The following is a 248,073-nucleotide window of genomic DNA, read 5'->3' on the forward strand; positions in this document are numbered from 1 at the left end:
AGTCTTTTCGACATTCCAAAAATTCCTCGCCATGGTTGAGAACCAATCAAGAAAAAACCTCAAAGCTTTTCGCACGGACAATGGTGGAGGATACGTCTCCACAGAGTTCAAGGATTTTTGCAATAGAAGAGGCATTCGGCGGCAGTTTACTGCTCCATACACACCTGCACAAAATGGGATAGCTGAAAGAATAAATCGTACGATTCAAGAGCGAGTTGTCTCTATGATGTCTATGGCGAAGCTTACTCCAGAGTTTGGGGGGGAAGTTGTTCTGACAGCAGTGCACATCATCAATAGGTCACCTAGTTCTCCTTTGAATTTCAAAATTCCATAGGAATTATGGACTGGCAAAAGGCCAAGCTATGAGCATTTACGTGTATTTGGATGTGAGGCATATGCACATGTGCCCAAAGAACTTCGTCGAAAGTTAGATCCCAGATCACAAAAATGCATTTTTATTGGCTATGGTGCAAATGGAGAGATGGGATATCGTCTCTGGCACCCAGAATCAAACAAAGTCATTCGTAGCTCACATGTGATTTTCAATGAATCAAAAATGCACAAGAAGCCCATCAAAGATTTTGAGTACAGACATGTTCATTTTGAGGATGTAGCCTCCGAACCAACTCAATTCAGTAGTGTTGCACCTACTCCTCAAGTGCAAGATACTACTATTGCTCTGGAGAGAGCAGAGTCCAGCAGTCAGGCACTGAGACGCTCTGAGAGAGTATCACGTGTGCCCGAGCGGTTTGAGCTGGGTATACACCACATTTTGGTCACTGACAGTGGAGAGCCAACCTGCTACAAAGAAGCTATACAAATGGATGATAGTGTTAAGTGGGAGCAGGCTATGCAATCAAAATACAATTCGATTGTGGCTAATGAGACATGGGATTTAGTTGAATTACCAAAAGGCAAAAATGCTTTACCTTGCAAGTGGGTATACAAAAAGAAGTATACATCGGAAGATTCCGAGCCTCGATACAAGGCTCATCTAGTTGCCAAGGGTTTCAAGCAACAAAAAGGTGTGGATTTTGATGAGATTTTCTCTCCAATAGTCAAGATGACCACACTTCGCACTGTGCTTGTCTTGGTTGCTATCCAGGACATGGAACTTGTCCAAATGGATGTGAATACAACATTTCTTCACGGGGATCTAGATGAAGATGTCTACATGAAACAACCAGAGGGCTTCGTATGTGAAACCCAAAAACCAACGAAGATAGAATTGGTTTGTAGACTTAAAAAGGCACTCTATCGCCTCAAGCAAGGTTCAAGGCAATCGTATCAAAAATTTGACAAATTCATGCAGTCTCAAGGTTACATAAGAAGTCAAGAGGATCACTGCTTATACACAAAAAGATTGAACGATGGTTCTTTAATCATCTTGATCTTGTATGTAGATGATATGCTTATCGCAGGCAAATCAATTGATGAGATCAATCAGTTGAAAAAGATGCTAAGCACTCAATTTTCCATGAAAGATTTGGGAGATTCCAATCACTTTCTTGGTATGCACATCAAGAGAGACAGGCAACGTGGAATTCTTGAATTATCTCAAGAAAAGTACATTCACAAAGTCTTGCAACGTTTTAGTATGCAGGGGGGGAAGTCATTGAGTACCCCAATGCAAGCATACTCCAAACTTAGCAAGGAAGACTCTCCCAAGACAGTGGCTGAGAAAGAGGAAATGGCGAAAGTACCATATTCTTCAGCAGTTGGCAGTTTGATGTACGCTATGGTAGCTACAAGACCAAACATTGCACATGCAGTGGGAGTGGTTAGTAGGTACATGGCAAACCCTGGCAAGAAGCATTGGGAAGCAGTGAAGAAAATCCTCAAATATTTGAAAGGTACAGCTAGCAAGTGTTTACACTTTGGAAACAGTGATGCATCTATTGTAGGTTACACGGATGCGGATTATGCGGGTTGCATGGATCGTAGAAGATCCACATCTGGCTATGTGTTCATGTTTGCTGGAGCAGCTATCTCTTGGAGATCATGTCTCCAAGATTGCACGTCTTCATCTACAACTGAGGCAAAATATGTTGCTGCGCTGACGCCAACAAGGAAGCCATATGGTTGGCTCGTCTAGTGGGAGATTTGGGCATTCACGAGGTTCCAGTACTACATTGTGATAGTCAGAGTGCCATTGCTTTGGCAAAGAATCTGGTGTTTCACTCAAAGTCGAAACACATAGAGGTCAGATACCATGTCATACAAGATGCATTGGCTGGTAAGGTATCGAGCTTGTCAAGGTTCACACTGACGACAACCCCGCAGATGCTCTCTCAAAGAGCCTAGCCTCGGAGCGATTTACACATTGTATAGAACTTATGGGTGTAGGATGAAGCCTCGGCAATGCTTCATCAACTTTCTATAGACTAACTATACTAATGCCACTATTGGCCACCATGACCTTTAAGTGGGAGGTTGTTGGGGTGTAGGCCAGGTGGCCATGGGAAACCACCCTTGTACACTTGATTTCACCTAATCAATATAGGGAGAAAAAGAGAGAGGGTTGACTCTTCTCTTTCTTCTCCACTAACCCAAACACAGGCTGTTTGTGTATCATCCCCTTCCCGATTCTCTTCTTTCCCTCTCTTGCACGCACACCCCGTACACGCGCACATCATTCTCTAGTTCCGGCTCTGCTTCTTTCTCTTTTTGTTTCTCATGTTGGTCAGCCTCTTGTGTAGATTCTGTTTCTTTGGTGGACTCGAATTATGTCGCTTTCTCAGACTCCGCTTCTTTATTGGTGTCTTTGCCCGCAAGTGATGGTGGTGGGCTTGGCATTGGATGGTCTTGTTGTTCTGTAGGCGGTGAGGTGGATCTGGGATACTCGTAACCTTGTTCTTGTGCTTCTTCTCTAGCCGTCTCCTCGGCTTGTCTTTGTTCCTCTGCCTCTTTGGCTTTCTTAGCCGCTTCTTCTGCTTCCTTCAGCTTGAGGGCTTCAGCTTCTTGGTACATTTTTTCCAATGTCTCTGTCGGATCTTCAGGCTCTTTTCTTGTATGATGCTTTGTCCTTGGGCCTTTAAGTCCAGTAGACACCCATTTTTCCGGGTCCTTCCCTTGTGCTTGTCTACTGCACTGGTAGGCATGTTTATTTCTTTCAAAGTGAGCTTGTTTTTGTGCGGGCTCTTCTTGGTGGGTGGCCATAGCTTTTCTTTTAATGTCTTATCTACGAAGCTCTCTTTTCCTCGTTATCAGAGCTCTTGGAGAGGGTTGTGCTACCAATATCCATGTATTTTGATCAAGAGCAGGTGTTAAATTGTCAGGCATGCCAGTGGCATGGTATGCTATCCTCGTCAAGACATCTGGCGCACCCAAGTAAGTGATTTTGCCTTCTTTCTTGGTGCCCTTCGAGGTGGTCAGGACATACTGCGCATGGTCCATTGGTTGCCTGGTTGTTGACTTTAGAACTTGGGTAAATGTGGTGGCAACCGCGTGATTTGGCGTGGTGTACCATGGTGGCCTTTTTGCCAAGAAGTGGAAGCGCATGATACAATCTGGCTGGCTCTTCCACCTATTTGTGAATCAAATCTGCGAAGGTAGTGCTGCTGTCTCTTTGGTAAAGGTTATTGCTGTTTTTTTGTCTCTTGCTCTCATGGTCATTCCTTTTGTAGGCAGTCTTAGTGCCCCTGCCACTATATCTTTAGTGATGACCACTTCGGCCTTGTTTCCCTGAATATCAGATATCTGTGTGGTTCCATCTTCTTTAATTGTGGATAGAAGCTCATAAGCTTTCTGAAAATCCACTCCGCAAGGCTCCTGTTCATAGAAGTCTCTGAGTCCAAGCATGCGGTTGGCTTCTTTGGTCTCTGGCTTGGCGGCAATATCATATACTTCTTTGGGTAGGAGTTGCAACTCCACTTGATGCCCCTTTTCACTCTTGAACCTGCTGGTGAAGACTGTAGTGTGATGCTCTTCTAGCTGTTCTCTGGAGAGGTACGCTGCGTTGGCCGCTTTGACTGAATCTGGGTCTAATTGATATGCGGACAGTTCCTGCAACTTCTCCTTTTGGTTGAGCTTCTTCTTGGCCCTCTCTGCTGCTTGCATGGCTCCTGTTCATTGAATTGAGTGCAAAGTTAGCAGATTTATTGGAATTTTTTCTGAAATGTCCTTTAGTTTGAAATGCTGACAATTTTGGTCCAATTTGCTTCAAATCAATTTCTGAACAAGCATAGATGCATAAAAACATGCAAGGAACAAAACTGTGAAGTCAAAACAAATTTTTGCAACCAAAGTAAATAATCACGATTATTTACAACTGAGCAAATTTTTCAACTTTTTTTAAACTTGGCTTCATAGGCTTAAAGTATATACCAAATATATGCTCTGAGTGAAATATGGGCTCATTTGGATGCATAGGATGAAAATAGTATCAGATTTTGGCTTTAGGTCTCTGAAACAGTAGATATAAAGGAAATTTGAGATTTTGAGCTCCAAATTGGTTCAAATTTGTCTAGTGGGCTCAACACATCATGTACTTTGGATGTATGATGACAAAATATCAAAACTTTCCAATTTTGGCTAAAAAGTAAATAATTGCGATTATTAACTTTTCTTTCAAAATTAACATTTTTTGGTACAAACTGGTACTAGGCATTGTATAGATCCTGTATATGAGATATAAAGTGATTTGGATCAAGAAATGTTGTCCATAACCCAAAAAGTGGTTTGCAAAGACTTCTTTGCGTTTTTTGACAATTTTCCAAGTAATGGGTGCTCATTTTGGCTCACACTTGATTTTTGGCATGTAACATGTTTGTACACATGATAGGTGGGGAGATGTGACAATTTCCAAGCAAAAATGATGCAAAAGTAAATAATCGCGATTATTTACAACAATGACAAATTCTTTACAAAACTTACAAATTTTGACATAGACATATTCTATACACCTAAAACAAGTCCTAAATTGAATTTGGTCAAGTTTGGCCAAGCCGGGATCACTTTATGCCTCTGAAATCACCGTTTTCTGTGACTACACTGCCTGTTGTGTTGGTCGGTCAACTTTGAGGCTTTGGACTTGTCCGCAACATAGTCGTGAAGCAACCTGTCCAATTCTGGCTCATTTGGAGTCAGTTTGACCTCGTATGTCAAATTTGACGCTTTGTAACCTTTGAGCCATTTTTTGCTTTTCGAGGACTTTACTGATGGATTTCACCAAACTAGTCATATACATTGTATATGGGTTTCATAAGCAAGCCATCTGTAGAGTCAGATCGAAATTCTGGCATTTGCCAAAAACCTAACTTTTCTATTAGGGACTTCCTCGACCCTTGTCGAATGGTCAACTAATGATATAGAAAGGTTCTATTATGTTAGGGCATGCTATGATCCAAATCCCATCTGCTTTGGTTGAGTTGGCAGGCCGCTATGGTCAGTTTTTGGTAGTAGGTCTTCGTGCACTGCTCGATTTCTAGGGTTTTTTCTAGGGCTTTAGACTAGCTACCGGCCGTACAAAAATGATCATTGATAAGTAAAGAAATTAACCCTCATGTCTCGTGTGAGACGGCATTGAAAATGGTCAATTGTGAGCTCCAGAAAAGTTGCGCGAAAGAGGTCGAATTCTCTCTTTGCAAAGGCTGTCAGTGGAAATGAGGTGGTTTTAGCCTACCTTGGATATCTATACCCGGACTTCCTGAACCAATTTTCCCCAGATTCCCCCGTTAGTCCTACTAGGCCGTGAAATCTATGTTAGAGTCAAAAATTTCCCTGATCGGATTCTTGTAGCTCATTCTGCAAGAATTTTGCAAAAGTAGGCCTGGCCACCTAATTTAGGCTTCCCGCTTCTATCTTCTGATTTCATTGAAAATTTTCGTGCTTGTCCGCCTTGTCTTTCTGATCACCATCGTGTCTTCTGTTTTTCCATCTGAGCTTCCTTGCTATTTATTATTAATTTTTGACCTGTTTATTTAAAAAATCAAAGAAAATAGCAAAATGCTCTAAAAAAGTAAAGTGAAAATCAAATAATTAAGGAAATCCATTGAAAAACACATCTTTATTGCTTTTTGTTGGACTTTTCTATTTTTAAGCTTCATTATCAATAAAAATGATGAAAATATCCCAAAAAAGGACTATTTTTTAGGATTTTTTGATAGTATATACACTATTTACACTCACTGAAAAGATATTATCAATGAATTTTCCCTTGATGATGATCTATAAGGGCATTATTAGGTAATTTTACAAAAAATCACACGTTAACATCAAACTTTTTCCTCCTTCTTCAACCATTGCCCTTAATTACTTAGTACTTAGTGCCCTTCCACCCCTCCTAGATGGCGTACTCTGGGACGACTGTGTGCATGGGTTGAACAATTGTGTCTCTGCATAGAAGTGGTTGGCTCTACCATGCTATGAAGATCAATGCAATTCAAACCAATATGATGTGCAAGAGCTGGGTCTTGAGTAATTAACTCAAGGGTTTTCGATGTCGAGGTTTGCTGTTGATGTCTTCCAAAGAGCAAATCTTGTAGCTTGCGTGCTCTCTGTTTAATTGTACCATCAGGATGCTTCAACACATTGATTGCTTGAGATATTGGTGGCACTTTTGTTTGTTATCGAGCTTTTTCTTGCCATTGGTAGCTTGGTCTGCTTGGTGCTGTATGGTTTGGTGGACCATTTTCATGTTAGGTTCCTTGTTCGGAGATGCCCGTTTCTGTGTTTTAACCCTTGGAACCTTCTTTTGTTTTGTCGGTGAAGTTTTAGACACCTAGATCTGAATTGGTTTATCCTTAAGTTGTGCTTTTGGTACCCAAATTTGTCTGACTCCTTGCATGCTACTTGTAGCATTTGATTGTCGAGGGGATGGAGACGATTGACTACTTCATAGTTTGGTCTGCTGATTGCTTCTTTTTCATTCCTCCTTGCTTGGTGCAATTGGAACAATGAGTTGCCCTCCTTTAGGTGATAGCTTTAGCTAATTTGTATCCCAATTTGGTACTGCTTTGTATGTTCGCATCTAGGGAATTCCAAGAATCATCGTCTCATTCATGTGTTCATCTGGTAAGCATACAAGTTGATGAGGACATGAACATCCATGTACTATCACGTTTAAGTTGACTACTCCCAATGTTGGAGTTGGATTCTTGTTGCATCCTTTGATTGTCGTTATTCCTGCTGTCAATGCTTGACTTGTTGCCTTCTTATACGTGAAATAACTTACTGCATTTACTCTAGCTCCTGTGTCGACCAAAGCATTGGTTATATGATTGTTGAGTTGTACCTTGATGCGCATGTCCATTCCGTCTAACCAGTCATCATCTGTTGAAACTGCATCTTTAGGTAATTCCATTTGTCGATCGTCTATTTCCAGAATGTTGATGGGAATCGGTATTTGTTGATTCTTGAGAGCAGCTTTTCGCTTGAGTACCCTAAGCCAAGCTTCCTCTTGGGCTTCATCAATAACCTGCTGTCGTTTAATCTTCCTTTGCTTCGCTACATGCATTCTTTCTAGCAATTCATTAGTTAGTGGCAAATTGTATTTCTTTAAATGACATCCACTAATCCACTTAGCCATTGGTTCACCATCTAGGGTGGATAATTTTACTGCTCCACTTGGAGATACATCTTTAATGAAAAACGGTCCATTTCCCTTTTTCTTAAACTTGGAAATGTGTTGCTTAAGGGAGTAGACTAAAACTAAGTCCCCTTTCTTGAAGATTTTTGTTGACAGATTTCTGGATCAACACCCTTGAGATCCTTGTACGACCAAGCGAAGATATCTCGGTATTCCTTTAACAAGCTTAGCAAGAGCTCTTCTTCTTCTTCTGTTAGGTCATTCGCAATGTAAGCCGGTCTAGGCTCTTCTCCAGGTTTAGACAAGTCTATCTTTTTAGCGTTTTCATGTCCTTCGTAAGACTCGCCCTGTTTCCGTAGTTCCCTAATAGGTTGTTCGACTATGATTTTCCGATTTTGAAGAGTATACTTTTTCTAATGGAATCAAACACGCATTACATCCTTACCATCCTCTTCCGTGGTTTCCATTTCGGTTGTGTATATCTCCTTTAGAGCTTTTTTCAACTCTTGATATTTTTTTTTTCTCTCAACTCGTGTCACGAGCGGTTTCTTCTCCTGTGGGTTTACTTGAGTACCCTTCCTTGTTTTTCTCGATGTTTGAGACATTTCTGAGTTTTTGTTTGAAGGATACAATCATTTGCATCTATCTGCATCAGGAATTGTGTTCTACTGGAGACTCATGGTATAGGTCGTGTTTTCACAATTCTGGTGTCTCTTCGTCTATACCATTTTTATCTTCTTGATTTCTAGTTTGGAAAGTTAAAAAACTTTTCCTCCCCTCCTTTTAACAGTAGCTTAGCTCTCATATGTTCTTTTTCTGACCCCGAACTTTCTGAGGTAGCTGAGTGTTCATCTAACTCATCAGTTGCATCATAATAGAGGTATGAAAAGACTTGTTGAGATTTCATTAAGTCCTTGGGTTCTTCACTTTTGTCTTCAATGTTGAGGGCTGAGATCATTTGGATGGGAATTATGTCATAGCCATCCTCATTGCAAAATTGAGTAGACATAGACGTATTCACACATACATCCATTGTCGCTAAAATTTGAGTCCACTCGAATGGCTCAAACAAATGCTCTGGAAAGGGCTCAAGTACATAGGCTTCGTCTGTGCAGTCCCTTTCTAGGGTTCATTCTTCTCGTCTTAAGCTTCCATTTTCTGAAGCTCCGCACATCCAAATAGAAGTGTCTTTGTTTAACCAGGATGGAAGTTTAGTTTCAACTGAAGAGATTGAATCAAACTCCTGTATGGGTGTTTTCATGACATCTCTATAAGTGTGATCTTTTAGATTTACTCTTGCTATAGATCCCACTTGCTTCAAGTACAGATAATTGTTTCCCCAATCTTTGATAAGATGTACCTGCCGCATGAAAGGTCTTCCCAATATGATTTCATAGTTGAGTTTTTTCCCAAAGTCTATTATGGCAAAAGTGTGTTGATATTCAATTCCACAGGAATTGACTATCACTTTTTCAAGCAGTCCTAATGGTCTCTCAATGTGTCCGTCAGCCAACTGCAGTTTCATTCGAGTTTGTCTAATGGCTGGCTGTCCCCAGGATTCCCATACTGCTTTAGTGGCTATGGCTATGCCAGCTCCACTATCCAGTATTGCCATGGTTTCAATGTCATTATATTTCACTGAGAGGGTAGGGTTTCCTTCTTCTCCTTCATAATATTCTCCGACTTTGTTCATGGGAACTGATCGAATCTCTTTGTTGTTCATTTCATTTTTCAAATTTTCCAAAAAAATTGAGATTAACCCCGTTATCCCCACCTTCTCTAGGGTTTTCTGTAAATCATTCCATAAGTATGGTTTGAGTTTTAACAGTTCTCCCAAGGTAAGAGTGCATTGGATAGGTGTAGACATGATTGAATGAATGTTGTCTACTTTTAGGGTCTAATGAACTCTTTTTACTTAAGTGGTTTTACACACGATGGATTCATCTTCGTTATCTCCCAAGTAAGAAGGTAATGTTTTCAATGTCAATGGTTTCGACATTACCGAAGCTTCAGATCCACAATCCCCGTACAAGGATTGTACATCCACGTTCATATCAGAAGGTAGGTTATCCAACCAGACTTCCTCTATAGGAGCTGACTTTAGAGTTAGGCTCCCATCATTGATTTCTCTCACTTTTTTCCATAAGTGTCTCGGTCAGTCTTCCTTTACGAATGGAATTCCGTCTAAGGCATCTTCGCTGTCAGACACTATAAGCTTTGGTTCTTTTATTTCAAGGAGGGGTTCTGCTACCACATTAGATTTTTCTTTAGTGTCTCTTACCAGAAGCTCTTCAGGTTTTGTGATACTTTCAAGCTTGGGTTTTTTTTTTTCCACCATTTCTTGCGTGATGCTTACCAAATTTTGATAAGCTTCTAGCTTAGCTGCTTCCATGTCTGGAGGAGGATAGTTTTTCCATTTGTTTTTCATGTTTTGGCCTACTTTAAGTCCTGCTTAGTAGGCTTCCAAGGCGGCATTAATAGGCTCAAAAATTTTATCAATAAGAATGGATTCTCCAGATTTCACGGTTGTTTCATTGAATTCACTTCCAGTTTCTTTCAACTTTATAGCTTTGTTGCTTTCTCCTCGATTTCAACCCGTTGTTTTTGTTTCCTCATCTCATATGTTTTGCTTCTGCTTCTTTTGATTCTTTGAGAAGAAACTTTTGTATTTTCCGAATTATCAGAGGAGTTGTGTTTCTTTTTCTTAGCCTGGGCTCTAGTGATTACCTTGATTGGAACAATCGGTTCACTCTCTGATGAGCTACTAGGTATCACTTGAACTACGTTTACTATCATTTTACCCTTGTTCAAGGATTTTTAGGACAATATTCCGGAAAGTGTCCTCCCTTTTTGCAACATTGTATGCAATAGGCTTCAACTGGTTTGAGGTTTTTGTCAGGCTCTGGATATTCATTTTTCCAATGATCATCACCACCACAGTTATGACAGTTTCCTGTTCTTGGCTTCATCATGGGTTTTACCATGGGAGGTCTGACACCTTGATTAGCTACATAATACATTGGTACGAGCTCTAGTGGAGCATAAGTCACGGTTTCTTCCATTGGTGGTGGATGTGGATTATACCAATCTCCTTCTACCACTACTGTAGATGGACTAGGCTTTGCATAGGATGTAACAGGCACTAATGCTTGTTCATCTATGACTCCTTCCGAGTGCATATACTTTACAGGCACTGCATTATGTCCTGGATATGGAGGTTGTTGTCCCAACACAGGTTGAGGTCTTTCCATACCCATGGGTGGTCTTTGAGCTTGGGCCATATTAGACTGATATCTGTACATGGGTTGTCCTTGTGGCCTCATGGGCACGTACTGAACATTCCCATCATACTTTGGTTTGAAGTAGCACTTGTGGGTCTCATGGTTGGTCCATTTACCCTCGATTTCACACCATTTTTGTGGCCTAATTGGTTGTCCCTGTGGAGGTATCCCCTGTCCTGGTCCCCTCATAGGTGCTTTTTGCATGTTGTTCATCATGTCATTCATCCTTTTAAGCATATCTTCTATGGCTGAGAGTGGTGCTGCAGCAGCCATTCCCACTTGTGCTGGTTTAGTGGATGTTGTTTTCTCACTTTGGTTATCCTTAGGGACATCTTCTTTGTTGAAATTTTTTCAATTGTCTCCTAAGTCAATAGCATCTGACATACACGCTTCTAGGGTTGTATGCTTTTTACTATAGAGTATAGCATGAAGTTCTTTATTTAGCAATCCCTCCAAAAACAAAGATACAAGTCGTTCTTCTGCAGGTATCTCTAGTGCATCTGGCAATGTATTGTTTCATTTGAGTTGCACAATCCCTAACAGACTCACCATGTTTCTGTTTAAAGTTGTAGATTTTAGCTACCGTATTATGTTTAATCCCCATTTTAGAACAAGAAGCTACAAATCCTTGAGCTAAGGTGTTCAAGTCCATGATTGACCTTGGTGGAATGTTTTGGAACCATGTCAATGCTTTTCCTTCTAATGTCATTCCAAACCCCTCGAATTGGGTATGGAAATCGAATATACGTTCTGCTCTTAGCACTTGCTTAAAGCTTGCTAAGTGGTCGTATGGATCCCCTGATCCACTGTATTTTCTGACCATTTCTAAAAATCAACTGGTCTGATGCGTCTGTTTGGTTCAACTCTCGGTTTCCTGGCAATTGGTCCTGTTTCGAGTCCTTCAAACCAGTCTGTTGGAAATAGTGACTCATGTAGCCCTGGACTGGCCTTAGTGTCACCCGATTTTCTACGTGATGAGGTGGTTGCTGGTTTCTTCACATTACTCTCAGATGATCTCTTATGGTGTTCATCTCTTGGAATTGTCTCTGGTACTTGTCCCAATATCCAATCCCATATGGAATACCTTTGGTATCTGGTTTGTTCTACCTCCTCAAGAATCATCATAACAAAGTTGTTGTTATAACAATCCCTAAACAAGTAGGTTGGTAGGTCCGTTGATCCCTTATCTTTGATTTTGAAGATATAGATGATCTTCATGGCCGTTAGTTGTCCTAGTTTGGCATGAGAAGTCCACAGAAGATCTTTTATGTTTCTATATTCCCAACAATAGACCCCTATCCTAGGATTATCCGTACTAAGCCGTTTCAAAGGCTTCAAATCTACTTGATCGTATCCCTCGAATTCTTAAGTTGCTGATCCTTCTTTTTCAGACATATCTAGGATTATGGGATTTACTTCCAACCCCCATTTGTCTATCATGTCAGGGTTTTCGACTTGTAAATACTGAGTTCCGTTTCGATCCATGTACATTTTTCCTTGTTTGTTTGCCCTAATCTCTTCTTCGAAGTCAATCCCATGGTCATTAATGCGAATAGCATACTCCTAGTTAGGGTCCAAGTAAACCTGGGCTCCATGACGGTTAGTCTTGTAAAAAGATAGTATATGCTTATAGCACACTATCATTCCGATTTCTAAGTGAGTCTAGTAAGAAGACATTTTGGATGTTGAATCTGAAAAAGTGTATGGAACTTCTTCAAAGAATGTATGCAAGGAATTACCTCACGCTTTCTTCGGTGGATACTCTACTGGAGGTTTCTTCGAGTATGCCCTGATTTCCTAGTACACGACCAGATCTAAGGTTCATATAGACTTATGAAGCCCTAGATAGAGTACTCACCTTCGGACTGACTTGTCGTCAATTTTCACTTGATTCGATTGCAACTTTCCGTCAAGCCACCGATTCCTCGTCTGCAACCTGATTCTTGTACAAATTTGATCAAGTTAGCTATTCTTCTATAAAGACAGTAGAGTTTTTGCTACTCTTGTGATAGGTGTATATGTGTCACTTCAAATCGAGATATGGGAGTCAAAATTTGACTTTCAAATTCGACTTAGCAAAAATCAAAGGTTTGATCAGCAACCTGGAAATTGAGTGTACATGTACCAATTTTGATCCGATTGAACTTAAAATTGCCCGGTGGCTTTATATTATGTTGGTCTAACATTGTATAAGTTCAAAAGTCAAAATTGATGTCTTTGGATAGCAGAAGTAAATAATCACGATTATTTACTTTTGTCAATTTTTTACACTTTTTTTATTGGTTTGGCAAGTATACAACTTGTTAAAGTCCCTGGACAAGTTTCAACAAGTTTGGACAAAATCTTATCAAGTTTATCAACTGTTTTGTGTCCGTAGACTCTGATTTCGAGAATCTGGCTTAAGTCTCACTTTTGGGATCCAAATTTCACTAGATTGATTTGTGAGGTCTACTTGATGTGCTTGACCTTGTGGTATACTCAAATTTGCAAAATCATCAAGTTTTGAAGCAGATGTAAATAATCGCAATTATTTACTCCAGCTATATTTTAGCAACTTTTTGTTCCAACTTTGACACAGATCTGTTAAGCACCTCAAGCTAAGGTCACTAGCCAAGTTTCATCAAATTTAGACAATTTTTGGTCAAATGGTCATCAATTATCTGTCCGCAACTAACTTTGCAATTTTACTCACAATTTTCAATCCAGTGATCCAAATCTTACCGAATTTTGTTTGTGGGCTTATTACAACATGTTAAAACTAGTGATATGCTGACTTGGTCAAAGAGTTGAAAAATGGGACAGATGTAAATAATCACGATTATTTACTCCTGACAAATTTTTGCATCTTTTTGGTCAATTGAGCATGTACACATGTTTATCACATCAATATAAGCCTATGAATCAATTTTCAACAAGTTTGGACAAATTTTTTCCAATTTACACTCAAGATTCAAAAAGCCAGTACAAACTTTAGTTTTCACCCAGTTTTTTACCAGTTTGGTGATCCAAATCTCTTAGGCCTTTACAAAAGTTGTTTGTACACATACAATGATTCTATGGTATGAACCTTGGTCAATTTAGAGCAGAAAGTTAATAATTGAGATTATTAACTTCGGGCTTGAAATGAACACTTTTTTGCAATTTTTCCAAAGACAGTATTTATATGAGTTATTTTAAGCCTATAAATCAAGTCAAAACTAAATTTGGACTGAAATGTCAAGAAAAAGTAAATAATCTGAGTTTTGGCCAACTCTTGAAATTTTTACCTCGAAGTGTCTTTGAGCTTACCAACTGGTTCAGACAATTCTTAAGCTTACTCTCCAGTCGGATTGAGTGGTTTCCAGTCTTTTCGAGCTATTTCTAGCCGTAGACCTGAAATTCTGCAACTTCCAATAACAAGTTACACTTGATTCTTTCAGAGAGAGCAATGTTCTGAAATCCACCTCGGATCCTACTTACCCTACTCCTAGATTCTCATGCAATGGGGTTGTGGAAAGTGTCCACAAACACTCGTTTTCTCGTGTTTTATGCTTTTCTGAGCACTGATCTTAAGACTTATCTCGTCTACCAATCATTTTCCAAATCCTAATCTAATTCTACAATTCTACAATCCTAAAGGCACTCAGCAAGTACGATTACTTCCAAGCTAGCTCTACACAGCAAAAGACGACAATCTTAAGCTATGCGGTTCCTAAATGAAAGTTTTGAACTCTAGGCAAACCTAGAAGAAGTTAAAGGACAACTTCACAAGACGCTTGTGTTTTTCTCTATTTAGGTCTCTTCGATCCCCGGCAACGGCGTCAAATGTGGGATGCATGTCTAACCTCACCATCCTATCTTATTGCAGCATTAGCGAGAACCATGATTAATTTGTCAAACCATGGGACGAAGCTGACTCGACTAGTGCATAGAGGCTACAAGAGGTTGTCAATATCTCAGAAAACAACTAACAACTTGCATCTAACTCAGGCTACACTCAAGTGACTGAAATCACCAAAAGCCAATCGCTCATCGGCAAACAAATCACATCCGTTACATCATCAAATGACATCCAAACGTAACAAAACTTCTAGGATAAGTTTATAAGACCTAAGTATACATACTTATGGTCTCAAACCCCACTTTAGGTCAAGTTCCAAAATTGTGATTATTAACAGTAGTGGATTTTTTACCTAATCGTTTTCAACCCAGAATGCATCTAAATGCTTAGCAATCATGCCCCAATACCCCGCCTATGCTTAGTTTTTTATTTAAAAGTGTAAATTCCTAGTTATTATGAAATTAGGCCGCGGGTCGGCGACGCCAAAAGCTACGAAATACTGTGAACTGCTTACGTCAATGCATAGAGCTCTTACCTTTGGTTGTAATGCAACAAACGCATTTGCAATGTGACAATCGGGGAGGGAGTAGGAAGCGCGAGAAGGAGAGGAGTGAGCGCCATTAACTCATGTTGTGTATTTCTTATCCAAAACTTATAAAAAACTTACAAAAATTGGCTTTTATACCTTAGCCAAGGTTTTTGGGTGGTCAAAACTAATAATTTGGAGTTCTACCAAAGTTGGGAAATGACTAGCTAATACAATTTGGAAGCTTGTAGCCCCGGCTCATTAATCATAGAGTTTATCTGAGAAAATAGGAGTTACAATATTTTTTATTTATCAAAATAGTAAATGTTTTACAAAGAGAACTCCGAAAAATGGTGTCCGTGTTAGCTTGCTACTAACAGAAGCTTTGGATTCTTTTCACAAGATTCAAAGCAAAGACCTGCAAGCACTTTGAAAGCCTCCCCCTGGATGAGATAATTCATGTTGAGAGTTCTATAGTCAAGGGTTGTTCAAAAAGTTAAAGATACAATGCATGGCATTGTCTTCGTCAATATGTATGCCAACTGTCGTGTGCTTGAAAAAGCACAAAAACTACTTGAGCCAGAATGTCGTCTTTTGGAATGCACTAATTGCAGGATACACGCAACAAGAGCAGCGCGCCTGAAAGCTCTTGGCTATTTTCAATGGATGCAAAGTGAGGGCCTCTCTCCAGATGCAACCACATAAGCGTGCATCTTGAAGGCATGTGGCTGTACTCAAGATGCAAACATGGGCTTATAAATTGACTCTGATTTGTTAGACAGTGGTTGTTGCAAAAAAAATTCCATGCTTGGCAATACCTTGGTCGAGTACTACAACCAACAAAGATTATGAGTGGTTGTTCAAACATCTAGAAAGTCACTAGTCGTACATTGCAAACTTACCTTGGTCGCGCAACCCCAAGAGTACTCCCACTCCTCCTCAGTCACTTCTTCACCGCACTGTTGTGCGCTTTTCAATTGGTTGTGAAACCATCTTAAGCTCATGAATGTTGGTAGGCTCTCTAGACTCGTCGGATAATGCATCGGCGGTCGTCTTCCCTGTCTCCACTCGATTCGTGCCCTTTGTCGCTCTTGCTTTGCATCCTCGTATTGTGAAATCCACTTTTGCATCACTGGATTGTGAAGCATGCAAAATCGGTTCATTTTAGCCTCTAGATCTTTCGTCATCTTCTTCTCAACACCGAGATTGCACATGACAATCCGAGATATGCGCTCATCATCTATGGTTCGCCATAGCGTGTCCCGAGCTTTATCAAATCCGTCTAGCCACTCTCTAATGTAAATTAGGGACTCTGATACCAGCCAACCTTCTGCCATGCTACCCTTCGGACGTGCCTTTTGACGCACATATCCCTTGAGCGTTTTCATGAAACGTTCTAAAAAGAACATCCATCTGGAATGTATTGTGCTAGCTATTTTCACCTGATCAACTATGTGAACAAGAAGATGCACCTGAATGGTTAGCATGGTAGTAGGAAAGTGTTTCTCAAACATGCACACAACCTGCACAGTGTTTAGTTTGGCGAATGGTATGGAGTCTACATTGATCTCCTTTTGTGAGATCCATTGCACCAACTTTGCAAGTTTGTAGATTGTGTTACGGACGTCAGGAGACAAACATCCCTCAATGGCCACAAGTAAAATAAACTGCAAAACACGTCTAGCAATGATATTAAAGTCCACATACGAATTTGTTACACAATTCCCACTATGATATATTCCACTTCAAACATACCTGACATTTTATGTCAGTCATGTGAGTTCAAACCGGTAAGCTTTCCTTCTTTAGTGAAACACGTTCGGAGCGAGTGTATTACGCCAGTGGGAGTCCGCACAAATCGAATGGTCTCTTTTACTTTGTGTTCTTGGGCTCCCGTCAAAATCCATGGTGCTTTAGGGAGTTTTATCGATCCATCGGATCTTGTCTGTATCCTATATTGCTCCATACGATCCACATTTCTAAGGTCAACCCTGGCTCCCAAAGTATCTTTCTTGCTGGCCAAATGGTCCCATAGCAGATTACCCACATTCTTGAATATGTGCATTGGATTGAGCAAGTGATTGATCATGAGTCTGGGCCAATATGATAACTCGTACCATAGAGAGAGTCTCTTCATCCCTCGAGGCAAACCATCATCACACATCTCCTTCTGCTCTAACCATGCTTGTGCAGACATCCTTGGTGGCTCTCTTCCCAAAAAGCTGTTACATAACACATGATTCTCTGGAAGATACGCTTGATCACCTTTGTAGATTTACTTCTTCAATGAGGGCGCCCGACGTGCATTAAGTTTAGGTCCACATGTGACACATGCTCTGTATCCGCTTGTTTGAAGCCCTGCATGTATACACATGACAATAGATAAGCTTGAGAAAAACCAAGATTTACAGTGTTTGAGTTTGAGTGTAAATCACTTGAGCACTCTGTTAGTCCGGGATAGTCATGCATGATCCACATTAGAATGCCTCTGATCAAAGCATTCCGTCGACCTGTGTATCGGCTCATATCCACCACTTCTATGCCAATCCACAATTGTTGTAGCTCTTCCAATAGTGGACAAAGATACACATCCATATTCTTCACTTTACACCACCCCGGAACAATCAAGCTTAGCCACAGGTGCCCCTTCTTGGTAGTCAACCACGGGGGAATGTTGTAGTTGACGATGACAACAGGCCATACATTGTAAGATGTTGATCTCTGACCAAATGGATTTATGCCATCCATAGCTAGGCCTATGCGCAAATTTCGAGCTTCCCTGGCAAAATCCGGCCATGTATCGTCTATATGTTTCCAGGCTACGCAATCTGCAGGAATCCGTAGCACACCATCCAAAGATATATTCTCCTCATGCGATGATGCTAGGGCGGCCATGGAATTACATTCAAATAAATTCTTGATGCGAGGAAACAGAGGAAAATGTTGCAAAACCTTTTGTGGAATTTTTGTTCTGTGGAGATCTACTTGATATCTCTTGGAATCACATTTCGAACACTTCTCCATGTCTATGTATTCCCCTCTGAAAAGAATGTAGTTGTTAGGACAAGCGTGAACCGAATTGTAATCCATACCCAGATTTCACAAGATCTTTCTTGCTTCCTCTCTGGAATCTGGCATCACATTATCAGCTGGTAGATGTGCTCTTTGAGCAATCTACACAGCGAAAAAAATGCGATACACTTGTGTAAGTGATCTATCAAATCATTATACATCTAGAGTTTTTTATTGAAGTAAACACATTGTAATAGATCACTTGAAAAGCGTTGTGACGCTAGTGTCACTCCATCCAAACTTTGCCTGCATGTTGAGAAGAACTACAAGCACCTTCAATCTAGCCACACGTGCTCCCTCATACAATGGCGTATCGGCTTCACTTTTCATATAATCATAGATAAGCCTTTCTGAATCCATGATCGTCTCGATCATTTCATTGATCTCGGGCTCAAACATTGCCTCATTGGGAATGTGGTATGCATGATCATCCTCCGAGCTGTCAAAGGCTACATCTTGTGGCCTCACATATGCTGCTTGAACAAAGCGCCTGCAAACACGTCTATTTGGTTGCAAGATTGCTGCCTGTTGGCCAGTGTTAGAGTCCGACAAGTTATAATTGGCAACAATTCGATCTATAATAGATGGATCAAACTCGCCAAATTTAAGAACGTGCTGCAAAGAAACGTGTCTTGTCCGTCGCATAGCATCCTTGCATTGATTACAAGGACATAAGATCCTTGTTGAGAGATAAGTGTTTCGGTTGGACGGCCCCACATCCTCGTCACTTCTCATAATGAATGTAAAAACCTTATAACCTAGACATAAATTTAATCTTTTATTGGCATCCTCGGTCTTTTATCTCTCTCTCTCTCTCTCTCTCTCTCTCTCTCTCTCTCTCTCTCTCTCTCTCTCTCTCTCTCTCTCTGTTCACACTGTAAACTACCTCATGTTCTCTAGTCATGTCCGATCCCCGCACACCTCGGTCTAGAGGTGCACGGAGATCAGAACCACCAGGTTAGAATCTCGTCTTTATTGGTCAATGCCTATATTTGTGGGTACACCCACGTCTACATGATAGTGCATGTAGTGGACAAAACCCCTTTGCCTCTTCTCTAGCTGTAGCAATTCATAGCATCTTAACATCTCTTCACAGCAGTGGATGATTGAGCTTGCAAGGAAAGCTAAGCCTACAAGAAGCCCAACCATCTCTCTCTTTTTTGACGTAGAGCTTGAAGGTGCTTGTAACTTTGGAATGTTCAAAGGCTAGGCAGCAACAGAACGCATTCTTCTTTGATTCAGCTTGAGTGATGGAAGAGGCAAGTCGATAACTCAGAATTTTCAGCTTGTGTGTGTGTGTGTGTGTGTGAGAGAGAGAGAGAGAGAGAGAGAGAGAGAGAGAGAGAGAGAGAGAGAGAGAGAGAGAGAGAGAGAGAGAGAGAGAGATTGCTATAACGCTAACTAGTCCTGTGTGTGTGTGTGTGTGAGAGAGAGAGAGAGAGAGAGAGGTTCAGAGTAGTTGATAAGGTTGCCTGCCTTCATGGGCAAGGAGAGAGAGAGAGAGAGAGAGAGAGAGAGAGAGAGAGAGAGAGAGAGAGAGAGAGCACAATCAAATCTTGCAGTAAAAAAACCAGGTGGTGGAGTTGCACGTGGCCATGGATTGCCTAGGATGTGAGTGCAAAATTAAAAAAAGGTTATACAACATGCAAGGGTGCAGACTATTGGGTGGAGGACCCACCACCACCCCTTGAGCCAGGCGCACTTCAACCCTACTACTATAACCCTTATGCTAATAACTATCACTATAATTGCTATACGACACTAGCTATTGGGCCCATCACACACACCTATGCTCCTTCCTACACACATAGTGCATGCACTTGCAATGTTTGTGCCCCTTACTACACCCATGGCTTCTCCTACCATAACCCTTACTCTCACCAAGATACACCATCTCTTGGCTCTTGCTCCCTTATGTAATAGAGAGATTTGAAAAGCTTTTCACTTCCTCTCATGGCTCTAGTTTCTTACTTTTGTAAAGTTGTTCGATCCTGCACTCACTTCTCTCGACTCTCTTGCCCTCCTCATGTGAGGAGTTTTGTGATTTATTCAACATGCGGTTTGATTAACCCACATCGTTGTCACTACTCATAATGAATGTAAAAATCTTATAACATGGACATAAATTTAATCTTCTATTGGCATCCTCCATCTTCTCTCTCTCTCTCTCTCTCTCTCTCTCTCTCTCTCTCTCTCTCTCTCTCTCTCTCTCTCTCTGTTCACACTGTAAACTACCTCACATTCTCTATTCATGTACGATCCCCGCACACCTCGGTCTAAAGGTGCACGGAGATCAGAACCACCGGGTTATAATCTCATTTTTATTGGTCAATGTCTATATTTGTGGGTACAAGAAATCTACACATCCACGTCTACATGACAGTGCATGTAGTGGACAAAACCCCTTTGCCTCTTCTCTAGCTGTTGCAATTCACAACATCTTAACATCTCTTCACAGCAGATCCTTGGTCGAGGGATTACTTAGCACATTACATGTTGGCCTCCAATCTGAGTATCATGCCGTTGAAAGCTTTCCAACTTAAGGTCGCACCCGTAGAGAGGAAGAGAGGGATCACCGTTCGCCTAACTCTACTTTTCTTTCATAATCCCGAAGGTAGACTTTAATATAAAAACTAAATCCAAAACCTAATCTTAAATCTAACCTAATTGAACATATGGTAATTTTGAGCTAATTGAACATGGTTAGTGGGTGAGTTACTAGGTGTCAAATTCTGATGGGAATATACATATTGTTGTGTATCTAGTGTTTGCTCTTTGGGCAAAGCCTTCATTGACATGCCCTAAAATCTAATCTAACATAAATCTAGATTTAATCTAATCTTAAACTCAACATAAACCTAAATCTAATCTAATATTAAATCTTGTTTTAATCTTAAATCTAAATGAAATCTAATTTTAAACTCGATCAACATAAACTTAAATCTAATCCAATTTTAAATCCTTAACTTAAATGTACTCTAACTTATTTCTAACCTAGCTAATCTTAAATATTGCCCTAATTTTAAATGTAACATAAATTTAAATCTAACCTAATCTTAAACTCAACAAAAATCTAAATCTAACTTAATCTTGAATCTAATTTAAATCCTAACCTAATCTTAAGTTTAACCTAATTTTAATTTTAGCGTAAATTTTAAATATAAGTTAAATGTAATCTAACTTAATTTTAGATCTTATTCTAACCTGATTTTAAATATAATTTTAAATCTAACCTAACCCTAAGTCTTAATATAACATTTCATTTCATATTTTCTCTACTTTTTTTTATCTATCTCTCTCTCTCTCTCTCTCTCTCTCTCTCTCTCTTTCTCTTTGTTTTCTCCCCATACCTCTCTCTTTTCGTCTTCTCCCCCTCTCTATCTCTTTGGTTCTCTCTCTCTCTCTCTCTCTCTCTCTCTCTCTCTCTCTCTCTCTCTCTCTCTCTCTCAATGTGTGTGTGTATGCATTCTTTGTTTATGCATGTGTGTGTATGTGTTTTTTGTTTATGCATGTGTGTAGTCTCTCTCTCTCTCTCTCTCTCTCTCTCTCTCTCTCTCTCTCTCTGTGAGTGTGTGTGTGTGTGTGTGTGTGTGTGTCAAAGACAATGTGTGTGTGTGAGAGGGAGAGAGGGAGAGAGAGAGAAAGAGGGGAAGGGAGCATGAGAGAGAGGAGAGGGAAGGAGCATACATGGCTCTCCTTCCTCTCCTCGCGCGCGCGTGTGTGTGTGTGTGTGGAAGAAAGAGAGAGAGAGAGGAAGAGCGCAGGTTTACCTCTTTCGCTTGAGCGTCGAAACTCAAATATGAGATCTGAGTTTTAGGCGTTCTCAATTTATTTTTTACCCCTGTCGGCGTTGCTATGAGCGTCACTATAGGACAACAAAGAAAATAGCGACGCTCATAGAGACGCCGTGGATTTTCACTTTTTAGCTTCGCAGTGCGAGCGTCGCTAATGTGAAGTACCTCTTGTAGCGATCACAGACTCAAATTGCAAAGTATACAGTGCACATCATGCATAAGTGCCATACAAAAAAATGGTGGAGAGTTGGCATTGTGTCTCTCCCAAAATTATAAGAAATGGAAGCCGCGCCTTGCCCCGTAGCGTTTATGTGTTGCACCAAGCAAATGCATAGACATGAGAAATTGGATGCAGACAATGGACCTTGCAGTGCTGTCGAGTTGGAGTCGCGCTCGTATGATCGAAATGTCAAGTGTTGAGAATATATGTCTTCACTTCCATACACAAAACATGCATTAAGAAAAATACAATAGATGTAGGATATTGATTAAGTCAGCCTATCGGAAATCTGGCCTTGGGTCCCAAGTATGTCTATTATTTCCAAAGTCAAATTCAAGAGAGAGGTCTTTTCATGAGCCATATTTGATAGAGAGAGATGAGGCTGTTTTGTGAGAGAGAGCCAAAGTTTGGTGCTACTAGATATGATGAGTGTTGCACTGCCCTATTGGGTGTAAGCCAATTACAAGTGCCCTGCCCTATAGGGTGTAAGCCAAATTGAAGTGCTGCCCAATAGGGTGTAAGCGTTGGGTCGCTATCATTTGAAGCTTGGAGCCTATGAAGATGCCTTGACAAAAGGTTTTGAACCAAAAGATAACTTTTGTTAAGCTTGTTGTAAAAACAATATTTTCAATATTCATAACTGCACAATAATTTCATAGTGTCTGGTAGCTTTTCACGGTAGCATTTCTTATTTCACAATGTTTTTTCTTTGTCATGTGGTGGCTTCTAGATCTAGATAGCCTAGAAAGAGCCTTTGGCTCACCAAGTAACAAGTAAATGGAGAAATCATTAATGAACTGCAACATGAAAATGAAGTGCTTTACTGACTTGCAATGTTGTTCTAGCACTTTTCAATTGTCAACTCTACAAGCTGATATTTGAGTCAAGCTACAAGAAAGGAATGTGAATAGTTAAACATTATGTCATGCAATGAAACATCACATATCAAATTTGCAAAGTATATAGTGCACGTCATGCGGAAGTGCCATACAAAAGTATGGTGGAGAGTTGGCACTGTGGTCTCTCCAAAATCTATAAGAAACAAAAGTTGTGCCCTGTCCCGTAGCATTTATGTGTTGGGCCAAGCAAACGCATAGTCATGGGAGTTGGATGTAGATAACAAACCTTGCCATTGGAGTCGTGCTTGTGCAATTGAAACGTCCAGTGTTGTGAATAGATGTTCTCTCTGCCAAACACAAAACACAAATAAAGATAAATACAGGAGATGTAGCATATTGATTAAGCTTAAAGAGAAACAGATTTAATTTTATGTTTATATCAAAGGTTTGGTACATAAAGAGTTATGGGTGCTTTTCGGTAGATTTTTCCTTGCTAAAATTGCACTATCTCCCTCTTCTCAGCCGTCACTTCTTCTCATGCCTTATGATGTAGCCAACTTTCTATTTGCGGTGAGCTTTCTCCTTGTAGACCAAGCAGGGCTTCTTTTCAATTATGCAATTCATTAGCCATGCAATAGCATGCTATCACAGATAGGGTCTATCCTCAGGAACTCTAGGGTCTAATCGTAGGGTTATGTTCATGGGAGCGGCCGAAGTGCTCTCCTTGGGGCTTTTCTTTTTAGTTTGGCTAAGGAAAACAAGCCTTTGGCTCACCAAGTAAATATTGGCAAGTTCTAGAATTGTTTAGGCCTAGTGTTAAAAACATACAATTCGGATTTGATACTTTCCTTTTCGCCTTGGGAATAAAGGTGTTAAGATAAGCCTTAAGGAGGAGGGACCATGTGAAAGGAAGCATTAAGGAGTGAGCACACGTAGAAGGAAGGGATCTGGGAAGAGAGAGAGGGAGGGAGCGAGGGAGTGGAGTGATTATGATACAAGAAGCAGAATTGCAGCACCTTCTTGCTCAACATGGTGCTACTCTTGGGCACCTACTCAACTGGTGAAAGATCATCAGGGGCCTTCAAATAAAAGAAGGGTCTTCCCTTCCAACTTCTCTTCTTCCAGTCCCCTCTCCCTACTTTACTGTGCAACCATCTTTCTTGCAGCAAATACGAGGTCTCTCTCTCTCTCTCTCTCTCTCTCTCTCTCTCTCACACACACACACACACACACACACACACACACACACACACACACACACACACACACACACACACACACACACACACACACACACACACACACACACATTTGTCATTGTCCGTTATATTATGAGATACGAGGCCGATTTCACTGTCTATTTAGAGAGGGCTTTGGACCTTTGACTAGAGTCATGAGATATCAGGATCAGAGATGCCTCGGGTTGTTTTGCTAGAGCTATGCAAACACAGGGAGAGCCTCTTGAGGAGACTAGGCAATGGGAGACATTCACAAAGGGAGATCACTGACTTCTTTAGAGTAGGGACTCAACAGCCAGATGAGCATGCTTCACAGCAAACTTCAGATCCCACTTCTACTAGAGGTATATTAGTGGACACAACCACTGAGCTTGGGAGAGCTAGACTCCCATGTCTACGGGGCAACCATGACTTCGACAGAGGCTCCATCAAAGAATCAGGACTATTCTAGCACTACATGGGAGACATCTAGTACGACTATTTACAGAGGCGGACACTGACAAAGCTCTTCAGCGGCTGATCCAATACTTTCTCGGACAATGCCCGATGCTGGGCATCCTCGTGCATGGATGATGATGATGATTTCAGTCTGACGATTTTAGATTTTTACTTTACTTCATTATATTTTTGTACCCAAACATTGGATTAGATCCACAAGGATTGTATCAGTTTGTTCCCATAGGTCATTTTGGCCTTTTGAAGATGTTTAATATAACATTTTCATTTCATTTCATTCTCTCTCTCTCTCTCTCTCTCTCTCTCTCTCTTTTCTCTCTCTCTCTCTCTCTCTCTCTCTCTCTCTCTCTCTCTCTCTCTCTCTCTCTCTCTCTCTCTCTCTCTCTCTTCTCAAATCTCTGATGGCCACACAAGGTGGTGGGTCTCCGCATGGCAACACTACTACAATAGCACCCTTTGGCTTTCTGCCTTGCTTCACTCGACTTAACGAGTTTGCTTATTTCTTTGGCTGCGTACTAAGGCATTGCTCTAGGGCCCTTCGATGCCCTTGCTCATGATGAGGCCTTCCTCTAAGCACTGCAAGCTCGCTATCTCTTTGCAAACTTCCTTGCACGCGTGGCCTCATGATAGAGACCCTCTGTGGAGGCGCTATTAGGCGATGCTCCGATGACCCATATGGCCTTCCTCCTCACTCTACGACGCAAGCAGCAATGTAGCATGGTGCAGTGCCTGCCTAGCAAGGAATGTTACAACCAAGGCTTCATGTACTTTGACCCAAGACAATTGGTCGATTTTGTCATGACCAACAAAGAAGACCCCTACTATGGTAACGTGTAAGCCACTAGTATTGGCTAGCACAACGACGACAACCTTTTTCTCTGCTGGTTAGACCATGTTTAGTCATGAAACACGAGCACGTAACTACTTAATTAAGATGCCAGCCTTGCCAAGCTGTTTTTGTAGGGGGAGAGAGAGAGAGAGAGAGAGAGAGAGAGAGAGAGAGAGAGAGAGAGTGAGTTGTTATCTGATAGTTGTGCTTCACGTTGGAGGTAGGAGATTGAGATCGTTCTTGCAGATCCCGCATGCAATCTTGATCGTGAGCGCTGAAAGAAAATAAGTATGGCATTGGGTTTGCACTGGTGTTTCAATGATTGTAGCGGCTTGCTTTTCAACGTGGATTTTCAATGACTGCAGCGGCTTGGTTTTCAAGGTGCTAACCCCCTGGTCTCGTTTAGGAAAAACTTCTTAGGCTCACCAAGTAAATAAATACCAGTCAATGACTTTTTTAATGTTTGGGTCATCTTTTTTGATAATGAAGAAGTTATTCATTCAACTCCCTTGTATTGTGGAGATTGCTTATCTCAAGATTCTTTTAGCACAAATTCTTGCTCAAAGTAATCTTCGCCTGATAAGATAGAGTGCTTCCAATTTTGTTGTTCTTAAGAGCATCCCTTCACCCTAGCACTTAAAGAACTCAAAAACCTATCTTCATCGGGCGAAAGCTCAATTTATAAGGTACTTTAATACATCCTCAAGGTTAAGGGTTCACCACGAAAAATATCTATGGCATCCATCAAATTGGGAGGAACAATGATGTGCATGAAAGGGTGCACACATGAGTTGAAAGCAGAACTTAAAAGTTGCTCCATGCTTTTGAGGGGTAATGTTGCTAGACTCTTCTCTCGCGCAACCCTCTTCCATGAGTAGCAAGTTTCACTCACACAAAGGACTCAACAGATGGGGAAATCGGGATGCCAATGACAAACTACATAGTTAATCCTGCTTTTGAGGGGTAATGTTGCTAGACTCTTCTCTCGCGCAACCCTCTTCCATGAGTAGCAAGTTTCACTCACACAAAGGACTCAACAGATGGGGAAATCGGGATGCCAATGACAAACTACATAGTCAATCCTGCTTTCAAGGAATTAATGGTGCGGGTAGCCTCCAATTATCGGCTTCATGTACGCATGGGGGTGTGTGTTTATTAATAGCAAAACACAACGTATAGAAGTGAACATCGAAAACCTAATGTTCTCTTTTTTTTTGTTGTTGTTGTTTTTTCGGGGGTTTTTGGATATATATTGACCTTTAGGCAAATGAACTTTATGAAAAGGTGTTTCGTGGTTGGCACCCTGATGCACAATTTTTTTTTTTTGGTTGTTCGGAGCTTCCCTCCTCGCAGGTGGAATGATCATCTCCGCCTTCTTCGTGTCCACAGCCGTGTTTGCCACCATACACGCAACAGGTGATGCTTCCTGCTTGCCCTAATGTTCTCTCAGAGCTGTGATCTCTCCTTTCGTACGCAGGTATTTTTATCAACCTTCCCATCTCTTTCAGGAATGTTGTGAAGCGAGCTCGCCTTCACCATAGTCGCCTCGTCGCTCTGCTTGACGAGAGCTACAGAGAGGGTAGACACGCTTTCTGAACGGGCCACGCTTGTAGTGGAGGAGAGGACTTGGAAGAAGAAAGAGTGCTGTTTTTTTAAACCCCGCCTTGCAGTTAGAGAAAACATCCACACGCTGAAGGACCCTGACACAGAAGGACTAGAAAGAGTAACGAAGACAAACACACGTTTTTTATACCCTTATCTGCCAGGGATCTTGCACCTTTCAATGCGTGAGCTTGTGCTTGCATCATAACGGACTGGTCTCTCTACAACACTATTTGAAGTAGTAGGAGAAGAATTCAACCATCTTAGTCCGCTTTAATCTACATTCATCTTGGCGGCAAGATCACAGCTCTTATACGTCACCATATGAAGGAGAACTTAACAACATAAGCAAAACATTCCCTGTCAACTTCTCCAACTAGCTCCTTTTACCCCCCATGCGCTCCAACGAAGAAGACATGAATCAAAAACGCATTTCTATCCCCTCTAAGGTTAGTTTTCTGTCTTTTCACTTCCAACACAAATTCTTGCCTTTCGCTTGGAAGGCTCTGGTTAAGGGGTTTTCTTTTACTTTCTTTCATTGCATTTATTCACAAGCAGGTTGGTTTGTGACCTACATCATTTTGGCTGGCTTTGACACAGAGGTGGAAATTGAAAAGACAGTTTGAACATTATAAATTGGTTCGCTTGCCAGGACCCAACTTAGAGGCAATAAATAGAGAACCTCAGGAGTTTTTTGATATTCTCAATTATGAAGCACTGAGCGCATTGTACTGTGATGGTCTTTGGTGGCAATAGATCATTCTCTATCATGGCGTTGTTAGGAGGTCATCTCTTGGGTTTTCCCATTTAGATCTTGCGACTCTGACTGGGATGCCCACGGGATGGACTGCCTTGAGGGGATGACTCGAAGGGGAGGATCGGCTGCTCATCTCTCCTAGCAAAGGATCCCCTCCACAAGATGCCCGCCATCACCTGCAAACCCCACTCACCAAAATCATTGGGAGCTGCCAGGCAAAACGCTAGGGCTGTTGATGAAAACTGCTATGGATGCCTGTCGTCAGTCTCCTTTGCTGCCCTAGGGCACCCATGAGAGCCCCCCCCCCCCCCCCCCCCCCCCCATGGGGCTGAATGCAATGCCCAAGAGGTGACCCCCCCTTGCTCCCTATATAGGGAAATGACCGGCCTGCTGACCCATCCCTCCAGCCCACGGCCTAATAAATAGGGGGCTCGATATGAGGAAAAAACGGAAAAAAGCAATGACTGCCCATAGGGCTTAGGGGAAAAATATGCCAAGGTTGGGGAAAAATACTCCATGCTTGCAGGAGCACAGATGGCCGTGGAACCAAGCCAAAACCCGAGCTAAACATGGCTAAACACAACCTGACATGAGAAAACTATCTCATATTGGCTGGGCACAACCAAAAAATAACCCTCACTCCCTAACACGTCCGTAGGAGAAACTGGGACCGATTGGACGAATTGAGAGAGATGCCTGAACTCTTAACACCCCTCTTTGCTTCCGAAAATGAAGACAAACTAGGAAGCTGGAGTGAGCAATCTGCAACTATTAGGAGATGTTCTCGTAGACGAGGATATCTACTACACAACTCCTAGGTCGAATAGTATCCGGCTAGTATACCGTCCAATCACTACCCTCGAAAGATGTCCGAGAAGTACAATGCTGTCCGCTTAGAGTAAATCCAGCTCTATCAAGAATCTCCTCAACTTAACCGACTCACAAGTCGCACAACAAGCATCTGTAGAAGGTACTGCTGTTGACCAGTCCAAGAGCATGCATCAAAACTAAGCTGAAAAACATAAACTAATGGTATCCGGATCATTTCCTAATTCTAAAGTGCTCCACCCTCGAGAAAAGAGCTGGAAACCTGCACCTCCGGTCATGTACCACATGCCAGAATCTCCAAGCTGCCACGGGAAGTCCAAAGAATGGGATAACCAAAGCTACTAAGAAATCAACGGTCCGATAACGAAAAACCAAAGAACTGTCACAAAGTGGTGACGTGGCAGGCCCCCGGACATAAACACACACACACCTTGCAGGAATCCATCTCCAAGCTGCCAACAGGAACTCCAAAGAATGGGACAACCAAAACTACTGAGAAATCAACGGTCCAATAACGAAAAACCAAAGAACTGTGTCACAAACTGGTGACATGGCAGGCCCCAGACATAAACACACACACACCTTGCGAGAATCCCAAGAAATGCGCCAACAGGTTGACGTGGCATTGTGTACGGAATTTTGCCAAATGTGTTGACTTCTGACACGGCAGCATACGGACTGTACGGACCCGCAAAACACACTGACATTCTGACGTGGCAGCGTACGGATATTTTCGCAAATTACGCTGGCTGTTTTTAGTAGCTTTTTGCTTTTGATTTTGAGTTAAAACTTTTGGGGCTTTGCTTTTGGGCATCCCTTGTAACAATAAATAAGTCCAAGGGCCTCACTTTGCAGGGAATCTGGACGCAGAGTCTGAGAGTGTGTACCCGCGGACTCTCTTTGTACTTTGCACACAAATTAATATAAGAAGAATTACCAAAACGGGCACTAGTCTTTGGGGCCAATACCTCTTGGCACGGAACTACGCTGGTCCGTGTTGTCTTTTGTGAATTGTTTTGAAGTGAATCTCTGCTGTGTCGCGGTGGAATCTTGACGTGGGGTGTCCAAGTTTGTTGCAGTGGTATCAGAGCACAGAAAGATTCTTCTTCTACAGAGGATCCGATCCTTTTTGCAGCACACGCAGACTTTTGGGAAAGAATCTTCGTGTCCCGACCCCGGACTTATTAGCCACTTCCACCCTTCATACATCGCGCATCGGGCGCGCTCCCGTCTTCATCGCTTTGTCTTACAGGGCATAAAGCCATAAAGAATCCCAGATTACACATGGGTTCTCGTGAAGAATCTGACAGAGATGACACCTCTCAGTGAGAAGGCAGTTGAAAATCCGGCGCGGGATTTGCATTGGCAAGAAAGCAGAAGAAGCGTGTACGATTTGAAGGACTACCCAGTTCTTCTTCTTCTTCTTTTGACAGTTCCTCTAGCTCTTCTGACTTGAGCGAAGAAGATAGGAAAGGGAAAAAGCGAAGTGAAAAGCAAAGCTTCGGAAAGGGAAAAAGCGAAGTGAAAAGCAAAGCTTCGGAAAAGGCAAAGAAGCCTAAGTTTCGCAAAGTTTCTGACAGCTCTATAGGACTCATCCTCAGATAGTTCGGACTCCGACGATCATATGTTTTACGCAAAGAAGAAGCATTTTTATAAAGCCAACCAATATGACTTCCTCGAAGATAAAAGCAAGAAAGTAAGAGAATTCAAAGAAGGTGGACAGTCAATTAAGTTTGACTCGTTTTCTGGATTTCAAGATGCTCCGAGGGCTTTGGCCTCCATACAGTAGTTTGACATAGCTTTCTCAGGAGCGCATTGCTCAGAGCACTCCAAGATTCGGAGGGCTACCTCTTTCTTCAAGGGAAATGCTTGAACATGGTGGTCCACTCTTCTACTGAGAAAGAAAGCTCCGATTAAATGGCTGAAATTCAAAAGGCTTTTTATTTCTTCTTGGCTGACTCGGGAGTATGAACGAGATATACAAGCTGCTTGGAATCATCTTTGGATGACCAAGGGAGATTCTCTGGACGCATATTGCGAGAGATTTTGGAGCTTTTTTCTACCAGCCTCTTCATTTAAGAAGGTCTAAGTTTAAAGAACAGATTGAGCAGTTTTGTTGCGGACTTCCTACAGAGATTCGGGATTACTGCTTGGACCAAAGTGAAATTCTATTCAAGAATTGATGGGTCATGCGAAACGGGGTTTTGCCATACATTCGGGCAATTTGACTTACTCCACATATGAGATCTTGACTCAGAGAACCGAACAGACTTCTAATAATGAAAGTAGAAAGAGAAAGAGTTCCTAAGAAAAGAAAGAAAGGATTCACAACCCCGGCTCACCCTTCGAGAGAGGGCCAACTACATCAAAGAGGGGAAATGTTTCGGATGCGGGGAACCTGGGCATGTCTTCGCGAAGTGCCCTAAAAAGGCACAACAAGAACAGAATGAAGACAGGCCAGAGAGTTCGAGAGCAGCTGAGGAACGTGGACGAAAAGGCAAGATGAAAGCAGGACTGGTTCCAGATTGCATGGGTACTGACCCAAGCACAATTGATGGAAGTACAGAACTTTGCCGAGCTTGGGGCAAAGTAAAAGATGAAGAAGCCCTGATTTTCTTTGATGGAGGAGCCAAGGCCAACTTCATTTTACTTGAATTGGCGGTGCGGCTCGAGATTACACCCAATCGGATGGGACCACAAGCAGAGGCAGTTCTAGTGGCACCCGGACGGGATGTGGCTATTACACCTGTCATTGGCAAACTTCGTTTGCATTGTCAGGGGTATTTGAGATTATTGAAGGTGCTCCGAAGTTTCCACCCTTCCTAAGCACAAAAGATAAGATTTTTGAAGCCGACCAGTACTCGAGGGACTTGGACACTGCTTTTGCCATGGTCCGGGAGGCTCTAGCAAAATCTCAGGAAAGACACAAGAAGGCAGCAGATTGACACCGTCGCGGTTTAAAGTTAAAGGAAGACGATTGTCACAAACTGGTGACATTCACAGCAGGCCAGCAGAGACAATCCCGAAAAAACCGCTGACATGCTGATGTGGCATACCGTACGGACTTCCGTGATTTGCGGCGCAAAAAACGACTGACTTGCTGGCGTGGCAAAGTGTACGGAAACCTGTTTTTGCATTGTTAAAAAGCTACGCAGGCTGATTTTGGCAGTTTTTGAGGCAATTGCTTTATTTTAAAAGCTTTTGAGTGAGAAGGCAATCCTTGTAAACCTGTAAATTAGTGGGCAGGGCCCTCACAACTCAGAGCATCTGGACACAGAGTCTGAGAGTGAGAACCCTCCCACTCTCTTGTACTTTGAACACAGATTAATACAAAAATAAATATCGAAAGGGGCGCCAGTCTTTGGGGCCTATATCTCTAGGCACGAAACTTTGCCAGGCGAATCAAGTGTGAATTGTGAACTGTTTTGAAGTGAATCTCTGCTGTGTCACGGTAGAATCTTGACTTGGAGTGTCAAGTTTGTTACAGTGCTCAAAAAGATTCTTCTTCTACGGAGAATCCGATCCGATCCTTTTTGGAGCGCACACAACTTTTGGGAAAGAATCTTCGTGTCTCGACCCCGGACTGATTAGCCACTCCCACCCTTCATACCTCGCGCATCGGGCGCGTCTTCATCGTTGTGTCCTACAGGGCATAATAAAGCCTTAAAGAATCCCAGATTACACATGGGTTCTCGTGAAGAATCCGATAGAGATGACACCTCTCAGTGGGAAGTTGAAAATCCGGCGCAGGAATTGAAGAAAAGAATGAAGATTTGGGCAAATTGTTTTTCTTACATTTTTGCCAGAAAGGAGTACAAATATCAACTGTAGATTGGCATATATGAGAACATATTGATTAAGTACTCCAGGGATCCGAGATTGGCGAAACACCTGAAGAATTACCCGACTGATAAGATTTACTCGAGATGGCGTGTGGCCATTGCTTCTCCTCTCAGATAGGGAGGAAAGCCGAAAAGAAAGATGAGTACAGAAAAGCAAAACCTGTACTCGCTGAAAGACATGGACAAGCGAAGCAAAAAGCAAAGCTTTGGAAAGGGCAAGAAAAAGGCAAAGAAGCCTAGATTTCGCCCAGTTTCTGACAATTCTACAGAGGAGTGATTCTCACACAGTTTGGACTCTGACGATCACATGTTTTATGAAAAGAAGAAACATTTTTATAAAGCCAACCAATATGACTTCCTCGAAGATAAAAGCAAGAAAGTAAAAGAATTAAAAGAAGGTGGACAGTCGATTTGAATCCTTTTCTGGGTTCCGAGATGCTCGAACATGGTGGTCAACTCTTTTGCTGAGAAAGGAAGCTCCGGTTAAATGGTTGAACTTCAAAAGGCTTTCTATTTCTTCTTGGCTGACTCGGGAGTACAAACGAGACTTACGAACCGCTTGGAATCGTCTTCGGATGACCAAGAGAGATTCTTTGAACGCATATTGCGAGAGATTTTGGAGCTCTTTTCTACTAGCTTCTTCATTTTAGAAGATCTCGTTTAAAGAACAGATTGAGCGGTTTTGCTGCGGACTTCCTACAGAGATCCGAGATCGCTGCTCAGAACAAAAGTCAAATTCTATTCAAGGATTGATGGGTCATGTGAAACGGGGTTTTGCCATAGACTCGAGCAATTTGACTTACCCCACTGATGAGATCTTGACCCAGAGAACCCAAGAGACTTCTAATAATGAAAGTAGAAAGAGCAAGAGTTTCAAAGAAAAGGAAAGAAAGATACACGTCCCCGACAGACTCTTAGAGAAAGGGCTATCTATCTCAAAGAGGGGAAGTGTTTTGGTTGCGGGGAAATTGGACACATCTCCGCAAAGTGCCCCAAAAAGTCACAACAAGAACAGATTGAAGACATGCCAGAGAGTTTTAGAGCAGCAGAGGAATGTGGCAGAAAAGGCAGATGAAAGCAGAACTGGTACCACATTGTGTGGGACTCGAACTGAAACAGATAAACGAAAGTACAAAACTTTGCCACACTTAGGGCAAAGTGAAAGATCAGGAAGCCCTCATTTTCTTTGATGGAGGAGCCAAGGCCAACTTCTTTTCACTTGAATTGGTGGCTCGATTTGGAATTGTGCCCGACAGGCTGAGGCCACAGGCGGAGGTAGTTCTAGCGGCACGCGGACGGGATGTTGCCATTACACCGATCATTGGCAAACTTTGTTTGCAATGTCAGGGGTGTTTAGGACACGAGGACTGTTATATCATGCCTTTGGAAGGGTGTGATGTCCTTCGAGGAATCCCTTGGTATCACAAGAACACCGCCGTGGTTGACTATCGGACTGAGAAAGCGACTTTAACAAATGAAGGGCACAGAGATTGTACTTGATAAAATTTGGCAGCTTTACTTGATTTTCTGGAGAGAGCTGAATAATGCTTGAAGGTCGAATATGTTTTGACCTCGAAAAGAATGCCAAGATTTTCTCCTCACATGCTGAATGTTTCTCTGAGGGCTTGCCAGGCGAGTTACCACCAAATCGTCCTGAGGATCATACCATTGATCTGATACATGGAAGCACACCACCGAACCAGCCACCTTACCATGTGAGGCGAGCCCAGAATGAAGAGACTATGAACCAAGTGAAAGACCTCTTGGAAAAGGGTCTTATCCAGCCCAGTACTTCACCCTACTGCTCTCCGGTGTTGTTGGTTTTGAAGAAAGACGGATCTTGGAAAATGTGCATTGACTATAGAGCTCTCAACAAAATCACCATCAAGAACAGATTTCCATTTCCTAGGATCGATGATATTCTTGACTGACTACAGGGATCCTCTTGTTTCAGCAGGATGGATTTGAAGAGCGGATATCATCAGATCCGAAAGGCGTAGGGAGATGTCTACAAGACATCTTTTCGGATGACCTTCAGTTTATTCGAGTGATGCCTTTTGGCCTTACCAATGCTCCAGCGACCTTTAACCGAATGATGGACAGGATTTTCAGAGAGTACAGATTTTTTGTTGGCATTTTCTTTGATGACATTATTGTCTTCACCAAGGATGAGGCAGACCATAGAGCACATCTGCTACAGGTCTTTCAGGCATTGTGAGATCACAAGTTGGTGATTAATGCAAAGAAGAGTGAATTTTTCCTACCTGAGACACTTTTTGGGACACATCGTCTCAGCAGCAAGAGTGCAGATGGACCCGGTCAAGATTGAGACTATTCGAGATTGGTCCGATTTGAAGAATGTCCATGAAGTTAGAAGCTTCTTGGGCTTATGTTCTTACTACCGGCGGTTCATTAGAAAGTTTGCAGAGGTTGCTTCCCCTTTGCATATTTTGACACAGAAAGGAGTCCCTTTCTTGTGGGGACCCACAGAGGTAGCCTTTCAGACATGGAAATAGAAATTGACTATAGGACCAGTTTTTACTTTGCTGGATTCGCAGAAGTCATTCGACGTATATTGTGATGCTTGTGGTCGTAGTCTGGGTGCGGTCTTAATGCAAGAAGGCCATGTCATTGCCTATGAGAGCCGATTGTTTTCAAGGCCGAAATTGATAGCACAGATATATGAGAAAGAGCTTTTGGCGGTTATCCATGCTCTTACTCAGTGGCGACATTACCTACTCGGAGCCGATTTTACGATCTTTACAGATCACCAGAGTTTATGCTACTTTTTGTCACAGAAGCAGTTATCGGAAAAGCAGATGCGATGGGCAAATATCTTGTCACAGTTTCACTTCCAGATTGTCCATGTGCAGGGACAAAAGAACTTGGTGGCAGATTCTTTGTCACGGAAGCCGTTGGTACTGGCTATTTCCGCGATACACCATAGAAGCTTCGAGGATACGGTCGATCAGTATGCCACAGATACAGATTTTGCAGATATTTTCAATCGAATATAGAATGGGGAGGTAGTAGCGGGATATTCCATTCGAGATGGCTACTTGATGAAGAAAATGATGTTGTGCGTTACACAACCATTGAGGGGAAAGGTTTTAACCGAATGCCACTGTCCGCCATTTACGTGTTGGAATTAGGGTTGCAGAGAAACACACACAGCTTGGAGAAGACGAAGGAAGCTCAAGGTACACAATAGAGAGTGTGTTACTTAGTGTGCAATGGAAAGATAGATAGCCCTAGAGTGATGGGCGTATATACAATGCACGGGGGAAAAAACCTCCTAAAGAGGGAAAAAATGCCCCGGCGGTCCTAGTGTGTTCACACACATCACTACCACATGTATATGGTAACAAATCCCCCCTGGAGTGATGCGGTGAACGAGAGCTGGCACATGAGTAAAGGGAAGTGCCATGCCCTGAGGACAGGATCAGTCCACAAAGGGGAGTAAGCCCAAAGCTTTGCGGAAAGCTTCAAGCTTCTCACGAGACAATGCCTTTGTGAAAAGATCTGCAAGGTTGTCCTGTGTTGGCACATAAGCCAAGCTGATCTCTCCTGCTGAGAGCCTCTCCCTGACATAGTGGTAATGCACCTCAATGTGCTTTGTGCGAGCATGAAAAACTGGGTTCCTCGCAACTGCCAATGCGCTCTGACTGTCAGTGTAGATAGTGTTGGCAGTGTCCTGTCCAACACCCAAGTCAGCCATAAGGCGTCTGAGCCATACACACTCAACCGTAGCTGTGAAGACTGCCCTGTACTCAGCCTCACAACTCGAAGTGGCCACAGTAGGTTGCTTCTTGCTCAACCATGATATACATGAACTGCCAAGCATGAAACAAAAACCACTTGTGGACACTCGCGTGTCAAAACAACCAGCCCAATCTGAGTCCGAAAAAGCATGTAAGTCTGGCGGCAATGATCCCCCCTTGGGATAAAACAAGCCAAGATGTAAAGTGCCACTAAGGTAGCGGAAAATCCTCTTGACAGCCTGCCAATGCTTAGACCCTGGGCTATGCATAAATCTGCTGACCTGCGAGACTGCAAACTGAATATCTGGCCTCGTGTTGCATACATAAATGAGGCAGCCAACAGCAGTTTGGTAAAGAGTGACATCAGCAGGATCGCCAGCATCATGTAGACTCAACTTCAAACCTGTTTCCATGGGAGTGGCAATAGGTTTGCAATCCTCAAGTCCAAACTTACATAGCAATGTCTCTATGTAACTTTTCTGACACAAGGCAATACCACCATCACACTGCTTAAACTGTATACCCAAGTAATGATGCAACAGCCCCAAATCTTTCATCTTGAAAGTAGCATTCAAATCAGCCTTAAATTCAGCAATATGTCTCTCATTTGGTCCAGTGATCAGCAAATCATCAACATAAAGAACCACAATGAGAAATACATCATCCTCACGCTTTACATACAATGTGCTTTCTGTTGGACTGTTACGAAAGCCTCGTTTAACCAAATGAGTGTCAGCTTTCTCATACCAAGCACGAGGAGATTGCTTCAACCCATACAAAGCCTTCTTACATTTGCACACTTTGTCCTCTTGTCCTTTTATGACAAAACCGCGAGGCTGCGTTACATAAACTTCCTCAAATATGTCACCATTCAAGAAAGCAGTAACAATGTCTGATTGATGTACATCCCAACCAAAATGAGCTGCCAATGCACATAGAAAACGCACAGTAGTCATACGACAAGTGGGAGCAAAAGTCTCTTCATAATCTATGCCTTTTTGTTGTGCATAACCCTTTGCAACAAGTCGAGCCTTATGGCGATCGATCTCACCATCCGGCTTGCGTTTCAACTTGTAAACCCACTTTGTACCAATGGCCTTTTTGCCAGGAGGCAAATCACATAAAGTCCATGTGTCATTCTCTATAAGTGCATCATATTCTGATTTCATGGCAGCAATCCAATTTTCTGAATTCTGTGCTTCATCAAAAGACAGAGGCTCCTCAACATCATGTAAACTAGACACAGCCAAAGCATAACAATCTGATGCATAAGATGCATGGCGAGAGCCTGAACGAGTACGACTAGATAAAGGTGCATCCAATTTACTGTCACGCAAAGTGTGCACCAGCCATTTTGGCATACCTCTAGCCTGCTCATTTTCAGCCCTTTCCTCATCAAGTACATCATGTACATCTGCATCAGTAATAGGCTGTTCTAAAACATTTTCAGAAACCCCTATAGGCTGTACATTTGCCTCATTGGAACTTACATTCGTATTTCCACCACTGAAAAGAGGCAACAAAGTGTCATAAATGTCCTGTGAGCTTACATTACTGTCTCTAGTACATGACAGCAAGGGTTGAACAGAATCTTCCACAAACACTACATCCCGTGAAACCAAAATACGTTTTGTTTGCGGATGATACAATCTGTAACCTTTGCTTTCAGCACTATAACCAACAAAAATACATTTGACAGCCTTATCATCCAATTTTCTGCGCTGCACTTGTGGCACCAAAGCATATGCCAAACAGCCAAAAACACGCATGTGCTCAATAGAAGGTTTTCTATCATGCCATGCTTCATATGGAGTAATAGACTGCAAAGCTTTCGTAGGACACCTGTTAAGTACATAAGTGGCACACATGATGGCCTCAAGCCAAAAAGAATGCGGCAAAGCTTGACTTTTGACCATACATCGTGCCATTTCCGTTAGTGACCTGTTTTTCCTCTCAGCAACACCATTTTGCTGAGGTGTATAAGGCACTGTACATTGGTGTTTTATCCCACGACTAGCCAGAAATGCATTAAATTCATGAGACATATACTCCCCCCTCGATCGGAACGGAGGGTGCCCATAGTACATTTTGAGACATTTTCAGCCATAGCCAAAAATTGTTTGAAGCACATAAAAACTTCGGACTTCGCTTTAAGCGGAAATACCCACGCATGCCTGGAGTAATCATCAATGAAAGTCACGAAGTACAGGTAATTGCCCAAGGACGGAGTTTGCATGGGCCCACAAACGTCACTATGCACAAGCTGCAACCTGCATGTGGCCCTAACTGAACCATCCTTTGGAAACTTAGAACGCTGCATTTTACCCAGAATACAGCCTTCACAAACATGTTTGATAGGTGCTTCAAGAGGCGGCAAAGAAGCAACCATATCAGATTTCTGCAAACGCAGCAAACTGGCAAAATTCAGATGACCAAAACGTGCATGCCAAAGTTTTGCATCTGAAATAGCCCTTGAATCTGCAACAGCATTTGCAAAATTTTGTCCACACTTGTCATACAAAGTGAGCTTATACAGCCCACGGCACAAAAGCCCAGATGCAACAATTTCATCACCAAAACTGAGATCATGAACTGTACATCTGTCATCCACAAATTTGACTACAAGTCCAAGTCTAGCAAGTGCGGATACAGACAAGAGATTCTTCTTGATCCCAGGTACATAAAGTGCATCAACAAGTGTGAAGGAACTGCCATTAGCAGCAGTGAGCACAATCTTTCCAACTCCCTGAACTGGATAAGAGGCGTTGTTGGCACAAGTTACTGAATTCCCATGAGGGACAGACTCGAGAGAGGTAAACAATTCACGATGTGAGGTAATGTGCTTTGTAGCACCACTGTCGAAATACCACACATGTGAATCTGCAGCAACTGACAAGCATGCATCATGGACAGCAGGATTGTAAGTGCACTCTGCGCTAAAAGCCCATTCTGCATCAACATCAGCATCACAATCTCCTTTCACAGAAGACTCAACAATGGCTGCATTTGTAGTGGAACCAGCCTCTTTCTTCTTAGCCTCTTTGGCCTTCAACTTAGGACACGACTTGATCAAGTGATCATTGGCTTTACAATAATGGCAACGCATCTTCTTTTTGCCCTTATCACCAGAATTGCCAGACGAAGTGCTGCCAGCAGAAGCATTAGGAACAGAAATTTTGCCACTCGCAGCAGAACCATAAGAAGTGGCTGCATTACTGTTACCACCCTTTCTTTGAGAAGCAATAAAAGCCTGTTCAACTGCACGCTGCCTAGTCCTGTTTTTTCTAGAAAGTGACTCTTGCAACAGCAATGTGCATAATGCATCAAACTTGACAACTTCAGGATTTCCTTGGGTCATCAGTCTCCAAGTACTAGCAAAAGTCTGGTAGGAATCTGGTAAGGCATCAAGAACAGTCTGCACAAGGGAACTGTCAGAAATGACTTCACCTGCAGAAATGAGTTGCTCATTGATATCCTTGACACTAGCAAGGAAAGTGTCCATATCATCTTCCTCATGCATAATCTTCGACTCTAGCTCTTTACGCAGCAAAGCAATTTTAGCCTCATTGCGGCTTGCATAAAGACCTGCTAGAATATCCCAAGCCTGTTTTGCAGATTTTGCTGAACGGATGTGAGGAATAATGGTGCGCTTCACAGACAACGCAATCAATGCATGAGCCTGCGCATCCTTAACATCCCAACGAGCTTGTTCTGCTGTAGGCAAAACAACTCTAACAGCTGCAATCCTTGCAGCAAGACCTGCAACATCCTCAATATCGCCTACATCTTCAGAACCAGTACGTACATCAATGCCCTGCACAATGTTCCAGACACCTTTTGACACAAGAACGTGTTGCATCATATAAGCCCACATAGGGTAGTTGTCCCCATCCAACCTGTCCTCAGCAGCAAACATCTTGAACACATCTGTGTTGTTGTTGTCAGCCATGGTAAATGCTGCACCTGATGTGAAAACTGCCCGAAAATAGGAGAAATGGAGCGGGAAAACTTGTGCTATATAGCACAAACCGTAGAAGACTATAAGGTACCTGTTATGCAGAAAACGGCACTGACAGAAAATCTGCACAAAATGACGAAATAACCTGTGCAGTACTGCCCCTAGTGGAAACGGAGGCCGAAATGAGCCCAAATCAAAATTCTGAGCAGACCGAGCTCTTTGAGCTCTCCCAAAATATTTGTCGACCTGCGAACGCTCGCCAAAGCTCACTGAAATCGGAGAAAGTGAGCAGGCGTGTGCTGGAGCAGCTGGCGACTAAGCCCGGGAGGACGTGACCTGCTCTGATACCAATTGTTGGAATTAGGGTTGCAGAGAAACACACACAGCTTGGAGAAGACGAAGGAAGCTCAAGGTACACAATAGAGAGTGTGTTACTTAGTGTGCAATGGAAAGATAGATAGCCCTAGAGTGATGGGCGTATATACAATGCACGGGGGAAAAAACCTCCTAAAGAGGGAAAAAATGCCCCGGCGGTCCTAGTGTGTTCACACACATCACTACCACATGTATATGGTAACATTACGGGTCACTACGGCATTGACGCCACCTTGAAAGGTGTGGAGAAATATTTCTTTTGGCCGACACTCAAGAAGGATGTGGACGATTTTGTACGCAGTTGCTTGGTATGCCAGAAGGTCAAGTTTGACAGGCTTAAGGCATAGGGATTGTTACAGCCTTTACCCATACCCACCTGCCCCTGAGAAAGTATTGCTATGGATTTCATTTTTGACTTCCGAAGACACAGAGTGGGCAAGATGGTATGTGGACTGTTATTGACAGATTTAGCAAGCAAGCTCATTTCATTCCAGTGAAGAAGACAGTCAAGCCGGATCACTTAGCGAGACAATTGTCTCTGACAGAGATCCCTGATTCACCAGTTTGTTTTGGAAGGCTATTTGGGAGAACATTCGCGCACGGTTGTAGTCCTCGTCATCTTTCCACCCGTAGACAGATGGGCAATCTGAGATTGCAAATTCAGTCGTACTGGATTTATTGAAGTCTTACATCTCGGATCAGAAGACTCAATGGGAAAAGTATTTGCCCTTGGTGGAATTCGCCTACAATAACACGATACACTCTTCGACAAGGAAGGTGCCATTTGAGATTATTGAAGGTGCTCCGAAGGTTCCACCCTTCTTAAGCACGAAAGATAAGATTTTTGAAGCCGACCAGTACACGAGGGACTTGGACACAGCTTTTGTCAAGGTCCGGGAGGCTTTAGAGAAATCTTAGGAAAGACAAAAAAAGGCAGCAGATTGACACCGTTGCGATTTGAAATTAAAGGAGAACGATTGCGTGCTTACGTTTTGAGAAGGCACGTCTGAGAAAGAAAAAGGGGAAGGAGCGGCGTTTTCCAAAGTTTAGCATGAGATACTGTGGACTTTTCCAGATGATCGAAAAGATAAATGATGTCTCCTTTAGGCTAACGCTGCCGATACTTGGAGGATTCACAATTCTTTTCATGTGAGTCTCGTGAAGCCTTGTAAAGGCGATGTGTTCGATGATGGGGAACCAGATGAGCAACCGAAGTGGAGGAAAGCGAGGAGATACTCATTCCAGAACAGATACTGGCACATAAAGATAGAAAGATAAAAGGTAAAGTGATAAGGCGTTTCTTGGTTAAATTCAAGAACTATCCCGCATTGGATGCAAAGTGGATGGAGGATGTAACAAACTTGGACACTCAAGTCAAGATTCTACCGCGACATAGCAGAGATCCACTTCAAAATAGTTCACAGTTCACAATTGATTTGACACGGCCCGGCGGAGTTCCGTGCCTAGAGATATTGGCCCCAAAGACTGACACCCTTTTCGGTATTTCTTTTTGTATTTATCTGTGATCAAAGTACAAGGGAGTGGGAGGGGTCTCACTCTCAGACTTTGCGTCTAGATGCTCTGCAGAGTGGGAGCCCTTCCCACTTATTTATTCATTACAAGGGATGCCAAAAGCAGAGCCCCAAAAGCTTCAAAATCAAAAGCTTCATTTAAAATAAAGCAATGCTTCTAGAATAGGCTTAAAATAAAACAATTTCCCCCAAAAGCTTTTTAGCCATTGTGTAGGTTTTTCCACTGCTTTTCCCAGCGCAAATTGCGGAAATTCTGTCGTACAGTTGCCACGTCAACTTGCTTCCTTAAATCATGCTGCAAATCTCGGGTTCTGCCGTATGGTGCCACGTCAGCATATCTGTGGGTTTTCTAGGAGCTCCAGCCCGGGGGGGGGGTGTACCACCGCAAGGGCCGGCCACGTTACCAGTTTGTGACATACCCCTTTCTTGAAAGCATTGTAATCGCCCTCGATTACGCCAATCGACAGTCACATCAAAGGACATCACATGACAAATCACATTCAAAATTCATTCGGATCTTAGACCATGATTAATCGGCAACGTATTTAGCAATCGCATCTAGATCCACTCGAGACCTCATAGATGCCCGATTAACTAATCCTTATTGCAATCATGTCTATCGAGATCTTTCCGACCGAAATGTTGCAGTCATTTCGTCTATCAGTTTCTGTACTTAGACAAGTCAAGAACAAATCAGTGTCATATTGTTGGGAATTCTAGTTCATAAAGTCATACAGCAAAATACTGTCCGCTCACAGTATTCCTGAAACTCAAAAGAGACATCAGTGACTTTAGTGTCAAAAAAATTGGGGCAATCTGTTGACAAAGGAGTGGAGCGACTCCCCTCTTGTGCATACCCACTGCACTAAATTCCGCCCAGCTGAGTTCGGGGTTCAATTTGGAATAGACTATGCTAAACCAAATGCTTCAAGGTAAAGGTTCACAATCTGAGGAGTATCTGCCAGGTCCTCCTGCTCCATCCACTTCGCATCCAATGCGGGATGGTTCTTGAATTTAACCAAGAACTGCCTGTCACAAAAATACGCAAGCGTAAATTGACTTTTAATTGTACTTCAAATACTCAAGAGAATTAGAGAGAGAGAGAGAGAGAGAGAGAGAGAGAGAGAGAGAGAGAGAGAGAGACTCTTCATTGGGGACGAGATGGGCTGGTCCCCCCCATAAAGAGATTATCTTTATTACTAAGGCAAAATCTTTACAAGCACAAGAACGGGGCAATAGTCCGTCCTCTATTCTTTCTTTTCTGCTTCTGACTGAGAGAGTGCGAAAGCTACTCTCTGAATACTGAGAGGATTTTCCCTCTGCTATGAGATTTTGGGAAGCTCTCGAAAACGAGAGTCTATCTTCCACAAAACTCAACGGAAGCTCTCGAAAATGAGAGTCTACCTTCCGCTAACTGAGTCCCTTTATGCATAATCATTCTTGCAACAAAAACAAGGGAGAAACACGCAAAATGCACGCACACATGCTTGCTGTAATTTCTCCACATAACCTAAAAATGTTACCTGAGCACCTTCCAAAGCCGAAATAGAGACCTTTTCCGCGATGGAATTGCACAAAACTTTGTGTACACGTAGTGTAGGTAGAGAAGAACTAGATTCTATATGTATTTCGCTGAAATTCACCCTAAAGGAGGTGATTAAGGGCTGAAAACAGAGAATTTACAGCCACCACACTCTACAAAGAGAGTGCCTGCTGCCACTTCTCGCAATGAAACTTCACCAAAAACTGGCTATGGCTATGAGAACCCTTGTTCTAGACACTGGGAGCACGAGGCCACCACATATGTCGCAAGGGGCTGCTCTCAAGCTTCCATGGAGGGCTCCAATGCGTAGAGCATACTCACAATAGGGGGGGTAGGAGCACTGCCAACACTGAAAATGGGGGAGGGGGGGCTCCTAAATAGCCATCAGGGAGAGGGGACGCTAGGAAGAGAGAGAAGGTGAGAGTGAGAGTGAGAGAGTTAGTTTGCATTGGTAAGTGTGCCACTTGGCACACTTACTGAATAACTTAAAAACCCTTCAACTTTCACTTTTAAAAGTTCACAAACTATTAATGAAATGTGCAAATTGAACCACAACTGCACACATAGATGCAATCCAATGAAACTGTTACCTGCTCCCCAGCGCAATGCCGTACCAACACTGCTCTGGCATTACCTGTTCGCACTCGTCCGGTCATTTGGTCCGGCATAAACAATTTAAAATACTTTAACTAACTTATCCTAAGGTCGTAAAATAATTCAGGCCTTAGGGTTATTATTCTAAGGACCCCATCTCATTCCTGTGCTTGCACTAGCGCGCGTAATTTTCTGAGCCTGAAATCTGAGGCTACTATCTACCCCTTCATTGAAGACCCGATTTCTTAATCACTAGGGCTTCAGGGTATTTTCTGCTAGGGTCTCCCTGAGGTACACTGGCCCAAACTTGGGCGCACCTGAGGCCCCAGAACTGCTAAATCTATTCTGATGTGCACACAACTAATTAGATAATTCTTTTCTCGTAAATACATTACTTATTTACAAAGTCTGACATAGTTACACCGCCTTATCATTTTACCTTTTACCTTCTATCTTTATGTGCCAAAATCTGTTCTGGAACGAGTATCTCCTCATTTTCCTCCACTTCGGGTTGCTCATCAAGCTCCCCATCATCGGGCACATCGCCTTTAAAAGGCTTCAGGAGACTCACATGAAAAGCATTGTGAATCCTCCAAGTATCAGGCAGCTTCAGTCGAAAGGAGACATCATTTATCTTTTCGGAAATCTGGAAAGGTCCATAGTATCTCATGCTAAGCTTTGGAAAAAGCTGCTGCTTTTCCTTTTTCTTTCTCAGGCGTGTCTTCTCAAAATGTAAGAGCACCCAATCGTTCTCTTTTAATTTCAAATCGCGACAATGTGGATCTGCTGCCTTTTTGTGTCTTTTTTGAGATATCTGCAAAGCCTCCCGGACCTTGGCAAAAGCCTTGTCTAAGTCCCATGTGTACTCGTCCCCTTTAAAAATCTATTTTTTCATGCTTAGGAAGGGTGGAACCTTCGTAGTACCTTCAATAATCTCAAGTGGCGCCTTCCCCGTCGAAGAGTGTATCATGTTATTGTAGGCAAATTCCACCAAAGGTAAATACTTTCCCCTTGAGTCTTCTAATCCGAGATATAAGACTTCAATAAATCTAGTACCACTGAATTAGCAATCTCTGATTGCCTGTCATTGTGGGTGGAACGATGATGAGAACTGCAACCGCGTGCCAATGTTCTCCCAAATAGCCTTCCAAAACAAACTCGTGAATCTAGGGTCTCTGTCGGAGACAATTGTCTCAAGCATGCCATGCAATCTGAAGATTTGGGCCACGAACAATCTCGTTAAGTGATCCGGCTTGACTGTTTTCTTCATTGGAATGAAATGAGTCTGTCAATAACAGTCCAAATTCCATCGTGTCTACTCTGTGCTCTCGGGAGATTAAAAATGAAATTCATTGCAATACTTTCCTAGGGGCGGGTCGGTATGGGTAAAGGCTGTAACAATCCTTGTGCTTTATGCCTGTCAAACTTGACCTTATGGCATACCGAGCAATTGCGTACAAAATCGTACACGTCCTTCTTGAGTCTCGGCCAAAAGAAGTATCTCTCCACACCTTTCAAGGTGGTAGCAATGCCGCGGTGACCCGTAAATGGTGGACATTGGCATTCAGTTAAAAACTTTTCCCTCAACGGTTGTGTAACGCACAACATCGTTTTCTTCATTAAGTAGCCATTCCTAATGGAATATCCCGCTACTACCTTCCCATTCCGAATCCGAGTGAAAATATTTGCAAAATTTGTATCTGTGGCGTACTGATCGACTATATCCTCGAAGCTTCTATGATCTATCGCGGAAATAGCAAGCTTCCGAGACAAAGCATCTGCCACCAAATTCTTCTGTCCCTGCACATGGACAATCTAGAAGTGAAACTGTGACAAGATGTTCGCCCACCGCATTTGCTTTTCTGATAGCTGCTTCTGTGACAAGAAGTAGCGTAAACTCTAGTAATCTGTGAAGACCGTAAAATCGGCTCCGAGTAGGTAATTTCGCCACTGAGTAAGAGCATGGATAACTGCCAGAAGCTCTTTCTCATATATCTGTGCTGTCAATTCCGGCCTTGAGAACAATCGGCTCTTGTAGGTAATGACATGGCCTTCTTGCATTAAGACCTCACCCAGACTACGACCACAAGCATTACAATATACTTCAAATGACTTCTGCAAATCCGGCAAAGTCAAAACTGGTAATTTTTCTTTCAATGTCTGAAAGGCAGTCACCTCTGTGGGTCCCCACGAGAAAGGGACTCCTTTCTGTGTCAAGATATGCAAAGGGGAAGAAACCTCTGCAAACTTTCTAATGAACCGCCGGTAGTAAGAACATAAGCCCAAGAAGCTTCTAACTTCATGGACATTCTTCAATTCGGGCCAATCACGGATAGTCTCTCTCTTGGCCGGGCCCGTCTGCACTCCTGCTATGTTGAGACAATGTGTCCCAAAAAGTGTATCTCAGGTAGGAAAAATTCACTTTTCTTTGCATTAATCACCAACTTGTGATCTCGTAATGCCTGAAAGACTTGTATAGCAGATGTTCTCCATGTTGTGCCTCATCCTTGGAGAAGACAATAATGTCATCAAAGAAAGTGTCCACAAAAGATCTATACTCTCTGAAAATCCTGTCCATCATTCGGTTAAAGGTCGCTAGAGCATTGGTAAGCCCAAAAGGCATCACCAAAAACTCGAATAAACCGAAGGTCGTCCTTAAAGCTGTCTTGTAGACATCTCCCGGCGCGATTCGGATCTGATGATATCCGCTCTTCAAATCGATCCTGCCAAAACAAGAGGATCCTTGTAATCGGTCTAGAATCGGAAATCTGTTCTTGATGGTGATTTTGTTGAGAGCTCTATAGTCAATGCACATTCTCCAAGATCCGTCTTTCTTCAATACGAACAACACCGGAGAGCAATAAGGTGAAGTACTCGGCTGGATAAGTCCCTTTTCCAAGAGGTCTTTCACTTGGTTCATAATCTCTTCATTCTGGGCTCGACTCACTCGGTAAGGTGGCCGGTTCGGTGGTGTGCTTCCAGGTATCAGATCAATGGTATGATCCTGAGGACGAGCTGGTGGCAACTCACATGGCAGGCCCTCTGAAAAGCAATCGGCATGAGTGTGGAGAAAATCTTGGCGTTCTTTATCAAGGTCAAAGCATATTCGACCTTCAATCATCGTTCAGTTTTCTCCAGAAAATCAAGGAAAGAAGCTGAGTTTCATCAAGTACAATCTTTGTGCCCTTCATTTGTCAAAGTCGCTTTCTGAGCCCGATAGTCAACCACGGGATTGTTCTTTTGGTACCAAGGGATTTCGAGGAGGACGTCACAACCTCCCAAGGGCATTACTAGAAGTCCTCGTGCCCTAAACACCCCTGACATTGCAAACGAAGTTTGCCAATGATCGGTGTAATGGCATCATCCCGTCCGGTTGCGGCTAGAATTACCTCCGCCTGTGGCCTCAGCTTGTCGGGCGTCATTCCAAATCGAGCCGCCAATTCAAGTGAAAAGAAGTTGGCCTTGGCTCCTCCATCAAAGAAAATGAGGGCTTCTTGATCTTTCACTTTGCCCCAAGCTCGGCAAAGTTCTGTACTCTCATCAATCGTGCTTGGGTCAGTACCCATGCAATCTGGAACTAGTCCTGCTTTCTTCTTGCCTTTCCATCCAAGATCCTCAGTTGCTTTTGGACTCTTTGGCCTGTCTTCATCTTGTTCTTTCTGTGCCTTTTTAGGGCACTTCGCAGAGATGTGTCGTTTTTCCCCGCATCTAAAACACTTTCCCTCTTTGAGATAGATAACCCTTTCTCTAAGAGTGTGTCGGAAACGTGTATCATTCTTTTCTTTGCTTTGGGAACTCTTTCTCTTTCTACTTTCATTGTGAGAGGTCTGTTGGGTTCTCTGTGTCGAGATCTCATCAGTGGGGTAGGTCAAATTTCCCGAATATATCGCAAAAACCCCGTTTCACATGACCCATCAATTCTTCAAAAGAATTCAACTTCTGTTCCAAGCAGTAGTCTTGGATCTCTGTAGGAAGTCCACAGCAAAACCGCTCAATCTGTTCCTTAAACAAGACATTCGTGAATCGTAAATGAAGAGGTTGGTAGAAAAGAGCTTAAAATCTCTCGCAATAAGCGTCCAAAGAATCTCCCTTGGTCATCCGAAGATGATTCCAAGCAGTTCGTATATCTCTTTCGTACTCTCGAGTCAGCCAATAAAAAGCTTTTCAACCATTTAACCGGAGCTTCCTTTCTCAATAGAAGAGTGAACCACCATGTTCGAGCATCTCAGAAAGGATTCAAATCGAGTGTCCACCTTCTTTAAATTCTTTTACCTTCTTGATTTTATCTTCGAGGAAGTCATATTGGTTGGCTTTATTAAAAAAAAATGTTTCATTCCTCAGGTGTATCACCAATCTCGGGTCCTTGGAGTACATAATCAATCTGTTCACACATACGCCAATCTGCAGTTGACGTTTGTACTCCTTTTCTGGCAAACTTGTACGAAAAAAAATTTGCCCAAATCTTCATTCTTTTCTTCAGTTCCTGCGTCGGATCTTCAACTTTTTTTTCTCTTCCCAGTGAAGAGGTGTCATCTTTGTCAGATTCTTCACCAGAACCCATGTGTAATCTGGGATTTTTAATGGCTTTATGCCTTGTAAGACAGAGCGATGAAGACGGGAGCGCGCCTGATGCGCGATGTATGAAGGGTGGGAGAGATTGATAGGTCCGGGGTCGGGTCCGGGGCTGTAAAAAGGATCGGATCCTCCGGAGAAGAAGAATCTTTCTGTGCTCTGATACCATTGTAACAAACTTGGACACTGTAAGTCAAGATTCTAACGCGACACAACAGAGATTCACTTCAAAATAGTTCACAATTCACAATTGATTCGACACGGCCCGGCGGAGTTCTGTGCCTAGAGATATTGGCCCCAAAGACTGACGCCCCTTTCGGTATTTCTTTTTGTATTTCTCTGTGATTAAAGTATAAGGGAGTGGGAGGGGTCTCACTCTTAGACTCTGTGTCCAGATGCTCTGCAGAGTGGGAGCCCTTCCCACTTATTTATTCATTACAAGGGATGCCAAAAGCAGAGCCCCAAAAGCTTCAAAATCAAAAGCTTCATTTAAAATAAAGCAATGCTTCTAGAATAGGCTTAAAATAAAACAATTTCCCCCAAAAGCTTTTCAGCCATTGCGTAGGTTTTTCCACTGCTTTTCCCAACGCAAATTGCGGAGATTATATCGTACAGTTTCCACGTCAACCTGCTTCCGTAAATCACGCCGCAAATCTTGGGTTCTGCCATATGGTGCCACATCAACATATCTTCTGAGAGTTGCAGCTGGGGGGTGTGTGTACCACCGCAACGGTCAGCCACGTTACCCTCAGATTGTGAATCTTTACCTTGAAGCATTCGGTTTAGCATAGTCTATTCCGATAGAACCCCGATCTCAGCATGTGCGAAATTTGGTGCAGCGGGCTTGCAGTGTTGCACAAGAGGGGAGTCACTCCGCTCCTTTGTCAACAGATTGCCCCGATTTTTGTTAATAAAGTCACTGATGTCCCTATTGTGTTTCAGGGATACTGTGAGCTGACAATATTCTGCTGTAAGGACTTTAAGATTTGGAATTCTCGATAATATGATACTGATTTGTACTTGACTTGTTTAAGTGCAGGAACTGATAGAAGAAATGACTGCAGCATTTCGGTCTGATAAATCTCTATAGACATGATTGCGATAAGAATTAGTCAATCCGATATCTGAGACGTCCGGAGTCGATCTAGATGCAATTGCTAAATACGTTGCAGATTAATCATGGTTTGAGATTGGAATGATTGTTGAATGTGATTTGTCATGTGATGTGACTGTCGATTGGTACATGTGCTAGATGTAATGTTCCTAGTGCGTCGGTGCTAATAGTGAGTGTCTGCTAAGACAGTTGATGGCCTGTGTCTGTTTTGCAGGCGTAATCGAGGGCGATTACAATGCTTTCAAGAGGGGGGGGGGTATGTCACAAACTGGTGACTTGGCATGCTCGGACATTCACAGCAGGCCAGCAGAGACAGTCCCGGAAAAACCGTTGACATGCTGACGTGGCATATCGTACGGACTTCCGTGATTTGCGGCGCTAAAAGCGACTGACCTGGTGACGTGGCAAAGTGTATGGAAACCTGTTTTTGCACTGCTGAAAAGCTGCGCAAGCTGATTTTGGCCGTTTTTGAGTCAATTGCTTTACTTTAAAAGCTTTTGAATGAGAAGCTTTTGGGGCTCTGTTTTTTGGGCAATCGTTGTAAACCTAAAAATTAGTGGGCAGGGCCCTTACAACTCAGAGTATCTGGACGTAGAGTCTGAGAGTGAGAACCCTCCCACTCTCTTGTACTTTGAACACAGATTAATACAAAAAGAAACACCGAAGGGGCGCCAATCTTTGGGGCCTATATTTCTAGGCACGGAACTCCGTCGGATAGTGTCAAATCAAGTATGAATTGTGAACTGTTTTGAAGTGAATCTCTGCTCACATCTTTGCTGCGTCGCGGTAGAATCTTGACTTGGAGTGTCCAAGTTTGTTACAACGATTGGGTGCTCTTACGTTTTGAGAACGCACGCCTAAGAAAGAAAAAGGGAAAGGAGCAGCTTTTTCCAAAGCTTAGCATGAGATACTATGGACCTTTCCAGATAAAAGTAAAGATAAATGATGTCTCCTTTACACTGAAGCTGCCTGATACTTGGAGGATTCACAATGCTTTTCATGTGAGTCTCTTGAAGCCTTTTAAAGGCGATGTGCTCGATGATGGGGAGCTAGATGAGCAACCCAAAGTGGAGGAAAGCGAGGAGATACTCGTTTCAAAACAGATATTGGCACACAAGGATAGAAAGATTAAAGGTAAAGTGATTAGGCGGTTCTTGGTTAAATTCAAGAACTATCTTGCATTGGATGCGAAGTGGATGGAGGAGGAGGACCTAGCAGATACTCCTCAGATTTTGTAACTTTACCTAGAAGCATTCGATTTAGCATAGTCTACTCCGATAGAACCCCGATTTTAGCATGGGTGAATCTAGTGCAGCGGGCTTGCACAAGAGGGGAGTTGCTCTGCTCCTTTGTCAACGGATTACCCCGATTTTGATATAGAGTCACTAATGTCCCTTGGGTTCCAAGGATACTGTTGGGCTGACAATATTCTGCTATATGACTTAATGAACTGGAATTCCCGAAAATGAAAATGATTGATTTGTACTTGACTTGTTTGAGTGCAGGAACTGGAAAACGAAATGACTGTAGCATTTCGGTCTCATAAATCTCTATAGACATGATTGCAATAAGGATTAGTTAATCCGGCATTTGTGAGGTCTCGACTGGATCTAGATGCGATTACTAAATACGTTGCCGATTAATCATGGTCTGAGATTTGGAATGAATTCGAATGTGATTTGTCATGTGATGTCAAGTGATGTCCTGTGATGTCCGGTGATGTGATTGTCGATTTGTACAAGTGCTAGATGTGTTGTGTCTAGTGTGTCGGTACTAACAGTCAGTGTCTACTAAGACAGTTTATGGCCTCTGTTTTTTTTGCAGGCGTAATCGAGGACTGGTGATCTGATTACAATTTTTTCAAGAGGGGGGTATGTGACAAACTGGTGACATGGCAACCCCATAAGTTGTCCCAACTTATGGCAAAGTGACGAGGGGACCCTTGGGGACACGAGAATTAAAGCAAGCGATTGCTGACGTGGCTGGCATACGGAATTCCGAAAATAACGAACTGTATGGATCTCCGCGAATTCGCGCTGACTGCCGTACGGCCTGTTGAAAATTACGATGACAGCTTTTGGTAGTTTTGGACGACCAATTGCTTTTGGAGTTTGAAGCTTTTGGGGGTTCTTCTTTTAGCAACCCTATGTAACCTTTATCTCGGGCAGGGCCTCACTTCTCAGAGCATCTGGACGTAGAGTCTGAGAGTGAGACCCGTGGGCCCTCTTTGTACTTTGAACATAGATTAATATAAAATGAAATAGCGAAAGGGACGCCAGTCTTTGGTGCCAATACCTCTGGGCACGGAACTACGTTGGGCCGTGTCGTCTTTGTGAACTGTTTTGAAGTGAATCTCTGTTGTGTCGCGGTAGAATCTTGACTTGGGGCGTCCAAGTTTGTTTCAGCCCGGGGGGGTACCCATTTCACGTAGACTGATATGTTGTATTGACAGGTCTTATGCTCTGGTACCATGTGAGTGCGTGTGCGTTGGGGGAGGGAGAGAGAGAGAGAGAGAGAGAGAGAGAGAGAGAGAGAGAGAGAGAGAGAGAGAGAGAGAGAGAGAGAGAGAGAGAGAGAGAGAGAGAGAGAGATGAAATATTATATTAACGTCTTCAAAAAGGCCAAAATGACCTATGAGACCAATCTGTTTCAAAATGGTGAATCTAATACCATGTCTAGGTACAAAAGAACTAGATACTACTACTAGTATCCATCCTCATATGCACTCTGAATATCGAGAGTATGGCTCGAATCCTCTGCTGTAGTCTCCATCGATGCCGTGTAGCCCCTCTCCTCAATCGTGGCGGTCTGCATCTCCGTAGCTCTAGTGCTCGGTCGATGAGAGTGCCGATAGTGGCTGAATGAGTGTGGGCTGAGCTCTGCAATGATGACTGCTCCTCTGGCTGTCCCATATCTAGTGAAAAGAAATCTATAATCTGTCTCTGGGACTCTCTCTATCCCCCCCCCCCCCCCCCAAGTAAAGTGTCTCTATATCTGTGTAACTCAAGTAGATATAGCCCAAGACATCTGTGATCCTCATAACTCATGACCCTAGTGAAAGGTCCGAAATCCTCTTTGAATAAGTAGTGGAAACGGCTCTGTATCTCATAGTACATTGTGCAATGACATGTAATTTAGCTCTCTCTTTGGCTCTAACTAGCATATCCTGCTGTCTGCTTTGGTATCCCTCTAAATCTATCAGTCTCAATCTCCAGCTGATGTGAGGATGTGCATATCTGACCAATGGCACACCGCAAACTATGAGACATATGTGTGTCCATGTAGGTGGGTCGAATCACAAACCCATCTCTTGTGAGGTGGAGAAGATGCTCTCTATAGAAAGCCATCTTCGTGCCCAACTCCTGTGGCGGCTCTATCCATGTCCTCCTAGTATCCAACTGGATCAGGTCCTGACGAGAGAGAGAGAGAGAGAGAGAGAGAGAGAGAGAGAGAGAGAGAGAGAGAGAGAGAGAGAGAGAGAGAGAGAGAGAGAGAGAGAGAGAGAGAGAGAGAGAGAGAGAGAGAGAGAGAGAGAGAGAGAGAGAGAGAGAGAGAGAGAGAGAGCGCACAATCGCTAGATGTGGAAGAAGGGGCGATTGTCACAAACGGGAGTGCATAACAATATAAAATATACATAGAATTTATCACTTAATACTGAAGCCAGAGGAAATAGAGAGAAATAGATAGAGTGAGAAGATCGACACAGTACTGGGGACCAGAAGATGGGCTGGTCCCCCCTCGTAATAGTATCTTTATTACTGAGGAGAAGTCTATACAAGCACTTGAACCGAACGTATTACCACGTTCGTTCTAGAATAAGACTTGATGGTTCCAGGAAGCCTCCGCTTCCTATTCGTAGGGCAAAACCCTATTCCAAGGAATTTCTGTTCCTTATTCCAAATCCTCGAGAATCAAGGTTCTTGCCTTTGGATCTCACCTTCCAGACTCAGGGCATGACATCCTTGCAACTCTTTTCTGACTTTGTTCCCAGATTCCTCTTCCTGTAGAATAACTCTGCTTTTCTGGACATGAAGTCCTTCCCTTGGGAATTTCAACGTCCGGATCACATCTCGAGAGTCTACCTCTCTTCGATCCGTGGATCTGCTTCCCAAACTTGTGTACGAAACCCTTGGGCTGATTTGGCTCTAGTTCCTTAGAGCGCTTTCTCCTGCAGAGGCTCATGCCTTCCTCTGCTCCTACTCCCTCACTAAGAGGAAGTACACCTGCAAGCAAATACTTAGAGATCATAACATGGAAATCGTTACCTTCAAAGTCTCGACGCTCGAAACGCAACTCGGTTCTCAAAAGCAATTCCCCGAAAGAGATCTCTACATCGAAAATCCTCTCTTCCAATCCTTCACACAAAAGAGGTGTGTTCTCGGGTTCCTTCTCGTAAATCAGCCCCGTCTACGACGTTTATGGGCTGAAAACAGAGAAGAAACAGCAGCTTGTCGCGATGGAAACACGCTTCTTCGCGAGACAACTCGCGCACTGGGTCTTGGCGACATCAGGTACACTTGGGACAGTCATGGGCATCACCAGCAAACGTCTTCTTTGCGGGTGAACTCTACAGCAACATCTCCTTCTTGCAAAAACTGATCCTCCTCTCTGGGAGAGGGTGTGTGTTGCTTTTATAGCTCCTTGGCCACGGCAAAGATAGCAGAGCATTGGCTGCTCATGTAGAGATCGCGACCATTTTTCGTTTCCCCCCCCCCCCCCACCCCCTCGTTGTTCCGCCAAAAAAAAGGAGAGAGAAAAAAACGTTGGCCGATCTGTTGCCTTATTTATCAGATGGCTGTCCACTTGTTAAGTGGGTGGCCGACGTATTTTAAAAATAGTATGAATCTACCCAAAAACTCAATAAAACCTTATAAGTTAAAAACAATGCTTTCACAGCACTTTCCAGGCGTCCCTGGATGCAATCACATACACACTTGCAATGCAGACATAGACTTCCTTGCAGGAAAGCATCTGCTTTCCCGAAAAGCAATCCCGCTTTCTCAGAAAGCATCTGTTTTTCCTCAAAGTTTTCTCTGAATCCATCTTTAATCAAGTGCTTGCTTTTCCTTGTGTACATTTCTAACACAGTTCGGAATTTCCTCCTGACTATGGATATTCCCTTTCCGATGCACCCGTCACCCACCTTGTGACGCATCAGGAATACCCATCACCTAGTCCTTTCCTACCGGACTTACGGTACAATCTCCTTCACGATGCTCTATGTCACCCATCCTATGACGCAATAGAGATGTTCGTTTCCGGCTGGTCGGATACTTCTTTCCGATGTTCCCTGTCACCCAAGGTTGTAAGGTACGTAGTATTCGGTACGTGTTTGGTATGTACTGTACGTTGTACCGTATGGATTGGGCCATAAGGTACGTAAAATTCGTAATATATATATATTTTTAAAGCTAAAAATACAAAGAATTTCAAATTTATATACAACCTATCTAGTTTAAAAACACTACACAATACTTAAACATAGCCACAACTTTCAAAAACACTTAAAACCCCACAAGTTAAGTAACCGCTAGAATCGAGTCCAAACCACATGACATAGTGTAAGTCAAAAGTACATAACTGAATGCTGAATCCCGATACAAAAATAACATAGTCACTCAATAAAGAGTCTGGGTGGCTCAAGCAACAAAATAAAAAGCATAAATGAGTCATGACAAATGTCCAAGTCCCAAGACCCAAAGCACTGGGCAATCACTACTACTCAAAATCATCATCAGAGGCTGATGAAGACTCAAAGAGCATGTCTCCATCTGTCAAGACATTTCCCTCATCATCATAATCGGGCTCTCTCTCCTTTGGCACAGATGCTAGGGGTGCATCACCCTCATCTGGATCATCAGCCTCTGAACTCTGAGTGTGGATGAGTCGAAGAGCCTCATTGGCTCGTCTACGAGCAGGCCGAACGGGTAACTTTCCTCTGCAAATGCTCTCTCTCTCTCTCTGTGCAACCTCTGGATCTGCAGCAGCAATGCGAAGAGGAATACTGTAAGCTCGAGAGCGAGATCTAGTGACCCGGCGATCCACGCTCTCTAGCTCCCTGTGCAACTCTCGAAGGATCTCCTCCTGCTCATCTCTAATCCGTGCATCGACCTCCTCCGCAGTAGGATCTGCCACCATCTTCAACTCTATGGGATCCACCTACAATGACAAGACAAAAGTTAAAACAGAGTCCATGATTCAACACTGTCTTTTGATCATGGACTTGTTTTCATAAATGTGCATGTAAATCTCACCTGCTTGGATGTCCCCAAGGCATGAAAGCTGCGCACAAGCCGCATGTTAGCACGGCAATAAACCAGTCTCTCTAACTGCTTGGTGCTAAGACGATTGCGGATCTTCGTGTGAATAAGAGAGTATGCACTCCAGTTGCGCTCGCATGCCCCAACTGAGCAATCCTACAGCAATTCAAATAGCGAACACTCATGGGTCACAAGTGTCACGTGTGGCAATATAGATTCATCATTCAATAATTATAAATTATAATTCAGACTTCAGTATTCACCTGAGAAAGGATGCGCAATGCAAGGTGGCACAACTTGGGAAGGCCTTGGCGTCCATAGTTCTGCCACCAGGTTAAAGGAAGCTTGGTAGCTTCCTTTCTCAATGCTACGGACCGCACAAAGGTGGGTCCTAAACTGTTCATGTAGCTACTCATCTCTGAATCCAGAATCAATTGCTCATCCTCATCATATATAATGTTCAGATATTCAGAGCGTAGTGTGAGCAATGAAGCCTCCTCAAACAATTCTTGACTCTTGTAGAGAGGATGGAGAATTGCAGCCATCCCATGGATGGGACGACGCATGAACTGCCATCGAGTCTCTACAATAGCCAAAATATCATCACAACTGCAAACAAAATAGTCACAGTAAGTATGTGTTTTGAAAAATTATAAATAGACATGTCACATGAGGACATTAGAGCACTTTGTAGTTTGTACTTACCGATCCTGTGTCAATGAGGTACATCCAGAAATGTGTGTCTTCATCTGCATAAACAGATGATACACCAACCCAAGTGTAGAGCCATCCATGTCTGTGACCCGTAGTAGTACATACAATGGCTGTAGAGCCACTGCCAAGGACTGCACCTGTGTCCAGAAGGTCTCATCAAGAACCTTTCTTTGAATGTACTTAGTCGCCTCTGATTTAGCGTGGTGCATCAATCTCCACTTTGGATCCACAACTGTCTGCAACAGTGGATCTCTCAATCTGAACAGCCTCTGAAGCACCAGATACATGTATGCAAATCTGGTCTTCGAGGGACGCACCATGTCTACTGTGCTGTGGCTCCTGAAGATTGCCAAGGCCTGGTGTTTTTTGCGGAAAAAAGTGGTAAGCTTGGACGCATCAGACACTGTAGGTTGCACCCAAGGAAGTTTGCCTATGTCCTCCATGAGAAGGTCTAGGCAATGTGTAGCGCATGGTGTCCACACAATGTGCTTGAACTCAGCCTCCACCATATCCCCCATGGCCTTGCAATTGGAGGCATTATCAGTGACCACCTACAATGAGTCATGACAAGATATTAAATGAAGTGTGGACATTATTTTGTTGGACAATGTATGCAAAATTCAAATGTGCATGCCACATGGTTAGGAATCAGTATCTACCTGCACGACGTTCTTCTCCCCAACCTCCTTGACGGCTTGGCGAATATGTTTAAAGATGAACGCCGCAGAAATGCGTTCTCCAGCTTTCTTTGCATCCACGGCTCGTAAGAAGTATGTGCCCAAGCAGGAGGAAACAAGGATATTGATAATGTCGCGCCTCCGCGTGTCACTCCACCCATCAGAAAGAATAATGCATCCAAATTGTTGCCACCCAACCTTCACTGGAGTCAATGCTCGGTCTATGGTCTCTTTTTGGTTGTCAAGCATGGTAGTGCGCATCTTTTGGTAGTCAAGACCATTCCAGGAATCTGTAGCACCAACCTGTGAAATAGCTCTCACTCGATCATTCTTCAACACATTGAATGCAATGTTGCACTCTATGAGAGTCCGCGCAATCTCCATCTCTGCAACTTTCTGTCGCTCTTTTACCCATGAATCACTGTGTACACGTGATGGCAATGTGGTTTGCCTTGGGCCACGTACACCCTCAACCCCACCTGCACTTGCTGCTGAAGCACTAGCACCCTCATCTTCAGCCTGTGAAACACGAGCTCTCTTTCTACTAGTACTTGCAAATGATGGCGCTGCAAACGCAGAGCCGCCAATATCTCCAAGTAATGCATCCTGCAAGGCATCCTCTGCTGCTGTTGCTGCTTCACGTGCTCCCCCTGACTGTGACGATGCAGTATATCCTGGAGGAAAATGCTCCAAAATCAAGGCATCCCTCAATGCTTGCGGGATAGCCTCGCAACCCCCACAATGTCCAGTGGTGCCAATAACAGTGAGGTGCTTCAAAACCTTGGTAATTGTACTGGTCATCTGCTCTCCGCAGTACTTGCACACCAAGTGCGAGTCCCTGAACTTGCTTGGCCTCCTGTGTTGACAACTCTCAGGACATTGGTGTGCTCGGCCCAAAGAGGATTAGGTCGACGAGGCATGATAACTCTGCAACACAATTAACGCACACTTCAAAGTTGAATACAAAACTTACAATCTTTCGCGAGGTCAGGACTCTAGAGTGCCTCCTTGAGGCTTGTAGACTCCAAACACAAAGGGAGGGAGGGAGGGAGGGAGGGAAGGACCTTATCGGTGACGTTCCACCCTTCCTTGGTCTCTGTGCAGAAATTGTGCAGACTCCAGAGACTGTTTTTTGCTACTCTGTTGTGGTTTTTTTTTTAATGCCTTGCACGTACGGAATGATACCGTACGTACGGATTCCATACGGAAGTACCGTACGGTACTGAATGCATCCGGAAGTACGTACGGAAACAACCCTGCTGTCACCCATCCGATGTGACGCATCAGAAGTACCTGTTCCTGGTGGCCTTACAGATATTCCCTTTCACAATGCTCTTGTCATTACTCTGAATGACGCACTAGGAATACTCTGTACTCGGATGTCTCCAATGAGAAAAACCATCTAACTTAAAATTCCAATAATTCATTTAGAATTATTTTTCCTTGGTGTTCCAAGCGAGAAAACCCTCTCACTTATAAATCCAATAATTCATTTAGAATTATTTTTATGTCAAATGAAGCCAATTTAGCAACATCCCTCTCACTTATAAACAGTTGGCCTCAACTGTAGAGGTCCAACTGAACTGCCCGGGGAGAGACCGAAACAATTCAAAATCTTGCTCAATGGTGAGTTGAGTTGGTCCTTTCTCAAAAGAGAACTTACAAATTAAAATAAACAAAAATTCGAAAATTCAATACTTACCTCATTGGTTCATGTCTTTCCTCTAGTACCTCGAGGATATCCTTCACCAATCATCAAACTTACGAGCCATGCAAGAAGACGTCATTCGCGTCCTTCCAAGAGATCGGAAGTTTTCTCATCCGAGAATCTCTTAAATCATTTCCACCTTCTCAATCCCGAGAAGAATAATCCTCTTAGAAATCAGTCTAGGTCTATGTCCTTGCGCGTAACCTTGCGCTATTAGTCCTGAGGATATTAAACCTTTTGTGTCCTCCCACATAGGGAATGCCCAGTCATAGAGCATTAATCTCGATCTTAGAGCAAAACCCGCTCATCAAAGAAACTTGGATTTCAAATGTGGAATTCTACGAGCATAGGCCAAGGCTCTCTCTTGCTTCTTCCCTCATAAAGAGAGTATTCCTTCACTTGTGCGAAAAGCACTACCATATCTTCCCTTACCGGGTAGGGGGTGTGGGCTTAAAGAGTACTCAAGCTTAATGAAAGCTTTTCTTTGCTTGAAAACTCAGAATGGTTACTTTATAATTTCCTACCCGCAGTAGCAGATAATCTGTTCGAGAATTACCGGATACCAGATCAATAGTTGACCTTCCGGCTAGTTGAGCAAACCACTTTATCGCATAAGGCAATGTTTTAACTCGATTTTACTCTCATAAACACTCGAGAGCGATTGTCCTAGTTAGACATATGCATATGTCACGGGGACGTGGCAACTGTTAACTATGTCACGAGGACGTGGCAACTGCTAACTTTAGTTGTTGGTTTCTTTCCAAGGGGTTTTGTTTTATTTTTGAGACCCTCTTCTTGAAGTAGCAAACGGTCGGACATTGCATGGCCAATGTGAACGGTTGTTTCACCCGTAGATGGGTAGTGGTCGGCACTGGAATTCGTATGGTAAGAGGATGTCTAGGCTCAGAGCAAGATCATATAGGTCCCCCCGTCGCACTTAGTAAGTTGGTGGATACTAGGAAGTGAACTCAATAAAGGCCTAAAGTCAAGGTGTGACTACCAACAGAAAAGTATCCGACAGTTGGGCCACATTGCATTTTTGGATGCGGTCCCAATGAGGATAGATGGTCAGAAGACCAGTGGGAGCCCAACGGAAGAGTCTCCTAAAATTTAGGGAACTGCTATTTTGGGCCGAGAAATGTGTTCGCGTCATTACCTCTGGTATGACTAGGGTAACATTTTACAACTCTGCCGCGAAGTCAACTGGGCGACCAGTTGGGAGATTTTTAAGTGGCGAACCCGAAACGGGAAAATGCTTGTAAATGCGCCAAGTGGCACACTTCTGTGCACTTGCCTCACCAAGGAAAAATGGGCTCTGATTTTTAAGCTGAGAGGAGCCTCATTTTGCATCTGGCACAGGTTAAGAGCTATGGAGTGCTTCCTTTCCCTCTTATGTACAGTGTGGTGCTAGGAGTGATGCCCTGCACGCTACACAGTGCTCTCTCTTTCCCCTACGTGCAGTTATGTGATGCCCCACAAGAGGGCTCCTCATTTGATTGATGTACAACTGTGTGGGTTCATGCTGTTGTGCCGAGGCAAGAGCCTCCTTGAGTAGGAACAGGGGTAGCTGACTGGTACTCCAAGGCAGGCACCGGTAAGGGTCATAACCTCACCGTACAGGTGCAAAATCAGCGCTGTGTATGCGCTGTAAATTTGACTGTTTTTCAGCCATACAGACGCGAGGACCATTGTGAATCGTGCCCCACTGGCAGAGGATAGCTAGGGGACTGTTTGGGGCTGAAAACAGGGCAAAAACCAGTAAATACAGCGTGCTGAATTTACTGTTTTTGGGCAGGAATCAGAGGGTATACGTCAGTAGAAGCGAGTTCTAGTAGGGGAATTGATTTCGTGCAAGTTTTGGGGCTGTTATGTCGCCGAAATTTGGCCAAATCAGGTAGTATCTTGCGGGATACAGGTGAAAGATTCCCGGGACTCTTCTTTGTAATTTACCCTCCTAAAGAATAAAGAAATACCGAATGGGACGCCAATTTTGGGGCCTACAGGTTGTCGGCGTCTGCTCGGGGCATTCTAGCTTCCGAGCCGTGTGTGTATTCAAGTGTTAATTCCCGTAGCAGGTTTCCTTTGCACGTTTTTCTCTGTGTGTGTCTAAAGTAAAGAATTTCGGGTGAGAGCCAATGCCTACCGCCCCACGGGCCGGTTTCATGGTTTCATTGCCGGGATATCAATCACTTTTTCCTCAAAGAGTGAGCCTGGATTGTTTTGGGTATAGACAGACTACAGGAACGCGGGATTACACTGTGGCCGACAAGGGGAAGGGCATTATGGAAGAGGGTTCCTCTTCAAAGGATAGGCAGGAGATTCCTATGGTTTTTGAGATTGGCGAGAGCTCACGGCCACGTTAGTCTGTACCTCCTGTCAACGTGAATGTCCCTCCAGTAGTACAGGGCTTTATGACTGTGCAACTTGAGGATGCTTCGTTCAAGACTCAGTTAGTTGCTGCGGTGAATGTCTTTTCGCAGCTGGTGCAGAATTCGAGGTTTATGGAGTTCTTGCAAGCGCCACCAGTGCAACAGCAAAATAGGCAATCTACGCCGCGTACGGAGCTTGTTGATGCGCAAGCCCAGGTACTTCATGTGGCGCAGGAGGAAAGGGAACACTCGCATGTTGCGGAGTCGGGGGCTCCAAAGCAGGTTCCTCCCGTGCTTGAACAGGTGGCTAGAACGCCTATTCCATAGGTTATGCCAGTTCAACCCGCCACCTTTCAGAGCCAGCATGCTGTCTTGAATGGACTGGGAGCTGGATACCAGGCAATGCACTCAGTTTTTCCACCACCCACGGTACATCTTGGGTATTTCGGGGGTGGATCAGTGTTCCAAAGTATGGCTGGTTATGCGCCTAGAAGTCAGCCGTACATGCTAGGAACAGTGTTCGGGGGTATGCAAGGCATCATGCCAAACCCCATGTATGGTAGTATCGGCATGCAGCAAGGTTTCCACTGCAACCAGGGCCAGTTTGGGGTGCCATAGGGTCATTTTGGCATGGCTGGTTTTTCTGGACAGCAGCTAGATATTGCACCTCTGACGCAAAATGTGAATGGCCAAGATGTGCCGATCATGCCTACTCCAGTGCCCATGTTGCAGACCATCCCTTATGACAACTTGGGGGCACTAGAGAAGCCGAAGGCTTACAAAGAAGGTGGTGTAGCTGTAAAGTTCAGTACCTTCATTGGTTTCGAGGATAAGACGAAGGCTCTTACCTTCCTCCAGCAGTTTGATACAGCTTATGCGGGAGGGAATTTTACAGAGGCCTCGAAGGTCAGGAAAGCTGCCACTTTCTTAAAGGACAATGCGCTTACATGGTGGACGACATTGTTAATGCAAGGACAGACACACGCCACTTGGGTTTACTTCAAGCAAATGTTTGCATTTGCTTGGCTATCAAATGAATTTGAAGCCGACGTCATGACAGATTGGCACCAGCTTACGTCAGCTTCGTGCAAGAGCTTGCTGGAGTACAATAGGAGGTTTGTAAAGCGTTACTCTCAGTGACCTCCTACAGATTTGTGCCATTGACAGAGCAGATAGAGAAGTACTGTTGTGGGCTGCCTAAAGGGCTTCGCGATTACTGTACAAAGAACAAAGTGGCTACCCTCACTCAGCTTATGGAAGTTGCGAACACTGGTCTTGCCTTGTTGAAAGGAGAGGACAATGGATTTTCGAGAAACGACAAAGGAGGGCAGCAAAATAAAAATTCAGCGAAGAAGCCCTTTGTGAAAACGGCTCCTGATGCGTCACAGGGGTCAGAAAAGGCCACCAAAGACAAGGATTCAGCCGGGATTTCTGGAGCGCAGGCAAAGAAACAGAAAAGGAAGCCTTTTGTGCGCAAGTCGCTCGAGGAAAAGAAGGTCCTAATGGCTGAGAACAAATGCTTTATATGTGAGCAGCCTGGTCACTTTTCTATCAATTGTCCACAAAGGAAAAGACCAGTTGACTCAGAGGATAAAGAAGACCAGAAAGGCAAGAAGCCTAAACCCACGGCAGGTTTAGTGTCAGACATGGTGGGTGACAGGCCCAACACAGATGCCAGTGAGTTATGCAGGGCATGGGGTAAAGTTAGGGATCAGACGTCACTCATCTTCTTTGATCCAAGTGCCAAAGCCAACTTTATCTCACCAGAGTTAGCAATGAAGCTTGGCATCAGAGCTGAAGAGATGGGGTACACAGCAGAGGTAGGGTTGGCATGTCCTGGCCACTCAGAGTGCGTTACTCCCATCATTGAAAAATTGCGTTTACATATTCAGTCGTATGTGGACACAGAAGAGTTTTATATCATGCCGTTGGAAGGTTGTGAGTCTGTGACGCCTTGTTGGGGATCCCGTGGATGTTCCGAGTGCATGGAGTCTTGGATGCCTACAACAAAAAGATCACTGTACAGCATAGGGGCAAAACTCACATCTTGGATGTAAAGCTTAAAGGAGAGTCTGTCCCTATTGTATCTGCTTCTGCTATCACTTCTGTAATAAAGAATCATCTTTCTGTGTACTTGATTTTTGCACGTGATGTCTCAGATAGTGATCAATCAAATTTATCTGTGTTAGATAAAGAAAGGTCAGCATTTTTGCAAAAGTTTAGTGACTGTTTTTCTGATTCATTACCGTTGCAATTGCCGCCAGAGAGACCTGAGGACCATCGGATAGATTTGGTGCCAGGGTGTAGCCCACCAAATAGACCTCCCTACAGGGTTAGTGCGGTGCAACAGAAAGAGATTATGCGCCAAGTTGAGGAGTTATTAGAGATGGGGCTGATTCAGCCTAGTTCTTCACCCTTTTGCTCCCCATTGCTCCTAGTGCAGAAGAAGGATGGCTCATGGCGCATGTGTATTGATTACCGTGTGTTGAATAAGAATACCATCAAGAATAGGTTCCCTATTCCTAGAACTGATGATATTCTCGATCGTTTAGAGGGTGCTGCAATTTTCAGCAGGATAGACCTTAAGAGTGGGTACCATCAGATTCGTATAAGGCCAGAGGATGTGCACAAGACTGCGTTTAGAACGACATTTGGTCTTTATGAGTTTCTAGTGATGCCGTTTGGGCTAACAAATGCTCCTGCCACGTTCAACAGAATGATGGACCGGACTTTTCGCTCGCCTCAACAGTTTGTTGGGACGTTCTTCGATGATATGATAGTGTATTCGAAGAATGAAGAGGAGCATAGGCGTCACTTGACCATTGTGTTCGAAGAGCTGCGCAGTCACAGGTTACTTGTCAATCCTAAGAAAAGTGAATTCTTCCTCGAAGAGATCCACTTTCTTGGCCACATAGTCTCAAAGGATGGTGTTAGAATGGATCCCGCAAAGGTCGAAGCTACCAAGACATGGCTAGACTTGAAGACTGTGCACGATGTCAAAAGCTTCTTGGGATTGTGTTCCTACTATAAAAGGTTTATCCGAAATTTTGCAGAGATAGTTTCGCCTCTTCACGCTTTGCAAAAGAAAGAGGTCACTTTCAGATGGACCCAAAAAGAGATTTCATTTTTTAGTCTCTTAAAGGAAAAATTGACTTCAGATCCAGTTATTGTTTTGCCAGATCTTAGGAAGTCATTTGTGGTCCAGTGTGACGCGTGTGGCAGTAGCATCGGAGCAGTGCTAATGCAAGATGGACGGGTAGTAGCTTATGAAAGCCGAGTTTTGCAAGGGCCAGAGAGGACTATGCAAGTCTATGAGAAAGAGCTCTTGGCCGTGATTCATGCGCTTTCTAGCTGGAAGCACTACTTCTTAGGTGCTGATTTTGTTGTCCAAACAGATCATCAGACCTTGCGATACTTCTTGACACAGTCAAAGTTATCCGAAAAGCATATGCGATGGGCAAACATTCTTTCCATGTTCCACTTCCAGATTATGCATGTGGAAGGCAAGAAGAATGTTGTGGCTGATGCGTTATCAAGAAAGCCACAAATTTCAGCTGTGTCAATCCCTTATCATCATGAGTTAGACGACATGAAGGAACAGTATATTGCTGATGAAGATTTTGCAAGAATCTTTGAACAGTTACAAGAGGGGCAACATCACGAGCACTACCTCCTCAGAGATGGTTTTATGATGATGCATGGCAGACTTTGTGTCACTAGGCCATTGCGACATAAGGTCATGGAAGAGAGTCATGTCCCACCGTATGCAGGGCATCGTGGCATTGATGCAACAGTTAAAGCGGTAGAGACATTCTTTTATTGGCCTACCTTGAGGAGAGATGTGGATGATAGCAGCAATTCACGACGGTGACGATCAGCAGTCTTTTTCTGCTTTGCCTGAGTCTTCTCCAAGGCAACTTTAATCTTCTTATACAGCTCATCCATGTTCTCAACATATCGATCTGCCTCAAAGATCTTGTCCTTTGTATGCAAAATGGGAGGAACCTTTTTGCCGCCTTCAACAATCTCAAAAGGTGCTTTGCCAGTAGACGAATGCACCGTATTATTGTACGCATACTCAAGCATAGGCAAATACTGTTCCCACTTACCCTTATTATCTGACACATAGCATTTCAGCAGATCTAAGATAGTAGAATTAGCCTCTTCTGACTGTTCATCAGTTTGTGGATGAAACGAAGACGAGAACTTGAGCGTAGTGCCCATGTTCTCAAACAATCCTCTCCAGAACAAACTCGTCATGCGAGGATCACGATCACTGATAATCGATTGTGGCATACCATGGTACTTAAACACATTGTACGTGAACAAGCGTGCCATCTGATCAGATTTTATCTTCTTCCTGACAGGGATAAAATGGGCCTGCTTGCTGAACCTGCAGATAATGGTCCAGATACCATCATTCCCTGTTGGCGTTCTTGGAAGATCAAAGATAAAGTCCATAGCAATGCTTTCGGTGATTGGGTTCTGTTAAGGTTCGAAAAGGCAAGGTTAAAGAAGATGAAAGGCAAGGAATGGCTGTTTCTTAAGCTCAGCATGCGTTACTATGGGCTTTTTCAAGTGCTTAACAGGATCAGCGATGTGGCTTACAGGCTGAAATTGCCTGATGCGTGGAAGATTCATAATGCGTTTCACGTGAGTCTTCTAAGACCCTTCGTGGGTGATGTGCCGGAAGATATGCCAGATGAGGATCAACTAGAAGTTGAGGAACTTGATGAGATCCTGGTACCTGAGCAAGTTTTGGCACATAAGGACAAAAAAGTTAAAGGACAAGTTGCAAGATGTTATTTGGTGAAGTTCGAGAACTATTCGCCTATGGATGCAAAGTGGATGGAAGAGCATGAACTGTCAGAGTCACCAAATGTATTGGAGCTTTACCTTGAAGCCTTTGGGTTACAGCCTACTTATGCCCCAACCGAACGTGTGCAAAGGAGGGGTAATGATAGAGCTAGTACATCAAATGTACATATGAATTCAGTGTAATAAATGGAAATGACAAAAGTATGAAGGCCTCATTAAGTCATTTGTATCTATATGTTATGACCTATCTTGCGGATACATGCGATGATAAAAGAGTGTTAATAGCACAAGATCATCAGTGGCGTGTATTTATGGTATGCAATCGAGGACGTTTGCGATTTCAAGAGGGGGGTATGTCACAGGGACGTGGCAACTGTTAACTATGTCACGAGGACGTGGCAACTGCTAACTTTAGTTGTTGGTTTCTTTCCAAGGGGTTTTGTTTTATTTTTGAGACCCTCTTCTTGAAGTAGCAAATGGTCGGACATTGCATGGCCAATGTGAACGGTTGTTTCACCCGTAGATGGGTAGTGGTCAACACTGGAATTCATATGGTAAGAGGATGTCTAGGCTCAGAGCAAGATCATATAGGTCCCCCCGTCGCACTTAGTAAGTTGGTGGATACTAGGAAGTGAACTCAATAAAGGCCTAAAGTCAAGGTGTGACTACCAAAAGAAAAGTATCTGACAGTTGGACCACATTGCATTTTTGGATGCGATCCCAATGAGGATAGATGGTCAGAAGACCAGCGGGAGCCCCCAACGGAAGCATCTCCTAAAATTTAGGGAACTGCTATTTTGGGCCGAGAAAATGTGTTCGCGTTATTACCTCCGGTATGACTAGGGGAACATTTTACAACTCTGCCGCGAAGTCAACTGGGCGACCAGTTGGGAGATTTTTAAGTGGCGAACCCGAAACGGAAAAATGCTTGTAAATGCGCCAGTGGCACACTTCTGTGCACTTGCCTCACCAAGGAAAGCCAAGAAAAAATGGGCGCTGATTTTTAAGCTGAGAGGAGCCTCATTTTGCATTTGTCACAGGTTAAGAGCTATGGAGTGCTTCCTTTCCCTCTTATGTACAGTGTGGTGCTAGGAGTGATGCCCTGCATGCTACACACTGCTCTCTCTTTCCCCTACGTGCAGTTATGTGATGCCCCACAAGAGGGCTCCTCATTTGATTGATGTACAGTTGTGTGGGTTCATGCTTTTGTGCTGAGGCAAGAGCCTCCTTGAGCAGGAACAGGGGTAGCTGACTGCTACTCCAAGGCAGACACCGGTGTGGGTCATAACCTCACCGTACAGGTGCAAAATCAGCGCTGTGTATGCGCTGTAAATTTGACTGTTTTTCAGCCATACGGACGCCAGGACCATTGTGAATCGTGCCCCATTGGCAGAGGATAGCTAGGGGATTGTTTGGGGCTGAAAACAGGGCAAAAACCAGTAAATACAGCGTGCTGAATTTACTGTTTTTGGGCAGGAATCAGAGGGTATACTCCAGTAGAAGCGAGCTCTAGCAGGGGAATTGATTTCGTGCAAGTTTTGGGGCTGTTATGTCGCCGAAATTTGGCCAAATCAGGTAGTATCTTGCGGGATACAGGTGAAAGATTCCCGGGACTCTTCTTTGTAATTTACCCTCCTAAAGAATAAAGAAATACCGAATGGGACGCCAATTTTGGGGCCTACAGGTTGTCGGCGTCTGCTCGGGGCATTCTAGCTTCCGAGCCGTGTGTGTATTCAAGTGTTAATTCCCGTAGCAGGTTTCCTTTGCACGTTCTCTCTGTGTGTGTCTAAAGTAAAGAATTTCGGGTGAAAGCCAACGCCTACCGCCCCAGGGGCCGGTTTCAGCATACCTTGTGCGAAAAAGAAAACGCAGTTTATGATTTCCTCAAAGATGTAACTTTGATTTCAGACTTGCTCTCTCACTTAAAGTTTGAGGGTCTTCTATTCAAAAACTCAAGAGTTAGATTGAATTCTCTTACTCCAAACTTTCTCTGGATAGCAATGCATCCTTCGAGGAGAGGTAACAAAAGTTCATTGTTTTTGTGTTCAATGGTTCCCGTCCCACTGCGGGCATTAGATTCTACATACACTGAGGTGTACACTTTCAACTTGTATTGCTGACTCCACCATCCGCTGCAAAGTATCTTGCAGATGCGTCTAGAAAATTCGGGCAAAAGTCCTTTGTTAAATTTCTTTATCTTTCCTTCCTCAAAGAGGATCAAGAGTGGAGCTACCTTGGCAAGAGTGAACCACTACTTGCGTTGACTCGCTCGTGTTCCTATTGGGCAAAACCGATCCAAATCGTCTTGGATGCCTTCCTCAAAGCGTAGAGGAAAAAAATTTGTGGGAAAATTCAGCCTTGAATTGAATCCAAGTCTTGTTGTAAGTTCCTTGTAGAGCTTTGTTATACCACCAAGTACTTGCAATCCCCTTGAGGTGTTTGGTCACATGCCTCACCTTCGACGCTTCTAAGAAATTGCCATTTGCAAAGGCAACTTCAAATTGTCGAATTAAAGCGGTAGGTTTCGGGGCATCTTCCATTCCGTCAAAAGTATCAAACTTGACCAGAGTGTTTTGAGGTCTAAAGACCTTCATATCCTTCCCAAAATAACGGGATTTCATGGCTATGGTTCTGGATTGATGTTCATGGATATTTTCTGGATTCTGAAGGATCTTGAGCATTCCGCTCCTTGGGTTCTCTAGGTTCTTGAGCATCATGCTCGTGTCGCCTTCTCAAAGAATCCCAAGTCTTGTGTCGACTTCGACAGAGAGAGATTTTTTTCCAACTCTACGAGCTTTTCCTTGTAGGACTTAGGGTTCCGCCTGCTTGCTTCTCTCTTGGCTTGTCATGGCTTCTTCTCGTATCTTCCCAGAGTCGTCCTCCTTTACAGAGAAAGAGAGGAGACCATGCTCTGATACCAATGTCACAAACGGGAGCGCATAACAATATAAAATATAGTCGGATAAATAGAATTTATCACTTAATACTAAAGCCAGAGGAAATAGAGAAAAATAGATAGAGAGAGATAGAGTGAGAAGATCGACACAGTACTGGGGACCAGAAGACGGGCTGGTCCCCCCCCGTAATAGTATCTTTATTACTGAGGAGAAGTCTATACAAGCACTTGAACCGAAAGTATTACCACGTTCGTTCTAGAATAAGACTTGATGGTTCTTGGAAGCCTCCGCTTCCTATTCCTAGGGCAAAACCCTATTCCAAGGAACTTCTGTTCTTTATTCCAAATCCTCGAGAATCAAGGTTCTCGCCTCTGGATCTCACCTTCCAGACTCAGGGCATGACATCCCTGCAACTCTTTTCCGACTTTGTTCCCAGAGTCCTCTTCTTGCAGAATAACTATGCTTTTCTGGACATGAAGTCCTTCCCTTGGGAATTTCAACGTCCGGATCACATCTCGAGAGTCTACCTCTCTTCGATCCGTGGATCTGCTTCCCAAACTTGGGTATGAAACCCTTGGGCTGATTTGGCTCTAGTTCCTTAGAGCGCTTTCTCCTGCAGAGGCTCATGCCTTCCTCTGCTCCTACTCCCTCACTAAGAGGAAGTACACCTGCAAGCAAATACTTAGAGATCATAACATGAAAATCGTTACCTTTAAAGTCTCGACGCTCGAAACGTAACGCGGTTCTCGAAAAGCAATTCCCCGGAAGAGATCTCTACATAGAAAATCCTCTCTTCCAATCCTTCACACAAAAGAGGTGTGTTCTCGGGTTCCTTCTCGTAAATCAGCCCCGTCTACGACGTTTATGGGCTGAAAATAGAGAAGAAACAGCAGCTTGTCGCAATGGAAACACGCTCCGTAGGCACTTCTTCGCAAGGGAACTCGCGCACTGGGTCTTGCCGGCATCGGGTACACTTGGGATAGTCATGGGCATCACCGGCAAACGTCTTCTTTGCGGGTGAACTCTGCAACAGCATCTCCGTCTTACAAAAACTGATCCTCCTCTCTGGGAGAGGGTGTGTGATGCTTCTATAGCTCCTTGGCCACGGCAAAGATAGCAGAGCATTGGCTGCTCGCGTAGAGATCCTGGCCGTTTTTCGGTTCCCCCCCCAAACCCCCCCGTTGTTCCGCCAAAAAAAAAGAGAGAGAAAAAAACACTGGCTGATCTGTTGCCTTATTTATCAGATGGCTGCCCACTTGTTAAGTGGGCGGCAGGCGTATTTTAAAAATACCTCACGGTTGGACCCAGACCTGTTGGTGTGGCAGTGGATCATGCTCTTGTGTCGCTGACCATCTCTTTTCAGTTTAGTGTAGCACACAGGCTACAGGCAGCAGCCCCTACTCGCTACACCTTCACGCGGGAGACGGACTCTGTTTACATAGATGGGATCTACAGACGCTTGTGCAGAGAGGAGCCAGGGCGACCTCTTGAGGAGCTTACCACTACATTGACACAGACACTACATGATGCAGCAGCAAAGGCATACCCACATACCCAGCCTGAGCAGAGACGCCGTTCGGGGAGCATGCCCCATAACAGTTGGTATGATGAGGAATGCCGGGACACTAGAGCTAGACTTCAGAGGGAGGTGCTTTTGGGGGACATCACTCACAGGTAGTCACAGATTGACTTCCGACGCCTAGTGCGGCGGAAGAAGAGGGCATTTTTGGCTCGCCTAGAGCAGGATCTATACCAGCTATTCTTGGGTCAGGACTTGCGTGAGGCGTGGAGGCTCTTTCATGAGCCCCCCCCCCCCCCCCCCCCCCCCCCGCCCCCCCCCCCTGCCATCACTTCTACAGAGGCTTGGAGGCAGTATGCATCATCTTTCTACACAGTTCCTGAGCAGCCCCCCCTTCCCGTCCCCCCCCCCCCCCCCCCCGATCCATGCCCACACACGTGTTTTTTTCACCGCTGAGATGGTGAGGAAGGCCATTGACAGGATGAGGAGTGGGAGAGCATATGATCATGATGTCTTAGTGGCTGAGCATTTCATGCATGCCAGAGATTTACTAGCAGAGCTTCTAGCAGAGCTTCTAGCAGAGCTTCTAGCAGAGCTTCTAGCAGTTATGTTTAACCGTGCCATGTGTGAGGGCTTGCCTGATACTTGGAGCCTATCTACTATTGTACCTATCTTCAAGTCGGGAGACCCTATGGAGCCTGGGAACTATCGCACTGTCATGATTGGACACACATTGGCACGGTTGTACGCATCTATTCTTGAGCATCAGCTAAGTAGATGGGCAGAGAGGGAGGGGATACGCGCAGCCGGGCAGATAGGTTTCAGGAGGGGTTTTTCTACTCTTGACCATATCTTGACACTCAGAGCCATCATTGAGGAGGGCAGATCGCGTGGGAGACAGATCTATTGCAGCTTTGTGGATTTCCGCAAAGCATTTGACACAGTGCCCAGAGCTAGATTGATGCGCAGATTACAGCAGATGGGAGTACCCATGCTCATTTGAGGCGTCATGGCATTATGCAGGTCAGTAGTGGGGCATGTACGCACCCCAGAGGGTCTTTCCACACGGGTTTACTCCACTATTGGGGTGAAGCAGGGCTGCCCGCTCTCTCCTACTCTATTGGTATGTATGCAGATGAGGTTTCTGACTACATTGAGAGAGATGGTGATAGAGGTGCACAGCTGGCAGGGACATGGATTCCACTATTGCTATATGCTGATGATATTGTTTTGATCTTTGACTCTCCGGAGGGGATGCAACGCCACCTGGATGCTTTGCATAGGTTTGCCCAAGAAAGTGGTTTGTCCGTCAACCTTGGTAAAACCAAGGTCATGGTATTTAATACCACCCCACAGTGGATCAGGAGGTCAGCGCCCGCCTTCACATACCGCCAGGAGAAGGTGGAGTATACAGATGCTTACACTTACCTTGGAGTGGTTTTTAGTGGGCCAACATTTTCATTGAGGAGGGCAGTAGAGACTAGATTGACCATAGCCCATGCAGCATTGGGTAGATTGGAAAGGATGTGTTCACAGGTCCAGTTTCAGGAGCCTCGGACGAAGCTCTGGCTCTTTGACACTTTGGTGGCTTCTGTATTGCTTTATGGAGCTGAGGTTTGGGGACCTTCACTGGACCATCATGGGAGGACAGGCCGTAGTGATGGATGGGGGGACATGGAGAAGCCTCTGGTCTCTATGATCTCGCGGCTCATTAGGGCCAAGGCTTCAGTACCACGTGCTATTATACGAGCAGAGCTAGCTGCCCCCTCACTGGTGGTTGAGGCGCTCACCAGATCTATCTCCTTCATGCACCGCACATGGGAACTTCCCAGAGACAGATATGCACGCCTTGCACTTGAGTCCTCTCGATAGTTAGCTAGTTAGCCAGTTAGCCATGGGAACTTCCTAGAGACAGATATGCACGCCTTGCACTTGAGTCCTCTCGACAGTTAGCCATGAAGGGAGATACAACATGCTGGTATGGGAGATGACATCATGGTTTCAGGCGCATGGGTTCAGCATAGACAGATTGCCTTCTTTCCAGTACTCACTGGATGCGCCCTCTCTGACTCTTACAAAGTCCGAGATCACCAAGCTCATTCGCCAGGACTTGACTCAGCTAGACACCAAGAGGACATGGATACAGCCAGTACAGGAGCTGGGCACGAAGATGGCTTTCTACAGAGAGCATGTCCTCCAGCTGACGGAGGATGGTTTTGTGATGAGGCCCAGATACATGGAGTCTCATGGGATACGATGTGCTATTGGCCAGATACGCACATCTTCACACCAGTTGCGGATCGAGACTGGGAGATACAGCGGAGTACCAGCAGAGGCCAGTACATGTCCCGTGTGTGACATCGAGCCTGAGACAGAGTTGCACTACACATGCCACTGCCCCGTCTACTACGAGATACAAGGCCAATTCCATTGCTTGTTCAGAGAGGGCTTTGGACCATTCTCTAGAGTCATGCGGTACGAGGATCAGAGATGCCTGGGTTTGTTCTTGCTCGAGTTGTGCAGACACAGAGAGAGCCTGATGAGAGGAGAGGCTAGCTAGTCTCAGAGACAGATCAGAGACTTTTTTAGAGCTGCCACTGGCACCCGGAGGAGTTACTACCACAGCAGCGCCCGTCGCTTTACACAAGGGGAATACTGATCGACCGAGCGACTGAGCTGGGGAGATCCAGACGCCCACGACTGAGGAGGACTACACAGCATCGACAGAGGCTGCATCAGAGGATTCGGGTCACTTTGGCTCGACATGCACGACGCCCGGTCAGACTACTGACCATGGAGGAGATTGATGAGATCCGCCAGCGGCCGATGTTGGATCTCCTGTGATCTAGCTATCCCAGCTAGCTGCTTAGTCCACACCCAGCAGTCTAGGATTCCATAGTATTTTATTTTGTCTTTTTGTCATTCTGTCATCTTGTTACTCTGACTTTGTATCAGATCCACCACATTGTAACTTTCTGGTCTCATAGGTCACTTTGGCCTATTGAAGACGTTAATATAACATTTCATTTCATTTCATTTCTGGTGATGCTCATGCATGTTCGTGATTGCAAATGTCTCACATATACGCTTCCACATTCAGCTTGTCAAAACAAGCTACATCATGTTTGTAGTATCTAGGCATTGTGAAACATGATTGCATTTTGACTTTAGCCCTCAGAAGACATTAGTTAAGTCTGTCCTTCTTTGGTATCATACACATGTATCAAGACACATTTCCTTGGTTCTGATGTTTTGGCAAGGCAGTTTATGTTTAGCGTTGAGGAACAATCCTATGTTGATGTATTGGAATGTTTTTCTGAATTACCTCAATTGTCCTAAAAGATCATGGGTTTCAGTTCTCTTCTGCTCATTGGCAGCTTGGATTGTCAGACCTTCACTTTAGCACTTGTAGATCAAGATGATTCAGCTGTTTGGATCTTGATTTTCAGGGCCTGGATGTGTTTGGTGCAGTGGAAGAACTGCACAATTTGAGCGCAAAGGAAATGAACAAGCTGCTAAGAGATTCACAGCATCTTTTCACCTTAAGGCTGAGGACTGGACGGGGTTCTTTTCTAAGAGTGAGTTGTAGTCAATCAAGTGTATTGGATCCAGCAGCATCTAAAATTCATTACTGCATCGCTCTTTGCCATTGGAAACACAGGTTAATTTGGAAAGGTTGGTGTCACGACTGCCTCTACATCTCCTTGCTTGTTTGGCATCAAGGGGCACGGAGCCTCGATTACGGTACTTGCTACGTGGGGTTCGCCTTCTTCACTCTTTCAGTGATCTTGCGCTTCGCCATCCTAAGCTGGAACAGGTAATCTCCTTCTGATCTGGTGGACTACAGAAACTTATACACTTCTTATTCTCATGGAGTACAGATCACAATGGCATTTCTGCAGTTTGTAGTCTAGACTTGAAGCTTTGAGTTCTATCTTTTATTGTGAATTTCTTATGATTCAAGCATCTATTGTACGTGATTTTCTTAGTTCTGATTGTGTCGACAGAAATTAGTGTATACTGGTGAGATATATCCTTCTTTATTATCGGCTATTAAGCTGGTGATTGAATTTCAACTCGTAAGCTATTTTGAGCTCTTTTGCAGATGTGGGAGTGTACCATACATAGTACACTTGTGTCCTCTGTAGACCTGGGAGAGTGCACTGCATATCGTAAGTGGTGAGCCTGCTTACTGTGATGCTTCGGTGTTCGCTGCTTCTATTGCTGTCGTGTAGGGCACATGCCATCATAGATGTGTGAGATGGAATTGAAAAGATTACAGGAACAGGGAATAGTAATGTGAACAGCCGAAGGTACGAAACAAAATTGGGCCTGGAATCGGGAATGAGGGGCAGACAAGGGAGAACGGGAATATTTTAGAGGAGAAAAAATGGGTGTAATAGGTAAATCGTTTTGGTTACGGCATTCTTTAGACCCTTACTGCAGAATGAAAAAACAGGTGTAATAGGTAAATTGTTTTGGTTACGGCATTCTTTAGAACTTACTGCAGAATGAAAATAATTGTCCACCTCCAGCCTAGTAGGCTATTATATGCTTAAAATTCTCAGTTTATCAGTTTTTTGGTTAGGCTAACAACCAAGTGGATATTCTTGTATTGTCAAAGTTTAAGAAGTTGTTCTTTTAAAAAGATAGAAGTTTTCAACAGAGTTTTCTCCAAGAAGTAAAGATACGGGAGCAGATTTTGGACTTGATAATTTACATGCTGATTACGCTGGCCGGCCCAGAGCAGGTAAGCTACAGAGCAGAAGGATGTGTTTACTAGACAGCGTAATAGGGATCAGTACTCTATGGGATTGTTGTCTCAATTCTCACCCCACTTTCCATGATACAGGAGGGACGACATGGAAGCTCTTTCACAATCCTACATGCAGCACTTGTGGCATGTAGTTTGCATTTGCTTCCTGCATTTGTGGCAGGGGAATGGTCGGACCTAGTGCCGGTTCTATTGGTCCATCCAAAAGTAAGTCAACCCTACTGTCCAGCTTCTTCTGAGCACAGTCACCCCATGACGCTCTCTTTATTCTTTCAGCTTTGCATGCAACATAATTTTGCCTAGTCCTTCGAAGTTTTTTACAAAAAGCTAACAAGATTGCTGAAGAATAAAGTACAATCAAAACAGAAGCATACATAAAAGTAGAAATATGCTCAGATTTCCCAAAAATAGGCCAGAATTGATACAAAAGTAATTGATTGATGGGTTCTGTGAGTAAAATAGAATATAAATACAATAAATTAATACAGAAGGAATTTCAAATTACAAAAACTAGACCAAAATTGATATAACTTGATGCGGTGCTCATGCGCGCGTGCGCACGCACACACAGGTTTTTGAGAGCTGTTTTTCCCCTAGCCCACCTTTTTTTCATTGTTCTGTTTTCTTGAAAAATAGGATTGTTTGTTTTAGTCGTAACTAGTATCTACCAGTGATTTCATGTCACCCTTTTGATCGCTAAAAGAGTCATCAGTGGTTTACATATGCTGCATGCATTGAAGACAGTCAAATGACGACACCTCATAATTTGACATGTCTTCTTGGTGTTCTTAGACTTTGTGTTCCATTGGGCCTTGGACCTTGAGTTCTTGCACAAAACAATGAACTTCGGCTTTCTGTTGGGACTTGCACTCGCATGTACATGCCTGAAAATGCCATGTGGGCTGGCTTTCCGCAGGATTTGTACCTTATGTACTTGCACGGGAATATTCTCTAGTCATAAGCTTGCGAATGGAAATTGTTCATACCGATGTTGCATAGCATATCATATTTATGTGCACGCCTTAGTTTCGCATATTACTTTCTTACATGAATGCCTTGAATAGTTCCAGGAAGTGGGGACGCCTGCTGAGATTGTGCTTATGCTGTTTTCTTAACTCGTATTTGTAGTATAGCCCTCTTTTCGGGATGAGAAAATTCCTGTGACTAGAGTCTGGGTGACCAAAAAGTCATGTAGAACATTAATAAATGTGTGTTCACACACATCTTCAATTTTTAATAAGTCCACATATATGACAACTTAAAGCCTTTTGATTAAATCGAGAATTTTGACAAGTGACAAGCCTAGAAGGCCTTTGACTTTGTGAGTTCGAGCTTCTATGGAACTTTTGGAGTTCAAACACTCAGGTTTTGCTGCATTTTTTTGCCTTTTGAATTTTTTCATAGCCATATCGGACCTTGGGGGGTCCCTTTTTATCATCCCACCCCATTTTCCTTACTATATATGGATGATTTTCATCAAAACAGTCCATTAGCTTGCTGAATTCGTTGTTTCTCATTGTTTTCTTCTTAATTTCGGGCACCCCTGTTTGGTCTAGAGCATGGAGAAGCTCTCTTATCAATCTTATGTTTACAACAAAAGACTCGTCGCAAAGAATTGCATCGGAATTGAAAATTTCAGCCGTCCAAGAGTTTTCATAATGAAGATCTTGCTCTACATACTCTTGTGTAGCATTCTCATGTCGTATGTGCTTGCAAAGATTGTGCTTATGTGTTCAGAAGACAATTGTAAGTAGGAAGAATGTGGACACTAGAGAGAGTAGAGGGAAGGAACAAAGGGCTTAGAGAATTGTCATTGTCATTCACTTGTTTGCAATGCAAAAGGTGCAACGGAAAAGGGTGAATCGGGTGATGATCACGTCTGCAACTGCAAGCAAACCTCTTGGGACCGGGCAGCCAATGGATCTCGGATGTATCATGATAGATCTCCTCGAACATGTTCTCCTATCGCGTATCGCCCATCGAATGGGCACCGACAACCAATCTGCAATTTTTCTTGCAAATAGGAAGGAAGGAGAAAATGAAATGTTATATTAACGTCTTCAAAAGGCCAAAATGACCTATGAGACCAATCTGTTACAAAATGGTGAATCTAACACACACACACACACACACACACACACACACAGAGAGAGAGAGAGAGAGAGAGAGAGAGAGAGAGAGAGAGAGAGAGAGAGAGAGAGAGAGAGAGAGAGAGAGAGAGAGAGAGAGAGAGAGAGAGAGAGAGAGAGAGATGAAATGAAATGAAATGTTATAAACGTCTTCAAAAGGCCAAAGTGACCTATGAGACCAGAAGTACAATGTGGTGGCTCTGATACAAAGTCAGAGTAACAAAAAATGACAAAATAAAATACTATGGAATCCTAAACCGCTAGGTATGAGCTAAAGCAGCTATGTGGATGGCTAAATCACAAAAGATCCAGCATCGATCGCTGGCGGATGTCACTAGCATGTGACTACTATCTATCCTTTTTGTTGATTTCTTTCTTATTATTTATAAACACCCCTCTAGAAATCTAATTGCCCTGCATTGCATAGCTAGTGTGGAACTGTTCAGAGGGAGTCCAGGCCCGACAGCAAGAGAGCACCAAGGTTGGACAAGGACTATGGTTAGCCAAAGTGGGGTCATTGACTAGCCAAAGTGGAATCCTTTGCTACAGAGGCTACATTTCAGTTTTGGGTGTGGCTGCAGTGTACAAAGAGGGTCAGATCACCTAGAAAGATATAATGGTAGCATCTCCTAAAATTTAGGGAACTGTTATTTTGGACCTGAAAATGTGTTCGCGTCATTATCTCCGGAATGACAAGGGGAACATTTTATTACTCTGCCGCGAAGTCAACTGGGCAACTGGTCGGGAGATTTTTAGGCGGCAACCCCGAAACGGGAAATGGCATGTAAATGTGCCAAGTGGCACATTTCTATGCACTTTCCTCATGCATGAAGAAGTGGCACTAAATTTAGAGAGAAAAGGCTCATTTTTCCAGCTTCTGTCACAGGTTAAGAGCTATGGAGTGCTTCCTTTCCCTCTTATGTACAGTGCGGTGCCAGGAGTGATGCCCTGCACGCTACGCACTGCTCACTCTCTCCCCCTCCCCTATGAGCAGTATGTTATGCCCCTCTAGTGGGCTTTTCATTTGACCAATGTACAGTTGTGTGGGTTCATGCGCGATTGCCGAGGCAAGAGCCTCTTGTACAGGTACTGGATTAGCTAGCGGCTAATCCCCCGCAGGTACAGGTGATTCGGAGAGGTTTCACGTGCGAAATCTCGTCCGATTCAAAGGGCAAGTAGCCCTACAGGTGCGGGAGCTCGAGGACTTGCTACGGATGCGATCGGCACGCGAAACGGAGCCCGAAATAGTGAATTACAGCTTGTTGTGTATTTTTGCAGGTTTAGGGTGTGGCCCTAAACGGACCCTAATACCCCCAAGAGGTTCGGGGACGCGAGGGGACCGCTGTACAGGTGATCTGGCGCATTTTCGGGGCAGAAAACAGAGAATTCAGCGTGCTGCAGATTCTCGCCAGGTTTTGTAAAGTGTCGGTATGCGTTGGGAAAGTCATCTAATGCGTGGGAATACTGACTGTGAAGGGTCCTAGTACAGTTATGTTGCCGAAATCGGGCCAGAACAGATGAAATTCAGCCCAGATTGTGCGGGGCAGCTTGTAGGGAACCACAGCTTTTATTCCCTCTTTTAAAGAATAAAGAAATACCGAAAGGGGTGCCTATTTAGGGGCCAATGTGGTGTCGGTCTTCTCATACAGGTGCAATCTAGCAACCTGTATCCCTTTCCCCTTTGTTGTGTCTTGAAAGTATAGGTAAAGTGGGCGACAAATTAAATGGGTGAAAGCAAATAAAGTTTAAGTCTAAGGTTTACCGCCCTTTTTGGATTTAACAGGCCGGTTTCATGGTTCCATCGTCGGGATTAAATCACTTTTTCCCATAGAAGTGAGCCTTGGTCAGTTTGGGTTTGAAGACACAGGGGATCATAGACCAGACACAGGGAATCGCAATTATGGCTGACAGACCATATGATGTGACTGAAGAGGTTTCCTCTTCACAGGGTCAATAGACACATGAAGTGGGTGAGTCTTCAAGACCACCACAGACGGATGATGATATATTCAGACCCAGTTGGCTACTGCTGTGACTATGTTCACACAGGTAATCTAGAATCCGAGGTTTTTAGCCTTTTTGCAACCTCCTCTTCTGTCTCAGCAAGTTGGGTCACTGGATCATATTCAAAAGCCTGTTAAGGCTCAAGCACAAGTGATTCATACTGCAGAATCAATGGAAACACTTGTACACTTGACGGAGACCATGCAGTCTCCAAAACCTGTGCCTAAGGTGCAAGAACAGGTGGCTGAAACGCCAATCTTTCAAGCTGTACCAGTTCAGCCAGCCACCTTTCAGCAGCCTATAGCTGGTGCTAATGGGCAGGGAAGCAACCTACAGGCTATGCAACAAGTCTTCCCACCACCTTCAGTACACCTTGGCTATTTTGGAGGTGGATCAGTATTCTAGAGCATGGCTGGTCATGCATGTGGAAATCAGTTTTACACGCCAGGAACAGTGTTCGGGGGTGCTCAAACGATGATGCCTAACCCCATGTATGGTGTCATGGGCATGCAACCAGGATTTCAAAGCACTCAGGGCTAATTTGGGATGCCACAGGCAAATTTTGGTATGGTTGGAATTACAAATCAACATCCAAATATGGCATCTCCAGGTCAACTTAATAGCGGCCAAGGAACACAGATGAACCCTAACAGTGTTCCCATGTTTCAGTCACCTCTATATGACAACTCAACGCCGCTGGAGAAGCCAACTCCGTACAAAGAAGGTGGCAAAGTGTGACATTCACGACCTTTACAGGGTTTGATGACAGGAAGAAGGCTCTCTTATTCCTCCAACAGTTTGACAAGGCCTATGCAGGAGGAAACTTTACAGAGGCTTCAAAGGTCCGCAAGGCAGCCACCTTCTTGACAGGGAATGCGGGACAATGGTGGACAACTTTATTGCTTCAAGGGCAAGCTCCGTCCACATGGATTTACTTCAAGCAGATTTTTGCATCAGCATGGTTATCTGATGACTTTGAAGCAGATGTCATGACAGAATGGCACCAGCTTAATGCTGCTACTTGAAAGAATCTGGATGATTTCAATCAGAAGTTTTGGAAAGCTCTGCTTCCAATAACTTCCTATAGGTTTGTGCCATTGACAGAACAGATTGAAAAATACTGTTGTGGCCTACCAAAGGATTGAGAAAGTACTGCACGAAGACCAAAGTAACTACTTTGACGCAGCTCATCGAGGTAGCAAACACTGGCAATGGTTTGCTCAAGGGAGAAGATTGTGAATTCAATACTGGCGTCAAGGAAGGATCAACGAAGAAAAATTCAGCGAAGAAGTACGTTCTCAATGAGGTTCCTAGAGTGACTCAAGAGCCAGCCAAAGCATGGAAAGGCAAAGCCACGGCTGAACCAGCAAAGGGACCAGCAAAGAAATGGAAAAGACCTTTTCCTTGCAAGTCGGAAGAGCAAAGGAAGGTGCTAAGGTCAGAGAACAAATGCTTTATATGTGAGTAGCCTGGCCACATTGCTCAGAATTGTCCTCAAAAGAAAAGGCCAGTTGATTCTGAAGACAAGGAGGATAGGAAAGGAAAGAGGCCCATGGATGGTCTAGTGTCAGATATAGTGGGTGACAAGCCAAATTCAGATGCAAGTGAGCTTTGCAGAGCATGGGGAAAGGTCAGGGATCAAACAATGCTTATCTTCTTTGATCCAGGTGCCAAAGCCGACTTCATTTCCCCAGAATTGGCTTCAAAGTTGGGAATCAGACCTGAAGAGATGGGGTATACAGCAGAGGCAGGTTTGGCATGTCCTGGCCATACAGAGGCTGTGACACCCATCATCGGAAAGCTGCGCCTACATATCCAGTCCTATGTAGATACTGAAGAATTTTACATCATGCCATTGGATGGATGTGATGTGTTGCTAGGCATTCCTTGGTTGTTTCGTGTACAGGGAATCATGGATGCCTACAACAAAAAGATCACTGTACAGAGCAGGGGAAAGACTCACATTCTGGATGTAAAGCTTAAAGGGGAGTCTATTCCCACTGTATCATCTTGTGCTATTACTTCTGTAATGAAAAAGCATCTTTTTGCGTACTTGGTTTTTGCACGTGAAGTGTTAGATTGTGATGAATCAAATTTATCTGTGTTAGATAAAGAAAGGTCAATGTTTTTACAACAGTATAGTGATTGTTTTTCCGATTCATTACCGTCTCAATTACCGCCCGAGAGACCCGAGGACCATGCGATAGATTTGGTGCCAGGCAGTAGCCCACCAAATAGGCCTCCGTACAGGGTTAGTGCGGCTCAACAGAAAGAGATAATGAGCCAAGTACAGGAGCTGTTAGAAAAGGGGCTGATTCAGCCTAGTTCATCTCCATTCTGTTCTCCAGTGTTGTTGGTGCAGAAAAAGGATGGCTCATGGCATATGTGCATCGACTACCGTGCATTGAACAAGAATACCATCAAGAATAGGTTCCCTATACCTAGAATTGATGATATTCTGGACAAATTAGGAGCAACAGCTATGTTTAGCAGGATAGAAATAAAGAGTGGGTACCATCAGATCCGCATTAGATCAGAGGATGTGCACAAGACTGCTTTTAGAATGACGTTTGGCCTTTACGAATTTTTAGTGATGCCCTTTGGTCTCACAAATGCTCCTGCTAGGATGATGGACAGAATTTTCCGTCCACACCAGCAGTTTGTTGGTACATTCTTTGACGACATGATAGTCTACTCAAAGAATGAAGAGGAGCCTAGGCATCACTTGGCCATTGTGTTCAAAGAGCTACGCAGCCATAGGTTGCTCATCAATGCAAAGAAAAGTGAATTTTTTCTGGAAGAGATTCATTTTCTGGGACACATTGTCTCAAAGGATGGTGTCAGAATGGATCCTGCTAAAGTTGAAGCGATCAAGTCATGGCCAGATTTGAAGACGGTGCACAATGTCCGAAGCTTCTTGGGACTATGCTCCTATTACAGAAGGTTTATCCGAAATTTCGCTGAGATTGCTTCACCTTTACATGCTCTTCAAAAGAAGGCAGTCACCTTTAGATAGACACAAAAAGAGATTTCAGCTTTTAATCTCTTAAAGGAAAAGATGACTTCAGATCCAGTCATTGTGTTGCTAGATCTTAGGAAGTCATTTGTGGTCCAGTGTGACGCCTGTGGTAGTAGCATTGGTGCAGTGCTAATGCAAGATGGCAGGGTAGTAGCCTATGAGAGTAGAATCTTGCAAGGGCCAGAAAAGACTATGCAAGTCTATGAAAAAGAACTGCAGGCCGTGATTCATGCGCTCTTAAGTTGGAAACACTACCTGCTAGGTACAGATTTCGTTGTCCAAACGGATCATCAGACCTTGCGATACTTCTTGACACAGGCAAAGTTATTTGAGAAGCATATGCGATGGGCAAATATCTTGTCCATGTTCCATTTTCAAATTGTGCATGTGGAAGGCAAGAAGAACGTTGTGGCTGATGCCTTGTCAAGGAAGCCACAAATTTCAGCTGTGTCAATTCCTTATCATCACGAGCTTGATGATATGAGGGAACAATATGCAAATGATGAAGATTTTGCAAGGGTCTTCGAGCAGCTAATGGATGGACAACGTCATGAACACTATCTTCTCAAAGATGGCTTTATGATGATGCATGGCAGATTGTGTGTCACAAAGCCATTGCGACGCGAAGTTATGGAAGAGAGTCATGTCCCACCGTATGCAGGGCATCGTGGTATCGATGCTACAGTTAAAGCGGTTGAGACATTCTTCTACTGGCCTACATTGAGAAGAGATGTGGATGCCTTTGTGCGAGAATGCTTAATATGCGAGAAGGTCAAGTTTGACGGGCAAAAGGCACTAGGGTTATTGCAACCACTGCCTATTCCAGATAAAGTATTGCTATGGATTTTATCTTTGATCTTCCGAGAACTCAAACAGGAAATGATGGTATTTAGACCATCATTTGCAGATTCAGCAAGCAGGCTCATTTTATTCCCGTCAGGAAGAAGATAAAGCCAGATCAGATGGCTCGCTTGTTTATGAGCAATATTTTCAAGTATCATGGCATGCCACAGTCGATTGTTAGCGACCGTGATCCACGCATGACAAGTTTGTTCTGGAGAGGCTTGTTTGAGAATATGGGCACAACGCTCAAATTCACTTCGTCATTTCATCCTCAAATAGATGGGTAGTCAGAAGATGCAAATTCTACTGTCTTAGATTTGCTAAAGTGCTATGTGTCAGAGCATAAAGGAAAGTGGGAGCAGTATTTGCCATTGTTGAAGTATGCATACAATAATACAGTGCATTCATCAACTGGCAAGGCACTTTTTGAGATAGTTGAAGGTGGCAAGAAAGTTCCTCCCATATTGCATACAAAGGACAAGATATTTGAAGCAGATAAGTATGTTCAGGACATGGATGAAATGTACAAGAAGGTCAAAGTGGCCGAAAAGACTAAGGCAAAGCAAAAGAAAGCAGCTGATCGTCACCGTTGTGAAGTGATATTTTCACTTGGTGATTGGGTGCTTCTGCGCTTTGAAAAGGCAAGGTTAAAGAAGATGAAGGGCAAGGAAAGACTGTTTCCAAAGCTCAGCATGCGTTACTATGGGCCTTTTCAAGTATGCGACATAATCAATGATGTTGCATATAGGCTGAAATTGCCTGAGAGTTGGAAGATTCACAATGCGTTTCATGTGAGTCTTCTCAGACCCTATGTGGGTGATGTGCCAGAAGATATGCTAGCTGAAGATCAGCCGAAAGTCGAGGAACTTGACTAGATCTTGGTCCCGGAACAGGTTTTGGCACATAAAGAAAGAAAAGTGAAAGGCAAGGTTGCTAGGCGTTACTTAGTGAAGTTCAGAAACTATCCACCAATGGATGCTAAGTGGATGGAAGAAGGTGAACTTGCAGAGTCACCAACTGTGTTATCACTGAAGCCTTCGATTTGCAACCTACCTTGACCCCTTGAGTTTCAGAGCTGCATGGATTGTCAGTGTGACAATTGGGTCCAAGCCCTTTTCGGTCAGCCGTGGGAAAAGCCTCTCATAGGCATGCAATAGAGATCTTGTTAAAGTCAAGTTTGCATGGCAAATTGCCTTTTATATGTAAGGTTTTAGAAAGAACAGATTAATCACAAGTAGCGTGTTTTTCCTTCTTCAAACTGTGTCGACTTCCTCTCTCTCTCTCTCTCTCTCTCTCTCTCTCTCTCTCTCTCTCTCTCTCTCTCTCTCTCTCTCTCTCTCTCTCTCTCTCTCTCTCTCTCTGTGCACGCCCTGCACCACCATGGCAACCCTTCGACTTCATCCTCCCTAGCCGCCTTTGCAACAATTGGTATCAGAGCAAGCGGTAGCTCCTCGGCAGTTCGGTGCTCGTTGTAGCAGGTGGTTCGTGTCGTAAGCCGACAAATCGGGCCTCTCAAAACGCTGCTAGCAAGCGGCAATTCCCAGGCTGGTTGGCGAACCCAGAGCCTTCACAAGGTGCTGCTCCAGGAGTTACACAGAGCAACAAGCTCTCAGGCAGGAAGGAAGACTAACAAGCGGCAGCCAGGCCCGTGAGTAGTAAAGGCAGAGAAAACGCAGGTCCTTGCCAGAGCATGCCGTGATGATTCCGAGCCAAGTGAGCCTGATCATGCTTGCGCTTGGAACAAGAGGGTGACTTTGAACTCCTCCGACGACTTTAAAGGGAAGGTGATCAATATACGACGTGTTCGCTGCATGCATTGACGTTGCTGCCCGCTTCTCTGCAACAAAATTTGCTAACTTTTGTAGCTTTTCACACACATTTTAAAGTGGCCAACCTCTTTTTTTGATCTCTTCGACCAATCACCCCTCGCACCCAAGCCTCGATGCTGAGCTCGATGCTCCTTCAAGATGGCCACGGTACTAGTGTGCATATGCAACATAATGGCAGCCCTAGCTACTTCTTCTCGGGGTCCTCTAGCTCCACCATTACTCTCTCTTAGGAAGCTACTGTGCCAACAAGCTTGAGCCCTCTTGTTGTGGAGCAAAAGTTTGTCCGAAAGAATGAGATTAATGTGCACAAATCTATAGTGCATCCCAAAACAGAATCCAGAATACTATTTGGTTGCAATCAATCTCGTCCTCTGCAACACCAACACATGGTATCAGTGAACTAGCTACTACAGACGAAGTTGCAATATGCTTAGAAAGGTTGTCAATGCAAAGACGTCGACAAACAAATGTTTTAAAAGTTTCCTATCACAGTTTTGTTTTCAATTTTGTTTAGTATTAACACAACCATATAGTTTTTTGTTCAAAGCCTTGTTTTCTTCATCATATGTTAGTCATGCCATGATAACAAAACTTTGTACGGGTTATAGACACTGCCACCTACATATGAGTGGTAAGACCTCCCAGTTTCTGTTCTCAGGTCCCATTTTTGTCCCGTTTCTCATGAGGTTACTGGGTACACCATAAACCAAAGGTTTGGCAGTGAACCAAAAACTCCAATCATTTTTGGTGGCTAACTTTTTTAGCCTACACCCTATCTGTTAAAGGGGGAGTTATTGTCCTAGCACCAGGTTATGGATAAACCAGAAATCCATGGTTGTGAGAAAACCTAAAACTCACGGTTGATGAGTACACCACAAACTCGGGGTATCATGAGTTGCTTGTCCAATTCGGGCTTGAGGGGGGGATTGTTGGGTCCAAGCCCTTTTCGGTCAGCCGTGGGAAAAGCCTCTCATAGGCATGGAATAGAGATCCAATTAAAGTCAAGTTTGCATGGCAAATTGCCTTTTATATGTAAGGTTTTAGAAAGAACAGATTAATCACAAGTAGCGTGTTTTTCCTTCTTCAAACTGTGTCGACTTCTTCTCTCTCTCTCTCTCTCTCTCTCTCTCTCTCTCTTGTCTTTCTCTGCACGCCCTGCACCACCATGGCAACCCTTCGACTTCATCCTCCCTAGCCGCCTTTGCAACAACAATGGCTTCTGAAAGAAATGATGTACATGATATTTAAAGTGATTTAAAATGAAGTACATGTTACATGAATGTTAGAGCTGTACAGATTGTCAGTTTGGCAATTGCTCTTATGGAATGTCCAAAAGTTTGGTTAGTGCTATAGAAGTTTGTCAAGGATACAGTAAGTGCTTCTATTAAAGAGTACATGTGTAACTGCATTCTTAAACTGTCGGTTTGGGTATGCTCGAAAGTGTTATTGGATCCAACGTGTACTAAAAGACAGTGGCAAAATGCGTCGCTACCATTTTGTCATTGGAAAGTTAATGACTCAAAGCAATGGCAGAGTGCGAAGCTACCACTATGTCATTGGGACAGGGTTCACACGCAGGCAATACATGTGTCAACGAGGTGTTGAATACACTAGGGTTGACAATGAGCATGTACGTGTCGTACATGTGTCGACAGGTGTGCGCACACCCGAGTGTTAGACTGTGAGTATGTACGACATAGATGCAAATGAGGACATGTCACTAGCATGTGACTACTATCTATCCTTTTTGTTGATTTCTTGCTTATTATTTATTTATTTTTACTTTTTGGAAACACCCCTCTAGAAATCTAACTGCACTGCATTGCATAGCTAGTGTGGAACTGTTCAGAGGAAGTCCAGGCCCGAGGGCAAGAGAGCACCAAGGTTAGACAAGGACTATGGTTAGCCAAAGTGGGGTCATTAACTAGCCAAAGTGGAATCCTTTGCTACAGAGGCTACATTTCAATTCTGGGTGTGGCTGCAGTGTACAAAGAGGGTCAGATGACCTAGAAAGATACAACGGCAGCATCTCCTAAAATTTAGGGAACTGCTGTTTTGGACCTGAAAATGTGTTCGCGTCATTACCTCCGCGAAGTCAACTGGGCAACCGGTCGGGAGATTTTTAGGTGGCAACCCCGAAACGGGAAATGGCCTCTAAACGTGCCAAGTGGCACATTTTTGTGCACTTTCCTCATGCATGAAGAAGTGGCGCTGAATTTAGAGAGGGAAGGCTCATTTTTCCAGCTTCTGTCACAGGTTAAGAGCTATGGAGTGCTTCCTTTCCCTCTTATGTACAGTGCGGTGCCAGGAGTGATGCCCTGCACGCTACGCACTGCTCACTCTCTCCCCCTCCCCTATGAGCAGTATGTTATGCCCCTCTAGTGGGCTTTTCATTTGACCAATGTACAGTTGTGTGGGTTCATGCGCGATTGCCGAGGCAAGAGCCTCTTGTACAGGTACTGGATTAGCTAGCGGCTAATCCCCCGCAGGTACAGGTGATTCGGAGAGGTTTCACGTGCGAAATCTCGTCCGATTCAAAGGGCAAGTAGCCCTACAGGTGCGGGAGCTCGAGGACTTGCTACGGATGCGATCGGCACGCGAAACGGAGCCCGAAATAGTGAATTACAGCTTGTTGTGTATTTTTGCAGGTTTAGGGTGTGGCCCTAAACGGACCCTAATACCCCCAAGAGGTTCGGGGACGCGAGGGGACCGCTGTACAGGTGATCTGGCGCATTTTCGGGGCAGAAAACAGAGAATTCAGCGTGCTGCAGATTCTCGCCAGGTTTTGTAAAGTGTCGGTATGCGTTGGGAAAGTCATCTAATGCGTGGGAATACTGACTGTGAAGGGTCCTAGTACAGTTATGTTGCCGAAATCGGGCCAGAACAGATGAAATTCAGCCCAGATTGTGCGGGGCAGCTTGTAGGGAACCACAGCTTTTATTCCCTCTTTTAAAGAATAAAGAAATACCGAAAGGGGTGCCTATTTAGGGGCCAATGTGGTGTCGGTCTTCTCATACAGGTGCAATCTAGCAACCTGTATCCCTTTCCCCTTTGTTGTGTCTTGAAAGTATAGGTAAAGTGGGCGACAAATTAAATGGGTGAAAGCAAATAAAGTTTAAGTCTAAGGTTTACCGCCCTTTTTGGATTTAACAGGCCGGTTTCAACGGATCTCATCAATCTCCTCCATGGTCAATAGTCTGACCAGGCGTCGTGCATGTTGGGCCAAAGTGATCCGAATCCTCTGATGTAACAAAGTCTGAGTAACAAAATTAAGAAAATAAGAATGCTATGGAATCCTAAGTTGCTAGATGTGAACCAAGCAACTAGCTAGGTTAGGTAAATCATAGTAGATTCAACATCGGTCGCTGGCGGATCTCATCAATCTCCTCCATGGTCAGTAATCTGACCGGGCGTCGTGCATGTAGGTCCAAAGTGATCCAAATCCTTTGATGTAGCCTCCGTCGATATTGTGTAGTCCCTCCTAGTCTTGATCTCCCCAGCTCGGTCGCTCCGTCGATCAGCGTGCCTCTAGTGCGAGGCGACTGTGGGCTTTGTTGTGGTAATAACTCCTCCGGGTGTCCAGTGTCTGCTCTAAAGAAGTCTATGATGTCTCTGAGATTGGCTGGCCTCTCCTCTCATCAGGCTCTCTCCGAGCAAAAACAAACCCAGGCATCTCTAGTCCTCATACCTCATGACTCTGGAGAGTGGTCCAAAGCCCTCGCTGAACAAGCAGTGGAAGCGGCCTCGTATGTCATAGTAGAGTGGGCAGGAGAATGTGTAGTGCAACACATGGGGCATGTCTAAGCCTCTGTTGGTACTCCGTTGTATCTCCCAATCTCGACCTGTAGCTGGTGTAAGGATGTGCGTATCTGGCCAATAGCACATCGTATCCCGTGAGACAAGTGGGTATCTATGTATCTGGGTCTCGTCACAAAACCATCCTCCGTAAGTTGGAGAAGATGCTCTCTGTAGAAGGCCATCTTCGTGCCCAGCTCCTGTGTTGGCTGTATCCATGTCCTCCTTGTGTCTAGCTGAGTCAGGTCCTGGCGGATGAGCCTGGTGATCTCGGACTTTGTAAGAGTCAGAGAGGGTGCTTCCAGTGAGTACTGGAAGGCGGGCAATCTGTCTATGCTGAACCGATGCGGCTGAAACCATGATGTCATCTCCCTATACCAACATGCTGTATGTCCCTGCATGGCTAAGTGTCAAGAGGACTCAAGTGCAAGGCAGGCATATCTGTCCCTAGGAAGTTCCCACATGTGGTGTATGAAGGAGACTGATCTGGTGAGGGCTCAACCACTAGTGGGGGGGCAGCTAGCTTTGCTTGGATAATGTCATGTGGTAATGAAGCCTTGGCTCTAATGAGCCGCGAGATCATAGATACCAGAGGCTTCTCCATGTTCTCCCACCCATCAGTTCGACCCGACCTCTCGTGATGATCCAATGAAGGTCCCCATATCTCAGCTCCATAGAGCAATGCAAAAGCCACTAGAGTGTCAAAGAGCCAGAGGTTCATCCGAGGCTCTTGAAATTGAACCTGTGAACACATCCTCTCCAATCCACCCAATGCTGCATGGGTTCTGGTCAGTGTAGCCTCTGCTGCTCTCCTCAATGAAAATCACCCCAAGGTAAGTTTAAGCATCTGTATAGTCCACTGTCTCTTGGCCGTATGTGAATTGGGTGCTGACCTCCTGATCCACTGTGGGGTGGTGTTAAACACCATAACCTTGGTTTTACCAAGGTTGACAGACAAACCACTTTCATGGGCAAACCTATGCAAAGCATCCAAGTGACGTTGCATCCCCTCCTGAGAGTGGGAGATCAACACAATATCATCAGCATATAACAATAGTGAGCCTATAACGATAGTGGAATACATGTCCTTGCCAGCTGTGCACCTCTATCACCATCTCTCTAAATATAGTGAGAAACCTCATCCACATACACCCCAAATAGAGTAGGAGAGAGCGAACAACCCTTCTTCACCCCAATAGTGGAGTGAACCAGTGTAGATAGACCCTCTAAGTTGTGTATATACCCCACTACTGACCTGTATAAGGCCATGATCCCCCGAATGAGCTCTGTGGGTACTCCCATCTCTTGTAGTCTGCGCATTAATCTAGCTCTGATTACTCTGTCAAATGCTTTGGGGAAGTCCACAAAGCTACCATAGATCTGTCTCCCATGTGATCTGCCCTCCTCAATAATGGCTCTGAGTGTCAGGATATGGTCAAGAGTAGAAAAACTGCTCCTGAACCCTGCCTGCCTCCCTATGCGTATCCCCTCCTTCTCTGCCCATCTACTTAGCTACTGCTCAAGAATGGATGCTTACAATCGTGCCAACGTGTGTCCAATGATCAATCATGATAGTGCGATAATTCCCACACCATTGGAGCGCATTCCCTTTCAAGAAAGTGGCAGCCTTGCGTATCTTTGAAGATTCCGTGAAGTTGCCTCCAGCATAAGCTGCATCGAAATGCTGTATGAAGGTCAAAGCCTTCAATTGGTCCTCAGTTCCTCTGAAAGTTTCAAACTTCACTCCCTGCCCACCTTCCTTGTAATCCTTAGGTTGACTCAAAGGAGCCACATTATCATAAACAGGTGCCTGTAACAGTGGTGCTCCATGAGTGTTCATTCCAGCACTCGCATCAACTGTTTTCCCTGTCATACCTGCATTTTGTACGTATGGCTGCGAAAAACCAGCCATACCAAATTGTGTTCCAGGCACTCGAAACTGGCCATAGGCACCCTGAAAACCAGGTTGGACACCCATGTTCGCGTACATAGGGTTACCCATGCCTGTTTGCATTGTCCCGAACACATTCCCTGGCATATAACCTGTGGAAGGTCCAGCCATAGCTTGAAACACTGAACCACCTCCAAAATAACCAGGATAAGTATTAGGTAATGGAAGGGTCTGACGCATAGCGTGTTCATTACTCCCTTGACCATTCACAAACGGTTCTTGTCCAGCTAAAGCAAGTTGCTTTGGATCATTGGACACCGCTAGTTGCTCAACCACATGGGCTTTCCCTCGAGCATCATGAGTCCTCTACGCATTGGAAATCTCCTTTTCCTGCAACGGCTCAGTCATGCCCTGTGTAGGAGCCTGAAAACCCTGTGTCGGAGCCTATAAGAATTCCTGCATCCTTGGGTTGTTAGCCAACTGCTGAAACATGTCCATGCAACAACGCAGTTGAGTTCTAAACAACCTGTCCTCTTCTTGAAGAGTTGAAGGAATTTTCTCTGTGCCATGTGAGAAGATCCCTCTTCAGGTACTTGGTCTCTCTTCTCTGCCATATCGACAAGCTCTGTGTTGCTTTCACCCACAACAATCCACGCTGCACTTTTTGAAGAAAAAGTGACTATCCCGTCGATGGAACCATAAAACCGGCCCATACAACGTAGAGGGCGGTACTATTTCAATTACCTGTTAACTTTACACAGAGCACTGAGAAGGGAAGAGAACACAGTTGCGTCCAGCGACTAGAATGTCACTGCGCACACGAGACCGACACCCTGTAGGCCCCAAAGATTGGCGCCCCTTTCGGTATTTCTTTATTCAAATTAAGGTAGACGATCCGACCACTTAGCACAAGCTTTCACAAAGCTGTCCATACCTGGCGAGGGCTGAAAACGCAGGTTTTCGACCAGATTTCGACAGCATAACGGCGCAAAAACCCCTGTAGGTAAAAAACACCTGTCTAGGATGGATTCCCTCGATGTCTGGAAGCTTTCTGGTGAGCTGTCAGAGAAATTCAGCGGGCTGTAATTCTCTGTTTTTCACTGCCGGGAGCCCAAAAGCCTATACACGCATCCCAAGGCTCTCACGAGGCTCCCCCGACGCTCCCTTGCAGTTTAGGTGCAAAACCCTAAACCTGCAGAAAAACACAGCAGGCTGTAATTCCCTGTTTCGGATCGTTTTTAGCGGAGCGAACACGCCTACGCGTGTCCCAAGGGCTCCCGCACGCAATGGGACAATTCCTTTGTGAATTGGACGAGTTTTCACGCGAGAAAACTCTCCAAACTCGCAATCTCTCGTGATGGAACTGTGCGTACCTGTGGGGGATTAGCAATTAGCTAATCCGGTTCCTGTTCAGAAGGCTCTTGCCTTGGCAAACGCGCATAAACCCCCAGAACTGTACATAGGTCAAATGAGAAGCCCACTAGTGGGGCATAACATACTGTACGTAGGGGAGAAAGAGAGCAGTATGTAGCGTGCAGGGCATCACTCCCGTCACCATACTGTGCATAGAGGGCAAGGTAAGCATTCCATAGCTTCTGTACCTGCTACAATCCACCTGAGGCTGAAAATGGCGCCCCCTTTGTTGATATGCAGCTCGTTTTTGCCTCCCAGAGTGGGAGAATCGCTCACAGGCTGACACGTCGCCCAGTTTCCGAGTTTGGGCTTTCCCTGCTAAAAATATCTCAACTGGTGCGTCAGTTGACTTGGCAGCAGAGCAATAAAATGTTCCCCTTGTCATTCCAGAGCTAATGACGCGAACACATTTTCCGGTCAAAAATAGCAGTTCCCTAAATTTTAGGAGATGCTTCCATGGCGTCCCTATCGGTCTCCTGACCATCATTGAAGACTACCATTTGACCAACATCTACAATGTGGGTTAATTTACTAGCCCCTTTCAACTTATAAAGTTGCAGTGACTTGACGAGTGGCCCAAATTCCAATTTGGCGCACACGAGCTTCCATACTCATCAGAATTCAGTGCTAACTGGCCTGAGCAGTCCCTGTCTGACCGACCTAGATCCCCGATGTGAGAAACCCATTTGGCTGCAGCCGTTTCACACTGGCCATGCAATGTCCACTTGCACCTTTTCAAGGGTTTTGGGACAAACAAGTAAAAATAAAATAAATATATCTAACACTTATTTACGGAAGGCAACAGGAAAAATAGACCTCCTAGTGACACACCCCACCCTTGAAATACTGCAAGCGACCTCGCTTGCATGCCAATAATACATGCAGATATCTCTTGATATCACATATATTCTATGATGGGAATCCAAGATATACATGCTTCCGGAAATGTAGCGTTGGACGATTAAACAATCCCACCAACCTGGCTACGACACATATATCAAGCATAGAAGTCTTCTAGTGTACTCTTGAGCACAAACTTCTCTAGCTAAATTCTGTATGGAAAGAGTAGATACAATTGCTTAACTACTCTCTTGAGCATCATGAACCATGCTCTTGCCTTGCTCCAAAAAGGCTGCATCAAGTCACTCTGGGTTCCATTTGAAAGGCTTCAAGATACAATTGCAATAGCTGAGGTGAATCAAGCAATTCAGACTCTTCCATCCATTTGGCATCTAATGATGGATAGTTCTTGAACTTCACCAAATAGCGTCTTGCAACCTTTCCTCTAACTTTTCTTTCTTTATGTGCCAATATCTGTTCAGGAACAAGGATTTCATCCAATTCTTCCACTTCGGGTTGTTTCATGAGACACGGATGCTAGATGCTGGTTTTGTGGCAGAGCATTATGACATTGGTCGAGGGGTGGCAGATAGATTGCTTGAGATTGATACCGCCCTTCCTTCACAGTGGGATGCAGTCATGAGAGGCACGGTTCAGATGCCTCCCCCATTGTGGTCAGGAAGGCCTCTTTGCTTAGAGCACTCTCTTATTAGTTCGTTTAGACACCATGCTATTCACAGTTGATACTGACGAGTTTGAGGGGATTCATGCTAGATTGACATATGATGCCACCTTTCCACACCCTGTTCTTCCTGGAGCTCGATCACAGGCCATTAGAGTAGTTGGCTCCTGCGGAAAGCGTCGTTGTGTTGACCCTCGTTTCGCTTCCGCTGATGCTGCACTTTGGAGGCTTTGGGTGTGGGAGGGTCGTGCCCTATCTCAGCTATATTGGGACCCAGGAGAGTGGCATTGGCCTCACTCTAACCCTACATGTGCACCTGTATCCTTCTTTGAGTACACTGTCAGGATTGGGCGGTTAGCATTGATGAGACAGCAACCAAAGCAGCCCACTCGTATGCATTTCTGGTTACATTTAGGTCTCTCTCATGCCTATCTGCAGCAGTTTTGGTCTGCCATCTGGGATTTACATGCGGCTTGTCGTATTTCCTTTTTCATGTGGATGATTGCGCATGCGGGACTTCCAGTTGGGACTTGGCTAGCTACTATGGGTCATGATCCGTTACGTCCTCGCTGTCCTTTGCGACTCCCTGAGTCACCTGCACACTGTCTTTGGTCATGCTCAGCCTCCCATGTAGTGTGGCTTGCAGTTTGCTTTCTACTTATCAAAACAGGTGTTCAACATGGATTTCTTACTTGGGGATCTGTCTTATGGTTGATGCCAATGCCCGACCCCATCTTTTTTACGAGGGCTCAGATAGAGATCCAGCCTTTACGCTTACCTCGGCTGGTTATCGGCGAGGGACTTTGGCTATGCTACCACAGATTCTTGGCAGGGGGATTCTTAGACACGTGATGAGGTTTTTTCAATCATCACTAGTATTACACTCTGGAATGTTTAGAGAGCTCGTTGTCTCCACATTCTCAGTGCGGCTCCACAGCTTCTTCAGGATACCCTCATTGCCATTTGGCTGGATATCATTCACACCCTGATTTGGCAGTGGGATTCTTCCTCAGGTGTATCTCGAGCAGCCAAGGCTCGCCGTTTTACCTTCCATCGGCGTTGGGCACGATCCCCACTCTTCTTCACACTTACAGGTGGACAGATTACGTGGCATTATGCTCCTCCTCGGTGGTTTCTCCTCCACTCGTCACACCAACCACCATGAGATTGTTTTAGTGGAGTTGTCACTATAGTGGCTCTCCTCCTTACATTCAGCTTGTACACCCCACGTGATAGGCTATTTTGGCATCCGCTGGGGATTATATTGTACTCAGTAATATACAGCCCTGACTTTTTCCAAGAAAGAGAGAGAGAGAGAGAGAGAGAGAGAGAGAGAGAGAGAGAGAGAGAGAGAGAGAGAGAGGCCTGCAGCCTACAGCCTGTCGCGAACCCTCCTGCCTGCAGCCTGCCGCCGCCGCGTACCCTGCTGCCTGCAGATTGCCGTCGCACGATCTCTTGCCTGCAGTCTGCCTCCACGCGCTCTGCCTTCAACCTGTTGTTGCGCACGCTCTGCCTGCCCTAAACGTCACAGCCTGCGAGTACCTGCAGCCCGCCTCTTCAACCCCTAATTCCGTGAAACCCTAACCCTAACAGCCCCCATCTGCCAACCCTAATTCCGTGAAACCCTAATCCCCTGAAACCCTAATTCCCCGAAACCCTAACAGCCCGCAAACCCTACCTGTTTCAAACCTCCACTGCGTGCATCTTTCTACTGCCTGCAAGGGAAGGAGAGAAAGAAAGAAAGAGAGAGAGAGAGAGAGAGAAAGAGTCCAAGCTTCACTTTGGGTCTTGCTTTTCCCGTTTGCCAGTCTCACCCATTCTTCATGGCGGCTTTGCCGGTCTTGAGTGCTACACACGGCGCTCCATCACCACTTGCCTGTCGCGTGGATTGTACTGTTGACCTGATGACACCCATTGACTCCAAAATTCAACACTTGGCACAGCATGCCTTGGTTGGCCGGATGATTGGACAGTCTCCACCTCGCTCTTCTATACGTGATTGGTGTCAGACTGCATTGGGCACTACTCAAGGACGGGTCTCGGAGCTTACATTCCTTGGCAGAGGCATATTCATGGTACGTCTTTCAGATCCCGCCACTGCCTCAGCTCTCCTGGCTCGCTCTCCGATACTCTCTGATCGGAGAATGATATACTTGACGAGGTGGTATCCCGAGTTTACTACTGAGGAGTTTGACAATCGACATCTTATTCCCAGATTCCCTCTGACGCTCTCCTTCCCGGATATGCCTCTCCATTTTATTGATGAGCATCTCCTTCAGATGATTGTTGCTCATTTTGGCACAGTAGTTCCAGGATCCTGCATCTTCTCATTTGGTCCACCTCGCATTCAGGTCCTGGCGTTTGGGAATACTTCATTACTAGATACAGTTACTGTTGCTGTGCGTGATCGCGACTACTCTTGTCGAATAGTAGTCACTGGCCGCCCAAGACAGTGCTTACGTTGTCACGAGATGGGACACTTGGCTCGCGATTGCCCCACTCAGCCACGACATCGTCGACAACAACAGCCGGCTCATGGCACCCATGCTCAGCCACGTGGTCAGCGTCCACAGCCAGTTCCTACTAGAGCACCTCAGCAGCCTACGGGTGCTCCTAGAGCTTCAACCCTCCATGTTCCCCCCTCTGCTTCAGTTCCTACTGAGACTGCATGGCAGACAGTGGGTCGTAACCATTCCTTCCGTCCTCGTCAGCAACCCACACTGCATGCAGTCCCCAGTGTTAACTCTCCTTCTCCCTCTCAAGTTTCCGCCACTCCCTTACCCCCTGCTTCTCCTCGCCATTCTTCTACAGCCCAGGATCACTTACCTCTGCTACCAGCTCCTCCTTCACTTGCCATTTCCCTGCCCGTTCCTTCCTCTCTTCCCGAGGTTCCTATTCCCATGTAGATGGATCATTCACCGCTACTACCTCTCCCTTGTCCTCCTCTCCCTCTCGCCCTTACTCCCCCCCCTCCACCTTCTGGTCCAGCCCCTCCCTCAGCCGCTCATACTTACGTCCCACGCAGTTTTCTCAGCTCTTGCCCTCTTTCCTGGGGCACTCATCGGGCTGAAATGTGCGGTGACTCAGAAGGACCATTGCGGGTGCAGCTCTACCTTATGCATCACAAGCCAGGTTGTGTTCCCTCTTTAATAGGTAGTCGCTCTCAGCCTACCCATTCCTTTTTCCTTCCATTCCATGCAGCTCAGGAATGGTCCGAGGATCAGGTTCTGCATTTTGTGCATGCACAAACTATGGCTCAACTTCATTTATGGTTGTCTACTTCCGCTCCGGATGTATTGTCTCCACACTTCCCTTCATGTATTGGTGCTATGGAATGGAGTGATGTTTATGCTTGCTATTCATTGCCTATGATCATTCATGTATCCTTAGATGTGGTGCTTCCTACGTCTATGCGCATTTGGGGTGTCAAAGCTGCAACATCTGTAATGCAATGTAAACAAGCTGAGGTCCGCAATTGGTGCAACGAGACACCATATTTTAGAGAGGGCTTGCGGGTTGCTTTCCTCCCGCCCGAAGCTCACCCCTTGGATGGCCCAGCTGCCTCCAAGAAGATGCGCAGTTCGTCAGATGCTTTACCAATTCTTTCATGCAGACTATGGATTTACATGTAGTTTCTTGGAATGCCAATGGTTTACAGACTTGTCGGGTAAGAGGTTCACGTAAGCTTTTACTTCGCAAAGATTTACACGCTCATGTAGTAGGCACTGTGGATATATTACTAGTACAGAAGCATAAGATTGCCAATCCCTTTGTTAATCTTATGCCCTCGGGCGCTCACACTTTTTGGGAGCCTGCTCTGGGCATTCATGGACAAAGTTGCGGTGTATGCATTTCAGTGGGGCCACATTACTTGGCATCAGTTCAGCAGCATGGCACCCTTGTCGTTGGCAGAGCAGTCTATGTTTCTATCCGGATTCGGGACTCTATCATTGGTGTTATGTCAGTCTATGCACCCACTACTCCTCGAGAGAAAGCTACTTTTTGGTCCTCCTTAGTTGCTGCTCTACCTGCTGTAGACTCTTGGGTTGTTGGAGGCTACTTCAACAACGTCGAGAGCGACTTTGACTTGCGATCGATCACTCCTCCAGTTCTATCATCCATTTCTCCCGATGAGCAGCCAGGTTGGGATCGATTTCTTCTAGCTATTCAAGGTGTTGACGCCTGGCACATACCTTCTTTTGGTCACCACCCTGCTACAGTTCATTACTCGTGGGGGTTTCAGAGACAGCAGGGAAGATTATTAGAGCGACTTGATCGTTTTTACATTGGCCCTTAGGCAGCAGCTCTAGATGGATTTACTACTATTTGGCGAGGGACCAGTCTCTCAGATCATTTACCCATCTCATTGTTTATCTCTTTCACTAGATCCTCTGCACAGAGACGAGGATGCCGCATCCCTGACAGTGTTCTCACCACTGAAGTTTTGCAGCAGCAGATTCATTACTTGTGGTCCACGAGTGGTTCTTATTGTGGTCCGCCTGGAGAGTTCCTTGCCCATTGCATTACTCAGTCTAGTATTTACTGCCGTGATCAAACTGCTACTATTCATCGTCAGTTGAGAGTACGCTAGTCTGACCTCCACATTCCTCTTGGTTCCACACAGTGCTTGCTTGAGGAGTGGCCTCAGGATGCTTATCTCGCTGCTAGACAGACAGAGCTCATTGAGGAAATTCGTTGCGTACAGGAGGCTAGGTCTGAGTTCACTCATCATGCTTCAGTATCTCATTGGATAGCTAAAGCTGATCGAATGAATAAAGACTTCTTCGTTGCGCATAAAGAGCGCCCTCCTGGCACCACCCTTCGGACTTTGTGCGATGCTCAGGGAACACTTCATATGCATCCTGATGTTATTCTTGATATGTCTGCAGATTATTTTGAGGCATTGTTCACGCTGATGTATGCACTACTGAGGTTTTACTTGCCCGTGAGCAGATCTGGCATCACACCCGACGTCGTTGTACAGACACTATGGCAGAGATCTTGTTGGCTCCATTCACACTTGCAGAGCTTTATGCTGCTATTGAGAGTCTAGATCCATCTTCTTGTCTAGTCGAGGATGGCCTCACTAGAGCTTTCTTTTTGACCTATTGGAATGTATTGCATATACCACTGCTTCGTGGTTGTCAGGATATCTTTGCATCAGGATATATGCATCCGGATCTTTGTTCAAGTCTCATATCTCTTATTCCGAAAGGGGGTGACACCACACAGCTCCGCCAATGGAGACCTATTACCCTACTTCCTTCGGTCTATAAGATATTAGCGTTACTGATCATCCATCGCTAGCGACCGTTCTTACCAGATATTATTCATACTTCTCAAACAGGCTTTGTCATGGATCGATGCATACTGGATAATATCTTCACTTTTTATGAGGCAGTAGAGTGGGCCCGATCATCTTCTGAACCTCTCGCTTTTTTCATCCTTGACTTCGAGAAAGCATACGATCGTGTTGAGTGGGTGTTTCTCGAAGGATCATTAGCCAAGATGGGTTTCCCTTCGAGATGGATCTCAGGCATTTCCGCCCTCTTGAGGACTGCCAGCAGTGCTATTACTATTGGTGGTCGTGTCAGTCGCAGTTTTGAGCTCTCGCGATCTGTCCGTCAGGGATGTCCTTTAGCAGCATATCTGTATCTGTTTGTAGGAGAGACTATGTCCGACTTTCTTCGTGCTCAGAGTCATGCATTTCGTGGCTTGACCATGCCAGTACCTTCAGCTCCGGACCTTGTGGATTAGGAGTTTGCTGAGCACACTATGCTGATGTTGCGCTATTTGCTAGCAGCTCTTGATGCCATGCGGGAGGCCTTGGAGGTTTTTTGCATTGCCAGTGGTGCACGCATTAACTGGCATAAATCCTATGGGTTACTGGTTGGCAGTGATGACATACCTACTTGGGGGGTAACTGATGGTTTCACATGGCTGCAGCCGGGTCAGACATGCAGATATCTGGGCTTTCAGGTTGGATTTGACGTTTCCTCACAGCAGCAGTTTGCACCCGTACTACAGTCTATTCGCAGGAAGCTATGTCATTGGTCTTCACGTCATCTGTCGTTGGCTGGCCGTCCATTGGTCGCCAACCAAGTCATTCTGGCTACAGTATGGTATACGGCCTCCTGTTGGATGCTACATTTTGGTGTGATAGCTCAGCTCCGCAGACTCATGCGAAACTTTTTATGGAGTGGCACATATGGGACTACTGATACTCGTGCTCGAGTTCGCTGGTCCACGATTATTCGTCCTAGGTCAGCGGGCGTCCTTGGCATTATTGATCCAGAATTACAGAGCTGTGCCCTTTTTACCAAGCTTATTGTTCGGGGTCTTTTTCCTTGCCAAGAACCTTGAAAGATTCTTCCTCAGGCCGCTCTTTCCACAGCGACTCCACGCCTCGGCACTAGAGATGGCCATGCTTGGCAAACAGGATATCGTTTTCTCTTTACGGATGCCCCCTTGTGCACCAGCACTCTCTCACCCTTCATCCAATCGCTCCTTCAGATTTGGGTATCCATGCGACGAGCTATCATACACTCGCCTCCCTTATGCCGTGAAGAGATTGCGCGCAAGCCTCTCATTTGGAATGATGCAGTTCTTGATTCTTCGGTTAATCGACCCCGTCAGCTTGGAGAGAGGACTCACATTGATTGGACTGCTTGGGACACTGGCCCTGCTGCCTCTATGCGGTTGTTTCATGAGACACGTATGCTGGATGCAGATTTTGTGGCAGAACATTATGACATTGGTCGCGGGGTAACAGACAGACTACTTGAGATTGACTCTGCCATTCCTTCACATTGGGACGCAGTCATGCGAGGCACGGTTCAGATGCCTCCACATTGTGGTTGGGAAGGCCTCTTTGCTCAGAGCACTCTCTTATTAGTTCGTTTTGACACCATGCCGTTCACAGTTGAGACTGACTACTCTTTGGGGATGAATGCTAGATTGACATATGCTACCACCTCTCCGCACCTTGTCTACCGCGGCGCTCGATGGGAGGCCATACGAGTAGTTGGCTCCCGTGGGAAGCGTCGTTGTGTTGACCCTCGTTTCGCTTCCGCTGATGCTGCACTTTGGAGGCTTTGGGTGTGGGAGGGTCGTGCCCTATCTCAGCTTTATTGGGACCCAGGAGAGTGGCATTGGCCTCACTCTAACCCCACCGGTGCACATGTATCATTCTTTGAGTACACTGTCAGAATTGGAAGATTCGCATTGATGAGACAGCACCCAGAGTAGCCTACTCGTATGCGTTTTTGGTTACATTCAGGTCTCTCCCATGCCTATCTACAGCAGTTTTGGTCAGCCATCTGGGATTTACATGTGGCTCGTCGTATTTCCTTTTTCATGTGGATGATTGCACATGCAGGACTTCTAGTTGGGACTTGGCTAGCTTCTATGGGTCATGATCCGTTATGTACTCGCTGTCCTTTGCGACTACCTGAGTCACCTGCACACTGTCTTTGGTCATGCTCGTCTTCTCATGTAGTGTGGCTAGCAGTTTGCTCTTTACTTAGCAGAGCTGATGTTCAACATGGATTTCTCACTTGGGGATCTGTCTCCTGGTTGATGCCGATGCCCGGACCGCAGAAACGTGATGAAATCTTCTCAGTCATCACTAGCATTGCACTATGGAATATATGGAGAGCTCGTTGTCTTCACATTCTCAGTGCGGCTCCACAGCTCCTTCCGGATACTCTCACATCCATTTGGCTGGACATCATTCACACCCTCATTTGGCAGTGGGATTCTTCCTCAGGTACATCTAGAGCAGTCGAGGCTCGTCGATTTGACTTCCTTCGGCGTTGGGCTCGATCTGTACTCTTCTTCACACTTACAGGTGGACAGATTACATGGCATTATGCACCTCCTCAGTGGTTTCTCCTCCACTCATCATACAGACCACCATGAGATTGTTCTAGTCGAGTTGTCACTATAGTGGCTCTCACCCTTACATTCAGCTTGTACACCCCACCTGATAGGCTATTTTGGCATCCGCTGGGGATTATATTGTACTCAGTAATATACAACCCTGATTTTTCCACAGAGAGAGAGAGAGAGAGAGAGAGAGAGAGAGAGAGAGAGAGAGAGAGAGAGAGAGAGAGAGAGAGAGAGAGAGAGAGAGAGAGAGAGAGAGAGAGAGAGAGAGAGAGAGAGAGAGAGCCCTGCGTGACCTCTGCAACCTGCGCGCTACTGGTTGACCTGCCTGCAGCCTCTCGCGCACTCGCTGCCTGCAGCCTGCCTGCCGCCGCGCGCTCCCCTGCCTGCGCGTCACAGCCTGCCTGCACTGCGCGTCCCAGCTTGCGTGTCACAGACATCGTGTCCCAGCTCGTCTACTCTGCACGTCACAGCTTGCACGCCACAGCTCGCCTCTTCAAACCCTTACTTCCATGGAACCCTAACCCTACCAACCCCCACCTGCAAACCCTAATCCCGAAAAAACCCTAATTTTGAAAAAACCCTATTCCCGAGAACCCCTAAATTCCCGACACCCTAACAACCCTCAACCATACCTATTTCAACCTTCACTGTCAGCATCCTTCTACTGCTTACAGGGGAGGGAAAGAACAAGCGAAAGAGCGAGGGAGAGAAATAATCCAAGCTTCACTTCGGGTCTTGCTTTTCCCGTTTGCCAGTCTCGCCCATTCTTCGTGGCGGCTTCGCCGGTCTTGAGTGCTACACACGGCGCTCCATCACCACTTGCCTGTCGCGTGGATTGTACTGGTGACCTGTTGACACGCATTAACTCCAAAATTCAACATTTGGCGCAGCATGCCTTGGTTGGCCGGATGATTGGACAGTCTCCACCTCGCTCTTCTATACGTGATTGGTGTCAAACTGCACTGGGCACCACTCAGGGATGGGTCTCGGAGCTTACATTCCTTGGCAGAGGTATATTCATGCTACGTCTTTCAGATCCCGACACTGCCTTAGCTCTCCTGGCTCGCTCTCCGATACTCTCTGATCGCAGAATGATATACGTGACGAGGTGGTATCCTGAGTTTACCATTGAGGAGTTTGACAGTCGACATCTTATTCCCAGATTCCCTTTGACGCTCTCCTTCCCGGATATGCCTCTCCATTTTATTGATGAGCATCTCCTTCAGATGATTGCTGCTCATTTTGGCACAGTAGTTCCGGGATCCTGCATCTTCTCATCTGGCCCACCCCGCATTTAGGTCCTTGTGTTTGGGGATACTACATTACCAGATACAGTTATTGTGGCTGTTCGTGATCGCGACTACTCTTGTCGAATGGTAGTCAATGGCCGCCCAGGACAGTGCCTACGCTGTCACTAGATGGGACACTTAGCACGCGATTACCCCACTCAGCCACGCCATCGACGACAACAACAACCGGTTCGTGGCACCCATGCTCAGCCACGTGGTCAGCGTCCACAGCAGGTTCCTACTACTACTACTCGCGCACCTCCGCAGCCTACGGGTGCTCATAGAGCTTCAACCCTCCATGTTCCTCCCTCTGATTCAGTTCCTACTGAGACTGCATGGCAGACAGTAGGTCGTAACCACTCCTTCCTTCCTCGCCCGCAACCCACCCCCCATGCAGCCCCCAGTGTTACCTCTCCTTCTCCCTCTCAAGTTTCAGCCACTCCCTTACCCGCACCTTCTCCTCGCCATTCTTCTTCTTCAGCCGAGGATCACTTACCTCTGCTACCAGCTCCTCCTTCACTTGCGAATCCCCTTCACGCTTCTTCCCCTCTTCCCGAGGTTCCTATTCCCATGCAGATGGATCATTCACCGCTACTACCTCTCCCTTTTCCTCCTCTCCCTCTCGCCCTTATTCGCCCCCCTCCTCCTTTTGGTCCACCCCCTCCCTCAGCCGCTCATACTTACGTCCCACGCAGTTTTCTCAGCTCCTGCCCTCTTTCCTGGGGAACTCATCGAGCTGAAATGTGCGGTGACTCAGAAGGACCATTGCGGGTGCAGCTCTACCTTATGCATCACAAGCCAGGAAGTGTTCCCTCTTTAATAGGCAGTCGCTCTCTGCCTATCCATTCCTTCTTCCTTCCATTCCATGCAGCTCAGGAATGGTCCGAGGATCAGGTTCTGCATTTTGTGCATGCACAGACTATGGCTCAACTCCATTTATGGTTGTCTACTTCAGCTCTTGATGTATTGTCTCCACATTTCCCTTCATGTATTGGTGCTATGGAATGGAGCGATGTATATGCTTGCTATTCTTTGCCTATGATCATTTATGTATCCTCAGATGTGGTGCTTCCTATGTCTATGCGCATTTGGGGTGTCAAAGCTGCAGCATTGGTAATGCAATGTAAACAAGCCGAGGTCCGCAGTTGGTGCAATGAGACACCATATTTTAGAGAGGGCTTGCGGGTTGCTTTCCTCCCGCCTGAAGCTCACCCCTTGGATGGCCCAACTGCCTCCAAGAAGATGCGCAGTTGGACAGATGCTTTACCAATTCTTTCATGCAGACTATGGATTTACATGTAGTTTCTTGGAATGCTAATGGTTTACAGACTTCTCGGGTAAGAGGTTCACGCAAGCTTTTACTTTGCAGAGATTTACACACTCATATTGTAGGCACAGTTGATATATTACTAGTACAGGAGCATAAGATTGCCACTCCCTTTTGTAATCTCATGCCCTCCGGAGCTCATACTTTTTGGGAGCCTGCTCTGGGCATTCATGGACAGAGTTGCGGTGTATGCATTTCAGTGGGGCCACGTTACTTGGCATCAGTTCAACAACATGGCACCCTTGTCGCTGGCAGAGCAATCTATGTTTCTATCGAGATTTGGGACACTATCATTGGTTTTATGTCAGTCTATGCACCCACTACTCCTCGGGAGAAAGCTACTTTTTGGTCCTCCTTGGTTGCTGCTCTACTTGTTGTAGACTCTTGGGTTGTTGGAGGCGACTTCAACAACGTCGAGAGCGACCCTGACTGGCGATCGATCACTCCTCCAGTTCTCTCATCCATTTCTTTCGATGAGCAGCCAGCTTGGGATCGACTTCTTCTAGCTATTCAAGGTGTTGACGCCTGGCACTTACCCTCTTTTGGTCACCACCTTGCTACACTTCATTACTCGTGGGGGTTTTAGAGACAACAGGGAAGATTATTAGAGCGACTTGATCGTTTTTACAGTGGCCCTTGGGCAACAGCTCTGAGTGGATTTACTACTATTTGGCGAGGGACCAGCCTCTTAGATCATTTACCCATCTCATTGTTTATCTCTTTCACTAGATCCTCTGCACAGAGACGAGGTTGTCGCATCCGTGACAGTGTTTCCACCACTGAAGTTTTGTAGCAACAGATTCGTGACTTGTGGTCCACGGGTGCTTCTTATGGTGGTCCCCCTGGAGAGTTCCTTGCTCATTGCATTACTCAGTCTAGTATTTACTGCCGTAATGAGACTGCTACTATTCATCGTCAGTTGAGAGTACGCGAGTATGACCTCCACATTCCTCTTGGTTCCACACAGCGCTTGCTTGAGGAGTGGCCTCAGGATGCTTATCTTGCTGCCAAACAGACAGAGCTCACAGAGGAAATTCGTTGTGTACAGGAGGCTAGGTCTGAGTTCACTCATCATGCTTCAGTTTCTCACTGGATAGCTAAAGCTGATCGCATGAATAAGGACTTCTTCGCTGCGCATAAAGAGTGGTCTCCTGGCACCACCCTTCGGACTTTGTGCGATGCTCAAGGAACACTTCATATGCATCCTGATGTTATCCTTGATATGTCTGCAGATTATGTTGAGGCATTGTTCACAGCTGATGTATGCACTACTGAGGTTTTACATGCCCGTGAGTAGATATGGCATCACACTTGACGTCGTTGTACAGACACTATGGCAGAGATCTTGTTGGCTCCATTTACACTTGCAGAGCTTTATGCTGCTATCGAGAGTCTAGATCCATCTTCCTGTCCAGGCGAGGATGGCCTCACTAGAGCTTTCTTTTTGACCTATTGGGATGTATTGCATATACCACTGCTTCGTGGTTGTCAGGATATCTTTGCATCAGGGTATATGCATCCGGATTTTTGTTCAAGTCTCATATCTCTTATTCCGAAAGGGGGTGACACCACACAGCTCCGCCAGTGGAGACCTATTACGCTGCTCCCTTCGGTCTATAAGATATTAGCGTTACTGCCCAGCCATCGCTTGCGACCGTTCTTACTAGATATTATTCATACTTCTCAAACAGGTTTTGTCATGGATCGATGCATACTGGATAATATCTTCACTTTTTATGAGGCAGTAGAGTGGGCCAGATCATCTTCTGAACCTCTCGCTTTTTTCATCCTTGACTTCGAGAAAGCATACGATCGTGTTGAGTGGGAGTTTCTCGAAGGATCATTAGTCAGGATGGGTTTCCCTTCGAGATGGATCTCAGGCATTTCCGCTCTCTTCTGGACTGCCAGTAGTGCTATTACTATTGGTGGTCGTGTCAGTCGCAGTTTTGAGCTCTCTCGATCTGTCCGTCAGGGATGTCCTTTAGCAGCATATCTGTATCTGTTTGTAGGAGAGACTATGTCCGACTTTCTTCTATGTCCGCTATGTCATTGGTCTTCACGTCATCTGTCGTTGGTTGGCCGTGCATTGGTCGCCAACCAGGTCATTCTGGCTACAGTATGGTATACGGCCTCCTGTTGGATGCTACATTCTGGTGTTATAGCTCAGCTCCGTAGACTCGTGCGGAACTTTTTATGGAGTGGCACAGATGGGACTATTGATACTCGAGCTCGAGTTCGCTGGTCCACGATTATTCGTCCTAGGTCAACGGGTGGCCTTGGCTTTATTGATCCAGAATTACAGAGTCGCGCCCTTCTTACCAAGCTTATTGTTCGGGGTCTTTTCCCAGGCCAAGAACCTTGGAAGATGCTTCTTCAAGCAGCTCTTTCCACAGCGATTCCACGCCTCGGCACCAGAGATGGCCATACTTGGCAAACAGGGTATCGTTTTCTCTTTACGGATGCCCCCTTGTGCACCAACACTCTCTCGCCCTTCATCCGATCGCTCCTTCAGATTTGGGTATCCATGCGACGAGCTATCATACGCTCACCTCCCTCATGCCGTGACGAGATTGAGCGCTAGCCACTCATTTGGAATGATGCAGTTCTTGATTCTTCGGTTAACCAATCCCGTCAGCTTGGAGAGAGGACTCACATTGATTGGGCTGCTTGGGATACTGGCCCTGCTGCCTCTATGCGGTTGTTTCATGAGACACGTATGCTGGATGCAGATTTTGTGGCAGAACATTATGACATTGGTCGTGGGGTAACAGACAGACTGCTTGAGATTGACTCCGCCATTCCATCACATTGGGACAAAGTCATGCGAGGCACGGTTCAGATGCCTCGACATTGTGGCTGGGAAGGCCTCTTTGCTCAGAGCACCCTCTTACTATTTCGTTTGGACACCATGCTGTTCACAGTTGATACGGCCTACTCTCCGGGGATGCATGCTAAATTGACATATGCTACCACCTCTCCGCACCTTCTCTACAACGGAGCTCGATGGGAAGCCATACGAGTAGTTAGCTCTCGCGGGAAGCGTCGTTGCGTTGACCCCTGTTTCGCTTCCGCTGATGCTACACTATGGAGGCTTTGGGTGTGGGAGGGTCGTGCCCTATCTCAGCTTTATTGGGACCCAGGAGAGTGGCATTGGCCTCAATCTAACCCCAACGGTGCACATGTATCATTCTTTGAGTACACAGTCAGAATTGGAAGATCTGCATTGATGAGACAGCACACAGAGCAGCCCACTCGTATGCGTTTCTGGTTACATTCAAGTCTCTCCCATGCCTATCTACAACAGTTTTGGTCGGCCGTCTGGGATTTAAATGTGGCTCGTCGTATTTCTTTTTTCTTGTGGATGATTGCACATGCAGGACTTCCAGTTGGGACTTGGTTAGCTTGTATGGGTCATGATCCGTTATGTTCTCGCTGCTCTTTGCGGCTACCTGAGTCACCTGCACACTGTCTTTGGTCATGCTCGTCTTCTCATGTAGTGTGGCTATCAATTTGCTTTTTACTTAGCAGAGCTGGTGTTCAGCATGGATTTCTCACTTGGGGATCTGTCTCCTGGTTGATGCCGATGCCCGGTCCTCATCTCTTCTACGAGGGCTCAGACACAGATCCAGCTCTTATGCTTACCTCGACTGGTTATCGGCAGGGGACTTTGGCTATGATACCACAGATTGCTCGGCAGGGGGATCCTTAGACACGTGATGACATATTCTCAGTTATCACTAGCATTGCACTATGGAATGTTTGGAAAGCTCGTTGTCTTCACATTCTAAGTGCGGCTCCACAGCTCCTACAGGACATCCTCACTGCCATTTGGCTGGACATCATTTACACCCTCATTTGGCAGTGGGATTCTTCCTCAGGTACATCCAGAGCAGCCGAGGCTCGCCGATTTGCCTTCCTTCGGCGTTGGGCACGATCTCCACTATTCTTTACACTTACAGGTGGACAGATTACATGGCATTATGCACCTCCACAGTGGTTTCTCCTACACTCATCATACCGACCACCATGAGATTGTTTCTAGTCGAGTTGTCACTATAGTGGCTCTCAACCTTACATTCAGCTTGTACACCTCGCGTGATAGGCTATTTTGGCCTCCGCTGGGGATCTTTTTGTACTCAGTAATATACAGCCCTGATTTTTCCAGAGAGAGAGAGAGAGAGAGAGAGAGAGAGAGAGAGAGAGAGAGAGAGAGAGAGAGAGAGAGAGAGAGAGAGAGAGAGAGAGAGAGAGAGAGAGAGAGGAGATTAGATGAAATGAAATGTTATATTAACGTATTCAAAAGGCCAAAATGACCTATGAGACCAGAGAGTTAGAATGTGGTGGATCTTATACAAAGTCAGAGTAACAAAATGGTAAAATAAAAATAATATGAAATGCTAAACTGGTAGGTGTGAACTAAGCAGCTCGGTGGGATAGCTAAATCACAAGTCACAAGAGATCGAGCATCGGTCGCTGGCGGATCTCATCAATCTCCTCCATGGTCAGGAGTTTGACCGGGCGTTCGTGCATGTCGGGCCAAAGTGATCCGAATCCTTTGATGTAGCCTCCGTCGATGCTGTGTAGTCCTCCGCAGTCATGGGCGTCTCGATCTCCCCACCTCAGTGGTTCGGTCAATCAGTGTGCCTCTGGTGTGAGGCGACAAGATCTGGTGTGGTAGTAGCTTCTCCGGGTGTCCAGTGTCTGCTCTAAAGAAGTCTATGATGTCTCTGAGACTGGCTCATCCGGCTCTCTCTGTGTGTGCGCAGCTCAAGCAGAAACAAATCCAGGCACCTTTCATCCTCGTACCTCATGACTTTGGAGAGTTGTCCAAAGCCCTCTATAAACAAGCAGTGGAAGCGGCCTCATATCTCTGAGTAGACGGGGCAATGGCATGGGTAGTGTAACTCTGTCTCAAGCTCCATGTCACACAAGGGGCATGTCCCGGCCTCATCTGGTACTCCGATGTATCTCTATATCTCCCAAGATGGATCCGCAACTGGTGTGAAGATGTGCGTATCTGGCCAAAAGCACACCGTATCCCATGAGACAAGTGGGTATCCATGTATCTGGGCCTCGTCACAAAACAGTTCGCTGTAAGCTGGAGAAGATGCTCTCTGTAGAAAGCCATCTTCATGCCCAACTGTTGTGCTGGCTGTATCTCATGACCAAGGTTGACAGACAAACCATTTTCATGGGCTACCTATGCAAAGCATCCAAGTGATGTTGCATCCCCTCCGGAGAGTCGGAGATCAACACAATATCATCAGCATATAACAATAGCGGAATCCATGTCCCTGCCAGGGTCCACCTCTATCACATGAACTGGTGTAGTAGACCCTGTGAGGTGCATACAGGCCCTACTACTGATCTGTACAATGCCATGATCCCCCAAATGAGCTTTGTGGGTACTCCCTTCTCTTGTAATCTACGCATCAATCTAGCTCTGAGTACTGTGTCAAATGCTTTGCGGAAGTCCACAAAGTTACAATAGATCCGTCTCCCACGGGATCTGCCCTCCTCGATGATGGCCCTCAGTGTCAAGATATGGTCAAGAGTAGACAAACCTCTCTTGAACCCTGCCTGCTCAGCTGCACGCATTCCCTCCCTCTCTGCCCATTTACTCAACTATTGCTCAAGAATGGATGCGTACAACCGTGCCAATGTGTGTCCAATCATGATAGTGCGATAATTACCAGGCTCCATAGGGTCTCTTGATTTGAAGATAGGTACAATCGTAGATAGGCTCCAAGTATCAGGCAAGCCCTCACACATGGCACGGTTAAACATAACTGCTAGAAGCTTTGCTAGTAGATCTCTGGCATGCACGAAATGCTCAGCCACTAAGCCATCATGATCATATGCTCTCCCAGTCCTCATCCTGTCAATTGCCTTCTTCACCATCTCAACGGTGAAAAAAGTACGTGTGTGTGGGCATGGATCGGGGCGGTCAGGAAGGGATAGCTGTGCAGAAACTGTGTAAAGATGATGCCTACTAACCCCAAGTCTCTGTAGAGGTAATGGCAGAGGGGGGAAGGGGGGGGGGGGGACAGCTCATGAAGAGCCGCCATGCCTCACGCGAGTCTTGACTCAAGAATAGCTAGTATATAGCCTGCTCTAGTCGAGCCAAAAATGCCCTCTTCTTCCGCCGCACTAGGCGTCGGAAGTCAATCTGTAACTGTCTGTAAGTGATGTCCACGAAAAGCACTTCCCTCTGAAGTCTAGCTCTAGTATGGCAGCATTCCTCATCAAACCAGGTGTTCCGAGGCATGCTCCCAGAACGGCGTCTCTGCTCACGCTTGGTGTGTGGGTATGCCTCTGTTGCTGCATCATGTAATGTCTGTGTCAGTATAGTAGTAAGCTCCTCCAGAGGTCGCCCTGGCTCCTCAGTGCATAGGCGTCTGTAGATCGCGTCTATGTATACAGAATCCGTCTCCCGCGTGCAGGTGTAGCGAGTAGGGGGTGTTACCCGTGGACTGTGTGCTATACTGAATTGGAATGAGATGGTCAATGACACAATAGCATGATCCACTGCCACCCCAACAGGTCTAAACCCAACTATACTAGAGATGAGGCTCGGTTGTGCCATGACATAATCCACTATGCTGGCTCCATGTCTGTGTGGAAAGCATGTGAAACCTCCCGCAGCGGGAAATCTTTGTAGGCCATTCAAGATGGCTAATCCATGTGTAGTCCCCATGTCTATCAAGTGCCGTCCATACTCAGTATGTTCCCCATTCTGTGATAGTCTGGATAGGCCCGTCTCTGCAACATCCAACTCTCTCAGCATCTCCTCTGAAGTATCATAAAATACTGTCTGATGATGGACAGTCCTAGCATTGAAGTCCCCTAGAATGATAATGTCACCATCTCTAGAGATTTTCCATATGTCATCATCCAAAATAGAGAAGGGGGATTGTCCTCTGGGTGGTGCATATACTGACCTACTCGGGGGAAAGTAGCAAATAGCAATGTAAAGATATCTGCCACATGTACCTAGCTTGCTCATCCCTGCGAGCTATATGTATCAATGGCTGCAACTCCTCCTTGAATAACACTGCCACTCCTCCTAAGCCACGCCCTCTGTGCTTTGATCGTGTCTCCTGTCTACAAGCTGTCTCCCATCTATACCCACTAATGTGAGGCATAGACTACCCAAGGGCCTGATGTGTCTCACAGTAGAAAATGATGTCTCTCCCGGTAAAACTCTCCTCAAAAGCACCCACATCAAGACGCATAGATCCATTTCAATTCTAGGTAGCAACTTTGAGTGTGGTCCCATATGCCTCACACCGTCGTGTGGAACGTGGCTCCAATATCACCACTCTTCCATCTCGGTAAAAAGCAACCTTACCTTTTTCCCTTGCCACTCTAATCTTTTGCATTACCTCATGCATATGGGCGACGTGTAAGAGGGCAAGGTCATCCCCGAGAAAGATGCCCGTCTTCTTAAGAGTTGATCCCTTCTTCAAAAAGTCCTTCGCTTCCATGGAGGGAAAACGAAGGATGAGTGCCCTTTCTTTCAAAGTTTCCCCCTTGCTCCCATTTTTCTTGTTGCTCACTCTCCAAGCTCTTGAGTGCATCGGCTCATGAACCCCCATCAAAGCCATGAGTTCTTTTAGCGCTTCGTCTACATTATGTTTGTCCTTAAGGCCGCAAATTCTCACATGTAGAGAGCGTACACTTCTTCTTTGCTCCTCTTCTAGTGTCAGGTTGATAATGGTGTGTGTGGATGTTGTTTCCTTACTTTTCCCTTTCTTGGCAACCTCAATCCATTTCTCAGCCTCATTTGCTTTCTGTTGAGTCTTTGTAATAACGTCCACCCAAGAAGTCGTGATTTCTTTATGCTGCTCTTCCCCCTCTTTGATGGCTCGCACTTGCTCTTTGATTGTGTTGAGTTCTTCTATTACAGAGGGTTGCAATTCTCCCTCTTCAAGTATGTTCCGTGATCGTGCCTCAGCGAGCTCCTTCTTGAGTGACGCAATCTCTTCGTCATGGGCCGTCACATGATCTCCCATTGCAGTATTCTTGCTTTCTTGGGCCAAAACGCGATCTTCCAGCATTTTTATTGTCCCTAATAGGTGGCGGTTGATCTTGTTAATGGTTTCGGCCATTTCTTCTTTGCACTTTTGGACTACATCTTCTAAGGGGTTGGGCTTATCATTCTGCTTCCTCATGTTTGGTCGTTGCTAAAAAACGAGAGGAAATTTTGCGGTGAAAGGAGACCTATAGGCACAAGTGCTTCCACATTATGCATACATGTTCTCTCACATTAAGCATACATGGCGTACATTTTCTGCAATTTCTGCAAATTACAACAAAAGCTCGCTTTATTCAAATTTTGTTAATTCTGCAATTTCTTGATAACCTGCAGTTTTTCGGATTCTGCTGTACGTGGGGGTGGGGGTGCCAGAGCTCAAAGGGGCGAGGCTGCAAGGGGAGCACGCGGGGCTGTAGAGGCAGCGCGAGGGAGGCGGGGTTGCAAAGGCAGCGCGAGAGAGCGAGAGAGAGAAATGAAATGAAATATTATATTAAACGTCTTCAAAAAGCCAAAATGACCTATGAGACCAAACTGATACATTCCTTGTGGATCTAATCCAATGTCTGGTTACAAAAATAAAATGAAGTAAAGTGAAAGACTAAATCGTCAGACTGAAATCATCATCATCATCATCCATGCCCGAGGATGCCCGGCATCGGGCGTTGTCCGAGAAATGAAGTAAAGTGAAAGACTAAACTAAAAGACTAAAATCGTCAGACTGAAATTATCATTATCATTATCCATGCCTGAGATTCCCGGCATCGGTCCAAGAAAGTATTGCATCGGTCGTTGAAGAGCTTCGTCAATGTCCACCTCTGTAAATAGTCGTATTGCACGTCTCCTATGTCGTGCTAGAATAGTCCTGATTCTTTGATGGAGCCTCCGTCGATGACGTGGTTGCCCCCGTAGATGTGGGCGTCTAGCTCTCCCGAGCTCAGTGGATCTGTCCACTAATATACTCCTGGTAGAAGTGGGCTGTGAAGTGTGCTGTGAAGCATGTTCGTCTGGCTACTGAGTCCCTGCTCTAAAGAAGTCAATGATCTTCCTCTATGAATGTCTCCCAGTGCCTGGTCTCCTTAAGTGACTCTTCCTGTGTTTGCGCAGCTCTAGCAAAAACAACCCGAGGCATCTCTGATCATGATATCTCATGACTCTAGCCAACGTCCAAAGCCCTCTCTGAATAGACAGTGAAAGCGGCCTTGTATCTCATAATATACCGGAAAATGACAAATGTGATGTAACTCTTGTCTCTGGCTCTATCTGACACATTTGGCCAATATATATGATCAAGAGTAGAGAAACCTCTGCTGAAACCCACATATCGTGCTGCTCGTATACCCTCTCTCTCTGCCCATCTACTCAACTGCTGCTCAAGGATGGATGCGTACAACTGTGCCAATGTGTGTCCAATAATGATAGTGCGGTAGTTCCCAGGCTCCATAGGGTCCCCTGACTTGAAGACATGTATGATCGTAGACAAACTCCAAGTACCAGGTAGGCCCTTGCACATGGCATGGTTTAACATCAATGCTAGAAGCTTTGCAAGCAAATCTCTGGCATGTATAAAATGCTCTGCTAACAGGTCATCGTGATCATATGCTCTCCTAGTCTTCATCCTGTCAATGGCTTTCTTTATCATTTGGGCGATAAAGAAATCACATGCGTGTGAGCATGGCTCTGGAAGAGATGGCTGCCCCGAGACTGTGTAAAGAGATGATGCATACTGAACCCATACCTCCGTAGAAGTGATGACCGATTGGGGGGGGGGGGGGGGGGGGGGGGGGGGGGGGGGGGGGTTGGGTTATGGAAGAGTCGCCATGCCTCACCTAAATCCTGGCTCAAAAACAACTGATATAAATCCTGCTCTAGCCGAGCTAGAAACGCCCTCTTCTTCCGTCGTACCAAACGCCGAGAAGAAGTCTGTGACTGCCTGTGAGTAATGACTCCTAGAAGTACCTCCCTTTGAAGACGGGCTCTGGTCTCTTTGCACTCCTCATCATACGAGCTATTTTTAGGGTGCGCTCCCAAAATGTCGTCGCTGCCCAGGCTCAGTGTGTGAGTATGCCTTTGCTGCTGCATTGTGTAGTGTCTCTGTCAATATATAAGTGAGCTTCCCTAAAGGTCTCCTCGGATCCTCTGTACATAAGCGTCTGTAGATACCATCCATGTAGACAAAATTAGTCTCTGAAGTAAAATTTATCGGGTATGCGCAGGTGTTTGTGCCAGTCGAGCTGTGTTGAAGTGGAATGAGACGGTAAATGTGAGGAGAGCATGATCTACTGCTACCGCATTAGGCCTGGGCTCGACTGTAAAGTCCTGAATAGAGGATTAAAACCATAGCAGCTAAAATACGCGTATTTAATTTAGCATACACGACGTCCTGTATTGAAACGTTCAATACGTCTCATAACGTTTTCTATTCTAACGTTTTTTTCCTCAAAACGTATGTCTTTTTCTAGTTGATCAATTGCGCTTTAGAGCTTCATGGTGCTTATTTACGTATGCTATGGTTAAATATTGAATAGTCATTGAGAAGGTCCATGAACCCCTTCATTTGTTCTTATTAAAGTATCATATCTAAAAAAAGTTGATCTATTTTATTTTTGAGAATCAAAAATACGTCTAGTACGCGTATTGTACACCGCATACTAAACGTCCAATCCCGTACCGTAGCTGTTATAAAACTAGGGCTGAGCCAAAACATAATTCACTGTGCTGGTCCCATGTCTATGAGGAAAACAAGTGAATCCACTCAATCATCATCGACATAGACCAGCAGTACCCGTCGTCGACATCACCGTCTTCGACACAGAACCGTACTCGAACCGTCGTTGACTTCATCGTCTTCGACATAGACCTCATCGATCTCCTCGTCTTCAATATAGAACCCGCAGTACCCGTCGTCGACATAATTGTCTTCGACATAGAACCTCAATACCCCTTCAACACCTCAATACCTAGTACCCAGTATCAATAGCACTAGTATCCATTAGCATCAACATGTCAGCATTTAGTCATTGTATCAGCATTGTGCAAGAATAAAGAAAGTACTTGCTCTGGCAACAAAGCAAAGAGGCCCTTGAGGGTTGGGACTCGACATCCGTGTGTCGTCTCTTTTCGCTTTTTTTTTTTCTCCAATTCAATTCAGTTCTTTCAACTGAAGTAAAGTGTCCCTTGTGTTTGTGTGCGGAGTACTAGATCAGAGCAAAATCCTTCTTATCCGTTGCACCTGACATTGGTATCAGAGCTCTCTGTGTGTGTAAGGTGCTGATAGCCGTTTTTCGGCTCTTCGTAATTGCCATAGTAAGTTAACCCGCCCTATCAAATGACTTAAACACTATGGCTATCTCTACCATTTCACTGTACATAGACGTGTGTGAGTTAGGGGACTTTCCCCATATTTTCTTAAAAACCCTCAATTAGCTAGTCATTGGGCTAGTTGAGCCAAAAAAAAAATAAAAAATAAAAAATAAAAAATTATAAGTATATTATGGCCCATTTGTGTGTAAATATTTCATTGTATATAGGGCCTAAATAAAAGGATTTTTCAAAATATTATTGTATTTATTTAAATATTTATACTTAGGTGTGTGTTATTTATGCTATGTACATTAACTCATCATTACCATATTTTTTCTTACCATTTTGCATACTCTTTATTCCATATAAAAATAATTTCATGCAAGCTTCTCTTATTTTTGGTGTAACTCCATCCCAGCAAAAATCCAAAAAAACTAGTTTTATTATGTGTATATTTTTTCACTATTGTGATTTTTTCTTCCTACATCTACTCTCTTTTACTCTCATAAATTAGAACACAAAAAATATTCATCTTTTTATGGTAGACTTATAATGAGAGAGATTTATTTTGACCCCTTTATATTTTTTCCACCTATATTATTTATATTTGACATGTACAAATTTTTTTAGACCCTTCAATATTTGATTTTCTTAGTTTTACTATTCACTTATATCATGATCTCAACAATATCTTTAATTATAGACCTACCAAATAAGGTCAAGGGTATGTGGAATGCATGCATGTACCATGGGGAGCTCACTCTTGGAGGTATTCAAAAGAATCATCGAAAGAAAGACCTCACAAGGACCTTGTGCAGTGGAAAAAACAGTCGATTTTGCTGAATTTCTAAAGATCACATGCTCCCCGAATTTGAAAAGGTGATACAAACAAAAGTTGTAGCTCGTGAGCTGAACTTTCACCTCAAATTTTTTCATATTTTTTTGAGCTACAAGCTGTGAGCTATGATTTTATTGGTGGACCCCAGTTTGCCCATGCTATGCAGCCACACTCCCTCTTCCACTTTATCATTTTCCTCTTTCACACACACTCCTCCCTCTCCTTCCCACTCTCAAACCTGCAACTCCTATGCCCTAATTCACCCTCTTCACCATTGCCACATCTCTCACACCTCCATAGCCTTCATCCTCCATTTCTACACCCTAGGTGTCACCCTTCATCTCTACATATATGTCCATATTACCATACTCTCTTCAGCTTTGTAAAGAACTTCAAAAAATCTGCAAAAATCCAAGGTTAACCTCTGCAAATGAACGCTTTATCATGAATTTTCCAAGGTTTGAAGATAACGTAGCTTCATCGACACGCGTTACTTCGCCATGCTGACCGCTTCTTCTACCGGTGCTGTAAAGAGGTGAATGTCAACTTCTCCAAGCTTCAACCTCTCTTTACAAGCTCATCCCTTCTCTAACTTTTCTCATCATATATCTCACCATTTGGTGAATGATTTTGTAAATATTTTTTAGTGATAATTACTAACTGCTAACCACTAACTTTATTGTAAAATGCACCCTCTACTAGAGCAGTCACTCCCAAATTATTCACTCAATCCTCTCTCCTTTCATCCTCAATAATTCTCTTCCCTTGAGCCCACATCCATGTGACTCAAAGGACAAGAGAGACCCTCGCTCATTAAAAAAAATTAAAAATATGCATAATCTTTTATTCCTTCAAATAAACTTGATTAGGCCTAATCCTAATCGGGGCTTCTAAAACCTATAAATAGAGCCCTTCTCTCCCTTGTAAATCATCACATGATCACACTACACCACACAACTCTCAACACATAACACACCACTCTTCAAGCCTAGTTGTGTAGAGTGTGTGTATTGTGAGTGCTATATTCCATCACTACACATAGGTGCATGGAGAAGCTTGAAGTTAGTTATGCCATCTAGAGGAGTGGAGTGTATGCCATACACTTCACCACACTTGTAGCCTACTCTTGTGCATAAATAAGATTTATAGTTTTGGGTGCAATTGTATGCTGCAACTACGACTCTTCGCTCCAAATTGACTTGATAAGTTGGCTCATCAGGTGGTTGAAGGTATATTGTCCTTGAAGTTTATTGTGCCATTTCATGCTTGGTGGTTTGAGGGCTTGTTGAATTGTTTGCCCAAAAGGTCAATTATAAGAGGGTGCTCGGTGAGAGGGCTCCCGTGACCCTAAGACAATTTGTGTATTGGCAACAAGGTCAAGTTTTGTGTTGTCTCTCTATTTCTCATCAAGCTTTGTGTGCATCTAGTCTTTAAGGCTAAGACTGAGTTGCTCAAGTTGATTTGTGCTCTTTACCTCTCTCTCTGGCGTGGTAAATGTTTGTGTTTGGTGTGTGTGGCTATCTTGCATTCTCCTCTCTTTGTGCGTTTGAGTACAAGGAGATATCACGTGCGTCCTAGTTCTCATCTACAACTAGGTGGTGCCTCTTTTCGTGTTTGGTTTCTGGCTGTGGGTTGTTGTTTCTGATTGTGCTTGCCCCAACTCCAATTGAGCAGCACGGGCCCCTCGAAGGGTGTTTAGAGGCCGCTCTTCTTGTTGCCCGCCTCGGACCGTCTCAAATTGATGCCCTCACTGAGGACGGCTTGTGTATGTTTTGTGTAGACTCAACCTTTAGCATAATCAAGTAGCTTGCATGAATCACGAGAATTTGTATGATCCCTTCATTCCCATTGCAAGGCAAAAGGTACACATAATTGTTAGTACTAAGTTGCAATTTCAGCGAGTAATTCATAGAATTTTAGGTCCTCTTAGGTTGACAAAGATAAACGCATCAGTAAATCCTTTTATTTTGCCTCTCATTAGGTACGACTTAGTTTGGACGTCTATATTTTTTTTTAATTTTAAGAATTAGGTCATGCATAGACCATGGATAATGGCCCAAGAATAGAGGTTTTCCCCTTTCATTTCACTCCACACATCAGAATAAACATTGCAATTAGTAGAAAAATCCATTTTCAACAACGTATGGTGTTCATGTTTGGTGCCCAAAGAGTAGGAGAAATTCTCGCATCACCAAACCCTGTCATCCTGCCTCTTATTGATTATCATAGGTCATTTGATGTGAATATTTTTATTTTGTTGTAGAATAGATTGCAATTTAGAAAACATTAGTGTAAAATTTTTTAAGAAAGAAAAACAAAAACGTGTTGTCACTTTGACACCGATTCAATGGAGGCCCAACGACAAATGTCCGGATATCCTCTTTTTTTGGGAGAGCGTGGAGAGGATGCAGAATTATTTTTAGCAAATTTCAAGATGTCTTGTCGTATCAAGAGGATAGTAACTGATCAAGAACGCGTAGAGATGTTTGAAGTGGTCCTTAGGAAAGATGCTAGCACTTGGTTTGACTCGTTGCCTGAGGAAGTTAAAGGGAATTACACGGAAGTTGTGAATCATTTTAAGAGATACTTCTTTGATCCCCAAAACACTCAAAAACTATGGCAAGACATTGTTTCTCATAAGCAAAAAAACTTAGATGACTACTACTTGTACAAGCAAGAGTTTCTACGTCTTTGGGCTCTATGGATACGAAATGTTGCTAACCCTGGTGATGGTGCAAAATTTCTAAAGAAGGAGAGGTTCATAGCCGGACTCTTTCTTGACCTTAAGGTAAAAGTTGAGGCGGGTGCACCTGCTACCTTTGATGCAGCTGAAACTAGGGCTGCTGAGAAATATAGGAAACTCAAGTGCTTAAGGGGGGAGGTTCCAATAGAAGGTCTTAGACCCAAAGGTAAGTCACAAGCATCAACATCTAAGGAGATTCCTGAGGTAACGGCGGAAGTGATTGAGAAGTTAAATGAATCTTTAAGCAGCCTGTCAATTCACTTTGCATAAGCTGTAGGTCCAAAGGGACAAGCAAAGAAGTCTGAAGAGCGAGATCCACGACCTAGGAGAGTCTTGCAATGTTGGAATTGCTGGACATGGGATGTATAATTGTCCTTGGCCTCGTGGGGAGCCAGGGAGACCTAACTTGAATTACCCAGTGATGAATGCAGGTGAAGGAAGTGGTCAACAACCAAGGCTTCTACAAAGGCCAAATGGAGCAAGACCACCTCCAGAAGGAGTGGAAGGAGTTCCACCTTTGCCAGACACAAATGTGCATGTGGTAGAGGTGACAAATTCAAAAGAGGTTGACATGGAAGCAAATGGCATTAAGCGTGGCCGTGGAAAAGGGAAGGAGAAAGAAGGTGTCATATCACAGAGTGACCATGGACAAGGTAAGAAGGCAAAGGAGACCAATGAAGCTAAGAGGACTGGACGTCGTATCAATCTCCAAGACTTCCCTCTTGGACATGATATGGCTCCATACAACTTGTTGGAAGACATGAGAGGTAAGGGTCCTGATATCACATGGCCTCAGTTTCTTGCATTATGCCCACAAGTTAGGAGGGATTTAACAAAGGCAGTTAGCGCTAGGAGAAAGGTAAAAGAGAGTGTGCCTGTTGTAAAAATTGTACATGCTGAAATGAATGAGGATATTACACTTGTGCTAGATTGTTACATCAAAGGAAGATTGGTTAGGAAAGGTCTAGTGGATGGGGGTGAAACCGGGGAACGCCCCCTAGCCCCCGGCATTCTGACAACATACCTTCTAACATTCCTTCATCTTGCATATTTTGGTTCTCTTGGGAACCTACCTCTTCCAAACCTGGGCAAGAGGTCTCTTGGTTGTTTGGATTAAACCTTACCACCATGACTTCGATGGAAGACTCCTCTTCAGTAATGCTGCTTCTACTTTCTCCTTCTGAAGTGCTATCGGTCCAGCCTTCCTCCTTCTGAAACTAGTGAAACAAGGGAACGCCCCCTAGCCCCCGTTCCGGCGTTCCAGGGGGGCAGTTCCCTTCCCGAACGTTCCGAAACGTCCCGAAACGTTTGACGTTCCAGGTGGCGAGTGCAAACCGGAACGGCCGTTCCGGAACGTTCCGAACGCCCCCAAAACTTTCCGGAATGCCCTTGGAACAGCCAACGGCTACAAACAAATTTGGCAAAAATTGAAAAAATTGAAGTAAATGTTTGGGCTTCTTTTTGAAGTGTGCAAGGCCTCAAGGACTCATAAAATGCACCCCCCTCCCTCTTTCTCTCCCCAAGCTAATCCTCAAGGCTCAAGCTCTCTCCCTCTCACACTCTCAAGATCTCTCCCTCTCAAGACTCACTCTCTCAAGGCTTAAGGCTTTAAGCCTTCAAGCTCTCTTCCTCTCCCTCCCACTCTCTCAAATCTCTCCCTCTCCCTCTCACTCTCTCTCTCTCTCTCTCTCTCTCTCTCACATCATCTAGTCATAGCAAGATTGAATGGTCTTCAAAACGAGTTTTTTGTGAGTATTAGAGTCAAAGCACTCTAATACTCCTTGTATTTAAACACAAGAAGCTAAAAAATGCACTATTTGGGTGTTTTTTATACCTCCCATTCCGTGCCGTTCCCATTCCGAACCCCTAGCCGTTCCCCCGTTCCGCGGGGATCCCGTCGCCGTTCCCGTTCCGCGTTCCGGGTAACTATGATGGGGGTGCACAAATTTGCATCATGACAGAGGGACTCATGCAAAAACTAGGCATGCACATCCATGAGACACCTGAAATTAAAGTCAAGATGGCAAACAATAGCAAAGCTAGGTGTGTAGGCATTTGTAAAAATGTTTTTGTAGAGGCCTTTGGCATTAAGAAGGCAGTGGATTTCTATGTCATGTCTACCAAAAGAAATGGTTACCCATTTATCCTAGGGAGACCATGGCTAATGAAAATGCGAGCTTTGCAGGATTGGGAGAGTGGAAAGCTAATTTGCAGGAATGACAATCATAAGAAGGTTGTCTTTGACATGAAGGAGCAACGCCAAGAGGAGCTCCATGAAGAATCTTCTCAAAGTGAGACGGAGGAAGGCTGGACCGATAGCACTTCAGAAGGAGAAAGTAGCGACAGCATTACTGAAGAGGAGTCTTCCATCGAAGTCATGGGGGTAAGGTTTAATCCAAACAACCAAGAGACCTCTTGCCCAGGTAGGTTCCCAAGAGAACCAAAATATGCAAGATGAAGGAATGTTAGAAGGTATGTTGTCTACAACACTTACAAAGGACGAAAGAGAGGAGTTCAAATGTGTGCTAAGGAAATTTCCTAGGCTTTTTGCTAAAGACTACACCGATGTGCGTGGAGTAGATGTTGTTCAACACAAAAGTTGAAGCTAGAGGCCACACCTAAGGCTCAGAAGCTACGAAGGCTAGGAGTCATCAAGGAGCAGGCTTTACTCAAGGAGGTAAGAAAGCTTCTAGCAGCAGGTTTCATTTATCCAGCGGAGAATTCAGAGTTGGTCTCTCCCGTTGTTGTCACTCCTAAGAAAAACGGCAAGTAGAGGGTGTGTGTGGATTACCGTCCACTTAATGAGGCAACAAAAAGAGATCACTTTCCCCTTCCATTTCAGGATGAGATACTAAATGAGGTAGCTGGTCATGAGAAGTACACTGTGTGTGATGGCTACTCGGGTTACTTTCGAATAGGTATCGCATTGGAAGATCAGTTGAAAACAACCTTCCTCACTCCTTCGGGTTGTTATGCTTTTAGAGTCATGCCATTTGGACTGACAAATGCTCTTGCAACTTTCCAACGCTTCATGAACATGGTGTTTCAAGCATTCTTTAGAAAGTCCATTAGGGTTTTTATTGATGATTTTTGCATTTATAGCTCAAAATCATTGCATATACAAAGGGTAGAAGAAGGTTTAAAGAAGCTCTACGACATGGGAGATCAACTCAACCCTGACAAAGTGTCACATAGGTGAGGATGAAGTGATCTTGCTTGGTCACAAGGTTTCCTATAAAGGCATTGAGGTGGATCCTTTAAAGGAAAAGGCTCTTATTGAGCTCCCATCACCCAAGAATCTCAAAGAGGTCATCTCATTCATTCAAAAGGTGAAGTATATGTCACTCTTTATTCACTTAGCTTTGGAGTTGCTTCATCCTTTGTAAAAGTTGACACAACAAGTAGAATTTGCATGGTCTTATGAGCTTGAAGAGTACTTTTGTAACATTAAAGTCATTTTGTCAGAGCTACCAATACTCATGTCTCCTTGTTGGGAGTACACATTCTTTGTTAGCTCTAGTGTTGGGAAGGAAACAATTGGTGCAGTTTTATTACAACAAGATCCGCACAGTACCAGGATGCGACCCATCTACTTCGCTAGTAGGGTCATGAATGCTTTGGAGAGAGGCTACACGGAGGCAGAACTCATGATGCTTTCTCTCATGTTTGCGGTGAGAAAGTTTAGATCCTACTTGCTACCAAAACCTTTTGTAATTCTCACTGCAGAAAATTTGTTTCCTTGGGTGTCATCTCAAATGAATCTTAGCACTAGGATCTCAAAGTGGATTATGAAATTGCAAGAGTTCCAATACTCTTTCAATGTAGAAGATAGTGTGCGTGCACAATTGGCAGGGATCCTTGCTTATAGGGTACATGAGAAGGAGATTAAGGTGCCTGAAGTAAAGACCTTACCATTGCCACCACCTAAAAGTATTCCTAATGCTTTTACCTTGTTCTTTGATGGAGCTTTTCGACGAGTCACAGGAAAAGCAGGGAGAGGGCTAGTGTTGCTTAACCCAAGTGGAGAGGTGGTCATGAAAGAGAAGGTCAATCTACCAGGTTCAACTAGTAACAATGAAGCAGAATACGACACACTACTTCATGGTTTAAAGATATGCATTGGCCAAGGTATACAACGTCTCATGGTAAAAGGGGATGCACTTCTCATTGTGAAGCAAATTTTAGGCATTTGGGCATGCAAGAATGAAAGCTTAAGGACAAAAGTTCATGCCATTCGTAGGATGTTTAATCAGTTTGAAGAAGTGCAACTATATCATATTCCTAGGAAACAAAATGAAGATGCCGATTTACTTGCACAACAAGCAGTTACATGTGTTGAGAAAGAAGTGCAGGTCATCATGGTGACAGCAACTGTCAAGCAACCGAGATATCAGGGATTGGAGTCATTGACTCCCATTATTAGCTACATTTTGGAGGGTGAGTTTCCACAAGACTTCACGAAGGCTCAGAAGAGGAGACTCATGAAGAAGGCAAGCACGTATCTCTTCCTAGAAGGATCCCTCTACCAAAGAGGGAAGGATCAAGTGTGCAGAAGAGTACCAAATATTGAGGAAATCCCAGCCATTCTAAAAGGTTTGCATGAGGAAGCGTATGGTGGTCATTTTGCACAGGAACTCACTGCAAAAAAGATTTTGCTTGCCGGATCTGTTTGGCCAAGCTTGCACATTGATGTTCAACATTGGTGTAAAAGCTGTCACAATTGTCAGATTAATGGAAACAAGCGTCTGTTACATGGTCCATGTGAGTTAGTCCTTGCAAATGGTCCATTTGAAAAATGGGGCATTGATGCTATGGATCCATTGCCTAGGACTAAAAATGGGAAATCGTATATCTTGGTGGCCATAGACTACATGACGAGATAGGTAGAAGCACAAAGTGTGGCAAAGGTAAATGAGAGGACAGTGAGCAAATTTGTCTAACACTCACATTTGTTGTAGATTTGGCACACCTTTGGAGATTGTTTATGATAATGGTCCAGGGTTTAGAAAGAGCTTGCTTACAGAAGTCTGTGAAGAACTTCACATTCTACATCGTCATAGTACACCCTACTATCCTCAATCCAATGGTCTTGTAGAAAAAGCTAATGATGTCATTACAGGCATCATTAGAAAGATGGTGAGAAACAAGACAAAGTTGTGGGATGACTTCTTGGATGGTGCCTTGTGGGCGTATCGAACCACATATAGGGAAGCTACGGAGTTTACACCATTTCACTTGGTCTATGGTCAAGAGGCTTTACAGCCAATTGAGCTCAACATTCCAACAATGCGACATCATGGCAAAGCAACACAAGATGATCAAGAAGCATGGATGGATCGACTTCTTACCTTAGCTGAGCTTGAGTGGAAAAGACAAGTAGCATACGAGTGCTACAAGAGGAAAGCTACGCAGGCGAAGGAGAAGCTTGACGAGAAACTAAAGGACAAAGGCATCAATGAAGGAGATCTTGTGCTAAGGTATGACAATCGACTCGATAATCGTTTTGATGCCAAATTTGAAACTAGATGGCAAGGTCCATACATAGTTAAGAAGGCTTTCAATTCAAGTTACTATCAACTTATGGACTTGAATGGGAAAGAGCACTCCAGGAAGGTAAACGGGTATCGCTTGAAGCCTTATTTGAGTCGCCTTCTACCAAAGGATCTACCAAAGATCTGTCAAAAGGCAGCTATCTCATGTAGGTATTGTTCCGTGAAGCATGAGTGTAACTCAAACCAAAATTCTGAGGAGCCAAACAATGAAGATCTCATCAAGGACTCTGAAGCACTCTCTTTGAAAAAGATGCTCTATGATGGTACATGAATATACCATCATCCTGGGAGAGAGCTAATGATAGCCGTTTTTCGGCTCTCCGTAATTGCCATAGTAAGTTAACCCACCCTATCAAATCACTTAAACACTATGGCTATCCCTACCATTTCACTGTACATAGACGTGTGTGAGTTACGGGACTTCCCTCATATTTTCTTAAAAACCCTCAATTAGCTAGTCACTGGGCTAGTTGAGCCAAAAAAATAAAAATAAATAAAAATAAAATAAAAATTATAAGTATATTATGGTCCATTTGTGTGTAAATATTTCATTGTATATAGGGCCTAAATAAAAGGATTTTTCAAAATATTATTGTATTTATTTAAATATTTATACTTAGGTGTGTGTTATTTATGCTATGTACATTAACTCATCATTACCATATTTTTTCTTACCATTTTGCATACTCTTTATTCCATATAAAAATAATTTCATGCAAGCTTCTCTTATTTTTGGTGTAACTCCATCCCAACAAAAATCCAAAAAAACTAGTTTTATTTATGCGTATATTTTTTCACTATTGTGATTTTTTCTTCCTACATCTACTCTCTTTTACTCTCATAAATTAGAACACAAAAAATATTCATCTTTTTATGGTAGACTTATAATATTTTGATCCCTTTATATTTTTTCCACCTATATTATTTATATTTGACATGTACATATTTTTTTAGACCCTTCAATTTTCTTAGTTTTACTATTCACTTATATCATGATCTCAACAATATCTTCAATTATAGACCTATCAAATAAGGTCAAGGGTATGTGGAATGCATGCATGTATCATGGGGAGCTCACTCTTGGAGGTATTCAAAAGAATCATCGAAAGAAAGACCTCACAAGGACCTTGTGCAGTGGAAAAAACAGTCGATTTTGCTGAATTTCTAAAGATCACATGCTCCCCGAATTTGAAAAGGTGATACAAACAAAAGTTGTAGCTCGTGAGCTGAACTTTCACCTCAAATTTTTTCATATTTTTTTGAGCTACGAGCTGTGAGCTATGATTTTATTGGTGGACCCCAGTTTGCCCATGCTATGCAGCCACACTCCCTCTTCCATTTTACCATTTTCCTCTTTCACACACTATGCTATAGCTTGAGAAGCCAAGCTCAACCTCTCTAGAAGGAGCTCTTGAGTGGATGCTCATTGTCTTATGTATGTGCATGTGTTATATTTGGGGTGATTAGCAAGGGAACTCTATGCCATTGTAAGAGAGAGTGATCATTCAATTGAGAGTAGAAAATCTATCATTTCTCCTACTTGTGTAAGCCCAATATTTGCTGAATCGAGGAGGGTGGATTTGGAGTAAGCTTGGATACTTTGTCTCTCTTCCAACGTGAAGTAATGGACAACAATGATGTGTAAGTGTCTTCGTTTTTTTTTTTAGTTCTTGATAGCTTGTCTCTGGGTGTTGTCATGAATTTAGCCATAAATCCTACATACTGTAAGAGGGCGACAGGGTGGAGAGGACTCCCCTGGCCTTAAGACAATGATTGGGGTGGCTTTTCTTGTGATGTGTTGTGGTGGTGTAATTTACTCAAGGTATGTTGAACAAATACTAATCTCACTTTCATTGGTCATGACAGATTTGTAAGAAGGTATTAGTACAACAAGCATCCCCTCCCCCTTCCCTCTTTTTGTTATATATATAATTGTGTTTGCTTGATCACTGTCGAACATTTCAAAGCAGCCCGAGCACTCTCTCTCTCTCTCTCTCTCTCTCTCTCTCTCTCTCTCTCTCTCTTTACGCGTCCTAGTTCGCATCCAAAACTAGGTGGTGCCCCAAATTTGTGTAGGGTTAGGTTGCGGGTTTGTGTGTGTGTTTGCTGTTTTTTCCAACCCCAACCCAATTGAGCAGCACGGGAGCCTAGAAGAGTGCTTAGAGGCCACTCTTCTTGTTGCCCGCCTCGGACCGCCTCAGTGCTTGAACTTTGCTCAAGATGAGTGCTCCGAACTGTGCTCAAGGGTTCCTTTTACTTACCGAAGGGAGAGCCTTCCGTTCCTTTAGTGAGAGAGTGCAAATGATCACAAAAAGTGATAAACACTGTGAATAAAGGTGCTGATACTGAGAGATAGAGAAAGAAGAGTACGACACCAGAATGTTGTCAACCCTCCTTCGAAGGGCCCACTCTCTATGGCGAGAACGGCCTACTATTGATTGCACAAACCTTACAATGCTTTGGACTTGCCGATGATGTCGACGACGATGAGGATGACGATGAGATGGGCTGAAATCTGAAAATGCTAAGGGCTGAAATCTGCAAATCTTTATTTGTTGAGTTCTAACTCTATGTCGGTGACGATGTCGATGGCGACGATGCGATGACGATGCGCTGAAAACGGAGATGTTGAAATCTGTGTTTTCCGGGCTGAAATTGCAAACTACGCTGGATCTGACCACGTGGTGAGGATCTACGGAAGGTGAGATCTGTGAGGTTCGGGGGTTCTACTGCGGAATTTGATTGCTGAAAACTAAAAACGTTGATGCTAATGATGGTTCCGTCGCGGAGAATCTGCAAAACGCTGTGTTGTACTGCTGATTCAAAAACACTAGGGCTGATCTGGGCTGTGCTGGAAAAACGCTACGGCTTCCTGTTGGGTCTGCTAATGCCAGCTTGATATGCAACTGCAAACGTTGGGCTGAATCTGCACTTGTAAAAAATGCTGGCTGTTCTTGGCTGAAAACGCTCTGTCTTCTTGCCGGGGGGGGGTCTTGCTTGAGGAGGTGCATTGTGGATGTCAGGTCCCTGCTGTCTCTTCTGCTAGAAAGTGCTAACGCTAGGGTTTCTTATATACTTGCATGGCTAAATTGCCCTATCCAGTTCCCAACAAAAGTCACTTAAAAGAAACAAGTGAAAATTGGCTAAAATGGGGAAAATAGATCTATGCACTGTAAAAATGCTCATGATGGGTTCTTATGGAACTCTGATGGTCATGCTGTGTGCAACCAGAGAATATGCATCTAATCTAAGTGTCTGGACATGCACGGTCTGCGAACAGACTCACAAAAGTGCCAGAACACTTCCTTATCTAATTGAACTGAACCCATGTCATGACGTAGCTTGTCCACGTACACATAGAGTTAGATGTGCACGTGACATCCCCTCCTTTTCAAAGTGAGGTACTGTACCGAACTGTATGGCGTCGAGGGAGATCGCTAACAGTGTTTGGAATCCTGGAAAGGACTCTTCGCCGACCCACTCTTATGAGTGGATCATGCGATACTTGAACTTCATAAAGGTCTGCAACGCTTGCTTCTTTGGGCTGCGTCGAAAGCGACACAAAGCTATCTGTGGCTCCTTCACTGCTTCAACTTCGTCTATAGTCATGCGTCTATCTTCTTCAAGAATCTCCGAGGATTAAAATTCCTGAAACCACTTCCAAGACAAAAACATGAACGATACTTGAACTTCATAAAGGTCTGCAACGCTTGCTTCTTTGGGCCGCGTCGAAAGCGACACAAAGTCATCTATGGCTCCTTCACTGCTTCAACTTCGTCTATAGTCATGTGTCTACCGTCTTCAAGAATCTCCGAGGATGAAAATTCCTGAAACCACTTCCAAGACAAAAACATGAACATACCCATTCCATGTAAAGTGACTAGAAAAATTCTTGTCTTCCTAAAAAGCTGTGCATGCAATGTAGATGAACATAGAGACGGAGTGCCAAACCGCTCATCAAACACATGCAAACAATGGATTCGAAATTTGTCTTTCTGATCTAAATCTATAAACTGTGGCAAATCACAATGAAAATGCCTATGCTTGATGCTCAATCCTTCTTGTGCTCTTTCGGATACTGTGTCATGCCAAGGAAGAGACACGGGATGTGAATTCCTTGAATGCAAACATTTCATCTTTTCATGAGAGTTCCGCATACATCCGTGCTCATTCATGAGTGAATGGTGCTCAACGTACAATATGTCATGCCTATGAGAAGGGATCACATAAGGACGGTGAGTAAAATACAAGAAAGCATCACGAATGAAACACTCGAACAATTCGTGTTGACTAATCATGCGCACACATAATACTTCTTGTTGGGGTTCTTTGGACCTTGACTCGAGAGCGAAGATCGGTTCTTTGTGATCTATCGAATGTGCAATGAGGTTAGCTTCATTAGACAAAGTATCAACTAAACCATCATCCTTGTGAACAATCACACCATTATCTTGCAAATCATCATACTTATCATTATCATGCAATCCATCATGCTCGTGAATAATCACATCTTGATCATGCAAATCATCATGCTTATCATTATCATGCTGATCATTATCATGCAATTCCTGTGTGTCGTGCTTTGGACAAGACAAGAATGAGAGAGTCTGCTTTTCCCCACCTCACGTCGATTGGCCGGCCGCTAAGTGCACGGTCCGCTCTCAATGAGTGAAAAGAGAAACAAGGGGAGGCTGGACAAACCCTTCTTTCTTGGGATTCTTGTCACTCTTCAAAAATACGATTAGGAATCGACACGCCCAAGAGGACTTGGGTTATGTGCGACCGCGAAAAGCAAAAAATAAAAGAAAATTATTGTGGTTCTTGTGGTTCTATCCTTAAGTGATATAGAACACTGCCAAAGCTCTGATACCAATGTAAGGTGCAACGGAAGTGAATGTTGAACTTTGCTCAAGATGAGTGCTCCGAACTGTGCTCCAGGGTTCCTTTTACTTACCGAAGGGAGAGCCTTCCGTTCCTTTAGTGAGAGAGTGCAAATGATCACAAAAAAAGTGGTAAACACTGTGAATGAAGGTGCTGATACTTAGAGATAGAGAAAGAAGAGTGCGACACCAAAGTGTTGTCAACCCTCCTCCGAAGGACCCACTCTCTATGGCGAGAGCGGCCTACTATTGATTGCACAAACCCTACAATGCTTTGGACTTGCCGATGATGTCGACGACGATGAGGATGACGACAAGACGGGCTGAAATCTGAAAATGCTAATGGCTGAAATCTGCAAATCTTTATTTGTTGAGTTATGACTCTATGTCGGTGATGATGTCGATGGCGACGATGCGACGACGATGCGTTGAAAATGCAGATGTTGAAATCTGCGTTTTCCGGGCTGAAATTGCAAACTATGTGAGATCTGTGAGGTTTGGGGGTTCTATTGCGGAATCTGGCTGCTGAAAACTAAAAACGCTGATGCTAATGATGGTTCCGTCGCGGAGAATCTGCAAAACGCTATGTTGTACTGCTGACTAAAAAACACTAGGGCTGATCTGGGCTGTGCTGCAAAAAGGCTATGGCTTCCTATTGGGTTTGCTAATGCCGGCTTGATCTGCAACTGCAAACGCTGGGCTGGATCTGCACTTCTAGAAAATGCTGGCTGTTCTTGGCTGAAAACGCTCTGTTTTCTTGCGGGGGGGGGGGGGGGGTCTTGCTTGAGGAGGTGCAATGTGGATGTCAAGTCCCTGCTGCCTCTTCTGCCAGAAAGTGCTAGCGCTAGGGTTTCTTATATACTTGCATGGCTAAATTGCCCTACCCAGTTCCCAACAAAAGTCACTTAAAAATAATAAGTGAAAGTTGGCTAAAATGGGGAAAATAGATCTATGCACTGTAAAAATGCTCCTGATGGGTATTGATGGAAATCTGATGTTCATGCTGTGTGCAACCAGAGGATATGCATCTAATCTAAGTGTTTGGACATGCACGGCGGTTTGCGAACAGACTCACAAAAGTGCCAGAATACTTACTAATCTAATTGAACTGAACCCATGTCATGACGTAGCTTGTCCACGTACACATAGGGTTAGATGTGCACGTGACATTTCCTCCTTTTCAAAGTGAGGTACTGTACCGGCTTGGATATGCACGTCCTGCTAGAGGCTCACAAAGTGCCAGGCTAGGTCCTACGCTAAGACTGACACTAACTATAGAAGAAGCGTGTCCACGTGGCGCAAGTGAAGTGCGCACGTGACATCTCCCCCTGTTAAAAGTGAGGCACAGCTGCCGAACTTCTATCTGTACTTCTGATGCTGATTGATGAATGCTTTTGATGCTGTGGATGCATCACCAATGAAAATTCCTCCGAAACCACAGATTGATGGTGCTGCGGGTACTGCTGGCGATGCAAACACCGTGTAAGGGTCACTGTCCAGCCTTACTACGAGATAGTGCTGACTCTGGTTGCTGTAGCAAGAGTTGTTCCCCGAACATTGCCTATGGTGAAAACTTTACTTTGCTGAATTCTGAGTCTATGTCGGTGACGATGTCGATGACGACGATGCGACGACGACGCGCTGAAAACGCAGATGTTGAAATCTGTGTTTTCGGGCTGAAACTGTAAACTACGTTGGATATGATCGTTTGGCGAGGATTTGCTGCGGGAAGGTGAGATCTTCGAGGTTCGGGGTTCTGCATCGGAATTTGGCTGCTGAAAACTAAAGACATTGATGCTAATGATGGTTCCGTCACGGAGAATCTACAAAACACTGAGTTGTACTGCTGATTCAAAAACGCCAGGGCTGATCTAGGCTCTGCTGCAAAAACGCTATGGCTTCTACTGGGTCTGCTAATACCGCCTTGATCTGCAACTACAAACGTTGGGCTGAATCTACATTTGTAGAAAACGCTGGCTGTTCTTGGTTGAAAATGCTGAGTCTTCTTGCTGGGGGGAGAAGGTGCACTGTGAATGTTAGGTCCCTGCTGCCTCTTCTGCCAGAAAGTGCTAGCGCTAGGGTTTCTTATATACTTGCATGGCTAAATTGCCCTACCCAGTTCCCAACAAAAGTCACTTAAAAATAATAAGTGAAAGTTGGCTAAAATGGGGAAAATAGGTCTATGCATTGTAAAAATGCTCCTGATGGGTTCTGATGGAAATCTGGTGGTCATGCTATGTGCAACCAGAGGATATGCATCTAATCTAAGTGTTTGGACATGCACGGTCTGTGAACAGACTCACAAAAGTGCCAGAACACTTCCTAATCTAATTGAACTGAACCTATGTCATGACGTAGCTTGTCCACGTACACATAGGGTTAGATGTACACGTGAGAGTGTGCTTCGGCTTTGCGAACTCAAGGGAAGAATCATCAAGTATGAAGAAACATCAATAACCAAGAACCCAAGAAGAACCAAAGAACCCAAAGAATCCAAGCAAAACCAAGAACCCAAGGAATCTCTGTCAAATTTTTTCCTGAAGAATCTTTTGAGTCCCGACCATGGACTAACTAGAGCCCGTCTTCATTGCCATGTCTTTGTAGGAAGATCTACATCGTATACACGAGAACCGAGATCTTGAGTACCAAGATCTCCTAGCCTCTTATGCGGATAGAGTTAGAGACATGATCCCTAACCTCTTCTGCATTCGCAATCGCATTCGCATGTAGCGTGCATCCATTTCCCTCGTCATTGAACCTTTGGAGAACTTCGGAACCAAACCTCAATCCATCAAAACCGGTAATGTTTTCACCACAGGCAATGTTCGGGGAACAACTCTTGCTACAGCAGGTAGAGTCAGCACTATCTCGTAGTAAGGCTGGATAGTGACCCTTACACGGTGTTTGCATCGCCAGTAGTACCCGCAACACCATCAATCCGTGGTTTCGGAGGAATTTTCATTGGTGATGTATCCACAACATCAGAAACATTCATCAGTCAGCATCAGAAGTACAGATAGAAGTTCAGCAGCTGTGCCTCACTTTTAACAGGGAGGGATGTCACGTGCGCACTTCACTTGCGCCACGTGGACACGCTTCTTCTATAGTCTAGCGTCAGTCTTAGCGTAGGACCTAGCCTGGCACTTTGTGAGCCTCTAGCAGGACGTGCATGTCCAAGCTGGTCATAGTTGCATACCCTCTCTTGCACAAGAACAATCATTTCATCATGCATGGATTTTACCGCGTGAACCACCTCTTATAAGTCATTTTATTAAAAGTGACTTTTGGAATTCTTTTTGGTAAGTTGAAGCTTGCCCTACCCAGCATATAATTCCTATAAATGAAATCCATTGGGCACTCAGTAGAAGCTGAAGAAGCAGGGACATAGAAAGGGCATGCACCGCAGGAGACCGACAGGCACCCTCAGGCTCCCCAGCAATTTCTCTGCAGTTCAACCCAGCGTTTTCAGCCCACAGCCATCAGCGTTTTCAGCCCACACGCTTCGCCGGACCGCAAATCCTCGTTGCAGTTCCTCGCCGCATTGACCAACCAACAGTAGATCAGCCTAGCGTTTTCAGTTTGCAGCCAAGACAGCCTAGCGTTTTGCATTTCAGCCAGATCAGCCTAGCATTTTTGCATTTTAGCCCAAGTGCGACTCGGCGGTTGCAGACCTATGCCGCAGTGCCACAACAATAGCAGATCCCGAGCAAGAAGCCTAGAGTTTTCAGTTTTCAGCCTTGACGCCGTCGTCATCGACACCATGGTCGTCATCGACATTGTCATCGTCATCGTAGTCTCGGACTTGACGACGACACCATCATCGTTATTGTCACAGTCACCATTGTCGTTGTCGTCATCGACATAGACCAGCAGTACCCGTCGTTGACATCACCGTCTTCGACACAGAACCGTACTCAACTTCACCGTCTTCGACACAGAATCGTCGTTGACTTCACCGTCTTCGACACAGTACCGTCGTCGACTTCATCGTCATCGACAAAGACCCTTAGTACCTCGTCGTCGACTTCATCGTCTTCGACATAGACCTCGTCGTTGAGCTCCCCGTCTTCGACATAGAACTCGCAATACCCGTCGTCGACATCCTCGTCTTCGACATAGAACCTCAGTACCCCCTCAGTACCTTAGTACCCAGTACCCAGCATCAGTAGCATCAGTATCCATTAGCATCAGCATCTCAGCATTTAGTCATTGTATCAGCATTGTGCAAGAATAAAGAAAGTACTTGCTCTGGCAACAGAGCAAGGGGGCCCTTGAGGTTTGGGACCCGACATCTGTGTATCGTCTCTTTTCTCTCTCTTGTCTCTCTTTTTCTTTCAGTTCAGTTCAGTTTTCTCACCCTTGTGCTTGTGTGTGGAGTACTAGATCCGAGCAAAATCCTTATTCTCTTCTGCTGCACCTGACATAAGGAGTGCACTTGGAGGTGGAGGGCAGCCAACAGATGCTTGTGTGTGTCCTCTATGGATAGCCGCACTCAAACAAGTGCTCTGTTGGCTGTGACAGTTTTTCAGCCCTCAAAAGAGCTCCTAAACACCAAATTTCAGGGAAGGCAACCTCGCTTCAGCACTCCGTAAGCAGGTGGATAACATAAGTAATCCCACTCTCACAAAGGAATACAGAACTAGATAGAGATAGCCCTTTTGGGAGCCACTGAGCTAGGGAATATCATGTATTTCTCGCATCAGAATAGTTCTGGGATGGAGAAATACAATATAAGTTTCTCCGGTTCATGTGTTTTGTAAGAATCAGTTGATAAACTAGTAGAAAAATCTCTTGAAGGGACGAGACCAGCCCCGTCTTCTAGTCCCTAGTGTTGTGTCCCTTTGAATTACTTCACTCTGTGTGCATTTTCAAACGGTATAATTGAATAGTCCCGAAAGTGTTGAAGTGCTCGCTTCCGTTTCTGTGACAATTGGCCACGATTACACTTGCAAAAATTTCAATCCAATTCTTTAGTAGACACTGACTTCATGCATACATGCCAATGACCATCATCACTCGACAATACAGTCTTTAGTATGCATCAACACAAATCCAGTTCCACAATGAGATTCTATTTAGCCATCTCATCTTCCTCAAATTTGTGTCCAAGATTGCAGTAGTTTAGGTGTTCTGTTGGTTGAGGGTGGTGCGTTGTCCGATGGTATATACTCCCCCAGTCTCAGATTGAATTTTCAGCCTGTTCTTGTGAAGAATCCTCCTCGATTCATCTCTCCCTCTACTATCCATGGAGGTGATGTACAACATAGAGTATTTTTTATTGGGTGACCAGGACACCGTTTTGTTTGTGGCATAGCATGCCATATGGTTTTTGGATGCACTAGGAGGATAGAGCATCCATAACACAGAGAGTAGACATTGTTGCAGGAGGGACAAGAGGTATCTTCAAGATCTAAGAGAAAAGATGGTGAGAGAGCCAGGAGAAGAGAAGCAAAGAAGAGGAAAAGGTGGCAGAGGCAGACAATGTGCCTCCAATTGGACAGGTTTACGGACACATGGATCCACTATAGGATCCACCTCTACAGGCTTCATCTTCTTCAACAAAGATACCACCGGCATCTTCGGAACCGGTTAAGAGTTACTAAGAATCTTACTATGCCACGTTCAAGGATACCACCTGCATCTCTTGGACCCATCAGGGTACCTGGGAACTCTAGAGAGCTTTTATGCAGTTTCTAAATTGATGATGTTCCTCTTGCTGTTCGTAGGCACAGTTTGAGGAGAATTCTCCCCCCTCTTTGATCACTGAAGAATGTGGATGTTAGAAATTTCTTTGAAAACCAAGAAATAGTCTTGGTCATCAATTGTATATTTAGAGTATATTTGGGATCACAGCTCTGCAATGATCGGCAATTGTACATTTTATCTTGAGGTTGTGCCCTTGAGATGTTTATCTCAATGGAATATTTTCTTGTGGAAAAACCAAAAAAGAAAACAAGGTGTGCAAAGATTGTAGGGTGCAAGAGATGCTTCATATAGTGATCTGGGTGTACATTGGTCAACCCGTGTCAAGTATCCCATGGAGAGGTTGAGATATCATAGTTTTGTTGTGCATCATTTTGCATACATGGAAAAGGGAATGCATGTAATGGAACCTAGAAGCTGTTGGAACACTTGAATGAGATGTAGCAATGGATGAGGAGATGACTGTATTTAATGCAATTATCATATGGAAATTTACACCTTCGCCATAAGGAAAGAAACTGAGTTACAAATGGGTTTATAGAGTGAAACTTGGGTTGCTGGTTCAATAAGTAGGTACAAAGGTGCAAACGGATGTTAGTAAAAATTTTCACTACTAAGAATAAGATCTGTTTTGGGAATGATGGTTTTATAATTGAAATAGCACAAACACAAAATAAAATGGGCAGTGTGGTTTGTTGAGGTCTGTCATACCCGGGTTTGTTTTTTTTTTCATTGAGAGAAACTAAATTGCATGAACTATTTGTGCAAGGTAATATTAAAACGACTAGGAAGCATGCTTATTATACAGGAGTGTTTTTGTTGTACTTATGTTCATTTGGCAGTAACACAACAATGTGTGTCAGCTGGTATTAAAATTCTTCGCCAGTTGTGAATTTTTTCTGGTTGTATGAATTTGTAGCAAAATGGCCTTAAATATGATAAAAGATCCGATATCGAATACTTAATTTGGTAATGTTTTTGCATGGAGTTTCTACTATCTTTTGGTTTAACAACCAGATTGATCTTACCATTGACTTTGATACTTCAAAGAAACTCTTGAGATGGGATTATAGAACAACTTAATGTTTGTCAACTGTTGTCAAAATATTTGTGGGTGTCTTGGCATATATCACGCATGGAGGACAGGGAGGAAGGTGCTGAAAGGGGGTTGAGGGAGTATAGACAGCTCATAATCAAAGGGATATCATTTTTCTCTCCTTAAAAAAACTCTGGCTGCTTATTTTAATTTCAATTTGGCGCAGGTTGACATCTTTATGGATGCAGCATTTGATGCTGTGAGAAGAGATATTGGACTACTACAAACCAAGCTGCGTGCATTGAACTCCAAGCTCATGAGCAATAGAGTATCATCAAATGTGGCTGAGTCTATGGCAGAAGTGATTGCCCAGCAATGTGAAGCATCTGTTCAAGTTTTACAGTCTCTTTGCCAACCACAGGCATTCAGAGACAAAGTGCTGAATCATAAGGTATGCTTCTACTTTACATGTTCACTTTTGCTTAAAATATATCCCTTGGCAACGTAGATCAAGACATGCCTTTGAGGACCAGCAGAACCATTAAATGTTATTGTTTCTGTAATTGAATGACATGTTGGTCATGACTCTAATCAACGCCCAATAGAAAGGATTCATTTACCTGGGATTTTACAGCTCTAGAATGATAATGCTGGTTTTCTGTATAAGAAAAACAGCATGACTAGAGACAGCAGGACATTTTTTATGAACATCAATGAAAGAAAATTAGGTATTAGTATATGTTTGTAGAAGGATAAAGAGACGTATTAGACGGATAAATTGGATATCAACAATGTAAGTGAGTACAAATAATCGTGCTTGATTACATTGCCGGCCCACAAGAAGTTTACTTCTCTAAGGCATTGGTGCCAATGTCGTGGGTACACAGCATCATTGAGCTTGATCTTGCCTTGGTGTGGTGTCGGAAGACAAAAGGTGTTTGTGATTGCCGTTGTGTCCGTCCCATTTGTGTTTGTGTTCAACTCATCGTCGGCTAGATCTTTAAGGTCCCTTGGGATAGTTTCCTACGACGTTAAACTCTCTTCTTCTTCTTCTTCTTCTTCTTCTCACAGATAGCTCATATGCAGGAGGTAATGCCAGAGATTAAAGCGGCAAGGGAAAAAGGTAATATTGCTTTTTACCGAGATGGAAGAGTGGTGATATTGGAGCCACGCTCCACATGACGTGGTACTACACTCAAAGTTGCTATCTGGAATTGTAATGGATCTATGCGTCTAGATGTGGGTGCTTTTGAGGAAAGTTTTAGTGGGAGAGATATCATCCTCTACTCTGAGACACATCAGGCCCCTGGGTAGTCTATGCCTCACATTAATGGATACAGATGGGAGACCGCATGTAGAAAGGAGACACGATCAGAGCACAGAGGGCGGGGCTCAGGTGGAGTGGCAGTGTTATTCAGGGAGGAGTTGCAACCATTGATACACATAGCTCGCAGGGATGAGCAAGCTAGGTACATGTGGGTGAGATTGAGAGCAGAGACATGTAGATATCTTTACATTGCTATTTGCTACTTTCCCCCGAGTGTGTCACTGTATGCACCACCCAGAGGACAGTCCCTCTTTTCTATTTTGGATGATGGCATCTGGGAGTTCTCTAGAGATGGTGGCATCATCATTTTAGGGGATTTCAATGCCAGGACTGCTCATCATCAGACAGTTTTTTATGATACTTCAGAAGAGATGCTGAGAGAGCTGGATGTTGCAGAGACGGGCCTATCTAGACTATCACAAGATGGGGAGCATACTGAGTATGGACGACAGTTGATAGACATGGGGACTGCACATGGATTGGTCATCTTGAATGGCCTACAGAGATTTCCCGCTGCATGGGGTTTTACATGCTTTCCACACAGACATGGAGCTAGCACAGTGGATTATGTCATGGCACAGCCAAGTCTCATCTCTAGTATCCAGGACCTCACAGTTGGACCCATACCTATTGGTGTGGCAGTGGACCATGCTCTTATGTCGTTGACCATATCTTTCGAGTTTAGTGTAGCACACAGGCCACAGGCAGCAACTCCTACTCGCTACACCTTCACATGGGAGACGGACTCTGTATACATAGATGGGATCTACAAACGCTTGTGTATAGAAGAGCCAGGGCCACCTTTGGAGGAGCTTACTACTATATTGACGCAAACGTTACATGATGCAGCAGCACAGGCATACCCACACACACAGCTTGAGCAGAGACGTCGTTCTGGGAGCATGCCCCAGAACAACTAGTATGACGAGGAATGCCGAGAGACCAGAGCTAGACTTCAGGAGAGGTGCTTTTGGAGGACATCACTCACAAACAGTCACAGATTGACTTCCGACGCCTAGTGCGGCGTAAGAAGAGGACATTTTTGGCTTCGCCTAGAGCAGGATCTATACCACCTATTCTTGAGTCAGGACTCACGTGAGGCATGGCGGCTCTTTCATGAGCACTCCCCTCCCCTTGCCATTACCTCCACAGAGGCTTGGGGCCAGTATGCGTCACCTCTATACACAGTTCCTGGACAGCTGCCCCTTCTCGACCCCCCGATCCATGCCCCCACACATGTGCTTTTTTCACCGCTGAGATGGTGAGGAAGGCCATTGACAGGATGAGGACTGGGAGAGCATATGATCATGATGGCTTAGTGGCTGAGCACTTCATGCATGCCAGAGATCTACTAGCAGATCTCCTAGTAGTTATGTTTAATCGTGCCATGTGCGAGGGCTTGCCTGATACTTGGAGCCTATCTACTATTGTACCTATCTTCAAGTCAAGAGACCCTATGGAGCCTGGGAATTATCACACTATCATGATCGGACACACATTGGCACTGTTGTACGCATCCATTCTTGAGCAGCAGCTGAGTAGACGGGCAGAAGAAGGAAGCGCAACCGGGCAGGCAAGATTCAGGAGAGGTTTTTCTACTCTTGACCATATCTTGACACTCAGAGCCATCATTGAGGAGGGCAGATCACATGGGAGACGGATCTATTGCAGCCTTGTGGACTTCCGCAAAGTATTTGACACTGTACCCAGAGCTAGATTGATCCGCAGATTATAGGAGATGGGAGTACCCATAGAGCTCATTTGGGGGGTCATGGCACTGTATAGGTCAGTAGTGGGGCATGTACGCACCTCAGAGGGCCTATCTACAACGGTTCATTCCACGATTGGGGTAAAGCAGGGTTGCCCGCTCTCTCCTACTCTGTTTGGTATGTATGTGGATGAGTATTCTGACTACATTGAGAGAGATGGTGATAGAGGTGCACAACTGGCAGGAACATGGATCCCACTATTGTTATATGCTGATGATATTGTGTTGATCTCTGACTCTCCAGAGGGGATGCAACGTCACTTGGATGCTTTGCATAGCTTTGCCCATGAAAGTGGCTTGTCTGTCAACCTTGGTAAAACCAAGGTCATGGTATTTAATACCACCCCATAGTGGATCAGGAGGTCAGCGCCCGCATTCACATACGGTCAGGAGACAGTGGAGTATACAGATGCTTACACCTACCTTGGAGTGGTTTTTAGTGGACCATCATTTTCATTGAGAAGAGCAGAAGAGACTAGATTGACTAGAGCCCATGCAGCATGGTAGAGTGGAGAGGATGTGTTCACATGTTCAGTTTCAGGAGCCTCGGACGAAGCTCTGGCTCTTTGACACCCTGGTGGCTTCTGCATTGCTCTATGGAGCTGAGATTTGGGGACCTTCATTGGACCATCTTGGGAGTACAGGTCGCACTGATGGATGGGGGGACATGGAGAAGCCACTAGTCTCTATGATCTCACGGCTCAATAGAGCCAAGGCTTCAGTACCACGTGTCATTATACCAGCAGAGCTAGCTGGACCCCCGCTAGTGGTTGAGGCGCTCACCAGATCTGTCTCTGATACACCGCATTTGGGAACTTCCCAGAAACAGATATGCCCGCCTTGCACTTGAGTCCTCTCGACAGTTAGCCATGCAGGGAGATACAACATGCTGGTATGGGGAGATGACATCATGGTTTCATGTGCATGGGTTCAAGAATAGACACACTGCCGCCCTTCCAGTACTCACTCGCAGAGTAGAATCCGTACGTACGTACGGTACCTTTCCGTACGATACAACCGTACGGTACGGTACAGTACGGCATAAAAAAAAATTTGGGCGTTTTTTGCTCGGTTAAATTCCGCTAGGGAGCGCTTCCAGTTAGGCTTATTAGTGTGAAGGGGGGAAGCCTTAGGCTTTTTTAATCGACCACTGTAGCAAAAGAGTCTCTGTTCTGTTACAAAGAAGTCTGCAGAGCAGTGCACAGAGTCTTGCAGAGCCGAGCTACGCGCGTGAAAAGGTATTGCTACTCTTCTCTCGCACTCCATACTTCTCATGTGCGTGCACTCTTTTGCATTTGCAATGTGCAGGATTCATTATGCCACGTAAAACCAACCCCAACTGGTCGCTCCACACCAATGTTTTGAGGATCATCACGACCACTTCTCAGCAAGGTTCTGGTACACGCTTATGGTAATGCAAGTATTGTGGGGACCAATACACCAGCACTATTACGCGAGTCAAAAAGCACTTGACAGGCATCGGGTGCACTGATCAGATTGGTGCATGTGAGAAAATACCACCACCTCTGAGGGAGCAGCTTATTCAAGAGTATTTTCTTGTTGGTGCTCCTGCTTTGAGAGGTGCTCCCAGCACACAGGATGCTTTACATGATGCTTTTGTTGGAGAGCTGGAGTCTTTAGGTGTGGAGACAGAGGTTGGAGGAGGTTCGGCCTCCATGCAACCCCCTACTTCCAGGAAGAGAGCACGTGTTGGTGGTGAAGGTGAGGATTCCTTGCCACGTGAAAAAGGTACATTTGAAACATCAACGCAGACCACTTTGCCTAGTCGCATCTCTTCTCAGGCTTGGGTGAAAGAGCGTCAGAGGGTGGCAAAGATGGAGATATGTCGCACTCTTATTGAGTGCAACATATCTTTCAATGTTTTGCGCGCAGATCAGTGGAAAAGAATGGTAAAAGCCATTGCACAGGTGGGGCCTACTGAGACATGGACAGGTCTTGATTACACAAAGATGCGCACCACTATGTTAGATGAACAGAAGGCCTTAATTGACAAGGCGCTTACGCCTGTGAAAGCTGGATGGAAGGAGTTTGGATGCACCATTATCTCAGATGGTTGGGAAGACATACGCAGACGACACATAATCAATATTCTTGTGTCTTCTGCTTTGGGCACCTATTTCTTGCGTGCTGTGGATGCAGGAAAACTAGGGGAAAAGATCACGGCTGAGTTTATTTTTGGTCACATCAAAACAGCCATAGAGGAGGTTGGCAAGGAGAATGTTGTGCAGGTGGTGACAGATAATGCAGCTAATTGCAAGGCAATGGGATTTATGGTGGAGCAACATTTTCCTGGCATAGTGTGGACTCCATGTGCTGCACATTGTTTGGATTTGCTCATGGAGGATATTGGCAAACTTTCATGGGTGCAGCCCATAGTTGCAGATGTAGTCAAGGTCACCACATTCTTTCGCAAGAAACATCAGGCTCTTGCTATCTTCCGCAGCCATAGCACTTTGGATATGGTTCGACCTTCAAAAACCAGGTTTGCCTACATTTACTTGGTTTTACAGAGGCTCTACAAACTTAGAGATCCACTACTACAGACAGTGGTGGATCCAAAATGGCGAGGCATGTCAAGATCGCAGGATGAATCTACAAAATACTTGCAGAGGCGGATCCTTGATGAGAGCTTTTGGCAGAAGTGCACGCTCTTTCAGTGGCACTCAAGCCAGTCTACTTCCTCCTTCGATTGACGGATATAGAGGGATCGACCTTGGGACTAGTCTATCATCTGTTTATGCAGATGAAAGACCACGTTTCCAAATGCGATCTGTTGACTATTGATCGGTAAGGGTTCCTCATGTTCTAATGGTTGTAACTTGTCTATTTTAACCCTCAAGTCTAAGTTATAACAGTTAACTTGTATTGACAAGTTGTTTTGATATTTCAGCCGATCAGATTTATTGGGATGTGTTGAGAGCCGTTGGACTTTCATGAGCCGTCCCATACATGCGATGGCTGCCATGCTTCATCCTCTCTACAGGTCGCCAGAGCTATGGAGTGATACCTTGCTTAGCACAAAACAATCAGAGTATGTTGGGCTCATGTTTTCAGAGGATGATCAGCTTGGGATAGACAAGGAATTCACCAACTACATGAATGGCATTGGCGCTTCTTTCACGAGAGTAGTTTCTTTGAGGAAGGAAGCCACAAAGTATCCTTTGACGTGGTGGCACTCGTATGGGAGAGTTGGTCTTCCCAACCTCTCACGCATTGCTCTGCGTATCCTTTCCCAGGTTAGGAAACTGCCATGCATGATTACATTGTATATATCATTTTAAACTTCTAACTTCATCTTTATATTACTTGACACTTGTCACTCTCTTGCTGATGATTGCGCTCTTGCTTGATCACTGAGCAGGATTGCTCGGCTGGAGCATGTGAGCGCAATTGGAGTGCTTACTCTCTCATACACACGAAGATTCGAAATCGCCTTAGCACTTCTCAGTTGGAGAAGTTGGTGTATTGCAGAGCCAACATGAGGCTCGTGCGGAGTTACCATTCTTTGGGGCAACCCAAACAGGTAATTACCTTGATGTTGGCCATTGTAAACTCAACCTGCAAGCATATGCCATAAATAAGTCAGTTTAACTTTATTTTACTCTTCAACAGGTTGATGCGACAGAGCTGAAAATGGTAGATGATCCTAGACCAGAGGAGGTGGACCGACAGATTAGAGACGAGCAGGAGCAGATTCTCAGAGAGCTGCATAGAGAGCTCGAGAGCGTGGATCGTCGTGTGACTAGACCACGTGCACGAGCTCTTAGCCTTCCTCTACGCACGGTGGGAGGAGATCCAGACACTGTGAGACGAGAGAGTATTCGCAGGGGGAAGCTTCCTATTCGCTCCATTCGCAGGCGAGCGAATGAAGCTGTCTGGCTCATCCATGCAGAGATTGCTGATATGCCTGAGGAGGCTTGTGGTGCAGAGGTGCTTGTACCAGAGTTGACATATGCTGAGCCTGACCCTGAGTTTGATGAGGAGGGCAATGTCCTTGATGATGGGGGCTTGCTCTCTACCGACGATTCATCTTCCGCATCTGACACAGACTTTTGAGGCCGCACGTCTTAGTGCACACTGGTGACTTCATGCTTTGGAGGACAGGCTGCAGCAGACTTTTATTGTTATTATGGCATTGTAGTATTTCACAGTACTTTGTTTTGGATCTTGATTCAGTTTGTATGGTATATGCCCACTTCTGGCTAATGCCATGGACATGATGTTTGAACTTTGTAGTTGTTATTTGGTCTTATGATTTATGGTCATTGGTTTTCTCATTGAGTATTGAATCTTGAGTCATTAAGTTTTTTTATCAATATGTTCATTTTAAGCATTGCATTGTTAATGAGGCTGAATTTTGAAAGGTCTGTGAACTTAAATTTAGTGTAATTGTCTTTTTTCACAAATGGTACGTACCTATCACGTACCTAAAGGTTGGTTCAGTACGGAAGTACGTTCCGTACGTACCTAAACCGTACCGTACACTACGTACCTTTCCACCTTGCTCACTCGATGCACCGTCTCTGACTCTCACACAGTTCGAGATCACCAGGAGGACATGGATACAGCCAGCACAGGAGCTGGGCACGAAGATGGCTTTCTACAGAGAGCATCTTCTCTAGCTTACGGAGGACGATCTTGTGAGGAGACCTAGATACATGGACACCCACTTGTCTCATGGGATACGGTGTGCGATTGGCCAGATACGCACATGTTCACACCAGCTGCGGATCGAGACTGGGAGATACAGCAGAGTACCAGCAGAGGCCAGGACATGCCTCCTATGTGACCTGGAGCCTGAGACAGAGTTGCACTACACATGCCACTGCCCCGTCTACTACGAGATACGCGGCCGGTTCCACTTCTTGTTCAGAGAGGGTTTCGGACCACTCCTGAGAGTCATGCGGTACAAGGATCAGAGATGCTTGGGTCTGTTTTTGCTCGAGTTGCGCAGACACAGAGAGAGCCTGATGAGAGGAGAGGCCAGCCAGTGTCAGAGACGGATCACAGACTTCTTTAGAGCAGACACTGGACACCCGGAGGAGCTACTACCACAGGAGAGCTCGCCACCTCACATCGGAGGCACACTGATCGACCGAGCGATCGAGCTAGGGAGATCCAGACGCCCACGACTGCGGAGGACTACACAACATCGACGGAGGTTGCATCAGAGGATTCGGATCACTTTGGCCCAACATGCACGATGCCCTGTCAAGCTATTGACCATGGAGGAGATTGATGAGATCCGCCAGCGACCGATGCTTTGGTTGATTTCTAAGAAAATTGATAAGTTTGGGAAGTCTTGTCTCTTTTGTCCTACTCACAAGGAAACCCGTTGAACATTAAGATGACTGGGATTACTGATAAACCTGACCGGCCTGATTAGATGTCTCAAAGAGGATTATGAAGCATATTGTCCATAACTTGACACATTAGCATTGTTGGATGTAGACCCTTACTCTGTCTTCACCAGATTGTAAGAGCATCTTCTACTGTCAATTTTGCAAAATACTGCTAGTGGCACTCACATGGGTGTCCAATGGTTCTACTCCACACTTGTCAAAGGTTTTCCCACTACTCAAATCGGATATAGCCACTTTGAAATTGACTTTCTAGGGGAGCTTGAGGAGGCTACCGAAAAGTTGAGAGGGAGGCTCCTCTGGGAAAAGTGGAGGGAAAATAAATATTAAAATTCTGTATTCCATACATGCAGAAGCCTGTATATCTGATGTCTTGCTCTGTTTACAGCTGTGATAGGTAGTGTGCTTTATTATGCCCACTAGTTTTTTTTGTTGGCCTTTTGCCAACCTTACTGTGATTTGCTGTTTTTCAGGAGCTTTGTAGGAATGGAGGAGTACTGCATCTGGTGCTGACTGTGTTAAAGCTGCACGTCCCGTTTCTGCTTGCAGAGTCGAAGTATCTAGTTTCTTTGGTTGCTCGGTTGAAGTCAAAAGTATTATCACTGGTAAGTTTTCTTTTTTTGAAAAAAGAGTGTCACGTGCGCAAAGAAACAGGACCACTAAGGTGTGTCCATGCTACATAAGGTTGTTTTGCACTGTTAAAGCTATATGACATTTTGTGCCCTCAGATGGTCAAGTTTTGTGAGACAGAGTCAGTTTCGTTTTTGGATGAGGTTGCCGCTGACGCAAGGACGATGCATCTGGCAGAGATGGTAGCAGCAGAAGTGAGTTCAGCAGATTGCTAATTAAATATTATTACCTTTCTTTGTTCTTGTTGAAAGGGCATAGTTTTCTAGGAGAGGCTGATATACAACACATTCCATGGGGCAGCAAATAGCATCTTTAATGCCTTTGGATAATATTGTGTTTTCTCTCTATGCATTGGTTTGTGCATCTTCAAATTTTTTCAAAATTATATTTTGAGAAATTTCCCGTTATGTACCTTCAAATTTTGACTATGCAAACTTTTAGCTTTCTGTAACAGAGAGATAAACCCATTCAGGATACCATCACAAAGATTAGACATGAGATTCTTTTTGGGACAATTTTTTTCCGAACTTTGAGCCTCATAAATCTACTTTTCATGCTTATGTCGCATGGTTATACAAGTTCCACCTCTCTCAAATTTTTGGTTCGACTATCCCAACTAGTTCATCTGTGCAATTTATGCGTTAAGTCACATGGTTCTGGGATAGAACTGCAGTGGTGCGAACAAGGCAAGAACGAGTGCAAGAATTAGAACATTTCAAACTAAATCAGGATACTTTACTTTAAAGAATATCAACCTTGTAAGAATTGATGTATATGCATACTGAAGTGGAGATTTCCTGGCACTCCCAAAGCTGCACACACCAAAACCACACTTTTTCGTTTGGGAGACATTGACTGCCATAATGTTCTAAAAGTAGTATCCCTTCCCCTGTTGTAACTCAGAACTCTTTTCTCTTTATTGACAACTCTTTTGTAGTGATCCTTCCTATTACAACTCAAAGTTCTTTCCTGTTTTCAGCTATTAATAACTCTTTTTATTTTAGGTGTTTACAACTGTTGTCTTTTTCAGGTATTTACTCTTGTGAGGAAGGCCCTCACAGAAGAACCCAAGGAATCACAGGAGTCGGATGATGAAGAGGATGAAATGCTTTCTGGCCTGCTTTATATTCATGCAATGCGGATGGCAGATATTTTTTCTGACGACTCAAATTTTCGAAACTCTGTGATGGATTTTATTGTGCGCTTATGATTCTATTTAATGACTGTCATTTGTTTTTGTAAGCATTAAGCATAGCAATTTAACGGTATTGCATGATGTGCAGGCACCTGATTTGGCCAAAGTACTTGCTCAGTCTCCTACAACCTTCTTAACGCGATGGTGTGGCAGCTTGACAACTGAAGAAATCAAGCCAGGATCTGACTCTGTTTTGATATATGATCCATTTAGAGCTGCTGGTGCAGCAATGCATTCTTTCAAAAGCTCAGGGGGCTCCTCAACAAGAGCATCAGGAAGTAATAATGCCTTGTTGCCAGATGATTCATCTGGTTGTTCCCTTTCTGCCGGGCAACTTCAGTTTGCTTCATATTCGCAAGAGCGATCTTCTTTGTTTGTAAAGATACTAGCAAATTTGCATTGCTTCAACCCTGAGATTTGTCCTGGTTAGTTTCAAAATTCATTATTAGCCTGATCTATGCTTTGTGTTTATGTTATTTCTGCGGCAAGGTAGTTACCTCTTTGCATTTGAGTTCTGCCATAGGGTCAGGGATCCATACTTAGATTCTAGGGAGAGAAAAGGGGGGCGACATATAGATCAGGGTAAAGTTTGATCAGTTAAGTGCACAGATAGTGCAACATTACTGCAGGACCTTGACTGCCTGTGCATTTACATACTTTTCAATTGTCCTTGCATTTCTTGTGTTTTAATCGCGTTATGTTAACAGTTTCTGGCCACTGTTCTTGTGATTTAAGTAGCTTTTGCTTTGGTAGGTGAAGTATTTCTGCACATAGGATCAGAGAGAAAAGGGGGGCGACATATAGATCAGGGTAAAGTTTGATCAGTTAAGTGCACAGATAGTGCAACATTACTGCAGGACCTTGACTGCCTGTGCATTTACATACTTTTCAATTGTCCTTGCATTTCTTGTGTTTTAATCGCGTTATGTTAACAGTTTCTGGCCACTGTTCTTGTGATTTAAGTAGCTTTTGCTTTGGTAGGTGAAGTATTTCTGCACATAGGATCAGAGACTCATTTTCAATCTCACAGACAAGTCCAAGGTCTATATCTGTGGGAAAGCTTGAAATGACTGGCAATGATACTTGTTTAAGGTTTCTAAAATGGGACTAAACGGGTCTAGCTCATGAAAAGAGAGGATACGAATCAGGGGGGATCCTAGATCGGGGCATGCGTGATTAGATAGCAGCCTGCACTTCACAGAGGGTGTAACAATAGTACAGGTGCATTTCTGCACTGTCCCTCTGTCCTCATGTAATTGGAAAGCTTATAATTATACAACAGGATGATTGCCCTGTATTTTGATTGTCGACTGTTGGTTTGTTTGATTTAATGTTTACTTCTTGAAAGAAACTTACATTCGTTCTTGTATGCTCACAGCCAATGAGAAGGATAGGTTCTTGAACTTGTTCGTTGAGTGTCTCATGGTTGGACCATTCACTCCAGGAAACAGTGCTTTTTTTCTCAGTACAGTCCAGACTGCCGTACGTGTTTGCGAGAACCTCTGTAAGAAAATTAAAAACATGTAGACTCCTCTCTCTCTGTTTTCTCGCTACAGTTCAGACTGCTGTTGAGTTTGTGAGAACCTCCGTAAGATCATTCAAAACAGCTAACTGGTAGTTATGTTCACTTTGCTACATATAGAGTGTTTGTTAGGACGCTTGCATAATTTGTTTGTCTCTTGTTATACACATATTTATGACTAGAGTTTTGAATGTTCATTTGCTCTCTGCAGACTGTGATGTAGTAAGATGGGTTGTATCCACTATGTTCCTTTTTTTTTTGGCCTATCAGTAGAGAAATGTGGTTGTACTGTGCATGCAATTTATTTTGGAAACTATTGGTTTGAGACTAAACAAAAGGATCGTGTCATCTGTATCAGTTTTGTTGCTGGACCATGTTTCATCCCTCTCCTTGGAGGTAGTTAGTGATGAGGATCTCCAACTGGTCAGGTACTCTCATTCAGCATGTTCTGCAGTGATTTAGAATTACAGTTTGTTTCAGAATGTAATGTGCTACTATGGGAAAGCTTCATGGCAAGATGACTAAGATTATCACGACAATGCAGATGGTCTGTATGGTTGTCCATAAGATTTCCTTAACTTTCCTTTATTTTGATTTTAATGACGTAATTCTTTCTCTATCTTATATCACACATATACAAAGGTTCTGTGGGTTTTAGCTACTACAACATAGCATGATACATATGCACCTTATGAACAACATCCAGCTACGGAGAAGTTTGTTTGTTGACATACTGTGATATTTAAACTCTATTATCTCTACTCGGACATGGTTCTGTAGAATATTAGGGTTATGTGGGTCATCACTGGCTGGTCTATTTTGTGTGAGTGTGATCTCTTGCCCATCGGATGATTGAACAAAACCCGTAAAACAGCAACGGAACTTCTTGAAGAAAACAGAAGAGCTCACATTTCACACTTTGTGGACGACACGCGAGATGCATAGTTCCCATTCAGAGAGTGTTGACCCTCAAGTCAAGCACCCCTGGTGGTATTTTTTTTTAAAATTATCAAGAGAGTTACGACTGTCTGCGACCATGTAGGTGTGATGTCTTACAATTGAGGCTAGGCCTCGTATTATTAGCACTTTGCCTTCACAGCACCTCGAAAAACACCGAAAAACAGGATCACAGTCATCTGCTTTTAATACTGATCTCAAAAAGTTTGAAAGCCATCTGCTTTAATATTGGTGCCCAAATAAAGCTGCCCTAGTGTGCCACCTCAGTCATCCATACAGGATGCCCGCTATTTGTGGTGGAATTTCCACATCAGCAAAGTTGTCACATTCACTATGTACGGAAGTAGATGTAGATGCACATAGAAGTACATACAAGTAAAGGACATATGTGTAATAATTGTTGCTCAATTCTTAACAATAGAGAAGAAAATACCTGTTTTAATACTAGTATGTATATGAACGTGTATGAATGTATGTTCATACATACATATATATGGATGCAACATATGTATTGCATGTGTGTGCGTGCCTTTGCATGAGATCCTTCCAAGGCACTGGAAGGGTCTGTGTTGAAAGCGTTGCGAAAATCTACAAAGCAACAGTTTCAGTCTTCCCTTCCGCCTCTCTTGATCAATAAAGCTGCAGAGAAGGCTCGTCTGAAGCCTTGTGCCTCCTACGCTCGCCAATAAAGCTTGGCTAATGTTTGTTCTCCTTCATGTGGCTGGATATTATAAGATCCAGAGAGTGCACCCATGCAAGTTTCCTTGGACAGAGGTTTAGTCTATGATGCTATATAGGAGCAGATGTAGGTGGAGGCCGGAGATTTTATAGACTATAGCCAGTTTTTAAAGAATGTATGAGTGCTAGATTACTGATGCCTTGGGGAGGTTGGCATGGCCAGAAAATTCCTCATCTTGGTAGTCTTCACATGACAGTGTAGGTTCCTTCCTTATGATCTGTATGAGATCTACATCCTACCTTGGTCTATCACAAAGAGATTTGATGGAGTGGATGTAGATGATTTTTGAGGAACAGCATAGGGGCTCCTCAGTCCCATGGTTTCTATGAGCTGATACAAGATCGTTTTTACACTAGATACTTGAGATCGTTTTTGGCATCCAGAGACTAGCAGTGCACTATACGGTTTCACTACACTGCGAAAGGTGGACAAGGCTTTTGGCAGATTTGTGTAGGCTTTATGCAGGAGCTTCTACACCACTTTTGATATTTATTTTGTGGTTGTGTGGGTGTTTTATCCTTGTGATATCATGTTATATGTTTCAGGGTTTTTCCCATGTTCTTGTTTATTGGCCTATGGACGAATTTTATGTAATGCAAAGGGTAGGAGCCCCAACTTTTCGCCCAAGAAAAGGGCTGTGCTAGAGACTTGGGATGTGTGTGTGGTATGCAGGGCATTAGAATATCAAACACATACTAACTTCAAAACAAGTCAAGTCCAGACACGGTAGAGTGGAGTTCTCTACCCAAATGCACTAGCCCTGAGTCAAGCGCCCCTTTCGGTACTTCTGTTTTATTAATAAGTCACATAGTACAATTCGGGGAGTCCACTCTGCAACTGTGCAGCCATGCATTGTTCTGCCAGATAAGACCCCCAAGGCATTCTTTTATAAGCGATATGGCCAAAAGAAAAAGCTGGCGCCCAAATGCAAGCAATGCCAACATGGCACCCCAAATAGCCTTGCAGGTCAATGATTTCAAAAACTGCTGGCCAAAAGCTTGGCCTTTTTGCCATGTCAACACCAGCTATTTCTGGCGTGATTTGTGGTGCAAATTGCGGTGGGTTTTTTGGGTGCTGCCTTGTCATCAGTTCGGCAAAGTGTGTGTGTATGTGTGTGCTGGTTATGCAAGTTGATATTGAAAAGGCTTTTGACATTGTACAGTGGGACTTCATTGCTGCCACGGTGAGGTGCCTAGGGTTCAGTTCTAAATTGGCCAATGTGGTTAATTTCTTGTATGCTTGTAGTTCGTCGTCTGGGATCCTAGACCACTTTTGATATTTATTTTGTGGTTGTGTGGGTGTTTTATCCCTGTGATATCATGTTATATGTTTCAGGGTTCTTCCCATGTTCTTGTTTATTGGCCTATGGACGAATTTTATGTAATGCAAAGGGTAGGAGCCCCAACTTTTCGCCCAAAAAAAGGGCTGTGCTAGAGACTTGGGATGTGTGTGTGTGGTATGCAGGGCATTAGAATAGCAAACACATACTAACTTCAAAACAAGTCAAGTCCAGACACGGTAGAGTGGAGTTCTCTACCCAAATGCACTAGCCCTGAGTCAAGCGCCCCTTTCGGTACTTCTGTTTTATTAATAAGTCACATAGTACAATTCGGGGAGTCCACTCTGCAACTGTGCAGCCATGCATTGTTCTGCCAGATAAGACCCCCAAGGCATTCTTTTATAAGCGATATGGCCAAAAGAAAAAGCTGGTGCCCAAATGCAAGCAATGCCAACATGGCACCCCAAATAGCCTTGCAGGTCAATGATTTCAAAAACTGCTGGCCAAAAGCTTGGCCTTTTTGCCATGTCAACACCAGCTATTCCTGGCGCGATTTGTGGTGCAAATTGCGGTGGATTTTATGGGTGCTGCCTTGTCATCAGTTCGGCAAAGTGTGTGTGTATGTGTGTGCTGGTTATGCAAGTTGATATTGAAAAGGCTTTTGACATTGTACAGTGGGACTTCATTGCTGCCACGGTGAGGTGCCCAGGGTTGAGTTCTAAATTGGCCAATGTGGTTAATTTCTTGTATGCTTGTAGTTCGTCTTCGGGGATCCTAGAAGGTGATTTAACGGAATCTTGGCCTCTTGGTTGTTCGGTTAGGTAGGGTTGCCCCTTAGTGCTATGTTGTATGCTATTGCCACTCACTCCCTGTTGATGTATCTTGATCACTTGACCTCTGTTGAGCGTCTTCATGGTTTGCGGTTACCCTCGGGTAGTACCTTCATTGGCCAGGCTTATGCGGATGACTCGTTGTTTATGCCTCGTAATCAACAGGTTGATGTCGAAGTGATTATGGAAGCCTTGGAATTGTTTGGCATTGCGGCTGGACTTAGAGTCAACTTTTGTAAATCAAAGCTTCTGCCTCTTCGTTCTTGTGATTGGCATAGTCTATTGTGGCAAGGTGAGATTGTTTCTCCAAATGCCTTGGATGAAGCTCTGGCTCTTTGACACTTTGGTGGCTTCTGTATTGCTCTACGGAGCTGAGATTTGGGGACCTTCACTGGACCATCACGGGAGGACAGGCCGCAGTGATGGCTGGGGGGACATGGAGAAGCCTCTGGTCTCTATGATCTCGCGGCTCATTAGGGCCAAGGCTTCAGTACCACGTGCTATTATACGAGCAGGGGTGGTTGAGGCGCTCACCAGATCTATCTCTTTCATACACCGCATGTGGGAACTTCCCAGACACAGATATGCAGGCCTTGCACTTGAGTCCTCTCGACAGTTAGCCATGCAGGGAGGTACAACATGCTGGTATGGGGAGATGACGTCATGGTTTCAGGCGCATGGGTTCAACATAGACAGATTGCCTTCTTTCCAGTACTCACTGGATGCGCCCTCTCTGACTCCTACACAGTCTGAGATCACCAGGCTCATTCGCCAGGACTTGACTCAGCTAGACACCAAGAGGCATGGATACAGCCAGTACAGGAGCTAGGCACGAAGATGGCTTTCTACAGAGAGCATCTCCTCCATCTTACGAAGGATGGTTTTTTGACGAGGCCCATATACATGGACACTCGCGTGTCTCATGGGATACGATGTGCTATTGGCCAATACGCACATCTTCACACCAGCTGCGGATTGAGACTGGGAGATACGGCGGAGTACCAGCAGAGGCTAGGACATGCCCCCTGTGTGACATTGAGCCTGAGACAGAGTTGCACTACACATGCCACTGCCCCGTCTACTACGAGATATGAGGCCGCTTCCATTGCTTGTTCAGAGAGGGCTTTGGGCCATTCTCTAGAGTCATGCGGTATGAGGATCAAAGATGCCTGGGTTTGTTTTCGCTCGAGCTGCGCAGACACAGAGAGAGCTTGATGAGAGGAAAGACGAGCCAGTCTTAGAGACAGATCACAGACTTCTTTAGACCTGCCACTGGACATCCGGAGGAGTTACTACCACAGCAGAGCTCGTCGCTTTACACCAGAGGCATACTGATCGACCGAGCGATTGGGCTGGGGAGATCCAAATGCCCACGACTGCGGAGGACTACACAACATCGATAGAGGCTGCATCAGAGGATCCGTGTCACTTTGGCTCAACATGCACGACGCCCGGTCAGACTACTTACCATGGAGGAGATTGATGAGATCCGCCAACGACCGATGTTGGATCTCCTGCGATCTAGCTATCCCAGCTAACTGTTTTAGTTGCTTAGTCCACACCCAGCAATCTAGGATTCCATAGTATTTTATTTTGTCATTTTGTTACTCGTGACTTTGTATCAGATCCACCACATTGTAACTTTCTGGTCTCATAGGTCACTTTGGCCTTTTGAAGACGTTAATATAACATTTCATTTCATTTCTCTCTCTCTCTCTCTCTCTCTCTCTCTCTCTCTCTCTCTCTCTCTCAAAACACAGGAGGAATTCCCACAGGAACTTTCAATCTCGGCCTTTCCGGATTTTCGCATTCTCAAAATCCTGTATTTTCAGACCTGTAGGGATTTATTTGCAAGGAATTTGGAAACTGCAGAGCTCACAGAAATTGCAAATTGACACATACAGAAAGCAAATATATGCCATGTAGGCTGAATGTGGAAACATATGTATGCATAATGCGGTGCGTATAGGTTGCTCTCTCCTCTCTCTCAGAAAGTGAAACAAATAAGGCAAGACAATGGCGGCGCACTACATGGTCACAAGCAAGAGGATGACAGCCATTGAAAAGGAGTTGAAAGAATGCAAAGCCCACATGGATGAGTGGAAGAAAGAGAAGAATTTAATTCTCGAATGGAAAAAGAGGGAGGAACAGGCGAGGGAACTAGAACGCAAGGAGTTCCGGGATGAAATTCAAGCTTTAAAAAGTAGCATCTCAGCCCTTCGGGAGGAACTCGACGAAACCAAAGAGGGAAGACGCCTTGAAGATGGGGAAATTCAGCCATCAATGATTGACGAGCTGAATAGTATACGAGCACAAGTCAAAGAAATAAAGGAGGAAGGAGAAATGAAGACCTCATGGGTGGAGGTTCTCTCCAAAACGCAAAAGAAAATGGATGAGGCTGAAAAATGGATTGAAGTTGTCAAGAAGGGAAAGGGCAAGGAAATTCCGACTACACCCGACATCATCAACAAAACACTAGAAGAGGAACAATGAAGAAGGGTACGCGCTCTACACGTGAGAGTGACCGGCCTAAAAGATTCAGATAAGGTGGACCAAGAGGTGAAGAGCCTCATGTCCATGATGGGGGTGGAGAAGCCCTCGCACACACAAGCTTGGAGAGTGGGCAAGAAGAGTGAAGGTAATGGGGAGAGTTCAAAAGGACGGGCTCTCATTTTGCGCTTTCCCTCCATGGAAGAAAAGAAAGACTTTTTAAAGAAGAGGCCAACCCTCAAGAAAACAGGTATCTTTTTAGGAGATGATCTTACGCTCTCACAGCTTGCATATATGAGAGAGGTCATGCCAGAGATTATAGCAGCAAGGGAGAAGGGGAAGTTAGCTTTCTACAGAAATGGACGAGTAGTGATTACAGAGCACCGCTCTACATGACTGTGCGAGACCTATGGGACCACTCTCAGGATGGCAGTTTGGAACTGTAATGGTTCGTATAGACTTGATGTGGGGGCCTTTGAGGATAGCTTCAGAGACAGAGACATTGTTTTCTACTCAGAGACTCATCAGGCTCCAGGACAGTTGATGCCGCATATATCAGGATACAGATGGGAGACAGCTTGTAGGACATGCACTAGAACTGCGCTGGGACTAGAGGATCAGGAGGTGTAGCAGTTCTTTTCAGAGAGGAGCTCCAACCACTATTGCACATAGTTCGGAGAGATGATCAAGCCAGATACTTGTGGGTGAGGCTGAGGGCAGAGACTGGACGTTTCTTGTACATCGCCATATGCTATTTTCCTCCCAGCACTTCAGTATATGCTTCACCCAGAGGACAGTCTCCTTACTCTGTACTTGATGATGATATCTGGGAGTTCTCCAGAGATGGAGACATCATACTCCTGGGGGATTTCAATGCCCGTACAGGCAGCTCACAGACAGTCTTCTATGACACATCAGAGGAGATGCTTAGAGAGCTAGAGCCAGAGGAGTTGGGACTTGAGAGATGCTCACACGACAGAGAGCATACAGAGTATGGGAGATACCTGAGAGAGATGACGACTACTCACAGTTTAGCCATACTGAATGGCTTAACGACTTTCCCATTGTCTACAGGTTTTACTTGTTTTCCACATAGACATGGGTCCAGCACTGTAGACTATGTTCTGACACATCCGAGCTTTATCTCTCACATTCAAGATTTCACAGTGGGGCCCAGGCCAGTTGGGATCGCAGTAGATCATGCACTTTTAACATTATCAGTCTCCTTTGAGTACAATACATCTCAGGCCTCACGGGGTGGTGGACATACACGCTATACTTTTACACCAGAGACTGACTCAGCCTATGTAGAGGAGATACGTAGGCTTTTATGCACATCAGAGCCAGTATACACAATGGAGGAGATCACATCTATGCTGACAGTGACATTACATGGGGCAGCGACAGAGGCATATCCACACACTCAGCCTGGGCAGAGACGTCGTTCTGGGCACATGCCTCAGAACAACTGGTATGATGAGGAGTGTCGACAGAGGAGAGCTCAGATACAGCGGGACCTTACATTGGGAGTGATCACCTATAGACAGTCTCGCATTGCTACACGACGACTAGTGCGACGGAAGAAGCGAGCTTTCTTGGTCCAGATGGAGCAAGATTTATATCAGCTCTTCCTTAGTAGAGATTCAAGAGAGGCTTGGCGTCTATTCCATGAGAAGTCTCCCCCACCAGTGATTACTTCTACAAAGATATGGGGGCAGTATGCAACATCTTTATACACTGTACCTGGACAACCACCACTACCAGACCCACCACAGCCATGTCCGGCTACGAGCACCTTCTTTACCACTGAGATGGTAAAGGAGGCCATTGACAGGATGAAGACCAGACGGGCACAGGATCATGAGGGTTTGGTAGCAGAGCACATTATACATGCTGGGGATTTGTTGGCAGAGATGCTTGCACGGCTATTCAACCGTGTCATGTGTGAGGGTTTCCCTGAGTCTTGGAGATTATCTACTATTGTACCTATCTTCAAGACAGGTGACTCCACAGTGCCGGGGAATTACCGTACTATCATGGTAGGACACACATTGGCACGGTTATATGCATCCATCCTCGAGCATAGGCTGAGCAGTTGGGCAGAGATTATGGGCATACGAGCACCTCGGCAGGCTGGTTTCAGAAGGGGTTTCTCCACACTAGATCATGTCTTTACACTCAGAGCTATCATTGAGGAGGGTCGAGCACATGGTAGACGGATATACTGCAGCTTTGTGGATTTTCGCAAAGCCTTTGACACAGTGCTGAGGGCCAGATTGATGCACCGGCTTATGGAATTGGGGGTACCCACAGAGCTGATGTGGGGGATCATGGCATTGTACAGTTCAGTGATGGGTCATGTACGCACATCAAAGGGGATATCCGACATAGTTCACTCCACCATCGGAGTGAAACAGGGATGCCCACTGTCCTCTACTTTATTTGGTATGTATGTTGATGGGGTCTTTGATTATATTGACAGAGGAGGAGATAGAGGTGCTCAGCTTGCAGGGACATGGATCCCTCTTTTATTGTATGCTGACGATATCGTGTTGATATCAGACTCGCCAGAGGGTATGCAGAGACATTTGGACGCATTGCATAGTTTTGCAGAGGATAGTGGATTGTCTGTCAACCTTGGTAAAACCAAGGTCATGGTATTTAATACCACGCCACAGTGGGTTAGGAGATCAGCACCTACTTTCACATATGGACAGGACAGTATGGAGTACACTGATGCATACACATATCTTGGGGTGGTCTTTAGTGGACCGAGGTTCACACTGAAAGTGGCAGCAGACACTAGATTGACTCGTGCCTATGCAGCCCTAGGTGGTTTAGAGAGGATTTGTTCGCAAGTTCAGTTCCAGGAACCTCGAACAAAGCTCTGGCTTTTCGATACTTTGGTCGCTTCAGTTATGCACTACGCGGTTCAGGTTTGGGGACCGTCTATTGACAGTGCTGGATGGACTAATATGGAGAGACCCCTGATATCTATGATTTCTAGGCTGATTAGAGCCAAGGCCTCAGTCCCACATGACATCATACGAGCGGAGCTGGCTGCCCCACCTATGGAGGTTGAGGCACTCACCAGATCAGTATCATTTGTACACAGCTTATGGGACACCACCAGGGACAGGTATGCCAGGCTTGCTCTCGAGTCATCTAGACAACTGGCATTACAAGGAGATACATCATGTTGGTATGCACAGATGAGCTCATGGTTTCAGAGGCATGGTTTCAGCATGGACAGGCTGCCCCCTTTCCAGTATTCTCTTGATGCACTATCCTTGGCTCTTACACGGATGGAGACTACTAGACTCATTCGACAGGATCTTATCCAGCTTGATAGCAAGAGGACATGGATAGAACCATCACGGGAGTTGGGTACGAAGAGGGTTTTCTATAGAGAACATCTTCTTCAACTCACGACAGACGGATTTGTCACACGGCCCAGTTACATGGACACACATCTATCTCATAGGTTACGATGTGCTATTGGCCAGATTCGCACATCTTCACACCAGCTTGGGATTGAGACAGGTAGATTCAGAGGCATACCAGCAGATAGTAGGATATGTCAGTTATGCCATGCAGAGCCAGAGACAGAGTTTCACTACATATATCGCTACACAGTCTACTATGAGATACGGGGACGCTTTCATTGTCTATTCAGAGATGGTTTTGACTTGTTAGACAGAGTCATGAGATATCAGGATCAAAGATGTCTCGGATTATTCCTACTTGAGATTCAGAGACATAGAGACGCTCTATTGAATGGGCAAAGACAGAGACAGTCCCAGAGACGCATCTCAGATTTCTTCAGTCTGAGTACCACAGAGTCAGAGGGGACACCACCACCAGAGAGCTCGGTTCCCACCCATACACACATCAGCGGTACTCTCATTGATCGAGCTATAGAGTTAGGGAGATCGAGACGACCGTGACTGAGGAGGGGAGCCACGCAGCACCGGCGGAGATTGCGGCAAAGGATCCACAGGATTCTAGCAGGACACCCAGAATGTCGATCGGGATAGGCTTCATGCTACTTCTATATTGTATCATGGTGACACTTATCCCCACTTTGTACCTTTATGGCATGATACCATTGCTCAGCCTACCAGCCACCCATAGGAGTCGGTAGCACTCCTATCTGTTCTTTGTTTGTAGTTTTCTTGTTTGTACCCAGACTTGGTACTAGACTCATCATTGTAATCAGTTGGTCTCATAGGTCATTTTGGCCTCTTGTAGACGTTAATATATCATTTCATTTCATTCTCTCTCTCTCTCTCTCTCTCTCTCTCTCTCTCTCTCTCTCTCTCTCTCTCTCTCTCTGTGTGTGTGTGTGTGTGTGTGTGTGTGTGTGTGCGTGCGCAAGGCAGCAGCAGCTCGCTCTCTCTCTCGCTGTTCCCCCCCCCCCCCCCCCCCCCCCCCCAAACAGCGCTGCTCCTGCTGCTGCTCCACTTCCCCGCTCGCGCGCGATCCCTGCACCCCCGCCCCCTGCTCTCCCGCTGCCCCTGCACCTCCCTCGCTCGCGCGCTGACCCTGCACCCGCCCCTTACTCGCGTGATGTCCCTTCTCCCGTCCTTTGCTCACCCGCTGCCCTTGCACCCGCTCCCCGCTCGCGCGCCGCCCCCTCCACCCCCGCCCTGTGCTCGCTCGCTGCCCCCGCACCCGCTTGTCTATTGCGATGTCTCTCTCTCTCTCTCTATCGCGCTGGGTCTATCGCGAAGCCTCCATTTTTAAAGTTTCCCTGCGTTAAGTTTTAAGTCTATCGTTCTAATTTTTTAAGTCTATGGTTTCTTTCATTTCTTAACTTCAAGTTTTAAGTCTATCGTGTGCTCTCTCTCTCTCTCTCTCTCTCTCTCTCTCTCTCTCTCTCTCTCTCTCTCTCTCTCTCTCCTACGCCGCGTGTTGTCCCCCCCCCCCCCCCCCCCCCAAAACAGCGTTGCTCCACTGTAGCACCACCCGCCTGTAGCTGCTGCTTCAGAGGTCGACCCACACACCGTTACACACACACACACACCCAATTGAGCATTCCGAAAAGCCCGACAGGAAATTGAAAGCAAACAGAGAGCGCAATATTCGGTATTTTACAGGGAATTACAGGAAACTCAAAAACTGTAGACCTCGTTTCTGGCGGCGACCAAGCATGAGGAAGCAGAATGATAAACCCGATCCTTTAGAGGATGCAGTTCAAAAATGCAAAGAAGAAATGACAGAAACTATTAATAAGATCAACCGCAACCTGCTAGGCACAATAAAAATGCTCGAAGATCGTGTGTTTGCCCAAGAAAGCAAGATCACTGCAATGGGAGATCGTGTGACGGCTCAAGACGAAGAGATTGCGTCACTCAAGAAGGCGCTCACAGAGGCACAATCACGAAACACACTTGAAGAGGGAGAACTGCAACCCTCAGTAATAGAAGAACTAAACTCAATGAAAGAGCAAGTGCGAGCCATCAAAGAGGGCACAAAGAGATGATGACTTCCTAGGTGGACGTCATTACAAAGACTCAGCAGAAGGCAGATGAAGCCATAAATGGATCGAGGTGGCCAAGAAAGGGAAAAGCAAGGAAACAACGTCGACACCCACCATTATCAACTTGACCATAGAAGAGGAGCAAAGACGACGTGTGCGCTCTCTACATGTGAGAATTTGCGGTCTTACAGACAAAGATAATGTAGACGAAGAGGTAAAAGAACTCATGGCTTTGATGGGGGTTCATGAGCCGATGCACTCAAGAGCTTGGAGAGTGGGCAACAAGAAAAATAGGAGCAATGGGGAAACCTCGAAAGAAAGGGCACTCATTCTCCGTTTTCCCTCCATGGAAGCAAAGAAAGACTTTTTGAAGAAAAGACCAACTCTTAAAAAAATGGGTATCTTTCTCGGGGATGACCTTACCCTCTCACAGATCGCTCATATGCAGGAGGTAATGCCAGAGATTAGAGCAGCAAGAGAAAAAGGCAAGATTGCCTTTTACCGAGATGGAAGAGTGGTGATATTGGAGCGACGCTCCACATGACAGTGTGAGGTCTATGGGACTGCACTCAAAGTTGCTACCTGGAATTGTAATGGATCTATGTGTCTTCATGTAGGTGCTTTTGCGGAGAGTTTTTTTGGGAGAGACATCATCTTCTACTCTGAGACGCATCAGGCCCCTAGGCAGTCTATACCTCACATTAGTGGATACTAATGTGAGACAACTTGTAGACAGGAGACACGATCGGAGCATAGAGGGCGGGGCTCGGGAGGAGTGGCAGTGTTATTCAGGGAGGAGCTGCAGCCATTGATACATATAGCTCGTAGGGATAAGCAAGCTAGGTACATGTGGGTGAGATTGAGAGCAGAGACAGGCAGATATCTTTACATTGCTATTTGCTACTTTCCCCCGAGTACGTCAGTATATGCACCACCTAAAGGACAATCCCCCTTTTCTATCTTGGATGATGACATATGGGAGTTCTCTAGAGATGGTGACATTATCATTCTAGGGGACTTCAATGCTAGGACTGCCCATCATCAGACAGTGTTTTATGATACCTCAAAGGAGATGCTGAGAGAGTTGGATGGTGGAGACAGGCCTATCTAGACGATCGCAGGATGGGGAATATACTGAATATGGACGGCACTTGATAGACATGGGGATTGCACATGGATTGGCCATCTTGAATGGCCTACAGAGATTTCTTGCTGCGGGAGGTTTCACATGCTTCCACACAGACACGGAGCCAGCACAGTGGATTATGTCATGGCACATCCGAGCCTCATCTCTAGTATCCAGGATCTCACTGTTGGCCCCAGACCTGTTGGGGTGGCAGTGGATCATGCTCTTGTGTCGTTGACCATCTCTTTCCAGTTCAGTGCAGCACACAGGCCACGGGCAGCTGCCCCTACTCGCTACACCATCACGCGGGAGACGGACTCTGTATACATAGATGGGATATATAGACGCTTGTGCACTAAGGAGCCAGGACGACCTCTGGAGGAGCTTACTACTATATTGACACAGACTTTACATGATGCAGCAGCAGAGGCATACCCACACACTCAGCCTGAGCAGAGACGCCGTTCTGGGAGCATGCCCCAGAACAGCTGGTATGATGCGGAATGCCGCGAGACTAGAGCTAGACTTCAGAGGGAGGTGCTTTTGGGAGACATCACTCACAGGCAGTCACAGATTGACTTCCGATGCCTAGTGCGGCGGAAGAAAAGGGCATTTTTGGCTCGACTAATCCCCCCCCACCTGCCATTACCTATACAGAGACTTGGGGCCAGTACTCATCATCTTTGTACACAGTTTTTGGACAGCCGCCCCTCCCCGACCCCCTCGATCCATGCCCACACACATGTGATTTTTTCACCGCTGAGATGGTGAGGAAGGCCATTGACAGGATGAGGACTGGGAGAGCATATGATCATGATGGCTTAGTGGGTGAGCATTTCATGCATGCCAGAGATCTACTAGCAGAGCTTCTAGCAGTTATCTTTAACCGTGTCATGTGTGAGGGCTTACCTGATACTTGGAGCCTTTCTACGATTGTACCCATCTTCAAGTCAGGAGACCCTATGGAGCCTGGGAATTATCGCACTATCATGATTGGACACACATTGGCACGATTGTACTTATCCATTCTTGAGTAGCAATTGAGTAGATGGGCAGAGAGGGAAGGGATACGTGCAGTTGGGCAGACAGGTTTCAGGAGAGGCTTTTCTACTCTTGACCATATCTTGACACTCAGAGCCATCATTGAGGAGGGCAGATCACATGGGAGACGGATCTATTGTAGCTTTGTGGACTTCCGCAAAGCATTTGACACAGTACCCAGAGCTAGATTGATGCGCAGATTACAGGAGATGGGAGTACCCACAGAGCTCATTTGGGACATCATGGCATTGTACAGGTCAGTAGTGGGGCATGTACGCACCCCAGAGGGTTTGTCCGCACCGGTTCACTCACTATTGGTGTGAAGCACGGCTGCCCGCTCTCTCCTACTCTATTTGGTATGTATGTGGATGAGGTTGCTGACTACATTTAGAGAGATGGTGATAGAGGTGGACAGCTGGCAGGGACATGGATTCCACTATTGCTCTATGCTGATGATATTGTGTTGATCTCCGACTCTCCAGAGGGGATGCAACGTCACTTGGATGCTCTGCATAGATTTGCCCACGAAAGTGGTTTGTCTGTCAACCTTGGTAAAACCAAGGTCATGGTATTTAATACCACCCCACAGTGGATCAGGAGGTCAGCGCCCGCATTTACATACAGCCAGGAGACGGTGGAGTACACTGATGCTTACACTTACCTTGGAGTGGTTTTTAGTGGACCAGCATTTTCACTGAGGAGAGCAGCAGAGACTAGATTGACCAGAGCCCATGTAGCATTGGGCAGATCGGAGAGGAAGTGTTCACAGGTTCAGTTTCAGGAGCCTCGGACGAAGCTCTGGCTATTTGACACTTTAGTGGCGTCTGCATTGCTCTATGGAGCTGAGATATGGGGGCCTTCATTGGATCATCACGGGAGGACAGGTCGCACTGATGGGTGGGGGGACATGGAGAAGCCTTTGGTCTCTATGATCTCATGGCTCATTAGAGCCAAGGCTTCAGTACCACGTGCCATTATCCGAGCAGAGCTTGCTGCCCCCCCACTAGTAGTCGAGGCGCTTACCAGATCTGTCTCCATACACCGCATGTGGGAGCTTCCTAGAGACAGATATGCCCACCTTGCACTTGAGTCCTCTCGACAGTTAGCCATGTAGGGAGATACAGCATGCTGGTATGGTGAAATTACATCATGGTTTCAGGCGCATGGGTTCAGCATCTGATATATTTGAAAACAAGACATTGATATTTTCAAGCTCTGCTTAATTCATTTCCAATAACACCAAGCTCTCTTTGACGACACTTTTAAAATCTGAACTTTCTATTAAGATTGCTTGACAATTTTTTTTCATTTAAACCGTCTTTTACTGCACCATACTTAATATTTCCAAAATTAGTTACACTGGCTATTGGGCATCCTTCTGTTCCATGTTTCTGATATAAAGATCGGGTGCACTCTATGGGCTTGCTGGTTGAAGTCGTATATGGAGCGAATCATTTCTCGGTGGAAGAAAAGAATCCCCCCCCTCTTCCCTCATGCGCTTGAGATCCAGGTGAGATAATGCATGCAGGACCAGTGCATTGGAGTGCGGAGGTGCTGTCAGGCAGAGGCAGAGAGGGATGTGGGTGGCGAATGTGGTGCTGCTTGCAGCTAGCAAGCTTTTGGCCTGTGGGGGTTCGATTAGGCGGAATTAAGTATTCTGGTTTTGAGGTGTATGTTTTTCATTGTGATTTATTTTGAAGTATAGTTTAGAACTAAACTGGGTGCCGATTTCTAATGCAGAAATGGTGCAGTCGAGTACTATTGTCTGATCAAGTTCTAATGTTTTTGTTGTCTTTGCAGTACGTTTTATTGTGCTCTGCATGATGCAATCTGCCCTTCTGCAGTATTTGAAAATGCTATTCAGGTGGGAGAGCCATTTGACTAAAACAAACGTTCCTGCTCTCTTTGCTCAACTCACATACAAACCTTGTTTGGGTCTTTGTTTCTTTCTATAGGAGGATCCTGTAGTGGCATATGTGAGGGATGCCCATGAGCAAAAGCGCAAAGCACTTCTTGGTCAATGGCAAAGATCTGAACGATGGAAAAGAATCCAATCATTTGATCCAAGTGATGACAAAGAGCAAAGCAATGCTGGGAGCTCTATCAATAAATCAACAAGCAACACATCATTAAGTCAAGAAGCTGCTGATGAGCAAGACACCAGTGGATTTGTTGAGGTGTTTACTTGAACCAGCTACTATTGGCTGTCTCTTTACTTCAAAACAATGCAAATTAGGAGTTTGAAGGTTTAGTGCTCTTTAGCTATTGAAATGCTGCAATTGAGACTAACCTTCTTTTCTTTTATGCTAAGTTCTGATGCAGAAAGAACGCAGTTAAGGTTGCATTCTTACTTCATGGCTGGGCAGGCTTGCAATGTCTTGTTTACACCTAAACTGTTTGTATTGACTATTCAGTAAATATACAGTGTATGTGCAATCAAATGCTCCCCCCCTTTTTTTGATAACTACCAGGCTTGTATGCAGTCCACAAACTGCCACAACTATGTGGTTCGCTATGTACGGCTGCTGTCCAATCCACTTTGCTATGCGGCACAGACTAGAGTAGACTATCAATGAGATGGACTTTTTAGTTGTGTGATGTTATGGTCACCAGGCAGGTGGGATGATGACAGGTACGTATGGCTGGCAGTCAACATTGGAACGGTCCTCCACTTGGGACCTTTGCCCATGGATCAAGGTTGAGATCTTACTTGTGTGACTTATGCTGCAACTTGAAATCCAAATTCAAGTTTGAACAGCTCTTTCTCCCCTTTGTATTTTGTTCTGGTCTCATGGGCCATTTTGGCCTTAGAGAGACGTTAATTATGTTGAGGCACTTACCAGTCTCTAGGTTAGTCTCCTTTATCCATGACCATGTGGCGGATACATGCATGAATAGCAGATGTGAAACATGATCAACAAGCCAATGACACAGGTATTATTGAAGACAAGAACTCTCTTATGGACACTGAGCAGGTTATAGAAGAATCCTCATACATGAAGGATGGAGGTGAAGACTCAAGGGGGTTGCGCACCTTGCAACCCGTAGCATTTGAAGACACATTGAAGCCGATTGATGCTCAGCTAGGATGGAAGCCTATGTTAAAGAATGATGAAGACTCGCATGAAGCGAAAGCAAACAAATTTTTCTTTAACATGTTGCTACGACAGGTGTGCTCAAAGCTATTGATCGATTTGATCATCAAATCAGCTTAGAAATCGGCTATTCTCACGTTGCAAAGGCTTTTGGAAGCGAATTTTTGCTCAAAGCTTTTCCAAGGACATATCTCACTTGCAGAGCTTCAACTAAAAGTGTTGATGATAGAATTCAACAAGCTATTGATATGTTGCCAGACTACTCATGATGGACGAGCATTGACATGCGGGGATGCCTCATTGAAACCAAAGTGGAATGTGCATCATGTATCTTTTGAAGCAAGAGTGATGTAGTTTGTGTTGCTAATTGCAGGTGTCAAAGGGAAAATCTTTCCTTTTGATCCAGGAGGACACAAACAGTTGTCATGCAACTACGAGGATATGAATGTCCTGCAGACTAGGGGTGGGCAAAACTATGGTTGGAGTTTTTATTTTCATAACATGTATACCCATGTAGGAGATATATCTAGTAGTGCGTTGCATTTATTTTTGCAAATCCGAGCCTTGGACTAGTAAATAGGATATACTGGCAGTAGTTTGAGGACAAATGGCCACTTATGAAGGTAATCTGTGGGATTTTCAAGGAATAGAAATTAACCCCTTTTATTTGCACGCGCGCGTGCACACACACACACACACACACACACACACACTTTCTTTGTAAATCTGATTTGATGAATTTACTTGTGGGAAACCTCAAGGCGAGGAAAACCCACCAAAAAGATCATATACAAAGGGAAGAACACTGAAGTGCTCTGCCATACAAAAGTGCTAAAAGAAAACATAGAAGAGCTGCAAGATTTCCAGGGATACGTCCCCAATGTCAAAGGCAAAATGTAACGATTGCCTCAGCGGAAACTTGAACAATGGAAAAGGATCTGCATCATGCTGGTGAAACATGCGGAGATTGCGGTGGTGCCACAAGGACCATAGCGACCAAAATCTGACCCACGCGAAGAAAATTGCAAATTGCTGGAGGGAATTCGGGAGAATGCCAAAAAGCCAAAATCGTTTGTTGAAGACTGCCAAGGGAAATCGAAGGTGCATACAAGCAGAAACGCGGCGAAGGAAAGCCCTGGTGCAATGACACTTCCAAAGCAGATGTCAGACAGTCTCATCAGCAGCGGAGCAACCGACGCTACGAGAGGAGCTAATACGACGCGCCGCAAGGAGTCTTCCATCTGGAAGAACACCCAGCAAACAATGCAACGCTCCTTAAGAGGCGAGCGAGACTTCCAAATTGCAGTAAGAGCCCGCTTCCACCATTGATCGGATTTGTGTAAATCCCAGAGCGCATTACAATGATCAGCCAGCCAAGAGTCATGCATGAGAGAAGCATAGGTATGGCGAGCAGAAATCACATCCAAAGAAGAGTCCCATAATTTCCAATTCTGCATACGACATCCACCGGCCAATGGCGGAATAGGGAGAAAAACATCTAGCATATGCCGAAGCAAGCTCCAAATCTGACGATAATGTAGGCCCAACCCAAAACGTGTTGCCGCTTGAGGAAAGGTAGGCAAATTCCCAGATGAATCCACCACATCATCCACCGTGTGGATGCCACGACCAGAGAGGAAGTAGCAAATTACGTCGGCTGATTTAATTAGCAAGCTTTTGGGGCAATTGCTTTTGAGAGAGAAGCTTTTGAGTTTAATGCTTTTGGGGCTCTGCTTTTGGGCATTTCTTGTACCAATAAATAAGTGGGCTAGGCCTCACTTCTCAGAGCATGTGGACGCAGAGTCTGAGAGTGAGCACCTACCCACTCTCTTGTACTTTGAACACAGATTAATACAAAAAGAAATACCGAAAGGGACGCCAGTCTTTGGGGCGAATACCTGTTGGCACAGAACTACACCGGGCAGTGTCGACCTAATTGTGAAGTGTGAACTGTTTTGAACTGAATCTCTGCTGTGTCGCGGTAGAATCTTGACTTGGGGTGTCCAAGTTTGTTACAATCGAAGCTTATTTGGGCTTGTGCTCATATTATCGGTCGTTCATTCGGAAATTTGCAGAGATAGTTTCTGCCTTGCACTATTGACTTAGAAAGGAGTCCCTTTCTCGTGGGGACCAACAGAGGTGACTGCTTTTCAGACACTTAAAGAAAAATTTACTACTGCACCAATGTTGGCTTTGCTAGATCTGCAAAAGCCGTTCGAAGTTTATTGTGAGGCTTGTGGTCATAGTCTGGGAGCGGTCGTAATGCAAGAAGGCCATGTGATTGCTTATGAAAGCAAAATGTTTTCAAGGCCAGAATTAGTAGCACAGATCTATGAGAAAGAGTGATTGGCAGTGATCCATGCTCTTACACAGTGGCGACACTATTTTTTTTTTTTCCGAGAAAAAGATCCTTCTATTAGTTAATGAAAACTGCCCATAGGGCTACAACCTCCTCTGCAAGAGAGGGCTACAACAAGCATGATGGGGCAGTGGCGACACTATTTACTCGGAGCTGATTATACAGTCTTTACGGTTCATCAGAGTTTACGCTACTTATTGTCACAGAAGCAGCTTTCAGAAAAGCAGATGCATTGGGCTAACATCTTGTCACAATTTCACTTCCTAGATTGTCCATGTTCAGGCACAGGAAAATTTAGTGGCAGATGCACTGTCTTGGAATCCCCTAGTCTTGGCTATTTCCACGATTTATCACAAAAGCTTTAAGGGTATGGTTGATCAATACGCCACAAATCCCGACTTTGCGGACATGTTAACTCGGATAAAGAATGGGGAGATAGTTCCAGGGTATTGCATACGGGATGGCTACTTGATGAAGAAAACAATGTTGTGTGTGACACAACCGTTGAGGGTAAAGGTCTTGACAAAGTGCCATTGTCCACCTTTTACAGGCTACCGTTGCATTGGATGACTTTGTTCGCACTTGTTTAGTATGCTAAAAGATCAAATTTTGACAGGCATAAGGCACACGGACTCTTACAGCCTTTACCCATTCCCACCCGCTCTTGGGAAAGCATTGCTATGGATTTCATTTTTGATCTCCACAAGACTCAAAGTGGCATGATGGCATTTGGACAGTCATCAACATATTCAATAAACATGTCCACTTCATTCTGGTAAAGAAGACAATTAAGCCCGATCATTTGCAAAACTGTTTGTCTCAGATTTTCCGAATATATGGCATGCCCGAGTCCATTGCTTTGGACAACGATCCCCGTTTTACTAGGTAGGCAACCTGGGAGAACATTGGCACGCAGTTGTAGTTCTCATCCTCGTTCTACCCTCAGACAGATGGTCAATTTGAGATAGCCAATCAATGGAATTGGATTTGTTGAAGTCTTATATTTCGAATCAGAAGACTTAATGGGAAAAGTATTTGCCCTTGGTGGAGTTTGCCTACACCAACACACCGGGAAGGCGCCATTTGAAGTATTCAAGGGTTCTAAGAAGGTTCCTCAATTTCTAAGCACCAAAGACAAGATTCTTTTGAAGTAAATTTTTGAAAAAAAAAAAAGAGTGTCTAAAAGGCATGGAAGGCCATCTAGCCGTTTAGAGGAGCAGAGTTCGTCCTTTTTGATGGCGGCAAGATCATCAAGAAAACCAAGGAGTTCAAGGAAGGGCGTCAGACCGTAAGATTTGAGACGGTTTTAGACTATGAGGACACCCATTGAGCCCTTGAGTTTGTATGACAGTTTGACGTCGTCTTCTTTGGAGGATTGTTCTCAGAAAATTCCAGGGTGCGAAAGGCGGCATCTTACTTGAAACGAACTGTACAAACATGGTGGTCTACTCTGTCGTTACGCAAAGAAGCACCTGCGACGTGATTAAAATTCGAGACAATTTTCATGTCAACTTGGATATCATATGAATATGCAACAGATGTCATCATGGCTTGGCATCATTTGAGAACGATACATTGGATGACTACTGCCAGAGGTTTTGGGATACTTATTGGCGAGTGTCTTTGTTTTGGAAGATTACTTTGAAAGACCAGATTGAATGGTTTTGTTGTGATTTGCCAAAAGAGATTTACGACTATTATTTGAACGAGAAGTCCGACTTTATTCAAAGACTTTGCAGCATGCTAAGGAATGATTTGGAATGCATGCCGGCTCATTGACTTATCTTACGGACAGGATAGTATCCACCTTAACAAGACAAGAGTCTGCCAGATTGAAAAGAATGAATCAGGGGAACCGGATGACAGCTCATCACAGGATTCTTGAGAATCAGAGGGTTCCGACAAACTAAGGGAACCAGATGCAAGTTCATCAAAGGATTCTAGAGAAAGGGGATCAGATGATAATGCATCTTAGGGTTCCGATGATTGAGACTGACGTGCCAATGGACAGGGGAAGCGAAAGACGCTACCCATAGGTCCCAAGGCAAAAGGAAAGAAAGGAAAAAGGGAATCGGTTGGTATATTAGAAAATTCCTCAGACCCAGGATAAGATTTTTGAAGTAGATCAGTATGATCTAGATCTGGATACTGCTTTTGCCAAGGTGCACAAGGCTCTTGAGAAGTTTTAAGCATGGCAAAGAAGAGCAGCCGACAAGATTCGACGCGACTTGCAACTGAAGGAAGATGATTGAGTGCTCTTACGGTTTGAGAAGGAAGGAAACAAAAAGAGGAGGAGCTTTTTCCAAAGCTAAGATACTTGGCCCTTATCCTTCAGACTGAAGTGCCAAAAACTTGGAAGATTCACAATGCTTTTCATGCGAGTCTGTTGAAAAATTTCAAGGGTGAGGTGCCAGTCGACAAGGCGCTTGAGGAGCCACCTGAAGGGGAAGAAAGTGAGGAGATACTCGTTCTGGAACAGATGTTAGCTCACCAGGAAAGGAAAGAGAGCTAAAGTGAAGGGCAGTTCTTAGTCAAGAACTATCCGGCATTGAATGCGAAGTGGATGGAGGAGGACCTAGCTGATACCCCTCAGATATGGAACTTTACCTTGGCGCTTTTGGTTTAGCTTTAGCTATTCCAAGAGTTCTTGGAGATCAGTAGGCTGAATTTGGTGCAAGTGGGACTGCACAAGAGAGGAGCTACTCCGCTCCTTTGTCACAGATTACCTAGAAAGAAAAAAGTCACTTATTTTTCTTTGGATTTCAGGGATACTGATGGGCTGACAATATTGTGTTGGATGACTTTATGAAAGAAATACTTTGACATGGGGATTCGAGGAACTGATTCTGATTGGTGAACACTCTTACATGTGACTGTGTTTGAGTGTAGGACTGAAAGACGAAAGGACTGCAGCATTTTGGTCTTGAAAATCTCTATAGACATAATCGCAATAATGATTAGTTAATCAGGCATCAATGAGGTCCAGAATGGATCTAGATGCGATTGCTAAATAAGTTGTTGGCAGTCGTGGTCTGAGATTTGGAGTGAATTTTTCTGCGATTGATTTTATTTGTAATGTGATGTCATGAGATGTGATGTGAGTGTCGCTAGATGTGTCGTGTCTAGTGCGTCGGTACTTAGAGGCAGTTTCTAATGAATAGGTTATGGCCTCTGTCTGTTTTGCAGGAGTAATCAAGGGCGATTATAATTCTTTCAAGAGGGGGGTATGTCACTAAATGATGACGTGGGGCACACCCCCCCGTAAAATGCGATGCTAGGCTGTACAGACAAGCCATGTGGCAGCACTACGGAATCCCATAAAACGCGTTGGCAGGCTGACGTGGCAGATTGTACGGATTTCCGCGTTGCATGTTGGCTATTGACGTGGTAGGATTGTACGGATTTCCGTAATTTGCGTTGCCTGCTTTTTGGGACAGATTTTAGATCAGATGCTTTTGGGGACTATTTGCTTTTGAGTTTGAAGCTTTTGAGACTCTGCTTTTGGCATCCCTTGTAAACTTTGTAAGGGGGCCTCACTCTGCAAAGCGTCTGGACGTAGAGTCTGAGAGCATAGGTCCCTCGGGACTTGTACTTTGCAATGATTAATGTTAAAGAAATACCGAAAGGGGCGCCAGACTTTGGGGCCAATACCTCTAGGCACGGAACTCCGCTGGGCCCTGTCGACTCTCTCTCTCTCTCTCTCTCTCTCTCTCTCTCTCTCAAAGTTAAGTGATTATGAAGTTTCTGTTTGTGTGTTGCTATTGATTTCCCGCTTGGAGTGTCCAAGCCTGCTACATTGAGCACTCATTGATCACTCATCCTGAGCCATATACCATCATTCACTTCCTCTGCACAAAGAAGCAAGCATTGCAGACGTTCTTGAAGTTCAAGTATCGTGCGACCCACGCAGCAGAGTGGGCTGGCGAAGGGTTCTTCGTGGACTCCCAAGAGTTGTTGGCGGACAATATGGAAGCCATACAGCTTGGTACCAGTACCTCACCTGAAAAGGGGGGGATGTCATGTGCAAATAACCCTGTGTGCATGTGGACAAGCTGTACCTACTTAAGCTGTACCTACTTCCAGGGTTTAGGTATCCTAGGAAGTGTTTAGGCACCCTTGTGAGCCTGTATGCGGGCCGTGCATGTCCAGGCACTTAGAGTAGCTTCATACCCTCTTATTGCACAACCCATGATCACTAGCATCAGTATCTAGTACCCAACATGAGCAGTTTTCACCACAAGAACCCAGTTGCATGTGAAACACCTGTTATAAGTTATTTAATTAATAAGTGACTTATCATTTCCAGAATCGTGGGGCTCTTCTAGCACCGCTCGACCCAGGATGTTTGCACCTATATAAGCAAGGCAGGGGGCGTCGAGTAGAAGGAGAAGCAGAGACACAAGGAGGGAAAGCACCCAGCAGACCGGAAGCACCCTCAGGCATCTCCAGTATTTTCTCAAGAAGCATCACGTCTAGCGTTTTTGCACCAATTGCATCAGCGTTTTGCATCACAAGACCAGTTCAGCCCATAAGACCTGCGTTTTCAGATCAGCCCTTAGCCTCGCTATACCACACCCTTCCGATAGCAGATCCTCGCCGCATTCTCCCATCCCAGCAAATCAGCCAGCGATCAGAATTCAGCCCATAAAACAGCCAGCGTTTTCCTGTTTTCGGCCATCATTGGCGTCCTTGGTGACAGAGCAGCCCAGTAGCTTCGCCATACGACCCGGATCCACAGCTGTAGACCTGGCGTTTTCAGATTTTAGCCATTAGACTCGCAGATCCCGACCTCGACGACGACACCATTGTCGTCATCGTCACAGTCATTGTTGACGTCGACATCATCAACGACATCGTCGTCGTGAAGTACCACAACATTTAGAAGCATTGTACCAGACCTTTTTGCAACCTAAAGCAAATACCTCTCTAGCAATAGAGAGGGGGGCACTTGGAGGAGGGCTTGGGACCCCATTTGTTGTCGTCTCTTTTCTCTCTCTCTCTCTCTAGCACTCTCTTGCACTCTCATTCACAGTTTGCATTCTACTCTTTTGTTTTGGTCATTGCACATTCTCTCATTAAGTCAAGGAAGGATCACCCTTCCTGTCAGTAAAAGGAACCTTGAGCATTCATTGATTACTGATCCTGAGCTTATACCATCATTCACTTTCGTTGCACATTACAATATCCCATGAGATAAGTGTGGGCCTCATCAGAAAACCATCCTCAGTAAGCTGGAGAAGATGCTCTCTATAGAAAGCCATCTTCGTGCCTAGCTCCTGTGTCGGCTGTATCCAGGTCCTCCTTGTATCTAGTTGAGTCAGGTCCTCGCGGATGAGCCCGGTGATCTTAGATTGTGTAAGATTTAGAGAGGGTGCATCCAATGAGTACTGGAAGTGGGGAATTCTGTCAATGTTGAACCCATGTACATGAAACCATGATGTCATGTCCCCATACCAACATGCTGTATCTTCGTGCATAGCTAATTGTGGAGAGGACTCAAGGGCTAGGCAGTCATATCTATCTCTAGGGGTAGGTCCCATAAGCGGTGTATAAAGGAGATTGATCTGGTGAGCGCCTCAACCACTAGTGGGGTGGGGGGGGGGGGGGGGGGGGGGGGGGGGGGGCAACTAGCTCTGCTCCAATAATGTCCTATGGTATTGAAGCCTTGGCTCTAATAAACCGCGAGATCATAGAGACCAGAGGCTTATCCATGTCTCTCCATCCATCAGTGCGACCTGACCTCCCATGATGGTCCAATGAAGGCCTCCATATCTCAACTCCATAGAGCAATGCGGAAGCCACGAGAGTGTCAGAAAGTGAGAGCTTTGTCTGAGGTTCCTGAAACTGAATTTGTGAACACATTCTATCCAATCTACCCAATGCTGCATAGGCTCTAGTCAGTCTAGTCTCTGCTGCTCTCCTCAATGAAATTGTTGGTCCACTAAAGACCACCCCAAGGTAGATGTAAGCATCTATGTACTCCATTGTCTCATGGCCGTATGTGAATGCGGGTGCTGATCTCCTGATTGAGTGCGGGGTGGTGCTAAGCACCGTAACCTTGGTTTTACCAAGGTTGACAGACAAACCACTGTCGTGGGCCAACCTATGCAAAGCATCCAAGTGACGTTGCATCCCCTCCGGAGATTCGGAGATCAACACAATATCATCAACATATAACAATAGTGGAATCCATGTCCCTGCCAGCTGTGCACCTCTATCACCATCTCTCTCAATATAGTCAGAAACCTCATACACATACATACCAAATAGAGTAAGCCCTACTTCACCCCGACAATGCAGTAAACTAATGTAGATAGCCCCTCTGGAGTGCGTACATGCCCCACTATTGACCTATATAATGCCATGACTCCCCAAACCAGCTCTGGAGAGAGAGAGAGAGAGAGAGAGAGAGAGAGAGAGAGAGAGAGAGAGAGAGAGAGAGAGAGAGAGAGAGAGAGAGAGAGAGAGAGAGAGAGAGAGAGAGAGAGAGAGAGAGAGAGAGAGAGAGAGAGAGAGAGAGAGAGAGAGAGAGAGAGAGAGAGAGAGATGAAATGAAATGAAATGTTATATTAACGTCTTCAAAAGGCCACAATGACCTATGAGACCCGAAAGTTACAAAGTGGTGGATCTGATACAAAGTCAGAGTAACAAAATAACCTAACCAACAGTACAAAACAAAGATATATACTATGGTTTCCTAAGTTGGTCTATGTGAGTCAAGCAAAAAACTAAGCAAAATAATGGGCGGCTTGTTGGGATAGTTGAATCACAGGAGATCTAGCATCGGTCGTTGGCGAATCTCATCAATTTCCTCCATGGTAAGTAGTCTGACCGGGCGTCGTGTATGCCTGGCCAGCGTGCTCCAAATTTTCTATCGTAGCCTTCGTCGATGCTGAGAGAGAGAGAGAGAGAGAGAGAGAGAGAGAGAGAGAGAGAGAGAGAGAGAGAGAGAGAGAGAGAGAGAGAGATGATATGATATGATATATTAACGTCTTCAAAAGGCCAAAATGACCTATGAGACCAGCTGGTACAAAGTGGTGAAACTAGTACAATATCTGAATACAAAAGTACAAAGGTACCGAATGCAAAAAATAAAAATGAGAAAGAGAGAGAGAGAGAGAGAGAGAGATGAAAATGAAATGAAATGTTTTATTAACGTCTTCAAAAGGCCAAAGTGACCTATGAAACCAGCAAAAAGCTACAATGTGGTGGATCTGATACAAAGTCTGAGGAACCAAAAAAAAAAACTCTGTAACCCTTGGCTGCTAGATGTGAAGTAAGCAGCTAGCTGGGATTCTGTAGGATATGAGTGGTGGGTGAAGTGAATGGGGGTTAGTACAACACAATGTGGGTGTATCCTTAGAAAGAGCTAAATCACAAGATATCCAGCATCGGTCGTTGGCAGATCTCATCAATCTCCTCCATGGTCAGTAGTATGGGCGTCGTGCATGTCAGGCCAAAGTGATCCGAATCCTCTGGTACAGCCTCCGTCGATGCTTTGTAGTCCTTTGCAGTCGTGGGCGTCTAGATCTCCCCAGCTTGGTCGCTCGATCGATCAGCGTCTGGTGCGAGGAGAATGTGGGCTATGCTATGGTAGTAGCTCCTCCGGTTGTCCAATGTCTGCTCTAAAGGTGTCTGTGATCCGTCTATGAGACTAGCTAGCCTCTCCTCTTATCAAGTTATCTCTGTGTGTGCGCAGCTCAAGCAAAAATTAACCCAGGCATCTCTGGTCCTCGTATCCCATGACTTTGGAGAGTGGTCCAACTCTGTCTCAGGCTCCATGTGACACAGGGGGCATGTCGTGGCCTTTGTTGGTATTCCGTTGTATCTCCCAGTCTCGATCCGAAGCTGGTGTGAAGATGTGCGTATTTGGCCAATAGCACATTGTATCCCATGAGACAAGTGGGTGTCCATGGAACTCGGTCTTGTCACAAAGCCGCCCATCGTAAGCTGGAGAAGATGCTCTCTGTAGCAAGCCATCTTCGTGCGCAGCTCCTGTGTTGGTTGTATCCATGTCCTCCTGGTGTCTAGCTGAGTCAGGTCTTGGCGGATGAGGCTTGTGATCTCGGACTGTGTAAGAGTCAGAGAGGGTGCATCCAATGAGTGTTGGAAGGGGGGCAATCTCAGTGTAATAGGGAATGGGCGGAACATAGCCCAAACGTTTCGAAACGGCGTTCCGGACTAGTCCCGTTCCCAAAACGGAGTCGGGAATGGAACGCTGTTCCAGAATGGAGTGTAACCAGAACGGTGTTCCGGAACGGGGGGAACATGAGGCGGAACAGCGAAACGCGGGGCGGAATGGGGAAAAGCATGCATTTGGGGGTAGATTTGGGGTTGTTTGGGGAACATATTTGGTGCAGTTTGAGGGCAGATTTGGGGGCAGTTTTTGGGTTGTTTAGGAGTTTATTTGGGACTAAGCTGAATGGAGGTAGTTCAAGCCTTACTTTAACCGACCGTTCCGGCCCTGTTTTCGTGCCGGCCCCCCCTCCTCCCCCCCGTTCCCATCCTGTTCCGGACCCTCCCGTTCCTATTCCCCGTTCCCGTTCCGGGTAACTATGGCCCGCAATCTGTCTATGTTGAACCCATGTAACCATGATGTCATCTCTCCATACCAACATGTGCATGGCTAACTATCGAGAGGACTCAAGTGCTAGGCAAGCATATCTGTCTCTGGGAAGTTTCCACAAGCGGTGTATGAAGGAGACCGATCTGGTGAGCGCCTCAACCACTAGTGGGGGGGCAGCTAGCTCTACTCGGATAATGTCACGTGGTACTGAAGTGTTGGACATAGAGACTAGAGGCTTCTCCACTTCCCCCCATCCATCAGTGTGACCCGACCTCCCATGATGATTCAATGAAGGTCCCCATATCTTAGCTCCATAGAGCAATGCAGAAGCCACCAAAGTGTCCAAGAGCCAGAGCTTCGTCCACGGCTCCTGAAACTGAACTTGTGAACATATTCTCTCCATTCTACCCAATGCTGCGTGGGCTCTGGTCAGTCTAGTCTCTGTTGCTCTCCTCAATGAGAATGCTGGTCCACTAAAGACCACCCCAAGGTAAGTGTAAGCATCTGTATACTCCACTGTCTCCTGGCCGTATGTGAATGTGGGTGCTCACCTCCTGATCCACTGTGGGGTGGTATTAAACGCCATAACCTTGGTTTTACCAAGGTTGATAGACAAACCACTTTCATGGGCAAACCTATGCAAAGCATCCAAGTGACGTTGCATACCCTTTGGGGAGTTGGAGATCAACACAATATCATCATCATATAACAATAGTGGAATCCATGTCCTTGCCAACTGTGCACCTCTTTCACCATTTCTCTCGATAGAAACCTCATCCTCATACATACCAAATAGAGTAGGAGAGAGCGGGCAGCCCTGCTTCACCCCAATAGTGGAGTGAACCAATGTAGATAGACCCTTTATGGTGCGTGCATGCCCCACTACTGACGTGTATAACGCCATGATCCCCAAATGAGTTCTGTGGGTACTCCCATCTCCTGTAATGTGTGCATCAGTCTAGCTCTAGGTACTGTGTCAAATGCTTTGCGGAAGTCCACAAAGCTACAATAGATCCGTCTTCCGTGTGATCTGCCCTCCTCAACAATGGCTTTGGGTGTCATGATATGATCAAAAGTAGAAAAACCTCTCTTGAACCCTGCCTGCTCGGCTGCGCGTATCCCCTCCCTTTTTGCCCATCTACTCAACTGCTGCTCAAGATGGATGCGTACAATTGTGCCAATGTGTCCAATCATGATAGTGCAATATTTCCTAGGCTCCATAGGGTCTCCTGATTTGAAGATAGCTACAATAGTAGATAAGCTCCAAGTATAGGCAAGCCCTCACACATGGCACGGTTGAACATAATTGCTAGAAGCTCTGCTAGTAGATCTCTGGCATGCATGAAATGCTCAGCCACTAATCCATCATGATCATTTGCTCTCCCAATCCTCATCCTATCAATGGCCTTCTTCACCATCTGAGTGGTGAAAAAAGCACGTGTGTGGGCAGGGATTGGGGCGGTCGAGACGGGGCGACTGTCCAAGAACTGTGTACAAAGATGATGCGTACTGGCCCCAGGCCTCTATAGAGGTAATCTTGAAAGAGTCGTCATGCCTCACGTGAATCTCGACTCAAGAATAGCTGGTATAGATCTTGCTCTAGGCGGGCCAAGAATTCCCTCTTCTTATGCCACACTAGGCGTCGGAAGTCAATCTATGATTGTCTCTGAGTGATGTCCCCCAAAAGCACCTCCCTCTGAAGTCTGCCTCTTGTCTCGCGGCATTCCTCATCATACCAGCTATTTTGGGGCATGCTCCCAAAACGTCGTCTCTGCTCAGGCTGGGTTTGTGGATATGCCTTTGCTACTGCATCATGTCAATATAGTAGTAAGCTCCTCCAGAGGTCTCCCTAGCTCCTCAGTGCACAGGCATCTGTAGATCCCATCTATGTATACAAAGGCCGTCTCCCGCATGAAGGTGTAGCGAGTAGGGGCTGCTACCTGTGGCTTGTGTGCTACACTAAACTGGAAAGATATGGTCATCGACAAAAGGGCATGATCCACTGCCACACCAATAGGTCTCGGTCCAATTGTGATATCCTAGATACTGGAGATGAAGCTTAGCTATGCCATGACATAATCCATTGTGCTGGCTCTATATCTGTGTGAAAAGCATGTAAAACTTCGTGCAACGGGAAATCTCTGTAGGCCATTCAAGATGTAGCCAATCCATGTGCAGTCCCCATGTCTATCAAGTGTCGTCCATACTTAGTATGTTCCACATCCTGTGATAGTCTAAACAGTCCCGTCTCTGCAACATCTAGCCCTCAGCAGCTCCTCTGAAGTATCATAAAATACTGTACGGTGATGTGCAATCCTAGCATTGAAGTCCTCCAAGATGAAAATGTCACCATCTCTAGAGAACTCCCATATGTCATCATCCAAAATAGAAAAGGGAGACTGTCCTTTGGGTGGTGCATATACTAACGTACTTGGGGGAAAGTAGCAAATAGCAATGTAAAGATACTTGCCTGTCTCTGCTCTCAATCTCACCCACATGTACTAAGCCTGCTCATCCCTGCGGCCTTTATGTATCAACGGTTGTAACTGCTCCCTGAATAACACTACCGCTCCCTCTGCCGCGCCCTTCGTGCTCTGATCGTGTCTCCTGTCTGCAAGTTGTCTCCCATCTGTATCCATTGATGTGAGGCATAGACTGCCGAGGGGCCTGATGTGTCTCATAGTAGAAGACAATGTCTCTTCCAGTTAAACTATCCTCAAAAGCACCCCGCACCCACATCAAGGCGCATAGATCCATTACAATTCCAGGTAGCAACTTTGAGTGTGGTCTCATAGGTCTCACACTGTCATGTGGCGCGTCGCTCCAATATCACCACTCTTCCATCTCAGTAAAAGGCAATCTTGCGTTTTTCCCTTGCCGCTCTAATCTCTAGCATTACCTCCTGCATATGAGCGATTTGCGAGAGGGTAAGGTCATCCCTGAGAAAGATGTCCGTCTTCTCTAAGAGTTGGTCTGTTCTTCAAAAAGTCCTCCTTCATTGCCATGGACGGAAAATGAAGGATGAGTGCCCACTCTCCAAGCTTTTGTGCGCATCGGCTCATTAACCCCCATCAAAGCCATGAGTTCTTTTACCTCTTCGTCCACATTATCTTTGTCTTTAAGGCCTTCTTTGCTCCTCTTCTAGTGTCAGGTTAATAATGTTGTGTGTGGACGCTGTTTCCTTGCCTTTTCCTTTCTTGGCAACCTGGATCCATTTCTCAGCCTCATCCGCCTTCTGTTGAGTCTTTGTAATAACATCCACCCAAGAAGTCGTCATTTCTTTGTGTTGCTCTTTCCCCTCTTCGATGGCCCACACTTGCTCTTTTATCGTGTTGAGTTCTTCTATTACTGAGGGTTGCAGTTCTCCCTACTCAAGTGTGATTCGTGATCATACCTCAGCGAGATCCTTCTTGAGTGACGCAATCTCTTCATCTTGGGCTGTCACACAATCTTCAAGTGTAGTTATCTTGCTTTCTTGGACCAACACGCGTTCTTTGAGCCTCTTTATTGTGCCCAAGAGGTTTCGGTTGATCTTGTTAATGTTTCGGTCATTTCTTCTTTGCACTTTTGAATGGCATCCTCTAAAGGGTCAGTCTTGTCATTCTGCTTCTTCATGCTTGATAGCCACCAAAAACGAGAGGGTACGGAAAGTTCTGGCGGCATAAATAACACCACACTATACGTAGATGTGCTTCCACATTATGTATACATGTTCTCCCACATCAACAATACATGTCAAACATACATTTTTGCGTACAATCTGGGTGTCCTTCCGAAGAGAAATGAAATGAAATGAAATGTTATATTAACGTCTTCAAAAGGCCAAAATGACCTATGAGACCAATCAGTTACAAAATAGTGAATCTAATACCATGTCTGGGTACAAAAGAACTAGAAAAGAACTAGAAGTGGAACAAAATACTACTACTACTACTACAATCTAAAACTACGTGGGTGTAGCAGCTGATACAATAGGTACCCGGTAAACTGGATGTAACAGTGTGTGAAACAAAGATGGAAGAAATGGTGAGGATCCATCCTCATCTGCACTCTGGATGTCGAGAGAGTATGGCTCGAATCTTCTGTTGTAGTCTCCGTCGATGCTGTGTAGCTCCTCTCCTCAGTCGCGGTCGTCTGTATCTCTGTAGCTCCAATGCTCGGTCGATGAGAGTGCCAGTAGTGGTCGAATGAGTGTGGGACGAGCTCTGCAGTGGTGGCTGCTCCTCTGGCTGTCCCATATCTAGTGAAAAGAAATCTGTAATGTGTCTCTGGGACTGCCTCTCTCTAGCTCTCCCCAGTAAAGTGTCTCTATACCTGTGTAACTCAAGTAGATATAGTCCAAGACATCTCTGATCCTCATAACTCATGACCCTAGATAGAGGACCAAAACCCTCTCTGAATAAGCAGTGGAAACGCCCTTGTATCTCATAGAACACTGTGCAATGACATATGTAGTGCAACTCTGTCTCTGGCTCTCTCTGGCATAATCGGCATATCCTGTTGTCTGCTGGTATCCCTCTGAATCTACCAGTCTCAATCTCGAGCTGATGTGAGGATGTGCGTATCTGACCAATGGCACAACGCAAACCATGAGACATATGTGTGTCCATGTAGCTGGGTCGAATCACAAACCCATCTCCTGTGAGGTGGAGAAGATGCTCTCTATAGAAAGCCATCTTCGTGCTCAACTCCTGAGGCGGCTCTATCCATGTCCTCCTGGTGTCGAGCTGGATCAGAGAGAGAGAGAGAGAGAGAGAGAGAGAGAGAGAGAGAGAGAGAGAGAGAGAGAGAGAGAGAGAGAGAGAGAGAGAGAGAGAGAGAGAGAGAGAGAGAGAGAGAGAGAGAGAGAGAGAGAGAGAGAGAGAGAGAGAGAGAGAGAGAGAGAGAGAGAGAGAGAGAGAGAGAGAGAGAGAGAGAAATGAAATGAAATGAAATGTTATATTAACGTCTTCAAAAGGCCATAGTGACCTATGAGACCAGAAAGTTACAAGGTGGTGGATGTGATACAAAGTCAGAGTAACCAAATAACCTAACAACAGTACAAAACAAAGATATATATAATGGGATTCTAGATTGGTCTATGTGAGCTAAGCCGAAAACTAAGCAAAAAAAAGGGGGACGGCTAGTTGGGATAGTTGAATCACAAAAGACCTAGCATCGGTCGTTGGCGAATCTCATCAATTTCCTCCATGGTTAGTAGTCTGACCGGGCGTCGTGCATGCCTGGCCAGCGTGCTCTGAATCTTTTGACGTAGCCTCCGTCGATGCTGTGTAGTCCTGCGTAGTCATGAGCGCCTGGATTTCCCCAGTTCAATCGCTCGGTCAATCAGTGTGCCTCTGGTGTGAGATGGGGGGGAGCTCTGTTGTGGGAGTGGCTCTTGCAGATGTCCTGTGTCTGCTCTGAAGAAGTTTGTAATCCGTCTTTGAGACTAGTTAGCCTCGCCATTCATCAGGCTCTCTCTGTGTCTGCGCAGCTCGAGCAAGAACAAACCCAGGCATCTTTGATCTTCGTATCCCATTACTCTTGAGAGTGGTCCAAAACCCTCTCTGAACAAGCAATGGAAGCGGCCTCGTATCTCGTAGTAGATGGGGCAGTGGCATGTATAATGCAGCTCTGTCTCAGGTTCCATGTCACACAAGGGGCATGTCCTAGCCTTTGCTGGTACTCCGCTGTATCTCCCAGTTTCAATCCACAGCTGGTGAGACGATGTGCGTAACTGGCCAATAGCACACCGTATCCCATGAGACAGGTGGGTATCCATGTATCTGGGTCTCCTCACAAAACCATCTTCCGTAAGCTGGAGAAGGTGGTCTCTGTAGAAAGCCATCTTCGTGCCCAGTTCTTGTGCTGGTTGTATCCATGTCCTCTTGGTGTCTAGCTAGGTCAGGTCTTGGCGGATGAGCTTGGTGATCTCCGACTGTGTAAGAATGAGAGATGGTGCATCCAATGAGTACTAGAATGGTGGTAGCCTGTCTATGCTGAACCCATGCGCCTGAAACCATGATGTCATCTCCCCATACCAGCATGTTGTATCTCCTTGTATGGCTAACTGTCGAGAGGACTCAAGTGCTATGCGGGCATATCTGTCTCTGGGAAGTTCCCATGTGCGGTTTATGAAGGAGACTGATCTGGTGAGCGCCTCTACCACTAGTGGGGGGGCCGCTAGCTCTACTCGGATAATGGCCCGTGGTACTGATGCCTTGGCTCTAATGAGCCGCGAGATCATAGAGACGAGAGGTTTCTCCATGTTCCCCCATCCGTCTGAGCAACCCGGCCTCCCGTGGTGATCCAGTGAAGGCCCCCATATCTCAGCCCCATAGAGCAATGCTGAAGACACCAGGGTGTCATAGAGCCAGAGCTTCGTCCGGGGCTCCTGAAACTGAACGTGCGAACACATCCTCTCCAATCTACCCAATGTTGCGTTGGCTCTAGTAAGTCTAGTCTCTGCTGCTCTTCTGAGTGAGAATGCAGGTCCGCTAAAAACCACTCCAAGGTAAGTGTAAGCGTCTGTGTACTCCACAGTCTCCTGGCCGTATGTGAATGTAGGTGCTGACCTCATGATCCACTGTGGGGTGGTATTAAACACCATAACCTAGGTTTTACCCAGGTTGACAGACAAACCACTTTCGTGGGCAAACGTATGCAAAGCATCCAATTGACGTTGCATTCCTTCTGGGGATTCGGAGATCAACACTATGTCATCAGCATATAACAAAAGTGGAATCCATGTCCCTGCCAACTGAGCACCTTTATCCCCATCGTTGTCAATGTAATCAGAAACCTCATCCACATACATATCGAAAAGAGTAGGGGAGAGCGGGCAGCCCTGCTTCACCCTAATAGTGGAGTGAACCGGTGTAGAAAGTCCCTCTGGGGTGCGTACATGTCCTACTATTGATCTGTACAATGCCATGATCCCCCAAATGAGTTCTGTGGGTACTCCCATTTCCTGTAGTTTGCGCATGGTCATCAACACCAGAGCATGATCCACTGCCACCCCGATCGGTCTGGGCTCAACTGTGAGATCCTGGATACTAGAGATGAGATTCGGCTGTGCCATGACATAGTCTACTGTGCTGGCTCCATGTCTGTGTGGGAAGCATGTAAAACCTCCCGAAGCAGGAAATCTTTGTAGGCCGTTCAAGATGGCCAATCCATCTGCAGTGCCCATGTCTATCAGGTGTCGCCCATACTCAGTACATTCCACATCGTGTGATAGTCTTGAAAGGCCCGTCTCTACCACATCTAGCTCTCTTAGCATCTCCTCTGAAGTATCATAAAACACTGCCTGGTGACGGGCAGTCCTGGCATTGAAGTCCCCTAGGATGATAATGTCATCGTCCCTAGAGAATTCCCATGTGTCATCATCTAAAATAGAGAAAGGGGACTGTCCTCTGGGTGATGCATAAACTGATGTACTCGGGGGAAAGTAGCAAATAGCTAGATAGAGGTATCTGCCTGTCTCTGCTTTCAGTCTCACCCACATGTACCTAGCCTGCTCGTCCCTGCGGGCTATATGTATCAGTGGCTGCAGATCCTCTCTAAATAACACTGCCACTCCCCCCGAGCCCCGCCCTCTGTGCTCTGAGCGTGTCTCCTGTCTGTAGGCTGTCTCCCACCTGTATCCACTGATGTGAGGCATGGATTGCCCTGGGGCCTGGTGTGTCTCAGAGTAAAAGATGATGTCTCTTCCAGTAAAGCTATCCTCAAAGGCACCCACATCAAGACACATAGATCCATTGCAGTTCCAGGCAGCTACTTTGAGTGTGGTCCCATAAGTCTCGCACCGTCATGTGGAGCGTCGTTCTAGTATTACCACTTTTCCATCTTGGTAAAAAGCGATCTTGCCTTTTTCCCTTGCCGCTCTAATCTCTGGCATTACTTCCTGCATATGAGCAATCTGCGAGAGGGTGAGATCATCCCCGAGAAAGATGCCAGTCTCTTTAAGAGTTGGTCTTTTCTTCAAGAATGACTTCTTTGCTTCCATGGAGGGAAAACGGAGGATGAGTGCTCTTTCTTTTGAGGTTTCTCCACTGCTTCCATTTTTCTTTATGTTGCCCACTCTCCATGCCCTTGTGTGCGTCGGCTCATGAATCCCCATCAAGGCTGTGAGTTCTTTTACTTCTTCGTCCACATTGCCTTTGTCTTTAAGACCACAGATTCTCACATGTAAAGCGCGCACCCTTCTCCTCTGCTCCTCCTCTAGTGTCCGATTAATGATGTTGGGTGTGGGCGTGGGCGTTATCTCCTTGCCTTTTCCTTTCTTGGCCACCTTGATCCATTTCTCGGCTTCGTCCGCCTTCTGTTGAGTTTTGGTAAGAACATCAACCAGAGAGAGAGAGAGAGAGAGAGAGAGAGAGAGAGAGAGAGAGAGAGAGAGAGAGAGAGCTCTTTGCACATGTCAGCTAATTCCCTCTTTTGTTGGTTTTGGGAAGCTTAGAACTTTGATGACGTACTTGTAGCAAAAAGAAGTAGGGAGGCTTCTGATGCAGAGGAGGAAGTTGAACCTATGAGTAAACGACAGCACAGCAGTCAGCAGTGGGAAATGGACTCTGCAGAGATGGATTGGACAGGAGAAGAACACGAAGTATACCAAAAGGATAATGTATTAGATGCAGAAGTAGAGAAATTTATGGTTGAGAGAAGGTTCTTTAAGGTGAATGATTGTAGAGGAGTGAACCATGCAGATTCCACCTACTTGGAGTCCAAAACAGGAACTGTGATTGTGAATACGGCTGTCAGAGAAACCTTCAATAGTGGCTCTTGTGAGGATACAAACCTTCAAAGAGTGGATTTAAGAAGGGTTTGTGAAACAGAGGAGAAAGAGGCCTCTCTGGAGAGAGGAACAAGACAATTAAGTGGAGAGATCGTTGAGGCTGTTTCTAGCCAGGATGTGTGCCCTGCTAAAGATATTCAACCTTTGAATGGAGATAGTCTACTCAATTGTCACGTTCCACCTGATGGAGATGTAATAAGTTTGGGTTTGGACCATGAGAAGTCCAATCGTGAACTGTCCCAAACACCTAATGAAATAAGGAAATGCTATAAGGACGAAGACAAAAACATTTCATTACAAAACTCTCCAAATGTTTTAAACGCCCCTGAGAATAATGCAGAGAGTGCTGCACACGTGAATCCTGATAGCCATAAGTCTGCAGCTCAATGTGAAGCTGCAACAGAGTACTCCGAAGCATCATTTTTCAGTCCACAATATGAACGGAACGTGACGGAACAGAAGGATTTAAATTCTGGGGTTGAAATGGCTTGTGGAGATAGTGCTGCAGAAACAGATTCTACGAGCCTTCTGATCAGCAATGTAACACAAAATTTGAAGGTAGAAGTGGACAATGAGAAGGCAAACACAATCCTGAAGATTACTCTGAATGGAACTGATGTTGCTGGTGACGATGGTGCAGCGGCATATAGCAAAATCCAAGAAACAGGGGAGTGTGTTGATAGTCAGGTTTCCACATACTCTCACGAGGCACATCAGGATTCATCAGGTAACACTGAGAATAACCAGGAGAATTGTGTTCAGCAGAATGGTATTGATTTTGAATTTGAATTGAAGGTGGTAGATTTAAAAGTCCATATGAGTGCTGTACAGCATCAAGGTGAGACCTTCGACGTCTTGATGAATGAAGAAAGCCAGAAACAGAGCCCCAAGGGCCTTGTGTCAGATGGATTAAATAATGCATCACAAGTTGATGTTAGTCAGGAGAATCCTAAGAATGGTGTGAAGCCTCTTGAAGCGTTTGCTGAGGGATCGTGTAAAGTGCCTGTCTGTGAGGTTCCTCAGATACCAGTTTGTGAAGTCCCTCAGGTACCTGTTGTGGAAGGTCCTCAGACAGGTGGTTCAGAGGCAGCCGGACCTGGGAGTTTTAATATTCCTAGTTCAGGAACCTCCCAAATATTTGGTCTGGGAGGGTCTCAGATTCCTATTTACAAGGATCCCTATATGTATACATTGAACACTCCCCGAATGCTTCCCGGTCTTGATCCTTCCCGATTCTCTGAAGCCAAAGCTAGTGTAACTGGCCGGCCTTTGCCAAGCCCTGTTCATCGAGCAAGAAGTGAGGAGCTTCAACCAAGAAAGAGAAAAAGGAATATAATGAGCGATGAACAGATGGCTGTGATTGAGAATGCTTTACTCACAGAGCCCTATCTGCGAAGACACCCTGACCTCATTATGCAATGGACAATCAAACTGAACAAGATGGTAATAGGAGCTCCCCCACTCCCCAAATATTCCTTGGAAGGGTGACTGCTATACTAATGATGGTCTGGTTCTTTTTCAGGGTCCAGAAATTTCCTATCAGCAGCTGAAAAACTGGTGATTGTTTGTGTTATGCCTCTTCTGCTGTCAGTACTTTCTTTTGTTCAGCTGTTTCCTTTCTTATGTTTTACACAACTCTTTTGTGCAGGCTGAACAATAGGAAAGCTCGATTGGCTCGACAAAGAGCAGGGGAACTGCAGGGTCGGGATGGCGAAATGCGAGTGTCTGTTTATAACCATGATGGATCAGCACCTGGTAGCAGCACCTGCAGTGGGAGCTCTAATGACCGCTCTAATGATCCCAATCGGTCTACCTCTGAAGATGGTACAAATACTAGAGACTCTGGAAGTACTTCTCAAGCAAAAAAATCATTACCTACAGGCTATGGAACTCCTCTCTGCAGGCTGGCTACAGAAGACATAGATGCAATTATGGACTATGATATGGGTACAGCGTGCCGATCAAATATACCCCCAGATTTGACTGCTGGTAATGGAATAGCAGAGGAACGACATGCATATTCAAAGCATGGCTCTGATATTGATTCGGTTCAAGGGGCTTCTCACAGATCAGCACCAGTAAAGTTTGTGAAGTGTGAAGCTGGCCAATATGTCTCTCTCCTAGACAGGGATGGCAGGGAGGCTGCCAAAGGAACTCTCTATCAGGTTGAAGGATTTTGGCAGGGTAAGCGCATTGATGAGCAGGGCATTTGCATCGTAAGGATTACAGATTTGAATGTAGAGAAAAGCACACGACTGCCACATCCATCAGTCGTTACTGGAAACACCTTCGAGGAGGCTGAGAAACTGTGTGGACAGATGATAGTTGCATGGGACACAAAACGCATTTTTCTTATCAGCTAAGTTCTTGGGCACAAGGGTGTACATTGCTCCTATATAGTGCAATCTATTGAGTGTGGATCTACTGGTAGAATATATATTCCTCTAAAGCTTCCGAGTGCAAGCTTGGTCGCTTGAGAAAAATGCTGGCGTCATGCAGAAATTCTTGGCCTATTCTGATGCCAAGAAAGAGATACATTTAAGTTGAGGTGTATCGGCATGACCGTCTGCCTGCGTGGGTTTGCTCGAGACCATATGGCTCATGGTGCAATTCAGGGGACTACCTCACGGCTAGAAGGTCGAATATTGCTCAGCAACTGTGGATACGAGGTGCTGGGGCCAAGGACGTCAATTGGCTTGTGTCAGCAAATTGTAAATGTAATGATTGCAAAATGACCAATGATGGTCAAGGCGACTGTGGCTTGTACATATAACATGATTGTTGTTTCGTATCGATTTAAGTTAAGGCTATGGCCAGTCATTTCCTGGCTATTGTTTGTCTTTTGGGGATCACGAGGCAGATAGTTATGTTTGATTAATTGCATAAGGCGAGCAGACACGATCTCACTGGACCGTCTACTGTAAATCTGATAGAAGCTTTGCATTTGGGAAGCTAAGTCTCATTGCTTCAGTTGAAGACGCCCTTTGTTTTGGGAAATCCAATTCAAAGTTTTTTGGGAATGAATGAAGGCTGATTAAGTCCGGTGCAAGAATCTGTTGTTTGTCCTTACCAGACAATCCAGCTGTCCATGGAGTATAGCTTTTTATGTCTTCTGAGCATTACTGCCTCAGGCTATGCCTTCACTAAGGTGGACAAACGCTACCCTCATCATTGGGGTGGGCCATTTCATGCATTGTTGTGTCATATCCCTTGAATCCAATTGGATTGGTCCAACGTTTTTTGAAAACTGCTCTAGCAATTTGACTCACATGAAACGATTTGCCTTTTAAAAGACTTCAATTAACCACCACCTTAAATCGATGCATGTGTACATTTTGCTTGACTAACAAGCAAAGAAGTCTATTTCCCCTATGTGGAGTCTATCTAGTCTCTTTCTACAACACAATACTCTCAACAGTTCTCTAGCTGAAATCATAAAAATTCAGCCATAAGTTCTGTAGTTTATAGCTATAGTTATAAAGCATCCCTAGCAGCCAAAAAGTTTATAGCTATAGTTATAAAGCATCCCTAGCAGCCAAAAAGTTTAGTGCATTGTAACTTATTGTTCCATTCTAATGGATCATGGGCACTTTCCCTAAAAGAGCAAAGTCTCACATCAACAGGACTATGTAGCTTCATTACATGCCTTCAATAAGCTGGGTCAGCGTCATGTAGACTTAATTGAAACTGGTTCCATGAGGAGTGGAATTGGCTTGCAATCAAGTCCAAATTTGCTTAGCAAAGTTTGCACATACTTTGTTCCGACATAATATGATATCCTCACATTTCTTAAACTAAATGTCCAAATAGGGATGCAAAATCTCCAATTGGACGTCGCAGAAGTGGCATTCAAATCGGCTTTAAATTTTGTTATACATGTCTTATTCAAATTAGTAAACAATAAATCACCTACAATACACAATGACGATAAGATATACATCATTCGCATGCTTTAAGTGGAATATTCTAGAAGCTACATGCAATCAAATGATTATTTATCTTATTGTATGCTTTAGACCACACAATGTTTTATGACATTTGTACAAACCAAAAGATTGCATTATATACACTTCTTCATACAAATCACCACTCAAGAAAGCAATTTTTGTGTTTGACTAGTGCATCACATCCAAATTAAGTTGTAATGTACAAATGAAACGAGTAGTAGTCACAAGAGAAGTGGGGGAAAAAAGTTTCTTCTTAATGAATATTCTTTTGTTAGCATAATCTTTTGTAATGAACCTTCCCTTGGATCGATCAATACTACCATCCAACTTACCTTTGAAGTTATAAATCTACTTTGTATCAATGGCCTTTTAGTCAGATAAATATCAAGTATTGTTCTTGACATAAACTTCCAATTTTCTACATTGTTACGACACTAGAGCATAAGCCAAGTAACCAAAACATGCAATTGACTAATAGATCGCCATACCTTATATAGAGTCGTAGATCGCAAAGCTTCAGTCGGACACGTTATGTATGTAGATAGCACACATGACAACCTCTAAAAGCATGTGGTAAAGCTTAGCTTTTGATCATATATCATGCCATCTCTCCAAATCACCTTTTTTTCCTCTTAGCAACACCATTTTATTGAGATGTGTATAAAGCAGTATACATTGATATTTGATCTCATGACCAACCAAAAATGCATCAAATTCTTTTGACACATACTCCCTCCGTCGATCAGATGCCCACAGTAAATCTGGATATATCTTTTAGTCAACCACAAAAACAGTTTGAAGCACATAAACACTTCAGAGTTAGCCTTAAGTGGATATAACCATGCATGCCATGAGTAATTATCAATGAAAATCACAAAATACAAATGATAACAAAAAAAGAGTATGCATCGAACATCAAACATCATTGTGAACGAGTTGCAATCTGCAAATAATCCGTACTAAACCATCTATCGAAATCCTAACCGTGCTGCATTTTTTCATTACATAGCCTCTATGAACATACTTAGATGATGCCTCCAAGGGGGGCAATGAGAAAGCTATATCAGATTTCTGCAAATGCAGCAAAATGAAAAAATTCAGATGCCTAAAACGTGCATGCCATAGTTTAGTATGTGAAATAGCTTTAGAATTTGTAACTGTATTTGCAAAGTTTTCTACAATCTTTTGATTAAAAGCTTGTATAGCCCACGTAACAAGGTACCTGATGCCACCATAGTATCAATTGAGCTAAGATTGTGAATGGTGCATCTGTCATTTCCAAACTTACAACAAGACCGAGTCTTGTTAACACATAAATAGACAAAAAAATCTTCTTGATTCCACACACAAAAAGTGTGAAAGAGTTGGCATTAATTGTTGTGGACATAATCTTTCCAACTCCTTGGAACTAGATAAAAGGCATTGTTGGCATAAGTGACATTATTTCCATGGGGGACAACATCAAGAGAAGTGAATAAGTCACAATGAGATGCGATGTTCTTTGTAGAACCATTGTCAAAATAGCACAAATGTGAATGTGAGGCCTCAATTATGCATGCATCATGGACTGAAGGGTCATACTAACACTACGTACTAAAAACCCATTTTGTATCAATAACAAAATTTATAGATTTTGTAATGGATGCATGTGAGGAATATACACTTTCTTTCTTACTTGCCTCTCTAGCCTTTAGCGTAGGCCTCACGCGAACCAATCACTTAATGTTTTCTCATCAAAATGAGCTCGAAATACTGCGAAACTCTAGAAAACTATAAACAAGGACTAATGGAACGCTTTTAAACACTAGACACTTGATTCTGAGAGGTATGAGATAATCAACAACACTGTAGTAGCTGCAAGATAGCTTTTTATTAACTCTTTCAATATATCTATTAGATGCATTGCTATTATGGAAGATATTTGTCACAATAGTTTGCTACATAAAGAGGGAATAGTGAAAGTAGCAGCATTGATATTGTTACCTCTTCTTTCAGCAACAACAAAAGCTTGATCAGTAATACGTTTCTTAGCCCTTTTTTTTCTTGACATAGCAAAAAAGTGACCAATGCATTAATCTTAATTACATTATCATTGCCATTGCAAAAAGTGTTCAAGTAAAAGTAAAAATAAGATACAATCTAGTTATGTATCAAAGATAGTATATACAAGTGAATGGTTGGGAATGAGTTTTACAAGATGGCAAGCAACTTTTTTTTAGAGACAAAAGAAAGGAATAAGTCCCTCAATAAAGTTATTTGTGAATTTGAGAGATTTTCAAAAGTGAAGGAAAAAGAGATGGTCATAGAGTATGATAAAGTAATATTTATAGAGACATTGCACACCAAAAATACAAACCAAAAGAGTCTTACACACAAATCAACGTATATTAAGTGACATGACATTGCCTTTTCAAACAATACATTACACAAGAGCTATAGAGCAGGAGATATTGCAAAACCAACTACCATCCAAAAGCTTAGGTCAACCAGGAAAATAATATCTCATCAATGCTTATGACCTACCTTCTGATTTCCATCGGATTGTCTCTTTTTTTCCTCAATATCTAATGGTTTGGGAGAGAGCTCTCAACAGAGGGTTGATTATCTTTTGACTCCTCTAGTGGGCCTTCATCTCTTTCATCCTCTTCATCTTCAAATGGTTGTACCAGCTTTGTCTTTGATCTCCTTGTTGTAAGAGGGGCTACATCTTTATCCTCTTCTTGCTCTTCATTTTTAACATCGGCTATCCGCCAGGGATTCTAGTCAAGGGTAGGTGGAAAGTTGTTAGCCATCCCCATTGAATGATAAGAAATACTTGTCAACACTTGTGGGGCTCCCAAGTATGTGAGATTGCTAGTCTTCTTTGTGCTCTTTGGAGTATTTAGCACATAAGGGGCATAGTCTATCGACATTGGCAACTTTGTCTTTAGAGCGGTGATGAACACGGATGCCACTACATGGTTTGGACATGTATATCAGGGTGGTCTCTTTGAAAAGAAGTGAAAGTGTTGATGGAAGAGACACGTGGGTTCATTGGCTGGATTATGGATCATATCCTGGAATGTGGTAGCCATCGTGTTTCTTGTGAAGATCCCCATTCACTTTTTTTCCCTTGGACCTCATGGACTCACCTTCTGTTGAAAAATTCAAAGATTCAGTCACTATTTCCTTTGTAATACTCAATTTTGTGGCTTGTCCTGTGGAATTTGAGATTCTGGTCATACCATCTTCCTAAATAGAGCTTAGCAGCTCGTAAGCTCTTTGCAAGTCTACTATGCGTGGCTTCATTTGGTAGAAATGAAGTAAGTTGAGCTTGCGGTGTGATTCTTGGACATCTGGGGTCTAGGTTGCATCATAATTTCTTTGAGAAGCATCTGAAGCTCCACTACTTGACTATCAACACTCTTGAATCTTCCATGGAAAATGGCTACATTGTGCTTCTCTAGTAGCATTTCTCCTGCATAATTCTTTTTAGCTACTCGTATTGGTTCCTCTTTAAGCTAATATGGCGGTAATTCCTGGAGCTTTTGCTTCATGGTTTTTTTCTTTGGGACAGCAAGCGAACTTTGCATTGATCCTTGAGTCAATACACATGATTTTGTCATTAGGTACCTTTCAGAGTCAAAATTTCTTGTGATGCACCGAGTTGTGATGGGCTTCAAATTCAAGTTTGAAGCCAAAAAATAACTACTCAAATCCATAAGAATAAAATGCAAACATTGAAAAATCAATCTAGCAAAAAAATTACATGTGAGATAATAAGCGTGCTTATTATTTAGGGCATGATTTTAGCATCAAAATTGGACTTTGGTCATGCACATGGGATGTCGGCATTGAAAATATGTGGGATTTTGCTTTTGGGGAATTTTGGATGCATACATGCCAGGTTAGGGTCATTTTTGTTATGGAAGGTTTTTGGAAATGAAGTGTTGGGACAAATTCTTGGGATGTCCAATTTTTCCAAAAATTGATGTGTAAGCTTGTGATAACATATTAAAGCTGATTGTGTCAAGATTTTGAAAAAATAGGCTCATTCGGGCATTAGAGATAATAAGCCCGCTGTCAAGACGTGTGGAGTACGGCTAGGAAGGCGTTGGGCCTCTGACTGTGAGGATTTGAGCAAAATCAAGAGAGTTGTAGAAGATTTGAAGATAAAGACACACTCAAAGAGACCAAAACTCCAACCATGAAAGCTTCAATTTGAGAACGAACAAAGAACAACTCAACACTCTTGTGTGTGTGAGGATTTGTTGTAGTCTCGCTCCTAATCGCACAGATGCGATGCTCTTTCTCCCTGATAAAACCCCTAAATTAACGCTTCAATACTTCGTTGTAGCCATTTCATGGAAGTTCTATAATTGCATTAGACAAGCCCAAGTGATTATTTGAAGAGGGGAAACCCTAATTGGTGGCATCACAGCCTCAAACATGCAGTGGAAACAACACGAGACTACCCTAGTACACCATAGAAGCAGGTTATGTATCCCTTCACAAAGAGGATTCAAGTGCTGATGGGTGAAAGCATGTATAGGTGGCCTGAAAAGTATTGTCAAGGACTGCTTTTTTGCGCTTAAAAGTGGGCGTTTTAAAAGTTCTTCAAATCTCAAAAAGAATATCACTCTCCTAAGGTACGTCAATTAAGTCTCCTAACGTACCACAATTACTGAGACTAAATGTAATTTCCTGCTGAACGCTGGATTAATGTCCGCCTCTTCTTTCCCGCTACAACCTATCTGAGCTTTCTCTCTGCTTTGAGTTTTCTTTGTCTCTGAGATCTCTCTTGGAGCTCTATCTAGCTCCTCTCTATCTCTCTCTCACAGAACTCTTGATGAGCTTTCTGTATCGCTCAGCCCCCTCTCTCTCTCTCTCTCTCTCTCTCTCTTTCTCTCTCTAAGCATGGCTCCTCTTGTGTCTGAGCTCGTGCTCATCTCTCTCTCTCTCAGCTCTCTTTCTCTCGCTCTCACGAACTCTATCTCTATAGGTTCCTCTTCTACTTGATGATTCTTGAGGTATGTAAACACTTATTATGCTTTGTTAGTATCTTGCTAATTAGTGCAAGAAGTGCCATGTATTAATTAAAAGTATAGCGTGTAGTTATGATTTGTATTGTATTTCTTGTAGAGCAATCCTTTCAAAGTACTGCAACAATGGAGCACAGTGAAGAACTGTCTATCAGCTCATCGTCATTGAGTAGAGAAGCTCAACTTCAGCGCAGAAAATTAATGAGGGAATATTGGGCTGCTCAGAAACGAAAGCAACGTAAGGCAACGGTCAACTTTGTGACGGAAAGCAATACGGGGGAGATGGATGAAAGAAAGAAACGAAGGATATGTCAATCTACGGTACAACACTTTGATACATTAACTGTGGGAATGGATGCATGTGGTAGGAAGGAAATCTTTGATGAACTTCTTCAACATCCTTGCTTCCTTACTATGCAGAGTAAATCCAAAGAGTTGGAAGCAATTATGCTGAGAAAAATCTGCAACACTTTGAATCATGTGAAGGTCCCAAGATCTTCAGACGAGTTTTTTGTGAAGAAATCAGCAATGATGATGTTGGTGAATGGTGGAAGCAAGGAGCAAAACACTGACATGAGAATACCGCAAGCTGCCAAGCTTATGGGGATCCACAAAAGAAACTTATATTCAGCCAAACATCAGCTAATAGTGTCAAGTGAATCCGATGGTTTGTTCCCTGCATCTGCATGTCATAGAGATGATGCACGGAGAACTCACATCACTCAAATTGTTAAAGACATAGTCTTTCAATTTTGGACGGATGAGACGAGGGTGTCCCCCAACACGAAAGATGTTTGCAGTAAGAGACTAGCTAGATGTTCATATGTAAAGCATCCAATCCACCTTCTTGAGGAGCCTCAGGTAATTGATATATTTTTTTAGCACTTTTTATTAGTGCTACAACTCATATTCCTGCTACAACATTATATTTCTATACCACTTTTTATTGGTGCTACAACTCATTACTGCCACAACATTATGTTTCTATACTTCTTTTTATTAGTGCTACAACTTGTTTTGGTGTTTTGCACCACTTTCTAGTGGTGCTGCAACATTAAAAAGTGGTGAAACATTACTATATTGGTCTCTAATTGTATTTGAACCACTTCTAAAATTTGATCAATAGTTCTAAATGTTTTTGAAGCACTTTTACTTGTGTTTCCACACCACTTTTTAGTGTGTTTGAGCCAGTTTTTAATGTTTTGCAGCAGGTTTTAATGTTTAAGAAACAGTTTTTACTAGAAATGCACCAATGCTTCACCGTAAAAAGTCTTGTTTACTCAATGCTAATAGACGTGTTTTACAAACTCGTAGGGGTGTTACAGGTGCAAATGTTTTTGTTGGTGCAGGTCACTTTTTCTAAGTGATGTAGCAGCTTTTAATCATGGTGCAACAGTTATAGTAGTGCCATAAACTTTTTACTACTGCTGCACGAATGGTGCCCACCACCCTATGATGGTAACCAAAACCATATTAGTGGAGTTTGAACACTTACAAGTGTTGTCACACCACAATGAAGCGGTGACACAACACTTACCCGTATAAAGACCACTTTCACGTGGTGTCTGACCGCATTCAAGTGGTGAGAAGCCACTTTCATGTGCTAAGTCACTACGTCAGTCCATCACTCCATGCAAGTGGTGAGGCACCACTCCCAAGTGGTGTGACACCACTTTCAAGTAGTAACTAAAACCTTGTCACTGCAATCAAGCGGAAAGTTCCCGCTTTCAAGTGGCCAAACACCGCATTCAAGTGACAAGAAAACGCGTTAAAGTGGTGACTGTCCACTTTGAACTAGTTTCTTACCACTCTCAAGTGGTCATCAAGTGGTGAGGCACCACTTTCATGTGCAAAGTACTACGTTAGTCATCACTCCATGCAAGTGGTGAGACACCACTTTCAAGTGGCCAAACACCGCATTCCAATGACTTGAATCCGCGTTCAAGTGGTGACTGCCCACTTTGAACTAGTTGCTCACCATTCTCAAGTGGTCATCAAGTGGTGAGATACCACTTTCAAGTGATAGCTTAAACCTTGTCACTGCAATCAAGTGGCAAGCTCTCGCTTTCAAGTGGCCAGACACCGCATTCAAGTGACCAGAATCAGCATTCAAGTGGTGATTGCCCACTTTGAAGTAGTTGCTCACTAATTTCAAGTGGTCGTCAAGTGGTGAGACACCACTTTCATGTGCTAAGTCACTACGTCAGTCATCACTCCATGCAAGTGATGAGGCACCACTCCCAAGTGGCAAGACACCACTTTCAAGTGGTAGCTAAAACCTTGTCACTGCAATCAAGCGGCAAGTTCCTGCTTTCAAGTGGCCAGAAACCACATTCAAGTGACCAGAATCCGCGTTCAAGTGGTGACTGCCCACTTTGAGCTAGTTGCTCACCACTCTCAAGTGGTCATCAAGCACTTTTCACAGGAGCTCCTCCACTTCCAAGTTGTGTTGGACCACTATCTAGTTCTGATGCTGGTCTGTCGCCTAGTATTTTGTCCCTCCCAGCTACTTTTTAAGTGCTAGATTTTAATTGGTGACTGGCCACTTTGAACTAGTCGCTCACCACTCTAAAGTGGTCATCAAACACTTTTCACAAGAGCTCTGCCACTTTCAAGTTAGTGTTAATGTTGGTCTGTCGCCTAGTATTTTGTCCCTCCCAACTACTTTTTAAGTGCTAGTTCTGAACTTCCCCAGAACTTTCATGTCCTTACTCACCACTTTTTAATCGTTGCCCACCATATTCAAGCAGTGCACACCATTTTTTATTGGCGGTTCATCACCGTCAAGTGGTTTGAATTCACTTTTAAGTCGTACCAAACCACTTTTTAGTTACGCTGAATGCGGTTTCTCACCACTATTAAGTTGTCCTCACACAACCTCTTAATATTCTACCTTTTTGTATGGTTACTAGTTTCTACACTAATTTGTATTTGTGGTGCATTATTTTCACAGGTAAAACAATACTACTGAATGTATCATTACTAGTTTTTAGCGGTGCACACCAGTTTTTAGTGATATAGAATCACTTTTTAATGTTCTGAAACAATTTAACCAGTTTTGAATGCTAAGTTTATTTTTAACATTTGTATATATGTATACTGCAGCTGGAGCTTTATTTAAGATTCAAGACAAAGTATGCAGATATTCAGATTTCGCCATGTTGCTTCGAGTCTATGAAACCGTTCTTTGTCGAAAAATTGAGGGATCGCTACACCTGCTGTTGTATTGTGCATGTACAAATGATTTTCCTTAAAGAGACAGTAAATCACATGCGGACTCGAAGTTTTGATCTTCATGGTTCTTGCTGCATGTGCAACTGCCCTATATGCCTTCATCATGATGAAGTTGTCAACCATGGATGTCTTGCATACAAAAATGCAAGTATGAGTACCACTTCATTGTTGGAGTCTATACTCTACCCTATACTTGCAGAACATAGTTTCCATAGCTACCAATGCTTAATGGGAACATGCAATGCATGCGGTGTAGGTAATATTCAGATCTGTCCAAGAGAAGAAGTTGAGCAGAGTAAGCAAGTATCTGTGAAGTTTTTTGAAAATATAGTGGGTGCTACTGGATTAAACAATGAAGCTAGAAAGAGCACTGTGAAAGACATCGTCCACAAGAAAATGCTGCCTAGAGAACTTTTGCGAGTGTACAAAGACCACTTGAAGAAGTATGTCACTCACAATTTTATATTTAGGTGGCAAGAACAACAGTTCAAGGACTGCATTTCTTTGTTTCCAGATGATGTGGTTGTCTCTGTCGTTGACTTTGCAGAGAACTACTCCTTCAAGGAGCAAAATGAGATCCAGTCAATGCATTGGTACACTAAGCAGGTCACTATCTTTGTCCTAATTACTTATTTCCGCATCGCATCAGGTGCAATAAAGAAGACCATGCACTTTTTTTTCTCAGATGATAAACAACATGACACCTTATTTGTGCAGCATTCTTTTCTCTTACATGCTCAATGGTTGAGAGATCAAGGGCTAAGCCTTAAAAAACATTGGGTTTGGTCAGATGGTGCAGCTTCACAATTTAAAGCAAAGCGACCGTTTTACTTTGTTGCTAGATATTGGAGCCTTACTGGCATGGAAATGAATTGGAATGTTTTTTTCTCAGGACATGGAAAGGGGGAACATGATGGGGCTGGGGCTGTCATTAAAAGGGCTCTAACTCATGAGCAATTGAAGCAAAATAGCGTGTGGTTGACTTGTGCAGTTGAAGTTGTCTCTTTTTTGAGAATGCATCTCAGTACTGGAGCAACTACTATGTATGAAAAGCAAAAGAGGGAGGTCAGTAGGGTGTTCTGGGAGGTCAAGCTAGGCGATTTTCAGCGATCCCATCAATGGGACTGCAAACCATTGAAGGGCTCAAGAGCAATGCACTGTGTGAATGGGTATTCTGAGAACAACACTTGTGCATTGCGATCAAAACGGTTGTCATGCTTTTGTTTTCCTTGCAGGCTTGGCCATTGGAGAAAGTGTATGAACAGATCACATGTGGAGACGTGGCAATATCACACTTTAGAGCCACTTGCTAATGATTCCCAGTCATACAGAGACTCAGACGATGAGGAGTTCCATGGTGCCACTTATGTAGGTCATTATGACTCCTTAAGCGATGCTCTCACACCTGGAGACAATTTTGCTGTCACTTCTGAAGAGAATAATGAGGAGGCTGTTGACTTCTACATTTTGAAGTGTGTAGTAGCTAAGGGCCTAACAACTAACGAGAAAATTGATGCATGGGGCAACAAGATAGAGAAGCATACTTATATGGTCACGGGCCATTGGTATAAATCCCTACAAGCAAACTTGTATGAGATGTGGGATAACAAGCCAGTAGTTTTCATATATTCCCACTTGATAAGGGCAATAAAGTTCCCTTTGGAGCCTGTAGTGCTCGATGGCATAGGAGAAGTGTTCGAACTTTCCAATGAAAACCATGAGGCAATATACAATAGCATGCCCTTTGAATTGTAAATCGAATCTGATTTTATATCATCTAGTGAAAGATTGAACAAGATGGAATTGGTGTAAACGTACAATGGAATTGACATGTTGGTTTTTGAGAATGCTTCACCACTCCCCCCTCCCCCCCCAAACATCACCACTAAAAAGTGTTGCAGTTCCAGAAAAACTCAATAAAAATATACCACTTTTTAGTGGTGCTAAAGTGGTTTAGCACCACTAAAAAGTGGTTTAGAATGCTTCACCACTCCCCCCTAACATCACCATTAAATGGTGTTGCAGTTCCAGAAAAACTGTTGCAATAACACAATAAAAATTTAACCACGTTTTAGGGGTTTAGCACCACTAAAAAGTGGTGTTGAGACATTCAAAAGTGTAGAGGCATGTAAAGTGCCAGAACTTCTGTATATTACAAAAAGTATATTACAAAAATTATCCATAAACGTCTACATATCCACCAAGAATGTACAATATATAATGTTTCTTAAATTACAAATGTACAATCTCATTCATCTCCATTTATAACAAAGTGCTCAAAGACTAGACTCGAAAGTTCATCTTTGGGATTGCTGATGGGGTTTGCCTTTGTATACTGTATTGGGGTTAGTGCCCATTTGCACAACCATGGCAACAGTGTGCGCGTGAGGTAATCAGGGTCTTGGTCTTCATCAAGAGGATCAAAGGTGGGTGGACATATACAGTTGTCCCAGACATTGCGCAGATTTTTATATCTGGAGTCATCTACCAACAATTTCCGAGAGGAGTCATATTCTGGAAACTTGTTCCAGACATGGTAAAGGGGCTTGAAAGACACAGGTTCACCTGCAAGGTCTCTTGGAGCTCCAGCAATCTCTTCAAAATACGACCACTTCTCACATTGCCAATTTGAGAAGAGATCCCTAAAGTAATAAGTCCTATGTTCCCATATGTCTGGCCAACATGTACTGAGGATTAGCTCAATGTTAGCAGCAGTACAAGTGCTCCAAATCATTGCATCTGCTATTTGCCTCAAATCCCAAACAAATTGCTCAACATCTCTACGGTAGTAGATCCACAACTTCTCGTCCACTCTTTTTAGTTTAACTCTGTCGAAAGCTGGACCTGGAGGGTGTTTAAGTTGTCTAGTCTTTGGATCAGGTTTGGTTACATCTCGTTTCACGAATAGTCCATCGAGATCAAGGATGATGAGCTTTTTGATCTTGTAGAAATTCGAAACAAGATATTCCCATCCAGGGTAGTTTGGCGAAATCTCCTCAATTTCGGGGCAAACTGCTGGTTCCTGGTCTTCCTCTACTTTATCTGGTGTTACATCTGCATCCTGCTCTGCATCCTGCTCTGCATCCTGCTTAGCTGCTATTTCTTCAACCTTCTCATCTGGTTCTTGAACATCTCCAATCCAGCTAAGTTCTGCCATAGACAAGTACCATGCCTTAAAAACCTCAATCAGACTGACATATTAACCTTTTCAAAATACACTTGAAAAGTATACCTTCCAGGCTATTGATTTCCATTTCATTAATTTCCTGAACTTCTATGGCAACAGTCCACTTGGCAGGAGATACTGGAGAAAAAATAAGCTCTACTTGAAGATGCTCATGATGATGTCGGAAAGAACAATATGAGTACAATAAATAGACAGTAAATGAACAATCAATTGGATTTTCTTTACCCGCAATATGTTTAAATTTTGGCTTCAAAGACTTTATGTAGGCAATTGATCTTAACATAGCAATGTCGGGAGTTGAGCAACTTGTGATCATTCCAAGAAGGGGTAGACAATAAGTCTTCACTATTACATTTGCACTTATCAAATATTGTTCATCACATTTCAATGTTGTGACTGCTCCACATAATTCCCTTTTCACTTGTGGATGACGAGCATTTAGGACCTTTGCTCAAAATCTGACCGCATATCACTTATCATCTTCATCATCTTGGTCAATCGCCCATCCAATTCTTGTGGGGCTAGTATCCACTGTCACAATCACATGCCTTCCACATTCGTACTTTACTTTCCTCAAAGCTGGCAACATAAGCAACGATTTCTTCAATTTCCTCATGGCATATGTATGAATTTCTTCCCATTGGAATTTCTAGTCGTTTCTCAAGAGTTGATACAGAAGTTCTGTTGTGTGGAATCCAAATAACATAAAACACACATGCACCCAAGAACCTTTGAGCCTTAGTTACATTAATAAATGTCTCTTTCATTCTTTGAATTACATCAATTTTTGTTGGACAAGGTCTTCTACCATATGGTCCACACATATATCCCACAATAAGAACTTCATTCACACCAAACACACATTGAATTTTTCCCAGACAAGGTAAGGTTCACTTCTTCCAACCTTGACAAGATCTTATTGTAGGGATTAGGTTAGGGTGGATGGGTGCTAGTAGCATTCATAGATAACTAATGCAATGTTGTTTTTTCACAAGATTACTTAAAAGGTGGACTCAATATGGATGTAGAAATAAAATGACAATGCATTAGATTGATGAATGAATAAGATACATGGTGCTTTTATAAGCCAAAGCTTCCAAAATGATAGAGATCATAGACCTTCTTTAATGCATCCTTTGTGGATTTCATTTAATGGGATCTTCATGGGTCATGGATATGCATGCATGCATGCCTCATACATTATGTGTCATAGGAAAGAGATGGCTCCCATGAGGAGGTTTACCCTAACAAGCTCCCCCTTAAACCTAATCATGTTACTCTTTAGTGATTCATCTAGGGTCATTTGTGATTCACTGATTCATCATGGCTAGTTCTCTATAAATTCATTAGCTCATGGTTCACAAGGTGATCACTCCTCTTTCCCTAGGATCAGAACTAGAGTACATCCTCATCATAATCCTAAAAGTGGTGAAGACTATGTTGCTTCATGTAGTCATGGTGGTCTTCTTCCTCCTTGACTCCTATTCAGGTTCTTCATGATGTTTTTTATGCTCTTCATTTTCATAATCTCCTTGGATTTCATGTCTTCGTACAAATCACAGAGCATATCATCTCCGTATAATAAAGTGATGCTCATTTTGTTGTGCATAGGATACAAAATATTGGGACTTGTAGAATATGCAATGGGGGTCTTACCAAATAGAGATACTATCTCTATGGCAGTGTCTTGCCAAAAAACAATATGATAAAATGAAAAAAAAAACATACAATACAAATATCCCTTGGTGGATGTGGCAAAGCTATAACATTGGAAAGGGTCAAAAAAAGAAAACTCAATGCACCACGACCGTGGGAACCAATTCTTAAACAAAAGATATAAATTAAGCCCCAAAAAAAGGTTTGCAGGTTGGTGGAGTGATGACAAAGCCTATGAACGCTATTGATGCCAATGATGATGGAGGATCTTCATGGTGCACTATCATCATGCGCCCATCAAAATTTGCAGCAGACAAGTTGTCGATGAAGGTGATGTAATCGCCTACACCCTGTCAACACTGTGATGTGCCGTGAGTGACGTAGCAAAAAGGCTTTGGCAGGCTTCTTGTGAAGCCATTGGCAAGGCATTGGGACTCTTCATAGTGAGAGTCCCTTGCTTCTGATCGTAGCGACCTCCATAAGTGTGACATGCAACATAGTTCATTAACTGAATATTGATGAGGGAAAATTTCTTTTGAGGACGACGGAGAGGGACTCACCACAACTAGGTTAAGCAATGTAAGTCATAAATTAGGGTCAAGAGAATGGGAGAATCAAGATTTGAGTAGCTATGAGTAGCGGGGTGCAATAGCCAGGGGCGGTTGTAAGCATGGTCTACAAGATTGAGCCACTCAAAGGCATGCATATGGATTGTGCAGCAAGAGCTGACGTATGCGACAGAGGATAGCAATCTAGGTATGGCAAGAGGGCTTATGGCGATCAAGAGAAGCAGAGATCAGCCAAGGAGCAGAGTAGAATGAGCCTTTTGAGGTGTGATGAACCTTGAGTTGCAGGTGATGGGCAAGAGTAACAAATTAGAGGTGGTGCAACCGGACATAGCTATGTGAGGTCGATGGTGAAAACTGGCAATGGGGAGCATTTATTTGAAGCTTGGCAGAGTGCAGAAGAAGGGCCAATTAGAAGGCTTGGCAATCAGTTGCTCCCAGCCATTGAGATAGCATGGCTAGTAGCCATGTCCTCAACTAGCTACTACATCCCACCTGTGCCAAAGTTTGTCCCCAAGAGCTTACCTATTTCACTTTGGTGAATCTTGCCATCTTTAAAGGAAACAGGCTCCTTCATCAAAGCATCTTTGAAACTTTCACAATCCCTCCCTGCATGGTTAGTACTATCACACCATATGCATCTATTTACAAATCCTTCTCTGTTTTGAGGTCTTTGCCCTATAGATTGGCTTGATGGTTGCCCCTTTTCTTCTAGCCTTGCAAGCTTTAACTTCAATTCTTGCGTTTTCTTGACAATATTATCTAAGATGGATTTTTCACTCTTTGGAATCACAATAACAGGCTTTATGGGACTCTGAGGAACACTTAGGTCTTGAGTAGGGTTGACTATAACCTTTTCTTCTAGCCTTGCAAGCTTTAACTTCAATTCTTGCGTTTTCTTGACAATATTATCTAAGATGGATTTTTCACCCTTTGGAATCACAATAACAGGCTTTATGGGACTCTGAGGAACACTTAGGTCTTGAGTAGGGTTGACTATAACCTTGTCTATCCATTGTTGTCGCTTAGCTAGCAGTGAAACAACATTTTCGACCTCATTGCAATTCATTGCAATCTGTCTTTAAGCCCTATTCAACATCCTTGTCCTCGAGTACTAGCTATAAATTCTCTTGAATCTATTTTCCTACAGGTTGTAAAACGAGCTCCATTTCCTCCGTGTTTAGGGTTTTCTTTTCATTCCTTGACAATTGATCAGAACGTCACTTGAATTCCCTTAGAAGTTTGGTAGGTGAAAGACCTATTTTGGCCTAACTACCCACTCTAGAAAATTTCTCTTCAAAAACACTCTCCCAAATCTTATAGTCATGGCACCGTGAGTGTTGTGGCATTTTGAACAATTTTTTATCACTTTTTGGGTCATTTTGATCATTTTTTTTCTATTTTAGCCCAAAAATGCCATTTTTTGCCTGCAAAAAGCCCAAGCGAGTAGAAAAAGTCCCTACAAATTGTGGGAAATTCCCCTAGGCTCAAATTACATGCTGAATCTCATTTTTTTAACTTGACAAGCACTTTAGATGCATCGTTTATGGCTGCATACAACACTTGCTATTTTCGACCGAGATCGCCTGCACTGAACTTTCTAGACAAAAGAGTGTGCCATCTTCATGCACTTGACATATTCACATCTCTAAACTAGATTGGACATATTTTTATATGATAAAACATGCCATAGTGGCACATCTAGGGTCTCGCCACCCTGATAAGGTATGTACACGTTTGCATCTGTGGAAACCGTACTCACACATTTGACACTATGTACATTGTGGCATTTGGTCCCTCATATCAAAACTCATAAAAAATGGGGTGAACATTTTGATTTCACATTTTAACTATGCCACAACACGACAATGCTTATTATCTATGTTACCATTCTTGCATCTTTTTTGCATTTTTGCTTCATGGGGTGGTTGACCATTATGTCCTAATGCCCTGAAAGTGATTTTGCAAAATTTTGCATTTGGGAGTGTTCCCTTGGCCTAAATTTTGGAGTCTGGAAATATAAGCCCGCTTTTTGGTGATGGGAACAAAGTGAAAGTGATTTTTGTGGTTTTTTTGGATTTAGGGGCGTGATGAAACATGAAAAAAAGGTCTGTAATGCAAAAATGCAAGTTGGGACTATTTTTGGACGTGGAGATAATAAGCGCTCTTTTCTACCCCTGCAAATATTTGACAAAATTGAATTCTACTGACTTACACTTGTCTCATCGGCCTTCTAAGTAACTCTTAACCCCTTTTTGAACTTGTTTTGATCCCTTTGAGTTGTTTTCCCCAACCACTTTGTCCTCTAACTTTGGTGGTTTTGCCCCCGATACTTGGTGGTGGTCATTTTGTTCAATCCAGGCTTATGAACATGTCCCATAGGTTGTTGGAAGTTTCTCTATTAAGTTTTGTTCCATTCACAGTACATTTGTGGTCGTAGATAAAAAATGACGATTTGTAGCCCTTCGAGCCGTTTTCTATTGCCATTAGCTCCAAATGGTGTTTTCTTTCATTTGCATTATACCTATGGGGAATCCTTTTGTGAAGTCAAAACTTGATTTTGCCACCAGGCCAAATTTGAGCTTATTATCTTTAGACTCCCGTGGACCCTGACAAAATGGTCATCTAAGCTTGCGGGTTTGTTCTCTTTCCCTATGCTATGGCCTCTTTTAAGTTTGGTCAGCTTTACTGTATCGGGATAGCCTATACGATATTTTTTGCATTTTTTCTTTCTTGAGAAGTTTATGCTAACCTAGGGGTTTTCTCAGCTACCCTGACATCATATGAAAGTTCAAACATGCTCGTTAGTAGATTAGGAACTCCCCCCTCATGTCTTGTGTGAGACTATGTAGCGTAGAGGTCGCTAGAAGTCCAAAAGCATGCACCAAAAAGTAGTCATGAGAGCTCTCCTCAAAAAGTCACTAGTGAGAATGAGACTATGTTTGGCCTATTAGAACTATACATACCTGGCCTTCTCACTTTCTCTCATACCCCCTAATTACTTTTGATGAATCATGATGTATACTTTCCTTTCAAAAACTTCTCATTCAGTCACTTTCTCTCATATTACCTACTTAGTCTTAATAAATCACAAGGTATACTTTCCTTTTGCAATTTCTCTGCTTGGATTCCTATTGTCCCATTTCCAAAGAGTTCGCAAAATTAGGTCTCGTGTGTCTAATTTAGGCGTCCCATCACCATCGTCAGAATTGCACAAGATTTGACATGCTTGTTTGTCTCTTCTTCCCTATCATCAAGGTAACTTCCATTTTTCCATTTAAGCATGTTTGATATTTATTTGTTATCTTTGATCTTTTTATAGAAAAATTAAATGAAAATTATGAAATCATTCTAAAAAAATACAATATTAATCCAAAAAATACCAAAACACATATAAATAATGTGCTTGACCATATTTTTTGTGGATTGCTCCATTTTGATCACTTTTTTGGCCTAAAAATACGTAAAAAGAGTAGAAATTGCAATAGTTTTGGTTTTTTGCCGATATTTACACTATTTACGCACACCTACGAGTTATCATATTACGTTTTCTCCATTCTCTTTACTTATAAGGGCACTTTCAAAAGATTTTGCAAAAAAACACACATTAGCATACAAACACTTTGAACATTGCCCTTTCCCTAGCCAATTTCATATGTTTGGGTCCACATCCAAAATGTCTCTTCCCCTGGGACAACAGTGTGTAGCCCAAGTTGTTTAGTGCATGGATTGATAGATTGTATATATGCATAGAGTTGATTGGCTCTAGCATGCTTGTGATGTCAATGCAATCCAAAAGACTATGATGTGCAAGAGGAGGGTCTTGAGTAGATGCTCAAGGGTTTTTGATGTTGAGGCTTCCTGCTGATTAATTCTCTTGAAAGAAGATCTTGAAGATGTTGTTCTTGTACTTTAATGGTCCTTGGGGAAAAACCATCGTTGCTTGTTTGATGAAATTATTGAGAGACTAGTTGCTGCTTTGATGGTTGTTGAAGCTTTGATACCCATTTGTAAATGACTTTGTTTGATTTCTTTGACTTTGACTTGGCCTTTGAAATCCACTTGTAAAAAAACTTGGTTGGTTGATTTGCTTCGGGCCTCTTCTTTGGTATCCACATCCACTTGGTATTAGGTGGTTGCACTTCCTTGCCACTTTTGGATTGTGGAGCTGGTTTTGGTGGTTTGTAGATACTATGCTTGCTCTGTGATTTTTCTTTGGGCACCCAAATTTTCTTAGGAGTTTCTTGCCGTTGAGATTTTGGCATGCCTACATTACTAAAATAGATATTGTGTTGAGCAAACTACATAGGTGTTGTGCTTGGACCCTGTCATGCCAACTTGAAGCCCATAGGTCTGTCTTCCACTCTTCCTTACTATAAGAAAATGGTACTTTTAAGTAGCCACCTTTGCGTGTCGGTTCCAAGACGTTTGTGTCCCAATCTTGGATAGCTTTGTATATCCGCATCCATGGAACTCCCAGTACCATATATTCATTTATGTGCTCATATGAAATGCATATAAATGTGTGTGGGTAGGGACACCTTTGCACAAACATGTTCACATTGATCATTCCCAATGTTCAAGTAAATCTTTTTGGCACGCTTTTACTTTGGCTTTGTAATAATCCAAGGGCTGAGTAGCTGCCTTTTTTTAAGTGGAATAACTTATTGCATCTATCCTGGAATTCATATCTTCTAATGCCTCAGCTTTGAATCCATCTTTCAGAGTCATCGTTATTCTCATGTAGAGACCATCCAATCACTCATCATTTGTCTCAACAATTCAATAGATACCTGTAACAAAGTAGCATGTGGTATTTCTCCCCTCTTTTTCCATTGGGAGTAGTTGTCTATGTAGGCATGAACATCTCTCTTCATGTTTGGCTAGTAAAACCCACATAAGTCATTGTAGTGTTTGGTCTACTGCAAAATGGATCCCAACTAATGTTGTATGAGCTTGATTTAGGTAGTTAGCCTATTTTGCTAGGCTTATGCGCACAAAAATAGAATTTTGTCTCTATTCTTTCGATACATTCTTCTTGCCAACAACTGATTAGGAATTGGAATTTGTGAATCTACTTGTGCTATCATCATCAGAGTAACTAGATCCTCTAACCATCTAGGACTCATCTTGATTGAGAACATATATGCATCTGGCAAGTCATCATTTACTCTATTGGGAGATTCTCCCAAGGTGATCCTCAATAAGTGATCAGCTCTCTGATGTGCAGTGCCCTTCTTAACAACCACCATAAATCAAGCTCCAGTAAGATGATGAACCATCTTACCATTCTCCCACTATTACATGGTTTGTTGATGAGATAAAAGTAGATCTTGGTGGTCCACAAAGAAGAAAAACTTATTTTCCAATAAGTGATGATTGACCCTTTTTATTAGCATAAACATTTTAAGACCTTGTCTCTCTGCTAAGGTATAATTCTTTTTTATTGTATTCAACTGCCTACTAGCATATGAGATGGAAAAATCCAAGGTTCCCACTCTTGGTTGTGTGAGTATGCTACCAATAGCAAAATTGAAGCATCAATATGGACATGCAAAATTTTATTCCAATCTGGAGTCTTCAAAATAGGTACTAAAGACAAAGCTTGTTTGAGCTTTTGGAATGACTCTTGCACTCATTGGTACATCTAAAGTAGGTCGACCATAGAAGATGGCACAAGTAGGTATGTACAGGCTAGCATGTGTGTGGCAGAGGGTTGAAGCAAGTGGGAGAGACCTGGGTGGGCAGGTGGCAATTGGAGTGTATGACTAATGAAGTTTTTAAGTCTAGATAGGCTCCAAAAATTGCTAAATGGGACAACAAATGAAGATGTCAGGAGGTGCACGTTTTTTTCTTTTGGTGATGCAGAGATTGCAATGCTAAGCGAGCAGGTCCAAACGGCTCATAGGCGGAGCCACGGTGTGCAAGATATGGTGCTTTGAAGCTAGAGTGCATTGTAGATCCGAGACAGATAGGGCAAGTGGTGATAGATTATCAGAGTGGGTTTCAATGGATGGATGTGAAGTGCTTGAGATGAGGATCATGTCGGTCCTTCCAAATCATCATTCAAAGCCTCAGATACCAAGTTATGGGGGTATGAAGTTTTGCTAAGGGCCGATTCTGAGCCATTCCGACCGCATTGGGAGTTAAGCCCACTCCTATAAGAGGAGGATTCTGAAATTTGAAGGGGATTTTTTACCATTTTTTCTTGTAGTCGTGGTTGTGCAGGGAAGCCATGGAGGTCTGGTGGATTGAAGGCTTTTGAGCCTTGTTGTCTATGTGTAGCCGTGAGGGCTGCCAAGTTTTGTCTTGAGCTCGCCAATGTGTGTGCCTCGGCTTGGAGCTAGTCTTGTATAGGGTGTTGTTTTGTGAATATTGAAGCCATCATTACCATCATTTTGTGTCTATTCCCCATTTACCCTTCTCTTCTCTGTTTGTGTGTGTGTGCGTGTATCGATATGTTTGTGTGTGCGCGTGTGTCGATAGATGTGCCCCCCCAAGGTTTGTTGTGCAAAGAGAGATTGAGAGAGGTTGTGTGTGTAGTGAAGTCAGTGAATTGGGATGTACGGTATGATTGTGCACGTTTGTGGTGTCACAACGTGTGCGTGCATGTACAAAAGTTTGCAAACAATGTTTTTCCTGTGAATTGTGTCAAGTTTGAAGGTGAACTCTATCGTGAGTATAGAGAGACACTTTTTTGTGTTCCAGGTGTGTTCCCCTTTCCCCCTTCCCATCTAATGGTGCCCCCACAGAGGAGTGCACTGATGCTCCGGTTTGAAGATTGATGGTGATGTTTGACACTGACAAGTGGTTGGCGGATGGTTGAGAAGTGTTTGTTGATTGAGTTTGAAGTTGGCAGAGATGGTGGAGCCAAGTTGTGGCCCCTTATTTACAAGCATTGAAGACTCGAAGGACTGGTTGACAGATTTTGAGTTGTTTATGTTCTCGTTGCATATGCAAATTCATGAAGAAAAGCTTTAGATGGTGTCGTTGTTGATGCATGGATGTGCAAAGGTATATTTTGATGGTCAAAAGAGTTTTGATCAAGGTTCATGGCAAGAAAGGCAAAGTAAGTTTTTGAAGCGATTTCCAAAGGTGGTTACTCCAATGGAGGCTGGTGAAAAGCTAAGGGTGGTACGCAAAGACATAAGTATGGAGTTTTCAAATTTTTTTGAGCAATTTGAAGAGTATTAGAGGTAGCTACAGGTGTCAAAGGTAATCAATACTTGATGTTTTTGAAGCTGTTAGAGTGCTTGTATCTAAAAATCAGGAAAAAGGTCGAGTTTGATGCAGATACCTATGAAGATATGGTGTATTTGGCCAAGATAAGAGAAAGAAATTCAAGCAAAAGATGGAATTGGGCTTATTAAAGCCTACTGACTATATGCCTATTGCGGAAGTGGGATGCTCTATGGTTCAACTGAATGTGGTGCTGGTTGTTTGAAGTGCAAAGCCTGTTGAGGTAAGACTGATGGTTGATTATGTTCCTTGGAGGTTTCCTATGAGTGAAGTGCATATGGCAATGGTGGATGAGCTTGTCAATGAGGATAAGCCTCTTGTCAAAGAGAAGTGGTGTGTTGTGAATTTAGTGGATGTCAAGATCCAAGAGCAGCATGAAGAGGTAAAGCCTATTTTTTTGAAGCAAGTGTATGAAGAGGTAGCAGAATGTAGCCAAGTTGAAAATGCCAAGTTCCTAGAAGTAGATGAAGAAGGTGCGCAAAGCCAAAGGGATGATCAAGCCTTTGTGGACTAGCAAGAGGATGAGGATGTTGATAGAGTCAATATATGGTGCTGATGATGGTGAAGATACAAGCTCAAGTTTCTAGGAGACAAGAGATTAAGATAAAGCGGATGATTCCTCATCCTATCGCGAAGAGACAGACTTTGATGATCTTGTGTTGGTAAGGGTAAAGATGCCTTGCTGTTGATCTCATATTGTGGTGGTAGCCAATGTGAAAGAAGAGCAGGTTGAAGTGTTGAAGCTTGTGGATAAAGATATGCAGTCAAAGGTGTTATGTGGAACCATGTTAATGACCATGTTGATGAAGGTAACAGTAGATAATGATGTTACAAAATTCAATTTGTTTGGAGCTTTGCTCTTCCGGACCGAGTATCAAAAACGGCCAAGAAAACTGCCAAAATCGTCAAAAATTGGCTCCACATGATGTACAATAGGTGTAACTACAACTCAATGTACATGAGAACTCCCACACAAACAGGTGCCAAGAAATAATGTATGCAGTAAAATAAATCCCTGCGAGATATTTGTTGGAATTGGGGTTGCAAGAAAACACACATAGCTTGGAGAAGGCAAAGAAAGATCAAGGCACACAACAGAGAGTGTTTTACTTACTATGAAATGGAAAGATAAGATAGCCCTAGAGTGATGAACGTATATACAATGCATGGGGAAAAAACCTCCTAGTGAGGGAAAAAATTCCATGGTGGTTCTAGGTGTGTTCACACACATCACTACCACATGTATATGGTAACAAATCCCCCTAGGGAGTGATGCGGTGAACGAGATCTGGCACATAGACAAAGGGAAGTAAGCCCAAAGCTTTGGAGAAAGCTTCAAACTTCTCACGAGACAATTCCTTTGTGAAAAGATCTACAAGGTTATCCTGCGTTGGCACATGAGCCAAGTTGATATCTTTTGCTAAGAGCCTCTCCTTGACATAGTGGTAATGCATCTCAATGTGCTTTGTGCGAGCATGAAAAACTTGGTTTATTGCAATTGTCAATGCGCTCTGACTGTTAGTGTAGATGGTGTTGGTAGTGTCCTGTCCAACACCCAAATCAGCCATAAGGTGTCAGAGCCATATACACTCAACCGTACCTGTGAATATTGCCTTGTACTTAGCCTCACAACTAGAAGTAGCCACAGTAGGTTGCTTCTTGCTCAACCATGAGATACATGAACTACCAAGCATGAGACAAAAACCACTTGTGGACACTCGTGAATCAAAACAACTAGCCCAATTTGAGTGCTAAAAAGTATGTAAATATGGCGGCAATGATCCCCGCTTGGGATAAAACAAGCCAAGATGTAAAGTGAAAATCAAGTAGCAAAAATCCTCTTGACAGCCTACCAATGCTTAGACCCTGGGCTATGCATAAATTTGCTGACCTATGAGACTGCAAATTGAATATCTCGTCACGTGTTGCATACATAAATAAGGAAGCCAACAGTAGTTTGGTAAAGAGTGACATCGCCAAGATCACCAGCATCGCGAAGACTCAATTTCAACCCCATTTCCATAGGAGTGGCAATAGGTTTGAAATCCTCAAGTTCAAACTTACATAGCAATGTCTCTATGTAACTTGTCTGACACAAAGCAATACCACCATCACATTGCTTTAACTTTATACCCAAGTAATGATGCAACATCCCCAAATATTTCATCTTGAAAGTAGCATTCAAATCAGCCTTAAATTCAGCAATATGTCTCTCATTTGGTCCAGTGATCATCAAATCATCCACATAGAGAACCACAATGAGAAGTACATCACACTCACGCTTTACATACAATGTGATTTTTGTTGGATTATTACAAAAGCTTCATTTTACCAAATGGGTGTAAGCCTTCTCATACCAAGCAGGAGGAGATTGCTTCAACCCATACAAAGATTTCTTACATTTTTCACACTTTATCTTCATGTCCTTTAATGACAAAGCCACGAGGCTGCGTTACATAAACTTCCTCAGATATGTCACCATTCAAGAAAGCAGTAACAATGTATGACTGATGTACATCCCAATCAAAATGAGATGCCAATGCACATAGAAAACGCACAGTAGTCATACGACAAGTGGGAGAAAAGTTCTCTTCATAATCTATGCCTTTTTTATGTGCATTTGCAACAAGTCGAGCCTTATAGCGATCACTCTCACCATCCGCCTTGCGTTTCAACTTGTAAACCCACTTCGTACCAATGGCCTTTTTGCCAAGAGGAAAATCACATAAAGTCCATGTGTCATTTCCTATAAGTGCATCGTATTCTAATTGTATGGCAGCCATCTAATTTTTTGAATTTTGTGATTCATAAAAAGACAGAGGTCCCTCAACATCACATAATCTATACACAGCCAAAGCATAACAATCCGATGCATAAGATGCATGGTGAGAACCTGAAAAGGTACAACTAGACAAAGGTGTATCCAATTTACTATCACACAAAGTATGCACCCGCCATTTTGGCATACCTCTAGCATGCTCATTCTTAGCCCTTTCCTCATCAAGTATAGCAAGTGCATCTACGTCAGTAATAGGCTGATCTGTAAATTTTTCGAAACCCCCATAGGCTGTACATTTGCCTCATGGGAATTTACATTCGAACTTCCACCACTGAAAAGAGGAAACAAAGTGTTATAAATGTCCTATGAGCTTACACTATTGTCTCTAGTACATGATAGTAAGGGCTGAATAGAATCTTCCATAAACACAACATCCCGTGAGACCAAGATACGCTTTTTTTGTGGATGATACATCTTGTAACCTTTGCTTTTAGCACTGTAACCAACATTGACAGCCTTATCATCCAATTTTTTGTGCTACGATTGTGGCACCAAAGCATAATCCAAACAACCAAAAACACGCATGTGCTCAATAGAAGGCTTTATCATTATGCCATGCTTTATAAGGAGCCATAAATTGCAAAGCTTTTGTAGGACACCTATTAAGTACATAGGTGGCACACATGATGGCCTCAAGCCAAAACAAATGCAGCAAATCTTTTCTTTTGACCATACATTGTGCCTTTTTTTTTTGAGACGTATATAGCAATGTACATTGGTGTTTTATTCCACAACTAGACAGAAATGCATTAAATTCATGAGACGAACGGTGCACATAGTACATTTTGAGACATTTTCAACCATAGCCAGAAATTGACCGAAGCACATAAACACTTCGAACTTTGCCTCAGAGTAATCATCAATGAAAGTCACGAAGTAAATTGCCCAAGGACGGAGTTTGCATGGGCCCACAAACATCACTATGCACAATCTGCAACCTGCATGTAACCCTAACTGAACCATCCTTTGGAAACTTCAAACGCTACATCTTACCCAAAATACATCCTTCACAAACATGTTTGATAGGTGCTTCAAGAGGCAGCAAAGAAGTAGCCATATCAACTTTTTACAAAACTGGGAAAATTTAGATGCCCAAAATGTGCATGCCAAAGTTTTGCATCTAAAATAGCCTTAGAATGCACAAGTGCATTTGCAAAATTCTACCCATACTTGTCATCTCGGGGGGGTTCACTATGTGTAAAACTACCATATCACGTGCGTTCAAGACATGTTTGTAAAACCCCTTATCTGTGAATTTTGTTAAGAATATAATGTACCCTTTTCTTTTAAAATCTGTAAGTTTTTTTCAAATTCGAAAAAATAATGCCCTTCTGTATATATATTTCTGTAAGTTTCAAGAACTTTAAATACCCTTCTGTTGAACTCACATGATAGGTTACATTTTTATTAGGTGACCTCCCTGGGCTTGTCATACAAAGTGAACTTATAATTCCCACTCATAAAATGCCAGATACAACAATTTTATCACCGAAACTGAGACCATATATTGTACATCTATCATCCACAAATTTGACTACAAGTCCAAGTCTAGCAACTGTAGATACATACAAAAGATTCTTCTTGATCATAGGTACATACAATGCATCAACAAGTGTGAAAGAACTTCCATTTGCAGAAGTAAGCACAATCTTTTCAACTCCGTGAATCAAATAAGAGGCATTGTTGGCACAAGTGACCGGATTCCCATGAGGAATAGAGTCGAGATATGTAAACAAATCACGATGTGAGGTATTGTGCTTTGTAGCACCACTATCAAAATACCACACATGTGAATCTACAGCAACTGACATGCATGCATCATGGACATCACGATCATAAGTACACTCTACACTAAAAGCTCGCTCTCTATCTACATTTGCATCGCAATCTCCTTTCACAAAAGACTCTACAATAGTTGCACTTGTATTGGACCCTATAGTTGATCCAACATCTTTCTTCTTAGCCTTTTTTGCCTTCAATTTCGAACACTGCTTGATCAAGTGATCATTAGCTTTACAATAATGGCATCATATCTTCTTTTTGCCCTTATCACCAAAATTTCCAGATGAAATGTTGCCAGCAAAAGCATTAGGAGTATAAGATTTTCCACTCGCAGAAGAACCATGAGAAGTGGTTACATTGTTGTTACCACCTTTTCTTTGATCAGCAATAAAAGCTTGTTCGATTGCACACTGTTTAGCCCTGTTTTTTTGGAAAGTGACTCTTGCAACAGCAATGTGCATAATGCATCAAACTTGACAACTTTAGGATTTCCTTGGGTCATAAGTCTCCAAGTACTAGCAAAACTCTTGTAAGAATCTGGCAAAGCATAAAGATTAGTCTGCACAAGGGAACTGCCAGAAATGACTTCGCCTGCAAAAATAAGTTTCTTATTGATATCATTGACACGAGCAAGGAAATTGTCCATCTCATCTTCCTCATGCATAATCTTTGACTTTAGCTCTTTAGGCAAGAATGCAATTTCAGCCTCATTGCGACTTGCATAAAGACCAACCAGAATATCCCAAGTCTGTTTGGAAAATTTTGATGAACGAATATGAGGAGTAATAGTGCGCTTCACAAAGAACACAAACAATGCATGAGACTGCGCATCTTTCACATCCATACGACTTGCTCAGCCGTAGGCCAAATAGCTTTGGCAGCATCAATAAGTTGCCACCAAAACCTGCAACATCCTCAACATCGCCTACATACTAAGAACCAGAACATACTCAATGCCCTGCACAATATTCCAAACACCCTTTGACACAAGCACATGTTGCATCATATAAGCCCACATATGGTAGTTGTTCCCACCCAATGTATCTTCAGTAGAAAACATATTGAGCACATCTGTGTTGTTGTTAGCCATGGAAAATGTTGCACCTGATGTGAAAACTGCCTGAAAAGAGGAGAAATAAAGTAGAAATAACACTTTCTATATATCACAAACCGTAGAAGACTATAAGGGACTGTTATGCAAAAAACGGCACTGATAGGAATTCTATAGAAAATGACAAAATAGCTTGCACAACATTGCCTATAGTGGAAACAGAAGCCAAAATGAACCCAAATCAAAAATTTGAGCAGAATGAGCTCTACAAGTCTCCCCAAAGTATTTGTCGACTTGTTGATGCTCGCCAAAGCTCACAAAAATTGGAGAAAGTGAGTAGGCGTGTGCTGGAGCTACTAGCGACTAAGCCAGGGAGGACGCAACCTGCTTTGATACCAATTGTTGGAATTAGGGTTGTAGGAAAACACACACAACTTGGAGATGGTGAAGGAATCTCAAGGCACACAACAAAGAGTGTATTACTTAGTGTGCAATGGAAAGATAAGATAGCCCTAGAGTGATGGGCATATATACAATGTACGGGGGAAAAAACTTCCTAGTGAGGGAAAACTTCCTAAGTGTGTTCACACACATCACTACCACATGTATATGGTAAAGATATCTGCTCTCAAAAGAGCTCAATGTCACTGTGTGTGCTCAAGAAAGTATGCATGTGTCAACACATGACCATCCGAAGAGAAAATTGGTGCGAAATAGACTACCAAGAGTGCCTATGAAGGCGATGTACTTGTGTGTGTCTGAAAAACCTATGAACTGGGTGTATGTGGGCTCAAACCCCCCCCCCCCCCCCCCCCCCAAACTTGCGTGTCACTGTAGGTTAGGAAGTTGATACCGATTTCCATCACCGAACGAAAATGTGCTAGTCGAGTAGCCACCAAAACGGTCGAAGCCGAAACTATGCCAAAAAATGTAGTCATTGCGCTTGATGCCGATGCCAAATGTCACTCCTCTTGATTTCGGCTTGCCTTGCTTGTGATGGAAAATTTCCTCCCCAATTGAAAGTTGCTCCCCGATTACGAGCTGCTCCCAATACTCCTTGTGCTCAATTCCCTTTGCTTTAGCGCTGCAGTGAAACACGGCCTTCTCACGAGTTCCACGCAAGGTGATACCTCTTTCAAGCCGCTCGTTGCTTAAAAATCCCGCCACCACTCTCAATTGCTTGGTTTTACTTTGCTTGGCCTTGCAAAATTTTGCCCAATTGGCTAAGCAACTCCTTAGCTTAGCCTTCAATCTTCTGTTCAATTGCTTGATTATACCTTTAGATCCCGATTTTTCCTTGCAAGCCCTTGACATGCCTTGCAAATCCCCTTGCTTGACCACATTTAAAATCTTTTGCTTTGTCTACTTGCTCGAAGCTCTGCAGAGATCTCCCTTGCTTGATCCAAGCTCCGACTTGGAGGGCATGCACACACGGGATGGGAACGGGAAGCCGACTTTCTTTGATACCAGTTGAAGGGGTGGTGGATCCCTATGCGTGTGCGTACAAAGAAAGGGGAAGGAGAAGAAGAGGTTTGGGAGAAACACACAGCTGCGATACAGCTTGTGTAAAGCTAGTTGAGCTAGATTGTGTAGAGAGGATACATGCGGGTCATGGCCGTGGTGGCCTTTACCCAAAAAAAAGCAACCATTGGGCATAAGACTCACGTAACAAACTTTTGTGTGATTGCCAAATTAGCATCAAAAGCAAAAAAGTCTGACCAGATATATAGCCTATGGCGAGGATACCAATAGCAGTACTCCAACAACCTGTATCGCCAAAAGTGTCTCAACATTCAAGAACACCCCAGCTCAAGAAAACCTCACGCAAACAACCCTCCAAAGGCTAAGAAGCCACAATCTCAGAAAGGGCTCTTCCAGTACGAGTCTCAACATAAATGGCCAAAAAAACTGCCAAAAACGCTAAAAAACACACGGTGTACAATAGGTAGTAACCGCAACTCAAAATACATGAGAAATCGCGCATAGATAGGCGTCAGAAAAATATTTCATACATGCACTGTGTGTGCTCAAAAAAGTATGCATGTGTCAACGCATGACCATCTGCAGAGAAACTATCGCCAAAATGATAACCAAGAATGCTTGAAAGACGTTGTACATGTGCGTATCTGAAAACTTGTAAAACCTATAAAAATCCACCTATAATGTTATGCAAAATGCTACACCTCACCAAAAATCGATCTACATTTGGATTTGCAACACTAACTCCACCTCTAGTGTCGATGCCAAATCTACACCTCCGAGCAATGTGCTCAAGAAAATGCATCTCTCAAGAGATCACTAGCACAAAGTGTCATAAAATCTAATATCTAACCAACCCAAATTATTTTCTCATATTAAACTAATAATTTAATGTGGGAGAATAAACGGGAACAAGAGCTAGAATATAGACATGTGCTTATGGATCTATCTCAAAAGGGGGCCAAGGTTAAAAGGTCCAAATGAGAGATGGTATGTCAAAGAGCAATGCTAGCTAATGGAGCTTAAAGACCTTAGGGTTAGCTTCATTAAAGACCTCCAAATTTTACTAAAAGTCCTTTGACCTTAGGCAAGCTAGGGCTATGCTTGAGGTGGGAACCTGTCCCAAGCTTGAGATGCTTGTCATGCTTGTTGACTAAGGTGCTTGAGGTGCTGAATGACTAAGGTGCTAAGGTGCTCCATGACTAAGGTGCTTGAGGGGCTTGATGAGTTCCAAAAGTCAAACAAGATCCCTACTCAAGGGGGGGGGGCGAGCCCTCATTGTAGGAGCATGAGAGAGAACACACACACCCTCACACAAGGCAAGCTTGGTCTAAAGAAGCAACAAGGACACTTGTCAAGTTCCTCTCCATGTTGCCCTCATGGTGGCTATTGGTTGTCCTCTCAAGGGGTCCAATGATAATTTAGTTAATCTAATCAATTGTTTATGCATTTATCAAGTCCTCTCTCTCAAAGGGGAAAGGAGGACACATGTCCCAAGGCTAGCATGGTTGCTTGATTTAATTAAAGCATGTGATTGGCTAAGCTTGTAGGGGTCCAATCAAATTTTCTCATGAGCTACAAGGAGGGGTCGTTCAAATGAAGCTAGGGGTGTGCTTGGAAGGTATATACTCTCTCTCTCTCTCTCTCTCTCTCTCTCTCTCTCTCTCTCTCTCTCTCTCTCTCTCTCTCTCTCTCACACACACACACACACACACACACACACACACACACACTCACAATCACATTCTTGTATTGGCAAAGTGAAAGAGCTCCATCTCCTTCTCCAAGCTTGTTGAGAAATTGAGAGCCTACACCAACACTCTTGGCTGTGGAATGAAAATCCACCCAAGACCCATGCTTCAATGCTTAAGCTTTCCATCTTCTTCAACATCATTATTATGCTATTATGCTATGCTATGCAAGAAGAGTGATGATAAGTGAGGAGCTGTCTCTTTCTCGTATGTTACTTCTTCTTCCTCTTCCCTGCCCTCATTCCCCGCTAGCTCTCTCCACCTTTGAAGGTGTTTGAGGCCTTGGGACTGAGGCCGGGGATGGTTTTTTAGAAGATTATGTTATGCTCATGATGCATAAAGCTTTCCATCTTCATTGCATCACCTAGGTCACAAGGAACACAAAGATTGTATTATACCAAGTATCTCTTGATCGGACAATATATAATACAAAAGCCTATTGGAGGGGAGACCCGCTCCACATAAATCCGGTCCTCAACTGTTGTCAAGTTCTCTAACTCTCTCTCTCTCTTGCAAAAGTATTGTTCATGCCAAGTTAATTAAATATATGGTTATGTTGCTACCGCTAATTAAGTTCACCCTCTATGTTCTCAAAGCAATCTTACGAAAATGCTCACTCTAATTCTCTTAATTCCGCTATTCTCAAATTTTATAGGCCATTTCCATTACATTAGTATCCGAGCTATTGGTTTTTCTTTTCTTGCTTAAGAAGAGAGGTCCTTAAGTTTTCCATGAAAGGTTGGACCGTTGGGAACTATAGTCTCAACAATGGAGTCTCTCGGGGCTTGCCTTTGGCTTAACCTTTATTGAGCTACGAGCAAGCTCAACATGAATCATAATCAATCGAACAATGTTAGACTCTCTCCACTAGTGTTTGCAATCAACAGACTCTAAACCACGGGTGTGGCTACTTGAGAACTAATTTTCAAAGGCAAAGAATAGTTGCAACTAATGTTTTTGAGGGGACCAAAGCATAAAGTAATCTATACATAAGTTTAATTAGCATGGCTGACAATAACCAAGAGAGTAGAATGAACATTGATAACTTTGATTTTGCACATGAAGGTGCTAATGATGATGCCCCCATGTTTGTTATTTATCTTGTTACTAGGTTGCAGCAAGCTATGGGCAACCCTGCTTTGCAAGCTGAAGTTACTCAACAACTTCGTGCTTATGGGATTTCCCTTCCTCTCCAAGAGGAGAGAGAGCTTAGGAGGCCTCTTGATGACACTCCCAAAAGAAGACTCTCTCCCATAAGAGAGGAGGAATCCAAAGAACGAGAAAGAAGCGAGTCCCTAAGTTCCTTTGAAGATATGGCTCCGCGAAGACGGTGGTCTAGACGGTTGCCAACTCCTCCCAAGAGGAAACAGTCAACCCATAGTCCTTCTCCTCATCACTCCGAAAGGGAAGAGAGGAAACAAAGGAAGAAAAAGGCAAGAAAGAGATCACCCTCTTCTCCTTCTTCTTCACCTTCCTCCTCTTTCGAAGAAAGCAACAGATATTGTCCTATAGGATACAAGAGGAGAGGACATTGCAAATCCTACCGTGCGTGGAGAAGGTTCCAAAAGCTCAAGAAATTCAAAGAGGGAGGAAAGAGTATCTCATTTCTTATCTATGATGGAATCTTTGGTGCCACCAACAAAGTATTGGCCTTTATCCAGCAATTTGATGCAGCCTTTAGAGACGAGGGCTTCACGGAGTCTTCCAAGCTACGTCGTGTAGCTATGCACTTCCAAAAATCTGCTCGTCAATGGTGGAATAGCCTTCATGGCAACGGCGAAGCCCCAAAGAAATGGAAAACTCTATGAGTTTACATCATGAATCAATTCCTTGCAAGTAATGCAAAGGACAAAGTGCTTACCGAATGGCAGAGTTTGAAGCTGCTCTCTAACGAATCTATGCACAAATATGTGGACAAGTTTTGGGATTTATATCTCAAGGCTACCGTCTTTCAAAAGATAGACTTTGTCGAGAAAAATCAACAATTTTGTGCGGGATTACCTGAAGAAATGGCCGAGTATGTCAACTCTCAACGGCCTGGTTTTGTCACCAACATAATCCACCACACTATGGTTGCTTTGTGCATCAATTTCCAACAAGGGGCTAAAAGGAATGCCAAGCCCATGGAAAGCAAAGACAAAAATGATGCAAAAGGGAAAAACAATGCCCAAAACTCTTCCCAAGGAAACTCCAACAACAACTGTAACATTTAATGGCCTAAAAACTTGTGTGTAGCGGAAATTAGCATGAACATAGTGATCATTTCATTAGAATAGATTCCTAATGAGAATTACAAGAGTGCTTGGGTGGAGAGAGCAACAAAAAGCATAACACCTAGTTAGATAGCATGATCAATACTTTCAAAAGAGAGAGAAATTAAGCTATTGACAATGTTGAGGACCGGATTTGCATGGAGCCAGTCCCCCTCCAAAAGGCTTTGTATTATGGTTTCTCCCATCAAGAGAGACATTGTACAATACAATTCTTTGTGTTCCTTCAAGACTAGCTAGTGCAATGAAGATGAAAGCTTCATGCACTAAGCAAAACACTTAGAAAACACAACATCAATTATCCCAGGTCTCAAACCCAAGACCTCACACACCTTCGAAGATGGTGAGAGCTAGCAGGGTATGAGAGTAGATTGAGAGGAAGAAGGGGTATCTTACGAGAAAGATGTACATCTCCTCACATAATCACTCATATTATCATAGCTTAGCTTAGTAATTAGCTTGGTAGAGGAGATGAGCATGCATTGAAGCTTGGCTCTTGGTTGGATTTGCATCCACATGCCAAGAGTATGTCGATGTAGGCTTCTATCTCACAAGCTTGGAGTAGGTGATGAGCTCTCCATTAAAGCTTGGGAAGAGGTAGTCTTCTTTACTTCTCACATAGACTGTGTGAGAGTGTGTGTGTGTGTGTGATAATGCCTTGCAAAAATCAGCCCCCCCTCTCTCTTGGGCGAGCCCTCTTGCTATTTGCTCTTGCTCTACCCTCATTGGACCTCCCCAGGTCAAACCAAAGACTATTAAGCAGCATAAGTGATAGCCTTCTGACATGTGTCCCCCTTTCCCCTTTTGTGAGAGCTTTAGGTAATTTAATAATTCAACTAAACTCTCATTGGACCCCTTTGCCTCCTGGCCAATAGGAATCAGGCAAGCCATTGGGCTGCTGAATGCTCATTGGACCCCTTGGGAGACTGTCCAATAGTCTTCTAGAGGACTTAATTCTCATTGGTTCTTTTATTAAGTGTTTTTAAATTAATTAAACTAGATTTACTCTAGCCTAATTCTCATTGGTCCACCTCCAAGGCCATCCAATAGGAATTGGGTACACCTTGTGGGCATCTGGCCTAGGGACCTGACATGTGTCCCTCATTCCCTTTGTGTAAAGGGAGCTTGTGTGTGTGTGTGTGGCTTTCTCTCTCATCCCCTACATGCAAGGCTCGCTCCCTCCCAAGTAGGGATTGCAAAGACTTTTCTGTACACACACAAAGCATCCAATTCCCTTAAGGTTGACCTTTGGACACAACCTTTGAATTTTGGAACCTTAGCATTTTGGAAGTCTTAATGGGCTGAACCTTAGGGTCTTTTTAGCCCATTGTTTCACATGGCTCTTTTGCAAATGGACCCCCCTTTGGATCCCTATTTTCCCTCCTTTGGATCCCTACTGTGGCCGGTCTGCTAGCTTAACCAATATTCTAGCTTTTTCTCCCCTAGCACTTCCCCATATTAAATGATCAGTTTAACATGAGAAAATCATTTAGGAGAATTAGATATTGATTATTATGACATTACCTCTCTCTTGAAATCATAGTCGTCCTTGACTATGGTGTAGAGAAGATAAAGCATATTCATGAGTCCTTTTCTTAGCGGGTAGAGGATCCCTATGTTACCCTACGACATCATTCCACAATGGATGACTAGTCCATTTGGCGCATGAGAGCCTGAGGCTGCCACAAGCATGTCTGCACATTAGTCCTATCAGTCTTCCATAGTAGAGTGACAAGCTCTACTTGGTGTTTGGGAGACGTCGTCTTCGCAAACTTGATCTAAGCATGCATACTACTTCATTTTTGTGCATAATAAAGAAAAAGAGAGTCTTATAAGACAAAAACTTTGTTCATTTTTAACATTTTGTACATTTTCTTACTCTTGGGAAGCATTGTAAGCATTGACAAGGTTTAGATTATCCTTTAATTGTATGCCTTGCATCCATCTAGCATCTTCAAAAGGATAATTCTTAAAGTTAATAAGATATCGTCGGATAGTCTTACCGCCTCTTAATACCTTGTCTTCGTGTCGGAGAATGGACTCGGGCTGTAGCGCCTCCTCTTGGTCCTCGATCTCTGGTGGGTCTTCAATGGTTGGTTCTTGAGGTGGCTCTCCTTTGTAAGGCTTTAATAGGATCACATGGAAAGCATTGTGTATGAGCCAATGATTCGGCAACTTGAGTTGATAGGCCATCTGATTGATTGGCCTAAGAATCTGGAAGTGACCATAGTACCTTTTTGCTAGTTTAGCATAGTACTTTTGGTGTCCCGTAGGATTCTTGCCCGTCGTGTGCCTTAATCGAGCCTTGGAAAACTTTAATAAGACCCAATCGGTTTCTTTAAAGGCTTGGGCTCTTCTGTGCTTGTCAGTAGCAGCCTTTTGCCTTTGGTGTGAGATAGAGATAGCATCCTTAATCTTTTGAAAATATTCTTGTAGGTCGTGGGTATACTCATCTGCAGCGAAGATCTTCCCATGTACCTTAAGTAGCAAGGGACTTTTTGATCTCCCCTCAATTACCTCGAAAGGTGCTTTTCCCGGGGAAGTATGTAGAGTGTTATTGTAAGCATACTCCACTAAGGGTAAGTACTTCTCCCATTAGGATCTTTGATCTACTTCCGTTACATAGGCTTTTAGTAGATCGTGAATGGTTAGGTTAGCTATTTCACTTTGGCCATCTGTTTGTGGATGATAGGCCGAAGATAATTTTAGCCTTGTCCCTAAATTCTCAAAGAGACCCTTCCTGAAATTACTGGTCATTCTAGGATCTCTATCCGACACTATGGACATTGGCAAGCCATGGTACTTGAAAATTTGTGAAATGAAGAGGGTTGCCATTTGATGGGCTTTGATAGTGTTTTTGATAGGTATAAAATGAGCTTGTTTATTGAACTTGTCTACTATCGTCCATATTCCCGTATTCCCATGGACAGACTTAGGCAATCCAAAGATAAAATCCATGGATATTCTCTCCCATGGTGAATTAGGGATTGGCAAGGGTTGAAGCAATCCAAGTTGCTTCCCTCTATCAAATTTTGTCTTTTGGCATACCACACATTTAGAAACATACTCTTGTATGTTCACTTTCATGGTAGGCCAATAGAAATATGTTTCAATTCCCTTTAAGGTAGACTGAATCCCTCTATGCCCCGCATAAGGTGGAGCATGTGATTCATACATTACTTTCTCATGTAGTGAGTTAGTAACACATAGCCTATTGCCGTAGAGAAGATAACCATCTTGTAAAGTAAATGGTTCTTCTTTCTTCCCTAATGCAAGGGCTGAAATCACATCTCTAAAATCGGGATCAATAGCATACTCATCTATTATTGAAGATAGATCATTGTGAGTTGCTATGGAAACCGCATTCACTCTCGGCCGTCTTGAGAGTGCATCAGCTACTTGATTATGCTTGGTAGCAATGTGAGCAATATGAAAATGAAATTGCGAAAGGAAATTTTCCCACCTCATTTGTTTTTCGGAGAGCTTGGTCTGCGTCATGAAGTACTTAAGACTTTGGTGATCCGTTTGGAGAATGAAAGGAGTCCCCAATAAATAGTGCTTACATGAGTCTAAGGCATGTAGAATTGCAAGGAGTTCCTTTTCATATATGCCTAGAGCTTGCTCAATAGGGTCGAGCCTTCGACTCTCATAGCCTATGGCGTGCCCTTCTTGGAGCAAAACAGCTCCAAGGCAATCACCACAAGCATCACATTGGACCTCAAATGGTTTTGAGAGATGTGGTAGTGTAAGCACAGGTTGAGAGATAAGATTTTCAAAAGCATTGTTCTCCTTAACAAACCATGTATACCTAATGCTTTTCTTTGTTAGGTCATGTAATAGTCCCGCAATTTGTGAGAACTTTTCTATGAAGCGTCTATAGTATGCACACATACCTATAAATCTTCTTAGTTCATGAAGATTCCTTGGTTTAGGCCATCCTTTTATTACCTCTAACTTGGATGGATCCATTTGGATGCCATCTTGAGAGATAATGTGACCTAAATACTGAATCTCTTGCAAGAAAAATTCACTTTTCTTTCGATTAACATAAAGTTTATTCTCTCTTAAAACTTGAAATATTACCTGGAGATGTTGCTTGTGTTCGTCTAATGAATTAGAGTAGATGATAATATCATCAAAGAACACTCCAGTGAAGGTTCGATGAGGCCTGAACAGCTTCTCCATCAAGCGGTTGAATGTGGCTAGTGCATTGGTCAAGCCAAAAGGCATGACAATGTATTCGTAAAGACCAAATGTGGTGCGAAATGCGGTCTTTACAATGTCTTGATCAACTATCCTTACTTGATGATAGCCACTTTTTAGGTCAATCCTACTGAAGTAGGTCGATCCTTGTAGCTTATCAAATAGGTCTTCTACCCGTGGAACGGGAAACCTATTCTTGATAGTGATCCTATTTAGTGCTCTATAGTCGACACACATACGATATGTGCCGTCTTTCTTTTGCACTAATAGCTCATGTGAGCAAAATGGAGATGAGCTAGGCCTAACCATGCCCTTCTCAACTAACTCATGCACTTGCCGCATAATCTCCTCTTGTTGAGCTTGAGAAACTCTATAAGGAGGTTTGTTAGGCGGTGAACTTCCTGAAAGAAGTTCAATTGCATGGTCATCATTACCTCGTTTAGGAGGTAGCTCTCAAGGGATGTCGTCAATAAAAACATCTTGAAACCCCTTGAGAAAATTGGATAACTCTAATTCCTTTTGGTTTCTTTTATTTTCTTTTGCTAAAGCATTAGGTTCATTTTGAGAATCTTTAACAAAAACCATGTACACGGAAATAGAGCTCTTTATTGACTTGTTGAAAGCTGGTGTATGTACAATGGGGATAGTGTTACCCATTTCCTTAGCATCTATATACATGTCTTTTTCCCTGAGCTTAAAGGAGATTCTCCTTTCAGGAAATTTAACATTGGCAGCAGGCAATCAAACCATGGTGCCCCTAGGATTACATCCTCATGCTTGAGAGGAGAGATAAAGAAGTCCTCTTTGTTCACATAGCCTTGGACATGAAGCCTCAATTTCCTGATTAAGGGAGTGACTGAAGCTTCTTGCCCCTTGAAGGCACTGTCTGCGGGTAGGACATCTCCCATCTTGTAAGCTTGTATGCCTAGCTTGGTGGCCAACTCTATAGATATAAAATTGTGAGTAGAACCAGGGTCAAAGAGAATAAAATCATCATGTTCTCTTACCTTTCCCGAAGCATGGCACAAAGGAGATCCTTTGTGATGAGTTTGGTGAGTCTCCTCCTCTTGGATTTCAACCAAGGTAGCTCTAGGAGGATCTTGGCGGTTGTTCTTTTGGGGACAAGCAAGGTACGCATGCCCTTGTTCGCCGCACTTGAAACACCGGTTATCCTTGGGATAACGCTCAAGCTCTTCAGGAGAGAGTTTGTTTTTACCTTTGTAAACTCCCTTCTCTTTAGCTTTGTTGGAGTTGCCCTTAGGAGACTTTTGGACATTGTCCTTCCCCTTAGGCTCGTTAGAACCCTTGTTTTCCGTGGGCTTATTATTTCTTTTAGCCCCCGTTTGGAAATTTATTCGAGAGGCCACCATATTATGGTGTATTACTGCCGATATGGTACGTGGCCTTTGGGAGTTGACATACTCTGCCATTTCTTCGGTTAAGCCCGCACAAAATTGTTGCTTTTGCTCTCCAAAATCCATCTTTTTGAAGACAGTGGCTTTGAGTTGTAGGTCCCAAAACTTGTCTACATATTTGTGGATGGATTCATAGGGAGAGAGCTTTAAGCTTCGCCATTCGGTGAGTACTTTGTCTTTGGCATCGGTGGCCAAAAACTGCTTCATAATGGAAGCTCTTAAAGCTTTCCATGTTCGTGGAGCTTCACCGTTGGCTCGTAGGCTAGTCCACCATTGCCTGGCGGACTTTTGAAAGTGCATAGCTACATGGCGTATCTTAGAGGACTCCATGAATCCCTCATCTCCAAACGCCGCATCAAACTGTTGGATAAAGGCCAAGACTTTGTTCGTAGCACCAAAGGTGCCATCATAGGTAAGGAAAGAGATGCTCTTCCCTCCCTCTTTGAACTTCTTTAGCTTGGATGACCTCTTCCATGCGGCATAGGATTTCCTATGGCCTCTTCTTTTTGATGGTTCAAAGGTTGCACCATCACTTTCTTCAGAAGGTGAAGAATTTTAAGAAGGTGGAGAAGAGGGTGACCTCTTTCTCGCCTTTTTCTTGTCTTGATCTTCGTCGTGTTCACCATCACTTTCATAAGAGGAAGAGGATGAAGAAGATGAAGAAGAGGGTGTCCTCTTTCTTCTCTTGCTTTTTATCATCCCTCTTTGAATTATGGTGTGGAGAAGAGTGTGATGGTCTTCTCCGCTTTTGTGGTGATGGAGAGTGTTTAGCCCGCCGTCTTCATGGAGCCATCTCCGCCGAGGTGGCGGAAGACTCACTTCTTTCTCGTTCCTTTCATGGAGGCTCTTGAGTTCTCCTTTGGGAAGGAGATGCATCATCAAGAAGTAAATTCTTGAGCCCTTCATATGGATTCTCTTCTTCTTCCAAGAGACCTCTTTTGGGAGTCTCACAAGGAGGCTTCCTAGGTGTTCTCTCGTCATGGTGATGAGCTTGGAGAATCCCGTGAGCATGGAGCTGCCGTTGCACTTCACTTTGGACAGATGGATTTCCCATGGCTTGTTGAAGCCTAGAAACAAGATAGTTAACAAGCATCGGAGCATCATTAGTAGCTTGCTCATTAGCAAAATCAAAGTTATCAACATTAATTTCACTCTCTTTACTATTTTCAGCCATTCTAACAACTTTTAGGTGTACTTTCGCACTTCAAGCCCTAGTTGCTACTCCTCTTTACCCCTTTAGAAAAAGCACTCAAGCTACTGTACCCGTGGCTCGAATACCATTAATTCCAAGGAATAGAAGAGAGGGTCTTTCAACACCAAAACAGCACTGGCTCCTGTCAAGATTCTAATAGCTCAATAGTGGTTAAGCTGTAGGCAAGCCCCGTAGGACTCCACTATTAAGACCATAGCTCTCGACGGTGATGCCCCGTTAACTGCACGAAAGCAGGCGCACTCCAAGGTTGAAAAATCCCTATTCTACTTACTCATATGAAATTAATAATACCAACCATTTATAGCTAGCTTGAGGACCTCCCTTCTTGAGCAAGAAAAGAGAAACCTTGTGCTCTGATACCAATGTAACATTTAATGGCCTAAAAACTTGTGTGTAGCGGAAATTAGCATGAACATAGTGGGCATTTCATTAGAATAGATTCCTAATGAGAATTGCAAGAGTGCTTGGATGGAGAGAGCAACAAAAAGCATAACACCTAGTTAGATAGCATGAACAATACTTTCAAAAGAGAGAGAAATCAATCTATTGACAATAGTTGAGGACCGGATTTGCATTGAGCCGGTCCCCCTCCGAAAGGCTTTGTATTATGGTTTCTCCCATCAAGAGAGACATTGTACAATACAATTTTTTGTGTTCCTTCAAGACTAGCTAGTGCAATGAAGATGACACCTTCATGCACTAAGCAAAACACTTAGCAAACACAACACCAATTATCCCCGGTCTCAGACCAAAGACCTCACACACCTTCGAAGATGGTGAGAGCTAGCAGGGTATGAGAGTAGATTGAGAGGAAGAAGGGGTATCTTACGAGAAAGATGTACATCTCCTCACATAATCACTCATATTATCATAGCTTAGCTTAGTAATTATCTTGGTAGAGGAGATGAGCATGCATTGAAGCTTGGCTCTTGGTTGGATTTGCATCCACATGCCAAGATTATGTCGATGTAGGCTTCTATCTTACAAGCTTGGAGTAGGTGATGAGCTCTCCATTAAAGCTTGGGAAGAGATAGTCTTCTTTACTTATCACATAGACTGTGTGAGAGTGTGTGTGTGTGTGATAATGCCTTGCAAAAATCAGCCCCCCCTCTCTCTTGGGCGAGCCCTCTTGCTATTTGCTCTTGCTCTACCCTCATTGGACCTCCCCAGGTCAAACCAATGACTATTAAGCAGCATAAGTGATAGCCTTCTGACATGTGTCCCCCTTTCCCCTTTTGTGAGAGCTTTAGGTAATTTAATAATTCAACTAAACTCTCATTGGACCCCTTTGCCTCCTGGCCAATAGGAATCAGGCAAGCCATTGGGCTGCTGAATGCTCATTGGACCCCTTGGGAGACTGTCCAATAGTCTTCTAGAGGACTTAATTCTCATTGGTTCTTTTATTAAGTGTTTTTAAATTAATTAAACTAGATTTACTCTAGCCTAATTCTCATTGGTCCACCTCCAAGGCCATCCAATAGGAATTGGGTACACCTTGTGGGCATCTGGCCTAGGGACCTGACATGTGTCCCTCATTCCCTTTGTGTAAAGGGAGCTTGTGTGTGTGTGTGTGTGTGTGTGTGTGTGTGTGTGTGTGTGTGTGTGTGTGTGTGTGTGTGTGTGTGTGTGTGTGTGTGTGTGTGTGTGTGTGTGTGTGTGTGTGTGGATTTCTCTCTCATCCCCTACATGCAAGGCTCGCCCCCTCCCAAGTAGGGATTGCAAAGACTTTTTTGTACACACACAAAGCATCCAATTCCCTTAAGGTTGACCTTTGGACACAACCTTTGAATTTTGGAACCTTAGCATTTTGGAAGTCTTAATGGGCTGAACCTTAGGGTCTTTTTAGCCCATTGTTGTACATGGCTCTTTTGCAGATGGCCCCCCCTTTGGATCCCTATTTTCCCTCCTTTGGATCCCTACTGTGGCCGGTCTGCTAGCTTAACCAATATTCTAGCTTTTTCTCCCCTGGCACTTCCCCATATTAAATGATCAGTTTAACATGAGAAAATCATTTAGGAGAATAAGATATTGATTATTATGACAACAACAACCGGTCCAAGGAGAATGGAGTTTACAAAGGTTAAAATAAACTCTCTCCTAAAGAGCTAGAAGCTTTTTGCAAAGACCACAAATGCTTTAAGTGTGGGGAGCAAGGACATGGCTATCGTTCTTGCCCCAAAAGAAATACCCGCAATGAGACTCCTAGAGCTTCAATGATCAAAGCTCCAAAAGAGGATGCTCATTGCAAAGGATCACCTCTCTCCTATGCTTGGGGGAAGGTAAGGGAGCATGATTCCTTCATCTTGTTTGACCCTGGCTCTACTCACAATTTCATATCCACGGAGTTGGCCACCAAGTTAGGCATTCAAGCTCATGAGATGGGAGATGTAGTTGTAGCCAATGGATCCTTCAAGGGACAAGAAGTTGCAGTTACTCCCTTGATTGGGAAATTGAGGCTTCATGTCCAAGGCTATGTTGACAAAGAAGATTTCTTCATCTCTCCTCTCAAGCATGAAGATGTCATTCTAGGGGCACCATGGTTTGACCGTATGGCTGATAATGTAAAGTTTCTTGAAAGAAGGTTTTACTTCAATTATAGGGAAAAGAACATGTACATAGATGCTAATGAGCCTGGTCGTACCATACCCCTTGTAAATTCTCTTGATTTTGACAAACAGAGAATGTAAAGTTTCTTGAAAGAAGGTTTTACTTCAAGTATAGGGAAAAGAACATGTATATAGATGCTAATGAGCCTGGTCATACCATACCCCTTGTAAATTCTCCTGATTTTGACAAATCAGAGAAAAGCTCAGTTTTTGCGTACATGATTTTTGTCAAGCAATCTATAAAAATTCCTAATGTTTTGTCGAATGAAGATGGTAGGAATCAAGAAGAGTTAGACTTGTCTAATTTTCTAAATGGATTCCAAGATATTTTTATCGATGATATCCCTTTGGACTTACCTCCAAAACGAGGGGATGATGACCATCCAGTTGAGCTCCTACCAAGAAGCTCACCGCCTAACAAGCCTCCTTATCGAGTTTCCCAAGCTCAACAAAAGGAGATCATGAGGCAAGTACAAGATAGGTAGACAAAGGGATGGTGAGTCCTAGCTCCTCTCCCTTTTGTTCTCCAGTCAATTAGTGCAAAAGAAAAATGGTACATACCGCATGTGTGTGGACTATCGAGCGCTAAACCATATCACTATCAAAAATAGATTTCCCATACCATGGGTAGAAGATCTATTTGATAAGCTACAAGGTTTGACCTACTTCAGTAGGATTGACCTTAAAAATGGCTATCATCAAATAAGGATAGCGAATAAAGATATCGTAAAGACCATAGATATCGTCTTTATGAATATCTAGTCATGCCTTTTGGCTTGACTAATGCACCAGCCACATTCAATCATTTAATGGAGAAAATATTTAGACCTTATCGCAAATTCACTGGAGTGTTCTTTGATGATATCATCATCTACTGTAAGTCCTTGGAGGAGCACAAGCGACATCTCCAGGTGATTTTTCATGCTTTGAGAGAGAACAAGCTTTTTATCAATCAAAAGAAGAGTGATTTTTTCCTTCAAGAGATTCAATACTTATGTCATATTATCTCTCAAGATGGTATCCATATGGATCCATCAAGTTGGAGGTTAAAAAAAGCATGGCCTAATCCAAGGAATCTACATGAGAGAAGAAGCTTTATTGGTATGTGTGCATACTATAGACGTTTCATAGCCGAATTCTCTCAAATAGCAGGACCATTGCATGACTTAACAACAAAGAAGAACGTTAAGTACTCATGGACTGCTAAAGAGAAAAAATCTTTTGACAAGCTCAAAGAGAAGCTTACCTCCCAACCAATCCTTATGCTTATGAATCTCTCAAAGCCATTTGAGGTCCAATGTGATGCTTGTGGTGATTGCCTTGGAGCAGTTTTTCTTCAAGAAGGGCATGCCATAGCATATGAAAGCCAAAGGCTCAATGCCGATGAACGAGTCTTGGGTATATACAAAAAAGAGTTTTTAGTTGTTCTACATTCCCTAGACACATGGAAGCACTATCTACTAGGGACTCTATTTATTTTGTGAACGGACCACCAAAGTCTCAAGTACTTCATGACACAAACCAAGCTTTTCGACAAACAAATGAGATGGGAAAATTGTCTTTCGCAATTTTTATTTTCATATTGCTCACATTGCTGGTAAGCATAATCAAGTGGCTGATACACTTTCATGACGACCAAGAGTTAATGCGGTGTCTATAGCAAGTCACAATGATCTATCTTCTATGATAGATGAGTATGCTACTGGCCCCAACTTTAAAGACATAATGAAAGCCCTTTCATTGGGGAAGAAAGAATAATCATTCACCTTGCATGATGGTTATCTTCTCCATGGCAATAGGCTATGTGTTACCCACTCCCTTCATGAGAAAGTCATGTATGAATTCCATGCTCCTTCCTATGCGGGGCATAGAGGCATTCAACCTACTCTTCGAGGAGTAGAGACGTACTTCTATTTTCCTACCATGAAAGTAGATATACAAGAGTATGTTTCAAAATGTTTGGTATGGCAAAAGACCAAGTATGATAGAGGGAAGCAACCTGGATTACTCTAACCATTTTCAATCCCTAATTCACCATGGGAGAGTATATCCATGGATTTTATCTTTGGATTACCCAAGTCTATCCATGGGAATATGGACAATAGTCGACAGGTTTAGCAAACAAGCACACTTTATTCTTGTCAAAAAGACTATTAAGGCACACCAAATGGCAACCCTCTTTATATCTCAGATTTTCAAACACCATGGATTGCCATCAGATAGAGATCCTAGAATTACCATTAATTTTTGGAAAGGTCTCTTTGAAAATCTAGGTATAAGATTAAATTTCTCTTTGGCCTATCACCCACAAACGGATGGCCAAAGTGAGATAGCCAATCTTACAATATACTCAATCTACTAAAGACTTATGTTACAGAAGTAGATCAATGCTCACAATGGAAAAAGTACTTACCCCTTGTAGAGTATGCGCGTGTACAATAATACTGTCCATACTACTATGGGAAAGGCACCTTTTGAGATCATAGAGGGAAGACCGAAAAGTCCCTTGCTACTTAAAGTACATGGGAAGATCTTTGTTGCTAATGAGTATAGCCATGACCTACAAGAATATTTTCAAAAGATTAAGGAGGCTATATCTATCTCTCAACAAAGGCAAAAAGCTACTGCTGACAAGCACAGAAGTGCCTTAACATTCAAAAAAATGATTGGGTCTTACTTAAGTTTCCCAAGGCTCAATTAAGGAAAACAACGGGCAAAAATCCTAAGGGGCATCAAAAGTATTATGCTAAACTAGAAAAAAAATACTATGATCCTTTTCAAATCTTGAAGCCAACCAATGACATGTCTTATCAACTCAAGTTTCCCAACCATTGTCTCATACACAATGCTTTTCATGTGAGCCTATTTAAGCCCTATAAAGGAGATCCACCAAGAGAACCAATTATTGAAGACCCCCCCATAAATCGAAGACCAAGAAGAGGTGCTACAACTTGAAGCTATCCTTCGGCATGAAGACAAGGTACTACAACATGGTAAGATTATCAGACAGTATGTTATTAAGTTCAAAAATTATCCTTTTGAAGATGCTAGATGGATGCAAGGAATACTGCTGAAGGATAGTATGAACCTTGTCAATGCTACATTAGAGTAAGGAAATGTATATTTTTCTTTTAAATGATCAATGTTTTTGTCTTATAAGACTAATTCTCTTTTTATTGTGCATAAATTTAAGTAGTATAATGCTTAGAATCATGTTTGTGTTGATGATGTCTCTCAAACACCAAGTAGAAATTGTCACTCTACTTTGGACCTATGATATGGGCTAAAGAGCGGACATGCTTGTAGTCATTCATCTTGGAATGATGTCGTAGGGTAAAAAGGGATCCTCTAAGAAACATCGACTAATGACTAAGGCTTTATCTCTTCTACCTCATAGTCGAGGACAACTATGATTTCAAGAGTGTTACCATATACATGTGGTAGTGATGTGTGTGAACACACTAGGACCGCCGGGGCATTTTTTCCCTCTTTAGGAGGTGTTTTCCCCTGAGCATTGTATATACGTCCATCACTCTAGGGCTATCTATCTTTCCATTACACACTAAGTAACACACTCTCTATTGTGTGCCTTCAGCTTCCTTTGTCTTCTCCAAGCTATGTGTGTTTCTTTGCAACCCTAATTCCAACAATTGGTATCAGAGGAGGTTGCGTCCTCCCGGGCTTAGTCGCCAGCCGCTCCAGCACACGCCTGCTCACTTTCTCCGATTTCAGTGAGCTTTGGAAAGCATTCTCAAATTTTTTATTCGGGCTCATTTCGGCCTCCATTTCCACTACAGGCAGGTTTGCACAGGTAATTTTGTTATTTTGTGCAGAATTTCTGTCAGTGTTGTTTTCTGCATAACAGGTGCCTTACAGTCTATTACGGTTTGTGCTATATATCACGTGTTGTTCCCACTCCGTTTCTCCTATTTTCGGGCAGTTCACATCAGGTGCAGCATTTATCATGGTTGACAACAACAACACAGATGTGTTCAAGATGTTTGCTGTTGAGGACAGGTTGGATGGGGACAATTACCCTATGTGGGCTGATATGATGCAACACGTTCTTGTGTCAAAGGGCGTCTGGAATATTGTGCAGGGCATTGATCTACGTCCTGGTTCTGAGGATGGAGGCAATGTTGAGGATGTTGTAGGTCTTGCTACAAGGATTACTGCTATTAGAGTTGTTTTGCCTACTGCAGAACAATCTCGTTGGGATGTAAAGGATGCGCAGGCTCATGCATTGATTGTGTTGTCCGTGAAGGGCGCCATTGTTCCTCACATTCGTTCAGAAAAATCTGCAAAACAGGCTTCGGATATATTGGCTGGTCTTTATGCAAGTCGCAATGAGGCTAAAATTGCTTTGCTGCATAAAGAGCTGGATTCAAAGATTATGCATGAGGAAGATGATAGGACACTTTCCTTGCTAGTGTCAAGGATATCAATGAGCAACTTATTTCTGCAGGTGAAGTCATTTCAGACAGTTCCCTTGTACATATTGTTCTTGATGCCTTACCAGATTCTTACCAGACTTTTGCTAGTACTTGGAGACTTATATCCAAGGAAATCCAGAAGTTGTCAAGTTTGATGCATTATGCACATTGTTGTTGCAAGAGTCACTTTCCAGAAAAAATAGGACTAGACAGCGTCGTGCAGTTGAACAGGCTTTTATTGCTTCTCAAAGAAAGGGTGGTAACAGCAATGCAGCCACTTCTTATGGTTCTGCTGCGAGTGGCAAAACTTCTATTCCTAATGCTTCTGTTGGAAGCACTTCGTCTGGCAATTCTGGTGATAAGGGCAAAAAGAACATGCGTTGCCATTATTGTAAAGCTAATGATCACTTGATCAAGCAGTGTCCTAAGTTGAAGGCCAAAGAGGCTAAGAAGAAAGAGGGTGGGTCCACTGCAAATGCTGGTTCCACTACAAATGCAGCCATTGTTGAGTCTTCTGTGAAAGGAGACTATAATGCTGATGTCGATGCAGAATGGGATTTTAGCACAGAGTGCACTTACAATCCTGTTGTCCATGATGTATGCTTGTCAGTTGGTGCAGATTCACATGTGTGGTATTTTGACAGTGGTGCTACAAAGCACATTACCTCACATCGTGAATTGTTCACCTCTCTCAAGTCTGTCCCTCATGGGAATTCTGTCACTTGTGCCAACAATGCCTCTTGTCCAGTTCAGGGAGTTGGAAAGATTGTGCTTACTGCTACAAATGGCAGTTCCTTCACACTTGTTGATGCACTCTATGTACCTGGGATCAAGAAGAATCTCTTGTCTGTATTCGCACTTGCTAGACTTGGACTTGTAGTCAAATTTGTGGATGACAGATGTACAGTTCATGATCTCAGTTTTGGTGATGAAATTGTTGCATCTGGCCTTTTGTGACGTGGGCTGTATAAGCTCACTTTGTATGACAAGTGTGGACAAAATTTTGCAAATGTTGTGCAGATTCAAGGGCTATTTCAGACGCAAAACTTTGGCATGCACGTTTTGGTCATCTGAATATTGCCAGTTTGCTGCGTTTGCAGAAATATGATATGGTTTCTTCTTTGCCGCCTCTTGAAGCACCAAACATGTTTGTGAAGGCTGTATTTTGGGTAAAATGCAGCGTTCTAAGTTTCCAAAGGATGGTTCAGTTCGGGCCACATGCAGGTTGCCGCTTGTGCATAGTGATGTTTGTGGGCCCATGCAAACTCCGTCCTTGAGCAATTACCTTTACTTTGTGACTTTCATTGATGATTACTCCAGGCATGCATGGGTATTTCCGCTTAAAGAGAAGTTCTAAGTTTTTATGTGTTTCAAACAATTTCTGGCTATGGCTATTTGGCATATAGCCTTCTATTGAGCACATGCATGTTTTTGGCTATTTGGCATATGCTTTGGTGCCACAAACACAGCGCAGAAAATTGGATGATAAGACTGTCAAATGTATTTTTGTTGGTTATAGTGCTGAAAGCAAAGGTTACATGCTATATTATACGCAAACAAAGCGTATTCTGATTTCACAAGATGTAGTGTTTGTGGAAGATTATGTTCAGCCCTTGCTGTCATGTACTAGAGACAGTAATGTAAGCTCACAGGACATTTATGACACTTTGTTGCCTCTTTTCAGTGGTGGAAATACAAATGTAAGTTCCAATGAGGCAAATGTACAGCCTACGGGGGTTTGTGATAATGTTACAGATCAGCCTATTACTTATGCAGATGTACATGATGTACTTGATGAGGAAAGGGCTGAAAATGAGCAGGCTAGAGGTATGCCAAAATGGCTGGTGCACACTTTGCGTGATAGTAAATTGGATGCACCTTTGTCTAGTCGTACTCGTTCAGGCTCTCGCCATGCATCAAATTGTTATGCTTTGGTTGTGTCTAGCTTACATGATGTTGAGGAGCCTTAGTCTTTTGATTAACCAAAGAATTCAGAAAATTGGATGGCTGTTATGCAATGAGAATATGATGCACTTATACAAAATGACACATGGACTTTATGTGATTTGCCTCATGGAAAAAAGGCCATTGGTACAAAGTGGGTTTACACGTTGAAACGCAAGCCGGATGGTGAGATCGATCGCCATAAGGCTCGACTTGTTGCAAAGGATTATGCACAACAAAAAGGCATATATTATGAAGAGACTTTTGCTCCCACTTGTCGTATGACTACTGTGCGTTTTCTATGTGCATTGGCAGCTCATTTGGGTTGGGATGTACATCAATCAGACATTTTTACAGCTTTCTTGAATGGTGACATATTTGAGGAAGTTAATGTAGCGCAGCCTCGCGGTTTTTTCATAAAAGGACAAGAGGACAAAGTGTGCAGATGTAAGAAGGCTTTGTATGGGTTGAAGCAATCTCCTCGTGCTTGGTATGAGAAAGCTGACACTCATTTGGTCAAACGAGGCTTTCATAACAGTCCAACAGAAAGCACATTGTATGTAAAGCGTGAGGGTGATGTACTTCTCATTGTGGTTCTTTATGTCGATGATTTGTTGATCACTGGACCAAATGAGAGACATATTTTTGAATTTAAGGCTGATTTGAATGCTACTTTCAAGATGAAAGATTTGGAGTTGTTGCATCATTACTTGGGTATACAGTTTAAGCAGTGTGATGGTGGTATTGCCTTGTGTCAGAAAAGTTACATAGAGACATTGTTATGTAAGTTTGGACTTGAGGATTGCAAACCTATTGCCACTCCCATGGAAACAGGTTTGAAGTTGAGTCTACATGATGCTAGCGATCCTACTGAAGTCACTCTTTACCAAACTACTGTTGGCTGCCTCATTTATGTATGCAACACGAGGCCGGATGTTCAGTTTGCAGTCTCACAAGTCGGCAGATTTATGCATAGCCCAGGGTCTAAGCATTGGCAAGCTGTCAAGAGGATTTTCCGCTACCTTAGTGGCACTTTACATCTTGGCTTGTTTTATTCTAGGGGGGAATCATTGCCGCCAGATTTACATGATTTTTTGGACTCAAATTGGGCTGGTTGTTTTGACACGCGAGTGTCCACAAGTGTTTTTTTTTTCATGCTTGGCAGTTCATGTATATCATGGTTGAGCAAGAAGCAACCTACTGTGGCCACTTTGAGTTGTGAGGCTGAGTACAGGGCAGTCTTCATAGCTACGGTTGAGTGTGTATGGCTCAGACGCCTTATGGCTGATTTGGGTGTTGGACAGGACACTGCCAACACTATCTACACTGACAGTCAGAGCGCATTGGTAGTTGCGAGGAACCCAGTTTTTCATGCTCGCACAAAGCACATTGAGGTGCATTACCACTATGTCAGGGAGAGGCTCTCAGCAGGAGAGATCAACTTGGCTTATGTGCCAACACAGGACAACCTTGCAGATCTTTTCACAAAGGCATTGTCTCGTGAGAAGCTTGAAGCTTTTCGCAAAGCTTTGGGCTTACTCCCCTTTGTGGACTGATCATGTCCTCAGGGCATGGCACTTCCCTTTACTCATGTGCCAGCTCTCGTTCACCGCATCACTCCAGGGGGGGATTTGTTACCATATACATGTGGTAGTGATGTGTGTGAACACACTAGGACCGTCGGGGCATTTTTTCCCTCTTTAGGAGGTTTTCTCCCCCGAGCATTGTATATACGCCCATCACTCTAGGGCTATCTATCTTTCCATTGCACACTAAGTAACACACTCTCTATTGTGTACCTTGAGCTTCCTTCGTCTTCTCCAAGTTGTGTGTGTTTCTCGGACCGTCGGGGCATTTTTTCCCTCTTTAGGAGGTTTTTCTCCCCGAGCATTGTATATACGCCCATCACTCTAGGGCTATCTGTCTTTCCATTGCACACTAAGTAAAACACTCTCTATTGTGTGCCTTGAGCTTCCTTCATCCTTCGTCTTCTCCAAGCTGTGTGTGTTTCTCTACAACCCTAATTCCAAAAAAGAGAGGTAATGTCATAAAACCTAATATCTAACCAACCCAAATAATTTTCTCATATTAAACTGATAATTTAATATGGGAGAATAATGGGAACAAGGGTTAGAATATAGACATATGCTTATGGGTCTATCTCAACACAAGGCCAAGGTTAAAAGGTCCAAATGAGAGATGGTCTTTCAAAGAGCAATGCTAGCTAATGAAGCTTGAATACCTTAGGGTTAGCTTCATTAAAGATCTCCAAAGGTTAGTATTAAAAGTCCGTTGACCTTAGGCAAGCTAGGGTTGTGCTTGGGGTGGGAACCCGGCTTGTCATGCTTGCTAACTAAGGTGCTTGAGGTGCTTAATGACTAAGGTTCTAAGGTGCTCCATGACTAATGTGCTTGAGGGGCTTGAGAAGTTTTAAAATTCAAACAAGATCCCTACTCAAGGGGAGGCGAGCCCTCATTGTAGGAGCATGAGAGAGAACACACACACCCTCACACAAGGCAAGCTTGGTCTAAAGAGGCAACAAGGACACTTGTCAAGTTCCTCTCCATGTTGCCCTCATGGTGTGCCTAAAGCCTATTGGTTGGTCTCTCAAGGGGTCCAATGATAATTTAGCTAATGTAATTAATTGTTTATGCATTTATCAAGTCCTCTCTCTCAAAGGGGAAAGGAGGACACATGTCCCAAGGCTAGCATGGTTGCTTGATTTAACTAAAGCGTGTGATTGGCTAAGCTTGTAGGGGTTCAATCAAATTTTCTCATGAACTACAAGGAGGGGTCGACCAAGTGAAGCTAGGGTTGTGCTTGGGGGGTATATTCTCTCTCACACACACACATTCACAAGCTCATTCCTTTTTTGGCAAAGTGCAAGAGCTCCATCTCCTTCTCCAAGCTTGTTGAGAAGTTGAGAGCCTACTCCAACACTCTTGGCTATGGAATGAAAATCCACCCAAGAGCCACGCTTCAATGATTAAGCTTGCCATCATCTTCATCGTCATTATTATGCTATTATGCTATGATATGCAAGAAGAGTGATGATAAGTAAGGAACTATCTCTTTCTTGTATGTTACTTCTTCTTCCTCTTCCCTAAACTCATTCCCCACTATCTCTCTCCACCTTCGAAGGTGTTTGATGCCTTGGGACTGAGGTTGGGGATGGTTAATGTTTTTTACAAGATTATGTTATGCTCGTGAATGAAGCTTTCCATCTTCATTGCATCACCTAGGTCACAACGAACACAAAGATTGTATTGTACCAAGTCTCTCTTGATGGTAGAATTCATAATACAAAAGCCTATTGGAGGGGGGACCCGCTCCAAATAAATCCGGTCCTCAACTATTGTCAAGTTCTCTAGCTCTCTCAAAGTAGTCTTATGAAAATGCTCACTCTAATTCTCTTAATTCCGCTATTCTCAAAGTTCATAGGCCATTTCCATTACACAAATAGTAGATGCTCTCTGTGTCCCACTTATGGAGCAAAAATCTCTTTCACGGTGGGAATTGTGGACTCCTACAAAATCCACAGGTGTATGCATCAATCCAATCTCTAACTGTGTCTTAGAGTGATGCCATGCCGTAAAACAGCGATGTCAAAGATGTCAAAGTTGAAGAGGATGGTGCCGGAGATGTCGAAGACGCCTAAGCTAATGTTGATGGAGAGTCGATGTTGAAACCGATGTCAATGAGTCGATGCCAAAACTGAGTGTGCACACACACTGTGTGCGTCGGTGTCAAAGTCGGAGATAAAATCACAGAGCTCGATGTAAGAGAGTCCGGAGTCGGGGAGACGAAGCCGGGAGAGTGGGATGTCGATGTCGGAGAAGCCCACACACATACAATCTCCCGCTCTCTCTCTCTCTCTCTCTCTCTCTCTCTCTCTCTCTCTCTCTCTCTCTCTCTCAAGCTCTTTGTAGCACTCCTCAATAAAGCTACCAGCATTGTGTAGTTTTTCCTCTCTATAGCGCTCCAATAGCGTTTTGAAAATCAACACTTTGGTTCGAAGATCTTCTCTTGTAGCGCTATTATGCAAAGCACTTCGAGCATTAAAGAAATTTCAACGCTATGCTTTAACTGATGAGTGGCTTCAATGTTTCCATCGTTGCTATAGAACTCCAAAAAAACTCCTATGCAGAGTGTCGAGCTCCTACATCTCAGAAGCTCACTGTTTGCTAAAGCTTTTGAACCTTAGCTCAAAAACCAAGTCTTGTGCACGCGCCATCAGAGCCGGGAAGAACTTTCGTGGCTCTGATACACTTGTGAGGAGCGAAGCAAAGTGGATAACTTTCCACAGCCCCTTATTTTTTTATTTTATATAAATGCATAAAGTTAGTAAAATGGACGACGCTCGACGCTCAGCCAGTATGGCCTACATCGTTACACTCATATTTCCTATATCTAGTCCTAAAGGGTGTTTTTGCAACATCTTCAAACCTTTTTTTGCCTTCATGATAACCAGATTGTAAGTTGATCTTTGTAAAATTGGCTCCCTCTAATTGATCAAAAAGATCTTCCATTCTAGGCATACGGAACCTATTCCTGATTGTGAGATTGTTCAGTGCTCTATAATCAACGCAAAGTCGCATAGAACCATCTTGTTTCTTCACGAATAAGATTGGCAAAGCCCATGTAGAATTGCTAAGTTTAAGAAAGCCTTTATCTACATAGGCTTGTAATTGTTTTTCTACTTCTAAGTGTTTTTCTTGGCCTAATCTATAAAGTGATTTACAAATAGGTCTTGCATCTTTAACTAAATCAATAGCATGATCTACTTAACTTATTTCAAGAGGTAAACCTTTTGGCAAATCATGAGGAAAAACACCTTTAAATTCTTCTAGCAAGACTTTCAAGTCACTTTCATAATCATGATGAGAAAACAAAAACGAGTAGGAAACCCGATCTTTCATTTCCACATCACAGTCTTTATTTACAACAGATCGACACCAAAGCACATATACATCACAAGACTTTTATTTACAAGATTTTGCAACTCAAGAGTACATACAAAGGATTGTTATGTACATCACAAGACCTTTTATTCACAAGCTTTTGTAACTCAAGAGTACACACCAAAGGACTGTTTTGTACATCATGCTCACCTTGTATAACAGATTTTTTCCCTTCTTTTTCAAACTCTAGTGACTTTTGTTGGCAACTCCATTTCAAAGAAGGTCCTTGTCCTCATAAACATTCTCTTCCCAAGCCAAGTCCGCACGATCCATATTCATAATTTGTAAGTCAAGCATTTCTTTATACCCATGTATCTCAACTTTCAATTGGACACCAATGTATCCCATATATTCTTGTCTTCATCATGCATCATGGAGATGACATATTGGTGACCACTTGGTTGTTGATAAAGTTTTAGTTTCTTGAAAAGAGCATAGTTCACAAAGAGCATCTATCATGACCCTAACCATTTTCTCATTTACAAACCCATGCATTTTTCATTAGTTCATATGGACAAAAGCTCGATTTCCACATGTTGTCCTCATGCAACACATCTATAAATTTATACTTTTTATTACCATTTAGCAGAAGTGTTTGGACCACATGGATTTGCCTATCTTTATGATTCTTGTCATGCCCTTGACATTTTTCGTCATCGTTTTTTCTTTTGTTTTCTGAACAATTCCATTGAGAATGGTCGGGTGAAGCACAAGTTTTTCTTTTTAGCCTTTGCAAAGTCCTCTTGGTTTAGCCTAAGCCTTGGTGCAACCCTCTTTTGAAATAGTGGCTAGCTTTCTTATTAAATGAAAATTTCCTCTTTCCTTGTAGAAAAGGCCATGATACCCCTATATCTATGGACTTGGGCTCAGTCTAAGTGGGATTAGAAGCTATCATAAGCGAGTATTATCTTCATATATTTGTGCAAATTTAAGTGCTTCCTTCAAAGTTTGAGGTGTACTTCTTTTACATCTTGCTTGAGGTGTCTATCTAACCCCCGTATAAACCCTCTTGTTTTGTGAAAGTCATCTATCCCCTGAAGCAAGAGGACTATTTCTCTGGAATCTACAATGTAAGCAAGCAAAGGCGGCCTATTCCATCGCATCACTTTATCCACATCCTCTTAGTTTCTTTTTTGTTCATTTTCAGGGAGAAATTCTCTCACAAAAAATATTTTGAAATTGAGCCCAAGCTCATGGAATCTTTCCTAGTGCATTGAGACACATGCATCACTTGTAGGATTTTGCCCCCAATGAAAAACTAGCCTCAAGAAGCGGTTGATATTCAGGTGGGGTACTTTTCAACCCAAAAGATTCTGCCATGGACTGCTTTCCTTTTTGAATGTAGTCAGTCAATTTGGTCATTTGCTCTTTGAAAACATCTAGAGAAGCCATGAAAGTTTGTAATTAGATTTCAATGTTTTCTACCCTATGTACTATCAACTCATGTTGCTCAATGGATGGTACCACTCTTCACCCATGTCTTCAATCCCATACATATTTTGATCTTGATTGGTGTCGATCTCAAGGTGTTTTTTATTTTGGTATTTTTTCGCTAATAAAGCTTTGCACGAATATACAGAACACTCCTTGAAGTGTGCCAAGGTGGCTCTGATGGAGAGGGTCAAAATTTTGCTACGAATGCAGTAGATGCCCTAGCGTTGCCAACCTCGTATAGGTGTGTAAGGTCTTCTTTATCAGTGCTTTGCTCTTGTCAACTAGCGTGCAAGCTTAATCTTGAACCTAACACTCCATATCTGAATCACGACTATGTTTGTCGTACTCTGATACGATGATGTTTGTCTCGCACCCGCTGAGATACCATAATTAGGTCATTGATTGTTGGTTCTATAGAGATGGTGCTTGCGGCAAAGACAGTGAGCTCAGGAGAGGAAGCTGAAGTAGGGGAAGAGAAGCGCTGCAAAGAGCTGAAAGGCAAGGCTCTGTAAATTTAGTTTTGATGCAATTGCCTATTGTGGGCACCCAAGGGCCTACAACCCACAACAGCGGCTGCATGTCCAATTTCAACGACCTCCGACTAGGTATTGCTACTCGTGGGCTTCTTCTACCTTGAAAGAGCAACTATTATTGCGGGCTGCCGGTTCTACGTGGCATGCATGCACACGCGGTTGAGCAAAGGTGGCTATTGTTACAAGCTCAAGACAAGCTACTACTGCAGTTACATGTCTAGTTACTTGCTACAGACTGTGCCGCACAGTGTACTTGCTGCCCTGGTGTCTACGGCTGCAATCTCTGCAACACACACGTGCGCTGGTGTGGGTAACTTGCCTTGAGCCCTTGATTATGGCGAGTCAGAGGGAAAGAAAACCAACCTATGCCAGTGCTATGGCGAGTTTCTTATAGGCTCTCTCTCTCTCTCTCTCTCTCTCTCTCTCTCTCTCTCTCTCTCTCTCTCTCTCTCTCTCTCTCTCTCTCTCTCTCTCTCTCTCTCTCTGCAATGGTTAAGTATCGGGGTGGTTGCCCCCGTGTAGGTGACGTTCACCGACCGCGCAGAGGCATGCGCATTGTTTACCACTATGTACAGCTGCCTTCAACAAGCGTGCAGCCTGCAGGTGAAGTAGCAACCCCGAGCGACCTGGTGGTGCCTCGTTACTAATTGACACCTCCATTTGGAGGTGGGATCAATGGCTCACGATGACCAGTTGATCATGATCGTTGGATTGTCTACGGAATGCAAAAGATTTCTACTTTCTCGGATCCGGGACTTGAACTCACTACCCTCTCCCCTACAAGATTGACTGTAATCATTACGCTAACGTGCGCTCGTTGGAAGGTGTGTGTGAGATAAGTTTATAGATCATCGCGTCGCGGACAAGTTTACACCTAGTTCACACATAGTTCACACCGAGTTCGCACTGAGTTCACACCAAATTTGGTGTGGTGTGCAAGCCCTCCCCAATCCACACCGTGTTCACGTCGAGTTCACACCAAATTTGGTGTGGTGCACATATCTCCGAGTTCACGCTTAGTTCACACCTAGTTTAAATTTCGATCGGACAGCCCGGATTGCACCCGCCTCGCGACGCCTACTGTGGGCCATTGATCCCACCTCCCTGGGAAGGTGTCATTTAGTGACGAGGCTGGTGGTGGGTTCGACTCCGTGTACACCCGGCGTTTGTTGACTAATATTTTGATCAACCAATAGTAACCCTCTGATGGTGACTGGAGACCGGTTGGGAGCTGCTTGCCATCGATTTCTATCCAACGCCCTCTCTCTCTCTCTCTCTCTCTCTCTCTCTCTCTCTCTCTCTCTCTCTCTCTCTCTCACACACACACACACACACACACACACACACCGAGCATCCTCCGCTCCCCTCTCATTCCTTGCGGTGCGTTGCCCTGTTGCCCGTGGATGGGAAATTCCCTCAGTATTCTGACACTTGGCCCTTATCCGTGCTTGGAGGCGGTTCCCGCGGCCATGACCCTAGGTCTATTGTTGTGCATGCATGTCCCTCCCAGCTATATTAGGATATATCACAAAGTATTAATTGGTATCCAATTTGTATGCATTATTTTAGTCTAAATAGAAGCAAAAGTAACATCATCATGATAAAAGGCACACAAGATCAAAAGAAGCAACATTATTGACTGTAATATGATTGATTGAAGGACGTCTACTAACATCATCCGTAGCAACATTTTCATGGTTAGGTTGATAGTGGATCAAAGGTTAAAAAGGTTGAAAAAAAGCATCCCATTTGATGTATCTATCTAAAATAAAGAGTTGTGTCAATGGTGTCGTATGGCTCTCCTGATCGAGTTTTATAAGAAAGTAAGAACCCAGGAGATAATGTTTCCATATACTAGAGCATAAACAAGAGCAAGTAATTCCTTGGCATAAGCAATAGAATTTTGCTCAACTGGTTACATCTCTTACAAGAAATTGGATGATCATCTTGCATTAAAACAACACCTATTTCACACTAGCATTAGTAATAATTGAAAGAAGGGTCTCAAAAAATCGTGCAATTATAGGACGGGCCCGTGTGTAAGGATATGTTTAAGTTTGTCAAAATCCCTTAAGTGAGCTTCACCCCGATCAAAAGCAGTTTTTTAAAAGAATTGTGAGAGTGTAATCGATGAGAAATTTCTTACAAGTTGGCAATTGAAACCAGCAAGACTTAAGAAAGAGCAAACGTTTTCAGGAATTGGAAAATATTTAATAAAAAAGACCTTTCTAGAATTGTGATCAACGAAGACTATGCGACAAAGGTTTTCATTTTATTTTGGAAAAAAAAAAGACTTTTCTTATTATTTGCATTTACATTATGGACGTGGAATTTGTTGAAGATAAGATGCAAATGCTTTCTATTTTCTTCATGAGATGTACTTCGAACGAGATTATCATAAAAGAAGACAAACACACAATTTTGATGATTCGTGAGTATTCAACTTATCATGCAATTGAAAGTAACAGATGCATTCGTGAAACTAAAAGGCAGAATAAGAACTTCTTAGTGACCACTTTGAGTAAAAAATGCAATCTTACAAATGTAAGATGCATGCATTCTCAGTTGATAATGACCAAACTTTTAGGTCAATCTTACTAAAAGTAGTGGCTCTCTTGAGTTTATCAAAGCATTTGAAATGGGATACCTATTCTTGATAATCACTTTGTTACAAGCATGGTAGTTTATGCACAGCCTATAGTCTTTTTTGTTCATTTCTACTAACAAGGAAGAGGCTTCAAAGGGGAATTAGAAGGTTGTATCAAGGCTTTGTCAAGTAATTTAGTGGCTATTTGGATTCCTTTTTGTTGAATGGGATTTTTCTATAAGATGTCTTTTGAAGAAATTGACTACCAAAAATAAGGTTCATCATATGATCCCCGGGTCTTGAAGGAGGTAGATCTAGAGGGAAAAAAATCTTATTATTGTGAAATTTACAAGTAATGTGATGCATCACTTGGTGAAGGACAATACTCTTTAACCTTGTTAACATAAATCATGTATCCCTATATAGAATTGAGTAATGCATGACGAGATTATATACAAGAGATTAAAGGAAACATTTCAAGTGAGTTATCACTAGAGATGAGTATGATTAGTTTTTCATCCTTTTTGAAAAAGTCATTGTGTGTGAGTGATTAATATTGGGATTGTATAGACGACAAAAAGGCATACTTAGAATGCTATCTATTGAATGGTCATTAACCTAGGCATATGCAATAAACAATTCCATTTTTTACTTACCTCTAGTGTTGGGCATGTGTATAGTTCACAAAGCAAAAGGATATTTGGCATTAGAAGCAAGCTTCTACATTGGAGGTTTGACACGGCAATCGGGAGCAATGTGTCCACAATGCTTACAATTAATACAAATAGAACAAGTCTTATCAACATGATTGTGCACTATTGAGTATACGTTAAGAATTTGAACTTACATCGAAGGAGTAGACACATTATCTACATAAGATTATTACATGATGAGTCATTGCACGTGTTCGATTTGTTTCATACCTATTATTAAGAAACTAAAAGTGTCGAGGGGGAATGTTTGAATAGCTTAGTCCAGGAAAAAAAGATACGAGGCATAGAGACTTGCAAATGTTTTGTAAGATTGAATCTTCCATTGCATACAACTTAATCTAATGATCTCAAAAGTCACTAAACCTCCTTCTATTAAAAGGAGGTAAAAGTCACAATGGGTTACATAAGAGGTAGAGGATGAGAAGACACTACTTAACGTGTCTCTTCATAGACATAGGAAAACAAATGTCAGCTCTCTCTCATGATGGATGGCCTGCATATACAAAAGACGATGGATAGTAAATAGCAAGAAAAAAATCCTCCATCATTAACTTGCTTTGTGACATGGTCGACAAGCTTTATCCCATC

The 248,073-nt window shown here is 43.9% G+C and overlaps 3 protein-coding genes across 4 annotated transcripts; 2 read left to right on the top strand and 1 right to left on the bottom strand.

Annotated features, from left to right (window-relative positions):
• The first annotated feature begins 26,889 nt into the window (after nt 1–26,889).
• Nucleotides 26,890–188,327, top strand: LOC147434149 (sequence-specific DNA binding transcription factor ATNDX). 2 transcript variants are annotated; one of them, XM_086490730.1, is made up of 19 exons: nt 26,890–27,019; nt 27,112–27,654; nt 74,493–74,621; nt 74,705–74,860; nt 75,710–75,793; nt 75,896–76,024; nt 137,085–137,309; nt 145,808–145,939; nt 146,063–146,158; nt 146,995–147,162; nt 147,248–147,584; nt 148,538–148,663; nt 149,040–149,109; nt 164,426–164,489; nt 164,581–164,802; nt 185,086–186,864; nt 186,944–186,978; nt 187,070–187,245; nt 187,325–187,477. In XM_086490730.1, exons 2-19 carry the CDS (start codon nt 27,601–27,603, stop codon nt 187,342–187,344), a joined length of 4,002 nt encoding a protein of 1,333 aa, XP_086346856.1. In that variant the 5' UTR covers nt 26,890–27,019; nt 27,112–27,600; the 3' UTR covers nt 187,345–187,477. The 2 variants fall into 2 exon arrangements, with proteins under 2 accessions (XP_086346856.1, XP_086346855.1); XM_086490729.1 differs by having other exon boundaries at nt 187,070–188,327.
• On the bottom strand, nt 56,421–57,096 carry LOC147434150 (uncharacterized). Its single transcript, XM_086489895.1, has 4 exons — nt 57,047–57,096; nt 56,904–56,950; nt 56,605–56,664; nt 56,421–56,497 (listed from the first exon to the last, which is right to left on the bottom strand). The coding sequence occupies exons 1-4, from the start codon at nt 57,094–57,096 to the stop codon at nt 56,421–56,423; spliced, it is 234 nt and encodes a 77-aa protein (XP_086346021.1).
• LOC147434151 (uncharacterized) lies at nt 142,871–144,251 on the top strand. Its single transcript, XM_086489896.1, has 3 exons — nt 142,871–143,210; nt 143,336–143,497; nt 143,587–144,251. Exons 1-3 carry the CDS (start codon nt 142,908–142,910, stop codon nt 144,028–144,030), a joined length of 909 nt encoding a protein of 302 aa, XP_086346022.1. The 5' UTR covers nt 142,871–142,907; the 3' UTR covers nt 144,031–144,251.
• Nucleotides 188,328–248,073: the final 59,746 nt, after the last annotated feature.

The sequence above is a fragment of the Adiantum capillus-veneris genome, chromosome 19 (genome assembly GCF_014529385.1).
Source record: "Adiantum capillus-veneris isolate H3 chromosome 19, ASM1452938v2, whole genome shotgun sequence".
NCBI classification, from domain to species: domain Eukaryota; kingdom Viridiplantae; phylum Streptophyta; class Polypodiopsida; order Polypodiales; family Pteridaceae; genus Adiantum; species Adiantum capillus-veneris.

Coding starts and splice junctions, on each gene's coding strand:
- LOC147434149 (XM_086490729.1), top strand. CDS start 27,601: ATGCGCTCCAACGAAGAAGACATGAATCAAAAACGCATTTCTATCCCC. Junction 27,655..74,492: donor GCATTTCTATCCCCTCTAAG/GTTAGTTTTCTG, acceptor CTTGATTTTCAG/GGCCTGGATGTGTTTGGTGC. Junction 164,490..164,580: donor TATTTGAAAATGCTATTCAG/GTGGGAGAGCCA, acceptor TTCTTTCTATAG/GAGGATCCTGTAGTGGCATA.
- LOC147434151 (XM_086489896.1), top strand. CDS start 142,908: ATGAGCCGTCCCATACATGCGATGGCTGCCATGCTTCATCCTCTCTAC. Junction 143,211..143,335: donor CTCTGCGTATCCTTTCCCAG/GTTAGGAAACTG, acceptor ATCACTGAGCAG/GATTGCTCGGCTGGAGCATG. Junction 143,498..143,586: donor CTTTGGGGCAACCCAAACAG/GTAATTACCTTG, acceptor ACTCTTCAACAG/GTTGATGCGACAGAGCTGAA.
- LOC147434150 (XM_086489895.1), bottom strand. CDS start 57,096: ATGCAGATGAAGACACACATTTCTGGATGTACCTCATTGACACAGGAT. Junction 56,665..56,903: donor GACTCGATGGCAGTTCATGC/GTCGTCCCATCC, acceptor ACCTGGTGGCAG/AACTATGGACGCCAAGGCCT. Junction 56,498..56,604: donor CATTGCGCATCCTTTCTCAG/GTGAATACTGAA, acceptor GAATTGCTGTAG/GATTGCTCAGTTGGGGCATG.